Consider the following 288,358-nt stretch of genomic DNA (forward strand, 5'->3'; position numbering starts at 1 on the left):
ATAGTTTTGATGATTGCTACTTTATAAGATAGTTTAAGATCTGGTATTGCTGGGCTACCTTCCTTTGCATTTTTTTTTACCACTAATTCCCTTGATATTCTTCACCTTTTTTTCTTTTGATGAATTTTTTTCATTATTTTTTCAACTCTATAGAATAGTTTTGGGGTAGTTTCATTGGTATGGCACTACATAAATTAACTAGTTAGAATTGTCATTTTTATCATATTGGCTCAGCCTAACCATGAGTGATTAACATTTCTTCTATTGTTTAGATCTGATTTATTTGAATGAAATGTGTTTTGTAATTGTGCTCATATAATTCCTGGATTTTTCTTGGCAGGTAGATTTCCAAGTATTTTATATTATCTATAGTTATTTTAAGTAGAATTTCCCTATCTCTTGCTGCTGGGCTTTGTTAATAATATGTACAAATGCTGGTGATTTATGTGAGTTTATTTTATATCCTTCAAATTTGCGAAGCTGTCAATTATTTCAAGTAGTTTTTTTGTTGATTCTCTAGGAATCTCGAAGTATATATACCATCACATCATCTGCAAAGAGTGATAGTTTTGTTTCCTCATTGCCTATCCTAATTCCTTCTATTTCTTTTTCATCTCTTATTGCTAAAGGTAACATTTCAAGTACAATATTGAATAATAGTGGTGATAATGTTTCACCTTCATCTTTGCTTCATTCCTGATCTTATTGGGAAGGCTTCTAACTTATCCCCAGAACAGATAATGTTTGCTGATGGTTTTAGATAGGTACTACTTATCATTTTAAGGAAAGCTTCATTTATTACTATGCTCTTTAGTGTTTCTAATAGAAATGAGTGCTCTATTTTGTCAAAAGCTTTTTCTGCATCTAATGAGATAACCATATGATTTTTGCTGGTTTTGTTATTGACATGGTCAATTATGTTGGTAGTTTTCCTAATATTGAACCAGCCTTACATTCCTGGTGTAATTCTCACCTGGTCATAATATATGATCCTGGTGATAAGTTGCTGTAATTTCCTTGCTAGTATTATATTTAAAAATTTTGCATCAATAATCATTAAGGAAATTAGTCTATAGTTTTGTTTCTCTGTTTTGTCTCTTTCTGGTTTAGCTATCAGCACCATGTTTGTGTCATAAAATGAATTTGGTAGGTCTCCTTCTTTGCCTATTTTCTCAAATAATTTATATAGTATTAGAGTTAATTTTTCTTTAAATGTTTGGTAGAATTCACTTCCAAATCCATCACTTCCTGGAGTTTTTTCTTAGGGAGTTCATTGATGGCTCATTCATTTTTTTCCCTAAAACATGTTTATTTAAGTATCTATTTCCTTTTCTGTTAGTATGGGAAATTTATATCTTTATAAATATTCATTCATTTCACTTAGATTGTCATATTTATTAGAATACAATTGGGAAAAAGAACTGCTAATTATGGCTTTAATTTCTTCTTCATTGGTGTTGAATTCACCCTTTTCATTTCTGATACTGGTAATTCTGATTTTCTTCTTTCCTTTTTAAAAAAAACAAATTAACCAATGATTTATCTATTTTATAGGGTTCTTTTTCATAAAACCACATATTAGTTTTATTTATTAGTTCAGTGGTTTTCTTACTTTCAACTTTGGTATTCTGTCCTTTGATTTTCAGGATTTCCAATTTGGTGTTTATTTGGGCATTTTTAATTTGTTCTTTTTTTAGCTTTTTTAGTTGGATGCCCAATTCATTGATATGGTCTTTCTCCATTTTACTGATGTAAGCATCTTAAAAGATATAAATTTTCCCCTAAGTACTGCTTTGGCTGCATCCCATAAGTTTTGGTATGTTTGTGCATGTAGATCCTTTTCCCTTTTTTTATGAACTTTTTTGAGATACAGACCTAGTAGTGGTATTGCTATTCATTCATTGTCATTCTCTTTATGAAATTATTGGTTGTTTTTATGATTTGTTGTTTGATTCACTTATTTTTTAGTGTTAAATTATTTGGTTTTCAATTAATTTTCAATCTATTTTTCTGTTCCTTTATTAAATGTCATTTGTTATTGCATCATGATCTGAAAGGGATGCCTTTAATATTTCTGTCCTTCTACATTTGAAAGTGACTTTTTATGCCTTAATACATGGTCAGTATTTGTGTAGGTGCCATGTACCACTGAGGAAAACATATTCTTTTATATCCCCATTCTCCAGCGGTCTATCATATCTAACTTTTCTAAAATTCCATTCACATCCTTAACTTATCTCTTGTTTACTTTGTGGTTAGATTTATCAAGTTCTGAGAGGGAAATGTTGAGGTCCCCTACTAGAATAGTTTAGTGTTTATTTCTTCCTGTAACTCATTTAACGACTCCTTCAGATATTTGGATGCTATACCATTCGCTGCATATATGTTTAGTATAGATATTACTTCATTGTCTAGAGTATGTTTTTAGCAAGATGTAGTTTCCTTCTTTGTCTGTTTTAATTAGATCTATTTTCGTTTTTGCTTTGTCTTCAATCATGATTGCTACCCATTCCTTTTTATTTTTTTTTAACTTCAGCTGAAGCAAAATGTATTCTCCTCCAGCCTGTTACCTCTACTCTGTGTGTGTCTTTCTGTTTCAAATGTGGTCCTTGTAAATGACATAAGATTCTAGTTTATTTAAATATTTATTTTTATTTTTAGTTTACAACAGATGGTTCTACATAATTTTGAGTTCCAGATTTTCTCCCCTCCCTCCTCCCTCCCCAAGACAGCATGGAATCTCATATAACTACCACGAATAACTTCGCATTGAATTAATTTATACACTAGTCAAGTTGAAGAGAAGAATTATGACCAATGGAATGAGTCATGAGAAAGAAGAAATGGAACCAAAACAAAAAAAAAAAAACAACAACCCAAAAACAAAAACAAAAGAGAAGAGAAAAAGGCGAGCATGAAGTGTGCCTCAATCCAATTCAAACTTCATAGTTCTTTCTCTGGATGTAGATAGCATTCTCCATCGTGAGTCCTTTGGAGTTGTGCCTGCACCTTGTGTTGCTGAGAAGAGCGAAGTCTGTCAGGGTTGTGCCTCATGGAATCCATATATCTGTGGTTGTGTACCATGTTCTCCTGGCTCTGCTCCACTCACTCAGCATTATGTCGTGTAGGTTTTTCCAGGTTGTTATGAAGTCTGTATCATCCCCATTTCTTATGGCGCAATAGTATTCCATTACCTTCATATACCACAGCCTGTTCAGCCATTCCCCAATTGATGGGCATCCCTTTGATTTCCAATTCTTGGCTACCACAAAAAGAGCCGTTATAAATATCCTTGTACATATGTGTCCTTTTCCCGCTTGTGTGGTTTCTTTGGGATACAACCCTAGAAGTGGTATTGCTGGGTCAAAGGGTATGAACATTCCTGTGGCCCTTTGGGCGTAGTTCCAAATTACTCTCCAAAATGGCTGGATCATCTCACAACTCCACCAGCAATGCAACAATGTTCCAATTTCCCCACATCCTCTCCAGCATTTATCATTTTCCTGTTTTGTTATCTTTGCCAATCTGACAGGAGAAATGTGGTATCTAAGAGTTGTTTTGATTTGCATTTCTCTAATCAGTAGTGATTTAGAGCATTTTTTCATATGCCTATAGATAGCGTTAATTTCTTCCTCTGAAAACTGCCTGTTCATATCCTTTGACCATTTCACAATTGGGGAATGGCTTGTATTCCTATATATTTGGCTCAGTTCCCTGTATATTTTAGAAATGAGGCCTTTATCAGAGATACTAGTTGTAAAGATTTTCTCCCAATTTTCTGCTTCCCTCCTAATTTTTGTTGCATTGGCTTTTTTTGTACAAAAACATTTCAATTTCACATAATCAAAATTATCCATTTTGCATTTTGTAATGCACTCTACCTCTTGTTGGGTCATGAATTCTTTTCTTTTCCATAAATCTGATAAGTAAACTATTCCTTTGTCTCCCAAATTACTTATAGTATCAGCCTTTACTCCTAAATCATGAACCCATTTTTACTTTATTTTGGTATATGGTGTAAGATATTGGTCTATGCCCAGTTTCTGTCCTACCATTTTCCAATTTTCCCAACAGTTTTTGTGAAATAGTAAATTATTAACCCAGAAGCTGGCCTCTTTGGGTTTATCAAAGAGTAGATTGCTATAGTTGTTGGTTTCTCCGTCTTGTATTCCTATCCTATTCCACTGATCCACACCTCTGTTTCTTAGCCAGTACCAGGTAGTTTTGATGACTGCTGCTCTGTAGTACAGTTTAATATCTGGTATGGCTAGGCCACCTTCTCTAACATTTCTTTTCATTAATACCCTAGATATTCTAGACCTTGTTTTTCCAGATGAATTTTGTTATAATTTTGTCCAGTTCAGTAAAATAATTTTTTGGTAGTTAGATTGGTATGGCACTGAATAGATAGATTAATTTAGGTAAAATTGACATTTTTATTATATTAGCTCGGCCTAACCATGAGCAACTGATATTTTTCCATTTATTCAGATCTGACTTTATTCGCGTGAAAAGTGTTTCATAGTTATGTTCATATAGGCCCTAGGTTTGTCTTGGCAAATAGACTCCCAAATGTTTTATACTGTCTGCAGTAACTTTGAATGGAATTTCTCTTTCTATCTCTTGCTGTTGGGCTTTGTCAGTAATGTATAGGAATGCTGAGGATTTATGTGGGTTTATTTTATATCCTGCAACTTTGCTAAAGTTGTTTATTATTTCAAGTAGTTTTTTACTTGATTCTCTAGGATTCTCTAAATAAATCATCATATCATCTGCAAAAAGTGATAATTTAGTTTCTTCTTTTCCTATTCTAATTCCTTCCATTTCTTTTTCTTTTCTTATTGCTACAGCTAACATTTCTAGTACCAAATTGAATAGTATGGGTGATAATGGACATTCTTGTTTCACCCCTGATCTTATTGGGAATGCATCTAGCTTATCCTCATTACAAATAATGCTTGTTGATGGTTTTAGATAGATGCTATTTATAATTTTAAGGAAGGTTCCATTTATTCCTATGCTTTCTAGTGTTTTTAAATGGAATGGGTATTGTATTTTGTCAAAGGCTTTTTCTGCGGCTACTGAGATGATCATATGGTTTCTGCTAGTTTTGTTGTTGATATAGCAAAACTATAATATTGGGAGACCTCAACCTCCCCCTTTCTGAACTTGATAAATCTAACCTCAAAATAAATAAGAAAAAGTTAAGGAGGTAAACAGAATTTTAGAAAAGGCACATATGATAGACCTCTGGAGAAAACTGAATGGGGATAAAAAGGAACATACTTTCTTCTCAGTGGTACATGGCACATACTCAAAAATTGACCATGTACTAGGGCATAAAAACCTCACAATCCAGTGCACAAAGGCAGAAGTAGTCAAAGCATCCTTTTCAGATCATGATGCAATAAGAATTATTTTTAATAAAGAACCATGGAAAAATAAGCTAAAAACTAATTGGAAACTAAATAATCTAATTCTAAAGAGTGAGTGGGCCAAAAACAAGTCAGAGAAACAATTAATAACTTCATTCAAGAGAATGACAATAATGAAACAACATAGCAAAACTTATGGGATACAGCAAAAGCAGTTCTTAGGGGAAGTTTTATATCCCTAAACGCTTACATGAATAAAATAGGGAAAAAGGAGATCAATGATCTGGGCATACAGCTGAAAAAGCTAGAAAAAGAGCAAATTGAAAACCCCCAATTAAATACCAAATTAGAAATTCTGAAAATCAAAGGAGAGGTTAATAAAATTGAAACCAAGAAAACTATTGAATTAATAAATGAAACAAAGAGCTGGTTTTATGAAAAAACCAATAAAATTGATAAACCTTTGGTCAATTTAATTTAAAAAAAAGAAAGAAGAAAATCAAATTACCAGTATCAAAAATGAAAAGAGTGAGTTCACCTCTAATGAAGAGGAAATCAAAACAATAATTAGGAATTATTTTGCCCAATTGTATGCCCATAAATTTGACAACCTTAGAGATATGGATGAATATCTACAAAAACATAAACTGCCCAGGTTAACAGAAAAAGAAGTAAAATTTCTAAATAACCCCAGCTCAGAAAAAGAAATTGAGCATGCCATCAATGAACTCCCTAGGAAAAAATCTCCAAGGCCAGATGGTTTTACATGTGAATTCTATCAAACATTTAAAGAACAACTAATTCCAATACTTTGTAGACTATTTGGGAAAATAGGTGAAGAAGGAGTCCTACCAAATTCTTTTTATGACACAAATATGGTACTAATACCCAAACCAGGTAGAGTCAAAACAGAGAAAGAAAATTATAGACCAATTTGCCTAATGAATATTGATGCAAAAATTTTAAATAAAATATTAGCAAAAATATTGCAGCAACTCATCACAAGAATAATACACTATGACCAGGTAGGATTTATTCCAGAAATGCAAGGCTGGTTCAATATTAGGAAAACTATTAGCATAAAAGATTCTAGTTTTTAATCCACTCTGCTGTCTGCTTCCATTTTATTGGTGAGTTCATACTATTTACATTCACATTTATGATTAGTAACTGTGTATTTTCCTCTATCCTATTTCCCCCTGTTTATATATTTTTTTTCTTGTTCTTTCACACTGTACCTCCTTACAAGTATTTTGTTTCTGACCACCACCTCCCTCAATCTGCCTACCCTTCTATCACCTATCCCCATTTTCTTATCCCCCTTCTCTCCTGCTTTCCCAAAGGGTAAGATAGATTTCTATCCCCATCTGAATTTGTAGAATGTTATTCACTCAAATCCAATGAGAGTAAGTTCCAAGTAATGCGCAGCCCCTCCCCCCCCTTTCCTCCACTGTAATAGGTCTTTCCTGCCTCTTCATGTGATATAATTGATCCCATTCTGCCTTTCCCTTCCCCCTTCTCCCAGTGTAATCCTCTTTCTTACCCATACATTTTTATTTTGCATTGTCCCATGAAGTCAACTTATACCCACACCCTCTGCCTATGTGTGCTCCTTCTAACTGCCCTAATAGAGAGTTGTAAGTCTCATCTTCCCAGATAAGGGTATAAACAGTTTAACTGTATTGAATAACTTGTTTTGCTTTTTTTTTCTTTCCTGTTTACCTCTTTATGCTTCTCTTGAGTCTTGCATTTGAAAATTGAATTTTCTGTTTAGCTCTGGTCTTTTCATCAGGAATGTTTGAAAGTCCCTTATTTCATTGAAGATCCATTTTTTCCCCTGAAAAATTATGCTCAGTTTTGCTGGGTAGATTATTCTTGGTTGCAATCCAAGCTCCTTTACCTTTCTAGAATATCATATTCCAAGCCCTCTGATCCTTTAATCTAGAAGATTGTAAGTCCTGTATATTCCTGACTATGGCTCCTTGATATTTAAATTGTTTCTATCTGGCTGCTTACAATATTTTCTCCTTGAACTGAGAGTTCTTAAATTTGGCTATAATATTCCGAGGAGTTTTCATTTGGAGATCCCTTTCAGGAGGTTATTCGTAGATTCTTTCTCTTGCTATTTTTCCCTCTGGTTCTAGGATATCAGAGCACCTTTCTTTGGTAATTTTTCAAAAATATAGTCCAAGATCTTTTTTTTTTAATCATGCCTTTCAGGTAGTCCAATCATATTTAAATGATCTCTCTTGGATCTATTTTCCAGGTCAGTTGTTTTTCCAATGAAGTATTTTACAGTTTCATCTTTTTTAATTGTTTGATTTTGTGTAATTGATTCTTTTTTTAATTTTTTTGTTTAATATATTTAGTTTTCAGCATTGATTTTCACAAGAGTTTGAATTACAAATTTTCTCCCCATTTCTACCCTCCCCCCACTCCAAGATGGAGTATATTCTGGTTGACCTGTTCCCCAGTCAGCCTTCCCTTCTGTCAACCCACTCCCCTCCCATCCCCTTTTCTCTTCCTTTCTTGTAGGGCAAGATAAATTTCTACGCCCCATTGCCTGTGTATCTTATTTTCTAGTTTCATGCAAAAACTTTTTTTTTGTTTTTGAACATCTGTTTTTAAAACTTTGAGTTCCAAATTCTCTCCCCTCTTCCCTTCCCACCCGTCCTCCCCAAGAAGTCAAGCAATTTAGCATAGGCCACATGTGTATTATTATGTATAACCCTTCCACAATACTCATGTTGTGAAAGACTAACTATATTTTGCTCCTTCCTAACCTATCCCCCTTTATTGAATTTTCTCCCTTGACCCTGTCCCTTTTCAGAAGTGTTTGTTTTTGATTACCTCCTCCCCTTATCTGCCCTCCCTTCTATCATCCCCCCCTTTTTTATCTTCTTCCTCCTTCTTTCCTGTGGGGTAAGATACCCAATTGAGTATGTATGGTATTCCCTCCTCAGGTCATATCTGATGAGAGCAAGATTCACTCATTCCCCCCCACCTGCCTTCTCTTCTCTTCCTACAGAACTGCTTTTTCTTGCCACTTTTATGTGAGATAATTTACCCCATTCTATCTCTCCCTATCTCCCTCTCTCAATATATTCCTCTCTTAACCCTTAATTTGATTTTATTTCTTTTAGATATCTTCCCTTCATCTTCAACTCACCCTGTGTCCGCTCTCTTTCTCTCTCTCTCTCAATATATATACATACATAAATACATACATACACACTCACATATACATATATATACATAAACATATATATATATATATATGTATACACACACACACACACACACACACACACACACACACACACATATATATATACACACATACATGCATATTCCCTTCAGCTACCCTAATACTGAGGTCTCATGAATCATACACATCATCTTTCCATGTAGGAATGTAAACAAAACAGTTCAACTTTAGTAAGTCCCTTGCAATTTCTTTTTCGTGATTACCTTTTCGTGCTTCTCTTGATTCTTGTGTTTGAAAGTCAAATTTTCTATTCGACTCTGGTCTTTTCACTGAGAAAGTTGAAAGTCCTTTGTTTTATTGAAAATCCATATTTTGCCTTGGAGCATGATACTCAGTTTTGCTGGGTTGGTGATTCTTAGTTTTAATCCTAGCTCCATTGACCTCCGGAATATCGTATTCCAAGCCCTTCGATCTCTTAATGTAGAAGCTGCTAGATCTTGAGTTATGCTGATTGTATTTCCACAATATTCAAATTGTTTCTTTCTGGCTGCTTGCAGTATTTTCTCCTTGATCTAGGAGCACTGGAATTTGGTGACAATATTTTTAGGAGATTTCTTTTTGGGATCTATTTGAGGAGGCGATTGGTGGATTCTTTCAATTTCTGTTTTGCCCTGTGGCTCTAGAATCTCAGGGCAGTTCTCCTTGGTAATTTCTTGAAAGATGATATCTAGGCTCTCTTTTTGGATCATGGCTTTCAGGTAGTCCAGTAATTTTTAAATTATCTCTCCTGGATCAATTTTCCAGGTCAGTGTTTTTTCCAATGAGATATTTCACATTGTCTTCCATTTTTTCATTCCTTTGGTTCTGTTTTATAATATCTTGATTTCTCATCAAGTCACTAGCTTCCACTTGGTCCAATTTAATTTTTAAGGTAGCATTTTCTTCAGTGGTCTTTTGGACCTCCTTTTCTATTTTGCTAATTCTGCCTTTCAAGGCATCCTTCTCCTCATTGGCTTTTTGGAGCTCTTTTGCCATTTGATTTAGTCTCTTTTTTAAGGTGTTGTTTTCTTCAGTATATTTTTCAGTATTTTTTTGGGTCTCCTTTAGCAAATCATTGACTTGTTTTTCATGGTTTTCTCGCATCCTTCTCATTTCTCTTCCCAATTTTTCCTCTACTTCTCTAACTTGCTTTTCCAAATCCTTTTTGAGCTCTTCCATGGCCTGAGACCAGTTCATGTTTTTCTTGGAGGCTTTTGTTGTAGGCTCTTTGACTTTGTTGACTTTTTCTGTCTGTATGTTGTGGTCTTCTATCACTCTGTCCCCAGCAGATTTGCCCACTAACCTTCTCTGTTGTCTTTGGTGTTTGTGGGTTGGGATGTCTGGCAACTGCCACAGCTCACTGATTCAGGGTGCTAGGGCACACTCTGCCTGGCTTCTGGTCTGGTTGGTCCATGCCACCCACGCTAGGCTCTGCTCCGCTCCCAGCTCCATGCGCAAAAGACCTCACCCAGCAACCATCCAGCCTGTCCTGGACTGGAGCCCTGCTTCCCTCTGGTATTTTGTGGGTTCTGCAGTTTTGTTTAATTGATTCTTGATGTCTCATGGATTCATTAGTTTCTACTTGCCCAATTCTAATTTCTAAGAAATTTTCCTCAGGAAGCAGGGCTCCAGCCATTGGCCAATTCTGCTTTTTAAGGAATTTTTTTCTATACTGGATTTTTTTACCTCCTTTTCCATTTGACCAATTCTACTTTTTAAGAAGCTGTTTTCTTTTTTTCATTTTTTTTGTGCTTCCTTTTCCAAGATGTTGACCCCTTTTTCATGATTTTCTTGCATAATTTTCATTTATTGTTTTCTAACTTTTCTTCTCTCTTATTTGATTTTTAAAATTCTTTTTGAACTCTTCCAGGAGGACCTTTGGGGACTGAAAGCAATTCATATTTCTCTTTGAGGCTTTGCATGTAGGCATTTCGGCATTGTTGTCCTCTTTTGTGTTGGTGTTTTACTCTTCCTTGTCACTATAGTGGCTTTGTATGGTCAGGGTTTTTTTGTTGTTGTTTGTTTTTTGCTCATTTTCCCAACCCATTTCATGACTTTCAAAATTAAACTCTGCTCCTGGGGTACAGAAAGTACTGTCCCAAGCTTCTTGCTCCAGGAGCCAGGGGGGCTGGTCATTGACTTTCTGTGCTGGGGCCTCCTGGCCTAGCATCTTGTCTGCTGTGCTGATGTTACCCAGCTTCATCTAGCTGGCTGTGCCAGAGCTTTTGGGCCTGCCAGTCCTGACCACTAGCCTGCTGTGTCAGGGCTGGAGCCTCATAGCTATCCTGTTGTGCCCATGGCCTATCGAGTCAGGACCAAGGGGCCTAGGTTGCTGATCTGTGCTTTGGATACCATTCTTCCTTTGGCTTGCCTGTACATCACCTATTCTGGGTTGCACCCTCCCTTTTTTTTTTTTAACTTGAAGGCAGCTGTAGTCACTGCCTTTAAGAATCTTCCATTTTTATTAGGGGAGACAACATGTTCATAGATAAGCAAACACAAAATTTATACTGTACTTAAATAACCAAGTACAAAATACATATACTCTAAAAAATTATACTTAGTTCGTGAGCAGTGTGCTTCTAGGAAATAGAATGATATTGTCATAAACACCCAGAAATAGAAGAGTGTTGTGCCATTGACCTGTTCTCCAACCCTGTAGCTGATTTATAATACAAGTATAAAGCCACAACATTGGAGAGTAAAAAATCTGAATATTATCTCCCCACCCCTTACCTTCAGTTTTTTCAGATAGTGAAGGTTGAATGAGGTCTCCATTCAGCTGCACAAAAGTTGCCTGTTTTCTGGAAGGGTCCAAAACATAGACTGTTTCTGTTAGTCTAAGTTGGAATGGACTGTGTAAGGCCCACTGGGAGAAAGGAATCCGGCAAAAATGTCAGGATGTTGTCTGTCAACTTCAATTGAGTTCATGTCCTTTCTGAGGGGAGTCTAAACCACAAGGTTGTGCTGTAGAAGAAAGGCCTAAATCTTAGGTGGCTCCCTTCTTCATCTGTACTTATATGGCCATGAGTGTCAATAATCACATGATGTTTTTAGGCCATCTATAAGGATTAATCTATCTGTTCATACTCTAAATGTGAGATATTTGTCTGATGACCAAGGAGTGATCATATTTCTGCAGGCATTGTATATAATCACCCAACATTCTTTCTGAAATAATGAAAAACGAATTTACTTTTGAATGGGAAGGGTGACTCACAAGTTCACCTTGGTCTTCCAGCACAGAGACGGGACAATCCTAAATGTATTGGTTATTTGTGTGCCATGAAAGAAGATAAGTAGAGGAAGAGGGAATGTGATCTTCTTCTGCTCATAATTCCTCTGATCCCTTTGTTCCTTTTCATGCTTCTCTTGATTCTTGTGTTTGAAAGTCAAATTTTCTATTCGGTTCTTGTCTTTTCACTGAGAAAGCTTGAAAGTTCTGTATTTTATTGAAAGTCCATATTTTGCCTTGCAGCATTATACTCATTTTTGCTGGGTAGGTGATTCTTGGTTTTAATCCTAGCTCCATTGACCTCCGGAATATCATATTCCAAGCCCTTCGATCTCTTAATGTAGAAGCTGCTAGATCTTGTATTATACTGATTATGTTTCCACAATACTAAAATTGTTTCCTTCTGGCTGCTTGCAGTATTTTCTCTTTGATCTGGGAGCTCTGGAATTTGGTGACAATATTCCTAGGAGTTTTCTTTTTGGGATCTTTTTCAGGAGGTGACCTGTGGATTCTTTCAATTTTTATTTTACCCTCTGGCTCTGGAATATCAGGGCAGTTCTCCTTGATAATTGTGCCCCTGAGGCCCAAGGTGAACTCCTTTCACTCTGTCCCAGCAGCTTTTCCCACTAACCTTCTCTGTTGTCTTTGGCATTTGTGGGTTGAGAAGTCTGGTAACTGCCACAGATCACTGATTCAGGGCACTACACCTGTTCTGCCTGGCTCCTAGTCTGGTTGGTCTTGGTGCAGCCCATGCTGGGCTCTGCTCTGCTCCACTCCCAGCTCCGTGTGATAGACCCTTCCCAGGGACCATCCAGGTTGTCCTGGGCTGGAGCCCTGCTTCCCTTTGCTATTTTGTGGGTTCTGCACCTCTAGAATTTGTTCAGAGCCATGTTTATAGGTGTTTGGAGCACCCTGGGGTGGAGGGGTGGTGGGGAGCTTAAGCAAGTCCCTGCTTTCCAGCTGCCATCTTGGCTCCACCTCCCTGCACTCTCCTTTTACCGAAGTGAGATAGACCATTCATGCATTCCTTCTGAGTTATCGTGAACTTGAAAATTGTTTCACTCAATCCTTTTGGTTTCTCTCTATCACTAGAATTCATTTTGAGGCATGATTTAAAATTGTTTCTAGGGAGATTGGGGAGAGATCAGGCAACTCTCTGTCTTTTCTACACCATGTTGGCTCTGACTCCAAGACATATAAATATTAAGCTTAGATTAGATACTGAATTTTGTGACTCTAAATACAGTGCTCAATTAATATTATCATCCTCATTTTACAGATGAGGAATCTGAGCTTGAGTGGTTCATTGGTTTCCAGTCAGTACATTAGTATTTATTAAGCATTCACTACATGCCAAGCACTAGAAATACAAATAAAGGCAAAAGACAATCTCTGTTCCTGAGGACCTCACAGTCTTATGGAGGGAGATATTATGCAAACAACTGTGTGAAACAGTCTCATTGAGAAGACACTGAGCTTAAGGAGGACTAGGAAAAGCTTCTTACAGAGGGTAAGATTTTGGTCACATATATACAAGCAAGAATGCAGCATAGTATCAAGTAAGATGGCTGGATTTTTATTGAAAGGACCTGAATTTGAATCCTGGCTCTATTTCTTTGGTTTTGTTGTTGTTTAGTTGTCCAGTTGTCCTGTCCAACTCTTCATCGCCTCCCAAAGATCCTAAAGTGGTTTTCCATTTCCTTCTCCAGCTCATTTTACAGATGAATAAACTGAGGCAGACAGGATTAAGTGATTTGCCCAGTGTCACACAGCTAGTAAGTGTCTGAGGCCAGATTTGAACTTAGGTCTTCTTGACCCTAGGCCTGGCACTGTATCCACTGAGCCACCTACCTGCTCCTATTTCTTTCTGCTGCTGAGACATTGGGCAAGTCCCTAAATGTCTTTGGGAATCATTTTTCTCATATGTGAAGTGAGTTTCTGTTATCTATGATTTGTGAGTACAATAGGGTTCCTTCCCTATTCACATTATAATTTATTAGGGGAGTGTTGAAAGAGATTGGGTTTAAATTTTTTTTTCTTTATATCTCCAGAGACAAACCTGTTACCTTTCCCATGGTAGGTACTTATTAAATACTCGTTGAATTTATTTGAATTAAATTATGATGGGGCAACAGTGTAAAATATTTTAGAGAATCCACTGGAGATGAGAACTAAGAAAAAAACATTAGATTTGGTCATTGCTGAATTTCAAGAGAACAGTTTAAGTTTAATGGAAGGGGAGGTAGAAGTTATGTTGTATTTACTCATTTCAAGAATAAATGTGTGGTGGAAAAGTCAATACATCATTTGTAGATGGCCCTCCCAATTAATGTGTCAGAGCCTCTAGGAAAACACTGACACTTTAACAGCAACCACCCATACCTGGCATTAGGAGACATGAAGTTTATTTAACCCATTTTACTCTTGGCAAATTTTACTTGACACACTAAAGATATAACCCTCCCTTCTGTGTCAGACCATATGGTTCCTGGGCTGTAGAAGGCAGGGTTGTGGGGCCACAACCTCGAAGGAAGCCTGGACAACTTTAAAATTGAATCAGAAAGTCTCCTCCCCCATCCCTACAATAGAATTTCCCTGAAAGCCCTGAGTTATTCCTATTAAAAGGCATTATTTGACAAGATTCCCTTGTTGGGTGCAACTTGCCGCTCTGACAGAAAGTATTATTATCATTTTAAAAGCTCAATCTTATTTTTATCAACATTTATAAGATTTTAAGTTTCAAACTTTTTTCTCCCACCCTCTCTTCTTTCCTCTTTCCCCAAGTTGACAAGCAATCTGATATAGGTTATACATGTATAATCATATTAAACATATTTCCACATTAGTGTCTGGCAGAAATTCTAACTGATCCTTATCACCCTGCCAAGATTTCTTTAGCACTAACTAAATGTACAGACCATGAATCTTTCTCTTTCAGCAGCCTGCCAGCAGTATTTTCTACTTTTGACTGCTCTTTCTCTGCCTGTTCCATAAGGAGTCTATTTCGGTTTCCATTTTTGCCCTCTTCCCAAATACTTTGATTTTGGCCTCCTATTTGTTCAGATGTCTTGCCACTAAGCCCTGTGCTCTCCTGAATATGTCGCTCAGGACCACAGTCTAAATTGAAAACCACACTTATGCCTCCATCCTTAATCTTATAATGTCTCAAAACATATATATCTCAACAAGCTTAGGAAGAGTTGCCTGGATATACCCTAGTTAGTATCATTTGTACCGAGCTACCTCGGTTGGAAGGGTACAGATACAATGGTAGTTCAAGAGGTAATCACTGTTTTGGCTCTTGTTCTTTTGGGAATAGAGAAGATCTGAATATGCTTGTAGGTAAAGGGGAAATAGACAATGGGGAAGGAAAGATTGAAAATGCTGAAAATCAGGGCATTACTAATTGAGCAAGTTCTGGAGAAGGAGATAAGTGATAAGATTAAAAGTGGAAGATTGGTTTTCCAAAGCAGATAAATGCCTCAGAGAAGGAGGCATAGACAAGTGAATATAAAGAGAAATTTTTGAGGGGGAGATACTGGGGACCTCCCGGCAACAAGGCTTCGTTCTCTTAATAAAATAGGGGCAAGACTCTGTACTGAGAATAAGAGAGTGAGTGGGTGGAATTGGTGGCTTAGATAATGTGAGGAAAGGTTGGAACAGATGCTCCAGAGAACACAATAGGGAGTTAGAAATAACTTGTAAAAAAATCCTATCCAAGGAAACAATTGTTTTAATACAAAAACATTTTTTTCATGCTCTGTTTTCTTCTTTACATGGTGCACAGTAAAGAGTAGCAAGAATACAAACAGATGGTTTGAGAGCTTGTGCTGCTCAAAAGATTCCCTGACCTACCACCACTCCATCCCCATGGACTCTGATGCCTCCACTCTTGCCCTAGGATCTGTAACTTCAGACAATTTTCCTGTCTGATAGTATTGTATGATCTTTCCTGATGGGCTCATTGAGGGTTCTTCCAGTATAATCTTGAGAGGGGCCATATTCAAAATGTATATTCACAGCCTACATCAATAATGTTGATGTTAGTCAGAAGGGTCTGGCTAATGTCAACACCTAAGTGAAGAACAAGGCAAAAATAAGCAGCTAATTGCTATATTGAAGCTTAGTGCCTGTATAAAAAAAGATAATTGCAGTAGAGACATTCACACCTGGAGAGACAGCAGTTATACTGGCTACCATAGAATTGTTCTTTCTTTGAACTTTTACTTCAATGATGATATTATGTGGGTAGCTTAATATGAAGAAATACAGGTATATGTGTCGTGTATCTTTTTTTATTTTCAAATCAAAGGCTTTCCTATTTTTCTCATGGTATTTCTGATGTAAGAAATGAAAAAAATGGGAAAAAGTGGCATCAACTATAATAAATTTTCTATTTTTTCATTTTTTTCCCCTGGACACAGAAATGTTTATGCTGACAAATGTCTCACACCAGTAGACAGATGATTAGGCACCTCATTAATAGGAGAACCAATAATCTTTCATGTAAACAACATTAGAAAGATTTTTTTTAACAGATCAGGTGGTAGTTGCTAAAGTGTAAATAAAATCAAAATAAGTAGTAATTCCTCATTTTCATTTGTTTCCATTTTTCTTCCTTTTTCTTCTTTTTCTGTTCTCTTTCTCTCCTGTATATGCAGAGAATACTAATAACTCAAGTAATTTTTCATTCGGACTCGAGTGTAAAATATATTCTAAAAATTTCTGGAATAAAGCAATATTTAAATATTAAATAAAGCAAAATTTAAAAGTTTCTTTGAACTATTTTATGTTTCTAAATATACAAAAATATTCAGTATTCACTTGAAATGAGAATAATCAAATGTGGTATCTTCAATGATGAACTGTCACTTTTACAAAAATAGATAGACTTTGAATTAATCCAAAGAACATAGGAATAAACCTTTTCCAATGAATTAGACTTGCTTGGATATGTAGAATTTAGTATATCAGTCTATTATTTGGACTTCATAACTCAGGATTGTAATGCTTATTGACTGTTTTTAGGTTTTTTTTTTTAATTTTACCAAAAGAAAAAGAGAATATACAGGTTCATACAACTTAGAGCTGGGAAATACCTCTAGAGACTATCAAGTATAACTTCCTTATTTTACAGATGAAGAAACTGAGGCCCACAGTGCTAAATGACTTTCCATGGGGCATTCTGTAACTACTATTTCCATCCTGCCATAAACAATTTAACAGCTGAAGAAAATCAGTCTTGTTGTGGTTAGTTTATTTATTTATTTATTTTCTACATGATAAACAAGTAATTTTTTCAGTTGTGACTGACTCTCTGTGACCACATTTGGGTTTGTTTTTTTTTAGCAGAGATACTGGAGTGTTTGCCATTTCCTTCTATAGAACAGGAACTGAGGCAAACAGGGTAAAGTGATTTGCCCAGAGTCACACAGTGCCTGAGGCCACATTTGAACTCAGTAAGATGAGTATTCCTGAATCCAGGCCCAGCACTCTACCTCCTAGTTGCCCCAATGTGATAAAAAGTCTGACCTTTTAAAAAAGAAATTAAACACATAGTTGATTAAGTTGAGGGAACCAACTAGTTGTTTTCCAAGCATACAACAAAGACCTAGTTAATTTGTCTAAATAATCTAACATGAATTTGATAAAAGAAGAAATATCTCATAGACATATCTGAAAACTACTAATTATGCTGTCTATTTTAATATATTTCCAGACCCCAATGAGTTTTAATCTGTGCCTTACATATAGTGCACCTGGAAAGAACAATTAGAAAGTTTAGGTGGAGGGTTTTCCTTTATAAAAGGTCCATGCATGTTCAAGATTCCTTGTACCTGCTGCCACTCATGTCTGAGGATAAATAATGCCTAGATACTTCCATGGCTGACTAACTGTAGGGATGTAAACCTTTGCTATTATGAGAGAGTTCCCATCAGGGAATGGGAGGAGACTTTTCCTCACCTTCAAAATGACTTAGCAGGAGATGTTGACTATGTCTGACAACATCAATGGATATGAGCCTTTGTCCCTTAGGGTTCCCATTCGGAGCTGCCAATTGGAAGAAGTTTCCTTGTTGTTGTTGTTTTCTTCCAACCCCAAGTGACTTAGCAGAAGGTGCCGACCCATGTGTAGGGCACAGGTGAGGCATATTAAACTTTAAGGTGGTGAAATAATGAATGGGATTTAGCTGCCCTAAGTCAGTGTGGAGTGAGGACAAGGACCTATTGGCAATGACAATTACAACTTTACAACTGCCTGGGCACCCCCTTTTGTCAAATAACAAGTATTTATAAAGTACTTACTATGTATGTTAGTCAAAAATAGCCCCTGCTGTCAAGTAACTAAATTCTGCCAGTTAGTACTCTGAGGCTGACTAAAATAAAGAGCTGGAAATGAGTCTGGCTACCTATTCTAAGAGTTGTTAATACTTTACTGAGGAAGAAGAAGTAGAAAATAGTGGTTGACTGGTGGTGGCAGCAGTGTGAAAGCTCCCCCATAGGAGGGAGACAGTGGTGATGCTGAGCTATATATGAGTCAGTCAGAGAGGGAGAGAGAAGGGGAAATGAAGCATGGATCTATAGGCAGTAGCAATAGTGGGATAATGTGTCAAAGGTTAAAAAGAGATTGCAGTGGCAGGGATCACCAGACAGATTGACCAGAAGAGTGGCCAGAACTAAGGATTAATTAAACTTAATCACTGTATGAAAGAGAAGACCTGAACTGTGTCCTTTACAGACTGTAGGTCTGTGGCAGGGAGGTCAACTGTCCAGCACCTCCAAGATTTTTCCCTATTTGGTAGGTGGGAGTAAAGGGTGAAAACTTAACCTCAACATGGCACTGTTAAGCTTGGGTGAGTTTATTATTTCTGTGGAAAGTGTGGAATTCATTAGAAGGAAAAATTCTCTTTACTATGGGCTAGGGAATGAATCTTTTCTATATTTTTTGTTGTTTGTAATAAATTCCAGTGTTTTATGCCTTGTTAGTTTGATGCTTATATGAGAGCTGAGTTTCTTTTGGGAAAAGCTAGAAGTCAGCAAAATTCAGATGTTCCCAGGGGAACTCTAAGTGGAGGCATAAGCCAAAGAGAAGGCCTCAAGATGAATTTGGTACATATGAGACCAGAGCTAAGATGCCATAGGTTATATTTATTATCTTTTTTTCTATCTACCCTGTGACACAGATAGTGCAGACAACTCACACACATCCTGAGTAAGAGATTGACCTTTAGACTTGATGTAAGTCTTGCCTTCTAACTTCTTTCTGTAGCAAGCCTAAATTTATAAATAGGGACAATATTTGCTTACCCATGTGGTTCACTGAGCAGACCAACCGTCTCACCCACTGCCATTCAAAATGTCTGAAATTCAGTCATTGGAGCAGACATTCTTAATGTGTGTGTGTGTGTGTGTGTGTGTGTGTGTGGGTGATGGACCCCTTTGGCAGTCTGGTGAAGACTATGGACCTTCTCAGAACAATGTTTTTAAATGCATAAAATAAAATACATGATTATGAAGGAAATAAATTATATTGAAATAGTTATAAAATTATATATGTATATGTGTGTATATGTATATGTCTGTGTGTATGTGCATGTGTGTGTTTGTGTGTTCAAAGATTCCAGGTTAAGAATGCCTGCTGGAGAATTATAATACCAGTCTTGAAGGCTTAATCATCTTCAGGAGTCTCCTGTTAAAATGAAAATATTATAAGGAGGCTATAATGCCAAAAGTTTATCAGGTAACAGGAGAATGAGTTTCTATAGAACTGGGATCCATATAGTTGTGTGGATAGTGGTGGGAAAACCAAGAGAGGAAAGAATGCACTAAAAATAAACTTTGTCTCTTTAAAAATTTTGAGCATTTGTAATTTCACCCAATAGCCACTTATTACAAATACCAAATACTGGTCAAGATACACCTTTTTCTATATGAAAAGAAAAACCTGAATCATGTCCTTTGTAGGTACAGTTATCTCAACAGACGAGGAAGATTTACAGGAATGTTGGGAGGTACCTAATTGTTTGGTTAAGTTGTTCAGAAAAGAAAAGTTTTTGGATAGTGAGAGAATAAGAAGAATAAGAAATTTTCCAATATGTTGGCTGTAAAGATAGACAACACACATGAATTATCTATAATTTTGCTGCTGATTCATGTGCACTACTTACAAGTATTTAAAACAAGCACAAAAACAAAAACCTTAATCCTCAAAATAATATTCTTTGAAAAAACAGTTGGAGAATTGAGTTCTTCTAGTTTATTAGTTGTAGTGTTTATGTTTTTGTGCATGTGTGTGTGTGTGTATGTGGACATGATGGTAGCTGATTTTATTTTAGTATTAATTGAAATGATAAATTATTCTCAAGTCTTGAGATTTACTAAGTGTAAATATTGAAATTAAAAGACCTAAATTTGCTTATAAACATCTTTAAAAATATGACTAAATGTCAACAAATTTTGTTCTATATAAACAAAATTAACATATTTCATATTCAAATTATACTAATATGTCTATATTAAAAGGGAACCATGTAGAAATGTGTGGTCTAATGTTAATGACCACTCCTGTGATATTATTTAATCTATATGTTCAGTGATGTAGTGGCAAGAAAATGCATCTAGAGTCATTAGAATCCCTACATTCAAATTAGTACCTCAGTCATTTACAGCCACCTCTCTGAAATTAATGTGTTGAATTTATACATAAGCTTTGAGGTTCTAACCTTTTGATCCTGTACACCCTTATTATAGAGTGATTCCAGTTTTGGCTTGATGAAAATGTGGAGGTCTATGAAACTGTGTGTAGGGAATGTTTCATTTTTTTGTACTTTTGTCCCCATTGCCTAGTGCAGTGACTTACATGTAGTAGGTGCTTAATAAATACTTTTGATTTATTAGTTGGTTGTATTTAGCTTCCTCACACTTCCTCATTCTATACCCATTTCCCTTGCTAATATAGACCTCCCAACTCTTTCCCTTTCCCAGCTTTGAGGGAGCCAGTGTTCTTAGAGACCCCTCATTTGACCTTAAGCAAAAGATGGATAAATTATGCTGTGGCCTCTTAGCCTCATCAATTCCCCTTTCTCCAATCCTTTAAAAATTATTACTTTTAGATTGTATTGCCTGTGCTGTGTATTTACTGTCAGTCATGTGCCTGCCCCATGTTAGATTTTTAAGAAATGCTTGTGGATTGATAAATTAATTCATACTTTGGTTTAAATGATTTATAATAGCTTTAATGTTAAGAGCCCCTAGAGCTGCATTTTTATTGAAGATATTTTGGAGAGGTTATCTCTTTTGAACGGTGAAATTTCAGGTAGCTTAATAGGGACTTGGGGAAATATTCAGGAGAACTGTTCCTTTGTCTTTGCCCCTCAGTTCATTCCATGGAAGTGACCACCTATTCTGTCAATACATTAGGTTGGTTCCTTCATAAGCTAATTGAAGCATGTTGGTACAGTGGAAAGAACTCTGCTAGATTTAGACTCAGAGAACCTGGGTACAAATACTACCTTTGCTATGCTGGATGAATCACTTAACTGTTCCAGGCCTCATTTTTTTTTTTCATTTGTAAATGAAGAGATTGGATGAGATGGCTGATAAGGTCCTTTTCATCTCTAAATCCAAAATCCTAGGAGGTAAATGTATATGGGGTTTGAATTTTCTAATAGTCTCATGTACTTAGTATTTAGGTACAAAGCCCTATGTGTCTACACATGTAGTCTAATGTGGAATGCTTTAAATAATGCATTTTCTTTTCTGCCTGCAAACTTAAAAATTTCCATATCCCTTCCAGCCATCATCATGAAATTCAGAAGTCCTAAAGGCTTGAATAAGTATGTGTAGAATAGTCAAGAGAGTTTCCTGCTTCCTTCCCCCTGTGTCAACTGACTTTATATCCAAGCCCTTCTCTTTATACTTATCAAAGAAGGTAGTAGGTCTATACATGCAGAGCAACCTCCTGATTTAAATCCCATTTTCCTATAATAGGAGTAGAAAAATGCCGTTTTAGTCCTTTTACCAACTGGCATTTCTTTTTTCGAAAAAAAAATTTTTTTTCTGGAGTTCATAGGTCCTAAGTACAGCATGATGAGTTAATATGTTAAGCAGGTTATTTATGAACTCCTGAAGTCATTGGCAGCAGTAGAAGCAAGCAATACTGTTCAAAGAGATATTTTTCCAACTGGTAATAACTTTATTTGTGTGTGTGTGTGTGTGTGTGTGTGTGAATCAAGTATCCCTTGAGTGCTGAAAAGAAATTAGATGTTGATCCTTGAATACATCTTATATAAATTCAAACCTCGCCCTGTCCTAGTCCTCCTGATAAAATGTATTTTCATTATTATCTCTTTTCCCCAAACAGGAAATTGACTAGTAAACCAGGCACCAAACTGCAAGGCTTACATGAAAGATCATGACACTGGTATGCTTATAGTGAATAAGTGGAGTTCCTAGGAATTAATAGGATGAAAAAGACATTTCCAGCAATCAGCTAGTCTGTATTCTTTTTTAATTTAAGAGTAAAAGCACTAATAAATGTAGAAATCATTCAAACAATGGTAATATCAAAGAAATCCTTTAATACTCTCATAAAATTAAAAAAATGTATTTGCTTTCATCTGTGTGTGTGTGTGTGTGTGCTTGCATGCCTATTTGCATATTTGTGTGTATATGTATATTTCACACTCCCTCCACCCCCATTCCTGTGAATCCAATCTTGACCTACAGTTAGAAGGACAGCACTCATAGAAAAGCATGAAGGGATCCCTGCTGTTGTGAGGGAGCAAAGGAATGTATAACCTTCTTTTTCCCTCATGGGAATTGAATAGCTCTCTATTCACTCATAACTCTCCTGTGTAGAACATAAGACCAAGCAGAAAATGTTCCCCCACAGGTATTCTTCCAGGGACAAAATGATAATCCCTAACTAGGAATAAGATCAGAGGTACCCATAGAAACTACTGTCATGTGTAGACAGTTTGTTCCAATCCTTTAATTTTCTCCTCAAATAAGGTAAAAGAGTGCATGCTGAGGAAGTATTCCTTTCTTAGCAACAAAATAACAGGAGTTTGTTGTCCTGCAGGGGAAAACTTTCTGATCTGTAGCTCTTACTGGTGAATTTTGGATGCTAAACTAGTCACAGAGAAAGGGTCACTTTATATTTTCATCTTTCTTGCTTGTCTTCCAATTAGTATGGTTGTAGAAAATTCCTTAGGCTGAAAATAAGCACTCAAAAATGACTAGCATTGTGTATCGTTTTTGAAGAAATCATTGCTTGACCTTCTGGCTTATTGGACAAGATCTTATAATTACATATATAGATCAAACTCACATGATGTCATTTAATATTGGGCAATTGTGATCATGAATTATAATTAATAATAATAGCTTACATTTACCCAGTACACTACAATTAACAAAGCACTTTCACCTAAATTGTCTCATTTGATCTTCTTAATAAAATTATTAAACTTAGGTATGTGAATTAATTATAATCTTCATTCTACACATGAGGAAACTGAGGCTCAAAAAGGTTAAAGGGAAGCTCATAAGTGGCAGAGCACAGATTTAAATCTCAGCAGCCATATGTAGTGGAAAGAGTGTTAACTCTGATTTCAAAGGATGGAGGCTCAAATTCTGCCTCAGATGCTTGCTGTATGAACCTGTATGAACTTGGGCTTAATATCTTAATATCCAAGTGCTCCTGGTTTCTCCTCTCAAAAATTTAAGAGTTGGATTTGATGGGCTTTAAGATTTCTTGTACCCCTAAATTGATGATTTAGTAGTCTCCTGATCCCAGTCCAGTGTTCTTTCCACTATATACTTAGTCTCTGTATGTGGTGAAATATAAAGCAGGGTCTTCTTTTGCTTCTTCCCCATTTTGTCGGTTTCTTTGTTGTATGTTCGTTTTTTTTTTTTTTGTATGGCTAGGACATATCCCATGCTGACAGAAAATGAGTATTTACTTGATACTTGTTAATTGATTGGTTGATTATGAAGGAAATTATAATTTTCTTCCATAGAATCCAAGGTTTTATTTTATTTTTTCCTTACTGTTTTATCTTTATTTTATTAGGACACACCTATTGGGACCCACACCCAAGAAATCTGAATCAAACTAAAAATATGATCAGTCATTTGGCTTTCTCTGGTCTACTTTCTACACATTTTCATCCCACAATGAGTAGTTTTATGTTGCAGGGTCACACCCTTTAAAAAGGTGAAATCTTGGTTGAATTGTGAGTGTAACTGACAAACTACCTGAGGATACCAGAAAAGGTATTTCCTTACAGAAAATGGATTATGTTCCTAAATTGAGTCATCAGTCACTGAAGTCTTGTTTCAGATTCTTTCCTTATGTTGAAACTGGTAATATGTTCAATTTCCCGCACTCTTATTTATTAAGTCCCCCAACACTGTATCTTAAGAAGTAGGGTTCAAAATAGCAGAATGGGATCACGTACCAATGACAAAGGTGAGAAAGAATATACATTAGGTTTTGTAGTGGTATTTGCCATAAGCAGATACTCAACAGGCAATTCTAACAAAGTTTAAATAAATGTATTATTCATCCATTCACTTATGAAACAAACATTTATTAAGCACACATTCTGTGCTAATACCAGGGATATAAAGATATGCATGACACAGGCCTTATGTGTATATATGTGTGTATGTATATATATGCATATATTGTGTATGTACATATGTATGTATGTGTATACACATACAGATACCAAAGAACAGGGAAAGAAGTGCAAAGGGGGGAAGTTGGCAAAGTCTTATGAAAAATATGAGGTGGGAGAGAGATTTTTTTTCAGTTTCTATTTCATTGGGTCATAGTTACTGGAACTTTTCTTTTCCTTCTTTCTTTATACTTTTTTTCCATTTTCCATTTACAGACAAATTTTAACATTTATTTAAAAATGTGTTTCAAGTTTTCTTTCTCCCTCCCTCACCTCCCCCTTCCCTAAGACAGTAAACAGTTTTATATAGATTACATATGTGCAATCAAGCAAAACATTTTTCCATATTAGTCATATTGTGAAAGAAGAAACAGACCAAAAATTAAAAAAAAAAACACAAAAAAATAAAGTGAAAAGAGTATGGTTCAATTTGAATTCAGGCTCCATCAGTTCTTTCTTTGGATGTTGATAGCATTTTCTATCATAAATCCTTTGGAATTGTTTTGGATCATTGTATTTGAGAAGAGCTAAGGCATTTATAGTTGATCATTGTACAGTGTTGCTATTATTGTGTTCAGTGTTTGGGAGAGAACATTTTTAACTGGGTGGGAAGGATAAGATCAATGTAGGCTTCATGAATTAGGCCACTTGAGCTAAGCCTTGAAGGAAAGAAAGGGACTTAAATAGGTAGGGTGAAGAGCGTCCATTTTAGGTATAAAGAATCATGCCAGCAAAGTCATAGAAATAGGAGGAGTTAGGACAAGAATGGGAATAAAGGAGAGTATCGCTTAGCAAGAATGTAGAGTATTTGAAAGGAAAGAACATAAGATAAGGTCGAAAAAGCATTCTGCAGACAAATTATTAAAGACTTTAGTGGCAGAATCAGGGATTTGTTCTTTATTCAGGAGGAACTGAGGAGTTACTATAAGTATTTAAATAGAGGAGTGACATGATTAAAGCAGCAGATTAAGATTCAAGCAGTGTTATGAATTAGAGAAGAGAAAGACTTAAAATGGGGTTATACTTGGAATGCTGGAAGACCATTTCAGAGGCTATTTACAATAGTGTAGGCAAGAAGTTATGTTAGTTGCAATGAGAATTAGCTTAGATAGAATTCAGAAAATATGCAGAACTATCTTAATCAAAAAAACCTGATTGCAAATACTTCCTCAGAGAATTCCTAGGTGAGCCACTTAACCTCTCTTTGCTTCAGTTTCCTCATCTGTAAGATGAAGTTAATAATAGCATCTGCCTCCCAGGATTGTGGTAGTAAGGATCAAATGAGGTAATAATTATAAGGCACTTAGCACAGTGCCTGACACAGCAGAAGTAGGCACAATATAAATGTTAGCTATCATCATCATCGTCATCATCATCATCGTGTGAAATAATTAGTTCTCTAGCAAAATTTGAGTTTTATTTCTTCAGAAAAATCAAATACCTTAAAATATCTGAATTTTGCTAAAGAAGTAAATATGATATTCCATGTACTTTTTAATTTGCCCTGAATTCTATTTAAAAACACTTGAGAATACTGGACTAAAAGGTAGAGAAGTAGACTAGTATAGCTCAGTGTATAGTATAGTAAAACGAACTTGATATATACAGATGGGAACATTTGTTTTTGAGTCAATTTTCCTATCAGGATAATATATGTAAGCATATATGCAATATATAAGTATGTGTATGTGTGTACAGACACACATTCTTGAGGACAGCTAGGTGGCACAGAAGATAGAGTGTTGCTCCTAAAGTCTGGAGGAACTGAATTTAAATCCACCTTGGACATTTACTATCTGTGTGACCTTGGACAAGTCACTTAACCTCTCTTTGTCTCAGTTTCTTCAAGAATAAAATGGGGATAATAATAGCACCTACCTACCAGGATTTTTGTAAGGATCAAATGAGATATTGTAAAGTACATAGTACCGTGCCTGCCACATAGCATGTGCTGTATAAATTCTAATTACCTAGAAAGTGTAGCAGCAGCAACAGTAGTAGCAGTAGCTCTATTAGCAGTAGTAGTAGTAGTAGGAGGAGGAGGAGGAGGAGGAAGAGTAATAGTAGTTGTAGTAGAAAAACCTACATTATTTAATTATATGCAATTAAATACAAGGCATTGTGTTTATTTGTTTGAATAACAATTGAAAGTCAGATGAAAAGAAGACAAGAGGGAACAGCATTTTCCTTCTGATAAATGAGACAGGCTTACAGTTAATGTAAGGTGAATCAGAGATGAAAACCAAAGAGATGTGAGCTAAAACAAGGAGGCCATTATTGATTTAGGTAGGCAAAAATTCCAAAGTTGGGAAGGTTAAGTAGAAGGAATTAGGAACGCAGAAGGTATTCTTGAGAAACAAAATTTCAGGTATGTAGGATTTAGTCTTCACCAAAAGACTTGCCAACAGTAAGAACAAGCCTTTTTACTAAGAAAAAGACAATTGATATGCTTCTTGCCAATGACCAGATGTGGATGGATAAGCACAGAGGTGAAGACTAGTGCTGATGCATTCATAGTGTTGAGCGTCAGAAAGCTAAGCTGTTCCTAAGATAAGGTGTGTATTTGCAATATTTGTAATGTACTTTTTTGTGGTACTTCTGATGTCAATTACAAAGTCCTATCACTTAAAACTCAACATGGTCCCAATTTTCCTTTCCAGCCTTATTATATACTCTTCACCTAACCTGATATTCTACATCTTGTTACTTTTCAAGGGCCTAGAATGCCCTCTATCTCACCTTAGCCACTTAGAATTCCCTGTTTTCCTTCAAGGTTCAGCTCAGCTCAAGTGCTGCCTTCTTTATGAGGCCTCTCCTGAGTCCTTCTTTTGTTAATGTTTTAATAATGCTGCAGCCTCCTTAACTTCCCAGGAAAAAATAAACTCAATGCTATGTATTTATTCACATATAATTAAACACGTAGGTGTTGTCTTTCCAGATACAGTCTAAGCTCTGGAAGGGCAGATTCTATTTTATCTGTGTCTTTATATTCCTACTGCTTAACACAAAGTGTGTAAGGGCTTAGTAAACACTTGTCAGTTGGTCATTATTGTTAACATCACCCAAGTAATTTAATATTTATTACTTAAAATAAAGAATAACACTACCTCAGTACTATATACAAAAGGAAAAATAGCCTGAAAACTTGTTTTCAATCTGTAAGATACAGAAAAGAATTTTGTGCAAGATGGACCTTGAATCCTTCTTAGACTGAAACTAAGGGGCGACGTGTACTGATGTATCAAAAGCATGATGGCATTATAAAATCATCACCTCTATATAGAATGCCATCTCATGGGATCAACAATAAAAACATGATTACCATGAATTTAGAGAGAGCAATTTTAGTTTTCACTATTTTGAACTATTTGTGAGATATCAAATAAGTATGTGAGAGGAAAGAAATCAAAAGGCTGTGGTACTATGTTATGGGTGGGGTAAAATATGCCAAAGAACTATTAAAAAAGAAAAAAAAAACTCTGCCATTCTTTGCTAGTTCCACTAGATTGCCCACTTTCCCTGCCATGACAAAGAGCAGGAAACGAATATTGTATTTTATGGAATTTAATTTTTGTGATATGTATGTTTTGTTTTTTCCTTGAAGGTATAATTAGAACAGCCTTGCCAAATATGGACAGGGAGGTCAAAGAACAATATCAAGTACTCATCCAAGCCAAGGACATGGGAGGACAGCTGGGAGGACTAGCAGGAACCACTACAGTGAACATCACTCTCACTGATGTCAATGACAATCCACCTAGATTCCCCAAAAGTATGTTGTGTTCCATATTAAAGTCAAAAGTCAATGCAATTGTTTATAAAATCCTTCAATGTCCAATCCATGCATACATGTTTTTGAAGAATTTGACAGTCAGGGAAAAGATGTGGATAGACAGAAAAAATAAATGTGCCTCAGCCAGACTGATTGCATCAGATCGTGGCATAAGAGAAAATGAACTGCTTGAACATATAACCATACTTTAACTGAAGGGAAAACCAGTGAGTGTTTCCTTTATTTGTATCTAAAATCAAAAGGAATGTGTTAATAGCCAAGGGTGAATTTGGTCTTGACATTTTCCTGAGTTAAAGGGAGCATCCCTGTGTAAATTGTGTTGTGATTTAAAGATTACTGATAAAGCCACGTATGGCACCATGTTCATTTTATCTTCTTTTTGCTTAAGATGTCAAAGCTGTTTCTTTCTCTGCCTCCCCCCACCCCCCCACCCCCTCACCCCCCGTAAAATGAGGGAGATGAGGTAATTTGACTAGATGGGCCCTTCTGGTTTTAAATCCATAATCTATAGCCCTACAGCATATTTACCTTACCATCATCATTCATTAAAATGTAAGAAATTATAAGAATTTCCAGAGTGATGTTAGAAGACTGATGTTTGAGTCACTTTGATTACAACTAGATGTTTCATTATTACGTAACCATTAACAGTTATTTTTCTTGAATAACAGAGTATCATACTTGCATCTTTATTATATTATTTTCTTTTCTGTTGCAAATGTCACTTTTTTATTGTAGTATCATATTTTTTTTTGTAGTGCTGCATGACTAAAACTTTTCATTAGTATTTCACTCCTTGTATCTCCTACAGATTTTAAGCAGGTGTTTCCAGCATTCCAGTACACATGTGATGAATCTCTCACTTGGTACTGTCAGATCAAATGAGGGCTCATGTTGCTGTGGGGAACTTGATGAGATCCTTGGATACCAACTTTGCATGAACATAGCTGCAATTATTGCTATTTGGCATGGTTGTTCCTATTAAATGAAATGATAACTTAAATAATTGGCTAAATCAGTTAGTATGTGTCCCCTGTTATTTTCTACTTTGAGGTAACTTGTGTTAAGACATTAATAATGCTAACGATAATTATAATAATGACTGATTTATATAGCACTCAGGTTTTTCAGTGTTATATAATATATATATATATACACACACACACACATATATATATATTTAATTCATTTGATCCTCACAACAATACTGTGCTATTATTCCCATTTTATAGAGGAGGAAATTGAGGCAAAGAAAAGTTAAGTGATTTGCCCAGGGTAACACAGCTAAATGCTTGAGGCAGGATTTATTCCTGGTTACTAATGCTGATTTCTACTCATTGTGCCACCTTTGCTAAAAAGCCAGGAACACATATTTTCCTTATTTCTAAATTTCAAACTGTAACAAAACACTTCAAACATAGGAAATAATAAGACAAAAAAATCTCAGGTAAACTATTGTGTATTATTGTGTGAAGATAATGTTAGATAATTCGGTGTTATTAATAAGAGATATAGGGTTTTAACAGAATTCCATAACTCAGGGGTATTTTGTTCCAATATATAAATTAGTTAATTATTTTCTATATGCAAAGACAAGAATATTTAAGAAAATGAATTGTCAAGCAGGAAGGAAAAATGAATTTGATTTTTTAATGGCATTCTCTACCAAAATTTCAGGGAATTCAAGACTCTTCAAGGGCATTGTATCATTTTACTTTCATTAAACATGGGATGCTTTTTTTACTGGAAATGTGTAGAATTTTGCCTGAAAATAAGACTCAAATGACATAGAGGAATATATCACATATGCCTCTGTGATTATACACACATAGTATTTTACCATTTGTTTTGATTTTAGGTAACTTTTACTATGTTTGTGGGGTTTTTTTGGGAGGAGGGCACAGAATGTGAAGGATAATCTATATAGGGGCTAGGCAATCTCTTCTTTTAACTTAAAATAAGAAATTAGTTTCAAATTTTATATAAATAAAAAAAAATTCTTCCATTGGGTTTTATGTCTTTTTTGACTAGTTTTTTCTTACTATTCTGTCATTTTAAATTACACACTTCAGAGAAAAAGAATAAATCTGCAAACAGTGAACCAATTGCTCATTTCCGCTGAGAAGAGATTTTTAAAATATCTGGAGTAATTAAAACCACGTATGTAATTTAATAAATCCCAATGAAAATAATAGTTCTTTGAACAGAAAGTCAAGAAAGTTGAGAGTTCCCTCATTTTCCCCCAAGCTGGTTGTATAGTGGGAGGCCTGATGAGAGAACAAGACAAATCCTTAGAACTAATAGAATAATCCTGAATACATTTTAGCTTCATCTATATATATAATAAAAATTTGACAAATACTGAACTTTTTTGCCATGTGGCTACCTTGTTAGACCTTCTACATCTATAAGGAATTAGAGTGGGAACCTGTCCTTCAACAGCCATTGAGGCGTTAGTCTGTTAATCCGATCAGAAATGACATATATAACTTCAAAAACTTCCCTAGAGAAGATAGATTCAAAACATTTTGTAACAATGGTAAAGTCATTCTCAAGATATAACCACTGGAGGTCACAAACAACAATTTCTTGACCTTGTCAGTGTGTTTACTTCCTTTCCTAGGGGTAGCTAGGTGGTGCGGTGGATAGAGCACTGGGCCTATAGTGAAGAAGACCTGAACTTAAATCTGTCCTCACACACTCCCTAGCTATGTGAACCTGGGCATGTGACTTAAACTTCTGTTTACCTCAGGTTCCTCATCTGTAAAATGGGATAAAAATAGCACCTTCCTCCATGAGTTGTTTTGATGATCAAATGAGAGGATATTTGTAAAGAGTTTAGCAGTGTCTCACATTAAGTAGGTGATATATAAAGGTTAGTTCTTCTCATTATTAGTCTAACAGCTGCCTAAGTTTACAATGGGCACAGAAGACTTGCTGTGGTTTCTTTCCACTGGCTAAAATGAGTGATGGCTTCCACATGCTTGAAATTTAAATGGCACAGCTATCTGACAGGCTGCTATAAATTATATCTTATGATCAAGTCAATTAAGTGAAGTGCTTAATTCATGCTTCGCAAAATTTTCATGTTTCTGCCTTGTACCCCCTTTCTATTGCACAGAAACAATACGGTAAATATGAGAGCAATTTAGGAAAATAAAACATTGTCCAATCAGCTATAAATGATGGAGCTTCTAGATTTATAAGCACACGAATGGAAGATAATTATTTATTTTCCTTTTTTTTTAAAAAAAATAATTGTTTCCATGGAATATTCAGTCCCAAAACAGAGAATGAGTCAGTAAATGTGCTTCTTATATATTTTACTGCTTTGGAAAAATCGTATCCTTTAGTAATATTTTAAACTACATTTTGGTGTAATGTAAATGTCTTATTCATTTTACATGTGTTTATTACAAATGAAAATTCTTAGTGCATGAGAAGCAGTTTGGAGTAGTGGATAGGCCACTGAACTTAAAGTCAGGAAGATAATTTAAAATTCTGCCTCAGACATGCCTTAGTTATGTGATTGTGGGCAAGTCATTTAACCTTTCTATATCTCAGTTTCCTTGTAAGTAAAATGAAGTCATTTGACTCATACATAGCCTCTGAGGTCCCTCCCAGCTCTAAAATCTACAACTATTATTTATGAAATTAAAAGTTAAAGTATCTAACATCAGCGTCTACTGTACCACCAGCGAGTAACTCACTAATAAACATGGTTATAACACCCATAAAAATGCATTCATAAAATAAACTTTGGCGTGATTTATATACATAAAACAAGCAAAAAACCAAACCAAACAAAAAAACAAAAAACCAACCTGACTAGGAAACATCTAACTTGGGTAGTTGAATCATTTTACTGTATTAATTTGCACTAGCTAATTTAATTGACTACTCATATTATTAGACAAGATAGACTTGCTGGATTGACTGTGACATAAAAAAAAAGCCTGCTCAACTTTAGTGGTAGGTAATTAAGTAGATAGGTATTTAAAGATATAAAGTTTTCTTTCATTTTCATTTCCACAATGCAAAATATTTTAAAATATATATAATTTATAAAATTACAGTAGAATAGAAGTATGCCAATATAAAAATGTGCTTTTCCACTTTAATTATGAGGAATTTTTAAGGCAAGTTTGTATGTTGAAATAGTATTCTGGATTCTAGCTGTATACTTTGGCCATTAAATGAGCTATGCTGACTAAAAGGCTTGCTGGGTCTTCTTATTCAATTTCCTCTGACTCTGTATACTCACATCTATCTTCATCATTTTGTGTTCCTACAGATATAGTCATAAGCCCACACATTACTGCAACTTGGTCTGACCTTTGTTCTTTTCTCTCTCTACCTCTCCTTGGCCTTTCCAATTCCTGAGTCACTCTGTGTTTTGAGGTTTTGGTAATCAAACAGACTTTAAAATAGAACAAATATTGTGGAATGCTTGACTGCTAGCGGTAAATCCCATGAAAATGAGGAAATGGGCCCAGGTGGCGAAGAGGGTGGTAGTAATTGTCCCAAATATGGAAATAACCTCAGAGAAATATAGTGACAACATTTTGTGATGCTGTAGGTAGAAATTGGAGAACACTTATTGGTCAATGCACATCTGAAAAAATTTATTAAATATACTAAATTCATACTAATGCTTGTTTTTTGTCTTTTGAAGTTCAAGAATTTTTGACTACATATTTCATGAAACCTATATCTTTGATTTAAAAGCTAGCGGGGAACCTCCTACTTAGCAAAACCATAGGACAATTAAACCTGACCAGGTAAAATACACACACACATACATACATATGTATATATGTATATGTGTGTATATACATACATATACACATATATATATATACACAGAATTCTTTTGAATCTAAATCTATGTAATAAGGATACTATTTACGATTACATTTATTATTATTTAGTTTAATTTAAGAAGTCATTCTTCATTTTCTTTAATGAGAGAATTTTTTCATGTATATCAACTAGTATCTGAGTTTATGCAGATACTATGTAATGCTGTTGGTTAAAGAATAATGAATTTAATAATCTGATTTCAAGATTCTGAGAGAAGTAATATTCTGTTTAGTACCTCTAATTCACTTAAGATCAATTGGACCCTTTGTATGTCATACCATAGACTATGGGTAATTAGGGGCAATTAATAGGCCTGGAGGGAAAAAATATACCACATTTGGGTGGGAGGGAGAAGTAGAAATCCAAGCTTAAACAGAGTCAAGTTATACCAGAGTCAAGCCGAACAAGTTGCCGAGGTAAGTAAATCAAAAGGTCTAGGTAAAAGTTGTGAATTAGAGATGGAAACATTGGTCCAAAATGTGTTTGGGGGAAGAGGAGGAGGCAGGAAAGGTCAACATTATTTTGGATTAGGATAATAGTATGTAGAATTAGAGTGGAGTAGGGTAATACTATGGATGGAGATGATATGGCAGCACATGGCATTGACAAATGACTAGCTCAAAAAATTCCTTCTAGGGACAGTATCTTTTCTGATCAGGATGTAATGGAAGAGACCCTTCTTATTTAGATTGGTGCCAGTAGGTACTAGAGATCATCCTAATGTGACTTTCTGGAAGGCCATATTACTTAAGATCATGGGAGTATCATTAGTAGAAGTCCGGTGGTTAGTCTAGTTCATACATATTGAATACAATTTCCCTTTTTTTTTAAATCTTCAGACCTGTGTTCCTACCAGTATAATACATCCTAGAAGCTTTGAATTTTTTGTATCCCTTTTGTCATTTCATTTTTATTAGGGATCAACAATAGTTCAGTATATAATTTTCAGGTATGAGGTAAGCTTGTTGTAATGAGAACTGTTGGTAGTTTATAGCATGGGTGTGAAACAGAAAAGATTATCCCTTTTTAGAAGACCAAATCACTAATAATGTGAACAATGAAAAAGGAGCCCATTACCTATCCTACTAACTTCTGGGAAAAACTATTTGTGTATAGGATTATAGAGCTAGAACCAGAATCTACCTTATAGATGAGGAAACTAGGCCAAAAGAAGCTTGTCCAAGATTATCATGTAGTAATCGAAAGGGAATTTTTAACTCAGGTCTTAAGTCTGAATTAAGTGTTTTTTCTGCTGAACCACCTAGTTTCAATAAGCTAGACCTGATCCCATCAACAAAATGCTGCTTTAGGATGCACTACTAGTTAAGTTCCTATTTATACAGCTGTGGCTGGCATACACTAGGCACTTAATAAATGTCCCTTGCTTAAATAGCTAACTATAGGGGACATTGTAATTTACCCTGTTAGCCTCTAATTCTTCCATGTGGCTATGAACATATGGACCTTCTGTGTAGAAGTTATTACAGAGAGCATACTATGGTTGAAAAAAAATTCTCGGTAGAAACTAAAGGGTATCTTTTTCTCATTAAGCCATTTTTAAGTAGTGTCTGACTGTGATCCTACTTTGGGTTTTCTTGGTAGAAATACTGGAGTGGTTTGCCATTTCCTTCTCCAACTCATTTTACAGATGAGGAACTGAGGCAAACAGGGCTAAGTGACTTGCCCAACATCACACAGCTGATAAGTGCCTGAGGCTGGATTTCAACTCAGTAAATTGAGTCTTCTTTACTGTAAGGCCTGGCATTCTAATAGCTACACCACCTAGATGCCCCCAAAGTGATGAATGAACTACGTAATTATTATAGATTTCTGTTGTCTGCAGTAGAATAACTCAGTCATCTTGCTAAGAGGTACTCATATGCTTCTGCTCTCTCTCTCTCTCACTCTCTCTCTCTCTCTCTCTCTCTCTCTCTCTCTCTCCCTCTCTCCCTCTCCTTCTCTCCCTCTCTCCCTCTCTCTCTCCACACAGCCTCAGCCAACCTTTATGCATATTCCTTTGTAGTAAATGGGGGAAGGGAGTTATGTTATAATCATAGTCATGTGCTTACAACTAAAAGTGTGTGTGTGTGTGTGTGTGTGTGTAAGAGGGGAATGATATATTCTTCTACTTGCCAGAGTAGCTCCTAAAATGCCAGCTATTATCCCATTTACACATAATCAATCACATTGTAACATGAACTTTTAAACAAGAAATATTTATTAAATGAGAAGGTATAACAAGAATAAACACAAGTTACTTAACAGAAGGCAAACACAGGAAAAAACCAAATACAACAGTCCATTCATAAACCTGGGTTACACTCTTCCACCAGTGACTGTAGTATCTATGAGAGAGAGTAGACACACACAGAAACTTAGCAGAGAGGTCCATGAATAGGGAAAACCATATACCCAGGACAATTCATGATTTTAGACATCAGGCTGTGATGCCCTTGGTCTCTTTATAGAACAGCCTGTCCTTGTTGGCAGAACTATCTCTATTCTGTCTGCTCCTCTTCTGGTCCCCACAGCTTTCCTATTAGGCAAAATCCTGTATCTCTGCTACTCTCAAGACACCAAAGCAGTGTCACTCTCTTTTAACACAGAGACATACTTAGCAGAGTACTAGGAAAGGACTATGCTTTTTTGGCAAAAATATATCAGCATAGCTTGAAACAGCTGAAAAGCATCTCATTCCCCTACTGTTAAGATGTTTCAGGAAGTAAACACTAACACAGGCATCCTCGAGGTTTCTCTCCTTTCAGGCTGTAGATGGTGTTAGGGAACATTAAGACCCAATAGCTATTCAAATAGCAGAGGTTTTGTTTTATTTTTTTTCTTTCCTTCAATGTGAATCTAGAAACTACAGATCCCACTTGGCTACAGCTCTTTCATTTGACTCATTCTTTCTCCAGCCAATCAATTGCCTCTCAGGAAAGTAATGCCTTTTGTCTAATCATCATGGCTCCCAGGGGTGGGGGGGAAACACACACACACACACACACACACACGCACACACGCACGCACGCACGCACACACACACACACCTGAAGGGGCCTGCCTGTGGATTGAACTCCAGTCAGGCTCCGTGTCTAATCTTCTGTTAGTGACTTCTATTCCCACCTCCTCTTGGTCTTAGCTTCCTCTCCTGTTTCCATCGTCTGGTTTCATCCTAACCCATGCCTTTTAATCCTCCAAATTAGAGCCTCTGCATCATCATCATTTTCATCATCATCATCATCATCATTACAGCTAACATTATATGGCATCTACTATGTGCCAGGCACTGTGCTAAGCACTTTAAAGTTAGTTCAATTGATCCTCACAACAACCCTGGGAGGTAGGTGCTATTGTCACCCTCATTTTACAGATGAGGAAATGGATGCAAACAGTGGTTAAATGGCTTTCCCAGGGTCACACAGCTAGTAAGTATCTACGGCTAGATTTGAACTCCAGTCTTTTTGACTTCAGGCCTGGTACTCTATGCACTTCACCACCTTTTTGAATGAGTAATGTCACCCGTCTCTAACTTGTGATGTTAAATTTACAAAATCCACCTTTCTGTCATATATGACTATGACAGTCCTTACATAAACATTACTCATTCCTCAGTTATTTGATTTCTAGTTTATCCAATTCTTCAGAATGCCAAAAATAGTCATATGTAAATAAGCTGATGGAAAACAATACACTGCTACCATCTTTAATCAAATCCATGCTGTGTTTTCAAATAGGTCAGGATCTTGGGTCAAGAAAACCCTGTGAGGGAGGCATTGTATGGTATTGCTGATCATTCACAATCTTGGTGGCTAATTTACGCAGTACCTTCCTTCTCTAAGCTGGGTTATAGTGGGTGGCATGTTAGCCACATCTCCTTATTCATCTGTGACAATGCCTCAATAACTCCAGATATTTAACCCTTTACTTTTTAGTTCTGCTATTGGTGTTGCAGTTAAAGGACCAGATATATTTACAGCAATAGTACTTTTACAGTTCTGCTTTACCTGAAATTACAGAAATTCTATATGTTATGCATATAAATTACTACAGGACAAAACAAACAAATCAAAAGACCCAGCAATAGGACAGTAAGTTAGAATCATGATCCTTTGGTTATGTTTCTCAAAATTACAAAGCGATGTACCTCACCTGGAGCAAGGGAACTTTAAACACTAACAGCAACTCACGGAGAGAAATTCAAAAGTAACAAAATGGGAAATATTCTGGTGATACGACTTCTCATAAAAATGTTTGACAGTTAGTAAATGATAGGAATTCAATCAATATACTCACAGTTTTATTTTAGGTTCCATAAGAATAAATGCTTACACAACATTAATAGGCTGGACTTTTTACTGAATGTAAAAAAGTTTCTAGTATAGTTCCCAAATGGGACAGAGTCATCTTACAGCAGCATCACCACAGGTAAGCAAGAAGTAATTGTTTGCTGAAAATAAGTCATAGATGGTGATGCTTAAGTTAACAATTACAATTGATTTAAAAATTAAAAAAGCACTTCATACTGTGCACACACATGCACTCACACACACAAAGTATGTATTTGAAAGTGTATATTTTCTGAACTGCATGCCATGAATAAAAATATCTTTCCTTATCATTATAAATAAAAGAACATCTTCGAGGAAAATAAAGAAAGAAAAAATGCGTACAAAATAACAATAACATTTGGACCATTGGCTAGTAAAATACTTCTCTAGTACTTCCACTACAAATGATTTGTGTTCTCAAAGTCTGACAATGGAGAACAAGCCCTAGGAGGTACTGCCAAATTGGAAATGTTTCAAATACAGATCCAATAAGGAAACAAATACCTTTTGCCCAAGAGGATCAGTCCAGCTAAATTGGGGAATACTCATAACCAGAAAGCTGTTCACTAGTTTTTGTTTTGTTTTGATTTGATTCATGCATTAAGATTTCCCTCAGTGTGTGAACACATAGATCTTTTTGAAATAGTTACAGTAAAATATAATGTACTAAGGGGATGCAGCTGGTATTATTTACTAATAAAATAATTATGTTTTTACAAGGTAGTAGCCAAAAACATTCTATATCTTCTGAGAAAAAGTGATGTTAGAAGATTTTTTCTGTCCCAACTAAATGTCTTTCCCCTCCATCACTCACCTTACCCCTGAGAATAGTTTTAAATAGAGGCTGGTCATTAATAGCTAACGTTCAATTCCATCAGTTTTGTTCAAAAGACTTTTCAACGGAGCCATGTATGCCCTTCATTTAAGACTTAAACATCTCCTCATTTCTGTTTTAAGATGTGACTTCAAATCCTGAGTCTGAGATTACTATCTGGGCAACTCAATTAACCATTCTCTACCTCAATTGTCTGATCTGGAAAATGAAAATTTTGGATTCTGTAATCCTCAAGGTCCCTTATACCACTAAATCCTATTCTGTAAATGTATTTTTTAAGCAACAGTCCAAATATGGCCCTTGAGATATGGTAGAATAAAAATATGAATCCTAAGGTGGGGGGAATTAAAAAGTTCCTCCCTCCAGACATATAGCCATTTTTAAAATTACAAAATAACAATTCTCAGCCTTTCTGGAAAGAGTAAAAAGTATATTTTTTCCTCTCACCATATCAATCAGGGCAAGTTAGGTCAACAAGCTAACCATTTCATTTTAGCAAATTTTGGGGACTTAACTGCAATAGAATATTAGACTATACATGTAGGCAGCCCTGTTCAGGTTTGTAGCCTTGAAGGAACCTGTTTTAAAGGTTTCTATACCTATGTGTTTAATTTTCATTTAGTTTCTATCTAAACTAGGAGTTCTTAGTCCAGGGTCCATGAACTTTTTTTTAAAATATTTTTATAATTATCTGCCTATGTATTTGTTTTCTTTTGTGATCTTATGTATTTTATTTTATCCCTTGAAAAGCACTATTTTTATATCGGCTTCACCAGACTGCCAAACAGTCCTATAACTTAAGAAAAAACCTTTGATCTATTGTAAATAACAAGGCCTTTTTACCTTGTGAGACACATTTGCAGCCCCACCCACCTGGAGAATACTTTGAAGGCATTTGAAATGCCTCGTTGTTATTGTTCAGTTGTTTCAGTCATGTATGACTCTTGATGATACTTGATTTTTTTTCTTGACAGAGATATTGGAGTGGTTTGCCATTTTCTTCCCCAGTTCATTTTACAGATCAAGAAACTGAGGCAAACAAGGTTAAGCAATTTGCCCAGGGGCAAACAGCTAGGATTTGGACTCTGATGGAGTCATGAAGAGTCAGACATGACTGAAACAATTGAATGAGACAACAAAAATACATATACATACATATATGTATATGTATATTAGTATATATACGTGTATGTATTAAAAGCAAGTAATGCAAATGATACTTATTTTTGTTGGGTTAGGAAAATTTGTCCCAGTGTTTCCACATTCTTTAGAGTAGACATGGCAATTTTGCCATTGAAATCAAATGATATCAAGAAGAGATACTTTATATTGCCTGAGAATTCTTTGTTGAACCCTATTCAATGTCCTAACCTTTCATTTTATGACTTTGAATGGGAATGAATGTGTTGTAAACTTCTACTTCTCTATGAATTCTCAATTTGCTTGACATTCAGCATAGCTTCTTATGAGCAAAGGCATAAGGGAAAAGGAGTTTTTAAGATAAAGGCTTCAGGTCATCTAATATTTCTTTCAGTGCAATATGAGGGCTATGAAATGATCATATAGCCTGTCTTTATGGGTAATCCTCAACACTGCTCAAAGTCTTTAAAAACAAAGGGAATTCTTTTGCCAGATATTACCCATTAATGATTAAAGTTTTACAAATATGTAGAATAAAATCAGAGCAGAAAATATTTGTTGAAAACATCGATTCTATTTCTTGCTTTTATTGTAATTATAAAATTCATGCTGTTCTGGATAAAGAGTCTCTAAAATGTTACATTGAAGTGTAGTATACATTTAAATTTTTATGCAAATGAAGTATTTTCAATATCCAAAGAGTAAGTCTGTCCACCTGAAGCTAGTCCTTTATAGACTTTTTTTGAAAGTGGATGATGAAAGAAGCCCAATTTTAATTTTTCATATAGTTCACATTTTTTCTATTTCATGTACCTTACTTTGCTCGAGATATCTACTTAACAGTCTCATAGGCAAAGAGAACAGGTACCTGGTCTATTTCTTTAATAAAGCAAACTGTATCATAAGCCAAACCAAAATCAAATGAAAATAATAAACATTTCTTAAACACGTTCTCTAAGTAAAGCATTGCATTAGGCACTAGGGAAATAGTGACTGAAAGAGACAAATATTCCTTGCCTGAGTGGACAGGAGCTGAGTAATACAACTTGTAAGTTGTTTACTAAACAAAAGTAGAAGATTTAAAATGGGCAAAAGCATGAACTACTGGGGCTATCAGGAAAGGCTTCCTTTAAAAAGTAGCACTGAACTGTGATCTGAACCTTGAAGACATCTAAATACTCTAAGAAGGAGAAGTGAAGAGTGAATATATTACTAGCTGTTGGGAGCAAAAGTTTGAGTGAAGGGCTGAAAGCCAGATATAGAACCCTGAGTTAGGAGAACAAGAAGTACTCTGTGGGTTGGGAAGTAATATACAGTAAGTCTGGAAAGGTTGATTGCAGCCAGATTGTGAAGGGCGTTAAATGTGAAGGGAATAAAGTTATGCTTTATCGTCAACGAATTAAGGTGAGCAATGGATATTTTCAAGCTTGGGACCAAAATGGTCTGATCTGTGCTTCAGGAACATTATTTTGGCAGCTGTGTGGATATAAGGCCGGTGAGGGGAGAGACTAGAAGCAGGAAGAAGAAAGACCAATTAGGAAGTTATTACAGTAGTCCAGGTGAGAAGCAATGAGGCTTGAACTAAGTTGTTGTGAGGATCAAATGGGGTAATATTTATAATGTGTTTAGCACTGTGCCTATGGCACTGTGGCTGATAGTGGGCATGATACAAATGCTTATTATCCTTCACTCTGCCCCACTTATCAAGGAAGGGATAAATAGGGAGGATGATGTGGAGGTAGAATTAATAAGAAGACTAGGTAGCTGATTGGAAATGGAGAAAGTGATAGAAAGGGAAAAGTTGAAGATAATGCTGATGTTGCAAATCTAAGTGACTAATAAAATGTTAATACAGTCCTTAAGAGGAATAGAGAAATTTGGAGGAAGAATATATTTAGAGTTCAATAGTGATGTCCATTTTAGAAATGTTGAGATATAAATGGGCATGGGACATCCAAGTGACAGTGTCCAGAAGGCAGCTGGTGGTTCAAGAACTCTCTCTGTAGAGTGATATAAAGATTGAGTACATGGGTTTTGGAGTCATTGGTATAGAGATGATAACTGAAGCCATGAGAACTGATGAGATCACAGGGAGAAGGTATAAATAGAAAATAAAACAATTTGTACTCAAGGAATGTATTTTAAGTTACAAAGTGTCATTTCCAATGACATACGTATTCAATGAATAACTTTTGGATATTCAAAAATGTAATGAAGTGAAAGTACACCCAAGGCTTGAATAGCACTTTAATGCCTTCTTATGTACACACTGAATTCCTTGTGCAATGACCTAAAAAATAAATATAAGCCCCTAAGAGTTAGGAGAAATGCTGTCCTACTTTCAAGTGAGAACAGCAGCAACAGCTAAAAATATAGAGAAATCTACAACATAACTGATTAGAGAAATGCCTTTTGTTATAGAATTATCAAATCTATACTGTCTTTTTATCTTTGATTACTGACTGGGTAAAAGCAGTAGGCCCAAGAGGAGAGTATGGAGGTAATTCATTGGTCAGGGTACCAAAACACAGAATCTTGTTCCAAATAGGAAAAATTAGTTCTAAACTTGAAACCTCTGGAGGAAAGCAAGATAAACATATACTACTAAATTGGATCATAGCTTTAGAATTGGTAGTCACTTAAGAGATTATTGAGTTTTTACACATAAAAACTGAGACATGGAAAGGTTGTTGCTTTGACCTTCATCCTCATTTCATTTTCTCCATTAACCATGGTTTGTGTCAGTGTCAGTAGCTCAGACTTTTCTCAACTGACAGCACAGGTTAGCTCTACAGTACAGACCTGGGGCTCAAGAGCACAGCTAAAGGCCTTCGCCGAAACACAACTCAAAGCTGGAAGCAGCCATACACTCTGGGGAACTAGACTACATTGCCCATTTCTCTACCTGGAAACAAGATTAAGTCTCTTTCAAGAGTATAAATTTAGGCCATAGGCTTCCAGAGGCTTCTGACTCTTTGGAACTGATTCAGTGGAGCCTTGATTTTGTTCTTTGGGTTTCACATTTCACTTGAACTGATCTCTGAACCTTAAACCTAAGTAGCACAGTACTTGGACTTGTCTGATCCTTATTTGTTTCTCATTCAAAAATTTAGATGCTATACCATTTGGTACATATATGTTTAACATTGATATGACTTCATTGTCTATGATACCTTTCAGCAAGATGGGGTTTCTTTATTTCTTTTAATTAGATGTATTTTTGCTTTTGATTTGTCTGAGATCACGCTTGCTACCCCTGCTTTTCTTTGCTTCAGTTGAGGCATAATAGATTCTGCTCCAGCCCCTTATCTTTAAAACCCTGTGTATATCTCTCTGCTTCAAATGTGTTTCTTGTAAACAACATATTGTAGGATTCTTGTTTTTAATCTATTGTGCTATCCACTTCTGTTTTATGGGTGAGTTCATCCCATTCACATTTAGAGTAATGATAACTACGTATTTCTCTCCATGTTATTTTTTGCTTGTCTATCCCCCTCTCTCTTACCCTCCCCTTTCCCTCCTCACAAATTTTTCCACTTCTGATCACCTCCTTCCCCAATATACCCTCCCCTTTTACCAGTTTCCCCTCCCCCTTCTATTGTCCCTATTCTTTTTTACTTCCTTATGGGGTAAAATAGATTTCTATTATCCAACTGACTGTGTTTGTTATTCTCTCTTTTAACCAGTTCTGATGAGAGTAAGGTTTAAGCTTTGTCCTGCACTCCCCCTGCCCCATCTTCCCCTCCATTATGATAACTCTCTAATGTCTCTTTTATGTGAGATAATTTACCCCATTCAGTCCTGCCCCTTCTTTGTATGAAATTTTCTTTCTCACCCCTTTATTTTGTTTTTTTTTTTTTGTATTTGGAGGTAAATTTTTTTTATTCAGCTCTGGTCTTTTAATTAGAAATGCTTGAACATTCTCTATTTCATTAAATATCCATTTTTTCTCCTGAAAGATTGCATGTATATATAAATATATATGTATATATACATATATACACACAAACATGTATACATGTACATATATGCATATACACACATAAACATGTATACATACACACAGATATATACATGCATACATACACACACAGATGTGTGTCCGTATGTGTGTGACGCGACTGGCATTAAGTGACTTGCCTAGGGTAATACAGTTAGTATCACGTGTCCAAGGCTGGATTTGAACTCAGATACTCTTAACTTTAGGGTTAGTGCCCTATCCACAGTGCCAGCTAGCTGCCCTTTAAAGATTGTATTCAGTTTTGCGGGATAGATGATTCTCAGTTGTAATCCTAACTCTTTTGCCTTCCAGTTTGTCATATCCCAAGCCCTCTGGTTCTTTAGTGTGGAAGCTGCCAAGTCCTGTGTAATTGTGATTGTAACTCCATGATTTTTGAATTATTTCTTTTTGGCTGCTTCAATACTTTCTCCATGATCTATGAACTCTGGAATTTGCCTATGATGTTCTTGAGAGTTTTCATTTTGGGATCTTTTTCAGGTGGCGATCAGGGATTCTTTCAATTTCTATTTTGCCTTCTGGTTCTAATTTTGAGTTTTAAATTTTTTCTCCCTCCCAGCACCTCCCCTGTTCCCAAGACAACATGCAATCTGGTTTGGGCCCTACACATACAGTCATATTAAACTTATTTTCACATTAGTCATGTTGTAAAGAAGAAATAGAACCAATGGGAGGAACCATGAGAAAGAAGAAACAGAACATCCAAAAACAAAAAAAAGAGAGAGAGCGAGCAAATACTATACTTCTATCTGCATTCAGACTACAAAGTTTTTTTCTCTGGATGTGGACAGCATTTTCCATCATGAGTCTTTTGGAGTTGTCTTAGATCCTTGCATTTCTGTCATCGCACAATATGGCTGCTATTGTGTACAATGTTCTTCTGGTTCTGCTCATTTCTCTCAGCATCAGTTTAAATAAGTCTTTCCAGGTTTTTTCTGAAGTCTGCCTGATTATCATTTCTTAAAGCAGTTCCAATTTTTAAGGAATTATTTTCTTCATTGAGCTTTTGTACTTCCTTTTTCATTTGGCCAATTCTATTTTTGAGGAAGTTTTTTTTTTTCCTCAGTAAGTTTTTGTATATCTTTTCCCATGATATTGACTTTTTTTCATGATTCTCTTACATTACTCTCATTTCATTTCCCAATTTTTCTTCTCCTCTAATTTGCCTTTTTAAATCCTTTTTAAGCTTTCCTAGGGATTCTTTTGTGTCCTGAGACCAAAGTACATTTTTATTTGAGGTTTCACATGTAGACATTTTGACACTATTGTCCTCAAGTTTGTGCCTTGTACCTCCCTATCACCATAGTAATGTTCTATAGTCAAGCTCTTTTTTTGTTTTTGCTCATTTTTTTCCTGCATTTTCTGTGACTTTCGTGTTCTTATGTGAGAATTGGGCTCTGGTCTTGCACTATCCCAAGCTTTTTTGTGCTGGGAATCTAGGTCTTACTTCTGGCTTTCACTGGGCTTTCAGGGCTTACTTGCTTGCTTTCTCTGGAGGGTAAGCTTTCCTTCTAGCTTGGACCTCCCTGTTGGCCTCCCCTGGATGTGAGATTTCACTGCTGGTCTGTTCCAGGGGTGGGGCCTTGCCGCTGGGTTGCTGTGGTAATAGATTCTTTCTGGTGACTGGCCCTGAAGGAGGGATCTTATTGCTGGTCTGTCCCAGGGGTGCCTCCCCCCCCCCCACCCCATCGCTATGGAAACATGGCTTCTCTAGCAAGTCCTGAAGGAGGAATTTTTGTTGCTGCTGTGTGGCTGTGGAAACAAGATCTCTCTGCTCTTCCAGGGGAAGGGTCTTGCTGTTGACCAGTCCTGGGGACTGGCTTCACTACTATTATATGATGGGATCAAGGCATTTCTGATGGCTTGAACTGGGGTTGGGGTTGTTGGAATGGGGCACTTGCCTAGGGGCCTGATGTTTTGTAGGAGGTCGTGGCCTCACTGGCCAATTGCCCTAGGCTTGGAGCCCTGCTGCTGGCGCCCTGCTGTGAGGCTGGCTGCTGCTCTTGGACCTCCCCTTCCCTCCTACCCCAGTGAGACAGACCTTTCCTGAGGGACTGGTGAACTGCTTCCTGCTCTTAGATCACTTCTGAGGCACTTTTCTAGTTGTTTGAAGGGGAATCTGGGAGGGCTTCAGAGAGTTCCTTCCTCCTGCCTCCATTTTAGCACCAGAAGTCCTGTGAGTTTATTTTTGAAGCTTTATTTTCAGTCCCAAAGATTATCACCGTAGGTTTATTCAAAATATGTTGAAGTCTCTAAGAAGCCTTCACAAAGGTAGTATGCTGTATTATTTTTTTTTTCTAGATATAAAGGGTGAAACTATCTGGAGCTATCACTCCATTATATTTCATTAGAATTAAAGACAACTTAAATAACCCATAAATATTTAATGAGGCTTTTAAAGGAAATTTTAAAATAATATAAAATGGATAAGTAATGGAAGGTTATTGATGAACTCAGTAACTTGGAAGCTCTTGCCAGAATCCATATCATGTTTACTGTTTGGTGAAAAGAGTCATCTGAACTTACTCTGGTGTATTTGAATAATCAACTGTTTTATAAATATAATGATCATTTATTATATTTGACCCCAGCGTGTGAATTAAGTATATTTATTTGTAAATTGGTGGTTTGAAACCTGGAAGGTATTATGGCATAACAACAATCTACAAAATGTTATTTAACCCATAATTGATATTTTTGCAAATACAATTATGCTGAATTTTGGGTCCTAGGTGTAGGGGGTCAAGCAGTTTAGGAAGGAAAAGTAGGAAATGCTATTTACTTTGTCTTTGCAAAAACTATAGAAATAGGCAGAGTGGGTCTTTGCTATCTTAAGTTCTTCTTCTTCTTTTGTTTTTTTCCACTTCCCACCTCTTACTTCAGTTTTTTAGTCTCTCAGGCTCTTGGTGACGCTCAGGCCCAATTCATGACCAGCATTAACTTTATTATTTATTTTTAACATTCTTTTCTTTTTGAATTTTGAGTCCCAAATTCTCTCCTTCCCTCTTACCCCTCACCTGCACATAGAGAAACCAAGCAGAATGATGTCAATTATGTATGTGAAATCTTGTAAACCGTATTTCTATATTAGACTTTTTTTAAAAAGCAAGAAAATAAAGTGACAAAATTATACTTTAATTTGCACTCAGAGTTCATTACTTCTCTCTCTGGAGGTGAATGCATTTTTTTTATCATGAATCCTTTGGAATTGTCTTGGATCATTGTATTGATCAGAGTAACCAAGTTTTTCATAGTTGATCATCATTACAACATTGCAATTATTGTGCACTCTAATCTCTCAGTTCTTCTCACTTCACTTTGCATTAGTTCATATAGGTCTTGCCATGTTTTTATGAAACCACCCCCATCATCATTTCCCATAGCACAAGAGTGTGCCATCACAATCACACGTCATAATTTGTTCAGCAATTCCCCAATTGATGAGCGTCCCCTCAATTTCCAATTCTTTGCCGCCACAAAAATAGTTGCTATAAATATTTTTGAACATATAGGTCTTTTTCCTTTTCCTTCCATCTTTTTGGTATACAAATTTAGTAGTGGTATTTTTAGGTCAAAGGGTATGCACAGTTTTATAGCTCCTTGGGCATAGTTCTAAATTGTTCTCCAAAATGATTGGAATAGTTCACTATTCCACTAACAATTTATCAGTGTACTTGTTTTTCCCTCATTCCTTCTAACATTTTTTATGTATGATAGGTGTGAGATGGTGCCTAAGAGTTATTTTAATTTACCTTTCTTTCATCAATAGTGAGTTAGGAACATTTTTATGACTACAAATAGCTTTGATTTCTTATTTTGAACACTACTGGTTTATATCCTTTGAGCATTTATCCATTGGGGACTTTCATTTTTATAAATTTAACTCAATTTCTACACATAGTATGTAATCGAGAAATGAGACCTTTATCGGAGAAACTTGCTATAAAAGCTTTTGATATTACTTCATTGTCTATAATACCTTTTAGTAAAATGTAGTTTCCCTCATTATCCCTTCTAATTAGGTCTATTTTTGTTTTGGCTTTGTCTGAAATCATGATGCTACCCCTGCCTTTTATTTGGTTCAGCTGAAGCATATTAGATTCTACCCCAGCCTTTAACTATTTGTGTATTTCTGTTTCAAGTATGTCTCTTGTAAACAACATTGTTGGATTCTGGTTTCTAATTCATTCTATAATCAGCTTCTGTTTTATGAGTGAGTTTATCCCATTCACATTCACCGTTAAGATTACTGTGCTTTTGCCTCCATCCCATTTTCTTCTATTTCTTCTCCTTCTTCTTCTTCTTCTTCTTCTTCTTCTTCTTCTTCTTCTTCTTCTTCTTCTTCTTCTTCTTCTTCTTCTTCTTCTTCTTCTTCTTCTTCTTCTTCTTCTTCTTCTTCTTCTTCTTCTTCTTCTTCTTCTTCTCCTTCTCCTCCTCCTCCTCCTCCTCCTCCTCCTCCTCCTCCTCTCTCTCTCTCTCTCTCTCTCTCTCTCTCTCTCTCTCTCTCTCTCTCTGTTTTGTCCCTTCTCAAAAGTCTATTTTGCTTCTAACTAGTGCCTTCCTTAATCTGTTGGACCTGGACCTTTTATCACTCCCTCTTTCTGGTGTCCCCTTCCCCTCTTGTTTCCCTATTGGATAAGTTACATTTCTATACACAATTGAGTGTGTGCATATATATTTGTCCCTCTTTGAACCAATTGTGATGAGTGTGAAGTTCAAGCATTGCCTGCCACCCTCCCCCTTATTTTTACCTTCAGCCTTAAAAGATCTTCCTTCTGTACTTCTTTTATTTGAGAAAGTTTCTTCCATTTAACCTGTCTCTTTCCCCTTCTCCCAGAGCCTCCCTCTTTCTCATCCTTTCATTATTTTTTGGAAATCATTCCAGCATAATTGATTCACATCTGTGTCCCCTAAGTAAACTCCTTTTAACTCCCCTAATAAAGTTATTAGAATATACATGTACCATTATCTTGTATAGGAATGTAAACATTTTGACTTTATTGAGACCCTTATGAGGTTTTTATTGAGACATCTTTCATGTTATCTTTTCTATGCTTCTCTTGAATCTTGTGTCTGAATGTCAGATTTTCAATTTAGCTCTGGTCTTTTCATTAAGAATGCTCAGAATTCCTCTATTTCATTAAATATTGATTCCTGCCTCCTCCGCACCCTCCCCCCCATAAAGGATTATACTCAGTTTTGCCAGGTAGATTATTCTTGGTTGTAATACAAGTTCCTTTGCCTCCTGGAATAGTATATTACAAGCCCTCTGTGCCTTTAATGTGGAAGCTACTAAATCTTCTGTTATCCTTACTGTGACACCACAATATTTGAATTTTTTTTGTGGTTTCTTGAGGTATTTTCTCTTTGAACTAGCCACTCTGGAATCTGGCTATAATATTACTTCTTAGTTTTCATTTTGGGATCTCTTTCAGAAGGTGATTGGTGGATTCTTTCAATTATAATTTCATCCTCCAGATTTAAGATATAGAAACAGTTTTCCTTGACAATTTATTGAAATATGATGTCTAGGCTCTTTCTTTGGTCATGGCTTTCAGTTAGTCCAATAATTCTTTAATTATCTCTTCTCGATTTATTTTCTAAGTCAAATGTTTTTCTAATGAGATATTTCATGTTTTCTTCTATTTTTTTCATTATTATGATTTTGTTTTATTGTTCCTTAAAGTCTCATTAAGTCATTAGCTTCCACTTACCCAAGTCTAATTTTTAAGGAGTTATTTTATTCACTGAAGTTTTGTAACTCTTTTCCCATTGGGCCAATTCAGTTTTATAAGGCGTTTTTTCTTCAGTGAATTTTTATACTTACTTTCCATTTGCACTATTCTGCTTTTTAAGGGGTTCTTTTATTCAGTGAATTTTTGTGCCTCTTTTACCATTAAGCCAGTTTGGGTTGGGCAATGCTGCTGCTGCTGCTTCTTCTTCTTCTTTTCCCTCTTCTTCTTCTCCTCCTCCTCCTCTTCCTCCTCCTCCTTCTCTTCCTCCTCCTCCTCCTCCTCCTCCTCCCTCCTCTTCCTTCTCCTTCTCCTTTTCCTTCTCTTTCTTTGGAGAGGTATGGTCACTGCTCTCATGGTCCGTGCTCTGGTCTTTACCCAGGAAGGGCTCCTGCAGCCACAAACACTAGCATTCTCTTTTCCATGGCACTGTGACCAGGACCCCTGCTGACTGATCTTAGTGTTCCTCTTTTCCCTGCAACCTAGAAAATGGGTAATAGAGTTGCCATCAGTGCCAGCTATACCCAGTGCCAGCAAAAGGTCCCCTTTAATCTCTTTCTGGCCAATTGTCTGACTCCTCACCATCTCTGGGCTCAGTGCTCCCAAAGCTTTTTCTGGTGTGGTCACCGTTGACTGTTGCTGCCTCTGCCTGTGTGGGCTCCAGACAGGCTTCCACCTCAGTGTCACAAACTTCTGCCAACTTAGGTTTTCTAAGACCAGAAAAATGTGTCACACTAACTTTTTGTTGACTCTACCACTCCAAAATTTGATTTTAGGAGTTATTTTAAAGTTGCTTGGAGGAGAATGTTGAAAATTCATCTCAGTTGCCTCTTTTCTTCCATCCGGTCTCTGCCCCCTCCTGCATTAGCTTTCAAAGTGCTTCATGCTACTTGCCAGGCTACTCTTGCCAGGTGTTAAGAGGTAGAACCGGTTTGCCAGCAGAAGGACTTTATTCATGTGAATGTGTACAATAAGTGACTTCTTAATTCTATCTGAGTTTTTTTATTATTTTTTTTCCATTGGCAAGCATTTATTTTCTCTCCTTTTACTTTGCATATATTATCTCATTTATTCTCACCACAACTCTGAGAGGTAGGTGCTATTATTATTTTCATTTTACAGATGAGGAAACTAAGCAGATGGAAGTTAAGTGACTTATCTAGGGTCACACAGCTGGTAAGTATCTGAACTTAAATTTGATTTCAGGTCTTCATTACTGTAGGTTCAGTTCCTTACTCCCTGTGCCAAATAGCTGCCTAAAGAGAAAGAAGATAAGTAAAAAAGAAAACCTTTGTAAGACATTTTTATGAGGATGCTAATTAATCCCAAATATTCTATAATGATTAGAATTTAAGTTAAAATTAGTAGAAAATTTTAAAATTTAGGCAATATTTGAGAATATTTTTGGAGAAACCCATATGACACTATTCCTGTAAGCAAGGAGGATTTTGTTATTCTTTCTTACAGTTTAGTTCTCAGGATCCATAGCCATAATAATCTCTAGATAGTAATACCCAGAATATTTCCAAGGATCCTAGATAATATTTCCTAGAATTGTAGTGGTAGACTACTGCAACTGTGCAATGAGATGTAATGTGATTTTTACTATGCTTATGCTTAATGACAATATTGCTAAAGTTAAGCTGTGAGGTTATTGCTGGCAATATGCCTTCTTTGTCTGCTGCCCTATAAATCAAGTGGGTACTGGTCAATAAGTGGGGAACCAATGGGGATTGTGATTTGTGATTTGGGTAATTCATAGAGGAATGCATGTACTTGCCCTCAACTGGCTCCCATTGAGGCTTGAGGGGATTTAGGGGAGTGCACAAGGTGGAATGCTGTGCCTGTCTAGACTGGTCCTATTGAGATGTAGGGGCAGCTGTCCCCCCCAAGCCTTTTTGCCCACCCCTGTGAGAATGGTAATTAGGGAAGGTGCAGGAATTGGTGCTCCCATTATCAGCAACCCTTTGAGAAGAATAGACAAGAATAAAGTAAGCTAGCTTATTTAACCCCTTATTGTAGCTCTGTGCCTGTCTTCCTGTCTGCCTGGGTTAAGAATGAACCTGGATCAAGAATGGTAATGTTAGAATACCTGCTAACAGTGCTCCTGTGTATAGTCTAACAATTGGTGTAGTGTGTTAGAGGCTGGAGTCCAAAAACTCCTGTGCCTCTTGTGAAACAATTTCTCAAAATAAGCTTCTTTGAATTTATCTACACCCTTCTTTCTGAACTAAGATTCTCCAAAAATTCTACTTATCTATGCTCTCTCCCCCACCCTCAGCATAAACATAATGTTTCCCAGCAACAGTTTTGGAGGAGGCATGGGAGAGGTGCCTCTTAACTTTATATCTTGTTTATAAATTGGGAATTGATTATATGGAAGAGTTCTTAACCTGGAGTCTATGGACCTCCAAAGTGTCCATGGATAGATTTCAGGGGTCTGTGAAGCTGAATAGGAAAAACAGATTGCATCTTTATTTTCCCTAACTTTTGGTTCCCTTTTAATTCTATATATTTTATTTTAAACATTTAAAACATTTTGAGAAGGTGTACAGAACCATTGTTACCACACTGCCAATGGGACATAAAATGATTAAAATCCCTAATATAGGGAAAAATGCAGTTTTTGTTGGAAAATGTAGACAGTTTTGCTGTATTCAAATTTCTATAGGTTGAATCTTACAGTATATCTCTAAGTGACACTTCTCTGGAGCAAGGTTAACAGGGCCACTGCCCCTCAGCCATAGGATTGCATTTGAGTAACAAATCCAGGAAGTAAATTCTTGGCTGGCTGCAATAAAGGAAGGTTTGTTAAGTTTTTAACCAGGATTTTGTAGAATTCATGCTATTAATGTGCAAAGCATTCCATGGATACCCAATAAATATTCATCTGCTTGATTAATTAATAAAACCCTGTTCAGGGCATGGAAACTTCATTGGAGGTGAAGAGCTTTACTGTATGAAGAAAATTGCTTCTTCAAAGATGCCAAATAACTCCCGACTTCCAAAAAGATTTTCTGACCCAGGCACACTGTAGGAATCATCAAGATTACCTTTCTTTTGCCCTAACTCACTATGGGGTAAGGTTTGCTGTACATGCTTAGTATGCATGACCAAAATTCTGCTGGAAGCTCCACTTTGTTATCAGGATGCTTCTACCAAGTTGAGTACATTCGTCGTGCCTTAATTTTTGCTTATTGAAAATGTCTGTAGCTTCAGGCCTTTTTAAAAATAAGGTGCAGCATAAGTTATTCAACCACTGATTCTTTTTGCTCTTCAACAGTACAACTTTCAAGAAGTGACAAAAAACTTCAACTGAGAATTGAAGTTTCAAATCTGTCAGTTGGCCCCATCTTTTTTATACCAAGGGCAGATTTCCTTTGCCACTTCCCCAGGTAAACGTCCTAATATATGCAGGTATAGATTGCCTATGGAAAATACTATTTACATATTTACTGTTAACTCTGCAAGGTAGAAGGCTTTGTATGGGGGTGGGGTGTGGGGTGAGAGAAGCATTAGGCCTTTAGTTTCCACACTGATCTATGATGTTAGGGGAAAATGAAACAAAAAACCTACTGCATGATTATTTTCTTTTGCAATGTTAAAATTTAAAAAGTTCATTATGTATGCCATAATGTAGCTTTAAGAAATTAAAAATATTTAAATTATACTATAGTCTCGCTGTCCATTTATAAGTCTAGAAAATGCAACATAAAAAGGAAGCTTAAAATTCAAATCATAGTTTCTCTATCCATTTAAACAGGGATTTCTCTTTCTTCTTCCCACCACCAAATTTTCAAATACACAATAATAGCTTTTCCTCAAGAAATATTCTGCCTACTAATTTTTTTCCAAGACTTTTCTTTTAGCCTTTGAAAAATCATAGCATCTAGGCTTGCTACCTTCCAAAGATAGTAAACATTTACATTTTATTTTCAAGAATATATTGTTTCATCTGGGCCCATACTCATCCCATTGATGAACATTTTAAACATCCTGCTCTTTAGTGGAAAGTTTCATAAATTGCCCTGGCCAAAAATTTTTATTACCTGATATATTACCTGATTCATTACTTCTCTGTTTAGGCTGATTAAGTCACTCTGAATTTACCTCATGACTTAGGTTAGTCCTGAGATAGCACATCCATGAGGTCCCTGGAGCCTCATTCACAGACCTTCCATTAGAACTTTTCTGGGCTGACTGTCATTTTTCACTACAGAGAAGAATTGAAATAGGACTTTGGTGGAGGGTTAAGTCTTAGCATATCATATGAATGCCTTATATCACTCTGAATGTATAGATGAGTTTCACAAAGAGATACATTAATTCCTATAATATAATGTTGTTTATTGAATGAAAGTTTATTTGAAAGTTAGGTTAAATACTTTTATTAGTTTATCTGTATATGCTAATCACTGGAGATCGCTAGGTGGTTCAGTGGATAGAGAACTGTCTGGAGTCAGTAAAACCTACGTTCAAATCTGATCACAGATATTTACTAGCTATGTGACACTGGGCACCTTGTTTACAAAGAAATATAACCTAACATATATGTATGATGTATGTATGTATGTATGTATGTATACAATGTAACCAGACAATTATATTTTTCTTAGAATCAATTAGTGATATCCCAAAACAAACAATAGCATCAAAAACTTTCACTAATCTTTGGCTTCTATTTGTCTTAATTGTTTTGTAGTTTTCCATTCTATGAAAAACAAAACCGCAAAGTCAGACTGTTTTCTGTAACTACCAATCATCTCCCTTCCCCGGACTTTCTAGTGTATCAGTATGATTTCTTGTCACCTGCTTTATTTTTTTAATCTGTGTTGTACAGGTTACACCATTAAGATGTTTCATATGCATCAGAGGTAAACCCCAGGCAGATGGTGGTGGTGTAATTATGTAGTACATCATAAAAGATCGGTCCATGACAGAGCTGGAGATTACTTCAGTTTGGAATTAATCCGAATGACCCCAGCTTTATTACATTTGAGTTTCTAGGAATGATAAAATGCCAAGTCGTTGGAAATAAACTGATATAACCTAAACAATCTGACATGAGTAATGTATAGTTTCTCTGACTTGTTCCATATTCTGCAGGTTTTACGACCAGCTTCAATATTTTATTAAGAGATGCTCGTCTTAATGAATCTGAGTCCCTTCCTCCTTGCTAAAAATATATCTGCTTTGAAAAGTGCTATGTATATCTGTGTTTTATGTCAGCTGCAACCTAGGTTCACAAAAGAAATAAATTGGGAAGCACTGTTTCAGTCATGTTAGCTATAAATGTTTCTTTGGGACGTGGCATTGGGTCATTCCAGAGTCAAACTTTGTTGGACAGCGTAAGTCACTCAACCCTAAAGGAGGTCTTGGAGTCTCATTAGCCTGTAATGGGATTTGTGGATATACCTTATGCTTACTACTTTGAAAATTCCTCTTTAATCTGTCACTGAAGTATTTCAAAGAAATGGCTGGAGTTAGTCTGACTTGCCATTTCTTTGTGTTGGCCTTATAAATTGTTCTTTAAGTATAAACATTCTCAGCTTGTCACCTTGAAAGGAGAGATATCAGTGGAAAAAGTATCTAAGCATCCTTTTTCAGCTAAACTAATGGTGTAAGTGACCACTCCAGATTACTTATTTTATGAGATGTGGGATTTCTATCATTTTGTTTTTTATCTTAGTCTGCTAAACCTAAGAAAATAAGTGTTACCTAACAGTAATAACCATTTATGAAGCACTTACTACATGTGGAACACAATGCTAGTTGCTGAGGGGATACAAAGCCAACCTTTCTAAGTGTATTGAACATTACTCCCCTTCATACTCCACCTTCCAGTTAAGTTATCGAACTTATTTTTTTTCCGCAGAATTTCAGTCTCCTGCCTCTTTACCTCTGCATAAATAACAAATGCTCCACCATTAGAATGCATTCCCTCTTCACCTTAGAATATCTAGCTTTCTTAAATGTTTAGCTCCCAAGCCATCTCAAATAAGAAGTCTTCTGATTCCGAACTGGCCAAAGCCCACTTTCTTAGTCATTATTACCTTCCCCCACCTCCACCCCCACCCCTAATGTCTGTGTTTTCCTCTATTAGAATATAAATTCTGAGGGCTGCGATTTTGTGTCTTTTGTATTTGTAATCCTACTATTTAATAAAGTGCCTGGCATGCAGTAGGTGCTTAATAAGTACTCTGTTATTATTCATTCATTTCCTTAGTTGTTAGGCTCTCTACTTCATCCAGCTCAAATTATTTGGTGAACACTTATTAGTTTACATGTTGTACCCCTCTCCACTACTCTTCCTTGAGGGCAGTGGTTAGTTTCCTCTTCCCACCTTTTGTCTTTGTATCACCAATGCCTAGCACAATGCATGTAGCAAATGCTTGTTGGATTGGAATAGAGTGGTGTTTACTTTCAAGAATTTTATATTTATAGAATAATAAAGTAATGGACCCCACATATGTAGTAAGGTTCCCTATGTAGTGTGGATTCTTTCTTTGTATAGCTCAAAAGAAGGCAGAATAGACATCGGTAGGCTCTTCCTCCCTGCTCTTCTGCAAGGGAAACTTATTCCTGACAGGAGGGGAAACAGAAAGTTGGGGCCCTGTGCCTTTCTGCTCTCCTCAGAGAGAGAGGGTACCAAGCTAGAAATACATATTTCTACTCTTTTAAATATTATTAGTTTGGAGGATATTATCAGGTTCCGTCTAACTTCTGATTGCTTTATCGTTTTGTGGGGAGAAGGGGGAGCTCAAACTCTGTATCCAAGGCTTCATCATTTTCCCACTAAATACAAGTTCCAAAATGAACACACATAGTGAATAGTAAAGAAGATCATTCATCCAAATCATAGCAAAACAGAAATCAGAGAAGTTATACCAACATAAGTATAATATAGCACATGACGTAAAAATTGATAGAAACCCCACAAACAATAGTTTTCCTAGTGATGGCAGCTTGTGTCTTTCCAGAGCTAGTACTAAAACTATTTCCAGGTTCAGAAATGATATTTTTAAGATTCAGTTTGAAAGAGAGGAGTTGAGTGGTGATATACTGTATCATTCCCTGGAGATATTGGTGGGAGTAGATGGGAGTAACACAAAATATTGGTTTTCATATTAGTGAAGTGATTCTGTACTTAAATGATCTTGGGCTGCATCTCTGGAGACCAGAACTATTTCTTTGGCCCCTGCAACTTGTCCACATATTTTATTCAGAACAGGATGGGTTCCATGATAGAAACCTAGTACAGTGCCAGGTTGAATCAGATATCCTGGAAGACCCTTAGAATAATAAATTATTAGTCCTAACCTAATGGAGGAAAGCCCCAAAGAGTGTGCTTTGGCTTGGTTTGGTGTTGTTAAGGGAGGAATGGAGATGATAGTGGGGAAAGTATCTGAAGGAGTTGAATTGAATTCTCAGTAAACAACCTAATTTTTTTTAAAGTGGAATATGGAACAAAGTTCTTAGTTGAGAGAGTATGGAGAGAGAGAGCCATAGGAGGTTTGAAGAGGGGTGAAAAAGTTTGGGATAGCTAAGTCCCCCACAACAACCACAGAATAGCATGAGAATGAAAGGGCAGCTAGTACTGGAAAAGGTTTCCAGGGATGCTGTGTCATTAGGAGGGAACCAGAGCTCAGTGAAAGCAAGAAAATTGGAGTGAAGGAAAAAAGGGAAAAAAATAAGCTGAAAACAGCTTTACCTATGGAACTGGAATTCCAGAAAACACACTGGAAACAGTGAGTAAATATTGAAGGGAATGTTGTGGAGGGGTGGGGAGGTTGGTTGATAGAGGGGAGATTGGGAGCAAAGTGAAGGTAGAAAGGCATGGGAATCAAGGTTTATACAATGACAGGGAAGTAGGGTTAGAATCACTGGGATGGGGAGTATATGATAGGATAGAAGTATGCAGATTATCATTGGTCCCTAGGGGCCTTAGCAGTTAGCACACACTTTGGGCAGACTGGAGGATAAGCCTGTAGTAGAGAACCAGAAATCAGATTGGGCCTTGTCAAGATACGGAGGTTCTAGGCAGACTTACTAATAATTGAATCGCTTCAGGGTTAAGTCTTCCCACCAGGGGTCAGGTAGCTTGTGTAGTCTGGTAATGCTTGATCTATAACAAATGATTCAGTGGAGTTTCTAGAGGCAAGGTTGTTCTTCACTACAAAAATGTTGAATGTTTTCAAGGTATCTTATTCACATTAAAACAAGAAGGTTTGTGTGAAATTTTTTTTCTTTTCTTTTCTATCCACTCACCAATAGCAGTAACTTGAAATGATGCAGAGGGTTCAGCATCCATATGGAATTCTTTCTGTTTTATTTTGCTTTGATCAGATCCTTTGATTTGGAGGGAGGCAGGGAAGGACATTTTTTTCAAGGCAAATTGTGTCTTTGCATAGAAAATCATCCAAATGATATTTCTTTTATTGAGTTTTGAAGTCATTATAAAGTTGAATGTTGCGTTAATACTCAAAAGTTACATGGGACTTTGTGACTGCTTTTCAGTAAATCTGTAGCAATCCTAAATTTCTAGCTCTGTTGGAGCTCCACCTTGTGTCTGAGATTCAACATTGCTCCCTACCTTAACATTTTGGAAAGCTATTAATGAAACTTTTATTAATTCTGATGGATATAATGCAACTTTGAACCAACAATTATAAATTCAAACTTTAGTAAGAGTGTGTTTGTGATAAAAATTTTTCTATTTTCACTTTTAAGTGTCTTCCTCCAGTCCCCATTTATTTGACTGTACTGTTTGAAAGAAATAGGTATATAAAGCTAAAACTAATTTTCTGACCATGTATAAGGGAGCAACATTTGCATGCATGCCCTTCGGGGGCAGCACTAGGGAACTGATCTCAATATGACAAATTTAGCTTTTAGATATTTCCTCTAGCCCTCCATCCATATTATTGAGACAGAGTTCTCCAAGGCCATGGAGTTCTCCAAGGTACTGGAGTTCTCCAACTTAACTGTCCATACTTCTGGACTCTGGGGCCATAGCTTAGCACAGTGCCTGGCACATGATAGGCCCTTAGTAAATGCCAGTTGACTGACTGATTGGGACACCTGGATGCAATTAGCATAGATGATATTTGGTCATATTTGCTTTTATTTTTAAATGCTCTGTTGTTATCTAATGTCTCCTCTTAGGAATTCAAGAGCAGGAGTTATGGAAACAGACAAGTACTTATGATAATCTTTGCCATGACAGCAAAATGTCTTTTCTTCTTGATTATCCCTTGTAGATATATATCATTTCTAGAGTGCTGACATTTTCTTATCTTGATTTATTTCCTACAAGCCTTCATTTAGAGTCTGATATTCTTACTATATGCTGTATAGTTACTATATACATTGTCCTTTCTAACATAGATTGCTATGTACATTTTATCAGGTATCTTTCATCTAAAAGTCCCCGAGTCTTCTCCAGTTGGTTCAGCCATTGGAAGAATCAGAGCTGTGGACCCTGATTTTGGGAAAAATGCAGAAATTGAATACAACATTGTTCCAGGAGATGGGGGAAACTTGTTTGATATCGTGACAGATGAAGATACACAGGAAGGGGTCATCAAATTGAAAAAGGTATCTGGACAAAATTTTTGGATATAATTAATATTTCCAAATTGTCACTTAACTATGATAGTTACTACAAATCTTTTTTTTTTTTGCATAGCCTATCCCAATAAGTGATGAGGCAATAACTTGGTGACTTTCAGAGACATACTGATTATACTTTGCTACTGAGATCCATTCCCATGCTCCAAAGTAATTATTCCTATAGACAACAGTAAGAATTAAACCTGTAAATACACGTAGTGCCTAAATCTTCATTGAGTCTATATCAGGCGTCATAGCAATTATAAATTTCAATATTATTTCACTCTAAACAAAGCCTAACATTTAAACAGAGACATAGTTGGGTCTCACATATAATCTTTACTCCACTGTCTCTATATACAACCTAGCATTCAAGAGATCCAGGATCCCCTTGTGCTTCTGAATTGCTTGTGTCTATAGGTAGTTTGCAGTTGATCACCTAGTGGCCAGTGCCAATGGTGTCTTGTAGAAGATTCATCTCAGATAGAATTCCTTGATAGCTAATGAAAGAGAAGATAAACAGTGATTTATAGATACTGAAAAAAGGGGTGGTTTAAAGAGATGAGTTCAGAACAACAACAAAAAGGGAAAACTAGAAAGAGAACAGAGGGATATGTCCTATAGTATTAAAATCATCAGGAGAAATAGAGAGTGAGGTTGCAAGGGACTAACAAAATTTAACATTATCCTGATCTTTCAGGAAATATACCTTGGGAAATCTATCTTTTGATTTTTTAAAGCTGCATTGATTGTGAATGTATGTAATAAAGGAGTACAGTGAACAGTTTTGTCAGTAAAGTGCTTAGAGTGGAGAGGGACTATGGAACCATGGATCGAGTGAACTAATATAAAAACCTGTTTTCACTTCCTGCTTTTGACCTTGAGATTGAGGAGGTCATGTAAGCCCTCTGACCCTCAGCCAATTGCATAAGACTTCTCACTCAAGTCATAGATAGTTCAGTGCTGCATTTCTGGACATCTAAAGCTCCCTGAGCTATCTACCACAGTGAGGAAAGTCCTTTGGTGATAGTGAGATAGAGCCAAAAATCAAGCTGCATATCATGCCTGACCTTTCCGTGTCCTATGCCAAAGTGGAAAATTGGCTATGCTTTCTAAGCCTTCCAGGTGACCCATCCTTGTTAGTGGAGGTGATGAGTTTTCTAGAAAGATACTGTTGGACATCTATCAGAAATATCACTAGTTCTCATTCTCATGGTAATAAATGACAATTTCCTGGATGGGTTGGAAAGGCCATTATATCCATCAGTGGTTTTTAGTATGTTCTTGCTTTAATGGTGGCCATATTGCTTCTTAGAAGGTGTTTCCATTGAGCAGGTAAAAATTTACCTCTCACTAATCAGAATCTAAGTGATTTTTTTAAATTAATGTTCATTTTCTGGAAATTAAATGATATAATGTGTAAGGCACTTTAAAAAGTGTTAAAGTGTTGTTATTTTAGTTATTATTACAATCATTATTATATTCCAGTTAACAGGGAAAGAAAATGTAGAGTTTTATGATTATTTAAATCAAACCAAGACTAGCATTGAATATCTATATATAATATATACCTTATATATAAATGTAATATAGAAGAGAATGTATAAAAGAAAAAAATACATTTTTAAAACAGCATTGCACATAATTGTTTTGAATTTAAATTTACACAAATCACGTGAGTAAACAATACATTCTGTATTTACATATCCTTAGTTTTTCCCTAAGTTTTATTTAAAAGAATTATCTAAAAATGCTTATAAACTTAATATGCATCTTTTTTAAAAAATTAAAACTCTCCTTGCACCCTGATACACACAAACTGTTATTGTTTATTCCTCATTTCTTTGGTATAATCTAGATCATGGTTTTCTGGTTAATTACAAGTGTTTTGTAATAGTTATTGGTGTATGGAGAATATTTTCTTTTTGGTGCAAAGTATGCACACTCTTTTGGACTTTATGCTTTCAACTCTAAACATATTTGGTTTATAAATTATTTGTTTATTATTTTTATGAAGATCCAAATACTGTATCCGGTGTCTTACAAAGCACACATCAATTCCCTTTAAAAATTATTCAGAAGCCTGGTGTTATGATTACAAGAAGATAGATACAAATTATTTTAAAATTTGTATGAATAAATGCCGCACTTGCCTCCCATGCCAATAATTATTGGAGAACAAGGCCAAGGCTTATACATTTTAACAGATAAAATTTCTGATTTTTCTTTTTTCATATTTTATTATTTAATATTTTTAGTTTTCAACATTGATTACACAAGATTTTGAGTTACAATTTTTCTCCCCATTTCTACCCTACCCACCCCAACTCCAAGATGGCATATATTCTGATTACTTCATTCCCCAGTCAGCACTCCCTTCTGTCACCCCATTCCCCCTGCATCCTCTTTCCCCTTACTTTCTTGTAGGGCAAGATAGATTTCTATACCCCATTGCCTGTATATCTTATTTCCCAGTTGCATACAAAAACAACTTTTTTTTGAGCATCTGCTTTTAGAACTTTGAGTTCTAAATTCTCTCCCCACTTCCATCCCTACCCACTCTCCCTAAGAAGGCAAACAATTCAATATATGCCACGCATGTATCAATATGCAAAACACTTCCACAATAATCATGTTGTGAAAGACTAACTATATTTCCCTCCATCCTATCCTGTCCCCCTTTATTAACTTTGCTCCCTGGACGCTGTCCCTTTTCAAAAGTATTTGCTTTTGATTACCTCCTCCCCCATCTGTCCTCCCTTCTATCATCCCCCCTTTCTTATCCCCTTCCCCCACTTTCCTGTGGGGTAAGATACCCAGTTGACTGTGTATGTTATTCCCTCCTCAAGTGAAATCCAATGAGAGCAAGATTCTCTCATTCCCCCCTCACCTGCACCCTCTTCCCTTCCAACATAACTCCTTTTTCTTGCCACTTTTATGTGAGACAATTTACCCATTCTATGTCTCTCTTTCTCAATATATTCCTCTCACCCCTTAATTTTATTTTATTTTTCAGATATCATCTCTTCATATTCAACTCATCCTGTGCCCTCTGTCTATATATATATATATATATATATATATATATATATATATATATATATATATATATACATGTACACACTCTATAACTCCCCTAGTACTGAGAAAGTTCTCATGAATTACAAACATAGTAAGTCCCTTATGACTTGTCTTTCCATGCTTCTCTTGATTCTTGTATTTGAAAATCAAATTTTCTATTCAGCTCTGGTCTTTTCATCAAGAAAGCTTGAACGTCCTCTATTTTATTGAAGGTCGATAATTTTCCTTGGAGCATTCTACTCAGTTTTGCTGGGTAGGTGATTCTTGGTTTTAATCCTAGCTCCTATGACCTCCAGAATATCATATTCCAAGCCCTTTGATCCCTTAATGTAGAAGTTGCTAAATCTTGTATTATCCAGATTGTGTTTCCACAATACTCAAATTGTTTCTATCTGGCTGCTTGCAGTATTTTCTCCTTGATTTGTGAGCTCTGATATTTGGTGACAATATTCCTAGGAGTTTTCTTTTTGGCATCTTTTTCAAGAGGTGATTGGTGGATTCTTTCAATTTCTATTTTACCCTCTGTTTCTAGAATACCAGGGCAGTTTTCCTTGATAATTTCTTGAAAGATAATGTCTAGGGTCTTTTTTTGATCATGGCTTTCAAGTAGTCCAATAATTTTCAAATTCTCTCTCCTGGATCTATTTTCCAGGTTAGTAGTTTTTCCAATGAGATATTTCACATTGTCTTCCATTTTTTCATTCCTTTGGTTCTGTTTTATAATTTCTCATAAAGTCACAAGCCTCCACTTGCTCCAATCTAATTTTTAAGGTGGTATTTTCTTCAGTGGTCTTTTGGACCTCCTTTTCCATGTGGCTAATTCTGCCTTTCAAGGCATTCTTCTCCTCATTGGCTTTTAGGAGCTCTTTTGCCATTTGAGTTAGTCTATTTTTTACGGTGTTATTTTCTTCAATATTTTTTTGGGTCTCCTTTAGAGAGTCATTGACTTGTTTTTCATGATTTTCTTGCAATCACTCTCATTTCTCTTCCCAATTTTTCCCCTACTTCTCTTACTTGCTTTTCCAAATTCTTTTTGAGCTCTTCCATGGCCTGAGCCCAATTTCTATTTTTCTTGGAGTCTTTTGATGTGGGCTCTATGACTTTGTTGACTCCTTCTGGCTGTATGTTTTGATCTTCCTTGTCACCAAAAAATATTCTATAGTCTGAGTGTGAGTCTGAGTCCTTTTTCACTGCCTGTTCATGTTCCCAGCCAACTGATTGACCCTTGAGCTTTTTGTCAGGGTATGACTGCTTGTAGAGTAGAGAGTACTTTGTCCCAAGCTTTAAGGGCTGCAGTGCTGTTTTCAGAGCTACTTCTAAATAGCATGCTCTGACACATCGGCAGTCCTCTTCCCCCAAGAACCCCCAACCAGTACTGTGACCCAGATGCAAGCAGGGCAAAGCTGCCTCTGTGCCAGCAAAGCTCCCTTCACTCCCACTCTGATCTGTCGCTTGATTCTTCCCACTTTGTGGGCTAGGGACTCGGGAAGCTGATGTTGCTGGAGCTCTGGAAGCAGCTATTGGAGCTTCCTGCTGCTGCTGCCACCACCCCTGTTCCACCTCCACCACTCCTGGGCTGGGGCCGGACCGCTCTCACCCTAGTCTAGCAGTTTTCCCACTAACCTGCTCCATGTTCTTTGATGTTTTGGGGGTTGACAAGTCTGGTAACTGCCACAGCTCAATGATTCATGGCCCTCAGGACTGTTCCACCTGACTTGAGGTCTGGTTCATCCTGGCGCAGTCCATGATGGGTTGCACTCTGCTCCCAGCACTGTGTGATAGACCCTTCCCAGCAACCATTCAGGCTGTCCTGGGCTGGAGACCTGCTTCCCTCTGCTATTTTGTGGGTTCCACAGCTCTAGAATTTGTTCAGAGCCATTTTTATAGGTGTTTGGAGGGATTTGAGGGAGAGCTTAAGTGAGTGCCTGCTTTCCAGCCACCATCTTGGCTCCACCCCCAAAAGAACAAAATTTCTGATTTTTCAATCCCTATATCTAAATATGATTAGAATTTGTGAAGGTATTCTAAGAGACAAAAATAATAAATTGATTAAAATAGATTTCACTCTATTTTCTGTACCATGACTGCATTAGGCTACAACATCTTTATAGTAGTCATATAAAGAGATACATTTGAGCTAAGTTTACAAAGGGTACTGTTTTTCCTTTTTTATTCTTTAAGTAGTATAATACTTTGCTCATAGTAGGTATTTCATGAACTAAATTGAATTAAATCATATCTGGTCCACTGAAGTCATCTTATTCTAGGACAGGATCAATAAGAAATGGTCTGATTGGGCTCTGTATGCTATGTATTTACTATATGAAGTAATATGGAAAATTGAGGGAATTCTCTGGATAATGTGGTACCAAAAGAAAACACTTTTGCCTAAATTGTCCATATAGGAAACATATTACTGCTTGAAGTTATCTAATTAGTGATAATTTCTTCCTTTCATTTTAGTGGTGGAACTCTACAGTTTCATCAATACAAAGCATTTCTGTTGCCTTAATTCACAGAAAATACTAAGGCATTATCTATCTCAAATGATGGAATCAGTTTGAGCTTAGCCAATATAGCATTTCTGGCTGTTTTATCAAGTGAATAACTAGTTATCCAGAGAGTCCATTCTGCATCACCATGTTGTGGGTTTCAGTCTTTTCAGTCATTTCTCACCCTTCTTGAGCCCATATGGGGTTATCTTGGCAAGGATACTGGTGTAGTTTGCTGTTTCCTTCTCTAGTGTATTAAGGCAAACAGAAGTTAAGTGATTTGCTTAGGGTCACACATCTAATGAGTGTCTGAGGCCTAATTTGAACTCAGGTCTTCCTGACTCTAGGCCTAGTGCTGTATCCATTGAGCCATGCAGCTGCCTGCACCACCATGACCTTTTTTTTTTTTTTAAAGAGAATTGAAATACATTTATCAATAATATTTTAATTAGCTTCATAGTTATGGACTACATCTGAAAGCTAGTAATGTAACACTACAAGGAACAGTTGTATCACTGGATGCATTATTAAAACTAATTATCCTGTGTGGCTCAGTGGATAGAATACTAGTCTTGCAGTTAGGAAATCCTGAGTTCAAATCTAGCCTCTGACACTTACTAATTGTGTAATCCTGGGCGAGTCACTTAACCCTATTTGCCTTAGTTTCTTCATCTATAAAATGATCTAGAGAAGGAAATAGCAAACCACTCCAATATCTTTGCCAATAAAACCCCGGATGGGGTCATGAAGAGTCAGACATGGCTCTATCAATACAAATAATTACAAGCATACATTCTAATTTTACATATAAATAAAATGTTTTGCCCTGCAATTGATGCAGGTTGCGCCTTCAAGGTATTCTCAAATTCCAGTCCTTCTAGTGTTTTTAAGTATGTGAAGGGGTCCTACTGGAATAGTATTTGTATTCTATAAATAAAGGCGATATTTGTCAATTATTTGTTTAATTTATTCTCCATAGACCAAAAAATTCCAAACATGGAAGGAACCTCAAAAGTCATTTAGTCAAATCTGAATTTGTGATATTCCTGTTTACCTGTCATCCTTCTTCTCCCCACTTCCCCACCCAACAGAATATGAGCTCCTTGAGGTTACTGACTGATTTGTTTTTGTCTTTGCACCTAGCACAGTATCAAGCATGTAGTTAATGATTAATGAATGCTTGAAATGAATGATGTCTTATCTTGATGACTTGTAATAGTCTATGAATTAGTCAGGCTCCCTGCCTCTAGCCTCTCCTCTCTTACCTTACACACAAATATTAATTGATTTTCCTAAAATCTTGTTCAGACCCTTCTTCACCAAAAAGGATATTTAGTGGTTCCCTCTGCTGCTAACATAAAGTACAAAATTGTACAAAAAATACAAAATTTGCATTTAAAGACCTCTAGAGTCCTTTCCCTCCTTCTTCCAGTTTTGTTTATATTACTCTTCTTCATACTCCTTCAGTTCTTGTCACACTGGCCTGCTAGCTATTCTCTGTATAGGACATTTGATTTCCCATTTATGGATCTTTGAGTAGGTGTTTGCTTATGACTGAAATGCACTTCCTGCTCGTTTTGGTTTTATAGGCTCCCTAGCATCTGTGAAGATGATATTAAGAAGTCAGCTCCTACAAGGGACCAAATTATTAGCATTATCTCTCTTATTTAATTACTTTGACTATTTTGTATTTGCTTTGTAAATGCAAACAACCTCACACATGAAAATATACATACATATGTGCATATATATTGCTATATTCCATAAGAACACCTCCACCTCCCACCCCCAATGACATGGAAGCTTCTTGGGGGCAAGAACTAATATTTTTATTTTTGCTTCTCTCAACTGGCAAAATACCTTAAACATAGTAGATACTTAGTAAATGCTGTTATGTTTCAGTTGTTTCTAGTTCTGTGCTCTGGAGAAAAGCAAAATAATTCTCTCTCTTCAACTTGACAATCCTTCAAATACTTGAAAATAATGATCTTCTCTAGATTATCAGTATGGATAATTTATCCCAAAATATCAGCTTCGTTGATCTTTATGAAGTTTTTTTTTTCCCTATGTCATCATTGGATAAGGAATCAAAGTGGTACAACAGAATGAACACTGACTCTTGGACTCATAAAACCTGATTTTGAATTCCACTCCAACCAATTACTCCACCGGTGTTAAGTGACTTTGATCGAATGGCTCCAGCTCTCTTGCTTCAGTTTCCTCTGAGGGGGTTAACCATGTGATCTCTAAACAGTTCTAAGCCTACGGTCATTATTTAGCCATTTTCCTGTTATAGTATAAAAGTGCTTTAATAAGTGTGCAGCACAACAGAATCTGGCTCCTGAAACATGGGTCACCACTACCAGTCTGAATAATGAATGTGTCCTTTCACAGAAATATGGAGAATATGATAATCCATTCCAACCATTGGCACAACAGCAACAATTCATGCAAATTATATTTTCAGCCTATGATCCTTTATATTCCTATGTGAAATCACATAAGTCTAAAGCTTATTGCTCAACTGGTGAGGAAAAAAATTCCAAACCGCATCAATGTTCCTATGTAACCTAACCTTTAAAATACCAGGCACTTAGCTGCATTAACAGCTATTAAATGGCATCTCTCAATTACCTGTGGTATACAAAACCTCCTGCTAAGTAATGAGGGTGGAGGTGGGGAATTCATTGGTTGTGGGATCAAAGATTGTTTCTGCTCTCAAGGAACTTATTTTCCTTGTGGAAGACAAGGTACCAATAAGAATCATGGACAGTGATGCTTAATGTGCCAAAAAGTAGCAAATTTTTCTATAACTGTAGTACAGCACAGAAAATTTGTTGAAATAGTTATGGAAAATGACTTTGATATACTATTCTGGAAAGCTAAGGAAACTTTTTCCACCTTAGATATCCAGATAATGAAAATACTGACCCAAGAAAAGCAAGAAGTATACATACATACATACATACATGCGCATGTTCATACATACATATATGTGCAGTCATCTGTTGGTATACATAATTTATTTAGCTGGCAAGGATACAGTCATCACACATAAGGCAAGTATACATGATACAAAATCAGACTGAATAGCATTTGCAGTTGTCCTCTGTTCCTTCACAAGTCCTCTTTGTCTCCTATCCGGGTCTCAAAGAAGCCATGATAACTCTGAAATGGTTAGGAGAGCCATGATCCCCCTCCCTGAAATTGCTTTTATATCCAAATGCTGGATGTCATGTCAGTCTATGGATTGCTTGTCCAATAGTCTGTGTAACTTGTCATGTATTTTTAAAAAAATTTTTCTAACCTTGTTTTTCCTGACTATTTCATAACCTTGTTTTCCAGCTTCCCCCTAATTAAATTCTTACTATGACCTCTGACCTCAGGGAATTTATTTATATTCAGCAATAGGGGTTGCATCAGTCCTGGCCAAAGATCATCACATGTACATGAAAATAAGTTTAGTTCCATTTAGTCAAAATCTTAACCAGGATAAAATGCATTCTAAAACTATCCACACATGCATTTAGTGGCCCTTTGAAAAATCATTGTGGCTAATCAGTGTGTCAGGATTGACATTTATGCATTATGAAAAATATATGCTTACCACATTTGACAATCAGACTTGTTGTATGGCATATTGATATTTTATTATATTAAAAAGGTAACTTTTCTTTCCATACCCTAATATTTTCTTTTGCAAAATTGTTCTTCTCCCCCCCACCCCCCACCCCGAGCTTGATGACGCTCACCATTCATTATTGAGTAGACTAATTGGAGTTTTTTCTCAATTTACCAAAATTCTAAGCATCACCTACCTTCAATCTGAGGCTTTTGCTGGTTTTTACACATCAGTTTCTTATTTTTTAAATACCATCTTGGTTCTGTTTAGGACTGAGCTTGAAGTGTCCATGTAGAATGTCATTTCTCTTCTTTCTGAGAAGGCTTTAATTTTACCCTGCTTCTTTGGAGTGCATGACAAATATTCTCCATGGATCATTTTTCTTTCATCTCTGCCCCCCTTTTTCTTTTTGCTTTGTCTCTCTTTTTCTTCTTTCTTTCCTTCCTGATCTTCAAAGGGAGAAGGTGAACAGATGAAAAGAGATGATCAGGAACAGTTATGAAGGAAAGGATAAAGGGAAAATTTTTCAGTTCTTTTTATTTTCCACCTCAAACCCACTTTATAAACATAGAGACAGTCTCCCATATCACTGTCACTCTAGGTTCAGAATAAAATTGTGAAACCTTACAAATCCCTCCAAGGCATTTGATATTGGTGGAAAATCTTTTATGCTGCCCCTTGGGTCACACTACACTGAGCCAAGTACAAATAATGGTTCCTGTATGAAAATAATGCAGTATATGTAACATAAATATATCTGAAAGATATACCGAGCAGAAAGTTGTTGTGTTATTCTTCTTTTTTTTCTTGTAAATCAAGGCTGAAAATTAGAAGGTCAGCCCCAAATAGAATAGGAACATTAAAAAAACATTTTCAATCAAACTATGCCATTCTTCCCTGTAAAGTTGAATGAAACATGCTAGGTGTATTTTAAAGTGTTGACTCTGATATGGATTTATGAAATTAAAAGGCCAACTCAGGTGATAAAATATTCAATGGATCTAGATTCATATAGGCTAAAAGTGATATGCAAAATGAAACTATATTGCTGCCTGTAAAATCACTGAAGTTCTCACACTGCTAACTGGCATCTTTAGGCAATTAAAACAGAATGACAGTCACTAAAGTTATAGCCTAGTTTTCATATAGAGCATTATCTCCTAAAGGATATCATATAGTTTCTCCTGAAATACTTATTTTAAATATTAAGAAACCATAGCATATTGATAAAGGGTAGAATTTAGTCTTTTAAAAAATTGTTTGTTCCATACTTAAATGTGAAAAAAGAACATTTCCATGTACACAGCAGAAAAGAAGATTCTATATGAAATTACAATCTTTATTTAATAGACACTCCTTACTTCCCCTGCTTTATTTTTTTCTGAAAGTCATAAATTCTACATGTTACTTTCAGTTGATATTACTTTTAGTTGTGCTTTTTGTGTTTCTTTCTGACCTTTATTATATTGTCATCTGTTAATTTAAAAAAAGTCATCTTTTTATTGACATCACTATTGCTAACCTCCACTTCCCCCTAGTTAAGAGGAAATTAAAACAAAAAATGTTAAAAAAATAAGTGTAGCTGCAAAATGAATTCACATAGTGTTGACGTCCAAAAAAATATATATATATACACATACATATATATGTATATATATACATACATATGTGTATATATATATACATATATGTGTATATATACATATATACCTATATATACATACATACATACATATATATATGTATATATATAGACTCTGCACCTGGTATCTATTACCTTTCTTAGGAGGTATTTAACATCCGTTATAATAATGTACCCTGGAAACTTGTAGTTCATTTAAATCATCAGAATTGTCTTTAAAAATTGTTTTTCTTTACAATGTTGGTTTCTTTGAACAAATGTTTTCCTGGTTCTGCTCCTTTTAATCTATATCAATTCATAATTCTTCAAATTCTCTGAAATTTTTAGTCGTTTTAAGGCACATATCATTCAATTACATTTGCATGCCACTATATGTTCAGCCATTCTCCAGTGTCTAAGAAACAATCAATGTATGTCCTTAGGTTCTAATTCTTTTCTTTTTGTCTTCCACCTTTTTATTCCTATTTCATGTAAAGAAGTTTGGTTTGTTTATAACCATTTCCTACTGGTATTTTCCTCATTGTTAACTACCCTCCACATTTTTTTTACCCCCTATCAAGTTTAATTTTCTTTTGTCTGATCTAAGTTAGGTTCATCTATAGGCTACCTATTCCTTCTTCAATGTTTGTATAGTCTTCTCATTTTTAAGGGAAGACCAGCACCTCTGGTGTGAGGGCTTGCTGAGCCCTTTTCACACCTGCTCATCTACCTTTGGTGTCCACCTGTCACCCAACTCTCATTTGTGGTTCCAAGAAGCTGTAACATGTACAGTGACCACACCCCAATAAAACTATCTAGGCAGGAAAGCTAAACCAGGTTGAGGGTGACCAACAGTCCTCAACCCATTGATGAGTTAGGATTATATCTACCCCAAGCATGTGAAGACTTCCACCACAGATTAAGTGGATGAGAACAATTTGTTCCAGCAGCTATGAAGGTGGCTGAAGCAGGTGCTATGCAACTTGGTCAGACATCGAAGACGCCAAGGTCATGAACTAGATACTGGGTCATCACCGCTCATCTTGATTTCTGTCTTGACACTGGATTTCGATGACTCTAGAAGAAGGAATGAAGCTGATGACTTTGTGCAACTGTGTCTAACTTAAATAAAATTCATGCACAAGTCATCACCCTCATGATGTCACTGGACTTCTTGAAAATGAAGGATGAACAACTACAATTCTCATTCACTCCATTTATGGGAAATAACAAGCTCTACTATCTTCTTCCTTCTTGCACACTACTATATTTCTTCATTTTACCCTAACTTCCTTTCCCCCTCTTTAAGCCCTCAAAAACTGATTCAATCTATCCCAAAGATGTTTTTCTCCCTTTATCTAACTTACCCTTTATGCTTTGAAAATATAAGATTCTGAAAGAATACTGTATCAGTAAGGCAAGATTCATAACCTCAAGGGTCACCATGAACATGCCTGTATGGTTCGGAATCACAAAGTATGAAAAACTCTCTAGATAGAAGGCAGAGGAAGTATAATATTTATCTAGACACCAGAGGATCAAATCCCAAGACCAATAACTCCAATTTGACATGGCAGTAATTATATTCCAAAACCAGGAAGCCCACTTCAATGTAGCAACAAGGAAATTATAACACAGTGTTATAGCAAGGAACCAAGTCATCCTGTAACCTTCCTCCCTGCTGGGGCCTCCCTATAAAAACTCATGGCTTCTAATTGTCTGCTTGCCTGTGTTTTCTCCCTCCTCAGTTCTCTGGTCTCCGAAGCTCCCTGGTTTCCACTCCACTCTCTGCTCCGCACTCTTTCTGCAGCTCTATCATCTTGGAGTTGTTCTCCTTGCCCTGGATTCTGACTTCTGTAGCTTTCTGCAGATTCTGAGTTCTATGGCTACCTTCTGGGTATACTCTTTTTAGGGCCCCAGGGCTTCATGCCCAATCATCAAAAGGGTATAGGCCTGGGGCTCAGTGCCTAGTAAGTAAAGGGTGTAGGCCTACCTACAAGCAAACCTACTCAGCTCTGGTCTTTTCATCAGAAATACTTGAAAGTTCACTGTTCCTTTAAAAAGTCCATTTCCTTTGTAGGATTACATTTATCCTGCAGTAATATATATTGCAGAGTAAGTTATTTTTGGTTTATACATTTTGCCTTTTGGAATACTGTGTTTCAAACTTGCTTACTATTTTGTAGAAGCTTCCAGGTCTTATGGATCTTGACTGTTCTTCCTTCATACTTGAACTGCTTTTTTTCTAGATGCTTGCCGTACTTTTTTTTTCTTTTTTCCTGTGCCTGGAAGCTTAGAATTTTGGCTATGAAATTCCTCAGACTTTTCCTTTGGGCTTTTCTCTCAGGAGGTGATCAATATATTCTTTCTAACTTTAATTCGCCCTTTAGTTCTAACAGATCTGGCAAGTTTTCATTTACAATTTCTTGAAATAGAATGCCCAGCCTTTTTGTTTAAATTATTGTTTTCAGGGAGTCTAAAGATTTTTAAATTACACTTCTTTGGCCTGTTTTCCATTTCAGTTGTTTATGATATCAGATATCTAACTTTTCTTCTATTTTATTTTTTCATTTTGTTCTAATATTCTTGAAGTTCATAGTCATTGATTTATCTTTGGTCTATTCTTGTTTTCAGGTATTCTTTTTCTTGGGTGGTGAAGTTTATGACTTTTTTCTTCTAAGCTACCCATTTTCTTTCTAAATCACTCCTCTAGTGCTTTTAAATAATTTAAAAATTTTTTGTTTTATTTCTTCTTGATATTCATGTAGTCTTTGTGGAAAATCTGTTTCTCCCCTTTGAATCTCTCCATCCAGATGTTATGGCATTAGATTGGCAACACACATACATCTATACATATATGTATGTAGGTATGTGTGCGTGTATGTGAATACACACATGTGTATTTTAATAGTAGTAGGTACTTCATTTGATGTACTCATCACTCTAGCTTTAGTCCAAGAATTGTAGCATTGTGCAATGGCTAGGATCTATTCCTCTGATGTATTTTTGCATAGGTTGATCAGACATGTTTTGTCTTACTCAACATACCCTGGATACCTACTCTTGGGCTGTCCCAGTTGCAACTCTGTAGTATCATGCTAATTATCATTGTACCAGTTGTTGGTTACTGCCATTCCATGCGACTTCTAAACTCAGCACTCTCATAGCTTTCTGCCTTCGCTGGATATTCTTGAGGGGAATCTTCTGCTCCTTCTAGGCAGAATGGTATCGTAGGGTAGATGTGTCCCATCTCCAGTTATGCTGGTGCTTCCTTTGCTAAGGAGTAACAGAATTTCTCTCAGAATCTTTCCTCATCCATGCCTGCCAACCTATATAGAAATCATATTTTTAAGGAAAAAAAGAAAAAGAAAGTCAGTAAAATCAATTATTAACCTTAAAAAGTCTGAAAAAATATTCTGTATACTATACCTGTGGACTCTCCTACCTTTGCAAAGGATTTTGAAGTGTGGCAGGTGGAATCTGAAATGTCTGAGGAAACCAACGTTTCAGTTTCTGAGCATATTCATTTGTTAAGCAGTGCATGCCCATTGCATAAAACAATTGGGACTAGGCCTCCTCAGCTTTGGCACTGGACCACAAATACAGAGGGACACATATTTATTCATTAATAACAACTAATCAAGTAAGACCAATTAATTAAAATAAAACAATCAGGTTATAAAGTTAGGTAATCTGATTTTCTAATTGGAGGGAAGATTAGGGGCTTTTTGAGTTGGGAGGAGAATGAATAGGTACAATTCCCTGAAATCAGAAAAAGAGTTCTTCTCCTTCCCCCAACTGTTTGTTCTCAAACAAATGAACATGGAAACAATGAATAATAGATCAGTATGGTGCTAGATTTCAGATAAGATATATGAGTTGCTTGAGATGTATCATTGTGAGAAAATTCCTTATATGTGTCTTTGGACCTGCCTGCCTTTCTGGTCAACATCACCTAGGTCCTTAGTTAAGAATCTTTAAGCAATAGATAAAGGTAGTCCAGCTGCCCAGCCATGCAGGGTTAGGTTCAAGCAATGCCGTACATTTTTTCTCACAATTCTGATAATCAAATAAAGTTTTCACACAAGACAGAAATTGGACTAGACCCATAATTTAATAGAAAGGGAACTGGGCTAGATCTGGAATTGAGTCACAAGAGTCAGTATGATTCACTCAGTTCCCACAGTTCCCTCAGATGGGGTATTTCCCCATATCGGGAAGAAATTTTTTTTATTCTAAACACAAATTTAACCTGCTAGTAAGGCAAGAATGCGCACCCACAGACACATATGTGTTTATACATATACATGTATATACATATTTATATAAATATTTCCCGTATGAGAACACAATACATGTGAAAATAATGAACATTTTCAAAGATATTCATAAAAATGTTTGTATATGTGAAATCAACATAAAGTATTTTATATTAGTTTTAAGTAATTTAAGGTAATAGTATAATCACATAACAATCTAAATCAAGCTTCTTTGTCACACAGGCATTCAAAGAGAATTTTTTCCTTTATTTGCTTATTTTGTTTTGGTTTTGTATAGAATCTTCTTTACACACTAGAATTACACTTAGGTTAAATTTGTCAGTAGAACTGCTTTCTCATTGAGAGATTATCCTTAAGTAAAAAACTGAGTTTACATCAAAAGATTTGTTAACATAGCACCACTCTGTGGCTGATATTTGTATATTTACTAAGAACAATGAAAACAGGAAAGAAGCTGTTTTATAGGTCCTCACATTAGATATTCTAGTCTGTTTTATAAAGTTAAAATATTATCAACATATTAATATTTGACTGCTTTAGTAGCATCAAGGAATAGCATATGGACATTTGGACTTGATAAATGTCAATTACACATTTGAAAATTTACAGAGCAAGTATTTTTAGCCAACGTAAAGACTAAGTTAGATGTGTCTCATGACAGACTTAACAGACTGAAAACAATTATTTCTTAACAGCTGAAAAAGTCAATTGCTCCCAGAAGGCTTACTTTTTTGCTCCAATGTTTGTTCAGTCATTCAGTCATGTCTGGCACTTTGTGTCCCCATATGGGGTTTTCTTGACAAAAATATTAGAATGGTTTGCATTTCTTTCTCTAGTAGATTAAGGCAAACAGAGGTTTAGTAACTCGTCCAGAGTCATACAACTACCAAGTATCTGAGTCCGGATTTGAACTCAGGTCTTCCTCACACCAGTTTCAGCCCTCTATCCACTGAGCCAGCTAGCTATCTCCGTTTCTGTCTCTGTGTCTATGCCTGCCTGCCTGTCTGTCTGTCTGTCTCTCTGCATATGTTTATGTGTGCATACACACACACATACATACACACATATATGTACATATATACACATATACTATTAATATATGTGTGTATGTATGTATATACATACGTATGTATGTATGAAAATTGACCAGCACTTATCATTTTCTATGGCTTTTCAAGACCTGGACACATTTTTATTAATACTGTGGTGGTTCCATAATTTGATTGGAGTGTGTGTTCCTTCTACTAAGAAAAATTGCAACCCATGCTAGCCTTCTCAACCTGTGAAACATTTATCTATGACTATCCATAAAACCTCCATGGAACTTCTACCAAGAAATCCTGTCCTCTACAGAAGGATTCCTCTGTGTCTTTTAATGGATTCCATCAATTGTTTTTTACTGTCATTACCCAGTACTTGGTCTAATTCTAATTAGATGGCTGATCAACTTCATTTTCCCTCCATACATGTCCTTGATGGTGTCTTTTTACACCAATTTTTCTATGCAAGTCAGCAGGGTAATAGATTACAGTGACTTAGACCCTAGAGTGAAACTTCCCGTTGGCCTTTTGGGTCACCTGAAATTGTGTCTTTTGAGACTATGATGTTACATAAGTCATATCTAGATCATCAACAGGGCAATAGCCATTAAAAAGAAGAGCCTAGGTGGGCATCATCTCATTTCACATCTTGAGAGCTAATTGTGTTGTGATATTTCCTCTAATGTGAACAGTCTATTCTTTGAATGGATTGATTTAAGAGCATGCTATCTCTATTAAAGTCATTCCATTTTGGGAGTAATCCTTATGAAAATGTCAACATCCAAGATCATAAAATGTCCATTCTTATGAATGGTCACTTTAGGAAAAAAACCTAAAAATCTAAATTTACATTTATGTGTATCCAAGTCCTATATTAACAACTGTCATATCACTAGTGTTGCCTTGGAATTGGAAATTTTATTATATATTTTCCAAGTTTTACTGAATTAATCTTGAGTTCCAGAATTACTACCTGTGTGAATCCAGGAAAGTAATTTAACTCACTGTGCCTTAGTTTCCTCTTTTTAAAATGGGGTAAAAATAACCCTTACCTCAAAGTGTTGTTCGGGATTAAATAATAGAGTTGTTTGAAAACCTTAAAACACTATGTAATTAAACACTTATTATTATTATTATTATTATTATTATTACTTATGCATTCCAGAGAAAGTAATAATCACTCGGGGGGCATTTGGAAACATTTCTCCATGAAGATGCCTGGATCTTAGCTAGAACTTATTGCCTTCTCTTATCCCCTTCCCTCTCTATCTCTTAACCCCATGTTAATTCAGTATCAGGATAAAAGCAGAATTAATAGAATAGGAAAAAGAAAAATTGCTTCCCTTTTTACAGTATAAATTTATAACTGCTTCTGAGACCATGTTCGCACACAATTCCTATTTATGATCTTCTGAAAGAGTAGAAACAACTCTGTTCCATGGAGAAAATGGTGACTCAAGTGGACTATGGTGAAAAGTTTACAGATCCTCTTCTGGGTTTCCTTCATTTCACATTTTCAGAAAGAAGCATAGTCTATCAGTGGTAAAAAAGGATAAAGCCTAAAAACATGTTATTACCTCAATTCTGCTTTCTTAGTATCTTTTTATATTACCTTCCCAACCCCCCAGCTCATATTTCTGCTCACAGAATATCTGTGTGTATAGGTGGGTTCTTTCTTTTTCATTTGTTTTTATCCCTAATTTTTATATTCACTGTATATCTGCAGTGGGATGTTGAAAAATTTCATTAGAATATGCAGATCAGATTAATTAAATATTGTCATCTTTATTATTATTACCACTCTAAATGTAGCATTTATAATACATACATGTAAACTGACAGTCCACCATGGATGAATTTGACCACCCAAACCATCAACCGGTTTTGAAAAAAAAGTATGTGATATTCTCCTTTGCTTTCTAACCCCTTCTCTATACCTAGAAGAGATTCAAGCTCATATGGATAATTTATAAGAAATATAGATCACTGTATTCTGGATTTATATAACAATGTTGAGATTTGGAAGTCTAAGTTTTAAGTAAAAGAAAGCTTTCCATTGAATCTTATCCTCTCCCTTCCAAGCCACTCAACCCAGGACAATTCAATATCAGGAAAAAATCAGAAAGTTGAACAAGGTAGTAAATGGAACCCAACACAAATTTTAATAAATGTTTGACTAGAGTTCTACCTCCCTGCTTCCCCCTTATATTTTATAATGTTCTGCCTTCTCCAGTCTGATTATGATTTTGATCTAGAGAGAAAAAAAATAAAATTCAAAAAAACCTTAGCCTATATTTTAAATTTTGTAACATAATTCAGCAAATATACATTCTTTATCCTCTAGAGAAACATGGGAATAAAGAAAGGAATGACTAATTCTTACACAAAGGGACATACTTCCATGGTCAGTAGCAGCCCCAAGGGATTTATCATCCCACTGCTCTCATTAATAACAACCATATTTATTCGCCTATTCATCTGTCTGCTCACTTGCTCAGGATACATTTCTTGAGTACAGATAGAGCATAAGAGGATGATCCAATAGTAAGATTATAGACTGATAGATAGAAGGGACCTTAGTAGTCATCTAGTCCAATTTCTCCATTTTGCAGAAGAAGAAACTGAGGCAGAGGCAGATTAAGGTAGCTATGAGGCATAATGTATAGAGCATTGGACTTGGAGTCAAGGAGATTTGAGTTCTAATTCTGTGTCAGAAACAAACTAGCTGTGTGAAGCTAGGCAAATAAATTAGTCTGTTCCAGTCTCAGTTTCCTTAATTGTCCTCAGTTGCAATAGCACCAGGCAAAGTTATAGGTGCTTAATAGCATTCATTGATTGAATGGATAGGCCGGTGTCACATGGGTGACAGGGGTGGAATTCAAACCTAGGTCCTCCAATATCAGATCCAATGCTCACTATGCCATGTAGATTCTGTGCCATTATGCTCTGCACAATTCCCATCCTGAGCAGTTTGCAATCTAGTTAGAAGACATCCTAACTAAGCATCCACATAGGAAGAGTTAAATGAAAATACTAGAAGCAAACACAAGAGAATCCATTATGAGATGTTTCCAGGAAGTATGTAATAAAATTCCAGATGAATGTTTAGATATAATAAGGACTGAAAACTTATGGGTGAAAGAGATTTCCTGTGTAGATTTCTTGGTAGAGGTAGGACTCTAAAAATGTTCTTAACCTGGGCTTTTTGAATTAAAAAAAGTGATTGCCGGGGCGGAGCCAAGATGGCGGCTGGTAAGCACGGACTAGAGTGAGCTCTGTACCCGAGTCCCTCCAAAAACCTATAAAAATGGCTCTGAACCAATTCTAGAACGGCAGAACCCACAGAACAGCAGAGGGAAGCAGGGCTCCAGCCCAGGACAGCCTGGATGGTCTCTGGGTGAGGTCTATTCCACACGGAGCTGGGAGCTGGGAACGGAGTGGAGCAGAGCCCAGCCTGAGCGGCGTGGACAATCCAGACCAGAAGCCGGGCGCAGGGGGCCCTAGCGCCCTGAATATGTGAGCTGCGGCAGTTACCAGACCCCTCGACCCACAAACACCAAAGACTGCGGAGAAGGTTAGTGGGAAAAGCTGCGGGAGTGGAAGGAGTTTGTGGTTCGGCTTCCAGCCCCGGGGGCAGCGGAGGTGGGGCAGCTACAGCTGTTGTTACTTCCGGCTCCAGGCCCACCTGGTGGGAGGAATTAAGTGGCGGATCAGAGCAGGAGCGCAACAGCCTGCTGAAGATCTAAGCCCAGCCTAGACTGGGGGTCCTTGGGGAAGGAGGAGTGTGGCTCTGACAGAGCTGGCACCTCCCCTTCAAACGTAGAACATAGAACTCGTTAGTCTACAAGCAGTCATACCCCACTGAAAAACTCAAGGGTCAAGTTAGTTGGTTGGGAATATGGCCAGGCAGCGAAAACGCGCCCAGATTCAGTCTCAGACTTTGGATTCTTTCTTTGGTGACAAAGAAGACCAAAACATACAGCCTAAAGAAGACAACAAAGTCATAGAGCCTACAACCAAAGCCTCCAAGAAAAACATGAACTGGCCCCAGGCCATAGAAGAACTCAAAAAGGATTTGGAAAAGCAAGTTAGAGAAGTAGAGGAAAAATTGGGAAGAGAAATGAGAAGGATGCGAGAAAACCATGAAAAACAAGTCAATGACTTGCTAAAGGAGACCCAAAAAAATACTGAAAAATACACTGAAGAAAACAACACCTTAAAAAACAGACTAACTCAAATGGCAAAAGAGCTCCTAAAAGCCAATGAGGAGAAGAATGCCTTGAAAGGCAGAATTAGCCAAATGGAAAAGGAGGTCCAAAAGACCACTGAAGAAAATACTACTTTAAAATTAGATTGGAGCAAGTGGAAGCTAGTGACTTTATGAGAAATCAGGATATTATAAAACAGAACCAGAGGAATGAAAAAATGGAAGACAATGTGAAATATCTCCTTGGAAAAACCACTGACCTGGAAAATAGATCCAGGAGAGATAATTTAAAAATTATTGGACTACCTGAAAGCCATGATCAAAAAAAGAGCCTAGATACCATCTTTCAGGAAATTATCAAGGAGAACTGCCCTGATATTCTAGAGCCACAGGGCAAAATAGAAATTGAAAGAATCCATCGATTGCCTCCTCAAATAGATCCCCAAAAGAAATCTCCTAGGAATATTGTTGCCAAATTCCAGAGCTCCCAGATGAAGGAGAAAATACTGCAAGCAGCCAGAAAGAAACAATTTGAGTATTGTGGAAACCCAATCAGAATAACCCAAGATCTGGCAGCGTCTACATTAAGAGATCGAAGGGCTTGGAATGCGATATTCCGGAGGTCAATGGAGCTAGGATTAAAACCTAGAATCACCTACCCAGCAAAACTGAGTATCATGTTCCAAGGCAAAATATGGAGTTTCAATAAAATAGAGGACTTTCAAGCTTTCTCAGTGAAAAGACCAGAACTGAATAGAAAATTTGACTTTCAAACACAGGAATCAAGAGAAGCATGAAAAGGTAATCAAGAAACGGAAATTGCAAGGGACTTACTAAAGTTGAACTGTTTTGTTTACATTCCTACATGGAAAGATGATGAGTATGATTCATGAGACCTCAGTATTAGGGTAGTTGAAGGGAATATGCATGTGTGTGTATATATATATATATATATATATATATATATATATATATATATATATATATGTGTGTGTGTGTGTGTGTGTGTGTGTGTGTGTATATATATGTTTATGTATATATATAAGTGAATGTGTTGTTATGTATATATCTATGTGTATATGTATGTATGTGTATGTATATGTATATATATGTATATATGTGTTTTTATGTATGTATATATATATATATATATGTAAAAGAGAGAGAGCAGACACAGGGTGAGTTGAAGATGAAGGGAAGATATCTAAAAGAAATAAAATGAAATTAAGGGATGAGAGAGTAACATACTGAGAGAGGGAGATAGGGAGAGAGAGAATGGGGTGGATTATCTCGCATAAAGGTGGGAAGAGGAAGCAGTTCTATGGGAGGAGGGGAGAGGGCAGGTGAGGGGGGAATGAGTGAACCTTGCTCTCATCAGATTTGGCCTGAGGGGGAATACCATACATACTCAGTTGGGTATCTTACCCCACAGGAAAGAAGAGGGAGGAAGATAAAAAAAAAAATAAAAGGCAGGGGGATGATGCAGGGGAGGGCAGATGGGGGTGGAGGTAATCAAAACAAACACTTTGGAAAGGGGACAGGGTCAAGGGAGAAAATTCAATAAAGCGGGATGGGTTGGGAAGGAGCAAAATGTAGTTAGCCTTTCACAACATGAGTATTGTGGAAGGGTTATACATAATAATACATGTGTGGCCTAGGTTGAATTGCTCAACTTCTTAGGGAGGGTGGGTGGGAAGGGAAGAGGGAAGAGAATTTGGAACTCAAAGTTTTAAAATCAGATGTTCAAAAACAAAAAAAGTTTTTGTATGCAACTAAAAAATAAGATACACAGGCAATGGGGCGTAGAAATTTATCTTGCCTTACAAGAAAGGAAGGGAAAAGGGGATGAGAGGGGAGGGGGGTGATAGAGGGGAGGGCTGACTGGGGAACAGGGCAACCAGAATATAAGCCATCTTGGAGTGGGGGGGAGGGTAGAAATGGGGAGAAAATTTGTAATTCAAAATGTTGTGAAAATCAATGCTGAAAACCAAATATGTTAAATAAATAAATTGCATTAAAAAAATAAATAAATAAATAAAAAAACAAAACAAAAAAAAAAGTGATTGCCATGTTTAAGTATATTTGATTTCTCTTGTAATCCTAAATATTTTTCTTTAATACATTTAAAAATATGTTTCTGATGAGAAGATCATAGGTTTCACTAGACTGCTGAAGGGGTCCTCTGTACTAGAATTAACCTTGAAGAGTGTTCAGGATATAGATAATTGCAGAAGGTGGAATTTTCAAGTGGAAAGATTTGGTTGAGCAAGTTAAAAACTGTATAGAATCTCTAACATATCACTCCCATTCTTAGGCAATGTGACCTAAAGAATAATTTTAAATGATATTTGTAATAAAAAAGAATTTGTTACTCAGCTCTAGCATCTTCATAGCAACCAAACAGATGAATTAACTTGTGAGACAAATATTTTAAATTAATATGTTCTGAATACATCAAGAGGACACGAATTATGTATTGAAATAATCTGAAGCAATGTCCTAAGAAATAACTAAATTTTTACTATGTAATAAAGTTAATAATTCTAATTAATAGTCTTCTCTTATCTAACATGAAGCACCACAGCCCCTCACTTAAAAGCTTAGGTACTGGGTTTGTGCTATGACTACAAGAATCACTTTAGAATTTAAGCTCCCATCCAGATGTCCTATTTAATTAAGGGTTTAGAGATTTTAGAAGATCTTTTTTGTTGTTGTTAGTGGTGGTGGTGTTGCATTTTTCCTTAAAGCTTTTAATTTTATGGACATGATGGAATCTTTTTTACAGAAACACATGGAAAACTTATCACAGTTTTGGCACCAGATAGCTAGCTGTACTGTTAAGGCTGCCTTCACACCATCATGATACCTTCTAAAGAGTCGCCTAGGTTATAGATAAGCTAAGTGTGTTTAAGCTGATGAGTTTTGGATGTGACATGCTGCAGAGTTATACGATAGGGGTAACTTGTACTCTTCTCCTTCTTCACCCTCTGCTTCAACAGAATCTACACCAACGTCTTCGTAAACCTTCTGTAGGACAGCCATATCCTCCTGTGCCTCAGAGAATTCTCCTTCCTCCATGCTCTCCCCCACATATCAATTAACAAAGGCACATTTGGCATGCATTATATTGAATTTGTGATCTAGGCCAGCCCAGGCCTCAGCAGTTGCTATGATGTTGCTTAACATGCACATAGCCCACTGTATCTTGGCCAGGTCACCAACAGGAACCACATTGGGAGACTGGTAATTGATGCCAACTTGAATCTAGTTGGGCACCAATCCATAAACTGGATGCTATGCTTTGTTTTGATGGTGGCAATAGCAACATTGACATCTTTGGGGAAAAAAAAAACATGACCATAGTAGAGCAGGCAGGAAGCCATGAATTTTCCATGGCACAAGTCACATTTCACCATCTGGTTAGCAGGTTCGAAGCACTCATTGGCTATCTCTGCTACAGAAAGCTAGCGCATGGTAGGCTTTCTCAGAAGTGATGACTGGGGCATATGTGGCCTGAAGGAAATGGGCACAGGGATAGGGTACCAGGTCGGTCTGGAATTCTGTCAGATCAACATTCAGGGAACCATCAGATCAGAGAGAGGCACAATTTGGCTAATAAGGCAATTCAGATTAGTGTAGGCTAGGCATTCAGTATCAAGGTTTCTGCAACATATATCATAGATGGCCTCATTGTCTCCCGTGAAGGCAAAATCAGAGTGTTCCAGGGTAGTGTAAATGGTCAGAATGGAATTGTAGGGCTCAGCTACAGCTGTGAAAACCTGAGGGGCTGAGTAAATGGAGAATTCCAACTTGAATCAACAGACAGACATTCTGGAAGCAGAGATGTAAAACCAGAGCTAGTCCCACGACCAAAGCTGTGGTTTGAGGAGCCCTGAAAACCTGTACATTTGTTTGCCAGCTTCCAAATCCTGTCTAGAACCAGGTCAATGATTTCCTTGCCAATAGTGTATAGTTAATGGCAACATCTTCCTCATCAGTGATCAGTTGTTCAGGTTGGAAGAGCTGGCCATAGATTTTAGTATGAACATCATCAATGATATATGTATATATGTATGTATGTATGCATGTATGTATGTATGTATGTGTATATATGGATATATATCTTGGTTCCAGATATATAAATACTGCTCTGGGGAAATGTTTGCCATCTCCTGTTTCACTGAAGAGGGTGTTTAAGGAGTCATCTCTTACCCCAGTAGTCTTGTCACTTGGCATCTGCCCATCAGGCAGGATACCATGATCCAGGCAGTACAACTCCCAGCAGGAATTGCCAATCTGGACATCAGCTTGGCCAGTGTGGGTAGACTTGCATTCATGCATGGTGGTCAGTGGGTTAAGCAGTGATTTCGGAAGCAGGAGCAGGGATACCAAAGTTCTTCATGTTTAGAGAGTCAGGCAAAATCTCAGAAGAAATATTCTAAATAGCGCTTATGCTATTATAATTCTTCAAAACTGATTTCTCCAAAGGTTCTGATTTCTGTTTTGCACAATGCCATCTTTCCACTGGGGCAGCTAGGTGGCACAGTAAATATATAGCTGGGCCTAGAATCAGGAAAACCTGAATTAAATCCAGCCTCAAATGCTCACTAGATGTGTGACCCTGGTCAAGTCACCAAATCCTGTTTGCCTCAGTTTCCTCATCTGTAAAATGAGGTGGAGAAGGAAATGGCAAACCACTACAGTATCTTTGCTATTTTTGATCTTTAGTAATTATGTTGTGTTGACTCTTTGTGACCCTATTTGGGATTTTCTTGGCAAAGATACTAGAGTAGTTTGCCATTTCCCTCTCCAGCTCATTTACAGATGAAGAAACTGAGGCAAATAGGGTTTAGTGACTTGCCTAGGGCCACATGGCTAGTGAGTTTCTGAGGCCACATTTGAACTCGGGAAGATGAATCTACCTGACTCCGGGCCTGGTATTCTGGCCACTGCACCAAGAAAGCCCTTAATGGGGTCACAAAGAGTTGTATACGATTGAAAACAACTGAACGATATCCTTCCATTCACACAGGTAAACAACTTTTAAGTCATCCTTGATTTTTCCCTCTTCCTTATCTCCCACATTTAAATGTAGTAGGACCTCTGGGCTATTTTCCAATTCCAACTTCCTTTGCCAGAATGGGGTCCTAGAGGATGACTGATTGCTTTTCTTTCAGTGTTCTAACCCTAAGGGGTATTTCCTAACATTGTCACACATGAACCCCTATCTAGTGTGCTCCCCATCACTAATTATCACTTCATCACTTCGATAGGCAGAGGTAATTAGACTTTGGAAAGGGGTATTTACTAAGCAGTTACAGGAAGGATAATTTTTATATTAAAAATTCCTTGTAAAGTCCGAGGTAAACGCTCCCCTTTCCCAAGCAAGATCCCTGGGGAGAGTGAGATCAAGCTTAAAAAGCACATGTGGCAAAAGAGTAACCCACAGTACCTGGTGTTCTTTAGTCCTATTCTCCCTTTGTGATGACCTCATGAAGTTCCCTTTGGGTATGTATAGTTTTCTGCTAAATGCTGAAAATCAGGGCCCCTTGGGTATTTGGTTTGTCTTTGCCTTACCAGGCAGATGATGCTGTCAGTCATGGCTGTACTGGGGACACTGTTACCAATGCAGATGGCTTGGTCAATCTTTTTGCATTTTGAAGTTCAAAAGGTCATACTCTCTTCATGATGAGGTGAGGAGGGAGGAAACTAAGATTCCACCCAGACCTCGACTTACAAAGAGTTAGGGACCTGGCCCAAGCTTCTCTACATCCAGGCTAAGTTCTACTGAAATTCCTATTTCTTCACTGGCTTGCTGTTTTATCCAAGCCTCTTAGGGCTGATTCTTGTTCATCAACCATAAGACATTACCTATGTGGCTTGTGTTCTTCGATTCAGATTATACCTACTTTACTAACTGAATTGATACAGGAGAGGCATCTAGAAATTGTTCACACATCCAATTTAATCACTATGATTGATTTTGAAATAAAAGAGATATTCTCACCTGCTAAAGGCTTTAGGGTATAGAGCATCTTGTTAATTGCTTTAGTTAGAGTGGAGGGGTGGGCATACCACTCCTGCATAGTAATTTACTAAATATTAAATTCTACTTCCATAACATCTTTAATACCTATTCTTTTCTCTATGGTTGCACAGCCACCAACCTTTTTCAGGACCTCTTTCCCATATAATAACAACTTCCTAATTGATCTTCCCACTTTCAGTCTCTCCCATCATCAGTTTGTCTCGCACATAACTGAGAAATGGATATACCCAAAACAAAACATTTATTGCTTCCAGGTGCTTCTTGAATCAAATATAAGCTCCTGTGTTTGGAATTTAGAGACTGTCATAACCTGACTCCCTACGTTTCCAGTCTAGCTTCATATTATTCCCCTTTATGTATTCTCTGTAGTGGTCAACTGGTCTCCTAACACTTCCATCTTCTGCTTCTCCATCTTTGTACAGGCCTACCATGCTGCTGGAGGGCCTCTCCTGCTAGAGGCCCTTTTGATTGCCACCATCCTTCCCCAGTTGTTCATGTTCTCTACAAATTGAAATTACTTTTCTATACAGCTTGTAATTATTATCCACATCATGTTGTATTCCTACCCCTCACTCCAACTCCCCCCCCACACTAGTGGAAATATAAGTTCACTGAAGGCAGAGACAGTTTTGTTTCTGTCAGTTTATCCCTAGAACTTTTGTGCAGAGCTTTAGACAAGAGGCAGGGTAAATTGAGGATGGTGGTGGTCAAAAGCAAAACTATTTTGAGGAGTGGAAGGGAGGAGGGGAAATATTAAGTTAAATTGAGTAACAATTCTCAGAACAAGAAACCTGGGACAGAGCTCCCTGAGCCCCCAAAGCAGAAATCCACTGAAAAGCCAGGAAAAAGCTAACCAACGTGAATAAGAACACGAAAAACCAAGGACCATTGATTCTTTTTGTAGAGACAGGGAAGATTAAAATACCAATTTGGAAGAGAACAGCATTGACACTATACCCACATCTCATACCTCAAAAGGGAATGTGAACTGGTCTCAAGTCCAAAAAGCATTCCTAGAAGAGCTAAAGGAAGATTTTAAAAACCAAATTAGAGAGGTAAAAGAAAAAATGGGACAAAACCATGAATGAGATCAAATCTTTAAAAAGTAAAATTGGTGAAATGGCTAAGGTGATTCAGAATCTAAATACAGAAAGTGACACCCTGAAAGGTAAAATCAACCAATTGGAAAAGGAGACTCAAAAGCAAAATGAAGGCAGCAACTCATTAAAAATTAGTATTGAGCAAGTGGAAGCTAATGACTCTTTGAGGCATCAAGAAGTAGTCAAACAAAATGTAAAGAATGAAAAAAATAGAAGAAAACATGAAATATCTGACTGGAAAAACAACTGACCTGGAAAATAGATCCAGGAGAGACAATTTAAGAATTATTGGTCTACCATGATGAAAAAAGAGCCTTGACAGTATCTTCGAAGAAATTATCAAAGATAGCTGCCCAGAAGTCCTAGTACCAGAGGGGAAAATAGTCATCAAAAGAATCCACCAATCACTCTCTGAAAGAGATCGCAAATTGAAAACTCCAAGAAATATTACAGCCAAATTTCAGAATTATCAAGTCAAGGAGAAAATACTGAAAACAGCCAAAAAGAAGCAATTCAAATATCGTGGAACTACAGTCAGGATGACGCAGGATCTTTCAGCTTCTACATTAAAGACGGGAGAAATTGGAATATGATATTGTGAAGGGCAAAGGAGCTTGGACTAACGCCAAGGATCAACTGTCCAGCAAAACTGAGCATGCTTTTTCAGGCCAGGAGATGAACATTCAACAACATAAGGGAATTTCAGATGTTCCTCATGAAAAGTCCAGAGCTCAATGGAAAATTTGATCTTCAAATACAAAACTCAAGGGAGACATAAAAAGGTAGATGGGGAAAACCACCCCTCCCCGCAAGCCCTGTTTATGAATTAGGGCAAATTGTTTACATCCTTATATAGGATTATATTGTTTGATATATATATATACACACACATATATATATATATGTCAATCATGAGAATAGTACAGTTATTATGACAATTGAAAGGGATACACATAAGACTGTGGGTATCAGTATCAAATAACTGATATAATTATAAAAACAATTAAGAGATGTAAAGGGAGGGTTCTGGGAGAAGAGGTAAGGAGATAGCAGAAAAGGGTAAATTACATCACAAGAAGAGGCATGAAAACATTATAGTAGACAGAAAGAAGGGAGGGAGAAGAGTAGTATATGAGCTTTACTTTCATTGGATTTGGCTCAAGAAGAGAATGACATACTCTGATAAGTATAGAAATCAAACTTATCCTACAGGCAGTAGGAGAGGAAAGGGGAAAGAAAATGGGCGTGGGGGGATCATAAGGGGGCAAAGAAGTAGCCAGGGGAAAAGGGTAAGATAAGGGAGGGAAATCAAGAGGCAGGGTAAATTGAGGATGGTGGTGGTCAAAAGCAAAACTATTTTGAGGAGTGGAAGGGAGGAGGGAGAAATAAAAACATAAACATGGCGGGGAAACAGGATGGAGAAAAAGACATAGCTGGTAATGATAACTGTGAATGTGAATGGGATGAACTCTCCCATAAAACCGAAGCAGATAGCAGAATGGATTAAAAACCATAATCCTACAATATGCTGTTTACAAGAAACACATTTGAAACAGGGGGATACACACAGGGTAAAAGTAAAAGGATGGAGTAGAATATATTGTGCTTCAGCTAAAGTAAAAACAGCAGGAGTAGCAATCCTAATCTCAGACAAAGCAAAAGCAAAGATAGATCTAATTGAAAGAGATAGGGAAGGACACTACATCCTGCTAAAAGGCATCATAAACAATGAAGCAATATCATTATTTAACATATATACAACAAGTGGTATAGCATGAAGATTCTTAGAGGAGAATTTAAGGGAGTTACAGGAAGAAACAGACAGCAAAACCATACTAGTATGTGACCTCAACCTCCACCTCTCTGAACTTGATAAATCTAACCTCAAAATAAACAAATAAGAAGTTAAGGAGGTGAATAGAATTCTAGAAAAGGCAAATGTGACAGACCTCTGGAGAAAACTGAATGGGGATAAAAAGGAATATACTTTTGTCTCGGCAGTACATGGCACATACTCAAAAACTGACCATGTACTAGGGCATAAAAACCTCACAATCCAGTGCAGAAAGGCAGAAATAGTCAATGCATCCTTCTCAGATCATGACACAATAAAAATTATTTGTAGTAAAGCAACATGGAAAGATAAACCAAAAATTAATTGGAAACTAAATAATCTAATCCTAAAGAATGAGTGGGCCAAAGAACAAATCAGAGAAACAATTAATAACTTCATTCAAGAGAATGACAATAATGAGATAACATACAAAAACTTATGGGATGCAGCAAAAGCAATTCTTAGGGGAAGTTTTATATCTCTAAATGCTTACATGAATAAAATAGATAAAAAGGAGATCAATGAAATGGGCATGCAACTGAAAAAGCTAGAAAAAGTACAAATTGAAGACCCCCAATTAGATACTAAATTAGAAATACTGAAAATCAAAGGAGAAATTAATAAAATTGAAATCAAGAAAACTATTGAATTAATAAATAAAACTAAGAGCTGCTTTTATGAAAAAACCAATAAAATTGATAAACCCTTGTTTAATTTGATTTTTTAAAAAAGAAGAAAACCAAATTGCCAGTATCAAAAATGAAAAGGGTGAATTCACCTCCAAAGAAGAGAAAATTAAAACAATAATTAGGAATTATTTTGCCCGATTGTATGCCCATAAATTTGATAACCTTAGGGAAATGGATGAATATTTACAAAAATACAAATGGCCCAGGTTAACAGAAGAGGAAGTAAATTACCTAAATAACCCCATCTCAGAAAAAGAAATTGAGCAAGCCATCAATGAACTCCGTAGGAAGAAATCTCCAGGGCCAGATGGTTTTACATGTGAATTATATCAAACATTTGAAGAACAACTAATTCCCATATGTTATGGACTATTTGGGAACAAAGGCAAAGAAGGAGTCCTACCAAATTCTTTTTATGACACAAATATGGTACTAATACCTAAACCAGGAAGAGTCAAAACAGAGAAAGAAAATTATAGACCAATTTCTCTAATTAATATTGATACAAAAATTTTAAATAAAGTATTATCAAAAAGATTGCAACAACTTATCAGGAGAATAATACACTATGTCCAGGTAGGATTTATTCCAGGAATGCAAGGCTGGTTCAATATTAGGAAAACTATCAGCATAATTGATCATATCAATAACAAAACTAGCAGAGACCATATGATTTTCTCAATAGATGCAGAAAAAGCTTTTGAAAAATACAACACCCATTCCTATTAAAAACACTAGAAAGCATAAGAATAAATGGGGTCTTCCTTAAAATTATAAATAGCATCTACCTAAAACCATCAGCAAGCATTATATGTAATGGGGTTAAGCTAGATGCATTCCCAATAAGATCCAGGGTGAAACAAGGATGTTCATTATCACCCCTGTTATCCAATTTGGTACTAGAAATGTTAGCTGTGGCATTAAGAGAAAAAAAGAAATTGAAGGAATTAGAATAGGCCAAGAAGAAACTAGATTATCACTTTTTGCAGATGATATGATGATTTACTTAGAGAATCCTAGACATTCAAGTAAAAAACTACTTGAAATAATAAACAACTTTAGCAAAGTTGCAGGATATAAAGTAAACCCACAGAAATCCTCAGCATCCCTATATATTACTAACAATGCCCAACAGCAAGAGATAGAAAGAGAAATTCCATTTAAAGTTACTGTAGACACTATAAAATATTTGGGAGTGTACCTGTTAAGACAAACCCAGGGCCTATATGAACACAATTATGAAACAATTCTCAAACAAATAAAGTCAGATCTAAATAAATGGAATAACATCAGTTGCTCATGTTTATGCTGAACTAATATAATAAACATGACAATTTTTCCTAAATTAATTTACTTATTCAGTGCCATACAAACCGAACTACCAAAAAATTATTTTACAGAGCTGGATAAAATAATAACAAAATTCATCTGGAAGAACAAAAGTCCAGACTATCAAGGGAATTAATGTAAAGAAATGCTAGAGAAGGTGGCCTAGCCATACCAGATATTAAACTGTACTATACAGCAGCACTCATCAAAACTACCTAGTACTGGCTAAGAAACAGAATGGTAGATCAGTGGAATACTTTAGGTACACAAGACGTGGAAGACTGTAGCAATCTGCTCTTTGATAAATCCAAACAGTTCAACTCCTGGTTTAAGAATTCACTATTTCACCAAAACTGCTGGGAAAATAGGAAAATTTTAGGGCAGAAACTGGACATAGACCAACATCTTACACTGTATACCAAAATAAAGTCAAAGTGGGTTCATGATTTAGGAATAAAGGCTGATACTATAAGCAATTTGGGAGAGCATGGAATAGTTTACCTATCAGATCTATGGGAAAGGGAAGAATTCATGCCCCAACAAGAGATAGAGAGCATTACAAAATGCAAAATGGATAATTTTGATTACGCTAAACAGAAAAGTTTTTATATAAACAAAGCTAATGCAACAAAGATTAGGAGGGAATCAGAAAGTTGGGAGAAAATCTTTACAACCAATGTCTCTGATATAGGCCTCATATCTAAAATATACAGGGAACTGAGTCAAATTTATAGGAATGAAAGCCATTCCCCAATTGAGAAATGGTCAAAAGATATGAAGAGGCAGTTTTCAGAGGAAGAAATTAAAGATATCTATAGGTATATGAAAAGAACCTCTAAATCACTATTGACTAGAGAAATGCAAATCAAAACAACTCTTAGGTACCACATCTCACCTGTCAGATTGGCTAACATGACAAATCAGGAAAATGATAAATGCTGGAGAAGATGTGGGAAAATTGGAACATTAATGCATTGTTGGTGGAGTTGTGAACAGATCCTGCCATTTTGGAGAGCAATTTGGAGCTATATCCAAAGGGCTATAAAAATATACATACCCTTTGGCCCAGCAATACCACTCCTAGAGCTAATATCCCAAAGAGATCACACAAGTGGGAAATGGACCTAAAATATTTATAGGAGCTCTTTTTGTAGTGCAAAGAATTGGACATGAAGGGGATGCCCATCAATTGTGGCATGGCTGAACAAGTTGTAGTATGTGAATGTAATGGAATTCTATTATGCTATAAGAAATGGGGAAGATACAGACTTCATAATAACCAGGAAAGACCTACAGGATATGATGCTGAGTGAGAGGAGCAGAACCAGGAGAACATTGTACACAACCACAGACATTGATTCTGTGACAACTAACTTTGATAGACTTGGCTCTCCTCAGCAATACAAGGCTCAGAGACAGCTCCAAAGGAGTCATGGTGGAAAAAGCTAGCTACATCTAGAGAAGGAACTGTGGAGTCTGCATGCGGACTGAGGCAAACTATTTGCTCTCTTTTTTTCTCTTCTTTTTTGGTTTTGTTTCTTCTCTCTCATGATTCATTCCATTGGTCATAATTCTTCTTTGCAACTTGACTATTGTGTAAATAAGTTTAATGCAAAGGTTTATGAAGAATCTGTATCAGACTGCATGCTGTTTTGGGGGGGGGAGAGGGGAGGAAAGGGAAGGGAAGAGAATTTGAAACTCAAGAGCATGTGTCCTAAACTAAAAATAAAATAATCTAATTAAAATAAAAAAAAAAAACCAAAAAAAATAGTTAAATTGAATACAGAGATTTGGATTTGGCTAGGTAAAACCATATAGTCATAGCCAAAGAATAAGCCGTTTGGGAATTGGTCGTTGAGTTTTCTTGTTTTACTTTAATTATAGTTGTGAAAAATTAGTAAAAATAGGGTTAGTGGAAGCTTCCCAGAGCAACTCTGAGAAGAAATTGTGGAAAAAGATGAAATGCGAATAGAGGCGGGGTATAGAGAAGAAGTAAGAAAGAAGGGGAAAAAAAATGGATGAAGGACTGAGAAAGAAGAGTGGAACCAAAGAGAATAGAGGAGATTTTCAAAAGCAACAGAGAGGAGAAATTACACATTTTTCTCTTCTTTGAAGTAATTGGAGACTATGGGTGTAAAATATTGCACGTAAAAAGTATTCCAAAAGTCTTAGTTAAATTAAAGCTTGAAACTATACTAACCTATACTGTTAAGGCTCGATTTATATATTAATTAGGTTTGTTGAACTGCTTTATTTTCTTTTCTAAAAATCCCTATTACAAGCATGAGTTGCACATCAGCTCAGGAAATGGGAATGAATAGATTCTGAAATGAAGGTGAGATGTATATATGTATATATAATTCATATTACATGTAATATAACATAATTATATAGACATATCTGATATATTAATACACATACATTATATATATCATTCATAACAGTAATACAGTAATTATGAGAATTTAAAAAAAGTCAGAGACACTAATCTGGCCCAAATATATCTCCCTGTGGTAAACTAGGGGAAAAAAGCTTATTTTTTGGCTAATCCAAGGAAAATTATTCTCTTAATTTGAATAGTTCCATAAGATCCTCTGAATTTTAAGATTATTATGAGGCAGTTGGTGAGGATTGTGCTGTTTAATTTTTTTCTCTGAAATGTGTGTTGCAAAAAGGAGACATGATGGCTCTTTTATTTTATCAGGCTGTGCTGGAGAAGATGAACTGCCATGTTGAGACAGCAGTTAACATACCATATGAGCCACCCAAATGGCAATTATCCCAGAAGCCTCAGACTACAGGCTACAAAGCATTTCAGTGTTCATTTTATAACACTTTGGCTTCTTTTTCTTAAATGATCAGAAAAGCCTTCATGCTCTTCAAATCTGGTGCCTAAACAATATAAGACCTCTCATTTAATCAGATGAGTGGCTCAGCAATATCATTTTTAATATATGTGTATATAATATGATAGATATCTAAATATATCTATATCTAGATGGACCTATCTACCCACAGTAACGTGACTAGCAATACATGTTCATAGCTAGGTATTCTTTCTAGAGAAATACTATTAAGAATCAATGAATCTGAGGATTAATGTATTCCATATTTAAGATTTCACAATGATATTAATCCCTCTACTCTCACTTTCAGTTATCAAGTTATATCATCCATAACCTCTGTTTAAATCCTACCTAGGCTATTCCAAATCCCCAGTCTGAAGGAGGTCAGCCCTTGCAATGTATCATGTAGATGTGGTATGTAGTTAAATTATATAAATATGTTACTGTAGTGATATAAAACTTGACAAAGTACAAAACTGTATTAAAGACCATTATTATTGTTGTCATTGTAACTTCTCCTCCAAACTTTCAGGGTCTAGTTGCCAGATTGATGTCAAACAGTCAGTGCTGGACTCTCTCCTGCCAGGGAACTATCCCTCTTAGTCAGGCCCCAGAAGCTTGCCAAGTGATCTTTTATTATCACTTCAAATACCTACATCAGAATGACAAAAATCATGGAAAGTCCAGGGGGATAGATAATCAAGAGAAGTCAGAATAGGGAAAATAAACAGACTAATTGTGGCAATAATGTTTGCCAAAGCAAAGGGAAAATTCAATTCCTGGTAACAGATTTAATTATGGAATCTAAGTTTTTTTTGTTTTTTGCTTTTTTTCTTTTTAATATCAAGTATTTACAAAATGAAATCTCTACATTTGCTCGTTGTAACTTTACACCACTAGATGTCAGTGTTCACTAAGGAAAGATTCTCCAATACACGTATCTCTTAACTAGCAACTTTTAATATAAAGCCAGTATACATGAAATTCATATGGATAATACTGTCACATGTTTCTATTCACTTTTACATGTTACATTAGCTCTTCAATAAATATGTATTTTTTTTCTTATTATTCTAAGTCTTTCCTCCTCTAATTAGCAAATAGGAAATTAAACATAGCAATCTCATCTAGTACTCAATCTAGTACTGAAATCAAGAGATTATAGGAAGAAATTATAGGAACATTCCAAAATTATAGCTCACAGTTTTTCCATATTTAATGTTTTCCCCTCTTTTTCATTTTTTCTTACTGCAGCCATTAGATTTTGAAACAAAAAAGGCATATACTTTCAAAGTGGAGGCTTCCAACCTTCATCTTGACCACCGCTTCCACTCAGTGGGTCCTTTCAAGGATACTGCGACTGTGAAGATCAGTGTGTTGGATGTGGATGAGCCTCCAGTTTTTAGCAAGCCCCTATACACCATGGAGGTTTATGAAGACACTCCTGTTGGGACCATAATTGGAGCTGTCACCGCACAAGATCTTGATGTTGGCAGCAGTGCTATTAGGTAAGGATTTCTACTTTTGTACTACAATCTAGAAACCATATTTGTCAATGAGATTGCCTTTTGAGGGAAATCATTCATATCTATGAATATGTGTTAAATATCTACACTAATCTGTTGAAGTCATCAATAATCTCCTTGTTCCTTCTTTCTTACCTAAAGAGATATTTTGAAAAAACAAAACATATACTTACTCCCGTACAATTAGTCACTGTGGCACCCAACTTTGCCGGCATGCTTGGGATGGGGAGAAGAGACACAGCCAGAGTCTTCCCTGATGTTAAGTCCCATCAGACTGTGACCTGATTGATGAAGATGCCTCAGGGAGTTAGTTAGAATCAGAAGGGGGTGGATCTGTCAGCAAACACTAAAACATATGCATATTTATAAAAATAAGACCATAGCTCCCCTACTGAAACCCAGTTAAAACCAACAGTTACCACTTATTTGTCTCAGATGCTATCTGTGATTTCATTCCCACTTAAAAGGTTCACCTTGATATTTATTTATACTGAATTTTCTATTTGGAGAGGTCAAAGAGGGAAGTCATATAATATAGTGTGATTTGCATTTTAGCCCACACCCTCAAAAGAACATCTGTATCAGTGTAATATCAATTAAGTTGGGTGTCTTTGATTGAGTCTTACTAGGTGCTAAACCCTAGGCTCAAACCCCTATCTACTAGGTGCTAAGCCTATGTGGGTGTGAAGCTCTTAGGGTCCTAAGGGGAGTTGCTAAGACCAGAGCCAATAGTAGGAGCCTGAGTTCTGGTCACTCAGATGATGTTTGATGATGGCTAAAGAGTATATAAAAAGAGAGAACAGAGCTATTTGGTTGGGGGCTCTCACTCTTGGTGGAGTGCTGATGTGGAAACTCTGGGCAGCTGTAGGTAAGAGCCCCCCAGCTTGTAAACCCAGATATTCGGACTTTGTTAAACCCTGGATTTGACTCAGACAAGTTCTGTCTGTTGATGTTTGTAATTTGTTTTTATTTGCTCTGAAGTTCAGGGCACTAACTTTTTCCCCTGAACTAAGTAAATGATATTTGTATGTTCGATTAAATTGAGATCGTTAACCCCTTAACGTTGCTTTTCTTAGTAAAGCAGATCAAAAGAATCTGTGTTGGCAGCTTTCTGTGTGCTGGTTGTCGGTGGGTTTTACACCCCTACAGAAGCTGCTAGCTGGATTGTTGCTACAATCTGGAAGAAGCCAAGAAGACTTGTGCTATGGCAATGAACCCTAGTTCATTCCTTAGTACAGACCTCACTTCCTAACCACTCAGGCTGTGCAGACCTTGTAGGACAGGAGGGTGGAAGGAAGAGTTTGCCTTTTCCCCATTCTTCCCTTCACTTCTTTCTGCACCACCCAAATTGCCCAAATCCCATGGAACAGCAGGGTTAGAAGAGCAACATAGATACTCACATTGCTTGGATGATCTAGAAGGAATACATTCTAATCCTTTTGATGAAATGGAAGACCTCCAAGTTTTGCTGTCTGCCACTGGGTTCTTACACCCTGTCTATTTGCATTCTACTCTATTCAAGACATTGTCATTCAGTCTATTGGTGGAACCTAACGAACCCTACTCCTTGCCATTTGCCTATCATTACACCCGTAGAACTTCTGGCTCTTTCTACCTGCCCTGAAACTGAACTTGAATTTATGGTTTCTCTCCTTCAATTAGAGTGTAAACTTCCTGAGAATAACTACTGCCATACACACACACACACACACACACACACAAGCATAGATACAAATATATTTATACACACAGATACATATACACAAATATATGCATTTACATTTAATTGTATATCCCTTGTTTAGGAAAATGATTGGCACATAATCATCATTTAATAAATTCTTTTTCATTCATTCATCATGGAAACAGCTTATAAAAATATAAACACAGTCCTCCTGAGATTTCATGTCATAGAGCAAAATGGATAACAGGAGCCACTGGTAAACACAATATTGAGTCTAGGGTTGTTTCTACCGAGAATTTCTAGAAAACACCTGCCTATTCCTTGCTCTTGAATTTATCTCTTAGAATTACATGACTATTCTTTGCAGATGTACTTCTGACATATTGAAAAGTCTCCAGATGATTATATCTGGGACCTAATTCATTCCTGGACTTGAAAACCCTGTTGGAGATCATTGTTTAGGAAATAGAAAGTGGCCTAGTAATATGGAATTCAAGAGAATTTCAAAAAATAGGATAGACAAAGTGATCATTGAGAAGGGAAAATGAAATAAGGAATGTGGAAAGATAAAAAATAGTGGAGGGCCTTGAAGCTAACATGTTAAATACTTATTTACTGATACTTCAAGAATCTGTGATTTCATGCATGTAGATCCTCCCTCCAAGAATGAAGAAAGAAATCCCTCTCAAATTTAAGAGGTTGTCTGTGAGAATTGATACGACAAAACAAACAACAACAGCAAAATGAATCACCATGAAGCCACCATGAAGCCAAATCTTCCCAAATTATTCATACTGGTGTGCCATCAAGTCCATTCTCAGAAGCTTTTCAGCTTACTAGGGCCTGCAAGAATATATGTTCTGTTGTCATAGCCTTCAGGAATCCAGGACCACTTCCATACCATGTTGAAATATCAGCATAATACTTGAGTAAAGGAAAGTATTTAATATTGTGTGAAATGAAGTATTCTCTTATTAAAATTCAAATCAGAGAAATAACTTGTTAGCAAGTAATGATAGTGTAGGAATTAATATATAACTAAAACACACTCCCTTCCAAATCACTATATGAATACAAGGTGCTATCAATATTGATGATAACAACTCACAAAATATGAATTAAATACTAAAAGTGTTTTAGTGTTTCCAAGGCATTTTACTCACTCCAATTCCATCACCACTTCTACTCATTAATGAAATTTTATATATATTTTGTGTGCATACATAAAATATATCTATAGAGAGAGAAAAAATGAGAAGAAAGGAGAGGAGAAAAGAAGAGAGTAGAGGAGAAAAGAAGAGAGAAGAAAAGAGGAAAAGAGAGGAGAGTAGGGAACAGAGACTTGAAATCATCACTTCAAAACACACATCTGACAAGGTTTACCTAAGGGACTGGTTATGTTGACTGGGTGTGGCTATAATTCTGAATCACCCAAGAGGTGAAATAGCACTTAGGTTATAAGCTAGATTCAGAAAGGGAATAATGGATATTTTCCTGCAAAAGACAGGCTGAATATCAGCTTTAGTTCAGTGGAGACCAATAAATATCAAGAATATCTTAGTTAAGAAAGCAAAATTGCTGTCATTTGCTCATCTGTTGATGTCATTGGCATAGCAAGAATGACTTAGTCTAATCTTTTTAATGAACTATATTCCCTCTATTTTAGCACCAGGTCCTAGTAGATATCTGGTTTAGAGTGAGGAAAATGCTTTCAAGTCTCATCATGACCCTGATAGTTAACACTAAGGCTGTGCAGATTACCATGATTTATGTGGACTAGGAATGAGTAAGACTAGGGAGGAATGTGAATTTGGTGATTTTTGTTCACATACTTGCAGCTATATTTAAATTGCTGCTTTTCCTTCCCAAAAAAGAGACATATTAAAGATGAAGTGGGAAGGAAAGCAAAAAAAATAGAGAGACTTTGAGGTTAGGAGTGGAGAGATGAAAATAATTCAAAGAAGAAAAGAAATGGCTAGAGTCATGGATTTGTTGACAGATATAAAGAGGACATGCATTTTATAGATACTTACCTACCACAAGCTCATCTTTTTATATCATTGAGGCTCAGAGGTACCCAGCATCTGACAGGTATCAAAAGGCTTATGTGAAATGAATTGACAGCTATACCCTGGTTTCTAATGGGCAGGTGCCAGCATAACTAAAACCACAGATCCAGATAGAACTAATTGACACCCATGAGGGAAATTTCAAAAGGCAGAGCAGGTTTTGAATCAACATGAAGCCTAACCTTTCTATCCTAAGAGTAAACAGTAATCTTGAAACAACCCAATGGGACTAGCATAGGTCATGTGCTATATTTTCTCTCTATAGAGAGAAGTTTTCAGGCACAGGAACTCATAGCAAAATCTCTCTATGTAAAGTGAGGATTTTTTAAGTATTTGATGTTTTTAAAAGAAGTATTAGTATGTATTTTTTCCTCTCCTTTCTTTTTCCCCCCTTAAATAAGTGTCAGGTTAATGATAGACAAGTTGTGAACCTGAATAAGACAACCTGCTGACAGTGAGCAGTCTCTGAGGGGCTTGTTTGTTGCAGGCCATCGTTCCTTGAAATATATACATCTATTTTTTCTCTTGTCTTTTTTCCTCTCAGTTTCTAAAACTTTTCTCTTTCTCTTCAAGCTTTTCACGTTTATTCTTTCATCTTCTTCCCTTTCTTTTCTGTTTCTTTTTCATTTGCTTTGCCACACATTAACCAGTTGTATTCAGTTGCACCCTTGATTAAGAAGCATTCCTTAGCTTCACTGGTGGAATTTAGGTTAAAGAAGTTCCTCACTACCATTAACCCTTCACTTTTAAAATTCATGGTAAAACAGAAAATTTTAACTGTGAAAATGGAGGGAGTATAAATTGACAATTTTAATAGTCTTTGACCTTAAGTTTTCAATCATATATAAATAAGGTTGTAATAAACTAGGGCTCAGGAGCAATCAAATCCCAACCCTGATCTGTATGATTTCTGCCCCATGTGCTGGTTCAGCTTCTACTCTTCTCTGTGTCTTTCTTTTTGTTTCTTTCTTCCAAATGAAAACTTCCAAAGGAGAGAAGAGGGCATGGTGATCTTATATCATTTTCCCATTCAAATACAAGCAAGTATCTTTCTTTTAGTTTATATTTACAAAAAATGAAGGTGCATTGCTATTCTCAGGGATAATATTTGTAAAGTGCTTAGCACAGTGCCATTTAGGAATATTATTGCATTTATCTATTATAAGTTAAAGTTTTATTTTTACACATTTGTAATATCACAATAAATCCTAAAACAAATTATTGTTATGCATTTTTGTATTCAAAGACACATTAGGGATCATCTGTTTCAACTCTTTTTGTTGATGGGGATACTGATGTACGAGGAAAGGAAGTCAAGTGACTTGCTTGCAAAATATCACTGGGGTAATCATTTCAATGCAGGTCTTCTGACTCCAACATCAGTGCCTTTGACATAGCAGTACCACTACCTCCATATAGTTCCATTTAAATTGGATAATTTAGCCATGTTGGTGGTGGTATCTATGGAAGCAGAATTAGGATGTCAGATGCCATCTAGTTCAACCCAAACCTGAAAGAAGTCCCCACTATAACAGAAGCTGATCAAAGGTTATATTCCTGTATCTCCAATGGGGGTGGAGGATCTTATTACCTCCTTAACTAGAATAATAACAATATCTACATTTCTATGGAGTTTTAAGGTTTCCCGAGTGATTTACATATTTTAATTCATTTGATACTCACAATAAACATATGTGGTACTATCATTATTTTTATTATTCCCATTTTACAGATGAAAAAACTGAGACACAGTGAGGTTAAGTGACTTGTCCAAGATCACACAGCTAGTCAGGATCTGAGGCAGGATTTGGACTTAAATTTCCTGACTCTGTGTGCCATGTTCTTTCTACTGTGCCACCCAGCCCTAATTAGGCACTTCATTTCATTTCTGGTTAGTTTAAGTGTTGGGAAAGTTTTTTTGGGGGGGGGGGGGCGTAACATTAAGCTAAAATTTGCCTCTGCAACTTATACCTATTTTCCCTGGTTCTATCCTCTGTCACTTTGCAAATCATGCCTCTCCTGGCTCCTGGCAATAGGTGGGGTAGAGAAATCATGACCATCCTGCCAGCTCTTCTCTTGCAAGTTGTCTCTGTGTGGGTGACTGCCCTCCCTGGCTTCAGGCTATCATCACTGCTGCCCTCTTCCTCCTTTCTTCTCTTCCTCAACTTCCTAGTCACAAAGCAGCAACCATCCTTGCCATATAACTCCTGTCCATCTTATCACAATGGTCTTCGTTCCTTCTTTAATAAATTGCAGAAGGTAAAAAAGCCCAAGAATAAGCAAAGATGCAATTTTGAGTAATTAACAATGAATGCTCAAAAGTAACTTATAATATATTAAATGTTCTGAAAAAAGTGTGTGCTTTCTATTCCAACTTACCTTTTCCTGCCAACCTTAAGAGTTGATGTTTCTTTAAGTTTATGATTTGTTTTGTGTCGTAGTTAAGAGGTAGCTAGGTGATTCATTGAATAGAGCGCTGGGCCTGGTTTCAAGAAGACCTGAGTTCAGATCTGGCCTCAGACACTTATTGGCTGTGTGACTCTGGGCAAGTCACTTAACCTCTGTTTGCCTTAATCCACCAGAGAAGGAAGTGGAAAACCACTCCAGTATCTTTGCCAAGAAAACTCCATGGACAGTGTGGTCCACAGGGTTATGAAGAATTGGACAGGATTTAAATGATTGAACAACAATAACAAGTGTGATGCTTTCTTTAAAAAAAAAAACAAAAAAATCCTGTAAAGTATGTAAATGTAATTATCTCCATTTTATCTAAGATAGAACTGATGCTCAAACAAGTTAAACGACTAGCCCATAGCTACTAAGTATTGGAGTGAATATTCAGGACTTGATCACACCTTTTCTCCAAGCCCCTAGACTCTTTTCATTATACCATACTTCTTTTTGTTCTCAATAAGAGGTTGGAATTTCTGATTATACCTGATTGTTGACCTCTAAAGCATAATTTAAGGCAATTAAGAATGTAGTTGCACTAGTGAAGAGATTTTCAGTTGAAGAATAAAGACTTGGGGCAGAAGGAGAACCCAGTGGGGGAAATCTACTAAATGCTTAGACTCTTTTCCAGATGAAGTTAGAATTATACCCTCAGCCGTTCCCCAATTAATGGACACTGCCCTTGTTTCCACTTCTTTGCCACAACAAAAACAATGAAAGAGCTGCTATAAATAGTTGTCAGCATATAGATCTTTTTCCTCCTTCTTTGACATCTTTGTCAAAAAGGCTTAGCAGTGATATCACTAGGTTAAAAGATATGATAATTTAGTGACTTGGAGACATAAATCCAAATTGTTTTCCAGAATGGCTATTCCCTCAACAGTCAGCCAATGTGTCTGTCTTCCCACAGCCCTTCCAACAATTGTCATTTTCCTTTTTTGGAATCTTTCCCATTCTAATAGGTATGAGATAGAACCTTAGAATTGTTTTTATTTTCATCTCTATGGTATTATTGATTTGAAATCATTAATTCCAATCACATTTTAGAATTATTTGGAATATTTGGAATTTTTCTTCACATGGTTTTTGGTAGCTTGGATTTCTTCCTTTGAGAACTGCCTGGTCTTAACTTTTGAACATTTATATATTAGAGAAAGGCTCTCAAATATTTAAATAAGTTTTCTCTCTTCCTAGGTATATTTATATAACACACACATATGTACATACATATATATATATGCATATGTATGTGTCATGTCAGATCTCTATTCTCTATCAAAGAAACTTGCTGCAAAGATTTTTCATAATTAACTCTTTCCTTTCTAATCTCAACCACATTCATTTTGTGCCCATAGACTTAAAAAAACCTAATCTTTTTAAATTAAGTATTTTATCAAATGAAAAACAGGTTCATTGACTATTTTATTAAGAAGATTTAAATATGTAATTTTGAAAACATAGTCGAACGGTATTTCAAGATTTTCACTATCATGTTTATATCTTTTTGCTAATTGGTATACATAAAAATTCAGAATTACAGTGTTCAATAAGTAATTAAGCACTTGATCTAACACCCTTTTTTGAACGATGAGTTGTTCAATTAAGAACCACCTATTTAATCAAGAAAATTCATTAATAGACATTTTCTAGCTACTTAATAGTTATTGTCATGGCCAAGTTTCACTTGGGTTCCTTGAAGTTTAGGGATGTTATACTTTCTTTTATGGTATTAAAGTTGTACTTGTGCTTTAGCAAATCACATACATAAATCATCATTTTTTCTAGAAGTTGGTGTATACAAACTTCTTGAAAGCATGTAGTAATAAATCAAGCAACTGCTTAATGTCCACATGCCACCTGATAACCTATTTTGGCTTTCCAAATAAGCAAAACTGAAATTAGAAAGAAGAAAAAGAAAACTCATCTTGGGGAAATCACTTAATCTCTCTGTATCTCTAATTCCTCATGGGGTTACCCAAGATAAGTACTAAGATTCCTTCCAGTTCTAAAAGTCTGTGATGAAGAATTAAATTTTTTATTAGCTGTCTTCCTTGTTCTGGTTCCTCAATAGAAACAGTGGTGAAATACAGGACTTGGGTGGAGCCAGCTGAATGAAAGGACTACTGTAAATAATGTAGAAAAGTGAAAATGGTGGCTAGAGTGGTCTTTGTGCCTGTTTATATCCATCAATAAGGATGCTGTAGTAGTAGCCTCTTATGAGGATGAGGAAAGGAATAATTCATTTTTGACTTAAGTTGCTAAAGTGTCAGAAGTCAAAAGAGGGTTTATTTGACATTTTTAGTGGAGAAAATTTTTATAAGGGCTTGTATGTTATCACTTCCTTTGATATAAAATTTCATTACTTGGCATTGACGATGCTTAGCTTATTTTTCACTTCAGGGCCTTCCTTTGCGTCTGCTTACAAAAACCAGGGCAAGATTGCCTGAAGCAAGGTAATTTTATTTTTTCTTTAGCCTACTCATCCATTCCCATTGTGGAGCTAGTGTAATGCAGTATAAAGGATTCTGGATATAGAGGATCTAATTTCAAATCACAATGCTTCCACTTACTACCTGAGTGTCCTTGGGTAAGTTACCTATCAGATACTCATTTTCTTCTTCTGTAAAATGAGGAAGTTAGATTGGATGCCTCCTAAGGTCCCTGCCAACTCAATCTATGAGCCTATGCTTGTCACCTTAATGTTGTCACCCATTGCTTTAGTTCCTTCTGTGGTACCTTAATTAACGGCTCAATACAACCCATGGAGAATCATTGAATATAAGAGCCCAGTCTCATTAGATTCCATGCCCAATGCATGGGTAATTTCTACAGAATGCCATTTGACTAAAACTCTAGCAAAGAGAACAGATGTGGCCAACCAACAGCTAATTTTAGATTGGATTGGATGCAAGTTCTAACAATGAGAACAACAGGATATAGCTTGTGTAGATAAATACAAAGTAATTTCAGGAGGAAGGGAAGAGACTGATAGCCAAGACAAGCAAGAAAGGTCTTATAGATGAGGCAGAAACTGAGCTTTGACTTGTTAGAAAGACAAGGATTCTGAGACAAAAATGAAGAAGAAGTGCATTTCAGATATGGGAGACTGCATGCATGAAAACAAGCAACAGGAGAATGACTTTCAAGTAAGGGAAGCAGGTACTATTCCAATATACTTGGAATTTAGAGGGTGTCAAGAGATATGCTGGTGAACAATTCTGGAAATGAAGGGTAGAACCATTTGTTGGAGGGCCCTAAAATCCAGGCTGAAAAACTGTATTTTCCCCCTAGAGTCACTAGGGAACCACTGAAGATTTTTGAGTAGGATAGTAATATAGTTAGACCAGTGCTTTAAGTACATTATTTGGTAGCTACATGGAAGATAGATTAGAGAGAAGATTGAAAATGGGGAATAAATTAAGAATCTGGTGAAATAGTACAGATAAAAGGTGATGAGGAACTGAACTAGGTTGGCAGCCTTGCAAGTAGTGAGAAGGTGATGGATTCCAGAGATGATGTGGAAGTGGACACATCTGGACTTTGCTATTACTTGTATATTGAGTATTTAAGAGGAAAGAGGCAAGAGGCAAGTATGATACCAAGGCAATAAATTTGGGTGACTGAGAAGATAATAGTATCTTTAAAAACAAACAAATGAACAACAACAAAAAGAAAACAGGGAAGTTGTGATAAGTGATAGGCATGTTAGACCTGGGGAGTTTAAGTTAATAGTATAACTGTATTTAGATGTCCAGCTATGTCTGGATACTCACTGCTTTACTATCTTACATTCAATCAGCGTATCTATTATATCCAATTATTTTAGTCTAGAGATAAATTTCTCTTCTAGATTGTTTAATATAAAAGCCTCTTTCCCTGTTCACTACAAGTTAGAGGGAACAAATTAGCTTATTCTCAGCTCCCTTAGATTCCTCCCACCAAATGCTTATTGTACAAGAGACAATGACAAATAGCAAACAAACATTTTAACAAAAAGGCGGTAAAACAGCAATTAAGGAAGTCATACATATTAGTTTAAACAATAGAATGCATGGGGCAGGAGATTCTGACTTGAGAGCAAAATGAAAATTTTTATTCAAAGAGAGAATAATTTCACTTGATATGTCCAGTCTTACTTAGTAGTCTCTAGGGATACCAGGTACTGTGAACCAAGCTCTGAGGATTCCAGCTTTTCCTACATGCCTGTTCCTCTGTGGGCTCCAATGAACTATTTCAGGTTTAAGCTTCTCTTATTTCTCTTGTCTCTATGAAATGTAACTTTCCTATCTCTTTAGTCTCTCCGCCAATCTAAAGTCATATCTCCTCATATATACCTAGTGTAATGAGCTCAAAGGTCTCTTAGGCAATCAAGATTTATGTCTGTCTACGTCTACGCATTGCCAAAGGTTTGTGCTTTAAAGGGAACTGCCAAAGCACACCTTAGGTGGGGTTATTACACCTGTTAAGAAGACAGAAGCTATGGCGTATTATGTAGAATAAATACAAAAGAAAGCCTCAGTTCTGGAAGAACAGTGTTAGAAACGTTAAAGTTCAGTGTGAGCTAAGGGGGCAGTGATCATGAAAGACAGCAAAGGGCTTTTTGAGCTGTTGTAGGCACAGCACGAAAAGCAGCACTCTCTTAGTTCAGGTCTCATGTTGGAACAAAATGAGGCGCTTGAAAATTGAACATTTAACAGAGGAGCAGATTTACTTTGCTTTAGCACAGCAAGGATATGCAACAAGGATACAGTAGAACTTAGCTTTTCTGAACATCCGACTCCCATCCCCCCTTTTCTTTATCTGGAAATGCATCTGTTCAATCAGTCATTAGGGTAGAGTGACTCATGTGGTCTTAGACATCAACAAAACCTGAAAGGCCAAGACTACATAAGATTATAACCTTTTATGCACTTAGACCAGAAAAGGGCATCAGGGAACCTGGGGTGAATTAGGTTTTGTGGGGAAAGGAAGGTGTTTTTGAGTCAGGGAAGCTGCATCAGGAAACTGCAGGTCCTACACATACTGCCTTGGTGGCAAGGTCCTAATGATCATTATTCTGGAAGACCTTCCTCCATTTGAATAACTAGGCACTCCTCCTGTCATGAGTAGTACTATGAGAACAAAAAAGGGGGAAAAGGAAAAAAAAAAACACACAAACAACAAACAAAAATGTGGAGGAATACAAAAGCCAGAAGTCCTAAACCTGTCTTTTCTCCTTCAGAAAGACTAAGTTTCAAAGCCTCACAGTCTGCTCTGTATGATTGATGAGGATCTTCGTACTTCACAATGTGCCTCATAAGGTAAATTGGCAGTGATGAACCAGAACAGCACCAAGAACATCAGAGCCGCAGCACAAATGATGACACCTCTAGTACAGTCACAGATTTCTTCTCCTGATGCAAGATGTTGATGAGCAGGAGCAGTTCCAGGAACATCAAGGCTTCTACGTGGACACATCTGGCACAGTTGACGATTCTTTATTCTGTATCAGGATCATCTGTAGTACAGTGGCTGAAAGTTCACGGATGTCTTTCATGAACTCTATCTCATAATCTATGTTGATACTGAGGCTCTTCTTACACTCCCCAATCAGTATTATTTGCTCCCCCCTTAAAAATACCCCCTCCCTGATAGCTATATCAGGGGACTGATACAAAGCATTGTCCCTTTAGAGGCTTCTGTGAAAGTGCCAAATCCTTCTTCCACATTGGCAAAATAAATAAGGACTCTTCCTCACCTTCGTCCAGTGACTAGATTTGTCTACTAAGGGATCTCCTTTCTTCCAGGCAAATACCCACAATGAGAAAGCAACATTTTCATCTTCCCCATTCCCCTATTAGAAAGCAAGATTGCTCTCAACAATACCACCTCTGGGAAGGAATTTCCCGAACCATCCCAAAGAAAAGGAAATTTGCCCCTTGAGGGGGGACCTGAACTATTTTCCAAGGTGTAATGTACCCTTTGAGGGTACAAGGACTTTGAGGATAAGGCAATTTTGCTAGGGAATGAATGAGATAGGCTGGAGAGGATTAGACAGAACTATGTCCCAAAATGATCCATTCTTGTCAGGTGAGTCTTAGGGATGAGATTCAAGAAACCACTGGACAAGAGAGCGCTTTCCTTTTCCATGGTAACATCAATTTCTCAAGAAATAGCTTCTGGGAGGTTGCTTTATAACTATGGTGGGTATGTATAGATATCGGACATGGGCAGACAGATGCATAATGATACACCAGTTCATCAGTAGAGGGCAAAATCTTTACTCTGAGATGACAGAGTTCAGTTTTCCCAGTTGGGGAGAGGTTGAGAGCCATTTGGGTTAGTAATAGCTGCCTTGTCCTTAGTGAAGGGGATCATATGTATGGTCCTCTTGTGCCCAGCACAGCATGGTATCACTACTCAAATGTCCAAAGTGACACTGGACTCAGTTTTGCTATTCTTTTAACAGCTCCAACCTGGTTGTTTAGCATGTATCTCTGATGGGTTCTAATGTATCTTATAGACAACTATATGTAGTGGGAGACAACAGCAAAATTTGTCCATTAATCTTGAACCCAAAAGGGAAAGCCTTGAATTGTCCAGTCCTTTGCTTTGTACGTCCAGACTATTTGGCCATACCCATGGGCACTGCTCAGGAGCTAGTAAAGATGAATATATTCTCTACCTCATCCCTCAAGACTCTTTAACACGCTGGGCATTTACTCTGGAACTCAGCCAGCTGGAAGTGCTTGTCAGTACCCCTACTCCCTAGGGTATCTTCTTTAACCACTTTAGTGGCTGTTGAAGTCCAGTTGTTCATGAAGCTGTTAAAGTGGATAGAACTGTCAGATGACATTCCTCAGAAGCAAGGTTCGGTTTGAGTTCACTGAGCCAGCAGAGGAGGCAGGATTCCAGGGTCTGAATTGAAAGCCTTGGTCTCTGTTTATCAAGAGCACTAATACCAGAGGGAAACAGGCAAGCATTATTTCTTTTTTCTTTTCTTTTCTTTTTCTTTTTTCTTTTCTTTTCTTTTTTTTCTTTTCTTTTCCTTTCCTCCCCGCCCCTCCCTTCCCTTCCCTTCCCTTCCCCTCCCCTCCCTTCCCTTCCCTTCCCTTCCCTCCCCTCCCTTCCCTTCCCTTCCCTTCCCTTCCCTCCCCTCCCTTCCCTTCCCTTCCCTTCCCCTCCCCTCCCCTCCCTTCCTCTCTCCTTCTCTCCTGTCCTCTCCTCTCCTCCCTGCCCTGCCCTTCCTCCTCCTCCTCTTCCTCTTCTTCCTCCTCCTCTTCCTCCTTCTTTTTTCTTAGGTTAAGTGACTTGCCCAGGGTAGTGGCTGAGGCCAGATTTGAGCTCAGATCCTCCTGACTCCAGGGCCAGTGCTATATCTACTGTGTCACCCAACTGCTCCAGACAATTTCTAATGTACAATTTCCACTTAGCAATAAAAGCTTTCTGTGCTCTATTCATCTCTCTAGAGGGACCATTTTGGATCAACCAACCAATAATAGGCAATTCTGGACATGCTTATATGACCCTATGTCATCTATCTAGCAGTAACTGGGGCACAGAAAGAAGCAAGCAATTGTTTTCCAAAATCATTATAGTGAGTGACTGATCTGGGGAGCATGGAGCTCCAGATACAACAGTGATTTATTCTTGTCACCCCTTGGTGCCTGCCAAGGGCTCCACGTAGGCCAGTCTTTATAGAAAGAGACTCCTAGAAACATGGGCCTTGCAGGATCCTAAGAACTGAAGAGGAGAGACTGCTGGACCACCTACTTTTCATCTTCCGGAGTTGTAGCCTCTTTGGGGCCCAACTTGGATGACACTGACTTATGTGTTGTTGTTTGTTGGTTTTTTAATGGGGGCTAACAAGATATCTAGGTATAGAATGTAGGCTTTGTAAAATGTAAAGAGTCCACTAAGTCTCTGGGCTTCCTTCTTAAATCATGAGGAAATAAGTGTCAGAAGCTTATTCCTAACTGTGCCTGGAAACTGTGCTTTCCCCACCTGCCATAAAAAGAAAGTCATCAGAATCCTAGTTCTGGTTTAGTGTTGGGACAAAATGAGGCACTCAAAGTCACTGGACATGTAACAAGGGAAGAGATTTATTTTGCCCTAACACAACAAAGGCAAGCAAGAAGGATACATTTAGCTTCTCTGGATGTGACCCTCCTTTTTTCTATCTGGAAGCAGTGAGGCAGGCATCAGGGTATAGTAATTCCCATGATCTTCAACACTCACCAAAAATAAGAGGCCCTGCCTAAATAAGGTTGTGATTTTTATACCACTAGACCAGGGAGCTGCATCAGGAAAGCTGTTGCCAGTCAGGTTTCACAGGGGAAGGAAGGTATTTCAGTATCTGAGAAGCTATATCAGGAAACAGCTAGTCCTACCAAATCAACTAGGTTATGGGTAAGAGGAGGATAAAAGCAAGGAAAAGAAGGTTATTTCAATGAGATGATAAGAACATGACAGAGAGAAGACAAAACTATTATTTTAAATTGGTTTTCTTTGTCAAGGATAATGATCTTTGAATTGTAAAGGACAGAGCAAAAATGAACCCTACTTCTGTAGGGAATTGAACCCCAGGATAAGTGAAGGGATATAGGTAATAAAGAAGAACTATGAGTTCAAACCATCAGCCCTAAAAGGAAAAAAAAAGCTATATCCTATCATATTATATTTGTGATTGTTAAAGACCACAAAGAATAGGAGAGGTAGCATTGCACTGGAGAAGAGAAAACGCCCCAATAATTAAAAAAAACCAGCAAGAGTCTATAGATTCTAGACTGGTAGTTTTACTTTTATTCCTGGAAAAAAAAGCAAAAGCATATAAACTCTATTTTAAAGGGATAGTTCTGAATATTTAGAAAAAGGAAGCAGTGAATCAGCATGGTTTCATCAAGAACATATCACGTCTGAGTAGCATTCTCTTTTTTTAAATAATATTGTTAGACCTGGAGACAAAGGGAAATGCTAGGCTGCCCCTTGCATTACTTTACACATTGGGCCTTTAAACATGGGCCAGAGCTTAAAGTCTTGCCAGCTTAGAAGGGTCTACCAGAGCTAGCACTCCAGTAGTACTGTGTATAAGAACCCAAATCTCCTCCTCCCTATGATCAGACAGGAAGCTACTGCTAACACAGCTCTTCTCATATTAAGTAAGCAGAATAAAAATTCTCAACAAACATGACTTATTTCCTCTAAATGGCATGTGCTTTTTGAATAGCAAGATATTATTTAATTGATTTGCTTTCCTTCTGTTACCCATCTTTCTTGTCAGACTATTCTAGGAAAACACACACAAGAAAACAAAATTAATATGCTGATTGCTGAACAATAGAGATCAAAAATATGAAAATCAGAACAACTTTGTAGGAGGTAGGGCTCTATAGAACAAAGCATCTGAAAAGGCACACATTAAAGATAGCAGCATGCTTCCTTGCCTCACATAAAATCCTTTATATGTGTCACACTACCAGATTGAGATGGGGAAGGCCATAATTGCCTGCTGATGAAAACTATGTTTAATTACCTTTAAAATATATACTATGTGCTTTCAGAAGCCTTTTCAAAATGTACAAGGAAAATGGAATTAGTGTATGGGCTGTCAGCAGAATGTGATATTTGAATAAGATGAAATTAGGATAATGTTGCTAGATCAGAGTAATGTTCATATTTTGGGAATAAATCAAAGAAAAATTTAAAGAGAAATATAGGGAATTTAGAGCCTCTTGGAGGGTGTCTGAATATGTAAATATACAGAGAAATTGTCATAGTCTACCTCACTATGCAACTGTTACACAGAGTTTAAGACTCTCAAGAGAGTGATTTTGCCCTAGTTGCTTTTTTTGAAGTCTAGTTACAAATTCAGGGATGTGAAACATAAGACCTCTAGTATTTGTGGAAGCTAATGAATCTAAAGCAGCTTTCATTGAAGAGATAAAATACATGGTGTGTCTTGACCAGATTTTGTGGACAGTGCTGGGAAGAATCCTCATAGAAACACAGAAACATGCCAACACACAATCATGCAAATGCATAAATCTATTAAAGCTTAGTTTATGTCATATATCTTCCCTTAATATACTACTCTGGTGCATTGTTGTGATGAGTGGGGTGTATGTGTGCATGTATGTACGTGCGTGCGTGTGTGTGTGTGTGTGTGTGTGTGTAATGCTTGCCCAGGTGTGTGCACACATAAATGAGAACTATCCTTCTTTGCCTCAACTTTGTAATTTGTGATATCTCTCCTCAAAGTATCTTATATTTCCTTCTCTGTATCTTTCCTCCCTATCCTTTGCTGTACATATACATGTACACATACATACCCAGGAGGATTTTAAGCTTATTCAAGGACTGTTTTACCTTTTGTCTTTGTATCCCAAATATCTTGCACATAGTAAGTGCTCGATAAATGTTTGTTGAATAATTGAATAAACAGATTATTATCCATGTCCCTCTCTCTCATCTTATGTATCCCAGAGGTCTCTGATCTATTTTCCCTCTCTCTCTCTCTCTTTCCATATATATATACACACACACACACACACACATATATGTATATATATATTATGTACACACACACATATATATAATACATGTACATATATGATTCTCAGATCTATACATCATGCTAAAATCTGGAAGTCCCAAAGGTATCTCAAACTTAATGTGTCCAAAACGGAATTAACTTCTTCCTCTCCCCAAAACCCACCATCAACAGAAATGCCACAACAAAACAATGAGATACCTTCCAACCTTCCTTAGTTCTGTTGAGAGCACGACCATGCTTACAGCCAAATGAATTTACAAACTCAGTTATCCTCAACTCTTCTTCCTCCCTCCTATCCATTGATAAATCTTGTCTATTCAACTTCCACAGCATTTCTCACATCTATCACTTTCTCTGTGTTCAAATGGCCATCTCACCCAGTTCACTCTTTCTTTTCCTCTAACCTGGACTCCTGCACAACGTCTTAATTTGAATTCCTGCATTTGATCTCTCTTCTTAGATTTCTAATGTTACTTTAAATTTCAGCTTAGACACTACTATCTAAGAATCTAAGGGAAGCCTGTTCTGATCTCCCCAATTGCTTCCTCTCAAATTATCACATATATGCTCATCTGTTTGAACATTGTATCCACTAAATAAAATATAAGCTTCTTGAGGACAAGAACTGTTAATTGTTTTGAGCAAAGTGGACTTTGTGGTTCATGAAAATAAAATCACTTAACCTGATTCATCCTTGCTGAAAGAAAACACAACACTTTTTTGCCTTATCCAAACATAAACCTCTTTCGAAGAGCTCATGATGCAGAGGTGTCAAAATTTTTTAGACTCAGGAAAACTATTTTATACAATCTAATGAGCCTGATTCTCCACGTCCAACAGATGGAATGAGGAATTTTCTTCAGGAGGAAATTCCAGTTGTGTTTAAGGATAAGGGAGGGCTATATCATATTGCAAAAAAAGATGCAAGCAGGTTTCTACTAAGCTGCAAAAGTGTCAGTATATATCTCTATATATAGATATAGCTATGGATATAGATATACACACATATATACATATATGTATATATACATATGTATAATATCACCTTTTGTACATTATCTCATTCTATCCTCATCCCACATCACGAAGTAGAACAAGTATTATTAATATAAGTATTATTTTTTGGACTGGACCCACAGGTCCAAATGTCTGGGGCATTGAGAGTTTAATGATCTTCCCAAGGTCACACAGCCTGTTACAGGTGAGTCTTAACCCGGGTCATCCTGATTCTATGACCCAATCTTTATCCACTAGAGGCAGCTAGGTGGTAGAGTAGACAGACTGCTGGGCTTGGAGTCAAGAAGACCTTAGTTTAAATATTGCCTCAGACACGTACTAGTTGTGTGTCCCTAGGCAAGTTATATAATACCTTTCTTCCAGAGTTGTTTTGAGGATTAAATGAGATATTTGTAAAGCACCGAGCAGAGTGCTTAGCACATAGTAGGAACTTAATAAATGGTTTCTCCTTCCTTCCTACTATCCACAGATATCACTAATCCTATTTAATAGATGAGGATGCTGAAATCAGTTTGAGAAATTAGCCCACAATTACATATGGTATGGTATACAAGATACTGCTATTTGCATATTTGTATAAATTCATCTATTCATTCAAGAACAATTATTAAATGCCTACTATGTGCCAGATACTATGCTAGACACTTGTCAAAAATGAAACAGCTTGTCTTCAAAGAGTTTACCTCCCTTTGAAGGGAAACTATATACACTTCATATATATATATATATACATATGTGTATACATACATATATATATGTATATATACATATATATGTGTGTGGATGCACAGTATTTTAAATAGCTTAAAACTGCCCTAAGACTTCTGAAACACCCTGTACATACAAAGTTATTGGAAAAAGTGGCAACTGGAGGAATCAGAAGAAGCCTCCTATAGGATATAGCATTTGATTCTTAAAGAAGCTAAAGGTTCTAAGAGGCCCATTCATCACAAATTCATTTTATATTAGTGGGTCTGCCTCCCACTGGCACAGATTCTAAACTTTCATGCTTTAATCGATGACTTTTCTCATGAAATCCCTCCTCATTTAACACCTCCATCTTTAAAGATTCAGCATTTGGAAGACAATATGGTGAGAGTCATGAGACTTAGCTAGGCTGAGTCTTGGATAAGATGTATAATCCATCATAGAGATCTTATTCAGAGTCTTTCTAGAATGGTAAATCCTGGCAGAACTGGTTTGCTAGTGTACACTTCAAAGAACCAGGGTCTCTTAACATTCTCAAATGAGGCCTCAGAGGAGGACATTAGTAGAGAATATGTCCGGTCTAAACCAACATACATTGATTGCATGTTTAAAGTGCTATGCTTAGTGATGAAGTAGAAAAAAGACACATATGTATATATTTACATTTATATACACACATATATGCACACACCTCACCCCACCCCCATATTTGTGTATGTATATATGTATGTATAGATGGATAGATAGAAATGTAACTGACACTTTTTCTACTCAGTAGAAACCTGCTTAATTCTTTTGTGCAATATAAAATAGCTTTCCATTATCTTTTACCCTTAGAGAATGCCTCAGCAACTATAGACAGGACTGGAATTCCCTTCTGAAAGAAAACTTCTCATTCCATCTGTTGGAGGTGGAAAATTGGGCTTGTTAGGTTGTATAAAAACTTTTCCTGTGTCTAAAACATTTTGACACCTCTGCCTCATGGGTTCTTCAGAAGAGGTTTATGTTTGGATAAGGCAAAAAATGTGTTTTCTTTCAGCAAGGATGAATCAGGTTAAGTGATTTTGTTTTCATGAACCCCTAATCCACTTTATTTTAGATTTATTCAGTCACACCATGACGCTCAAGAACAATTCAGATCAAAATTGTCATTGCAGTTATTATTAGTTTGTTTAAGTCTTTGGTAGAAGTACCTTTGCTTGTATTTCTTTGTTGATAATGTTTAGCAATTCTTCTATATATTTCGGTTAACATGACCTTAACTTCACAAGAAGATAAACAAGGAGGCTAGGTAGATTTGTGAGGTCAAATTTTCAGCGCAGAGAATAACATAAGGCTCTTTTCCTAAATAAAGGAATCTTGAAAGAGCCACCACAAAGTTGACATCATCACTCATGCTTGACGGGCATAACTTAAAGAGTTAGAACTGTTTAAAGTGTAATCCCCACCACCAAAATATGAATCAATCACTTAGATTTCACTTAATTTTTCTGAACGACTGAAACATCTTTATCATAATTGTAACACAATGAATTGGTTATTGGGTCAATTCAACAAATTTATGACATGACTTGTTTTGTTATGAAGATTATTTGAAAATCAGACTCTGTAAGTGTTACATTTGTCATAGTTTGGTAACACCCTGCAATTCACTGTGGTGACTTTGTGTTCAAGACCTAGGAGTTTTAAGTATTAATGTAGCACTCCCCCGTAAAGTTCCATGTAACTTCCTCTCCCTAGTGTAGCTGAACCCTTCAATCTTTTCTGGGTCTATGTTTTATTTAAATTTTCAGGGAGGTTCCAAAATACGTATCCAAGAGTATACGGGAAAGTATACAAGATATAGATTCCCCTCTCTGTGTCTAGAAAACCTTAAAATTAGTGAAATAAATGGTTGACTTTGGTCCCTCCATTCTCTTGCTAGAGATTTTCTCTTTATAGCATGAGGTTATCTGGGCTGAGGATATGCAAAGTAGTTACCTCTCTCCTCTGTTCCTGGGACCCATTCCTAGACTCAAGTACTAAAGTACTACTGAGGTCAGGACAGGGTGGATATAGGGATATGTAATGAGGAAGGAGGCAATTCAATATAGACTTGAAGTTCATAGGTTTTCTTTTGTCCTTCCTAATGTGTAATCCATTCTTTATAGCTAATACTCAGAATGTAATGAAAAAAAAAAAGTTCATAATTTCATGGAGACAAAACCCATTATAAAAGCACAGACATTTAAAGAGAGTAATCTCCTAGCTCTTCAAGAAGAAATGAGACAGTGTAGAGGTATACATTTGCTTGGTTCCCAGGAGTGGAAACTGACAGGGAAATAGCAAGTTCTTTTCAAGTATATCACTCCTTAGGCAGAAAAGTGAGCCATATAAGGCTACTACTACTCATGAATTTTTTTTTAATTCAATGTAGAAGCATCCTTCATTTGTAATTGGCTGGCCTCTGAAACTGGGCCACGGTTTCATCTCCAGCCTCTTTTCCTCTCCTTGAAGCCTGATCTTCTCTGCTCCCCCATTTTGATATTCTATCTCTCTTATTTCCTCCTTCCTATTGGGGAAAACTACACTTCCTATCAGTGAACTCACCAGTAAGGGACTACAGTATTTTCATTTACGAATTGTCTAGTCATCGTATTAATCAACCAAAAAACTTTCTAAATATCTGAAAAGCAAAATATTGGTGTTTTGAGATGGATAGCAAAAAAGTTTAAAAATTATATAGAAAGAGTATCAGACAATAAACAGATATTGCAAAGTTGAAGGCAGTACGTTTGTCTATGTTCCTTAGCTATTTGAAAAAATTTGCATAAATCAATAAGCAGCTGAGGTGTTTCTGCTGTAGACATATTCATTTGAAAACCCTCTTAGGTCTTACTGCCATTTTCCTGTTTGCATCATGAAAAATATAACATTACCTGTTGCCACTAAGAGCCAAGAATGATGTATTATTAAATGGTATTAATCTTACCTGGACTAATTATATAAGATGTTCTGTAGTGCAATGAAAATGATTAATCATCTGTTTTTATTTCTTGAAAGAGATATAATTTACAGAGAGCACAATTCTGAAAAAAAGCAAATATATTTACTCAGAATATACTGTTTTTAATTTGAAAGCTGAGAATTAGTTCTATGTTAAGGAAATTAATGCAAGCAGTTATAATAATAATATGACATTTATATGATGCTTTACTTAATGTTATCTCATTTTAGCCTCATAACAATCCCATGGCATAACCCTAATGATGTTGCTAAGCAAAATAAATACTTACTAATTAATTTTGTAATTTTTCTCCAAGAGAATAGGGTGAAATTGTTCCTGTTTTTTATTTTTATTTTTTGAATACTAAAGATCATGGCATTTTCTTTTCTTTATTATGTATTTCCTTGAAAACTTTTTTTTAAATTTATTTTTTATTATTTAATATTTTTAGTTTTCAACATCAATTTCCGCAAGATTTTGAGTTACAATTTTCTCCATATTTCTACCCTCCCCCTGACCCCAAGATGGCATATATTCTGATTGCCCCTTTCCCCAGTCTGCCCTCCTTTTATCACCACACTCCCCTTTATCCCCTTCCCCCTTACTTTTTTGTATGGCCGGATAGATTTCGATACCCCACTGCCTATATATATATATATCTTATTTCCCAGTTGAATTTCAAAACAATTTTCAACATTTGTTTTTAGGACTTTGAATTCCAAATTCTCTCCCTTCTTCCCTCCCCACCCACCCTCTTTGAGAAGGCAAGCAATTCAACATAGGTCACACATGTATCATTATGCAAAACACTTCCATAATAGTCATGTTGTGAAAGACTAACTATATTTGCCTCCATCCTATCCTGTCCCACTTTATTCACTTTTCTCCCTTGACCCTGTCCCTTTTCAAAAGTGTTTGCTTTTGACTACCTCCTCCTCCAGTCTGCCCTCCCTTCTATCATCCTCTCCCTCTTATCCCCTTCCCCCCTACTTTCCTGTAGGGTAGGATACCCAATTGCATGTGTTATTCCCTCCTTAAGTCAAATCCGATGCGAGCAAGATTCACTCATTTCCTTTCACCTGCCCCCTCTTCCCTTCCATTATAACTGCTTTTTCTTGCCATTTTTTATTGAGATAACTTACCCCATTCTATCTCTCCCTTTTTCCTTCTGCCAATATATTCCTCTCTCACCCCTTAATTTTATTTCATTTTTTTAGATATGATCCCTTCGTATTCAACTCACCCTGTGCCTTTACTATATATATATATATATATATATATATATATATATATATATATATATATATATATATATGTGTGTGTGTGTGTGTGTGTGTATTCCCTTCAACTACCCTAATATTCAGAAAGGTCTCATGAGTTACAAATATAATCTTGCCATGTAGGAATGTAAACAAAATGGTTCAACTTTAGTAAGTCCCTTATAATTTCTCTTCCTGTTTACCTTTTCATGTTTCTCTTGATTCTTGTATTTCAAAGTCAGATTTTCTATTCAACTCTGATTTTTTCATCAAGAATGCTTGAAAGTCCTCTATTTCATTGAAAATCCATGTTTTGCCGTGAAGTATGCTCAGTTTTGCTGGGAAGGTGATTCTTGATTTTAATCCTAGCTCCTTTGACCTCTGGAATATCATATTCCAAGCCCTTTGATCCCTTAATGTAGAAGCTGCTCAATCTTGTGTTACCCTGATTGTGTTTTCACAATACTTGAATTGTTTCTTTCTGGCTGCTTGCAGTATTTTCTCCTTGACCTGGGAACTCGGGAATTTGGTGACAATATTCCTAGGAGTTTTCTTTATGGGGTCTTTTTCAAGAGGTGATCAGTGGATTCTTTCAATTTCTCTTTTGCCCTCTGGCTCTAGAATATCCAGGCAGTTTTCCTTGATAATTTCTTGAAAGATGATGTCTAGGCTATTTTTTTTTGATCATGGCTTTCAGGTAGTCTAATAATTTTTAAATTATCTCTCCTGGATCTCTTCTCCAGCTCAGTGGTTTTTCCAATGAGATATTTCACATTGTCTTCCATGTTTTCATTCCTTTGGTTCTGTTTTACAATATCTTGATTTCTCATAAAGTCACTAACTTCCACTTGCTCCAATCTAATTTTTAAGGTGGTATTTTCTTCAGTGGTCTTTTGGACCTCCTTTTCCATTTGGCTAATTCTGCCTTTCAAGGCATTCTTCTTCTATTGGGTTTTTGGAGCTCTTTTGCCATTTGAGTTAGTCTATTTTTTAAGGTGTTATTTTCTTCAGTATTTTTCTGGGTCTCCTTTAGCAAGTCATTGACTTGTTTTTCATATGTTCTTACATCACTCTCATTTCTCTTCCCAATTTTTCCTCTACTTCTCTTACTTGCTTTTCCAAATCTGTTTTGAGCTCTTCCATGGCCTGAGACCAATTCATATTTTTCTTGGAGGCTTTTGATGTAGGCTCTTTGACTTTGTTGACTTCTTCTGGCTATATGTTTTGATCTTCTTTGTCACTGAAAAAGATTCTGTAATCTTAGTCTGAGTCCTGTTTTGCTGTTTGCTCATTTTCCCAGCCAACTACTTTACTTTTGAGCTTTTGGTCAAGGTATGACTGCTTTCAGAGTAGAGAGTGCTTTGTTCCAAGCTTCAGGGGTTTTGTGCTGCTGTTTTCAGAGCTACTTCTATTCTGAGGTAATATGATGCTGCTCTCCTGGCCTGTGCTCTGGTCTGTGAGTGCGAGCAGTCCTTTCTGCTGTATAAATACCAGGAGGATTCCCTCTCCACAGCCACCAAAAGGTCTGCCACACTAGCACTCCTCCTCCCCCTAGAACTGTCAACCAGGACTGAGACCCAGATCCAAGCAGGGCAAAGCAAGACAACCCTACCTCTGCACTAGCAAAGCACTCCCTGCACTCCTGCTCTGATCTGCTACTTGATTCCTCCCACTGTGTAGGCAAGGGACTCTGAAAGCAGCTGCTGTTGGAGCTCTGGAAGCAGCAACTGGAGTTTCCTGCTACAGCTGCCCACCACCCCCAGGGCTGGGGCAGGACGGTGCACTTCTCTCACCCAGATCCAGCAGTTTTCCCACTGACTTGCTCTGTTGTCTTTGGTGTTTGTGGGTTTAGCAGTCTGGTAACTGCCACAGCTCAGTGATTCAGTGCCCTGACGTCTGCTCCACCTGTTCTACTTCTCTCCTGGTCTGTCCTGGCGAGGCCCTTGCTGGACTGTTTTCCACTCCCAGCACAGTGCAACAGACCCTTCCCAGTGACCATCCAGGCTGTCTTGGGCTGGAGACCTGTTTCCCTCTGTTATTTTGTGGGTTCTGTAGCTCTACAATTTGTTTAGCATCACTTTTTACAGGTGTTTGGAGGGGTGTGGGGGAATGGATAGGCGAGTCCTTGTTTCCAGTGGCCGTCTTGGCTCTGCCCCCTTTTCCTTTTTTTTAAAGGGGAAGATAGATAAAAAAATGAACTTGATTCTAGAACAGAATGGTTTCTTAAGGAAAACTGCATCATCAACAATGATCCAGCCTGTTAAAGGCAGCCTATTAGATGCATAACACAATGTTCAGCTATGAAGAGAGACCAGCATCAGATGCTGCTTTAATTTAAATGTTCAAATCATTTTATAGTACAGCCAGTCTGTCATTGTTCCTCATTTACAATGCATTCTCTCTGATCTCCATTTGCTGACACCAACTGGCTGTCCCTATTTCCTGGAATAAATTCTTTCCTCATCATGAACTCTTAGAAATTTTTTAACTATCGTTCTAGTGTCATCTTCTAAATGAGGAGCCTTGGGTAGTACAGCCTTTTCCTACCTTTATTCCTAAATGACTTCATATGTATCCATATATGCATATCTTTCTCTCCCCTAAGTGAATGTAAGATCACAGAGAGCAGGCATTATTTTGCCTTTTTGTCTTTTTATCTTCAGCATCTTGAAGAGTGCCTAGAAAATAAACAAATATATTAAAAATTCTTGTTGATTGATTATTTGATTCATTAAAGCAGAGTCCCTATTTGGCAGTTCTTAATGTATGTTAAACTACTAAAATTATATCAATTAAAACATACTTTATAATTGACTTTTTAAAAACTTTAAGCCTGACTTTCCCAAGAGTTATTCTAAAGTAATGAGATTTTATGATTGTAAGACAACAAATAATGGAACCTTATATCATAATTATAGTTGTTTTTGTTTATTATTTAACATTTTTTTAAATTTTGAGTTCCAAATTCTTTTTTTTTGGAGGGGAGAAGGCAGGGCATTTGGGGTTAAGTGACTTGCCCAGGGTCACACAGCTAGTAAGTGTGTCGGATATCTAATGCTGGATTTGAACTCAGGTCCTCCTGACTCGAGGGCTGGTGCTCTACTCATTGCGCCACCCTCACTTTAGTCTCTTTGTTACCCATTGAGAAAGACAAGCACTATGAAATTCATTATCTATGTGAAGTCATACAAGACATATTTCCATATTAGATATGTTGACAAAAAGCAATAAAAATAAAGTAAAAAGAGTATCCTTCAATTTACTCATAGAGTTAGTTCATCAGTTCTTTCTCTTGAGTTGGATACCATTTTTCATCAAGTGCTTTATAACTGTCATGTTGTATTGATCAGAGTAGATAAGTGTTTCACAACTGATCATTGTTACAATATTGCTGTTACTTTGTACATTTTTTTAGTTTTGTCATTTCACTTTGCATCAGTTCATATAGTCTTTTTTGGTTTTTCTGAAGACATCCCCTTTGTAATTTCTTATAGAAGAATAGTATTATATCACAATCATTTACCACAACTTGTTCAGCCATTCCTCAATTGTTGGGCATGCCCTCAATTTCAAATTCTTTGCCACCACAAAAAAAGAGCTGCTATAAATACTTTTTGAACAAATGGGTCCTTTTCACTTTTATTTAATCTCTTTGGATACAGACTTAGTAGTGGTATTGCCAGATTAAAGGGTATGCACATTTTCATAGCCTTTTGCTCATAGTTCCAAATTGTTCTCTGGAATGGTTGGACTAATTCACAACTCCACCAACAGTGCATTAGTATATCTGTTTTTCTACATCCCCTCCAGATTTTGTCATTTTCCTTTCCTGTCACATTAGCCAATCTGATAGGTGTTAGGTGGTACCTAAAAGTTGTTTTAATTTCCATTTCTGTAAATGAAAAATTATTTAGAGCATTTTTCCATGTGACTCAATAATTTTGATTTTTTTCTTCTGAAGACTGCTTGTTCATAGCCTTTGACTATTTATCAATTAGGGAAGTGCTCTTATTTTTAGAAATTTGACTCAGTTGCCTATATATGTGAGAAATTAGACCTTTATCAGAGAAACTTACTGAAAAATTTCCCTCCATTACTTGCTTTTGTTCTAATAGGCTGCATTGGTTTTCTTTGTGCAAAACCTTTTTCCATTTCATATAATTGAAAATATCCATTTTTATCAAATGTGAACTTCTCTGTTTTTCTTTTTGATTATAAAGTCTTCCCTAATGCATAGATCTGATGGATATTTTTCCCATGCTCCCCTAATTTGCTTATAATATTATCCTTTGTATGCAATTATGTATCCATTTTGATCTTGTATATAAGATATAAAGTATGAGATCTTGGTCTTTGGTAAGTTTCTGGCAGACTGCTTTACAGTTTTCCCAGCAGTTTTTGTGAAGTAATGAGTTACTGCTTCCAAAGTTTGTTGTGTTATCAAGCACTAGATGACTATGGTCATTTACTTTTGTGTGTTGTGTCCCTAATTTATGCCACTAATCAACCACTGCATTTCATATCCATTACCAGATTGTTTTATTTTATTTTTAATTCATGGACTAAAACAAGCATTTCCATAACATAGTACAATAAAAAAGATTGCATATGGAATTATAAATCTGCTATGTAAAACTTGCTATTCCTTTCAAATATACAACAAATTATCATGTAAGTTTCTTTTTTTCTTCTCCCGCAATGCCCCAGCCCTAGAGATGGCTACCATTAGACACAAATAGGTGTGTGTGTATAAAATTATTCTATACATGCTTCCAATATCAATTCTTTCTCTGGATATAGATAGCATCTTTCTTCATGTCTTTTATAGTTAATTTGGGTATGTATAATGGTCAAAAATAACTTACTTGCTCAAAGTCGTTCTTAAAACAATATTGCTGTTACTGTATACAATGTTCTCTTGGTTCTGCTTAATTTGTTCTTCATTATTTCATGCAAATCTTTCCATGTTTTTTTTCTAAAATCATTGAGCTTGTTATTTCATATAGTACAGTAGTATTCCATCACAATCATATGCCATAGCCATTCCCCAATTGATAGGCATCCCTGCAGTTTTCAGTTCTTTGCCATCATAAAGAGAGCTGCTATAAAAATATTTTAGAACATATAGGTTCTTTTCTTTTTCCCTAATTTTCTTTGAGAATAGAACAAGTAGTGCTATCATTGGGTGAAAGGTTATAGGCAGTTTAATAACTCTTTGGGCATAATTCCAGATTGTTCACCAAAATGGTTGGATGAGCTCACAATTGCCCCAGCAATGATTGTTTTGATGATTAATGCTTTATAAAATAGCTTGCTATCTGGTACTGCTAGGTTACTTTCCTTCATTTATTTTCCTACTGATTCCCTTGATATTCTTACAGATGAATTTGATTTTATTATTTTCCTAGCTCTATGAAACAATTCTTTGGTAATTTGATTGATAGGACACTGAATAAAAGTAAATTAATTTTGGTCAAATTGACATTTTTAGTTATCTTGGTTTAGTCTATGAGCAATTCATATGTCTTTGTTTGTGTGAAAAGCATTTTGTAATTATGTTCGTAAAGTCCTTTGTGTCTTGGAAGGTTTTATATTGTCTACAGTTATTTTAAGTAGAATTTCTCTTTCTATCTCTTGCTGAATTTTTTTGATAGTATATAGAACTGCAGATGATTTATGTAGGTTTATTTATATACTGCAACTTTGTTACAGTTGTTAAATTGCTTCAACCAGTGTTTTTTTTAGTTGATTTTCTCAGGTTCTCTAAGTATATCACCATAACATCTGCATTGACTGATAGTTTTATTTCCTTATTTCCTATTCTTCCTCAATTTCTTTTTCTTGTCTTATTAATATAGCTATCTTTTATAAAATAGTATTTAATTATAATGGAGATAATAGATCTCCTTGTTTAACCTCTGATCTTCTTGTAAGCCTTCTTACTGCTGTTACAGATGATGCTTGCCATTGATTTTAATTAGATACAGCTTGTCCTTTTAAGAAAAGTTCCATTTATTCCCATGGTTTTTAGTGTGTTTAATAGGAAGAGGTATTTAGTTTTGTCAAAAGCTTTTTTTGTACTTCTTATAGCAATAATCATGTGCTTTTGCTATTTTTTGTTATTAATGTGGTGAATTTTGCTCATGATTCCTCATGTCATTCTCTCTAGAAGGTTGGGGGTAAAAATCACAGCATATTAAAGCTGAAAGGGAATATTTTCTTTATGCCTATAAGAGAACTGAAAATCAAAGAGATGAAGTAATTTGCACTATTAGGCCAAGAGCATAAAAGTGACAGAGTTGAAGTTAACAGTTCAGTCTAGGTGTGGGATACACACCCTACCATGTTGTTTCTCTCTTCTTAAACAAAACTAAACAAAAAACCAGCCCTCATGCAAAAAGTGAAATCTTTGCTGAGTTTTAAAAGGAAAAGAAGAATTCCTAAATGTATGGCGAGGAAGGAGTACATTCTAGGCATCGGGAGGTGGGCAGAAAGCCTGTGTAAAGGCAAAGAGATGGGAAATAGTGTCACATGCGAGGAATAGCAAGAAGGTCCATTGGACTGACCAAAAAGCATACAATGTGTAATGAGACCAGGAAGCTAAAATGGGGCCATGCTAGGAAAAGGTTTAATTGCTAAACAGAGAATTTTAATTATAAAGCTATGATCCACGAGGGCATATAAAATATAGTGTGAAGATCTATGTAGACATATACTTCTGGTAAATTTCTAGTCTAACTCCTCATGGCATACAGTTGGTAGGATGTACCAATGAACAGTAAATTGTCACAGGTCCTAGCAAGCTACAAAGACTTTGAATATAGGTCTAATGAAGGATTATATGTCTGTCAGCCAAGTACCATTCTAGCTACATTCAGATAAACTTGTCACTAGATTGGTCATGGTAATTTTTGTTTCATTTATTTTAGTTTTGTTTTGCTGTATTAACTCACAAAGATTGTGTATCAAGCCGTATGGAACTAATAGTCTGTATCAGTAAAGCAAATATTTATATCAATAAATCCATAAATCCTTGGAAGATGGAAAAATGATACACATTCATCAACATAAATTGAGAAGACTTCATTTAAAAAGCCATGCTAGACATAACCTTATTGAATCAAACGAAGGCGTAGAAATTCTTGCATAGGTTGAGAGAGCACAAGTCTACGTTAATTCACAGTGAATGTTTAACATGAGTTTCTATATCAGGAAGATTCTTCCCACACCTACAAATAAAAAGAGAAATTTTGTGTGGGAACTATTCCACTGGTGCCCAAAAGGAATATGGCTAATATGGTGCAGCAACCAGTCCTGGCAATCCTTTCAATGTTTCTCTCCCAGAATGGGCTTCTGTTATGGTAATTAGGGTGGGACTTTTTTACTGTTTTCTCTTTTGGAATGCTGAGGTAATCAAGTACCTTTGATGAGTCTTACCTTTCAAAAGTAATGGAAAGCAAAGTAGGACTTTTAGCTGCTTTTTGTTTGAGTGCTTCTTAGCACTGAAGTAATCAAGTACCACTGCCCTGAGATGTGTATGTATGATCTGAGCTTGGCATTTCATTTTGGGGGCACGCTCATTGAAAGAGTGTTGTTGAGGAGACTCTGGGTAGCTGTTGAGGCAGTCCCCTTGACTTTGAAAACCCAGATGTTGGTGCTTCTGTCTTGTAACTATGTATGTATTGTGATTTGGTCAGACAGATAAAAGCCTATCTGTTGATCTGTTTGTAATTTCTGTTTGTATTTGCTCTGAAGTTCAGGGTGCTGGCTTTTCCCCCTGAACTAAGTGAATGGTATATGTATGTTTAATTAAAGTAGGATTGTTAAACCCCTTAAAGTTGCTTTCCCTAGAAAGCAGATCAAAGGACCTGTGCTAGCAGCCCTCCTTTGTGCTCTTGTTGTTGGTTTGTTGTTGGTCTTTCACCTCCACAGCAGCTGCTAGCAACATTGTTGTTATAGTTTCTTTCCTACTTTTAGATGTCCAGAAAATCCCTCCTCCCAAGGAAACTCAAAGCTTTACTGGGAATCAGTCTTCCCCTTTTAGGTAGTTATATGCTTGTTTAAAAAGAAATGTTGAAGAAACAGTATGGGAGGAAAATCCTTTCTCCATCAAGCATGGTTATGCACAAAGTGGAGAAATTATTATCTCTGCATTATTGAGGACTCTAAGATTTTTTAACATACTTCAGACTAAAAAAATCAAACAGCTCAGTCAGATTATCAGTTCTCTTTTCGCCAGCCTTTTTATAAAATAGGGATAGAAAGATCTCGACAAGTCTCCATTCCTCTAAAGTCACATGGTGTATCAGTGGCAAAGATAAAATTCTCTTTGTACAGGAAAGAGCACTGGATTTAGTCAGGAGATCTGTGTTCAAATCCAAATCTACCTTTGTGACCTTGGGAAAGTCCATTAACCTTTCTGGGCCTTGGCATAGGAGAAGTTTGGACATTATGGCTGGCCTCTGAAGTGCCTTCTAGCTCTAAATCTTTAATCCTGTAGGATTTGGAAATCATTTTCTGTTAAAATATTTATAAAATTTGGTCCCCTAATTCATTACTCAAAATGCCCAACTCCTTTAAGCTTTGTTATCGGAATATAGAGAACAGAAGTAATCTAGTCCAACCCTATAATTTTGTAGATAAGGAAACTGATACCCAGAGAGATCAAGTATTTTTTTTTCCCTAAAGTCACACAGGTAGTGAAGAGCAGAGCCAGGATTCAAACAGAGGTTGGCTGAATATAAATCTGCTTTACATTTCATAATACCACAAACCTCTTCCAATTTCCCTTTTTTCATTTCAATATTACTTCTTTGTCAAAATATTACACTGTGATGCCAAAAGTTGTTACACATGGTAATATAAAAAGTGAATGGGATTTAGAAGAACAACAACAATAAAAATGCATTCAAGGGGAATTTCTCAAGATTACACAATTTTCAGGGGAAAAAATTCTGCTTTAATTTTTCAAAAGTGAGTCTGTTTTCTGGTACAAATATAGGTAACCTTCAGCTTTTGTTCTTATGTATATTTTCCTCTCTTTTTTCATAGTATTGAAAATCACTTTGCTTCTACCTCAATCCCCATATCACTCTAAAGAGTCTTTCATGACTTGTAAAAGTTTTGATCTGCATTCGGGTAAGGAAAGCCATGGTCAGCATGGGACTCTGTAGCCTCTGCTGAGCTTTCATGGTGTCAAGGTCCTAAAATAATATGAACAGCAGGAGTACTAAATCTTTCATTATTTCCCATTTCCCCTTGAGCATACTGACTTGCAATAAAGAAACTGTCATTTACACTCTTCTTTATTGCATAGCAGGTAATGACTGCAAGGAGAAAAATAAGGAACCATGTCAAGTCAACCTGACTGCCAATATGATGAATGGGTAATCATCCTATATTTGCATCTCTCTCTCTCTCTTTTGTTCATATGTAGATACTTCATAGATTGGAAGAGTGATGGGGACAGCTACTTTACAATAGATGGAACTGAAGGAACCATTGCTACTAATGAATTATTGGACAGAGAAAGCACTCCACAGTATAATTTCTCTATAATTGCAAGTAAAATTAGTAAGTATGGCATGGATGGAACCAATATTATTTAGTGAGTGATTATTTGAATTCAGCACCCTTAAATCAGCATATTATAAGCTGCTTTACATTTTCTCAAGTGATACTTGAGTGTTTCCTTGGGTGAGGATACTCTTTTTCTATACAGCATGAATTCGGAGTAGCAATGATAGCTGCTTAGGGCCATGCTTCTATCTTATGACATATAATCTAGATGGCACCACATGAGGTGATTTTTTGCTATCAGACTGTGTCTTGAAGAGGCAAGAGATCTCAGGACGCCTGAGTTCATCACAGTGTTCTGTCGATAGACCAGGGGACCTACAGAAAGTTTGAAGTGGAGTTCCCGTATCTAGTCTGGGCCAACTACTTATCTAAGAGATCACTTAGAAGGATGACATTAATTTTCAATCTCTCCTACAATGCTTATGGATCTTATTTTTTGCAAAGGTATTTTGAAGAAATACAAATGAGTCCAGAATTTGCCCTTCCACGAATTCTTCTGAGATTTTTGGATCACCAAGCCTTTCCTACTTTCCTATTGACCCTAGATTCTAGGAGTTAGCTTAGCTCTGTGGTTGCCATAGGCTAGAGTTATTGCTATTAACATAGGACTACCCCTATCAGGACCCATAAGCAAAGTTGATATAAGGGCCCACTTGAAACACAGAAATGATCCTAGTGATCCTTTAGCCACTCTGATTATTGTACTGACAGTTGAGTATCTTACGGGTAAACTATGACTGACTGAATATGGATGCTTGATTATATGCTGGGATTGAGGGATTCCCTGACAAAGACTTCTAGAAGTATTTAATTAGATTCTCTCTTTCCTTAATTGTGTGATGCAATGATGTAAGATTATTGCATTAGGTCTGATTTTGTCTTTTGTGAACAGGATAGAAGCAGCTAGGCTACCCTCCTTAAGCAGTAAACTGTATTTCATTCATTTATCTAAGGTAACTAGGAAAGAGGGTAGATAAAAAAGATGCACTTACCTTTCCCCATGACCAGAACTGGAGAAGAAATAGTGGTGAGGTGCTCAAAGGAGACTTGCTCAATTTCAGCCAAGTGATGACCAGTGAGCGTCATAGTTATGTTCCCCCCAATTTATCACATCTGTATTGTTCTCAGTTGAAGCACAAAAGTTAGCATGATATATACATTTATATGTAGAGAAGAAATATGTGTGTATATGTATTCATGTGTGTATGTGTATATGGATGTATATACACATGGTATGGATGTGTATATGTACATACACATACATAAATACACACATATGAACTAGGGAGTTTTAAAAATCTCATTTACTCATTTTAACACTATTGCTAGGTAACAAACATACTATGAATCTGGAAAAGCCTCTTATCAGGAATGAATAGGGTTGAAAAGTAAACTTTATATACCCTATAATAACTGTAAGCTACATTGATGAAACTAGCCAGCAGAACAAGGAGCTACCAGAGTAATGAATAAATGTGAAATGAAGTTGTCTGGCCTCAGAACATCAAGAAAGAAGAACAATATAATTGGGCCTAAGAGCACATTGTAGTTTTAAATAGCATATGTTATGGTCCTGACCCCTCTATAAAACCTTTCAAGAGGAATAAAAATGGTAGCATTGACTATACTACTTCAAATTAACTAAAAAAGCAGTCATTATCAGTGTTTCTGCAATTAGATAGCAAAATAATTTTATTGGGCTAATGATAATTCCATGCTGAACTACTGCCTTTCTACTTGTGAACTGCTTTTATTATTACGACACTAACCTAGAGAATTTACAAGACACTTGGGACATCAGAAGTAAAATCATTATCCACTTTTCCTGTAAACAAAATATTTTAACTTTTTCATGCACAGGAAATATTATTGTTTTTAAAATAAAAAAACTATCTTTCCTTAACCTCACTTTTTTAATGCTGTTATATTATTGCAACTTATCTTATTTTTAGGCTGTGTTTACAAGCAAAGATAAGTGTCAGCTATTGATCTTGGTTGTGTCTCCCATGTAAATAATCTTGGATTAATCGTTTTCATTTTGAAGAGGCAAAAAAGGAATGAACTGCCTTTGTTAACATCTGATTCATTCTGTGTATTTAGGGAAAAAAAGCCTTAGGATGTATGCTATGCAAGGATCAATGGAAGGAACTGGGGAGGAGAAGGAAAGATTTAAGGATGGGGATGGGGAGAATTGATATCTCTCTCTTCAAATATGTGAAAGCCTGTTGTGTAGAGGAGTGATTTGATTCATTTTACTTGGCAGCAGAGGGCAAGTGTAGAGTCTATTGGAAAATTACAGAGATGCATTTCTATTGTATGTAAATAAAAACTTAAAAATCAGAACTGTCTGACAGAGGAATGGATTGCTTTTGATAGATAGTCAAGAGCTCCCCCAGTGCTGGAGGTATTCAGTCAAAGTTGCATGACTATTACTGATAGTTGTAGAAAGTATTGCTAATGAGCATGTTGGATTAAATTACCTCTGGGGTCCCTGTACACTGTGACAGTCTATGACTCTATGGACCAATCTGTTTATACTCTTTCAGATGTCAAATTCCTTTTTTTTATTTTTTTTTTAATTTTTAGTTTACAACACTCAGTTCCACGAGTTTTTGAATTCCAAATTTTCTCCTCCTCTCTCTCCTGCCCCCTCCCCAAACAAGATAGCATGTAATCTAATATAGCTTCTACATGTACCTTCACATTAAACTTATTTACACAATAGTCAAGTTATAAAGAAGAATTATAACCAATGGAATGAACCATGAGAAAAATGAAACAAAACCAAAAAAGAAGAAGAAAAAAAGAGAGCAAATGGTTTGCCTCAGACTACATTCAGACTTTCAGACTCTGTAATTCTTTCTCTGGATGTGGATAGCTTTTTTTTTTTTTTTAGTTTATAACACATGGTTCTACTTAATTTTGAGTTCCAGATTTTCTCCCCTCCCTCCCCCCTCCCTTCCCAAGATGGCATGGAATCTCATATAACTACCATGTATAACTTTGCATTGGATTAATTTATACACTAGTCAAGTTGTGGAGAAGAATTATGACCAATGTAATGAATCATGAGAAAGAAGAAACAGAACCAAAAAAAAAAACCCAAAAACAAAAACAAAAGAGAAGAAAAAAGGCGAGCATGTAGCGTGCCTCAATCTGCATTCAAACTTCATAGTTCTTTCTTTGGGTGTAGATAGCTTTCTCCATCGTGAGTCCCTTGGAGTTGTTCTTGCACCTTGTGTTGCTGAGAAGAGCGAAGTCTGTCAGGGTTGGTCCTCATGGAATCCATATATCTGTGGTTGTGTACAATGTTCTCCTGGCTCTGCTCTGCTCACTCAGCATTATGTCGTGTAGGTTTTTCCAGGTTGTTACGAAGTCCGTATCATCCCCATTTCTTATGGCACAATAGTATTCCATTACCTTCATATACCACAGCTTGTTCAGCCATTCCCCAATTGATGGGCATCCCTTTGATTTCCAATTCTTGGCTACCACAAAAAGAGCCACTATAAATATCTTTGTACATATGGGTCCCTTTCCCTCTTGTGTGATGTCTTTGGGATACAGCCCTAGAAGTGGTATTGCTGGGTCAAAGGGTATGAATATTCCTATGGCTCTTGGGCGTGGTTCCAAATTACTCTCCAAAATGGCTGGATCATCTCACAACTCCACCAGCAATGTAACAATGTTCCAATTTTCCCACATCCTCTCCAGCATTTATCATCCTCCTGCTTTGTTATTTTAGCCAATCTTACAGGAGAAATGTGGTATCTAAGAGTTGTTTTGATTTGCATTTCTCTAATCAGTAGTGATCCAGAGCATTTTTTCATATGCCTATAGATAGCTTTAATTTCTTCCGCTGAAAACTGCCTCTTCATATCCTTTGACCATTTCTCAATTGGGGAATGGCTTGTATTCCTATATATTTGGATCAGTTCCCTGTATATTTTAGAAATGAGGCCTTTATCAGAGATACTAGTTGCAAAGATTTTCTCACAATTTTCTGCTTCCCTCCTAATTCTTGTTGCATTGGCTTTTTTTGTACAAAAACATTTCAATTTAACATAATCAAAATTATCCATTTTGCATTTTGTAATGCTCTCTATCTCTTGTTGGGTCATGAATTCTTTTCTTTTCCATAAATCTGATAAGTAAACTATTCTTTGCTCTCCCAAATTATTTGTAGTATCAGCTTTTACTCCTAAATCATGAACCCATTTTGACTTTATTCTGGTATATGGTGTAAGATATTGGTCTATGCCCAGTTTCTGCCCTACCATTTTCTGATTTTCCCAGCAGTTTTTGTGAAATAGTGAATTCTTAGCCCAGAAGCTGGCCTCTTTGGATTTATCAAAGAGCAGATTGCTATAGATGTGGTACCTAAGAAGTGTTTTGATTTGCATTTCTCTAATCAATGGTGATTTAGAGCATTTTTTCATATGACTATAGATATCTTTAATTTCCTCCTCTGAAAACTGCCTGTTTTAAAACTGACCATTTATCAATTGGGAAATGACTTGTATTCCTATAAATTTGAGTCAGTTCCCTGTATATTTTAGAGATGACACCTTAGTCAGACACATTGGTTATAAAAATTCTTTCCCAATTTTCTGCTTCCCTCCTAATCTTTGTTGCATTGGCTTTATTTGTATAAAAACTTTTCAATTTAATCTAATCAAAATTATCCATTTTGCATTTTGCAATGCTCTTTATCTCTTGTTGGGTCATGAATTCTTCCTTTTCCCACAAATCTGACAGGTAAACTATTCCTTGCTTTCCCAAATTGCTTATATTATCAGCCTTTTTTCCTAAATCATGAACACATTTTAACTTTATTTTGGTATATGGTGTAAGATACTGGTCTATGCCCAATTTCTGCCATACTATTTTCCAATTTTCACAGCAGTTTTTGTGAAATAGTGAATTCTTAACCCAGAAGCTGGATTCTTTGGGTTTAAGATGTCACATTTCTTGCTGAGAAATCCATATTACTCATCCCAGAATGAACATTGCAAAATGCAGAAACACCACTCTTGCAAATGAAGTAATGGCATTTGACAGACTGCACAAAGACTTAGGGTCTGAAAAGATAAAGTTTTAAGTATAATTTGGATTTTAAATCTCAATGGAATAAGCATCATGTATAAGGGTGGCATTTTCGCCCTTACTTGAACAAGCGGAGGTTGGAAGACCTCTTCAATCCATGTTTTATAAAAAAATCTTGCTCATGTATGGGTTAGACTACCAGCCTTCTGAGAACTCAGAATTTGTGACTGCTTATTATACCTTATTGGGTATACATGTTAATTTTAGAGAATTGGATGATTTTCTTCAGGATAGGCCTAGATGGGTTTGGATTCAGAGACCTACATGCAGATGTTAGCTCTACTCAACTTACTACTTTTATGAACTTCGGCAAGTCACTTAACCACTGGAACTCAGTTGTATCATCTATAAAATGAGGCATTTATACTTGTTCTTGCAAATTCTGGTTCTTGCAAATAAAATATTCTGGTCCTTTGAACCTAAACACTCAGGTTCCAGATCAATTTTATGTTTAGAAGTTATTGCTTCAGAAAGGCAAATAGTTTCCTGAATTTTTAGTAGCTGTAAGAATAGGATTAGCATTGTTAAAGGAATCTGGTAAATTTGATTAATATTGAAACTATGTCTATGCTAGCAAATTGAATTGGAGTTTATATTTGACTATCCACATATTCCAAATATAATGAACACTTTTCTCTTGAAATATTTGAATAATTCAGAAGAAAACATTGCTTAGATTAACTTAGCAGACAATTGCCTCTATTCAATTCACTTTGCTTGTGAATTCTTCAAAGTTCTCTTGTAAATTACTTTGGAACTTCAGAATTGTAGTCATACAAAATACGTTCATTCCAACACGATAAGTACTTTTAAAGTACCTGTGTTATACAACAAACTATGACAGTTATTACAAGGAGATAAAATGACAATTTAATATTTTTAATTAACAAAAATCTGTTCTCTTTCTCTCAACATCCCTCAATTAAAAAGAAAGAAAAACAAACCCTTGTAATAAATGTGCATAGTCAAACAAAATAAATTCCCATATTGAATCTATATGTATTTGTATATTATATATTACTTGTATCATTTATCATATCATATCATGTCATATCTCACATATATCAGGCTCAATCTGTAACCTAGGCCCGTCACTTCATCACCTCTTCTTCAGGAGGTGGGTAGCATGTTTAATCATGCTAGGTGGTGCAGTGGATAGAGTGCTGGGCCTGGAGTGAGGAAAACATGAGTTCAAATTTGGCTGTATGAACTTGGGTAAGTCACTTACCCTCAATTTGCCTCAGTTTCCTCATCTATGAAATGAGGATGATAATAGCACCTACCTCCCAAGGTTGTTTTGAGGATCAGATGAGAATAATTTTAAAGTGATTAGCATAGTACTTGGAACATAGTGAGTGCTATATAAATGTTAGCTATTATTATTATTAGTCTTCTGCCATCACGGTTAGTTAGTGTGTTGATCTGAGTTCTCAAGTTATTTAAAACTTTGTCTTTACAATGGTATTGTTATAAACATTGTTCTCCATTGTGTTTATTTCACTTTGCATCGATTCATACAAATATTCTCAATTTTCTCTGAAATCATCATGTCTTTCATTATTTCTTATTGAACAACAGTATTCCGTTAAGTTCATATGCTATCATCATTTATTTTTCCATGCCCCAATTAATAGGCACTCCCTTAATTTCAGGTTATTTGCTGCCACAAAAGAGGTTTTATACACACACATACATATATATGTATACATACAAATATACATATATACATATATACACACACATGCATATATGCATACACATATATATGTATGTGTCTTTTTCCTCTTTGAAGAAATAGGAAGATAAAAGACAGAAGCTTACAACTGAGCAAGGAAAAGGAAGCTTAAATAATCAAAGAATTAGTTTTGAAATATATAGCTAGATTAGCTACACGGGATATAATAGCTAATCCTTCAGCAGTCCAAACAATGCTGGGTTTCATTCCCTTGAAGCTTAAGCATATGTCAAACTTAGGCAGCATGGTGCAGAGAATACATTACTAATTTGAGGATTAGGAAGATATTGGTTATAATCCTGATGTTTGTACTTCCTTACTGTTCTCTTAATTTAGCTGAGCCTCATTTTCTTTATCCATAAAATGGGAATAGTAGCACATACCTCCCAGGCTTATAGTGAAGATTATATGAAACGAAATTTAGGGCACTGTATATCAGTACTATGATGACAGAAACTGAATTTCTATAGCCCACCCCCTAAAAGAGAGGATAGATACATTGGTGATGCATAGGGATAAGAGAGTGGGATTGGACCTGTGTTCACATTGATATAAGAAACTCTCAGATGAACAAGCACCTTTTTTAATGCAAGTTGGCACCTTCTCTGTAACTTCTTATCTTAGAGAGTTGCCTAGAGCACTGAGAGGTTGCAACTTGCCCAGAGTCACAGAGCAAGGATGTGTCAGAGAGGGGATCTGGACTCAGTTCTCCTATCTCCAAAGTTATCTCTCCATTCCCTATGCACACTGCCTTTGTTATGAATTATACGGTCTTTTAATTCATGCTATTGGAAATGATAGTCATAGATTTTATTGAATAATGGATCTTTTTTTTAATTGTTGCTATAAGTGGGACAACTATGCTTGCTGACATGTTCATGTTTATTTTTAATAGCTAACTTTTAGGCCTTGACATCATTTTCCCACATTATTGCTTCTATTTAGAGACAATGTATAAAGAAAAGTTTAGTGGAAAATTGTAATTTTAACCTAGGAAAGCACTTTCATTGTAAAAAAATTCAGATAGTTCAATGGCATATTATTGCTTGGATTATCTTCCTCATTTCATGTTGTATCTGTAGTCATAACCAAGGTCAATGATGTGCTAGTAGCTCTTAATCTCCACTTCTACATTTTTATTTTTTTCTGAGTAAATTTATAGGTTGATCTGTGTTGATAAAAAAAATAACGATAGAAGCTTGAAACGCGTAAAGCTAAATTGCCATGGAGAATGCAACAGCGCAATTTGATTTCTGAAAGCAACCATATGGACGAGAATCACTATGTATTGAAAAAGTTTTTTTTAAGTCATCGAATTTTTAAAAATCTGCATCAGTAATGATCCATGAAATAAATATTAGCAATCCTTCTCTCTATCCTGACCATATCATTTCAATTTTATGAATAGAATACTCATTTATTAGTTTATTATTTGAGTGTTTTTGATAGAAGGCTGTATTATTCATTTTCTAAGTTAATATGTACCCCAGTACTGTGACCAGACATTGACAAACATTTGAACTACTCCCCAGAGTTCATATAATAAAATCAATTTGAATAGTATACATAAATGGTTTTGCAAACCTCAAAATGTTATGTAAATATTTTACTATCATTACACAATCATGAATTTTGTTATATTTCACAATTCTTAAAACATGAAATCAATATATAAAAATTAGATAAACCATTCTCTAGACACTTTGATGAATTTGGGACTTGATTGTTGTGTATAGTCTGTTCAGTGGTATGTATATCAGCCCTTTTGTGCTTCCTAGTGCTGTAAGATTTTCAGCTATGACTTTCTGTCAGTCCTTCATAGAGGATCCTCACCTTGTGTTGGATACCTTCTTCTGGTTATTTTAATATCTCCAACAAAAGGTAAAACTGAAGTTTTCTTTGTTTTATGTTTCATATTTGATACGTGACTGCTCCATCCCATCTAGTCACACATGTTCCTGATAATTTATTTTGTAGAATCAATGAATCAGAGAGTCTTAGACTTAAGAGATACTATAGAAGTCATTCAGTCCAACTATAACCTGAACAAGAAATCTTTCAACACTATGCCCAATACGTGATCATCTAACCTTTACATAAAGATTTCCAGTGGATTGAATATAATCTTACTACTCACCACTTTAGTGCTTGAGTTCCCACATGCATTTCTATTTACACAAGGTAGCGACCAATAATGATATATTGAGGTCTTCAATGCAATTGATCAGAAATATAGCATTTATTAAGCACCCACTACATGCCAAACACTGTGGTAAGTATTGAAGATATAGGGAAAATGCCAAAATAGTTTCTGTTTTACTATTTACTTACCATTTAGTGATACAATTACTTATACTTATATATTAAATAAGTTCATGAATAATAAAAGTTTTCACAACCCTCATATAAACCCAGGTCATATCCTCCTACCAATGCAATCAGTATCAGTGGGAGAGGGTGGGCACATGCTTATAGGAATGTGGCAGAGAAGCACATTAATGTAGGAAATACTGAGTTACCCAAATTCTTGGGGTAACTCAATTCTGGATTGCAGACCATAATGTCATTAATATACTCAGGGACATTTGCACAAGTTGTTTCTTTGTTGCTCCTTATTACACTCAAGCTAGACAAATCCTTTTTTCTTTTGTACTTAACCTGACATTATTTTCCTTCAAATTATAGTCATCTTTTAAATGGTGTTGAAGGTGTTACCTCTTATTTGGAAAAGCGGTTTCCTTTAGGCTAGTGCAAAACTGAGCCCAGATTAGCTAGCTGTTTGTTCACCAAGATGCAGTGTTGTCTACTTAAAACAGTGTTCATAGGAAATGGCTCAGGTTAACCTTTGGCCGAAGTAAACCAGCCAAGTCAGCGCTTTACTCACTAGTATTCTATGATTTTGATTTAAATCTCAGCATCAGCAAAGCATCCCCAAAACCTGCCTTTCTGCTTTCTGTTTTTCTTTCTCAAGCTAGTTTGGGTAGAAGAGGACAATGGCTACATATGAAAAGCTTCATGTCTCAAATTCTAGGTAATAATAATTAAGGCCAACAGCTGGAATAGAAGTTGTTGGTTTGGTTTATTGAGCCAATATGGAACTGGCCCCCATAGGCTTCTTGACTCCTGCTGCTGTTCTCTTCCAAGAACTCTGACAAAGATGTTCCTCAGACCTCTGCTGAGTATACCCCTTTTGCCATTCTTTGATATCCTCACTCTCAGTCTCAGTTTCCTATCTTCAATCGTCCATAACTTTAATTGACTTAAATTACACTTTCCTGGTACTCAATATTCACCTTTTACTTAAAAGGCACCAGCAAATTTCCCCTATGAAATCATCAGTTCCTTCAAAAAAAAGTACCTCCATCTCCAACTAATTGTACTATTTTTTAATTTAAAAATATACTTTAAGCTTAAAGGAACTATATGCAAATGAAGTCAAATACCACATTGCCCTACATCTCTGTATCCAAATTATTTTTCTCTATCATTTTGTCATTGAAACAATTTTTCTTCATAATCACATTTTTCTAGTTTTTAAAAAAGTTGTCTCTGTCACCTTTAAACCGTCAGACTGTTCACATACAAAAAAGTAGCATCCTATATCTTTAACAAAGTGGTTTTTACTTTAATAATTAAACTACAATTCACTTTCTATTCCAGATTGCTTATCTCCAATTTTTTCATATATACATTTTAAAAGTTTCTATTAAATCAAATTTCTTTTTTGTATTTCTTCCAGGGACAATCCATGACAACAGCAAAAGTTTTTTTTCTTCCCTTCTTAATACTAAAATGCTCCAAATGAAAATATCCTTAAAGGAACAGTACCATTTGATTGTTTTTACCTAATTCATTGATAAAAAACATTAAGTATCATTGGACTGAAGAGTAATCGCTATGAAAGACTTAACACTGTGGATATCTTCCTAAGTTCACATTGAACCATTAATCATTACTCATTGGGACTGGAACTAGTTCTTTGGAATGATTACTAGCTCCCCAAACTATACATGTGTATAATTTTCCATCCTACATTTCTCTATTTAGCTGCAAGAATATTTTGAGATGTTTTGCCAAAAATTTTATAAAAATCTAGGTAAATATTATCTATATTATTCTCTTCCTCTCCTCTTCAGTCCCATCCACCATTCTAGTAACCATGTCAAAAATGAAATGAGGACAATCTGGCATGATTTGTTCTCACTAAAGTCACCCTGGCCTTGTGTGGTCACTACTTCCTTTTGTATGTGTTCACAAGACACCCCTTTAACAATCTCACATTTAAGTTATTTTTGGTAATCCACTGGAACTTGCTTTTAACACTGAGCTCCCATCCCATGTTTCTTTTCTTTTTCTGTTTGGGCAGATAGAGTTTTGATTCTTTTGAGATCATGGCATTGAATGACTCATAGCTACAGAGAATCAAGAGGAACATATTGATGTTAAGCATTGTACTGTTTTCTAAACTTAATCCAGTTTGATCTTTTGCTTAACTCTGGATCTAGCTAATTATCTATCAATACTGTCAAGGGTTTTGCTATCACCCTGCCTTTATTCCCTACCCCACCCCTTTCCCTACTATTTCTTTGCCAATGTCTCTATTGAGAGGTAGAACATATTCTTGCTAAGGAAACATGTTGTCATTGACATTTGATCCTATCTCCTCCTATCTTTGCCAGAATATTGACACCACTATCATTCTGTCTGTCTCTGTCTCTGTCTGTCTCTGTCACTCTGTCTCTATGTCTCTCTCTCCCCTCCCCCACTTATTCGTTTCCTACAAAAATACCACTGTCTACCTATCTTTAAAAACACCCTAGCTCATCTTTCCATTCCAATTGGTGTCCAGTATATCTCCTCCTCTTCTCAGCTAAAATCCTTGGCAAAGCTATCTATGCTAGGTGTTTCTATTTTGCTTCTATTGCCTCTTTTCTCATTTCCTTCTAATTCTCCTGTAATCTGTCTTTCCACCTAATCAGCCAGATGAAACTGCCCTCTCAAGAGATATCAATGACATTTAATTGTCAAATGTAATGAAAGCCCTTTTCTCATTTCTCATACTTCTTTACTGCTGTAGCCTTTAAACAGTATTGATCATTCTTTCCTCCTAGATACTCTCTTCTGTCTAGATTTTCATGACATTGTTCTCTCCTAATACTCTTTCTATTTCTGATCACTTTTTCCCTGTGTCCTTTGTTGGATCACCATCCAGATCATGTCCGATAACCATGAGTGTCCTCCCGAGGGTCTGTCTAGTCCGTCTTTATTCCTCTCTTCTGTTTCACTTCTTGATCTCATGAGCTCTCATAGATTCAATTACAATCTCTACCTAGAATTCTGAGATCTACATATAGAATCTAGCCTCTCTCCCTAACTCCTGTTTCATATCACCAGTAACCTTTATGACATCTTGAACTGAATTTCAAAGGGATCTCAAACTCAACATCTTCAAAACAGAACTTATTTTCCCTTACCCTGAAACCGTTCTCTCTTCCTATATTTCCCACCACTTTTGGAGGTAACCCTGTGCTCCCAGTCACCCAGGTTTACAATGTTGGAGTCAACATGGACTCCTCATTCATACTTATCCCAAATATCCAGTACCTTGTGAAATATTATCATTTGTACTTTCATAACGTATCTCCTCTATGTCTCTTTGTCTTTACTCACATATTCTCCAACCTAGTAAACGTTATCATCACCCCTCACTTGAGATACTGATATAGCCTTCTAATTTGTCCTCTTGCCTCAAGTTTCTTTCCATTCCAATTTATCCCCTAGCAAAAGTTATTATTTTTTTTGAAATGTAGGTCTGACCGTTTCACCCCATGGTCAAATATAAAGTATTTTGTTTGAAATTTAAAACCCTTCATAACCTGGTCAATTCCTACTTTTCCAGTTTTCCTTTATTTTTACTCCTTTCTAAGCTCTCTGCAATCCAGCTTCACTTGGCTACTTGGTATTCCTTACAGATGACAGTGTATCTCATTGTCCCAATATCTGGAATATTCTGCCACCTCACCTCCATCTCTTATCTTCCCAGGCTTTTTTCAGCTCAAATCACACCAGTTACAAGTGGTCTTTCTCAGTTTGCTGACCTTCCCCAAGCCTCTGCTGCTAGTACCTTTCTCCTTAGATTACCTTATTATATCTACCCATACACACTACACTACTACACACACACACACACACATACATATATATATATATATATATATGTACATACATATTATACATAGTCATTTGCATATTGTTTCCCTCATTGGAGTATGAGTTCCTTTAAAGCACAAATTATCGTATTTCTTTTTATCTAAAGGACTTAGTTATGTGTCTGGTACATAATACATGCTTGTTGACTGACAACAGATAGGAGAATTTGGAGAATGCTGCTTTTGATAGTGAAACTTTCTATTTGGACTCTGTACAAATTATCCCCTTTGATAATGAGGAACTTGGGAGAGCATCTGCCTTCCTGTTTCATGAGTTGTTGTTATTGTTGCTGAGTCATGTAGTCACGTCCAACCCTTTAAGACCCCATGGACCATACTGTCTGTGGGGTTTTCTTGGCAAAGATAATGAAGTGGTTTGCCATTTATTTCTCTAGTGAATCAAGGCAAACAGAGGTTAAGTGACTTGCCCAGATTCATACAGCTAGTGTCTATGGCTTCATTTGAACTCAGAGCTTCCTGACTCCAGGCTGAGGCACCTAGCTGTCTCCTATTTTATGAGTTACTTGATATTAAAACTCAGTAGGTCATTGAGTACCATTATCTTCTGAATAACATCCCATCAAAGAATCGTTTATTATTTTGAAGTATTTATGAGAGGCAGCTTGTTAAGGTAGAATCTTTAAACTTAAATTTTGTTCTACTTACTCACATGATTTCTCAATTCAAGAGATAGTAGTCATATAGAGATCTTCTGGCTTCTGAAACTCTCAGTCATTTGTGTACCTGTAAAGAAATGGTTCATCAAAGAAAATCATTGTCTAAAGAGTTTTTTCTGTTATATTTTTATCTTGTATGCCCTCAGTATGTGCATTTTTATATTTAATGGAGCTGAAAGTAGGCATATAACTGCATCTAGTGATGCCTTTGTGATTACTTTTTTGTTGTTGTTAAGACATCGTTTATGATATTTTCCATTCTTTTGGAATTATTTGCTGTTTGAGACATGTTGAAAACTTAATCTTTGAGTGCTTTTTAAATTGTTTCATCTGCAACACAAAAGTTAAAAGTTAAAAGTCACAAAATAGGCTGGAAAATGAGCAAACAACAAACAAAAAAAAATAAAAAGAAGCTGACCATAGACAGTTACCATGGTGACAGGGAAGATCAAAACGGAAACTCAGAAAAGGACAACAATGTTAAAATTGCTCCATGTGAAGCCTTAAAGAAAAATGTAAGTTGGTCTCAAGCCCCAAAAGAACTCAACAGCATCATCAACACCAACTTATTCTAAGTATTATATTTCTTCTTTTTCTCTAAATTTCTCTTGTTATAGTCCCCCCCACCCCCGCTTCCTTTATTCTTTCAGAGCATGTATGATACATTAGTGATTAGCAGTGGTACCCCTCTACCTAATATTCTGGATTAGGAAGTGTTTTGGTGTTGAGAATGAACTCTCTAAGGAAAGAGGTTAGAAATCAGGGAGTTACAAATATATTCTAGTCCCAACTCAGACACTTCCCTATTATATTCAATATCTTTGGATAGTAATTTACTCTCCACAGGCCTCACTTTACATATCTATAAATTTAGACATTTGAACTATATAACCTCATAAGTTTCATCTAGCTCTAGCTTGATTCTAAAATACTCATTCTAGTTATTGGAAGTAAAATCCCTGAACAGATGGAAATCATAACCATAATAGCCATTACCATCATCATTATGAGCACCATCACCATAATCATCACTATTATATGTGACATTAGTAGGATATATTACCAAAATTATATTGTAATGGGTTTTTTGTTTGTTTAATGCTTTTAAATTCTTATGAGTACATTGCTGTAATAAAACTGCTTAGAATTTTTACAAATCAATCTAATTAGCCATCAAAACATACAAGCACAATAAATTAAAATCAGGCTTCACTTTTTATAAACTTCTTAATTGCAAACAGAATGGCTTAAGGGACTGATAACACACAAATGAGCCTTTCACCTGAAGCTAAACATTTGGATAAATAATTATTTGTAGAAGCAAATAGATGATATCATTAAAATAATGTACATTTAAGTATAACATTCAGGAAATAAAACATTAAATTTTGAATAGGAAAAGATTTCTTTTATATTACTTGTAGATACCTTTCAACCTTAATAATTATTCATAACTGACAATTATCTAGTTTGATTTAATGTTTGCAAAGGTCTTCATATGTGTACATATATGTTTATACACACACACATATATAAACATATAAAATCTCATTTAATTCTTGCAACTACCTCATGAAGTAAGCATGCCAGGAATTATTTTAAATATGAGGAAACTGAGGTTTAGAGAGGTTCAATGACTTGCATCTAGTTGCACAGCTATTATCTGAAGTGGTATCTGTACCGGGTCTTCTTCACTCCAGATTCAGTATCATAGCCCTTACCAATGCCATTTTGCCTATTCATCCTGAAGAGGTTAAAATTTTGATAGAGTTGGGCTGATCCTTCCTTCTAACCTTGATTGATTGATTCTGCTTCATTCTTCTCCTGTGGGCAGTGCTGCTCTTAATTCTCTGGTGCTGGTATAAATGAATGGCATGGATCCTTGGACCTTCATTATGAGAACACAAAACTGGCAAAAAAACTTCCTTCCAAAATTAATCTCATCTAGCCATTTCTCCAGTTCTGACTCTTCTCCTTGCCCTAAATTGACATTTAAAAATGCAATGAACTGGGAATCAGGAGACTATTGTTGAAGTCTTAACTTGTTCACTAACAATCTGTGTACGACCTTAGGCTAGTGAATCAAGTTCCCTGTACCTGAATTTCTTCATCTGCGAAATTTGTCTGTCCAAAAGAGAAAACTCTGTTATACTTTGCTGGCCTGACATTCTAGGTATATGATTTTTCCCCTCTTAAATCAAGACAAAACCCTCCACCACCAGGACTATCAATAGATTTCTTCAGTGTCTTTACTATGCTGGAGTAATGGGGAATGTAGTCTGCTGATTAGAATTATATGAAATGATACTCCATATTATTGTTGTTGTTTTTATTTAGTAGTATTTTAAATACACTGTACTTTTTAGTACCTATTTGGAAACTATGATTAAGTTATTCTTCCAAACCTCAAAGGACTATATTTTTTAAAAACTGGGTCCACACAAAAGGAGTGTTTCCAATCCCGTGGTATTTTTGGATCAGAACACCTTTTAAAACCAACCAAAAGATAAAAACAACCCAAAATCAATCTTTCTGTTCTGCATATACAAATATGGCATCAGAGACCTGCATAGAGTTAGTAGGGTTTGCTGTTTGCACTGCCTATCCAGGGATGACCATATGATGAAATCTTGATTGTCTCATGTAGATCACCACATGACGTGTTCACTTGTGAAATAACTACTCAAAACTGATTTATTAACCAAAAAGTGTTTATGATATCCTTATTATGTACCTAATAAGGTGTCTGGTATCTGTGGGAATCCAAAGGTATAAGATATGGTACTTGCCTGCAAGCAGATTATGTTCTATGTAATTTCAGAAACTTTATGACCTGATTAAATGAAATGTAGATTTAGTATCCACACTGTATTTGAACATATGTTCAAGTTAGTTTTAGGGAAAAAGTCATTAAACTTTATAGCTTCACATTTAACAGGAGATTAAATTTATTTCTTGTCTGTTTTATTTGAGCCAGTAGACCACTTTTAAATTGTTAAAATGCATCTTCACAGCCTTCTCCTCCAGAATGTTAAGAATATAGTCTATTGAAGGGAGAAATAGAAGTTAATTTTATCAGTGGGTCATTATTTCTACTTGACCCAAACATCACTGAAGAATATTTCCAATTGGGAGCAGGTCCAGCCCGCTGAGTGCGGTGGTGATCCCCAGGCTTCTTGGCGCTGGACGGGAGTCTATCAAAGCTGGGTGAGACAGGAGTGCAGAGCCTGTGGCAGCAGCAGCAGCAGCTACTCCTGGAGCTATCAGCCCACAGTCTGAAGGTTTGAAACTCACCTTCTTGAACTTCTGGGAGCCATGATGACCCAGTAAACTCTAAGAGCTCTCATCATACCTTTGAATAATCCAGAGAATACTGCCCTAGGAGAAACCCTGGAATAGAGGAGCCAGAAGTGGGAGTTCAGTAGTCTTTTAGCTCAGGGAGACCCCCTCTTGTGGTGATTGAAGGAGACCAGTGCAGGAAGAGAGGAATCCCAGCAAGCCCCACCTTAGCAGGCCAGAGGGATTTCCTGAGCCTCAGGGGGTGGATCTGGCAACCACCAACACCAGGATCCCAGGCATGCCTTTGCATGGCCAACGGAATTGGCGGACACCAGCTCAGACCTATGGCTGAGACCACCCATGCTATATAGTGCAGCCCTAGGGGAAGACATTTCTGGCAGCCAGACCACCCCTCCCCCCACCTCATGCTGTGACCCTGGGGAAACTCAGAAAGACTTCACTGGGCCTCAATCCTTGGCACACACCAGGCAGCTTTAGCTCAGCACCAGGTGAGCTGCAGCAGTATATAGCTTCTAGCTGACAAAACCAGAGGCCACAGCACACAAAGCTAGTAACTAGGGCCCTAGCTCTCAACACGAGTCCCCTAGGCCCCAGAAGCAGAGATCCACTTAAAAAGCCAGGAAAAAGGCAACCACAATGAAGAAGCAAGCTAGAAAAGTAAAAAAGACCATTGAATCATATTATGGGGACAGAGAAGATCAAAATACAAATTCAGAAGAGGACAGCATTGACACTATACCCACACCTGAAACCTCAAAAGAGAATATGATCTGGTCTCAAACCCAAAAAAAATTACTTTAAGAGCTCAAAGAGGATTTTAAAAGCTGAATTAGAGAGATAAAAGAAAGATTACAGAATCTAAAAAGAGAAAATGTGTCCTTGAAAAGTAAAATTAGCCAAATGGAAAGAGAGATGCAGAAGCTATCTGAAGAAAATAATTCGTTAAAAATTAGAATTGAGAAAGTGGAAGCTAATGACTCTATGAGGCATCAAGAATCAAACAAAATCTAAAGAATGAAAAGATAGAAGAAAACATAAAATATCTCCCTGGAAAAACAACTGACCTGGAAACTAGATCCAGGAGAGATAATCTAAGAATTATTGGTCTTCCAGAAAGCCATGATGAAAAAAAGAGCCTGGACAGTATCTTCCAAGAAATTATCAAGGAAATTTGCACTGAGGTCCTAGAACCAGAGGGTATAATAGTTATTGAAAGAATCCACCAATCACCCCCTGAAACAGATCCCAAATTGAAAACTCCAAGGAATATTGTAGCCAAATTCCAGAATTATCAGGTCAAGGAGAAAATATTGCAAGCAGCCAGAAAGAAGCAATTCTAATATTGTGGAGCTGCAGTCATGATCACACAGGACCTTGCAGCTTCTACATTAAAAGATTGGAGGGATTGGGATATGATATTCCAAAAGGCAAAGGAGCTTGGACTACAACCAAGGATCAGTATTCAGCTAAATTGACCATAGTCTTTGAGGCAAGGAGATGGACATTCAGTGAAATAGGGGATTCCAGATCTTCCTGATGAAAAGGCCAGAACTCAATGGAAAATTTGATCTTCAAATACAAGACTCAAGAGAGGCATAAAAAAGTGAACAGGGAAAAAAATATAAAAAAGAAAAAAAAAACCTTGTTATTCAATAAGGGCATACTGTTTACATCCCTATATGAGAGGATGATATTTGCTAATTTTGAAAATAGTATAGTTAGTATAACCTCTAAAAGGGATATACATAGAGAGTGTGGGTATAAGTTAACTGATGTGATAATAAAAAACTTAGTTAAGGGATTAAAAGAGATCGTAATGGGAGAAGAGGTAAGGAGGAGGCAGAAAAGGGTAAATTACATCACCTGAAGAGGTACAAAAACATACTAGAGGGAAAAAAGGGAGGGAGAACAGCAGTTTTTGAACTTTCATTGGATTTGGTTCAAGGAGGGAATAACATACTGTTAAATATAGAAATCAAACTTGCCCTACAGGCAGCAAGAGGGGAAAGAGGAAAGAAAAGGGGGGAGTAGTTAGAAGGGAGGGAAGAAGTAGTAAGGAAAAAGTGCAAGATGGGGGGGGGCTGAAAGGGAGGGAATAGGGAGGAAGGTGGTGGTCAAAAGAATGTAGTCTGTTGTCCTGGTATAGAATGAAGCCCAAATTAAAGTGATCATCCCTTTGATTTGGCCTCATCCAATAGTGTTCTAAATAATTGAATGAACTATGGTGCTGCCCCTCAGATGATGACATGGAAATATCTCTTCAGACAAGACAGATATAAGAGTATACTTTTTTCTTTAGTAGTCAGACTTAAAACTCTGAACACTCTGAGGTATCTATGGGATTCTCTTTGACAGACTGATGCTTCTGCCTTAAAAGTGAATGTGGATTCAGAGATGATTCCATATGAGGGTGCAAGCATAGGTACTGAAATACAAAGGTCAAGTCTTAAATAGTAATGATAATTCACTTTTTATTCTGACTCTAAGGTTTAGTGTTATCCTTACATGCTTTGGTATTTTAATGAAAAGTTATGTGGATCCCTCACAGGATGAGATCTAAAACCCTATACTATCTTTGTTCACTATCACTTGTTTCTTTTTTTCCACCTGTCCCATTCTTTTGCTTATGAAGTTATTCTTCATATTTATAGTATCCCCTTGTGCCATAATCCCTTTCTGTTCTCCCAGCCTATCACTCTTGCTCTAACTACCTCCATTCGGTCTTGAACCTATAATTGGCTTTATCAATAGGGAGATGTCCAGTGATCTCAGATCTCTTGCCCTTTTGAGCTGCTTGATCTATAAATGACCAGCTCTAAGTTACCCCTTTCATCTGATTCCTCCCCAGTGAAGAAGTGAAAAAAAGACAATATGATAAATGTATGGTGATGATCAAGGGGTGATGTTTTGCTTTTGTTGTTGTTGTTTTCTAATTATTTGTCTTTAAGAATGGGAGATTGGAGCATGTTTATAGTAAGCGAGGAAAGAACTAGTGGTTTGAAAATAAGAGAAAGTGGATTATTATTTTAAAGATAAAATGCTATTATATTACCATTCTCTAAAACTGTGTTTTTCCCCTTTGTCCCAAACAAGGTTCTGTCTCCTGGAATCGCAGATTTAGTCATGGAAAAAGACCTTAGAACTCAATGATTTTAACCCTCTTATTTTACAAGTAAGGAAAGTGGGGCCTGGAGAGGTTAAGTAACCTGTGCCACATAGTAAGTTTCGAAGACAACATTTCAATCTTCCTGACTTCAAGTCTGTTTATCTATACAGGAGACTGCTGCCTGGTGCCTACTCTAAATGAATCTTTGACTACAACTTCTTCAAGCAACCATCCTATGTATCTCTTTTCTTTCATTTCTAAACTTCTCCTTCACTTCTAAACTTTTCTTTCTTTGTCCATTTCCTTCAGTTCTCATTTCCCTTGAAATTACTGCAACATTATTGCAGTGGACCGATACCATTTTCTTAAGACGTTCTCCTTCAGCTAACATTTCTCTCTCCCAGTTCTTCTCTTAGTTGTGCAGACATTCCATTTTCATCTTCTTTGCTCATTTATTTTATTTCTGTTGCTTCCTAAGTGTGAGGGTGCTTAGACCCTGTCATTGGTGCTCTTCTCATGTCTCTCTTCATTTACCATTTCCATAATGCATTTGAAGCCTGGATTTTCATGAGGCATTTAATGTCATTATCTATGCTTGGCATGCACTCGTGATACATTTTCCCCTGTTGAACATCTGCACATTAATTCAAGATCCAGAACTTTCATCCTAAGCTTTCCTTAATTACCTCAGTTGCAAACAATTCCTCACTCATTCTGCTGTGACGTTCTCCCATGTACTGATTGTATTGTATTTTGCATTGTGATTGTTTTTTTCTACGTAGCCTTGAGGGGGCATTGAGACTAGCTCCTTGAGCCTGCTATGCATACTCCCTAACACCAGAGACATCTTTTGTTAACCACCAGGTTCTCTGCCTCTCGGAGAGTTGACTGTCTCTTACATAGCTTCACTTCTTTGTGGATAGAAATGCTTTTCCAATTAATCTAACTGTTTAGTATGAATTGATCCAATGAGATTCTGATCCCATGGGGAAAAACTCTTCCCCTCAATCTCATTAGCCCCTGTTTCAGTTCCTCAGCTTCTATGTATAGTTAGTTTGATTATAGGAGTAAAACATAATAAAATCATGTACATTAATGGGAACCGACATTAACTCTCATTTATCTGTTCCCACAGCAATACATGTTGATCTTCTAAACTGAAGCCACTTCTGTTGCTAACCCCCACCCCCACCCTGTACTAACATCAGGAAAAGATTCAGCATGAATGCTCCAGATGTCATTTTGACTGGACTGTTCTTGTTTCCATTGCATTTTCCTGTTCAAGTTGCTGCTGTTTCTCCTAGTCTGAAATGCTATTAGTCTTCATTCTATCCATAGAAGATTTCTCCTTCCCCAGGCATATGAAATAAATTGATCCAGGCTGCCCCAGCATGTCTAAAGTTGGACAATCATAAATCTAGCATTCACAGAGGAAAAGGAAACCAATGTGGCTTGTCACTATTAGGTATTATCTCTTTCAAAATTCTGAAGTTCTCTAGTTCTGTGACTGCATCCTCCATATCTCCTGCCTTAGCCTCTTCCCTCTCATTTTAGGAATGAGTTTCCAGCTGCTTCTACATTTCTCAGGCAGGGTGATGGCACTGATAGAATGAAAAGGAAACTTACATATGTAAGAAAATCTCTGTGCTAGATTGCAAGGTCCTTGAGGGCAAGAATCACATCTCATTTCTTTTGTATTTCCCACCACTTAAAATCATATTATACTTTGCATATCATGAGTACTTAAATGTTCTTAATCTGAAGAAATAGAAAGAAAACAGAATATAGCCAGAGAGGAATCAAATCTAAGAATGTTCATGAAGACGGATGACTCAACTCAACAAAAATGAAGGAAGTATTCAGTACTCATTAGCCAGAGAAAAAAAAATCAGGAAGTATTTTCAACTAGTTTCATAGCCTTTAGAGTAAAATTTCCATTATCTATAAAATGGGATAATAACATTTATACTATTTATCTCACAGGATTATTGAGAAGAAAGTAGTTTGCCAGGTGCAAAGATGAAGATGATGCAGAAGTAAAAGGAGGAGGAGAATATATTTAGGTTTCTTCAACCTTTATGCTTTTTCACTGTTTGCCATGTTTGGAGTATAGTACCTCTTCATCTCTTCACAGAATTTGTAGTTTCCTTCAAGGCTTCTCTCAAGCAGCACTTACATACGACCTCTGAGCATGCCCCCTGTAACAACAATTCTACTTGCACCTGCTGTGAAAGTATAAGGCCAACAACACTGGCACACAGGAGGGCTGCTAGCACAGTTTCTTTGTTTTTCTTTTTTTTGGAGGGGGGAAGGCAGGGCAATTGGGGTTAAGTGACTTGCCCAAGGTCACACAGCTAGTAAAGGTGTCAAGTGTCTGGGGCCAGATTTGAACCCAGGTCCTCCTGACTCCAGGACCAGTGCTCTACTCACTGGGCCACTTAGCTGCCCCAAGCACAGGTTCTTTGAACTGCTTTTCTAAGGAAAGCAACTTTAAGGGGTTTACAATCTCACTTTAATTAAACATACACATATTATTCATTTGGTTCAGGGGAAAAAGTCAGCACCCTGAACTTCAGAGAAAACACAAACATAAATTACAAGCAGAAATTATATAAGCAGAGAAAATAACACAAATCAGCAGACAGGGCTTCTGTCTGTCTATAGCAATACATACTTAGTTGCCAGAGAGAGAGGCACCAACAACTGAGTTTTCAAAGCTGGGGGGCTCCTTAACGGCTACCCAGAGTCTCATCTGGTGAAATCACAGGAATATTCTTCCAATGAGTGAGCCCCCAGAGCAAAATGCTAACCTCAGATTATATATACACTTCTTCAGAGTCATCCTACAGAGGGCGTCACAACCATGTGATTCAAACTGGTCACTTAGGCTTTCTTGTGACTTAAGCAGACTCTTGGTTCAATCAAAGACTCGTGATTGAAACAAAGGCAAGACTCAGTCAAAGGCACTTTATTGCCTTAGTGCTGAGAAACATTCCAAAAAAAAAAAAAAAACAGCAAAAAGTCCCACTTTGCTTGCCATTACATCCCATGACCACTATACCCTAAATTTGTGCCCCATGCGCTGCAGACTTAGTGGGCTCAGGTTCATGTCTGTGTGATGGTGAGGCATTAGAATTGGGCATTTTAGAAGGTTCTGTCAATGTCTAAACTGCAAATAAGCTATAGAGTTTGCTGCTCCAGTAAGAGGTGGTATAGCACAGTGAATAAAGCACTGAGTTTTTGAATCAAGATGACCTGGGTTTATATTCCACCTCAGATATCTTTTTATCTATGTGACCCTTTGTTAGTCAGGTAACCCTTTCCCAGCCTCAGTTTCCTCATCTATAAAATGGAATAGCATCTACCTTGCAGGATTATTGTGAGAGTCAAATTAGATATTGAACACTCTATAAATCATATATAAATGTTCAGGTCCAGTGATATATACCAGCCTAAAATTTTACCTATGAGGAAGAATTGCCTTGTTTTGGCCATAATGATACTGTCTTCTCATACAAAATGTTATGCAAAGAGTTCTACTTTCTTTTTCTTTGGTAGAATAAACTAATCTTGAAGTGTTGTTAGTCAATTTCCCTATTTTAAAAAGATATGGGCAAATTAAATTGTAGGAAGTAATGAATATAAATATTGTGTCATATTGAAATAATGATTAATAATGACAAAAGGCAACTCCTTGATTCCTGGCAGCGTGGTAACCCAACCCTTAGCTGTAGGTTAAAATTAAAGAATTTCCTCCCGATCCATATAACATTCTTCATGCATAGTTGTATATTACTTTAAAATCAATTTAATATAATATTGAATAAGTACTAGGAGTGAGCTTGGTTCTTGCCAGCTCTATGAATACCTTTGAAGTAGAACAAAGGTGAATGACCAGAGGACTACAGAAATTTTCTGGGCATTAACTCTGTGTCTGCTCAGCCACTGCCTCCTGTGTCCCCAATTTAGATTGCTTTTAAAAGTTCCCCCATGGCTCCCATGAGTTGCCTTATTTAAAATCAGTAATGATGCTTGTCACATCCTTCTCATCCAGCCAAAAACTGTGGCCGGTGGTCATTAAAGACTTTTTCTTCATAGACCACATTAACTTTCTTCCTATTAGGACAACAAACATACAACTGAAATATGTGAAAACACGTAATATGTACCCGAACTTAGAGATCAATGAATAATTTAAATCATTTTTTAAAGACTGCTCAGTCAAGTAACAGATGATGAAACTACAACAAGGACTGTGCTATTATAAGACCTTTTTCTACTTAACTTGTAATCTAAAAAACCTGATTTAAGAAGCAAGAACTGCATAAATTATTTATACTCTCTACTTATATTATTCTAGTTCAGTCTCAAACCTGATAATGGTGAAGACATTTCTCTACATTTTGGAGTTGAAATTCAGGCTGTAGACGTCAAATTTGAGTTTTCCATTCTAATTGTTGTCCAACAATAAGTAAAACAGTTAAAAAATCAATGACCAAATATTTACAAACATAGTTTTAAGATAATAATACTGACAATAACTTATACTTATATATCCCTATATAACAGTCTTACTTCAATGCTGCCCAGTGATGTAGAACAGACCTTCACAGCTCAAAGGCTAGACCAAGCTTTGACAATTACTGTCAAGCTATCAAGTTTCTAAGTATGGATTCAGCAATGGACTGTCTATCACACCAAGACCTGTCTAGCAAGCTCCGTAGGGGTTCCTCACTGACTATTAGTGGATGACATTTTTTTCCAGTCATAGGTCTTTTACTAAAGTACCAAAAAGTTGTGTTTTGTATTAGTAGAAGAAGTATCCACCATTATGAAACCATGGATTATTGAAATACAAAGTTATGTCTTTATAGTAGAAACATTATCTAATTTGAAATTCATAAGAACTCTTTAAGGCACAGCAGATAACTGTTATCCCCTTTTTACATGTGAAAATTCAAATTTCAAGAGGTCAATTGCACAAAAACAAAAATGGCCTTATCTCAGTCATCACATTTCTTGGTCTCTCTGTAGCATTTTAACACCGTTGACCACCTTTTCCTTCTTAATATTATTTCTTCCCTGGGTTTTCAGGATTCTGTTGTCTCCTGGTTCACCTCATTTGCTTGACCATCATACACATCCTAGCCCTCTCACCCTCTAACCATGGATGTCTTCAAAGCTCTGTCCTGGGCCTTATTTTCTCTCTCTGATAACCTCTTTTGGTGATCTTATCATTTGCTTATGGGTAATGATGCATGTGATTCCCAGATCTATATATTTTCCTAATCTGACTGCTAAACTTTAGTACCACTTCTCCAGCTGCCTTCTAGGATCTCCTTAGATATCTTATTGTCATTCCAAACTCGACATTTTCTAAACAGAACTCATCGTCTTTCCCTCTAGAGCCATACCTCTTCTAAATATCTCCATTTCATTGGGAGTATCACCCAGGTATGTAAACTTGGAGTCCTTCTTCCTTCTCCGTCCACCCTCCTCACCCCATCCCTACTATGTCCAGTCATTTTGACAAGCTTTATAGTAGCACAACTCTTACATCTGTTCCTCTTTCTCTGATGACATAATGACCATCTTAATTCAGGTCCTTATGAAAGGACTCCCATTGGACTCCTATCTTCACGTCTCTCTCATAATAATTGATTTCCCGTGAAGCTGCCAAGATTATCTTTCTGAAGCACACATTTGGTTAGTCTATTTACTGCATTCAGTGGTTCGTTATTCTCTTTAAGATGGAAAACAAACCCGTCAGCTTGGCCTTTAAAGCCCTTTAGAAAACTAGCCTACCTCTCCGAGCTTATTTCATGCTACGATTAGTGCTATTTTTCAATTACACTAGTCTACTTGACATTGCCCAGATTCAATAATCCACATCCCATCTCTCTGCCTTTGCACAGGTTATTATTCCCCCTGCCTTTAATGTGTCTGTCCCTCACTCGCACTTATTAGAACTTTTGAAGGATTATCTAAATATTACTCTGTATTTTTATGGATCAGCCAAGACATATTTTGTTACTTGTATACACAAAGAAAGAACTGCACAACATTATGCAAGCAGATCTCATAATCTTATTCCCCAACTAAATGAAATGGAATATGGTTGGTAATTGTGGAGATTTACAACTAGATTGAGCAGTCAAAGGATAACTGGGAATAGTGCGAGTTGAACTATGAATGGGGGCAAGGAGTTTACAATTCTAGGAGAGAGGGAAGCACAGATTGTATTAGTTGATGCAGGTGTGGTTCCCGGGACACAGCCACCAAGGTCTTATTGGAACAGTCTAGGAATAAGAACAGGTACTTTCTGTTGTTCTATGTAGGAACAGCACACTTTCCAATGGGATATGTTTCTCCAAAGTCCCTTAATTTCTGCAATAGCTAGTTTACTCACAGGCTTTTGTAGAGATAGTACACTCTCTAAGAGCATAATAAAATGAGGAAATTAATAATAACAATAATAATAACTAACATTTATATAGTGATTACTATGTGCCAGGTATTATGATAGGCCTATGATGCTGATTCTCTAGAGAATCTGTAACTTCCTTCACTACTGATTATATCATCTTCCTGTGGGAAGCCTTTCCTGGTTACCTGAGTTGTTAGTGTTCTCTTTTTCTTCCTCTTCAAATTATCACGTATATAGTCATAAGTTTTTAAAGTTGTGGAATATTTCACAAAAGAATATATGCTCCTTGAAGACAGATACTTTTATTTTTGCATTTCCAGCATCTAATACAGTGCTTTGTATGCACATGGTAGAAGCTTAATAAATCCTGGTAAGGATGGGTTGGGTTTTCTTGAATGTGAATATCTCAGGTAGTGGACTTGGCCCTGGTATCACAGTATATTAAAGAGGTGAGAAGCAGAGCTGAAGCTACATCTGGAACCCAGTTCTATTCTTTTTTTCCTAACTACATTCCATTTTATACATATACACACACACATGCACGCATACATACATGCACAGACTAACACAGTCTCTTTCATACAGGCATTAACAGATCCACAAGGGATTATAGAGATTATCTAATAGATTATAAAGATTTTCTAATTCACACGTCATTTTGTATAGGAGACAGGTTAACTGACTTGTTCAATGTCACACTGGTAGTCAGAGTCAAGAGATGCATATACGCACAGGTGTATGTATATCAGATAGATGATAGATGGATAGATGGATAGGTACACATGCAAATTGTATATATGGGTATGTATATGTATATATTATGTATATAATATGTATATATTAAAATAATTACATTATAGGGAGGAAGGAGAGGAGTCACAACTGGCAAAGTTTCCCATCAGGAGCTTACAACCATAGATAAATGAATGTAGAGAGGGAGAGGGAAAGAGGGAGAGAGGGAGAGAGGGAGAGAGGGGGAGAGAAGGACAGGGAGAGGGAGGGAGAGAGAGTCAGGGAGAGAGAGAGAGAGAAAGAGAGAGAAGGAGGAAGGGAGGGAGAGAGAGAGAGAGAGAGAGAGAGAGAGAGAGAGAGAGAGAGAGAGAGATTGATTTTCAAAAAAGCTTCCTGAGATAAGTCTTACCTCACTTACCTCACTTAATGTTTTATTAAGAATTCTTGACTACCTTCACACCAACTTCTCAAAAAGATATTTGTTCTCCAACAGAATACAAATTTATGCTCCTATGAGTCTGTGACTTGATTTACTTGTACAAAATGAAAAGTAAGTTTAAAATTTTCCAGCTAAAGATGCATAAGGAAGCAGGCTGGCTTATTTATGCCAAAGAGAAATACCTATAAGCATACATACATACAAACATACATACATATACACATAATGTTTACACCCATATTTTTGTGCTTTGTAGCAGTTGTCTTTACATGGAACCAGATAAGTGTTGTCATTGTGGTTTCCTTTGTACTTTGTAGGAACAGAATGGCTTTCTTTGGAGGGCTCAGATTTACCTGCTAATGAGAGCTCAACAAGAAATAGTCTTTTTTTTGGTTTTGTTAGGAGACACTGAATGCCCAAATCTCTGAGCTTTATCCATCTCTAGCACTGATAAAAATCAAGGTACTGGTGCCAGAAGCAAGGTTAAATGACCTTCACAAAATTAACTTGAGCCAATTTTCCTGATGCTAAACCACTAGGTAGGTTTCTATGTATAACAAACAAATAATGAAACTATTCCCTTCCCATAATACCAAAATATAAGAAGTGCTGTTTGCCCCACAGGTCACCCGGAAAATGCCTTCCAGGGTAGTACAACACTGGATAGAAGGTTACTTGGTGCTAATTACACTGGAAGATAACAAAAGTTCACTTGTGTAAAACCCCTGACAGTTTCTTAAGCCACTGACGAAGAAGCAGCTTTTTTCCCTAGGCTTTATGCCTAGCAGTCTTTTTTTTTTAATGTGTAATACACATATACACTTGAGACTAGTTAAAATAAATATAAAGATAACTATAAAAATGTCTTTATTTTGGAGACCAGGGTAAGTTGGGAATAATTCAAATATGTTAAATATATGGGGATGTTTTAGTTTTAAAATTTCTGAAAATACATGAGGCAAAAAAATTATTGGGGGGAAGCAAAACTTTCCTGGCACTTTGGAGCTAGACAGGCTTATAGAGATCTATCTGAAAGAAGCAGCATGGTGTAGTACCTAGAACCCTGAAACTGTAGACTTGAGTTAAAATCTTACATCAGACACTTACTAGCTGTGTAAACCTGGGCAATTCATAAGCATTTATTAAATACTTACCATGTGCGTCCCGGGTTCTGTGCTAGGCTCTAGAGATACAAAAACAATGAGTGAAACAACCTCTATTGAAAAAGAATTTATATTCTAATAGGAGATAGGGAAAAAAAATCTGTATATATGCATATACATATATATGTATATGCATATATATGTATATGTATATACATATATATGCTGATCAAGTAGAGGTTACTTTCTGGGAAATTCCACCCTGAACCCTCCACCCAGTTATAGGAAACCGATTACGACCTAAGAGGACCACTCATTCTAGGAAACTGACCACCCTGTGTCACAGGATGGTCGCACCCCTGAATCTCGCCATATTTCCAAACTAGCTCTGAGCTGATGAATTCAACCAATGGCTGATCTTTGCTTCTGTATGTCATTGCTTCTGCTAGCGACCCTCCTTAATTGTGTAATTGTGGTTTTTGCCTTTATGAGCATTGTAGTCCCTCAGTTCGGGACTGCCTGATTTGAGTGTACTTTGAGTATGTACTCCAGGTAGTCATGTGCTTGGCCAATAAATCCACACACTAAATTTACCATGAACCCAGGTCTCGGCTCGCTGTTATTTTCTACACAACAATGTCTGACTTTTTGTGACTCTGTGGACCCTACTGTCCATGGAATTTTCTTGGCAGTGATACTGGAATGGTATATATACACAAACACATGCATAATTTTATATGTGTGTTTATATGTACACACATACACACACACATATATGTATGTATATATACATATATATATATATATATAAAACATATATTGTATGTGGATACGGAATAAATATTAAATATTTATAAAATATAAGGAGAATAAATGCCAATAAATACAAAGTAGTTTGGGAGAGGGATCTCTAGCAGTTGAAGAGATCAGTAAAAGCATCCTGCAGGAGATGATGCTTGTGCTGCATCTTAAAAGAAAAGAGGGATTCTAGTAGATTGAGGCAAAAAGGAAATACACACCAGGCATGGAGACAGTCAGTCCAAAGGCATAGAGATGGGAAATGGAGGACCATTAAAGGGAGCCAGTTTGTCTAGGATTGCAGGATATGCAGAGGTAATTCAAGAGGCTAGAAAGATATGTTGTGCCAAGGCTGTGAAAAACTTCAAAAGCTAAGCAGAGTAATATATGTTTGACTCTAAAGGCAGTCAGAAGTTAGTGGAGTTTATTAAACAGGAGACTGACACAGTAAGATTTGTGTTTTAGAGGAATTACTTTCGCAACAGTGTGAAGTACAGAGTGAAACAAAGAGAGATTTTAGCCAAGGAGGCCAATTAGGAGGCTATTGAAATAATACGGGCACAAGGTGATAAAGGCGGCACCTAAGGTGGCAACTATGTGAGTAGAAGAAAAGGGAGTAGATATGATAAATGTGCGGAGGAAGAAAGAGCAATGTTTGGCAACTTACTGGATGCATTGGGTGAAGAAAAATTGGGAATCCAATATAACACAAAGTTACAAACCTGAAGGATTGGAAGAATGGTGGTGCCTTTGACAGAAATAGGGAAGTTTGGGAAATGGTTGGATCTGTCAGGAAAAATAATGAATTTTGCTTTGAACGTGTTAAATTTGAGATGTCTCCTGATCATACAGTTTGAAATGAACAATAGGCAATGGCAATATGTGATTGAAGTTCAGGAGACAAATTGGCTCTGGGTATATAGATTAGGCAGTCAATGTCTCTGGGCCTCAGTTTCTTCATCTATAAATTGAGTCAGTTAACTCATATGATCTCTAAAGTCCCTTCTAGCCCTGTTTCTATGATACCAGGCCCTAATCTAAACCCCTCATTTTACAGAAAAATAAACTGAGGTGAGGAAAGATTAAGTCTCTTGACCAGTGTCACACTGCCAGTTAGTGGCATTGTCAAGATTGGTAAACTCATATATTAGAAGTCCCAGTTCAATGTTCTTTCACTATACTGCTTCTGATTGATATCTTTTAAAATATCTAATACAGTGAAACTATCTTCTTGTATATTGGCAGATATTTTATTTTTAATGACACTTCATTGTTGTCTCTTCAGTGATTTTCAAAAATCCGGAAGAATATATGACATTTACACAAACTCTGACAGGAATAACATTTGCAGTACAAATAATGCCTCACCAATTCTTGTCATCTTTTATTTTCCCCTTTCTTTGTTTCTAATAGGCAACCCATCGCTAACCAGCAAAGTCAATGTTCTCATCAATGTCCTGGATGTCAATGAATTTCCTCCAGAAATTTCTGTACCATATGAGACGGCAGTGTGTGAAAATGCTAAACCAGGACAGGTATTCCATCAATGTTGAAATCTGATTCTTTGAGTCAGTTAAAAATGGTTTTCATAGGCTGTTCACCTCAGGAAGTACGCAAAGGTATCCATGTGCAACACTGCATAAGGAAGGGAAACTGTTGGGGAGGAAACATGGTAATATCATCTTCATCTTCCTCACCATAGTCATCATCATCTGTCATATGTATGGTGCTTTAAAGGTGACAAAATATACCACGTATATTACATTGCAATGCTCACAGCTTGAGCTTTCTAGCAATACGTGGACCTGCTCTCATGTACATTGTCTCAACAAAAACATGACTATCACTGAGGCAAAATAGAAAAAGAGCATAGCCCACCAGGATTTCTCAAAATACAATCTCTGCCTCTCCCAGGAGACCAGACAGGGTTTGTGCTATATCATGTTTTAAGTGGTATATTAAAAATGCTTCATGGTATCACATTTTATGTGGTACATTAAAAATGCTTCATGGTGATTTATTGGGAAACATGTTCTGTTTTCAGTAGGTGTTCTAGGGAGAAACATCTTAAACATTAAATATTGAGATTATTGAGACAGAAAGACTTGCCTCTCCTTCCCCCTTTCAATGAATCACATTAAATTGTTTGTTGTACTTTGGCCACAGGTTAAGCCAGTATCATACATATCCTATAGGAAAATTATGCTTTTTCTCACATCACCTAAATGCTCATTGGTCATGAGATTTGTGCATATGCATGTTTGTATATGAACCATATTTTTATTGAAAACCAATTACTGTGTTTTGAATTACTCTCATGTAGTTTAGAATGCTGATATGAAAATACTGAAAGAGTTTGAGTTTATGCCTATTAGTCTATTTCCAGAAGTTTTTGTTTAAACTAATTCTATTTTGGAATTAACAAATTAGTTGTTAGCATTTTTATACTATAGTCATACGTGTATTACAGTTACCTTATTAAACATAAGCAAAATATCTATTTACAAGAACAATGTAAATTTAGAGAGTCACATTTTTCTTTAATGAAAATTATGACTTGATAAGCATCTTTGGGAAAATTCTAGTTACCCAAATCTGCAACTTTTCAAGCTTGGTGAACAAATATTGATTAATTGGCCTCCTATTCAAATCTTATTTATTTATTGAAAGTAGTAACCATTTTATGTTATGCTGTGGGTAAATGAATGATTTAGATTTTTTCCAATGAGCAAAGCCATATCTAATTGTGACCAAACAATTAAATGTCGCATAATGCTGTCACATAGAAAAAAAATGTCATACAATTTTGTCTCAAAATCTGTCACCTTTCCCAATCTGATCTGGCCTCTGAGGAAAACAAAATAACCATAGTAAGATTACTCTAGCCTGAGCATTTTCAGTTACACAGCAAAAATCAATCCCTTTTAGGACTTTAGGAAAGTACATCTATTTTAGGTCACTAAGGAACCCTTTAGGGCACTAAATGGAACCATTTTTGGAGTCAGATAGCACTTAGTGTGCTCACTGTTTCTCTAGCAATCTGACAGTTAAGCATTGGTAGTAGTAGAACCTATTGATACATGAACTCAATTCACTTTTCACACCTTCCAGTGTTCATTTTCTAGGCACAGAGGACTGACAGACTTTCTTCACTCCCTTTTTCATTGGCCCCTTCAGAGCTTTTATGTCTGGATGTGATGGAGAATAGTCTGGACCTCTGGAAGCGCTTTCCCAGTAACTCTTTCAGGGTCATCTTCTTTCCCATAGAAACACATTTTATGTATGCAGCAACAATTCCTTCCACATACAGTTGGAGGTGACCCTTGAGTTTGATCTGGAAACTATTGATCTAATGAGCTCTTGTTTCTGGTTTTATTGCCAGGGACATTCCCTCTAGGTTGTAAGTATGAGGAGCTCTTTCCCCACTGAGCATGACTAAATGAGTCTCCTCTGCTTAGTGAAGCTTCTTACATACCCTAAAAATACTTACCATTCTGGAAAATCTTTATATCAGGGAAAATAGGCCTTACCATCTCATTAAAATATATTTTTTCATATTTCCACTTTCTTTATTGATGCCTATTTTTTTCTTTACAAACTTTACTCTTGTCTCGTGAGAGGTCTCTCAAAACAAAGTAAAACAGTTAAGACAAACTAATAAAATAGTGACCTCATTGGAACGTTCTTGTGATATTTCACATACATAGCACATTCCAACCAATCTATTGAAAAAATATAAATCTATTTTCTCTTCTTCCTACCCTCTGTCTCACAAAAATAAGGGGTGGGGGGAGAAGCAAATTTCTTATAATATATAAGCATAATTGTGCAAAACAAATGCTCCCATGGTCTGTATACAAAAATGTAGACATCTCATTCCTCATCCTAAATCCATCACCTCTCTATAATGGATAGCATGTATTATTCTCAGTCCTCTGGAATCATGAATGATCATTGTATTGACTGCAGTTCTTATATATTTTTGTTATTTACATTTTTCTACTGATTCTGCTCGTTTCATTCTTCATCAGTTTTACAAAAGTACTCCAAATTACTCATTTTTAAAATATTGACATTACGGCATACATTTTTTTCTATTTCGTCTCACTTCAGTCTTCAACTTCATATGTCAGACTTACCATACTCCATGTATCAACTTTGTCTATTAATTTCAACATCAGTTTGAAGTCTTTAAATGTCTTTTTTAAATGATCTATTTATTCTTTTCTTACAGCATCATAATTCTTCATCATATCAATATACTAAGATTTATTCAACCTTCTCAATGTTTGGAAATCATTTTAGTTTATTTTTTTGCCACAACAAAAAGAGGTGTTATAAATATTTTTGTACATAAAGGACCTTTTCCTCTTTCTTTGCTTTCTTTTGCCTATAACTTTTAAACAGCTGGGTCAAAGGGCATGCAGAATTAAGTAAATTTTTGTGTATAATTTGAAATTTCCTTTGAGAATGATTGTACCCAACCACAGGACCACCAATAGTGCATCAATGTGCCTGTTTTCCTACAGCCACACCAGCATTTATCGTTTTGCTTTTTTGTCATCTTTACCACCCTTATGGATATCTCATTGAAATCTTAGTCTAGCTCTAGTTCTTCTTTTTCATATATCTAGTTGTTTCTAAACCATAGAAATAGTAAGTACTGATGTATAGTGATAGAATTAATAATGACAGAGCTAGTAACAGATAACTAATAAAATTGAAAATAGAAAAACTTGAATTTTCTTAAATTTTTCCCTAGTATATTTTGTTTCAATTTGAAGTAGGTGAAAGCATTTATTTAACTTCAAGTACTTTTAAAACTATCATTTTTATTTTTAATGAAAATTCAAAGCTCTTAAGCTTTATGTATGGAAGCTTCTTAAAGACAAAGACTATTTTGGTTTTGTGTCTTTGTGTCTCTAGTGCCTAGCATAGTGCCTTATAGTGGGTCCTTAATAAATGTTTATTAGTTGAACTAAACTGAACTTAAAATGAGCCCAAGTCTCACATGGGAATTACTTCCTATTCTGTCTGTGTGTCAGCTATTTACTATATACAACTCTTTAGATATTTGGCTATGAAAATCGTATGTAACAAACTGGTTTGCAAGGTTTCATTAAATAAGCTCATTAAAATTTTGAGAGGAAAGTTCTTTTGAAAAGGCTGACTGCCTTCATTTTTAATTTCAACTTTGTTTCAGGTAATTCAGATCATCAGTGCTGCGGACCGAGATCTTTCACCTGCTGGGCAACAATTCTCCTTTAGATTATCACCTGAGGCTGCCATCAAACCCAATTTTACAGTCCGTGACTACAGAAGTAAGTTTAACCACCTAAATGTGACCTTTTCTCACATAGCTCCATAAAGTAACAGATTTTAGTTCATTTCATAAAACTGTTAAAGTTTATAAAATGTGAAAATTCACTTTTGCTGAGATAGACAAAAGGGAGGGAGAGCAAAGCTTAATGCAAATCAGTCAACAAATTATTACCCAACTCTACAGAAAGATTCGGGCATAGTCCTATGATGAATCAAGTGATTCAGTGACCTTTTTGGAAGGTGAGAGAATACTAGTGCCTTGGGCATCCTTGCTTCATATATACATATGATGAAAGGCAGTGGTACAAAGGAGACAAAACCAGACCAGGAGTCAGAAAGGCCTGGCCTCCAGGACCATAGCACATAGTGGGTGGGTAATTCTGGAGAAGTCAACCTCTCAGCGTGCCAGGCAGTTCTCTCAAACTACATCTGCATTATATGATGGAGGTTTCTTTAACCTAGAAGCTCTGGATTTTGACTATGTTGTTATTGGAAGTTTTCATTTTGGGGTTTCTTTTAGGAGGTAACTAGTGGATTCTTTTTATTTTCGTTTTCCCCACTGGTTCTAAGAGATCTGCATAATTTTCTTTTAAGATTTCTTGAAATATGATGTCTAGATTTTATTTGGTGATGGAATTCAAATTGTCCAATGATTCTTATTTCTTTTCCTTGATCTATTTTCCAAATCAGTAGTTTTTGTTATGAGATGCCTTACATTGTCTTCTATTTTTCAGTCTCGATTTTGTTTTTAATACTTCTTATTCTCTCATGGAGTCATTGGCTTCTATTTGGTCCATTCTAATTTTTAGGGAGTTTGTTGCTTGGACAAGGTTTTGTACCTCTTGTGCCAAGCTGTTAATTATCTTTCCAATTATTTCTTCCATGGTTCTTATTTCTTTTACAATTTTTTTTCCTTGTAGTTCTCTCATTTATTTAAAAAAAAAACTTTAAAAAAATAAAACAGTCTCTTGCTTCATCTCCTCTGGTAATTTTAGTAGATTTTTTTCCTCAAGTTTTGTTTTCTTTAAGGCTTTGCCTGAAGATGTTTTGGAGTTTTTCTCTTCTTCTATATTTGTGTCCTTCTGATGCCATAATAGCTTTTAATGGTGGCATTCTCTTGTTTGCTTGCTTGCCCATTCTTCTAGCAAATTTCCTTACTTTGAACTTGATATTAGATACAGTCTGTGACCTTCTTCTGGTGGCAAGTCATGAGCTGATTCTGTCACTGCTTTCTTGGGGAATTAAGTCTTAGAATATCTCAGCAAAAGCTCAGGCTAGGGACTTACAAACTTTTAGAGCTCCCAAAATGGTCTGACCTAGGGCAAAGTCTGACTGTTGCTCTTGGTCTGAGCTCTGGCTGTTGATCTAGGTTTGGATCTGAACCACACTAGACTGCTATTTGATTCAGCCACTGTCAGCCAGTTCAAAAGGTCTACTGGTTCTGAGTCACAGGACTGACAGTATCTGGGATACTGTCTGGGATTCCTACCCTGATTGTTCCTCTCTGGCTTCAGAATGAACTAGAAGTTGGAACTGAGACTTTGCTCTGCTCCTGGGATCAGTCACAGTGCTTCTATTTGCTTTTCAACTTGTTCATCTGAGCCTAGGGCTGTAGCCTCTCTCTACACTGGAAAACCACCTTTGGACATAGGTCCCCTTCCACAGTCCACATTGGATCTATGACCTACAGCTGAGTAGTGAATGACAAACCTGCTTTATGGTATTTGTTCCTGTATTGTACATTGCCCTGTATGGGACCTCCATTGACCTAGTCCTCAGCTTCTCCCTAGATTCCTAAACTTTCCACCTACTACTGCTCCTGACCAGATTCTATCCCCAGTGTCCACAGACCTCTCTGTGGCTGACTCCCTATACTGACCTAGGCTGGAAAAATGACTCACTGTGACATTTTCTTGTATTTCCTCATGAGGATTTGGTCAGTGCATTTTCTAAATCTGAGGGGAGGAGTTTGGCAGTTAAGCTCCTTGTACTGCTCCCTGCTACTCCACCATCTTGGTTCTGTTCTAAGTTACTGAACTTTAATAATGGTTTTTAAATGATGAAGTTTTTTTTTTGAAAACTTGTAAAAACTTCAGTTTACAATTAAAGATTAGTTTTATTTAGAAAAGTAAAGGTACAGAAATGTTTCTTCTTAACACAGTGCTAAAATAATCTGCATTTTAAGTTATTATGCCTTATTTTTCATGTATTCTAAACAAACTCTAAAGGCATTTTCTTTTATAGAGATATATTGCTTATAATTACTCTAAGTAATAACAAACTATTTCTCATGCCTTGACCTCTGTAGCAGAAAAAGAAGAGAGATCAGTACTGGAGAAATTACAGTGGTAATAATTATTCCCCAGGTCACAGTGATCTTCCTCTACTTGAGCTACTTTCTTGAGGAGTTATTATCCATAGACCCATTAGCATTGACCCCACTCTGATCTGTGGTGTTAATTAGTATTTTATGTATACGCAAGTATTATTTCCTAAAGTCTATTATTAACTTTTTTCAGGGTGAAGACTATGTCTTTTATCCCTTACAGACCTTAGTATAGCACTTGCACATAGTAGGTGATTTATCACCTTTATTAATAAAACATATCATATCTGCACATTCATATGTGCAAATGTATGTCCATACATACATAAACATACCAACACATACATGTATATATGTACACTGTAGATAAATAGATGGATATACAAAATGTTGACAAAATTTTGTCATCAGAGAATTAGTACACTCAGTTGCTTGGCTAAAGTACGTCTAAAGAAAAAGACATAAACAATTCTGCTCAATGTTGTCATTTATCTCATGGAAAAGTTTTGAAATATGTAAATCTGTTGAAGACCCATTACTTCTCATGTCAATATTAATGTTATGAATAGATGTGGTAATAGAGTCTCATGTGCCTTATTATAACACTGGAGTTATTAAAACCACCAGAGTCAAACAAGAGTATGTAAAATCTAAAGTTATTCTGACACATGTAGCAACGGACAGAAAATTGAGACAATTGTTCAGAAAATAAATGCCTTGGCCTGAATATCCCAGATGATTAAGTTAAGATATTCTACTGAATTAAATTACAGAAACAATTTTTGGTAACTTTCTATTTCTGCATATATAGAAACTAGTTTAAAGAAAGACAGCATTATATTGTGGAAAAAGTGCTGCATTGGGTTCTAGTCACACTTCTTCCAAACTAATTTTGTGTCTTATCTCCTGTGAGTCATTTGCTTTGTCAAGGCCTCAGTTTGTTCATCAGAGAAATGAAGAAATGAAGGGATTGGCAAGGAGGTCTCTAAGGGCCCCTTCTGCTCCACTTTTTTCTAGTTATATATTATAATGATTATTATTTGTATCCATATCTAGAATCATTAGAGCATGCAATAAGCTAGATCTATTTAGATGAGAAAAAATAATGACACCTAGTCTCTCCTGGGAAAAGGTAAAGTAGTGGTATTTTTGGGACTGCAGATCACATCAAGTACCATTCTTGTTATATTTTTAATCATCAGTTTATAGTGAGAATACCTTCTTGGAGATTCATACCTTGTTTTTAACCTGCTTTTCTGTGGGATGAGAAATGCTCAACAAAAAATGTTATTCCCCTTTCGAGATTTTGACAAGAAAATTCAAAAAGAAACATCTCACTGTAATTCTTTTCTTAATAAAGAAAATATTTTCTTTCTATTTTCTTCTCTCCTCTGAAATTTAAACTGCCATGCCAAAAGGGATTAATAGATAAAAATAGAAATGCTTTTTTTCCCCTACAAGATTACTTAGATTACATATGATTTGAATTTGACAGCATTGTTAAGGATAGAACAAGGTTCTGAGGAAACTGCAAAAAATAAAAAAAAAGTAAAAATAAAAAAAAAATCCACTGGCTTAAGAACAACTTACTCTTGTTTAACAGGTACTCACTTTGCTATATTAAGGATTTCTACAGTAACCATTGTGTCACAAATGTCATGTTTTGTAGACAACACAGCTGGAATTGAAACTAGAAGAAGTGGATACAGCCGCAGGCAGCAAGAGTTTTATTTTCTCCCAGTCGTGATCGAGGACAGCAGTTACCCAGTCCAGAGCAGCACAAACACAATGACTATTCGAGTTTGTAGGTGTGATTCCGATGGGACCATCCTGTCTTGCAATGTGGAGGCAATTTTTCTACCTGTAGGACTCAGCACCGGTGCTTTGATTGCAATATTACTTTGTATAGTTATTCTCTTAGGTAGGTTAATTTCACACTTTTTTCTAATATTTTTGTTTTTGTCCCCATGTCACTCCACTTCTCTCTCCCCCACTGCCTCTTCCCTCATCCACCTTGGCCACTTCAATCTATAAGTTGCTTTAAATTTATATTAGCTTTATAGAGAGAACTATCTGGAGCTGGTATTTCCTTAGTGTGCATTAAATATTAGTGAGATCTATTACTTCTGTTGGGACAGAGACACAAAAAGGCATGAAGCAGAAGTTTTATACATACTATCATTATTGAAGTTTCCAATGAGCACTTATCTCCTTTATTTTTCTTTTTTTAGAAAGTACAAAGAACTTTGTGCTAGGAGTCAGAATATCTGGATTCAGGTCCCAAACTCTTTTACTCATTATCTATGAGAACTTGGGCAAGATAGTAGGTATCACCGTGCATGGATAGAGTATGGGGCCTAGAGTCAAGAAGACTTGAGTTTGAATCCAGACTCAGGCACATATCAGTTGTTACCCTGGGCCTCGGTGAAACATTTAGCCTCAGATTTTTCAGCTGTAAACTAGGGATAATAAAAACCTACCTCACAGGGTTGTGGTGAGGATCAAATAAGGTTATATTCATAAAAAGTGCTTAGCATAGTGCCCTACACATAGTAGGCACTTTTCCCCCACCCTAAAATGAAAGGGTTGGACTAGATTCCCACCAAGGTTTCTTCCAGTTCTAAATCTTGGTCTACTATACTAAAATATATGCAGATCCCTTTTAGTGGTCTGGAGTAGTATGGCTTTGTTGTTCCTATCACAATGAAAGTCCTTATAACATGTAATATCACACACACACACACACACACACAGTATCCTGAGTCCAGGTTCTAATTATACCTTTTTGGATAGATTCATGATCTTATCAGTGTGTATACTCTCTCCACTGATACAGATTGTAGTCCCTCCATGATACTACAGCCAGGGAAATTTATGTGTGTGACTGTTCATAAACCTTCCATTGGAGATCTACCCAATATTCTGTAAATCTTAGCATTAAATGCTGGGAAAATAAGAAATACCTGACCATATGCTTCTTTGAGAAAACTTCTTATATCCTAATTCACAGTGAAAATAAACAGAAAGAAAAGACTCGAGTTAAGCGCTTTCCCCATCATTTGATCTTTTTGAATGGTCAGCCAGCAGTAATTGCTCATGCATTTCTCATCTTTCTCCACCACAAAAAAGTCAACCAAGTAAACAAGCATTTATAAAGAACCTACACAGTGTCAGGCTCTGCCCTAAGCTCTGGAACAAAGCAACACAAAAGATTCAGAAGAGGAAAGAGATTAGAATAAGTACTTTCTATTGTGCCTTCTAGACTTTCAATGGTAGTTGGTTTCAGAAACTTTTGTCCTTGTTGAGACTAGGATGTTCATAGGACTTGTTTTCACTTGTTAATTCACTACCTGATTCAGAAAGTCTCTCTCTGTGGTTGAGTTCAGCCCATAGAGGACCACAACCTGAATTCTAACAATATACAAAATTCTCCAGTAGAAGCAATTGGGATGCTACAGTGAAAACAATATTCAGTCCTCCCTCCAAATTTAACCCATAACCCTCTCTCCATTTCAATTTAAAGAAAGTCTTTTAAGGTACCTTGTTTTCCTTCCTACAAGCAAGTAGGGTGAGGGATCTTTGTACCTTGTCATGAGGAATGATTGGCATTTTAGCCTTGATGACATGTACGTAAATCTGATCTGTCCCTTTCAGTCTAACTTCAGTAAAACTGCATGATTGTTTTGTCCTTGTGCTGGTAATACATAGGCATCATCATTGCTCAGGCAAATCCCCAAAATGCTTAGAAATAAGTTCACACTGCATAGAAGACCTGCTTTTTCGGTTTTGCTTTTTGTTTCCCTCCCTAAACTTGTTCTGTGTTCTCTTCATTTTGGGGCCATGTTTCCAACTATATACATACATACACACATACACACATGCATACATACATATACATCCATTTATATGTGTGTATATACTTATGTGTATTTTATATTTACATATATATAGATAGATAGATAGTAAATGACTTGTCTGACACATATATTCCTTATTCAAGGAAGCATTTTTTTTTTAAAAAACAAGAAACCAGGCTAAAAGATTAGAAAGGGTGTTAAATAACTAATTAGGGAATAAGGGTATATTACCTGAAGCCCCAGTTTTATAACATCATTGTATCTTTACCACTCTTAACACTAGGTGGGGCTCTGCTCCAAATTTTCAAATAGCCCAGATAGAAACTTGCTCTCAATATGGCAGAACATACAGTTTGAACCAAATATTTCAATATTAAGGTAGATGCAGTTCCTGAGCAGAAGGGCAGCGCTGATCAGGGTGTGATTAGTCAGGGGCCTATTTATAAATTGATTTCTTGGCATATGGATGAAATTTCAGGGGATAGGTGAAAGACATCAAACCCTTTAAGGGAGGTAGACTTTTATGTGAACGATTTGCATTTGAAAGGGTCACACTCAGACGATATTGACAGAGTCAATGGATTTGCCTCCTGGGCCCGGAGAGACTGAAAGTATTAAACTTTGAAGGTCTTCTTGAAGAGAGCCAGCTGGGGAAGGAGAATTTACCTCTTATAATTTACCATTTCCTTGCGCCTATTAAACAATACAGTAAGTGGGGAGTAGGGGGCAGAATTCTTTCCTTTTTGCTACCCCTCTAGTGGTGGTGTCTTAAAGCAAAGGAACATGGGAGAGTCCATGGAGTGGGAGCCAGCTGCTTAGTTTAAAATAGCAAATCTAGCACATAGAGTAGGGACTCTGCTTTGGAGATGGCTGGCTCTAGAGTCCTGATGGTGCCTGAGTTTGGGTTTTGAATCTGTCTGACAATGAATAGTTAAACTTTAGGCCAGTATTTCAGCTGAGCCCCAAACTGGAGGTGGTTGAGAACATAACAAAATATTAGAGTGAAAATGCTTAAATCAGCTTGATTCTGTGGTTTTACTTTCTCAGAGGAATCTAATCTATGAATACAAGATGGGAAGGTAGCCCAAAAGGATGACTACACAAGGTACAAAGTATTCTGGGAAACTGTACTGCTAATACCATCACTCACAAGCCCCCACCAATACGTTTGCCGTGCCTACGATAGTCAGCCAGGGAAAATAGTTAGCTTGAAGCCAAGGAAGTCATTTACTGAAATGTACAAATCAACTAACTCCTCCATAAACTTGGGATTCACTATCTCGTAAATGCCTCTGTTACCATTTGGAACCCCTGTCCCACCAATGTCATAGCCTATCAATTTGTATCATAGATCTAGGAGGAACCTCAGAAATCTAAGTGACTTGACATTGGTATGAGTAGCAAAGTTTGAACCGAAATCCTGAAACTCCAACATTAGTCCCTTTTCTGCTCTACACAGTCTTCCCAAACCTGTTCCTCTCATTTTCCAATGTCTCTATTTGCATAATCAGTCTGCTGAATTCCTGCTTGTCCTTTGGCAGGGCATGTGACACTGATATTTGATTGTAGTTTCAACATCTTCAGCTTTGAGTTCAAATGAAATCCTGGCCTAAATCACTACTGTGATGTCTAATAAAGAACCAGGACCCATGCCCTAATGGTAGTAAGGGTCTCAACCAGAAATTTCCTTCTCTTCTCCCCTTCTCCCTTTTTACTCTCTCTGAATGCTGCAAGGGAATAAAAGAATGAAACCAGGAGCCAGGTACATTCTCCCTAGGTGATTTTCTACTTGACCATCCATTTTTAAAGGTTTTGAAATTTAGTCACTTTATGCCAAAGGGCAAGTCCCTTGTCTCCTTTAATCTTTAGCCTGACTCTTTCTTATGCAAATAAGTCACTCAAAGTCCATGAAAGGGATGTACCCTTATGTCTCACTGTGTACTTTCCTAGGGTATGCTAGAAAACTCAAATCAGCAAATCCTACAAATCAGAGCTTGAATTATTGTTTTGCTTATTATCTAAACTTAAGAAAATGATAACAAAAATGTTAATAATGAAGATTAAAATTAAAAGTGTATCATGTGTGTGTCTGTGTGTGTATGTTGTTAAAACTTTACCAGCCAACATCCTTTTATTTCATAAAATAGACTTGGTGATGCAGATGATCTTCATTCCCTCTCAATTCTCCTCTAAACCACACCACCCCCCCCGCACCCCCAACCCCCTACATAATTGGCTCATATTACTCCCTTCCAAACTGTGGGCATATTTAATGTTGCCTTATCTATTGGAAAACTATGGTTCTCTTAGAAATGTTATTGTATCCCTGGGTGAAAATTATCTGAGTAGTCTAAAGTAAAGTGCACGTAATTCTAGCTCTAAAGTTGTAGGTATATAGCGGAATTAACAATCAAGTACCTATTTCATTTTAAAAATTCATCACAAAAACTTTACTGAAATTATAAACAGGAACATTTAATACTTCTGATAAGTGCTATCATACTAGGTACCTGCGAGTTACGGGCATCAATGCAAGGTATTCAGAGAAAATGAGGACTAAATATATGAATAAGAAAATAAATAGTTAACTGGTTAGTTACAGAGACTTTACTTTGTAGAATAATAATAGTGAGTCTTTTAAAGAAATTGGGTTTCATTAGCTTTCACCTGAAGGATTGCATTGACATTTCAGCCAAGAGCTGAACTTTCTTGTCAGTTTCAAAATGATATTCTTGTCTCGTTTCAGCCATTGTTGTGTTGTATGTTGCCCTGCGAAGGCAAAAGAAAAAAGACACCCTGATGACCTCTAAAGAAGACATCAGAGACAATGTTATCCATTATGATGATGAAGGAGGTGGGGAAGAGGACACTCAGGCTTTCGACATTGGCGCCCTGAGAAATCCAAAAGTGATTGAAGATAACAAAATACGCAGGGATATAAAACCAGACACTCTCTGTTTACCTCGTCAGAGACCACCAGTGGAAGATAACACAGACATAAGAGATTTCATTAATCAAAGGCTACAGGAAAATGATGTGGATCCCACGGCACCCCCTTATGATTCATTGGCAACATATGCCTATGAAGGCAATGGATCTGTAGCAGAGTCCCTGAGCTCCATAGACTCGCGCACTACAGAAGCAGACCAGGATTATGACTACCTGACTGACTGGGGACCACGCTTTAAAGTCTTGGCAGACATGTTTGGAGAGGAAGAAAGTTACAACTCTGACAAAGTCACCTAGGTGGCGGGGTTAACATTGAACCCAGAGGAGAAATTTAAAAGAAAACTACAAATTGGGGTGGGTGGGTGGGGAACAGACACAACGCCCAAACTTTATAGGACAAGATTACTTTGATTACTTGGTTTCCAGCAAGTTATTATATTTATCATACTGTCAATTTGGGTTGAATCTGCAAACAGAAGATAAATCCTATAATATGTCCTTTTCCCTCCTTTTTCCTTTTTTTGTTTTGTTTTGTTTCGTACTTTGGAAGCACTGAGATGAGCTCAGGCCTATTAGGTACAATTAAATGACATGACAACCTAGAAAGAAGATAGCTTTCTGGCATCAAGGTGGAAGAGTGGTAGATTTTTTTCTTAATTCCACTAAAGTGCCTATTGAAACTCTTATCTTTTAAAGTGGTATACAGTGCCCTCTATTGAGAAGGTGATACAGGATTTGGAGATAAAGAGGACATAGAACAAAAGACACTGACTTCATGTCTAGGAGCAATAGTGACATGCTGACTTCTAATTACTTTGGGAATAAAAAAGAAGAATTTCTGAAATCCATCTGTTTATAATTCAAAGGTTTTTTTTTTTTCTTTAAAAAATTGTATGCCAAAATATCACATTTGTTCTCCCTACATTTGAAATAAATTGAAATAAACATGCTAGTATGAAATTCAATATGTAAAAGTTCCCGATTTTTAGAGAAATGTTTGATTTTAACATGAGTTAATATTAAAGTATTCATTAAAATGTTACCCTCTTTTCCAAAATAAAACAACAGCAAAATAGTTTTCTCTGAGGCCTTAGGTGATCTACATCTATTTAGACCAAAGCTGACCAAAACAAACAAGCAAACAAACTATCAATACCGGATTTTGGTAAGATTGATTTATTTTGATGTTGAGAAAGCAACAAATGATTCCTTATCAACTTTATCCAAGATAAAATTCTGGTGGCCTACTTCTGTGGGGCTATTTGAAAAAAAAAATCAATTACTTTAATTATATATTGGCCTAAAGATGGGAGAATTGAATATCTAACTTCCTTCCAACCCTAGTATCCAATCAAGGTACCACTTTTTATGAATAATGAAATCCTCAAATGGTTACAAGTATTTGAATTCACATTATTTGAACTTATAAGTATGCAAAAGATGGCCATTGGTTCTACCCCAATAGAAATATACAATATGAGTTCAAAAATGTGTCCATTTTAGAGGATTCACTAGTTACACTAATGAGCACCTAGGTGAAATGGATCTCTAAGACAAGCAAAAATGGGAAACTCATAATTCCATTTCAACTTATTCTCATGTGATTATTATGCCCATTTTCCCTTACTTTTAAGTGCATGCTGGTGCTAGTACTTGTGCATATTCTTTTTTTGTACTTTTACTCTCAGTGCCTGGAACAGTCCCTGGCACAGAGTAGGTATTTACTAAGAACAACTGTCCTCCATGAGCAGCTAGATTGTTCAATGGATAGAGCATTGGACTTGGAATCAGGAAGACTCATCTTCCTGAGTTAAAATCTGGCCTCAGACACTTACTAGCTGTGTGACCCTGGGCAAGTCATTTAACCTTGTTTGTCTCAGTTTCCTCATCTGTAAAATGAGCTGGAGAAGGAAATGGAAAACCATTCAAGTATCTTTGCCAAGAAAACCCTAAATGGGGTCATGAAAAGTAAAACACAACTGAACAATGACAACAAAAATAAGGGGAAAAACAGACCAAAGAGTGGTTTGGACTTTAAGTGTGAAGATTAGCATTTTACATACTTCCAGTAGTGAATAAAATACTTCAAATGTAAAAGTGACTAATGAAGATGTACGCTAAATGGGCATATGGCTCATGTCTCTGTGTAAGGCCTCTGAATACTTGGAATCTTAAGTAGCTTTATAGGTAGGGTGAACAAGAGAGAATACTGAAGAAAATATTACAACGGTTAAGAAAAAATACATGCTGTCATGATGAAAACAAATTATAGGTTAATAATGCATGAAACTTTTTAGCCACATCTTTGCACCAAGGAATTAATTATATCAACAGGATAATGTTCAAATATGAATGTTAGCACTAAAATACCACATAAATAAATCACGCTCAAGTTTGTCACTATCATTGTTTAATGCTTATACAACAAAGAAAGTAATTCTACCTTCTAAAGCAAATTCTCAAAGAAAATTGTTTACATTTTTCCCACCTAAAGAAGTACCTAAAATTGAGCAGTAATACATAATTATTTGTCTAAAGATACTTTTAAATTTCCCAGTGAAGAGCCTTTGTCAAAAGAATCCCATCGTTGGGGCACTTGCTGCTACGGATAGAAAAATGGAATTGGGTTTAGTGGTTTGAGAATATTTGCTATTGTTAATTATTCCTACTGGGCATGCAGGGTGCATGTGTGTGCCTGTGTGTATACATGTATGTACATACGTTCATGTGGGTTCAGGAAGAAAGGGTAGAAGATAGCTCTATGGAGGACTTAGAATAAAGGATGAATGAGAGTAAATAAAATTTACATTAGTGTCCACAAAATATTAAAGTATAAAAAAGGCTGCAACATGTGGAGTAGTAGATCTACTTTGGAGGACTTATGGGAGGATGTTTCTATCTTCTCACTGTCTTTCATATATGTTCCCTTTATTTCCCACTCATATAGCCCTTACCCTGGTATAGGTTCTAATCATTTCCCACTTGGACTATTATAATATCTTTATGGTTAGTCTCCCTACTTGGTGTCTCTCCCCAGGACAGTCCTTCCTCCACACAGCTGCCAAAGTGACCTTCCTAAAGTGCAGCTCTGACCATGTTCTGATTAACTTTAGAATTATATATGAAATCCTCTATTTAGTTTTTAAAGCATTTTACAACCTGGCTCCTTCCTATCTTTCTAGACTTTGTACTCTTTTCTATGTACTCTATAATCTAGCTACATTGGGCTTCTCACTGTTCCTTTCACTCAACAACCCGCCTCCTGGCTATCCTCCTTTACATTGTTTGTCCCCCTGTCACCCATTCCTGAAAGGTTCATCCTTCTCACCTCTATTTTCTGACTCCCCTGGTCTTCTTCAAGATTCAGTCAAATCCTGTCTTCAGTAAGATGCCTTTCCCATTCTTCCTCCTCTGATTCCCAGTGCCTTTTCTCTGGGATTACTTTCCATTTAAGTTACATATATCTTGTATGCGTATAATGTTTGCATATTGTCTCCCCTCCATTAATGTTAGTGCCTTATGGCAGTGACTGTAGTTTTTTTGTTTGTTTGTTTTTGTTTTAGTTTGTTTTATTTTCTTTGTGGCTTATAGAAAGAGCTTAATGATTGCTTGTTGATTAGAGTAAGTAGGCATATATCACATAGCATAAGGTCTTATACTTTCAAATCATGAAATGTGAGGTGTGGTTAGAAGTGTATCATTTTTTCCTCATCTGTAAAAGAAAGAATTAATGTATGCTCTATAAGGTCACTCTCATCTTTGTTATTCTGTGATGCTATGACAAGTCCAAAATAGAGGTTATGATAAAAATGTTCATGTATAATTTCTTTTAAAATTTTTAGTTTATTTTTAAAAATTAAGCTTTTGTTTTCTCTTTCTCCCCAAACTGAAGTGAGGAAGGAGGAGCGACTACCAAATATACGTAGTCAAGCAAAACGAATCACGACATTGGTCATATCCCAAAACCTATGCAGGATTCTGCATCTTGAGTCTGTCTCATTTCTCAGGAAGTCATTAGCATACTCCAGTATTAGTCCTCTGAAATTGTGGTTGGTCATTACATTAATTATAATTATTAAGTCTTTCCCATGCATAGCGGTGGGATTTGAATCAGAGCTACTGAATGCATAAGTCACTGGATCCTTTTTCACTACATGCAGGCCTAGTTTAAGAAGGATTATGTACAAAGTGTATTTAATCGATACTGTATTGCTGGAATCTCTGACCTTGCCATTTATTTTTCATATTCTGAAGTAGGGAGTGTATAAATATCAAACATTATAGGAAACTGACCCAGTTGTATTCTATCAGAAAACTTTCATTTATGTCTTTTATTAGGACTATTTCATTGACAGTTGTCAATTGGCAGATGGTAGGGGGCCAGTGGTATTGTGGAATGGCATTCTTCAATGGAAATACTATTAGATTTGGAGTTAGAGGAAATGGCCTCACATCCTAGTTACTTACTACCTGTGTGACTTTTGTCAAATCATCTAAACTTTCTGAGCCTCAGTTTCTTCACCTGTAAAATGAGAGGCTTTGACTAGATGACTCCTACAGTCTTTCATAGCTCTAAATTTATGAATTCTGTGATTTTGTAAATACAGTTTGGGAAACAATTACTTTTATTCAAAGTTTAACAGGTGAATAAAGATGACAATCTTTGTAGAACATATTTAATTAGGCCTCAAATATGCTAACTTACTCCTGAACCAAAAGTACATGATTCCTAATCAACATCTGGATGAAAATGGAAAAAAAAAATTGTATCTGAATATACACTCTACACAGTATACAGATATACATCTGAAATATACATTTTCATGCAGTCTGTATTAACGACTCTTCTAACACCCTTGAACAAGTTACGTAACCTTCTCGAGTCTTTTATTTCACTCCATATCAATTATCTCTTGTCCAGTGGTATCTCAGACCTCATCATCAATTGAAGTGTTTCACACTCCAGATCCTTAAAAATTCCAGTTCTAATCACAATCTTTAAGTCTTACATGCTTTTCATTTTCATTGTGATCAGTGTTCATATGAACTCACCCTAATTATCCTGCTGGTAGATTAGCTTTCCTCCTCCATCCTGGAGCTCATGCCCAGACCTTTCAAAGAAAACATTGACACGTTCAAAAATCCTCCCTTTCCTTCAGCATTCTATTACCCCTCCTTTGCATATCATCAACCCAGAACTGTCTCCTTTCTTTTCCTATGTTGAGTATTTTTAGAGAAAGACCTGTAAACATGTTGAAGACTGGTGTCCAAACAAATTCTAATCTTATTCAGATCCTTGGTGATGCTCAGCAATTCTTTTATTCAGAATAATTTTATAATTTATTTTAGTCTAGCTACTCCTCCTCACTACCCTCATATTGCCTAAGGAGGTAGTTTCATAGTTTTAGAGCTAGAAGGATCCTTATAGGCCATCAAGTACAAGTCCCTCATTTTACTGATGGAGAAACAAAGACCTAGGAAGGTTAATTGACTTGCCCAAGGTTACATGTGATGGAATCAGGATTTAAAACCAGGTCCTCTAATTCCAAAGATAATTTCCTTTCCACTGTACCCTAAAGTCTTTGTATGGTAACTATCACATCTATTTTCAAGTCTCTCCAAGCCCCCAATACCACCATTCTTCTTTGCCCTCTCAGAAAAAGATTATCCTTTATGAAAGATACCATGGTTGTATAAATTAGCTCCTTTGAAGAGGATGCTGTCATCTGCTCTAAGTGAATGGGGATATAGTTAGGGGAAAGGAGGGAAGGGAAAAATTTTGGAATAAATCATTCTGTAAGGAATGAGATACGTAGACTATATGAGTAAAGAAGAGTCACAAAGCACCTGCTGGGGCTGAGGTTATTCATCATCACTTTTCAGTAGTTAAAATAAGCTTGACTGTATGACTTTTCTCTAATAACACTCAGCAGTTTGAGAGCAAGGGCAGGGCAAATAAAACACATGGGGGCAGGTTGGGAGGAGACACCTAGATATGAGGATGTCAGGAAGGGTGGGTGGTCAGTAGCCAAGGCATTCTATTTTATCAGTTATTAAAGCAGGAGCTATTAAAGCAGTGGGTGGTAGAAGTCAAGGCTGAATGATGAGATAAGGGAAGAAAAATGGGAGAGATGGAATGGGAATAGAGAAATGAGTCAAGAGTATTGGAGATCATAATGAGGCCAGAAGGCAAGTTTAATTTGAGTGAGCTAGTGATAAAGGGGGAAGTTTTACTTTAGGAATAGAATTTGAAAGTTCCACTTCTTTTATTTGGTGCCAATCTCTGCGAAGGTATCAAGGAATTACCATGCAATTATCACAGAAGCAGAGTTATAAAAGTGATCATTTGAAGTAAGGGGATAAGGAATGGTTTATTCAAGACGATACAGTAATTGTCAGTAGAATTCCTTAAGTCCCCAAGTGCTTAGGTGGCCTGCTGGCAACTGTCATTAACACAGCATTGTAATGGTATAAATGAATGATTAACTTGGTGAAAGTATAGAATATAAAAGAGTAGCTTTACTTTTCTTGTAAGAATATAGTTGTCCAATATGGGCCACAAAGACACAATCAGACCTAATGATATTTGCAGTCAGTATAAGGCCTCCCCATGCCTCTTTCTGTCCCCACAGTCAAGCTTGTCCCAGGTTGCCATCAGAACAGCCAGCTTAAGCTGAACATCTAGACAGGTTCAAAGAGCATTGAACTCTCTCCCTGTGGTTGCTTTTATTCAAAGGTTCCATATACTGCATCAGCACAGGAGTTATGTAGGAAATTATCAAAACAGCCAGTATATGACTTGAGGCATGTCTTTCTCCTTCCCTAATTCTAAACCTTGTTGTTGGTTTGTTTGTTTTTTGGACTTCCATTTTTCACTTAGCCCCCTTCCTCCATTTTCGGCCTTGTATAGCAGTAAGGCAAAATTCATGACCTCAGAGAGGGCCATGGATATGCCTGAGTGGTTCAGAATCACAAAGTATAAGGAATTCTCTAGGTAGAAGGCAGAGGAAATATAACATTTATTTAGACTCCAGAGGATCAGATCCAAGGACCAATGCCCCAATTTGAAATAGTAGCAATAATATTCCATAACCAATAAGCCCACCTCACTGTAGTAACAAGGAAATTATAACAAAGTATTGTAGCAAGGAACCAAGCCATACTTGTAACTTCCCTTCACTGCTAGGGCCTTCCTATAAAAGATTACTCACTTAATCCTAACTCTCACATCAGCACTCTCTCCTGCAGCTCTCTCAGTTCCTTGATTTCCACAACTCTCTCTTGTTCAGCACTCTCTGCTCTGCACTGTCTCTTGATGCTGGCCCTCTGCTTCTGAATCTTGCCGCTCTCCCGCTCTGATATTCCCAGTTCTGGGCTCTCTTTTTATACAGTCCTAGCTATCATCTGATTGACTAGACCTCAGCTCACATACCACGGGCTCTGGTCTTAGTAACCTGCCTTAGGGCTCTGAGGGCTTCATGCCTCTTGTACATTAGCAAGCTAGTTTGCTAACTAGCCTAGGGCCTCATACTTATTTAGTGAAAGGGCTTAGGCCTCTCTCTAATCACTTTGTTGGCCCCACCTGTAGCCTATTCAATGGCAGGAAAGATCTTCCACTTACTAATTGGCTTTATACGTTGTTTTCTTATTCTCATCTAATTAAATTATTACTATACCTATTGGCTTGAGGGTCCTTCCTCGATCTAAATCAATGTATAGCAATGAGGTCTTAGTTGGAGTTATAGCAATGTCTTGCCAAAGTCCTATATACCAAGAATGGGAGTGGGGGGGATGAGATGGAGAGAAATTCTGCTCAAGTTCCTATAATTAATCCCAAATCAGGGTTCTATTTCAGTCTGTCACTTTGCCATTTACATACTCTGTCCCCAACCTACCTCTCCAGACTTATTTCCTCCAACTACTTTCTACTCTACATTCTACAATATTCTACATTCTAGTCCAACTACACTGTTACAGTACTCATTGAGCCCTTTCTCAACAAACATTTATTAAGTGCTTATTATGTGCTAGTCTCTATACTAAATACTGGGGATACAAATTAAGTTAAAAAAAAGACTTTATCTTTAAGGAGTTCAAATTTTATGTAATTTGAATTACATTGTAATTCAATGTAAATTGCTGGATTCATATAAGCTATATACAGAGTACATAGGGGCTGATCCCAGAGAGAGAGGCTCTAGCAGCTGGGAGGAATGGAGAAAGCTTTGTGTAGGAGGGGGAAGTTGGTTCAATCTTGAAGGGAGTCAAAGAAATGAAAAAGTGCAAGTGGTGAAGGAGATTAATCAAGGACTTTGTGAGGCAGAGCAAGTAGGCCAGTGAAGCTGGATTGTAGAGTGCACAGGGTGGGGTAAAGTGTAAAAATGCTAGAAAGATCAGAAAAAGTCAAGAACTTTAAATGCCAAAGGGAGAACTTCACTCATTTCCCAAATTTTATGACTTTTCTTGTTCTCTTCTCTCTGGCTGTAATGCCCCATGATGAAGTCCTACCAGACCTTCAAGATCCAACTCATATGTACTTTATTTCATTCTATTTAATTCCACCTAATATAATTTCATTTTCTACCCTGTATGATGAAGCATAGTCATCACCTGAGATAAAAATAGAGATATATGATCTCTACCTTCTGTTAAACCAGAGAAAGACACTTGAGACATTCAAAGAGAAAGAGATTACTTCTAGAGAGTGGGTAAAATACTTCATGGAGACAAAAGGAGCTGAATTGGCCCTTGTGGCCAGAAGAACTTCATCAGGTAAGAGAGATGGGAAGAATCAATTTCAGGTTTGGGGTGTGATAAAAATGACACAGAGGGGAGAAATCAGGATGAGATTACGGAATGGTCACCAATTTAGTTGGCCTGAACTATTAAGTATGTAAAATGTCTGGAAAGGGAGGGGTCTGAGCTTATTTCTGTAAAGATTTGTATGTAAGGTGAAAGAATTTGTATTTTATTTGAAAGAGGTCTAGAAGCACTGAAAGTTTTTGAGAAAGGTTGTATGAGATTATTGATATGCTTTGTCAATAACCATGTTTTAGTCATTTTTGTATCTCCTAAATTACCTAACATTATGTTTTGCATATAATAGACATGCAATTTTTTTTTGATGGATGAATGATTGGATACCTATTCAAATGTTTATGGTGAATAGTGTACTATAGATAGTGACACTAGAGGTCATTGATTACATTCATGGACCTCCATTTCTTCAATTGTAGAATAAGAGAATCCCATAATCACAATTTATTCACTTTTTATAGCTTCATTTGAAAGTAGACAACTGATTGTTAAACATAGTCACTATTTTTTGTTTTTGTTTCTGAATTTGAAAGATGCCTAACAAATATGATCCAACCAATAAATGATATAGCTGTCAACCAAGGATCAATGTTTTCTGAGACTTAGTGAGCAAATAAATTATTAATATTTCATGAATTGTACTAAGCATTGGGAATACAATACTTTTCAGATCACCAAGTGAAACAATATAGAAGAAGAAGAGAAGAAGGTCCAGGACAGAGATATGTGGGACACCCATGTATGTATGCAAGTATGATCTGGATAAAGATTCAAGAAAAGTGACTATGGAACTGTGAGACAGGGAGGGGTAGAACCAGCAGGAGGAGAGCAATATCACAAAAATCTACAGAGGTGAGAATATCATTGAGAAGAGGTTGGTCAACAATATCAAAGTCTGCAGAGAGTTCAAGAAGGATGAAGATTGAAAAAAGGCCATTATATTTTGCAAATGAGAGATCATTACTAACTTTGGGGGAAAAATTGGCAGAATGATGAGATTAGAAACCAAATTGTATAAAGATAAAAAGAGAGTGAGAAGAAAAGAAATGGAGACAACTATCATAAATAGCCTTCTCAAGAAATTTAACCTTAAAAGGGAAGAAAGAATAGTTAGTGGGGGTAGATGGATTAAATGAGTTTTCTTTTCTTTTTTTCTTTTTGGACAAGGGAGAGATATGAATATGTGTATAGTCAGTAGAGAAGATAGCTAGTAAATAAGGAGAGGTTGAAGATGGGAATCTATTAGAGTGGACAGAGGGAAATACTTCTGCAAATACAGGGGTTTACTTTTTCAAGCAAAAGGGCCACTTCATTATGTGAGATAGTGGCTGAATACATCTGTGAGTTTGGGATGAAAGAAGAGGAAAATGGCAAATGAACTCAGGTTTTACAGTGAAATATTAGGCAACATTCTTGGCTAAAACTTGGGAGTATGGTGAATTATGGGAAGTTTGAAGAGGGACGAAAATTTTCAGAAAAGCCACTGTGGTGAATGGGAAAGTGAGTCAATTAGGGGAGTACAAATGGATTTTCTTGTAGTGAGGGTCCAGCTGAGGCTATGTAATGTAAATTTGTAGTAGATTTAATGAGTACATCTTAATAATTTTCTCCAGGTTGATTCAGCATCATGTGAATGGGAATGAAGATAGCAGATTCAATCTGCTGGGAGTAATCTAGAGCTGAGGCTTGTCTAGGTAAGAATGGTGTTAGGATAAAGTGGAAAAGGATTAATGAGAAGCCAATGGTGTAGAGTTGAAGTAGTTCACTAAGGGATCCAGATAGGGAAAGGAGGCCTACCCAGGGAGCGGGGAAGGCCTGGAAAAGAATTAATAGATCGAGGGACTGGGGGGGGGGGGTCTGATGAAAATAAAGAGCAGGGTTTGGGGTCACAAGGCAGAGGGAGAAGAGGAATAATAACAGGCTTTGGTCAGAGAAGAGTATTTCTGAGTTTGTAAACATGGAAGTAGGGCATTTGTGTGTGATGGTAATATCAAATGTATGAACATCTCTGTGTGCAGCTGTGTCAGGGTAAAGGAGAAAATCATGAAAAAATGTGCAAGTTAAGGAACTGGAAAGATAAAGGTGTTTTATTAATTGATCATTTTTCTTTGAAATGATTGTTGAAGACATTTTCCTTATTGTATAAGAAGATAATTATATCATATTGAAACATTGCTGCTACTGGCTTGTAAATATCTTGAAAGTACGGTTGATATTGATTCCTTAACTTCAGGATAACTTTATAGAAAAATGTGGTAGTTCAAAATAGAGAGCTATATTGAAATCATTTGAACTTACTAAAATAAACTATATTAAACGACAATTGGGTAAATGATAGGTGACATACAATCATTTACTAATCACCAATTTTAAATTTTGTCATAGAAATCGTTACATTTCCCACTAGTATTCACACACATCCACATTTACTGATCACTGTTATTCTGGTAAACTCTTCTATTACAGATGTGACAACACAGTAAAATGTAGTCAATCTAATGGTGTTTTATAACTGTTACAACTGTTAATAAAAGAAAGCATATCATGTGCTAAATTATTGTCTAGGAAGCAGTATTTTCAATGGAAAGAATCCAAAAGTCATTTCTCTGTTGCCTTAGAAAAAAATCACAAGACTGATTGAGCCAAATAAAGACCAGAACAAAAACTCAGCCTTTTCTGCCTGAAATCTAAAATAAGAGCTTATGTAGAATTCCTTAAAATTTTGCAACATTGGAAAGGTCAGATATAATATAAAAAGTTTAAAACAGAGCTGTATACTCAGAAAATATATTCTTAAGACTGTCTACCAAACTAAGGGATGTAGATTTTTGAAGTAATTGCCCTTAAAATTCAAATCCCAAATTACTTTAGATTAGAATGTTTAGCTAATTAAGGCAAACTACTTCGAGGTCTATATTCATTTTAATTACATGAGCTAACAACCATAGATGCCAGGGGCAAGTAGCAGTGGGTCTCTTGATTTCATGGGAATAATCTGATAGATCAACAAAGAGGTTAACTGTGAAACTCCCTCCCTTTCCACAAGACAATCCATTTAAAATGTTTCCTGAAATACATAAATTACAATAGCTAATCCTCTTAAGAAACATAGGGTTACATAATTTTTAGAGCTGGAAGGAATGCTAGAGAACAGCACTGCCTGTACTTGGATGTACTAGTCTGTTTCCTCCTTTAATTGAAGGAAACACACATGGGATTCCTACAGGGTGTCAAAAATTCTTAACTCATTTTCAATTTTTTTTCTTTTAATTTAGAAAGCTGCACCAAAATTTTGGGATACCTCTGCGTATGGGATTAGAGATTACATGAGGCATAGCATCCAATAAAAGAAAAGGACATCAAATAGTGTCTTCAAACTTAACTTATGTTTCAAAGAGAAAAGTGGTGGATTTGGCTTCAAAAGACCTACCTTACCTGTGTAACCCTGAGCAAGTGATTAGAAACACTGAGGCACATTTAACTCTTCTGCATAATAGTACTACATATCTCACAGGATTTTTTGAATGTCAAATTAAAGAACTGATATAAGCTATAAGTTGATGGTGAAATACTATATAAAGGTAAATTATTAACATTATTAGCATCATCATTTTTTTTGCCAGTTAATCTAGGGGATTCAAAACCATGTACTCCAATGTTGAACTTTTTTCATGATGTTTTTAGGGATGACATATTTTGGCAAAATTGAGAGGGAGTTGGGAATTATCTTCGAAGTCTTCTGGATTACTCTTGTCAACCCCTCACTGTTCTCCCAATATACTTTTTCTTTTTGCATATGCGTGGGTGTGCAAACATATACATACTGTTCAATAACACACTGCTTTTATATGCTCTCCCTGGCCTCCTCTTTCTAAACTTACTCTAATATCCTTCACAGTATCAGAGAATCATCAAATTACTGAATCACAGAATTGGAAGGGAATATACACATTGTCTAGTCCATCCCATTCCTATGTAGGACTTCCTTTTACAAGGAACCCAAAAAGTGATTTTCCAGCTTTCTTCTGAGAGATTCCAGTATTGAAGAACACTGAAGCTGATTCTAAGATTGCCCATGGCACTTTTTGATAGTTCTAAATGCTTGTCTAAATTCTAAATGCTAATGTCCTGTTTTTTCCTAATTTTGAGCAGAAATGTCCACCTTTTCAAATATATCTATTGCTCCCAGGAATGTAGCAATGTCCTGCTTCCACAGGACAGCATTTCAGATACTTATAGGCATGTCTCTATTAAGTCTTCTATTCCTCAGACTAAACGTCTTAAGTTGTTTCCAAATCTTCCTATGATCTAATCTTCTATTCTTTCAATTTGCTTCCTAAGTTTGGCCAGGCAGAACTGAATGGAATGTTCCTAATCAGGACACTGTATTTCTTAATGTAACATAATATATGTTTTTGGGGGAGAGGGGATTGTCATATTATATGGTACATACCCATTGAGCTTGCAATGAACTAAAACTCCTAGATATTTCAAAATTTAGTCCAATTCTGACTCCTTCTTCCTATACTCTTCAAGTTGATTTTTTGACCTAGGTGTAGGGTAACATTTATCTCTGTTGAATTTCATCTTATTTGATTTAGTCCAGCATTCCAGTCCATCTAATATGGAATAGAACAAGCATTTATATGGTTCTTACTCTGTCAGATGCTATGCCAAGCTCTTTACAAATATTATCTCATTTGATACTCACATCAACCTTGTAAGATAGGTGCTATTATTATTTTCATTTTATATTTAAGGAAACTGAGGCAAATAGGAGTTAAATGATTTGTGGAGGATCCTACAGCTGATAAGTGTCAAAGGTTGGATTTGAACTCGTCTTTCTTACTCTAGGTTTGGTGCTCTGTCCATTGTACTCTAACTAGCCACCTTGTTGTATATATTATGACTTGGTTATGCTTGCTTGCTATGTGTCATGTAAAATATATTTTCTTTCATCAAAGTCATTGATAGAAATATTGAATAACACTAATTCAAGAACAGACTTCCAGATCTCTCTATTAGAGACCTCTCTCAAAGATGACATCAATATATTAATGGCTATTTTTTGAGTTCTGTCAATTCAACTAGTTTCAAAACTACCCACCTATACATAATGTAGTTTGCATCTTTCTCTTTTGTCCAAAATATGACATGACAAACTGTCAAATGTTTTGCTGAATAAAAGCTATCTATGTCTATAGCATTACTGTGATTTATCACTGTATTCACTCCGTCAAAAAAGTAAATGATGTTTGTCTGGCATGATATATTCTTGAACATGCACTAGCTCTTAATCCTTATTTTTTCTTTCTAAATGCTCATAAACCATCAATTTAGTGATGTATTCTAAAATTTTTGAGCAAGTGAAGTGAAGATCATTGACCTAAAGTTTCTAGAATCAACCTCCTCTCCCTTTCATGAAAATTAGGACTAAATTTACCCATCTCCAGCTCAGCAGCATTTCTTTCTTTCTTGATTTTTCAAGGATCTCTGAAAGAAGCTCAGCCATCGCATCTGACAATTCTATAAGTACTCTGGGATGTAGCTTGTTTTGTCATGTTGACTTGAATTCATTAAGAATAAGACTACCCTCTTATACTCTTACTATTCCTCCTCACTCATCTTGGGATTCAAACTTATGTTAACAATTTTATACAAGCATTTCCAATCAGAAAGTGTTTCTTCTTGGTAGACAAAACAGGCAAAACAAAACTAGAGTAGTTGGTTTCACCTTTTCATTATCATTCATTTTTGCCATTTCATCCATGCTGAGTAGCCATCCAATTCTTTCTCTTATCCTTCTCTTCCCTCCAACATAACTAAAAAGGCCTCTTGCCTTGCCCTTAGTATTCTTGGCCTACCTGAGCTCACTCTTAACTATAATTCTCCTGGCATTATTCTTACAGTACTGTGCCACTTTTATATTCATCTTTGATTATCATCCCTATTTCTACCTTCTATTGACAAATTTAAAAATCTGTGTTGGTAGATAGGTTCATTGTAAATTCACATCAGAATCATTAGACAGAATCATCAAATTTCAGAGTTGGGAGCTATCTCATCTATCATCTGGTCCAATCCATACATAGAAAAAAGATGCTGACTACAAAATATTTGACAATTGGTCATCTAGTCATTCACTGAGGGGTTATCCATTGTTTCCTAATGCATCGCATTGAATAAATGTGATTGTAAGGAAGGTTTTCCTGACACAACTGCTTAATTTTCCTCTATTCACCTACCATCCATTGCATCAAATTCTTTCCTCTGGTGATGAACTAAGTCTAATCTTTTGTTCATGGGGTAGCCTTTTAAATACGTGAAGTCAGTGATTGTATTCTCTCCAAATCTTCTCTTCTTCATGTTAAACATCCCTACTTTCTTCTTCTTCACATGGCATGAAACTGAGACCATTTCCCATCCTCCTCAGCTTCTCCCTGCCAGATGCCCTCTGGCTTATCAGTGTCTTTTCTGAAATGTGGTGATAAGCACTAAACATAATACTCTTCACATTTTCAGATGAGGACAGCCAACAGAAGGATCATTATCTCCTTAATCCTAGATTTTATAGCTCTTGCAATGTAGTCTAACAATGTTATGATTTTGGGTACAATATCATATCTTTTACTCATCTTGAGCTGCTGGTCCATTAAATCTTTTTCATACCAACTCATATTTCCATATTCCTTTCTACTTCCGATGATATTTCCTTTGTCTGACACTCATTTATGCTTATCTGGGTAATTGCAAGAGTATTGTAACTGATCTCCCCTAACCCAGACTCTTTTTTATTACCATCTGCTGTATCCTACAAAGAAATATGGGATTAAGCTTCCTAAGATATAACTTCATGTGTATGTTGATCCACTGCTAAAAAAAAACCCTTTTTGATTGAGTTTTTATTAATTGGAATCATAAAATGTTTTAAAAGTTTCTAGTCATAAGAACATAGAGCTAGAGTTGGAAAGGACCTCAAAGTCTGTCTGGTCCAATGCTCTCATTTTAGACATGAAGAAACTGAGACCCATGGATGTTAAGTGATTTGTCTAATGTCACATAAGCAGAAAGTATCAGAGATGAAGGCCTGTACATTGAGTCAATCCAACTATTTTTTTAGATGAGGAATTGTGAAGTTAAGTGAATTGCTCAAAGTCACACAGCTTGCTAAATACTAAAATGTAAAACTAAGATTAGAAAAAAGAAGAATGAGTAAAATGGATTAGTTATGAAGGTAGGCATAATTATTACCTTCATAATTTGAAGGATTACCTTGTGGAAGAGGAATTGAGCTTTACTTCAACCCCCCAAAACAGAATTAAGGTCAATAGGTAGAAATAATGCAGGCAGGGACAATATTACAGCTTAATATCAAGACTAACAAAAAAGATTCAAAACTGATTTGTGCCTTCTCTATATAGTAATTCCTTCTAGGGATGCAACCCTTCCATAATTTAGTTTATTGAGCTGCTGTAAATCACTCCCACTGATGAGCCTCCCCTTTGAGGATTCCCTGGTAGTCAGACTTTGAGAACTTAAATATGCTACAGGCTCTTGGACAGCATATACATAGACCATAAATAGGCAATCCTAAGAGCCTTTCCAAGATTTCTCAGTTCTGCTGAACTTTCACTTCACTGGCATAGTCTAAAGATCCGGGTTCAACTCAATGGTAAGGAGAGACCTTGGATTTTGGGTCAGGAATTTTAGTAAGTATCTCCAATACTTTACAAAATAAAATTGAGACTCCTTAAGCTAGCATTCAAGACACCTCATGATCTGTATCTATGCTCTGGACCTCTAACCTTTTGTGCTTGTTATGAGTTACCTTTTTCTTGTCCAAAGCCGTATGTGCTTCCTGAAGCCCACCCCATGAATTGAGGTATCATGGATTTTCCTCTATAGCATTTAGGTTAAGTGATGGGCCAATTCCTTTCTTGGGGATTAGGATTTTTTGTTTATTGCTGTAGAACCTAAGGACACTCTTCTCAACTGCCACGACAGTTTCCCCGGAATATAGCTACCTCAGGTTCTAGAGGTGTGCAGCCACTAAAACTATAACTCACAAGAACCCACCGATGAATTTATCTGTAATAATCATCCAAATGACAAAATTGGTTCAAAGCAAAGGTATTTAATGACATGTGGTTAAAATAAGTATTTTAAAAAGTAGCACCAATATATTTTCCTCATTACCATGCAGTGCATTTTCCCACAGATACATATAGCATTAATAAAAAAGTAGAAAATCATAAAGAATATGCATGGAGAGGCACACTGATTGGTAACATGTTCTGTCTTGGCTGGCATGTGGCAGGGCCCACCTTTAGGAGACAGGTGTGGTCAGTTCATGTCATGGTGGGAAGCCCATATAAAGAATATGTGGTCAGGGTTCACTTTGGGGGGGAGGGTCCAAAAGTAGGCATCCCAAAGCACATCTCTGTTATGGTAGTGTTGCTACTGTCTTCTAATGATGGCCTCATGCTGCTCCCACCTGCATCTGATCTTGTAGTTCTGGCTAAGCAGGTGTATTTCCTTTGACTCTTATAATGGTTGTTGGGTGCTAACTAGCTCGACTTCTGTTCTATACTGCACCACCATTTACTGATCTATTCTGGATACCAGTCAGATGCTCACCAGATGCTGGTCATTGCTCTCTACTGTACCCTCTCTCATGATGCCATTCAGCAAGATATGTAGAATCTGTGAGATATCTGCTAAGACATATAGTATCTATCCTCCGGTGAAATCTCTGCTGCTCCTTAACTAATAAGGGAAACTCAATACACTTTGCAATTTTTCATTCCTAAAAGACTAGTTTAAAAGTCAAATACTGATTATTTGCCCAGTAACTATTATGATATAATGGAAATAGTACTGACTAGGGAGTCAGAAGATCTGTGTTGAAATCCTTTCTCAAGCATTTACTTTTGTGACCTTAAGCAAGTCACTTCAGCTTCTTGGGTCTCAGTTTCCTCATCTACAAAACAAGGGGATTGGATCTCTGATGACTTCTTTGGTCACTTACAAATCTACAAGTGTCCTATGAATTACTCAAAAGCTCTAGGGATTCAAAGTTTTGCAGTTTTTAAACTCTTGATCTTAATTTTCCATGTAGATAAGTGGGTTGGGAAAGCAACAGAGAGAAAACATCAAAGCAGGGGTGGAAAGTATTTGTCTCTACTGTGTGCCATTAACTCTAACCTTGTGTATGAAAACTCTCAGTGCAACCCTGACTTGGGAGATTACCTTCCTTATTACCAGAGATATTTATGTCTCCTAACCCTCCATGGTTTTCCACTAAGTGCTAATAGTTGCCTTAAAGTTTGTCATAATAAGGTATGGTGGTGCACATGCATGCACACACACACACACACACACACACACACACACACACACACAACTGTAACTGCTGCTGTTAAGCGAGGCTGAAGCTGGTGGATCATTTGAATTCAAGAGTTCTAAACCATAATGGGGCTAAAGTTAATTTTGTGACTGTGTTAAGTTTGATGCCAATCCAATGAGCCCCTGAGAGCAGAGGGCTACTAGTCTGCCTAAGGAGAGATGAACTGGCCCTTGGGGAAAAATGGAGTACTTTAAACTTTCTACACTGATTAGTGGGTGAACTGTGCCCATGAGTGACTGTTTCACATCTATCCTTTGGTGAGATAAAGGAAACCTAGGGTAAAATAAATAAATGAATAAAGAAAAAAGGAACAAATGGATAGATAGATAAAATTAAAGTATATCAAAGCCTCATGTGACTTTTTAATTTTGCTTCTTAAAAATTCAAGTTTTCCCATTTTGCAAGATTTATGAAAAGGCTTACTGCACAAGACTCATTTCCTATTCTAAAATAGCAGCAGCTTCTTCAAGGTCATTCATAGGACAATTGTTAGAACTAGCACTAGGAAGGTGGCTGCTCACTCTAACATAATAGGTGCCTCCCAAAGTTGCTAAATGTGTGCCAAGACTAAATTGTCCAAAAGACTTATGGGCTTAGAAAGATTGTCTGTCCCTTGGCTAATTGGTGTCCTTAGGCCCTTTCAGGCCAGATAAACTGAATTGGAAGGGAGGTGTTGGCATTTTTTGTTTGTTTATTTTGTTTTTGTTTTTTCTCTGTATAAGTAAGAGCAGCCTAGTATCATATCACATTGAGATCATGGAACTATTGTCTGCCAAATTTCAGAATCAGAGTCGCAGAATCTTAGAGATAGAAGATACCTCAAATGGAAATTATCCATATGAGGGAGCTCACCTCTGATGTGGAAACTTGAAGACTCATAACAGGTAAATAGGAATGCCAGGGGCAATCATGTTCCAGCACCCTTCTCTACCATATTGGGAGCCAGTTTTCTGAAATTTATTGTTCAATAAACCAAACCCCATTTAGATATGTAAGATATACATGAATTAGGCATTTATTTTTCAGTGTGGTGGTTTGTGACAAAATTTACTATATAACTATTCAGTTAGAATGCATTTCCTACTAAATGTTAGGGAATGTGTGGAAAAGGCTAATCAACTCTCCACTGCTTGAACTATACTCCTTGAACCCAGGAAAATTATATTCATTACTCACCATGTCCACTTTCAACTCTCTTCTCTGCTGCTAGGCAGCACAGTGGATAGAATGCTGAGCCTAGAGTAAGGGAGACAAGTTCAAATTCAGTCTCAGATTTGACAAAATCCTTAGTCTCTGTCTGCCACATTTACCTCATCTGTAAAATTGGGACAATAACAGTACCTACTTCCCAGGGTTGTTGTGACACTCAAATAAGTAATATTTGTGAAGCATTTAGCACAGTGCCTGACACAGAGTATGTGCCATTGTTGTTGAATAGTGTCTGACTCTTCATAACCTCATTTAGAGTTTTCTTGGCAAAGATATTAGAGTGGTTTGCCATTTCCTTCTCCAGCTCGTTTTACAGATGAGGAAATTTAGGGAAATAGGATTCAGTGACGTATCCAGGGTCTCATAGCTAGGAAGTGTCTGAGGTCTGAGGCCAGAACTCAGGTCTTCCTGATTCCAAGCCTGGCATTCTATGCACTGTGCCACCTAGCTGCTTTATACCATATAAACGCTTCTTCCATTCCATGACAGAGAGGGTAGAATGTATAGAAGTCACAAAATATTAAAGTAGATGTTGACTTAGTTGGGAATATGTTATTGAACGAATTGTAAAACCTACCTCTTTGTCCTTTATAACAGATGCTGGAGCATAAGCTATGATTATTGTCACAATTTTTTGTCATTTGTTTATGCTCACCTTGAACATTAAAAGGTGACACTCAGTTGCCCCATGAGATAATGCTTCTCGTTACCTCTAGGCATGCAATTAAACCAACTCTGCCAACCCCCTTTTTTTCTTATTTAAGAAGAATTTTTTAATTATTCTTTTATTTAATTCCAACTTCCTTATGTTTTCTGGTTCTTTTTGTTGTCAACTAGATGGTCATTGGACAAATGTGTTTAGAGTATCCACCCTTTTATAAATGTTTCTAGGTGGTTTATATATCCTTTTTCTCCACTCGGACATTTTTACTACAGAAATGAAAAGGACCTCTTTCTATTTTGGATGTATAAGTTCCTGTTGACAGGCTGACTAAGAATCAGTATAGGTGAGTGAAGAGAGATTCATTACCAATAGGCTGGTCACTAAGTAGTGCAGTTTGTGGCAATGGCAAAATATGAAAGGAGGAAAAAATAAATATCAGCTCTATGTACTAATATTGTCTGTGTCCCCCTCACTGCCTTGCCCTATAATCAAAAGACTTCGCATCTAAAGTTTAAGAAATACTATTTATTGCTTTGACTATCTGTTTTACAATGATTTTAAATTCCATTCTAAAGAAAGAAAAGATCCAGGATGAACAGGTAGTTCATAAGTATTATCCATCAAAATAATTAGAATATATTAAGTAAGAATATAGTAAGTCTTGTAATTTGAAGTATTAGTGGTCATGTGAAAAAGGAGGTTAAGATAGAAAGGAGAGGGTGTCATAAGGATTTTACTGGAAACAGGGACTTGGAAACTGAATAAGGATAAAAATATAATTCTAGAGGGCAGTCAAATGATGTTTCTAGCATAGTATAGTAAAAGGTAACTTACCTGTCATTAATGGGGAATAGGCTTCACTGTAGCTAGTCCTTATGTACTATAAATTCTCCAGATGATATTAATTGAAATTTATCCCTTCAAATGTAGCAGTACTGTTTTTATTTGAACTGATTTTTAGGAAATCTTTATAAAACATAATAGTTTTTTTCCTTTTATACTTGAATTGGGAGCATCATTTCTATAGAAGTAGAGGGAAGAATTTAGAGTATATTGCAAAGCAAAATTCACTAAGATGATCTCATTAGGTAATTGGATTTTGTCTTACATGTTCACATCTTTTGTCCTGTGTATTTCTGTTTACTAAGTTATTAAGCCTTGTCCCAGAATAAGAGTAGAGTCTATTCTAGTATCACCAGTTGGTAGGTGAAATGAGCTGGGTGTGTCTTAATCATATCTTTTTTCTTGCAGTCATTAAGATTATGATTATTATTTACAGAGAAAAATAATATACATATGTATTTGTGTATTTATGTGTATGTATATATATGTGTGTACGTGTATAAATATTCATATATATTTGTGTATTAAAGGGTAAGTATAAGAATTTGATCAGGGATGCTAAGATAAGTATGAATTGAGAATGGTCATGTATACTATGGATGACAAGCTTTTTAAAAGCTATATGGGGGCAAGAGGAGGATCAAAAAAGGACTATAATGTTGCTTTAGGTGTGTGGGATGAAAATAATATACAGCAGTAAGATGGATGAACTATTGTACACCATTTGCTTCTGTATTATCTCCCAAGGAAAATGCTCTTTGGACAGAAAGGTTGAGATCTATAATGGATAGCAGGGGATAGAAAAGTCAGGTAAGTGAGATGACTGATAGCATCCGGCTGGCTTAAATAAGTTCAGTTCACCAAAACCTTACACAAAATGCATTCTAAGATACTGAACGAAATTACAGATATAACTGCTGAAACACTTTTTGAAAGATACTGGAGGGAAAAAAAAGCTGTTGTAGGATTAAGGACAATTTTTGTCTGATTTTCACAAAAAGGATAAAAAAGGTATAATCTATGAAATATAGACTAGATCTTGACTTTTATTGGTGCATAATTCTAGAACACATGATTAAGGGGATGGTTTGCAAGTGTATATATAAAGGAAAGAAGTGATTACTAAAAAGGCACCACAGTTTCACCAATAACATGTTACATCGGGAAAATAACCCTGTTTCCTTTTTTGGTATGGTAAATTGATTGGCATTTAGAAGAAATGTTATAGAGAAATTACATATCATTTTCAGGAGACTATCTGACAATTTTTTAATCAACAAAATGGACAGATATAGGCTAGATTACAGTACAGTTAGGAGGATGTAGATCTGGTTGAGTGAATGAAGTCATTCAGTATTGTCAGACTCTTTGTGACCCTGTGGAACATATCATGCTACTACTGTCCATGGGGTTTTCTTGGCAAGGACACAGAAGTGGTTCACCATTTCCTTCTCCAGAGCCAAACAGAGGCTAAGGGACTTGTCCAGAGTCACACAGTTAGTAAGTAAGGCCAGATTTGAACTCAGTGTTCTTGATTCCAGACCCAGAGCTCTATCCACTGAGCTATCTACCTTGGCACTAATTTTTTTATGTCAACTTGGAGGGAGTTTTTTTAAAGTTTTAAATAGCATTTTTTATTTTCCCCAGTTACATATCTAAAGAAGTTTTAGCATTAATTTTTTTATAAGATTTCGAGCTCCAAATTTTTCTCCCTCCCTCCTGGCCTTCTCCCCTCCTTCCACTCCCATTTTCTGAAATATGCAGTTTGATATAGTTTATATGTATATGCTATGATGTAAAACATATTTCCATATTCATCACATTTGTGGAAGAAGAAAGAGATCAAAATGGGGGAAAAAGCCACAAGAAAGAATAAAGTAAGTGAAAAAAAGTGCTTTAATCTATATTCAGAGTCTGTCAGTTCTTTGTCTGGTTATGGATAGCATTTTACTTCCTGAGTCCTTTGTATTTGTCTTAGATCAATACGTTGCTGAGAAGAGCTGAGTCATTCAGAGTTGATCATCATACAATGTTGCTGATACTGTGTACAACGTTTTCCTGGTTCTGCTCACTTCACTTTGCATCAGATTGTAAAAGTTTTTCCAGGTTTTTCTGAAATCTTCCTATTCATCATTTCTTATTGCACAATAGTATTCCATTACATTCATATACCATAGCTTATTCAGCCATTCCCTAATTGATGGACATCCACTTAATTTCCAATATTTTGCCACCACATATAGGGCTACTATAAATATTTTTTCCACATGTAGGCCCTTTTTTTGTGATCTCTTTGGGATACAGATCTAGTAGTGGTAATGCTGGATTAAGAGGTAAGCACAGTTTGGTTGCCATTTGGGTGTAGTTACAAATTGCTGTGCAGAATGGTTCAATCAGTTCACAACTCCACCAACAATGCATTAGCATCCCAACTTTCCCACATTTTCTCCAACATTTATCATTTTCCTTTTTTTGTCATATTGGCCAGTCTGATTGGTGTCAGATGGTATTTCAGGGTTGTTTTAATTTGCATTTCTCTAATCAAAAGTAATTTAGAGCAATACTTCATATACTTATAAATATTTTTGATTTCTTCATCTGAAAACTTCCTATTCATATCCTTTGATCGTTTATCAATTGGGGAATTGCTTGCATTCTTATAAATTTGAGAAATAAGGTCTTTATCAGAGACACTTGCTGCAAAGATGGTTTCCCCATTTTCTGCTTTCCTTCTAATCTTGGTTGCATTGGTTTTGTTGGCATAAAAGTTTTTCAGCTTCATATGATCAAAATTATCTTTTCTACAGTTTGTAATGCTCTCTTTTTTTTTTTTTTTGGTCATGAATTCTTCCTCTTCCCACCGATCTGATAGGTAGACAATTCCTTGCTCTTCTAACTTGATTGCCTCGTTGTCTTTTTGGGAAGATGGAGTTTCCTTTCTTATCTCTTTTTATAATGTCTATTTTTGCTTTTACTTTATTTAAGATCAGGATCATATCCCTGCTTTTTTTGCTACAATTGAAGCATAGTAGATTTTGTTCCAGTTCGTTATCTTCACTCTGTGTGTGTCTCTGAGCTTCAAGTGTGTTTCTTGTAAGCAGCGTATTGTAGGAGTCTGGTTTTTTTTATCTACTTTACCATTCGCTTCCTTTTCATGGGAGAGTTCATCACATTCACATTCACAGTTATGATTACTACCTATGTATTCCCTTCCATCCTATCATTCCTCCTGTTTGTCTTTATCCTTTCACCCTTTCCCACCTCACCAGTGTTTTGCTTCTATCTACCACCTTCCCTGATCTGATCTTTCTTCTGTGAGTCCCCCTACCCCTTTTACTTAATCTCCTTTACTCCTGTTTTTCTATTGAGTAACGTAGATTTCTATATTCAACTGATTGTGCATATTATTCCCTCTTTGAGACAATACTGATGAAAGCAAGGTCCAAATGATGCCCATCACTCACCCTCCCATCTTCCCCTCCACTGTAATAGCTCTTTCTTGCTTTCTCATGTGAGATAATTTACCCCATTCTACCTCTCCCTTCCTTCTGTACCCATTGTATGACTCTTTCTTATCCCTTATTTTTTTTCTGTTATTCCCTGAAATTCACCTTACACTCTGTGGTGAGATTCAGCCAGTTTACACCAGTTTGGCAGAACAGGTACCTAATTTTAGGTTGAGTTCTGCAAACCAGTTGTTAGCAGGGGCAAGGCCTGTTCCCACCATATCAGTGGCAGCAGCAGTACCTTGGCTGAGTTCCATGGAGAACCGGTTGTTAATTTATTTGAATGCCACCACTGCAACCATACCCATACCCATTGTATATTCCTTCTAGCTGTACTATTAGTAATACAATTTTTAAGAGTTACAAGTATCATTTTCCCATGTAGGGATGCAAACAGTTTAACTCTATTGAATCTCTTATGTTTTCTTTTCCCTTTATACCTGTTTTTGCTTCTCTTGGATCTTGATATTGGAGGCCAAATTTTTTATTTAGTTCTGATCTTCTCTTTATGAGGGCTAGAAATTCCTCTACTGAATGATCATTTTTTTCCTTTGATGTATTACACTTAATTTTGCTGGGTAAGTGATTCTTGGTTGTAGTCCTAGCTCCTTTTTCCACTGGAATATCATACTCCATGACCTCCAATCATCTAATGTTACAGCTGCTAAGTCCTGTGTGATCCTGATTGTGACTCCCTGATATTTGAATTGTTTCTTTCTGGACACTTATAGTATTTTTTTTCTTGACCTGATAGTTCTGAAATTTTACTATAATATTCTTTGGGGTTTTATTTTGGGATCTCTTTCTTGAAGTGATCAGTGGATTCTTTCAATGCCTATTTTGTCCTTAGCTTCCTAGACATCAGGACAGTTTTCCTTGATGATTTCATGAAAGATGCTGTCCAGGTCCTCCTTTTGATTATAGCTTCAGGTAGTCCAATGATTCTGATATTGTCTCTTCTGGATCTATTTTCCAAGTTGTTTTCCCCATGAGATATTTTATATTTTCTTCAATTTTTTCACTCTTTTGAATTTGTTTGATTGATTCATGATGTCTCATAGAGTCATTAGCTTCCACTTGCCCAATTCCAACTTTCAAGGTAGTGTTTTTGTTTTGTCGTTTTTTAATTAGCTTTTGTACTTTCTTTTCTGTCTGACCAATTGTACTCTTTAAGGAGGTGTTTTCTTCAGTGGATTTCTTTTTAAATCTCCTTATCCGTCTGTCCAATTTTACTTCTTAAACAGGTTTCCAGCCTGTTGATTCTTTCCATAATTCTCTTATGTCAATCTCATTTCTTTTCCCAATTTTTCTTCTACCCCTCTCATATGATTTTAAGGCTCCTTTTTGAGCTCTTCTACAAGTTCTTTCTGGGCTTGAAAACACTTCTTATTTTTCTTTGGGGTTTTGCCTATAGGCATTTTGACATTGTTGTCCTCTCCTTAGTTTGAGTCTTGATCTTCCCTGTCACCATAATAACTCTCTATGGTCAGATTTCTTTCTTGTTGTTTTTTTGCTCATCTTTCTTTTTCTTCTGGACTTTTCCCTTTCTTTTATATTTGAGCTCTGCACCTGGGGTAGAAGGGACACTGTCTGAGGATTCTTGTGCCAGTGGCTACAGGCCCTGGCTATTACCTGGAGTTGCATTGATGTTGCCTTGAGGTTCACAGGGGACTCTTTTATTAGGTGCTGTACTACAGGGTGTGGTGGGGGTTGGCTGGTGCTGTTTATGGTCATAGGGGTCTGGCAGCTTACCTGGTACTGAGCATGGGTCCTAGTGGTAATGTCTGGGGTGTGCTGAGGCCCAGTGGGGTGTTTCTGCATTACCCCATGGCTACACTGAAGTATGTGGTGGTCTGACCTCTGGAGACTACCCATTTGCCCAGGGCTAAACTACCTGGAACAATTACCATTATGGACTATATTCCTCTTTCACCTGAGTGAGTTTGATCTGTCTTGCAGGTCCTCCAAGTTTCTTGGGCTAAAAGATTGTTTCACACTGTCTTTTTTCTGGTTTGCCTGTTCCAGGATTTGTTTGGGGGCTCTGTCTTATGGTTGTTTGGAGGTGAGTATGAGAGAGTTACAGCAATTTATTACTTCCTCTGCCATCTTGGCTCCTTTTCTCGAGGGAAGTCTTTAGTGGAATAAATCAGGGATTTGGACTTAATCTTGTATCATTAAACATATTTAATGGTAAGTTAGGTAAAAGTATAAATCAATGTTTATTAAGATCTGTAGATGAAATAGAACTAGGAGGGATAACTAATAAGATGGATGACAGAATCCAGATCAGAAAAAAATCTTGACCATATTGAAAAATATACTGAGTAGAGAAGAATGAAATATAATATGAATAAATGTAAAGACCAACACTTGAATTCAATGAATTAAATCAATAAATACATGATGGGGGAGATGAGGTAACACAAAACTTCGTTTGAAAAATATTTTGTTTTGTTCTGTTTTGTTTCTTTGTTTTGGCAAATTGCAAGCTCATTTTGAGCCAACCGTCTGAATTTGAACTGCCTATGTTATATGGAGACACGTGTTATCTAGAATGAGATATGTGGGGTTTATCAGGGAAGACTAGTACTTCTGGTGTGAGGGCAGCCAATCCCTTTTCAGGGCTGCTTCCCACCTTTGGTATCTGCATGACTCACCCAAATATCACCTATGGCTTCAAGAAGCTGTAGCATGCACAGTAGCCACCCTCCAGCGGACCACTTTGGAAGATGGGCTAAACCAAGTTGAGGGTAACTGAAGGGTCTCCAACCCATTGGTTAGTTGGGGCAGGGAGTGTCTACTCCAAGCATGTGAAGACTTCCTTGTGGCAAAATGGGTAGATGAAAATGATTTGTTTCAGTTTCCGGGAAGGTAGCTGGGCTGAATCAGGTGCTATGGAGTGTTTAGTGCTTGTTTAGAAATTGAAAACATCAAGGTCATACACTGCATTCCAAGCCATCCCCAGGTGTTTTGATTTTGATTTTGCCACTGGACTGTGATGTTTCTGGAAGAAAGAGTGAGGCTGACAACTTCATGCAGCTCTACCTCACAAATCCAATTTCAAAAGACATCGCCTCTACCATTTTAGGATTTTTACCTGTCACAAAGTCCTGTAGGGATAGGCAAGTGGTGAACAAGCAAGTGTGAATCCACTGAGAGCTATAGTCACAACCATGCACCTTGTTGGCCCAGGCCATAGGCCTTCTTCTCATTGGACTGAAGCAGCAGTGAGATTTGGTAGCCCTCTGTGTGTCTGAGAGGACTTTCTTAAGGACCACACTGCTCACCTCCTAAAATGAGGTAGGGGCTAGAAAAGGTGCCTTAAAAACTGTCTATTTCACCCAACTCTGATCTGCTTACCACAGCAGGTAGTGATCCTACCCCACAGTCAAAATGCAAAAAAATACAAAAACATTTATAAAGATGATTCCACTCACCATTTGTACACAGAATGTGCTCATGGTTATGAACAACACAAAATTCAATAGACCTGAAAGATGAACAGCTCTTGTTGAAAGAGAACTCAGCAGGTATTACATCCAAAGGCCCAATTTACTGAAGTTGGACATAGATGCATATATTTCTGAAGTGGTTTTGGTGATATGGAATGCCATGTAACTGGCATAGGTTTTGTAATCAAAACAAATTCAGTCAACAAGCTTGCATGCCTACCAAAAGGAATGAAGAACAGGCCATGACAACATGATTCCCACTTGCAAGAAAGTGTCACACCACCGGCATTAGTGTGCATGCTCCTACCATTACAAACCCTAATGAGGGAGGTCAAAGAAAATTTTTATGAAGACCTAGAGACCCTAATCATCAATGTGCTGGGATAGGACTGGCTTATCATTCTGGGTGACTTTAATGCCCGAGTAGGCACAGACTATCATACATGGCAGGGAGTTAGGAATAAAGTCAGAAACAGCAACTGCAGTGGTCACTTACTACTGAAGACTTGAGCATCCCATGACCTTCCATCACTAACACTGTCATCTATTTACCCAAATGCAATAAAACTTTCCCGATGCACCTTCGCAGCAGACATTGGCATTTAATAGACTATGTCAATGTAAAGAGACAGGATATAAGAGTGACAAAAGTGATATGGAGTGTGGACTGATAATAGACATCTCTTCAAGCTAAACATTCACATTCAACAAAAGCAGTGTCTCCACTGCATGCCCCTCCCCCCAAGGTAAGATGACTGAACAGATTTAATGTCCACAGATTAGATAGCCTCTCTAAGGTTGAATAGTTCATTGTTAAAATGGAGGGAAAGCTGAACCAATACATAGTTGGCAACTGTGGAGCAGAAAAAGAGTGGGGAGTTTTCAGAGATTTGGTGAACAGCTCTCGTTTATTCATCTGGGCCGGTATATTCACAAATATCAAGATTGGTTTGACAAAAGTGATGGGGAAATTCAGAAGCTGCTAAATGAAAACAGAACTCAGTTTATCAGCAGGATAGTTCATCAGTCTCTAAGAAGGAAGTGTTAGACTGCATCAAAAGTAAAGTGCTAGCAAAGCTTAGAGAGATACAGGATTCTTAACTCAGTAAGAAGGCAGATGAAATTCAGTTTTACGCTGATAGTAACAATTCAAAGTGCTTTTATGATGCCCTAAACGATTTATGGGCCAAAGACGTATGGTGCATCTCAAATACTCAATACTAATGAAGCTACATTGATTACTGATAAGGACATGAACCAAGATAGATGGGCTGAACACTTCTAGTGTTCTTAACAGACTGTCATCAGTCAATACTGAAGCTATTGAACATGTAGCTCAGGTTGACGTTAATCCCTCTCTAGCCAAACTTCCAACTGGAAAAGAGCATTGTTTGAATGCCTTTAGGCTCTTCTCCTGAGGCAAAGTGCCTGGAGTCATTTCTATTTCGTTGAGATTTATAAGGCAGGGGGTCTACTGCTTATACAAAAACTGACTTGGTGGATTGCCCACCAAACTGAAGGTCTATGCAACTATTGTGCTGAGCTCATTGCTGTAAGCATGTGAAACCTGGACAATCAACAAGAACCACGCCAGGAAATGGAATTGCTTCCATTTGAATTGTCTTAGGAAGATTCTGAAGATCACCTGGCAAGATAAGGTACGGGATACCCAGGTCCTTTCTTGAGCTTAACTGCCAAGCATTTACAAACTCTACTGCAGAGAACGCAGCTCCAATTGGGTAGTCACATTGTTTGAATGCCATTGTATCTTTGCGTGAAAGACTGTTTATAGAGAACTCACACAGGGCAAGAGCTCACATGGAGCTCAGAAGTAGTGATACAAAGACACTCTGAAGGCTTTTCTAAAGAACTGTGAAATTGATTTGAGAAATGGGAGACTCTGGCACATGACCACTCATTATTTGCATCAAATTTACAAACCTCACAAGGTATCTTGGGATTTATGGGATAGAAAAGACTTACACAAACATGAGTATGTCCATAAAAGTGTTACAATTGTGATGGGGAACTAAAGAATATGCCATTTGAGGAACAGTTATAAGTGGAATTTTTCGTTTGGACAAAAGGAAGCTTAGTTGGGGGTCTAATTATTCTTTCAAACTTTTGAAAGGCTATACTTTTAAAGAGGGACTGGATTTATCATAGGCTCTAAAGAACAAAACTATAGACATAAGAGGTGGAGTTTGCAGAGAGGCAGAATTTTGGTTCATGTAAGAAGAGGCTTGCTATAATTGAAAGATATATAAAAGTAGGATCTATAGGTTTGAAATTAAATGGAGCCTCTTAAAGGAAAGCAGTTTAACTTCCAATTTAACTGTCCCATGGGCTTCTTTAGGGACTAAAGGAAAGGTTGCTGGAATTAAAACTCTCCTTAGGAGTGGGAAAGAGACCTATCCCTGGTTCACTTAGCTTGTCCTTTTAGAAACTATGTAGACTCTCTTTTTTCCTTTCTATCTCAGTGATTCATCCACAGAGAGTTCCTTAGGTCCTGTTGGATGGCCACGGATTCCTGAAGATGCTCTGACTTCTGTCTCACAGACTGTTTCCTCCTTCAAGTTTTGCCATTCTAACCTGCTGAAGCTTTCCTAAGGAACAGAGGCTGGGGGCAAATTAGGTTACTTTGTGTTCACCACACACCTAGAAGGACCACAGGCCACTCCAACTCAGCTGATTTTTTCAAGTTAAAAGACCAAGAGGCCCTGCTCTGAAAAGGACCTGGTTTCATAACATCTAGGGAGATCAGATTTCAACATCTTGCTTGAAAGAATATTAGACTAAGGAGCATGAGACAAGGTTTCTACTACATGCTCTGATTGCTAGCTCTGAGACTCTATTTTTCCTCTATAAAATGAGTTTTCTCTTTTGCTAAAATGGAATAGGACAAAAAATAATAGCCAGCTATTAGCTATATATCATTTTATTGTTTTTAAAATGTTTTTCATTTAATTTTCACAACAACCACAAGAGTTAGGTATAATTATCCCCATTTTACAGATGAGGAAAATGAGGCTGAGACAGGCTATATCACTTGCCCAGTCTCACGCCCAGTCTCACACAATTAGAATTTGAAACAAGATTTGAATTCTGGTCTTCCTGGCTCCAGGTCCAATACCACACCTAGTTACCTCTAGATGGTCTCTCCTTAAGATCTGTTCTACATTTAACATAATTTTTAGATTTTTTTTTGGGGGGGTGGCTTTAAAATTTGCCCCAAGGTATCTATATGTTTTCTATAAGAGTTAACACTCTAGTTGGACCTTCCAATAATTAGGCTTCTTAGATATCAAGTGTGAAGACATTAGCACCTAGATTCCAAGATTACTTAGTTATAATAAGTTATCAAATAGTCCTCTAACCTTTCTCCTCCCCTGTTTCCCCATATTATGCTTCTGGCCCTTATAGAGCACCAGAGAGACCTAGTATTCTTACTGAAATCCCTGATTCTCCCCCTATTCCCATAAAAAGCAGAAGATGTGGACTCTACCCAGTCACATGAAGTAAAAGAAAATAGAGGGTAGAATTGGGCACATAGTACTAAAAACGTGCAGCTGAATGAGAATGCTTTTAGTTTTAGGACTTGGGGAAAAGGTGAATGAAACCCGGGTGGGACCATTCCCACATCTAAAGTCTACTCAGGACAGAGAGCCTCCACACCTATAGTGAATTAGTCTAAACACTTTTACCCTCATCTCTATCCCAATCTTTGGAAGAATCAACAGATTCTTATTCTGCCCAGCTATTTAAGGGAAGGCAAGAAAGCAGAGACAGGAGTCCTATTAGCCTATGTAGGAGGCTGCTTCATTCAATCCTGAAGGAAAGGCAGTAAAAATAGCTAGGACCAGTTTCACATTCCAGAGGTTTCTCAAATGATCAGCCCAGGAGGTGAAATGTCATTTCTTCCAAGGTAAGGAGGCTGAGGCTATATTCCAAAAGTCTAGTTCAAATGGTCTGCGACAGCAGTAGAAAAGGAAGATAGAGTGAATGGGGATACAAGGAAATAATATAAAAGTGTATGGTGTATGTGTGTGTGTAGGGGAATGTTTAAATATATAGATAGACATAAATATGTATACATATATATATATATATATATATATATACACATATATTGACAACATGAAATGGAAATAAATCTCATTTCAGAAAAAAATAGATCCAACTCTAAAGGAAATGCCAAAGAAAATTAATCATAATGACAAAAACATGATACTTTTAATTACCCTATTTGCCTGTGTTTTGTAGGTTTTTCCCCATAAATGGGCCTTGCACTAACAAATATTTTTTCTGTACTTATTGATACAATAATATAGTTTTATATCTTTTAATTTTTTAACTCTTAATTTATAGAAAAAACAAGCATTTCCATAACATAGTATAATTAAAATAAAACTGCAAATCTATTATATACAACTTGCTATGCCTTTTAAATATATAATACAGTTATTATGCAAATTTCTTTTTTCCTACCACCCTTCCCTGGAGATAGCTACTATTTGACAGAAATACACAAGTGTGTGTGTGTGTGTATGTGTGTGTATGTGTGTAAAATCTTTTTATACATACTTTACATTCTCCTACTTATCAATTGTTTCTCTGGATGCAGATAGTGTCTTCTTTCACATGTCCTTTGTAGTTAATTTGGGTATTTATAATAGTGAAAATGACTTAAAGTTATTCTTAAAACAATGTTGCTGTTACTGCATACAATATTCTCTTCGTTCTGCTAATTTCATTCTTCATTATTTCATGCAAGTCTATCCATGTTTTTCTAAGATGATCAAGCTCATCATTTCTTATTATTTAATCATGATCATATACCAGAACTTGTTCATCCACTCCTATATGCTTTTGCTTTTTATGATAACGTTAATTGTTTTCCTGAAGTTGAACCATATTTGTATCAAATATAAAGGAACCTTGAGTATAGCTAATATTTTAATCAGATGCTATGGTCATTTTTCTAGTATTTTGTTTAAATATTTTGAATCAGTCTTCATCAAGGATATTATTCATAGTTTTCTTTGTTTTGTCCACTTGATTTAGTTATTAACAGTACTTTTTTCTCAAAAATGGAGTTAGAATGTTTTCATTCTCATTTTATGAAATTTATTACAATGAACATTAGTTATTTACCAAATATTTGATAGAATTCACCCAAAATTTCATCCAGAATATGGATTATTAATTATTTTAAAATTATTTTATATTTATTACATTATATTATTTGTACATTATTATTTATGTTATATATTATTTATATTATTTAATTTTAAAATGATTATCTTTGCCCTTTTAGTTTTTCCTTTGTAGTTAATTTTTTCTGAAAGAGAATTATTTCAGAACTCTACTTCATATTCTTTTAACTTAGATTTTTAAAAATATTTATTCCTACATTTATTTTAAATTCTCAGCTCTTCTGGCATATAATTTTGTGATGAAGGTTCTGTATAGCTTTTAAAAATTTCTTCTCAGTCTATTGTGATTTTAATCTTTTCTTTTTTTATCTTTTTTTTCCTTTGTATTCTTTTTAATCATGGTAGCTGAGTTAATTGATATCAGTCTTTTCAAAGAACCAAGTTTAAATTTTGTCTATTAATTTTGTGGAGTTTTTTTTGGGGGGTGCCAATATATCTATTTTTTTCTTATTTTCAAAATTATTTACCAAATGGTCCCTCTTATAAGAAGACATTTAAAATGTCCTGTTGTTTATTTTGAGCTTGTTAATTTGGTAATTTTTTAATGCTTCAATTCTATATTCAATTAATTTGTTGTTTTTCTATTTTGTTAGTATACATCCTCAGATGTTTTTTCCCTCTCCAGAATGCTTTAGCTGGCATCCCAGAAATTTTGGGATTTAATTTCATTATTATCATTCTATTTCCCATAGTTACTTGCTGTTAGTTTTATCATTATTATTTGTCATTTTACCTATTCATTGTTTAGAATCCTATTAATGTGTCCATTTAGGAATGCATCTTTTGTTGTTGTTGTTCCTTACATTACCTAAGTTAATTTACTGTTGTGAGGCTATACTAATCAAACAACCCAAAGGACACAAAATAATAGTAAAATTCATTTGGAAGCTCAAAAGGTCCAGAAATTCAAGGGAAAATGAGGGAGGGGGAGTAAAGGAGCAATTTTATGGGAGCAGCATTTCTAGACTTTGAAGTTATATTACAAAGTGGCAATCATCAAAATTATACGGTATTATTAAAAAGAAATAGAAGCAGAGTATTGGAAAAGACAAGGCAAGGATAGATAGGACACAAATGAAATCAACAACTTAGTGTTTGGTAAGAACCATTGAGAAAATGGGAAAGTGGTCTGGCAGAAATTGGAAACATACCAAAATCCTATGCCATAGTCCATAAAAAGGCTAAAAATAGGTTTCCTCCCTCAAATTCTAAGACATAGCTATGTTCATAGTGATGGTAAGGGTGAGTGTCATCAAGCAAAAGCTGATGCAGGCAATTATAATAAAAATGAAATAAATTATTTTAATGACATGAAATTGAAAAGCTTTCTACTAACAAAAGTACCCCTTCTATGAGAAAGCTTGAATATCTGTTTTTTAATAATTTCAAATTTTTGTCACCTAAAGCATACATATTTTCTTTGTATATTTTGTCTGGTCCAACTTCTCTTTCCAGCTTTATTTTTTAAAAATTCATTTGCATGTCTTCATATAGCACATGAGCAGCATAGTAAAATAGATGAAGAATTGTTCTTGGAGGCAAGAAGACATTATTTCAAATCCTTCCTCTAAAACATATTGGCTTTGTGACCCCCCAAAAGTCATTTAACCTCACAGTGATTTACACATCCCTCTATGCATAGCAGAGAAGGTACTCGCCTGCACTGGGTAGGGATATCTCCTCACTGGGAATTATATACCAATGAAATCAACAGATCCAGGCTCTATTCTGTGAAGCAGTATTGTCAGATTTTAAAAAAGGGGGCCACTAAGCCATTACGTAAGGATTTCTGTGGGTCATATTGACTTCACTTTAAATTTTAATATTGTCTATTTTATGACATTTTAATTTATTTTGTTAAACATTTCTTGTATATTTTAATCTGGTTCCAGAACTACTCAGGAGTGTTTTGGACTGCATGTTTGATACTGCTGCTCTAAAGGACATGGAATCCTAAGGGTGTCATGTCCAATGACTGTCATTCCCCTGGCATTGCTTATGAAACTATACCAACTACAGAACCATTGGGGAATCTGTAATTCTTTTCTACTTTTCCTTGAAGTTTCATCTTGTAATTATTGTGATCTGGTTTATTGAGATCTTATCCCAAAATTGCTGTACCCATTTTCCTGTTAATGGTTTCTAACAATTTTATAAGGTAATGTTCCTCATCACTTGCTGTCAGTTCTCCTTTATGCCATTTAGTAAAGTAGATCATGATCTAAATTGCTTTTAGGCCTTGCTTCAGAATCACAAGGCAGATTCTTATGTATGTCCTCATAGAGGAGAGTTCCTGAGAGTTGACTCTGCAAGCCCAAGGGATGATTATAGACAGAGCACATATTTCCTGTAGAAGCAGATGTGTATAAGTACTCAATCCAAAAGAGGTTGTCATCAATTTTGTTTTTTCAGTTGTTTTCAGTCATGTCCAACTCTTTGTGACCCAATTTGGGGTTTTGTTGGCAAAAATACTTGAGTGGTTTGCCATTTCTTTCTCCAATTCATTTTATAGAAAAGGAAACTGAAGCGAATAGAGTTAAGCAACCTCCCAGGGCCACAAAGCTAGTGTTTGAGGCCAGATTTGAACTCATGAAGATGATTCTTCCTGACTCCAGGGCCAGGACTCTGCCCACTATGCCATCTAGCTGTCCTATGTCACTCATAAATAACAAAATTAATATCCTCAATATTGTCACTGATACTGCTCCTCTCCTTCCTAAGTAGAAAAGGGGATATTTCAGTTTCTCATACAGGTTGATCCTGGAATCTAGTCTTCCAGTGAGAGAATGATTTTTCTTGGGCAGCTCCACCCTTGAGAGTTACTTTACAGGCGAACCTCAATTTAGGAACTCCCATGTGCAAGAATTTATGCATAAGCTTTCTAGAGAAAGATGAGGATTATCCACATAATTCACTCTTAGAGCTGTGTCCTTAGAAAGCAAAATCATGATTTGGGAGTGGAGGATGTGCAAAGGAAGAAAATTGGCTTTTGCCGTTCCATCCCTGACTTTCACTAAATATTGCAAGGAACTTTTTGGACAATTCAGGTCCTGTGAGAGGGAGTGTTACATTTTCAGCAATCATATGATTGTTGTACATGGGGAGTTTATGGGCTGTTTGAGTACTTTATGTGTTTTCTGTTACTTTTCATAGGCTTCTATGAGTCATTTGCCTCCTTTGCATTTTCTATGGTGGCAAAATAGCATATCCTACTCTGTGAGTATTTATAAACTTAAATACATGTACAAGAACTGGAAACCTATTTTGTTTTCCTTTAACTGGGGAAACCTAGGTATAACCTATGTCAAAATGGTATTGTTCAATTGTCAATGATTATTTAAACAAAATGTATTTTTGTGGTTTATTTCTTGACCTTGTGAATTTTGAGTTTTGCCTTGACTGACACCAAGATTAAAAATTTTGATTTATTTAAAAAAATCACCTGATAAAGTTTCTTACAGCCTCTTATTTTAATTTCATAAAAGTCTTTATTTTTTTAAAGCTTATTTATTATTTGGAACACAATGTTGAGTTCTGTTTTCTTTTCATTTTGCTATTCTCTTTTGTTTTATTGGAGAATCTAATTCATTCACATTTAAAGTTATAATTTGTAGATTTGCATTTTTTCCTTCTTTATTTCTTTGGTATTAAAATCTTCCTTTCCCCCCAAAGGAAATATTTATACATTGGTATCAGTCATAGGTTATTGAAATTGCATAAAAATAATTTATTGTAAAGAGTACTATATCTTTCTTTGCTTTGAATTTAAACCAGTTTATCCTTTTATATATGATTAAAGCTGTAATGTATAGGTCAGACACAGGAGTAGATAGACATAGGAATAGACACAGGAATCAGAACAAGAGTTCTTAACCTGGAGTCTGTGTATGTTTTTGTTTTACTTAATAAAATTTAATAGTTATATTTTACTATAATTACTTTCCTTCTGTAATTCTAAATACTATCTATTTCATACATTTACAATCATTATTCTCAGAACGAGTTCATAGTTTTCACCAGACTGCCAAAATGGTCCATGAAACACAAAAAAGTTTAACCCTTGATTCAGAGCACTGTGCTAATATCTTAGGTCATAGATTTCATCTTCCCATTAAGAAGTTATCTTCAGTATGAATCATGTCCACAGAATGCACCCCAAAGTCTATCATTTTGTCTCAAAAGTCATACCACTGGTTATCAGATGCCTAAGCAATGGATTAGATTATTTCAACTTTTTAACTTCTACTAGGAAAGCCAATCAAAACTCACACCCTCCTGTTAGTGGATTAGTGACATTTTAATATGAAGTAAAGTATCACTGTAATTTGTACTAAGAGTAGAATTATCATCAATGCATTTTTATAAAAAAATATTTGAATATTGAGTGAGCCACTGTATTGGTCTTTAAATTAGTAAACCATTACCTCACTTAATAAATCACGTTATCCAAGATTAGTTATCAAATGCTATTTATTGTGAATCATAATATCTTTTTGTTCATGACAGTAGGTATTTAATACAAATGAAAAGTTGTTGATTTCCCCCAGTGTTTTACATAGAAACTCTTAAAAATTTATGTGTTTGGCTCATTAGACAGATTCATTTATTAATATCACCAAGTACCATCAGACCTTCTTTGTGAGAACGCGAATGAATTAAAACTACATTATTTTTGTCAGAATTAACTATTGTGAAATGGTTTTTAAAACACTGACAAAATTAAGTATTCTAACAGGGAGTCCAAAATGAGAATATTTCCTTGCATGTTTCCTGTCATCTTAGGTGTAGTGTGGTTTATTGCTCTTGGAATAGGATGAATGCTTTCCCTCCAGAACCAGATAGATGTTTTGTCATTACTAAAAAATTAAAGAAAATGATCACCAGCAGGTCATTTTTTTATGTTCAAGCTATGTGATTTGATTAATATTTTATAATTCTATCAATAGAAGCTGGGACATATTGAGTAGAAATGGATGTTCTATTCAGGTCTAGGAGAATGAGCTTTTCATGAAGTACTATAATTACATTGATGAACAGCCTTGCGGTGGTGTTTCAGTCTTATTCAAAAAAAGAGAATGACTGCATTTATAAGAGTGGGAATGGTGACATGAAAGGACAGACAGATGGTGAGCTATGCTTACTTTGGCAAACAACCTACGAAGAAAGGATAGAAACCATCATTGCATGTCTAATTTTGTCTCAATTGTTTTTATATGTGCTGAAAAAAAGAAAAAAAATAGAAATAATGGTGAATCTAATTAAATAAACAGCAGGGTATACAAAATATGAATATTTTAACAATTCTGACAATGGAGCATGTGTAGATAGCACATATAGGTAGTACACATAAATACTTGTCTAGGTTTCTTAATGCACCATTTAAAAAATGAATTCTACATTAAGTTCCACTGAAATAAACAAAATTAATCTGAGAGTGACCCACAAGATAGAACATTACTTTCAATCATAATAATATAATTGAAATGAAACAATTTTCACAGATGCATAATTTTATATCACATTGATTTGTGTTGCAATGCTTTGTGGTTTTTTTTAGTCTTTTGTTGTAGACTACATTCAACTGTGAAAGTATAGCTTTGAGATATTTTTTCATGGTTCCTTAATGAGAATTTATTCCTGGAACAATGAATTTTCTATAGTTTTAGCTATTGATATTTAAATGCTCCTTCACTCCCAGTGATGATAATGATGGTAAATATTACAATGATTATTAATTAGAAATGATAGCAAAACAGATAAAGTTTAATTGAATTTTAAAGTCTTTAATAATTGTGTTAATTAATGTGTGTCACGAGATTTGTTTTTCATTATCCCAAACTTGAACATATATATTTGTTTTCTACCACAAAGTCCTGTTTTGAAACTTCATGCTGTAGAATTGAGCTAGGGTTCTCATGGGCAATGTCTGCGGAAGGCAAGTAATTTTCACCATGAAGGAAAGGATTTAAGTGCATACCGAGTACAGGCTTTCTGAAAGTCTAGCAAAGTACAGGGTGGACTTCTCACCAATAGACCAGCCAGTTGGCGATGAATTATTTGCCCATGTCAAACCACGAAATGAAGAAAACAAAAGGAACTGTAACCTGTCTGAGCCCCTTTCCACTTCTGAAATGATAATCGCAGAGTGGTGGAGAAGGGAACAGAAGGTGCTAAAATAGGACAATTTTTTAGTATGTCTATGAAAATTTACTTACCAATTGGTATTCTATTGTAAAATGACTGTCCAGTGACCAATAAGTGAATATATTACTTGGAGCTGGGGTTCTTAAACTAGGGTTAATAAGGTTAATATTTGATATTGTGATAAATATATTTCATTATAATTGGTTCCCTTTCTGATCTAAAGCATTATTCTGAGAAGGTGTTCATAGTCTTCAATAGATTACCAAATGGATCCATAACACAAAAACTTCAAGAACTCATGTATTAGGGGAACTTTATTATTAGACCAGGGGACCAAAAATAAATTGCATCTAATTAGGAGGGTGGATTTTAGAGGAGGTAAACAAAGGAATTTGGTTGAGATGTACAGTAGAAGATAAGTCGACAAGACGATTTTGGGGAGATGTATATATCTTTTCAATTACCCCAATTCCCTGATGTAAAGCCCAATATTTTCAACGTCAACATCCTTTTGGTGATGTTGCATGCCTGTGAGTAATGACATTTTTCAGTCTGTAAATAATTCAATTTAAGGATGACCCAAAGGGTGAGGATAATAAAATTTAAATGTAAAGTTTTGGCAAGTTATAACACATCACAAGCCAGAATTGATAAAGGTGAAACAAGTTAAAGGATGTAGTAAAATTAATTCATGATCTGAAAGGTAGATGGAAATGGTTCAGCCCAGAGAAATATCTGGCTTTAGATTCAGGAAGATCCAAATTCATGTGTCCCCCTCTGACACCTACTACATAGTTTAGGCAGGTTACTTAGCTTCTGAGTGCCCTAGGCAGCGATCTTTAAGAACTAGAAATTGCAGACGTACAAGGGAAGTTGGTTCCTTCCTGGGATTTCTTTAGGCTAGTGAAATCAGAGATCCCCTGCAGTTTCCCCCACATCTTTGGTATTGTCTTCCCTGTTAATTCTATTATAATTGTGTCACTTTAAGTAGTCTCACTGAGCCTCTTTTACTGTTTTTGGCTTCTGTAGTGTCATTCCTACCTCTTCTTTAAGTATATCCATTAGAGTGAAAGTTTGGCATAAAGTGAAAAGAATGTTGGTCATGGTATGAAGAGACTTGACTGAACCCAAATGTAGGAGTTTAAATTTATCTTAATCCAATTTAAGACAATTCTTCTAGCTTTTCAACATGTTTTTGGATGCTCGTTCTAGGTATCCTTTCAAGTTGATCTGCAATTATGTCAACTTACATCCTGTGCCTACATCCAGTCATTGGTAAAAGTCTTAGAGAGAACCAGGTTAAGGACAGATTCCTGGGAAACCCCAATTAAAGATCTCTCTCCAGGTTGCTATCACTCATTAATTGCTGTTTTTATGGCTGGGTGATCCAAAGTTACCACTTGTTCCAAAGCTACACTATGTTTCAGGCCACATTTCTGAAGCCTGTGCACAAGGAACATTGTCAAAAGCTTTACTGACAGCCAAGTGTACAATACCTGCCATTTTCATGATCTATTAGTCTAGTAATCCTGGCAAAATATCAGACCAAGGAATATGGACTTTCTTGGTGGAAGTCATTGAAGAATTTTGACAAGAAGTAGTTATATGACTATAGATTTCTTCATAACGAAGATAAGTCTAGAAGGAATATTGAGGATAACATGCAAAGAGTTTAAAGTAGAAGTGTAAAGATTTATTGGTGTGTTATTAGAATTAGTATAATAGGTGATAATGAGAGCCTCACCCAAATTATTGGCAATGGGAATAGACAGAAGGAAAATAAAAGTATGTTTTTTTCATATTAAACAGTATAAACTGGCAAAGTTGAGATAAAAGGATAAAAGTGGATACCATCCAACATCTTTTAACTGGGATAGATGTTTTCTAGAGATGCTTTATCTGGGTAAGTCTGCTAAAATGCTAGATTGTAAATTTTTTTTTAATCAAAACAATGCTTAGCAGAGTTTGTCGTAGAGAAACAAATCTATTACACTAGGATTCAAGATTATTGACTACACAGAGTAAGCGGTAGAAAAATCCAATGTGTAGAAAACAGAGCAATATATAATGATATCAGGGCTTTCCCAATCCTAATTTTTCCTATTTTTTTCTACTTTTGATAGAAATCAAGAGATCCTGCTGAGGCACATGGGGCTTCCACTAATTCAAGTTGTAGAGAAATCCCCCTCCCGTGGAAGCTAATACATAGAGACTAAAAATCGCGTTAAATATGTAGATTGTTTTTACCATGGTATTTCATAAAACAGGTGATAATTAAATATGAAATATTTAACTGCTAACCACAGCCAGTTTGTGGCACAGTGGATAGATTGTCAGGCCTCGAGTCAGGAAATATCAGGCACTTTCTATAAGTGTGACACTGTGCATGTCACTTACCCTCAGTTTACCTCAGTTTCCTCAACTGTAAAAATGGAGTAATAACAGGACTTATCTCACAGGGTGATGTGATGATCAAATAAGATAATATTTTTTTTTAAAGTGCTTAGCACCATCCCTGGCATTGAGTAGGTACCTATGTAAATACTTATTTGCTTCCCTTTCCACTGACCCTAAAACTTGAAATCACCTCAGGGAGTGGCAGTGACCGTTATGAGAATGGGATCAGATTCCTAGCAAAGGTACCCCTGTATAGGGATTGAAACTTTCTACTTGATTAAATCTCTAGATGGAAAGTTGGGGCCCAGCTTTACGAAGCAATTAAGCTACTATGCATACATACAACATTCTGGGTCATATCTCTTTTGATCTCTGCGATACCTCAGAGTTAAACTGCTCTTTATCATCTATTTAAATTGACAGAATCAGGGGTGCAAGCCAGGTACTCCCTTGAAATAGCTATAGAGGAGAAAATGTTACTATTCCTGCTGCATATCTACAACTGAGATAGTGGCAGGGGTATTAGAATGGATGAAGTTTACCATTACTATGAAAATTTGGAAAGGGAGATGCTTATGTATCTAGAATTTTTCCATAGGGCCATAGAATGCAGGTAGCAGATGGGTGGAATTTAAATTTAATGGAGAAGACTAGAGACTGATGGAAATGAACCGGAATTTGTATTCAGAACTAATTTGGTCTGGGAGACAATGGGAATGAAAGCAGCAAGGATATCTGTGATTAACATCAGTCATAATTATGATTCAGTTTTGGGGGGTTGGATAAATGATTAATGAGCTGCTCTACTTTGCCCTCTATTCTTGGCATGGACAAAGAGCTTATCCATGGGCATGAAACATTAAATATCCTTACAAGCATGGTGTCACCAGAGATCACAGATGACAATATGAAGGGTTTACATATACCAGAAGCCATAGCAAAATGCACAGGCAAGCAGAACGCATAAAGTGATGTGCTTCTAAATGGGGTGTAGAGTAAAAAATCTAATGCATGAGTATTCATTTGTAGCCAGTCAGTTTAGATTAATTTGACTTTACCTGGTTTAAAATTTTTGTTCTAAAATGATGGTAAAGACATCTAGCAGGGAGCATGTGGCAGCAAAGTTTTTCAGATGTAGTAAGGAAGTGAGTCCCATTTCATAGGATTATAGAATTAGAACTGAAGGGATCTTAGAGGTTTTCTAGTACAACCCTATCTTTTACAGATGAGTAAATGGAGGACTAGACAGGTTGTGTCTTCAGCAAGGTCACACAGTTTAAAAATGGGTGGTGCAGCAGATGGAATTCCTGGTCTGAAGTCAGGAGGGCTCAACTTCATGAATTCAAATCTGGCCTCAGACACTTACTAGCTATGTGATCCTGGGCAAGTCATGTAACCATGTTTGCCTCAGTTCCTTTTCTGTAAAATGATCAGGTGGGGGAAATGGCCAACCACTCTAGTATCTCTGCCAAGAAAACGCCAAAAGGGGCTAGGGAATGTCAGACACAACAGAAAAATGACTTAAACTAACAGTTAAAAATGGCAGATACGGCATTTGAACCCAGACTATGTGATTTCCATTTCATTGTTATTTCCTTGATACCACTACCATTCTGGATATGTCAGAAATGTGTGCTCAAGTGATTTATTATTGACCTCCTGGACAAACTGTGAATGATGGTTAAACGGAGAGAAGTTAATTCAGCCAATCTTTTGTCAGTTGAGTTAACATGTGATAAGTATGTGTTAAAGGTTCCAGTGGTCCGTGGAAGCATATTGCAATCCCAATATGGCAATTAGCCCTCAAACACTTCTTTGATGTCTAGCAGCAACTCCTCTCATTTGTTTCTGGAATGACTGACCATTTCCTTTCACTCCTTTCTCCTAACCTCTACCTCCCCTCACCAATCCCCAAATAAAGATATGAAGAAGTAGAGGCTCTTTGATCTGGAGGCAGCCCAGGCCTATTTGGCCATCTTTCTTCCCCAGATGTATGCTTTTATTTTTCTTTAAAGGGCTTGGAAAGTGCATTTACTATCAGAGGCTATGTCCTTATTTTCCCTAAATCCTCTGACATGTGCGCCTGTGGGTAATGCCACATCTTATTGATAGATGCGGGTATTTCTTGGAACTTCAATCTCCCCACCATCCCAGTGAAAAGCTGATGCTCTGTAGGTTTAGTTTCGACTTGACTCAAGCCTTCCTGCTTTAACAGGCTATATCTCCATTACACTAGAATCAATGTTTGGCAAGGGGCCCTCTAAGCTGGATTTTGATACTGCTTTGATCACCATTTAGTGAAGGCGAATTACTTGCTTGCCCATTTTTACCACTATTCCTTTATTTAGACTTTTCATCTGGCTCGAATGCCCTCATTTCTCTTGACCCATTCATATATGAAACTTCTGGACACAACTCAAGTACAATCTCTTATAAAACCTTTTCCCCAATATTCTTTTAAGAATATCAGTAACGCTAAATATCTGAAGGAATCATTTGGTACTTAATCATAGGGGGTTTTACATTATTTACTTTTTTTTGTCTAATCCCTCTTATACTTCTTTTTCACAGCATCTCCTACATTCCTCCCTTCCCTTCAGTTGTAGAGTTATGTCCCAGCTCAGGCTCCTATCACCTCTCCCCTTAGTCCTAATTGGATTTCCTATTTCAAATGTGTTAAAGGTTCCAGTGGTCAGTGGAAGCATATTGCAATCCCAATGTGGCAATTAGCCCTCAAAGACTTCTTTGACGTCTAGCAGCAACTCCTCTCAATTGTTTCTGGAATGACTGACCATTTCCTTTCACTCCTTTCTCCTAACTCCTAGCTCTCTCTGCCAAAATAATCTTCTTAAGACAGAGGTCTTACCACATCATTTTCCTGCTAGAAAACCTTTGGAGGCTTTAGTATAAAACAAAAACTTGATTCTGCTACTTAATACTCCATGACAGAGGGACATAAGCCCCTGGACCAGAGAAAGGAATCCAAAGAAATGACTGGAGATGGAGAAATAAGCTGTAGCATTGAGTGCTATATAGGAGAACACAAAAGGATGTTTTTATTCTCGTTCACAGGCAGAGATTTCTGCTTTACCTAAAGATTGGGAAAAAGTCTATTCTATGGGCTCTGGGCTGAAAGATTGTGGCAGCATCTGTTCTTTCCTTGAAGATGAGATGCCCAGCTATTTTAGCTGAGCCAGAAGCTGGAGGCAATGCAGCACCTTGTGGAATTGAATTTGTTGGAGAACATGTCAGTCCCACTAGATTCATGATAGAATGAATGTCTAGAAAAATAAAGTCAACTGGAGCAGAATCCAGTGGTGACTGAGGCGAATAAAGAATAATACCTGGCAAGAGCAATTTAATGACGTCACTAGTGACCCTAAAGCAAGGGAGGCATGAGTTACCTCTGTGTGTGTGTGTGTGTGTGTGTGTGTGTGTGTGTGTACACACAATAACCCTTTGTGTTTCTTATGCATGTACCCTCCACACATATTTACTGGTCCTACATATTCCCTATATAGGTCAATTCTTTCCAATTATGTTGTATTTTTGGGAGAGTATATTCCAGTTTTACAGAGGAAATAGACTGGTATTTTTATTATTGCAGAATTTCATTAAATGTCTGGCTTCAATTCATTATATCTTCTGGCTGACAGGTAAACACATAGGTGGAGGCTCATGATTTATGGTTTTGAGGGATACAGACACACAATGTAGCTTAGGTGATCTATAACTATCTGCTTAGGGGCCTGGCTTAGAATTTAGGGAAGGGGATGTATGATTCTAGGGGTGGTCCTAACACTAGTATTATTCTTATGTGTACATGTCATTCCCCTTGTAAGAAAAAATAAGCACTGTGACAAGCTCTAGGGATGCAAATATAAAAAGGAAGACATTCTCTGTTCTAAAAGAGCTTACATTTTAATAGAATGATACAGCATTTATATAACAGTAATAGTTGGAGGAAAGAACACTGAGGACACACAGGGATTAAAAATTGATCCAGAATTCAGTTAATTGAAATGCCCTTTGTAGGATCAATGGTACTATCATAGTAGTAAAGTGATAACAAAGTCCACTGCAAGAAGTGGAAAATGAGGGAGGTATTATACTCCCAGTGGCAAAGTAGATGGCAAATTGGATAGATGGGCACCTGCATGTGATGTGAAGCATAGTCTTTAATTGTTAGAAATGGAGCTGGCTATATATTGTGGGTTAATTGAGTTTGTGCTCATTTATCAAGACAACCAAATCCCAGTGCAAGAGTTTCAGAGCTGAGTAGATTACAACATCCAGGGACTAAGGGCATATTCTAGAATTCCTCAGTCCCTATAGGATCTAAGTTCCCACAGGAAAAAAAAAATAATAATTTTTTTTTGTCTTTGCATCCCCAGAAACTAATACTGTCTTGCAAATAATAGGTACCAACTGAATATTTGTTGATTTGGGGGATTATAGTTTAGTTTTCCAAAGACATGGAAATCATCACCTGCAAGACCATATCTTGTATTGATTTAAGTTGTTTTCAGTGTCTAGCAGTGCTATTTCTCATAGTGCATGCTCAATAAATATTTGTTGAATGAATGAGTGAATATATCCATAATTTGTTTAATTTGTTGATATTAATATTGTATTTCTCATCTCCATGAGAACACTAGTATCTGTCCCAAATGGGTAACCATGTCTAAATATGCCTGGACAAATTCTTCCATTTTCAGATCAGTCTAAAACGTTCACATTTTGAGGGCAGTTTAAAATGTCTCCATTTATTAATCACATGTATTGAATACTGAGGAAGAAAGAATATAGTTGTAATTAAATGCACTTTTTATTTAACATTGCTAATGTTAACAATCTTCAGGAGGTTACAGAGGTGAAATCATTTCATCGAATTAAAGCTGACTTACTTTAACAAGTGTGTTTCAAGTGTAAATAATGTTCATTTGGACTTGCTTAGGAATTCAATTGGGTAGGAACTCATAATAGAGCTAGTACCTTTGCTCTGATTTTCTCTTCCTTATAATTACACATAAAATATCATGGGAAATAAACTTTAGGGCTCCTGTATTTCTTGCCCCTTCTCCCATTTTGACTAAAACCTCAAAGGTAAAACTAGATAATATTTCCTCCTTCCAGGTGAGATTTTCCTCATGCCCTTGTTTGTCTCCGTAATTCTTCTGTTCTCCTATCAATCAATCATCTCAAGGAGGTGTATATTCCTTTTAATAATGCACTCCACACCCCATGCCTGAATGCTCAGCCTTCAGAACTCTTTCCACGTCCTACCATAGGCTACTGATGGGTGGAGCTCTGCTTTACATGCAGGTTGGATTGTTTGAAGTTTGAAGTATTTTGACATCACAATGATAGCAATGGAACACACAGACTATATACCTTGGTCTTCATTTGACCTTGCTATTACTAGCCTTTTTTTCTGTCATGCATTTCTTTGAAAACATTCTTCTATACCACTTTTCCTGCATAATTCCTTATTTGCAATATGTCACAATCTCCTTATGCCTACTGCGTGTCTCATTTATCCATTTGTTTCTCACTTATTTCAATTCTTTGGAAATTGTATTTTTCCATTAGTACAATCTAGGTGGTAGATTGTGGGTAGAATGCTGGGCCTATAGTCAGTAAGATTGAGTTCAAATCTAGCCTCAAATCATTCTTAGCTATGTGACTTTGGACAAGTCACTTAACCTCTGCCTCAATTTGCTCTGCTACAAAATGGTGATAATAGCATTTACCTCATAGGGATGTTGTGAGGATCAAATAAAATCACATTTTGAAAGTAGCCCAGTGACTGGCACATAATCAGAACTTTAAGAAATGTTTGTTTCTTTCTGATAATGTGGAGTCATAAAATATCACAAGATTAATACAGATATTAAAAAGAAAACAAATTAAATATAAGGTATGATCTTACAAATGATTGTTTTTGTGTTTTTCAGAAAACTAAAATTTCCTTTGTTTCAAGCAAAAGCCTGGAGTCATTAGAAGAACTTTGCAGTTTCCTAAAGACAATCCAGAACACCTTGTTTGTCATATCCAATTCTGAGTCCAGCTTGTTGTTTTTTAAATTTTATATTACATGCACACACACACACACACATACACGTATACACAACCACCCAGGTGTATACAGGCATATGTGTATAATCAGTACATATGTATATAAGATACACACATATATACATTTTTATATAAATCTATATGTTATGCATTATATGTGTAAACAAATATATGAATAGAAACTATTTGCATATCTGGTTGGTATACATTCACATGGGTGGATATATATATACATACATGTATGTGTGTGTAAAAATACATATATGAATATTCATACCATTAAGGGCTGTTAAGGGGTTCCCTGAACTTGTCTTTTCGAGTTGCCATATTTTCCAGAAATATTGGACCCAGAGCATATAGGAGGCCCTGAATGTGTCAAGGATTAACTACCTCCCCACCCCCTTCCTCAGCTAACACAATTTGTTGTTCACAGCCCAAGCTGTATTCCCTGTGTGCCCTTGGGAGGCAAGACAGGTGCCAAACAGTCTGTGCCAGGTTAGGAAAAATGCTTGCACAGCTGAGGTCTTTTGCAGATAGGTGGCCCTTCTTATCTTCATTGTCTAGGGATTCCCAAAGGAAAGGAATGTGGCTTTTCCTTTCACCTTGCTCCTCACCTTCCAGAGGGTTTACTGTACCTTTCTCCTACCATGCCATGCCCCTTCCCATTTTCTCCTCCTCCTTTTGTTGTACTGTCATAAATATGCAAACTTCTGTAAGGACTGTGAATTCTCTGGGTTCCACATGCATGTTCATTTCTCTTGTAATAAACCTGGCTTTCACATAAGTCTTGTGACTTTGTGATTGCCTGTTGACAATACGTACTCACATAGGCAGACCAGCTCTATAGGCTGTCAATCCAATGGCTTGTCATGGTCTAGACTTAAAACTTTCTTTAACACCTTGATTTTTCCAGTGTGGATAATTAGGCCAAATGCTTTTTGTGATCATAGATCTCACTTAGGATATCTTGATTTGTTTCAATACTCTCCAAGGATTATCAGCAAGTCAGCAAACATTTATTAAATGCGTATTGTGTGTCAGATACTACTTAATGCTAGTGAAAAAAGAAAAGAAAAAAATAGTCCTTGTCCTCACTTAGATTTAATTCAAATGTGGGACACATGTAAATAACAGGGTATATGTGAGATATACATTAATGTAATCACAGAGATTGGAACTAGAAGAGACAGGATGGGAGCCAGAACAAGTAGAAAGGCCCTTTGTAGGAAGTGAGATTTGAGTTGAGTGTTGAAGAAAGTCAGGGAATCTAAGAGGCAGAAGTAAGAAAAGAGAACATTACTGACATGGGAAGAAGCACAGAGACATGAGACGGTTGTTGGTGTGCAAGTAGACCAACGTAATTGGATCATATAGTGTGTATGATAGTGTAATAAAGTGTAAATATGATCCAGGTTATGAAAAGCTTTGAATGCCAATTAGATGACTTTAAAATTGAGTGTGTGTGTGTGGGAGAGTAGGAGAGCAATATAATCAGACCTCCATTTTAGGAAAATGATTTTGGCAATTGAGTGGAGGATGGATTAGATTGAGGAGAGATTTGAGACTAGCATACCAATTAGAAGTCTATTGCAACACCATTATACATAGACAAAGGGTATGAAAACACAGTTATCAAAAGAATTGTAACTATTAACAATCACGTGAAAGAATGCTCCAAATCACTAATAATTAAAAAAACGCAAATTAAAATAACCATAAAGTTTTCTCTCACACTCAGCAAATTGGCAAAGAGGTCAAAGATGAAAGTAATGTTGGAGGAAAAGAGGCACAGTTATGTACAGTGGGTGGAATTATGAACTGGCAAAACCATTATGGAAAGCTATTTGGAATCATGCAAATAAAATGGCCCTGCCCTTTGACATAGTGCTTCCGCTTGTAGACATACAAAATCATTGACAAAAAAGAACTCTATATAAACAAAAATATTTATGGTAACATTTTTTGTGGTCACAAAAGAAAACTGAAAACATTGGAGAAGCCTATATACTGGAGAATGACTAAACAAATTATGGTGCATGAATATCATACAATATTACTATACTGTAAGAAATGACAAACAGAATGAATATAGAGAAGCATGGAAGGTCTCATATAAAATACTGCTGAGTAAAGAAATAAGAGCCATGAAAACTATATACACAATGACTTCACCAATATAAACATATTGAAAGAAACCACAAAATATTAAAGCTTAATCTTTAGAAATTAAAAAGAAAAAGCATGACCCTAAAAATAACGTGAGAGGATACCTTTCCCAACTTACTTGCTAGAGTGGGTGTCCACAGATATGAAACAGATTCATATAACAACATATTTTCAATGTGTCGATGGGTTTGCTGATTTTTTTTTCTTTTCTTCCACATTTTGTTAAAAAGAAATTCTTTATTATTTGAGTTGGTTCTTGGGAGGAGGGGTGGAGGAGGTAGGGAAATTGTAGGCAATATAGAAACAAAGGATATAATCAAATAATAAAGACAATTATGATACTATCATTTGCATAGCATTTAAAAGTGCAAACCACTTTACATATGTTAACTCATTTGATTTTCACAGCAATATTATGAGGTTAGTGCTGTTACTGGTTTCTTACAGATAAAGAATAGAGGCATAGAGAGGTTGGGTTGCTTGGGTGGAGGGAAGGGAGGCACATGAGAGATGTTGTGCAGGTTGAGATAAGATTTCGTGAAAGATTGGATATGTGTGGTGAGTAAGAATGAAGAGTCAAGATGGCAATGAGGTTGTGAGCCTGGATGACTGGGGGAATGGTTGTCTCCTTGACAATGAATGATAGGGGAATTTGGAAAAAAGGAAGTTGGGGGGTGGGGATGAGTTCTATTTTGAGTATGTTGAGATACAGAAGACTATGTGAGATATCCAGTTGAGAAATCTAATTGGAGATGTGGACTGGAGATTAGGAGAAAAGTTAGGCTGAGACTTTTGGATATGGGAATCATTTTCCTTTGGGTAATTGAATCTATAGGAGTGACGAGATCATCAAGTGAGATAGAGAGGGAAAAGAAAGAGGATTCGGTGTAAAGCTTTGGGCAATATCCATGGTTAGTGAGGGTATCACATTTATTGAAATCCTTAGATAAAATGCTTTCCATTGGACAAATTTATTGAGCAGCTACTGTACACATAGTGATTTCCCATGGGCATTTAAAAGAACAGACAATGTAGTTTCCCTTGATTTACTCAAGCTCTCTTCTTCAAGGTATTCTCTCAGTGTACGTATTCTTCTGGTTCCGTGTTGTATCTTCCCAAGTAGCGTGTAAGCACTTTGAGGTCAGAACCTGATTTTCATTTTGTCTGTGTATCCCCAGTGATTAGATAAGAACCATTCATGTAAGAGACATTTAGGAAATGCTTATTGGATTCAAAAATATGATCTTCCTCTATGTGTCATTTCTGACAGCCTGGAAACAAGCTTTAGATCTCGTTCATTAGAGTTATTTTCAAAATTAAGTTCAAAATTAAATTATTTTCAAAATTAAAATTTAAGAGTCTATAGTATCTCCAGGTTTTAAAACAAAATATTTTTGTCTATAAGTGGATCGCTTTATACTGTGCGAGCAAAAATAATTCAATATATACCCTATACTTTATAAAGTTATAAGCTAAAAAGATAGATGAACAGCTATATAGAATGATGACCTAAATAAGTGAATTTACACTTTAGTGGATGTATTATTCAACCATTTTGTCTCCATTTTTCTAGAAGCCAGTCAGTGCTTAGTTTTCTTAGATTCATCCATGATCCTTGTATGTGTCTGACCTTAGCTTTCCAGGGCAACAAGAATGCAGCTGAAAGAAATAATATCTTCAGGATTCAATTTTTTTTGTTTGTTTTTGGCTTTGCTTTACTAAAGCAGTCAGGAAATAACTTAATTCTTATTGATTATGCAGCAAAAAATATAGTGCCATAGTATATTGATGAAACAATTTATTCATTTCCAGAAAGTGTCTTATTAATGGAAAACAGTTTTTTTTCATACAAAACCTAGGCCTATTGAAAGACAATGATGAAATATTGATATTTACTGTAGGGACATGTCACTTCACTGTTATTTGTATCCTGGGCAACTTGTATTAAATCAAATCATTATTCAATTTATTGGCTTGCCTGTTAACACCCTTGATAAAGATAATCAGGCATTTGCTTAACTAATAACCCAGAATCAAGTGTTTAAGTGAAAGAAAATCACAAATGTGGTAGAGTTATTTTTGATAATAGAAATTACCTTCATTGCTTTCTTTCAATTCTGGTAACACCAAATAATCTTCTAGTGGGGAAAAATAATATCTAGACGTCTGAAAGCTCAATTACATATTTTGTTTGATTTCGTTCGTAAGTTATTGGCCCAACACAGATAATTTGACCACCTTTGCTTTGTTGGATTGATAATTACTCATCTTCATTCTAGAGATCAAGGAGGCAATTCTCTGCTGAATTACTGAAAATGAATTGAGGGCTAACACCCAATATCATTATTGGATTGGAAATAATCTAGAGTGATCATCTAGTCCAGTCACAAAGATAAACAGGTGACAAGAACTGAAAGTTAATTTGTGTAAGGCCCATGAAATAAGTCACTAGGCTTAAAATACATAACATATGGTCTCTTTTCTGTTTCTCAGCATTTTGTTACATTGATTTTCAAATAATTTTATGTGTTGTTGATGTTGGCAGAATATACTACGTAAAAGCTTATGGTCTCTTAACTTAATGATTTGAGTGATAGGAGAAATTTCAAAGAAGTAACAGGATTTAATAATGTACATACTTAGCAAATGCTACAGATTCCTTGCTTTGTCACAGGGAATTAACTTACCCTTATATAGACAGAGGCCAAGAGTAAAGGCTCTCTGATTTAGAATGTTTAAAGGCATTCTTAGGGTTTCTCCCCCACATGGCTCCAAGAATCTATAGCACATGCAGAGACTCCACACTGGTAAAACGGTCTTGGAATAAGTACTATACTAGCCTGAATTGGTGACAGGCTTTAGGCCTGTTGGTTAGTTAGTGGGATGTCTTCCCCAATAAAGTGAGGATGCCCTTTCCACCCCTCCTCAACAAGGAATGGTTAGATCAGAATGATTTCTTCCAATGGCCAGGAAGGTGCCTGAAGCAGGTCCTTCGGAATGCTTAGAGCTTGGTCAGACATCTAAGACCCCAGGGACATCCACTGTATCCAAGAAAGTTGCTAGTTGTCTTGACTTTTGTTTTGCTACTGGACTTTGATGAATCTGGAAGACAGAGTAAGACTGACAGTTTTGTGCAACTTGGCCTCCCTTAAATCCAATGCAGGCAGAAGTTGAGACATCACTGCGATGTCATCGGTCTTCAAAAATGAAGGACAAACAACAATAAGCCAACCCACCCCTAATGCCAAGATATTCTCTATGTAGACATATATGACCGTTGGAGGTGGGGGAGGTATGGTGAATTTAAATGACAGTGGGGAAAAGTGATGTAACAGGGGCAGGCACAACAGTTTCATTCTCTGGAAATACTTTACCAACTTTCAGTTGTACTGGTAAGTTGGGTACCTAGAAGATGGCTATGACATCTCCCCTTATGATTCTAGGAGACCCTAAGAGGATTGTGGGTGTTTTTCTAGTACTCTAGCTCCAAGGTCCCCACTGCTGGGTGGCCTCCTAGGATCGGCAGTTGCTATGAATTAGCCAGCCTCATTGAATAGCTTTCAGAAATACAAATTAAAGTGGCATAATAGGAACAGTTGTACAACACATTCCCCCTCAAAAAATACAAAGGGATACTGTCCCACATATAAAGTATAGGGAGTAGTAGGCTTGAGCTTAGAATACATGCAGCAAAGGTGAACAGTCACTGGTTTTGGAAACCCTTTTGCTAAAGACTTCAAATATTTGACAATAGGCATGGCATGACATGCTGTTGAATTCTTTGTTGTGTCCAGAATCTGTCTTTCCTCCGTATGTCTAGTTGTCCTCAGCTTCTGATGCAAGCATTGCCACCTGTCACTTCTGTCCCAGGACACTGATAGGATGTAAATAGTAAGTTATAATTTTATAACCCATCAAAGTTCACCTGGCCCTCTGTCTTCTGCTTAGTAAGAATAGGAGGAAAGGCGAGCAGATTTTCTACTACTTCACCTGACCTTCCTTTCCAAACACTTCCTTTGTAGGAGGTTGGCTTGAATTCTTCTCTGAGTTGACAGTCACTCAAATATAGGTTTTCAAACTTGCTTACTATTTTATATAAGGCCAAAAAGGTATGACAGTTTGTCCATAAGTTTAATGTCTTTTGTTTAATAGAGGTGTCTTCACCTGATAAAGATATAAAGACTAGACTTTTCCAATTGACACAATTTACCCCCCTCTCCTTCACTTCCCCCACCCATATACATACAGTTTTATAGTGGTAATATATCATAAATCACCCAGCATGTCATAAAGGCAATATATATCTCTTAGGGAATACTTCCTCCATCTCAATATCTGATATAGGATTTTCTTCTTTAAATATACCTTCCAATTATTATCCTACTTGATAATTAACTCATTTGTAGGTTACCTACAAAGATCACAAAAGAAAATTTACTTTCCTAAATTGAATACACAGGACAAATACAAAGTACTGTACTATGTGGGGTCTTAGGGCAAAGGTTGCTACCAACCAGGCCATGGGGGAATGCTTCATGGAAGTGGTATTCGATGAAATTGAGATTGCTTAGAGGGGCATAACATAAAATAAGGCAGGAAAAAGAAAGGTAACCCTAGATTGTAGAGATTCTTAAATGTCAAGCAAATGTAGTTGAACTTTATAATAGCTAGTATTTAGGTAGTGTTTTAAGATCTGCAAATCATTTTTATATATGTCAATTCCTTTGAACTGCACAATAACTCTGTCAGGTGGGTGTGATAATTATTTTCACTTACACATGAAGAAACTGAAGTACAGAGAGGTTAAGTGATTTGCTCAGAGCGACACAACTGGTTAGTATCTGAGTCAGGACAGAAACTGGTCTTCCTGGACCCAGGTCCTGTACTCTATTCACTGTGCCACCTGGCTACTTATTTAATAGGCATTGTGGAGGCATTGATGATATTTGACTACAAGAATGATTTGACTATATCTCTATATCAGGAAGTACTCTGTAAGAGACTGCAGTGGTAATCATGGCAGGATTTTTTTTTTTTTTTGCTGTCAAATGCCTTTGATGAGTCTGGCCTTTGTTTGAATGGGGCAGGTAAAGTGGGATCTTTTTCATCTTGCAGTGCTTCTCAGCAATAAGACAATCGGGAGTCATTGATTGGAAACAATGTATATGAAGTGGTACTAGTGATTAACTAACTTTCCCACACCCTAAATGGTGAGCCTCAAGCCCGCAGGGTCCTAAACAGGGTATATGTACTGGAAGGTTAGCATTTGACTTTTCGGGGTATACTCATTGAAAGGGTGACAAGACTCTGGGCAAGCCATTGAAACAACCCCCCACCCCCGGCTTTGTAACCCAGATGTTGGTGCTTCTCTGGTAACTGTGAATTGTGATTTGAATCAGACAAGGTCTGTCTGTTGATGTTTGTAATTTCTGTTTGTATTTGCCCTGAAGTTCAGGTGGCTGATCTTTTGCCCCTGAACTAAGTGAATGATATGTGTGGGTCTAATTAAACTAAGATTGTTAACTCCTTAAAGTTGCTTTCCTTAGAAAAGCAGATCAAAGAACCTGTGTTGGTGGCCCTTCTGCATGCTGCTGTTATTGGTCTTACACAGCCACAGTAGCTGCTAGCAACATTGTTGTTAAAGTGACATGAAGGGTGTTTGATAAGAAGGCAGAATCTGTGGGAAGACCTATTAGAAAGCTATGAAGAAAGAAACAATGCATGAAAAAGAGGGGAAAAAAGCTATGTCATTAGCAAATATGTGCGGTTATGAAGACCTTTAGGATGGTGGCAAGTGGAAAAACTGAGGAGGGCAGAAAAAGAGATTATTTTTAGGAACTGGTAACTCTATGCGAGAAATTAAATAGAAGTATACCACCAGAACATGGGCTGTAAAGGTGATTTGATGGTCTGTTAAAAATAGTAAAGTGCAAAGGAAGAATAGATTTGTAGAATGAAGTTTTAGATAATCTTAGTTTAAGGTACAGATGAAACATTTCTACCCTACCTAAATTTTAGATTATAAGATAATGCATTTGATGAGATTCCTGATAAATTCTATAGTGGTACATTAGAGTAACATTTTATAAGAACTTAAAAATGGAAAAGAATAACTACATTAAGAAACATTTATGCCCTTTTTTGTTTCCTTTTGATTTATTTTATTTTTTGACAGATGAGGGAACTGTCAACTTGGACTATCTAGAGTTCAGTAAGATATTTTGGAAAGATTCCCAGATAACATTCTGGATGTGATAGAGAGGTAAGGACTTCATGACTATACCATCAAGTCAGTTACTACCTGGATCGTAGTTTCGTTAGGAGACTATTTTCGTTTTTGTCATCATGTCTCCAGTGTTAGCAAAGTATCTTATACCTAGAAGGTGATTAGTAAATTGTGAGTGAATTGAATTGATATGATTGACTTGATTGAATGAATGAAACCAAAGAATGTTAAGTAGCAGACAAATGACAACCTGCCAGGAAGTTTCTTGTAGAGAGACACAGAGATTTATCTGTGGCCCTGTTGTTTTCAACACATTTATCAATGACTTAAATGAAGGCATTGATGGTGTAAGTTATGAAATTTTTAGGTTATGTAAAGCTGGAAAAGATAGTAATTTATTGAATGAGAACAGAAATTTTAAAAAAGAACTTGATTCTCCAGAACAGCCTTATCAAACTCAAATACAAACAGGGCCACTAAAACACACATAAGGATCCCTGCTATACGTTTTGATTGAGAAATCTGCATATTAACATTATCTATATTCTATTGTATATATTTTGTTAAATATTTCCAAATTATATTTTAATCGGTACCCATGGGTCTGATGTTTGACAATTCTGATCTATAATATTGGGCTGGAGCTAATAAGATGAATTTAATTTTCAACAAATGTGGTAAGATTTTAAATTTAGAGCAGGATAGAATCCCAGACTGGGAACGCACCTCAAGCCATGTCATTAAATTTGCAGTTGACTAAGAGTTTCTTTGATAGCATTGCCAACAAGTATCCACCCAGGCTCCGAGTAAAGAGCAAAAGTACAGAGTGGGTGAAACATGGCTTGAAATGAAATGAAATATGATTTATGGGTTTTAGTGAAGAGCAAGCTCAAATTCATTCATTCAATCAAGTCAATCATATCAATTCAATTCACTCACAATTTACTAATCACCTTCTAGGTATAAGATACTTTGCTAACACTGGAGACATGATGACAAAAACGAAAATAGTCTCCTAACGAAACTACGATCCAGGTAGTAACTGACTTGATGGTATAGTCATGAAGTCCTTACCTCTCTATCACATCCAGAATGTTATCTGGGAATCTTTCCAAAATATCTTACTGAACTCTAGATAGTCCAAGTTGACAGTTCCCTCATCTGTCAAAAAATAAAATAAATCAAAAGGAAACAAAAAAGGGCATAAATGTTTCTTAATGTAGTTATTCTTTTCCATTTTTAAGTTCTTATAAAATGTCACTCTAATGTACCACTATAGAATTTAGCAACCAAAAACATTTATTGTCTCAGATTTCTTTTTCGAGAATAAATTCTTGTTTACTGATGGGCTGAAAGTTAAAACAAATGAGGTTGTTTAGTCTACAGAAGAGAATATTCAGTAGACAAAATAATTACAAAATGTGAAGGGCTCTCACAGAGAATAGGGATTACATTTGTCTTGCTTGGCTTCAGAGAGTATAACTAGGAAACAATGTGTGGAACATAAAGGCAAACAGTTCGGGTGATACGGTAGGAACAATAAATATTACAAGACCCTGCCCCGGGCACAATAGCCTAGTATGTCCTTAGAAGGTATGGAAATTTTTGGAAAGGTTTAATTGGCTCAAGAGACTAAGGCTGGACTATTGATGTGGCTTCCTACTGACTTGAACACAAAAAGCCACAAGATCTAATCGGCCTTTAATGCTTGACAGGCAGAGCACCTTAGGCAACACAGATAAGGATGCTGTGCTCAGCTGAATCAACATGATGTCATTTCTGAACATCCTTTCTCTTATATGGCTAAATAAATCTCTTTTTGATCTATGAGTGCTTCATTTTGTCCAATATCAAAACACATGCCTACCTTCCTACCTAGCTACCACACCTGCTTTGGCAGCCTTGGTCTGCTACAGCTCAGAATAAAAACAAACACAACAAACAAGAGCTCAGCTTAGAAAACAAAACAAAACAAAACAAAAAACCTCACAACCAACAGCAGATCAATATGAGAACAACCACCACAATAAACAAACATGATATCAAACTACTGCTCAGTATTAGAATAATCACAGCAAGCAACTAGGACAAACAGGTTAGTATCAAAATAACAACCACAATAAACAACCAACAGATGAGTACAAGAACAGCCACCACATCACATAGCTCTGTATGAGAACGACAACAAATAACATCAAATGACTACTTAGTACGGAAGAACAAACCAAACAGCTACAAATATAACTCAGTATAAATATCAACAAATAACCATCATGACCCCACAGCCACCACCAACTCCCTCACAACTGTGTTTTGCCTAAATACAGTGTGATGTTTTAGGAAATCACTAGGACCATAGTAAAGAATGTTGAAATTAGAGCCAGAAGATCTGGGTTGGATTTCAAGTTCCCATCTTTATTAGACACACGGTATGAGGCAGGTTACTCAAATTCTAAGTCTTATCTCCCTCCTATTTAAACCAGGAATAGTAATGCTACTACAGTATTATAGTTTCATAGAGTTATTATGAGGAAAGTAGTTTGTAAATGTTACAATGCTAAATACATATGAGGCTTATGTGGAGATGGCCTTGAGTATGTGAAAATGTGTCACCTGTCATTGGCCACCTTTAAGCAGAGTCTGCGCAAGCACTTTCCAGGGATGTTGTGGAGAAGATTCAAGAAAAAGTTGGATAAACTAACTTCTGAGGTTCCCTTGAATTCTGCAGTTCTCAGAGTCCATGGTTCAGTGGTGTTGGCAGAACGGAGCCCAGAATGTACTCCTATGTAGCTAGCCTCAGGTGCTGAAAAGTGTTGCACAATCACTCTTCTTGAAAAGGAAATAACCTGACCTTTCCCCCCAATTAAATTGGCCAAAGAAGCCGTATTGACCACCTTGCCTTCCGCCTCCAACACAGCTGCAACAGTTCCTCCCCCACTTCTGCAATTTGAGAACAAGGTAAAGAGCTTACGTATTTCATTGTTCCTGACAGCATCGGCCTAAAAAATGAATGTTCACAATCTCAGTTTTATATTGGCCATAGATCACTGATTTTTAGCCTTGGAAGGAAGTCTGGACACTCCACACAAACAATAACAGGCTGGACGCAAAGACATTTCAGAACTTCTTGTCATTAAAAGCAATGTGAGTGCCCCATGTGGCTGGAATCTAAGAAGTATATTTTTATTTTGAAAAGTCAAGATATCAGACCAATTGGGGGTTCAATTTAGGGAGGGAGGGAGAGAAAGAGAGAGAGAGAGAGAGAGAGAGAGAGAGAGAGAGAGAGAGAGAGAGAGAGAGAGAGAGAGAGAGAATAGAGAGAATAGACCCAGTGCTTCTGTCACACTACCTTATCCTTGCTTTTACCGGAGATTGAGGTTGTTCTCAGTTGGTGTGATTTGGTATAGGGTGTTCATAGACGTACACTTGAAAGGGACCTTTTAGAGATCAGCTTACCCAAGACCCTCATTTATAGATGAGGAAAATACAGCCTATATAATAAGTGAAGTTATCTACCCCCTCCCTCATGGGTCACACTATTTATAAACAGCAAAGCCAGTGTTTGAACCCATGGTTTTTAAGTTCAAATGTGGTGCTATCTATTATATCATGTAGCCACTCAAAGAAATCTTCAACACTGGCATACAAATTCCAACAACTTCAGGGATCAGATAACATGTACTCAGAAATGTTCCCATTTATGTAATAAGCCACACAGAGCTAGAAGTGAGATGAGAATCTATCAGGAAACAGAGAATTCCAGAATGTTCTGTTTCAGTTTTTTTAAAATTCAGTTACATAGCTGATTCTACAGTAAAATTTTACTACATGTTCCTTAGAGTCATAGTCATAGTCATAATCATAGTGTATGACATGGTAGCATTAGGGCTATTTCTAGAATTGTTAAGTTCTTTTCTTGTATCTAATCTTAGAACTGCATCTTGGGGGTAGTGGGGATGCTTCACAACAACAAGATGTATCACATAAAAATGAAGATCTAAAAAATGCACCCTCAAATAAGTGAGATTTGCTTTTACTACTTGATCCACTCCCTGACATTTGAAGTCCTTCAAAGCAAGGCTTTCACCTATCCTTCTGGATTTCTTCCATTCAACACTCTCCTTTTCCCCAATTCCCCTTAACCCCCTCACCACACTTACAGACAGACTTACCTAGGTGTTGTCTCCTATCTCTGTGTCTTTGCGCAGAATGTCTTAAATGACCAGAAACATTCTCTGCTCATCTCTACATCTAAATGCCAGCTTTCTTTAAGCAGCTCAGATGCTACCTCCTCTATAAAATCCTGGTCCCCTTAGTTTTGTCTCCCTACTCCAATTAACCCATATTTACATGTACATCTTATACCCACCCTATAGCCAGTAGAATGTATGCTCCTAGAGGGCAGAGATTGCTGCTTTTCTTTTTTTGGTGGTCTTCTTGCCACTCCAGTACCTTGCAATGAGTAGGTATTTAATACCTTCTTGGATTGTTCCTAACAAGATTGGAAAGAAAAAATCTGAATGTCTACAATTTAATTCATAACTAAACTTGGTGACTGTAAGATATAACATTTATTAAGTCAAATTCATTTCATTGAAAGAACACTAAAATGATAGTTGTAACGGGGATTAAATATCTGTATCTCTCTGAACAGTCAGAGGGTCCTGTGGTTTAGATAGCCCCTCCCAAAAAACTAGGGAGACTCAGAAAATTGAGGAAAAGAGAGGAGAATAAATTAGTTCTTGGGAAGCCTATGATTTTGAACACAGAGGAAGAGAGAAGGGAGTGAAGTTGGTGATTAGGATGGTGAGGGTCTAGGAAAGGTCTGGATAAGAGCCAGTTCATGAGACACAATCCAAAAAGAGAGGCTAGAGGCATGATTCGAGCTGAACAGGCAGCCAAAAGAAAAGAAGTGAGTGAAGTTTATTTCCACATCAGGAGTTTTCTTAGTGCATGTCTCCAAAGTGCATAGAAAAGCAGAATCATACTGAGGGTTTCACTGTAAATTAACTGTGATCTTCCCAAAGGCCGTGAGTAAAACAACATTGAGGAACTATATTTTATGTTTTTTTGTTTTATTGTTTAAAACCCTCCTGAACCTCTTTGCTTTCTCTGACAAGGTGGGGGTAAACTAATAAAATCTGTCTTTCTTAAAATTCAGTGTTCGGGGAGTGACTATAGACAATTTGTGGGAGGAATGAGTATGTTCAGTCATTTCAGTCACATCCAACTTTTTGTTAGCCCATTTGGAGTTTTCTTGGCAAAAACACTGGAGTGCTTTGCCCTTTCCTTCTCCAGCTCATTTTACAGATGAGGAAACTGAGGCAAACAGGTTTAACTGACTTGCCCAGGCTCCCACAGCTAATAAGTTTCTGAGGCCATATTTGAACTCAGGAAAATGATATTTTTCCCAATTTCATGTATAACACTCTATCCACTGTGCCACCTAGCTGCCCTATGGGCATAGCTTGTATTGTAGTATTTACATATATTCTGCTTTCATATTCTTTGTTGTTGTTTTTTCCCCCTTAGCAACTAAGAAAAACTGTATACAGTTTGCATAATTGTTTATTTGCTGGTATGGTGGATTGATGCCATTATACCCTTCTCATACATTTAAAATACAGTAAAATCTAGTAAAATCACACATCTGTAAGATGTACCTTACACAGTGAGGAGGAAGGACCCGGGTGGAATGAGAAATTGAGAGTCATTCTGACTGGATGAATCTAAAGTAATCACACTTTTTACACCAATGAAATTAGTACTGTAAACCACAGAGACAGAGATAGTATTTAGAAAGGTATCTAATCTCTGAGATTCACCAAGACCATGAAACTTCTTGGAAATATGAATTACTTTTTATTATCAATGTTCTTACTACTAGTATTATTTTAAAGTAATAGGAAAATAAATAGAAGATATGAGAAGAGGCTCATTCATAAGTAGAATAAATTATGTACCTCTTTGGGGCTATGGGATAGAGAAAAAACTGTCATCTCCTTTTTGTTCCTTGTGCCCAAAGAACTCAGAACATGATGGGAAGCAAAAAGAAGCAGGGTTTTCCTGTAATATGTATTTATAGATAATGAGGCTATGGTTATCATCATTACTTTCTGCATATGTGGAGATTCTCTATCTTGAAATAACAGAATTCAATGTAATCTTAAGAGATTACAACATTTGGCATAAGGAGACATCAGGTAAAATGCTAAACTTTGAGATATGAGTATGCTTTTCATGTAAAAAATATCAAAGAAAAGAAAATCATAAACTCTCTCCCTAATGTTTGTGTTCTGGGTCAATGGGGAAAATATAGGAGAAAGAAAGAGTTGATTTACTTGTTAATGTCTGTTTCAGACTGGATTCTTTGCCTCCTTCCTTTTCTTCTTATTTTCTTATCTTCTCTTTATTTCTCTTCTCTTTTTTATTCCTCCCCTCTCCTCTTTTCTTTTCCTCAGCATTTTCCCAGAAACTCTACATCCTCTACCTCCTGGCTCTTGTACCAAAGACAAAAGTGAAATGGGCAATATCAAAGACTATTTCTATTAACTTATAAAAAAAATCTGGACCACTTCTGTAGTCCTGAGTTCATGGCTGCTGAATTCAGTGCCTCCGAACTGGCTGCCTTGGTTATAGTTATGTATTGTATTGGGAACTGGACAAGCTCTGAATCTGACCATGGCAGCGTGGGTAAGTGCAGATGCATGATCAGAAGTAAGCCACCATCAGGTTTGTGAATGTTTCGTGGGTATGGGCTTAGACTCATGGATGTAGACTTTTAATTTCTTTCTTGGGTCAGCTTCCTTGCAGCTTCTACCAATTCTGGGGTTCAGAATTGTTGGTATCCATAGTTCCCCAATCCAGTCCCCTACATCTTCCCTCAAGAATTTTTGTTCATTTGTTTCTTTGTACTTATCCAAAGTATAAGAGCAGAAAACTTTTACTTTTCAAGAAGTCCATACATCAAGAAGTAAAATATGATTATTGCTTGGGAAATTGTGAATCTAGGCTCCAATTTTTCTTGTTAGATTCTGATGCAGAATTTATTATGCAGCTCCAAGAAGAAAGATTTGGTTTATATTGAAACAGATGTGCGAGCTAAAATATCAATAAGCTTGCTTAGTATAGGCCATTATTAATTTAGTTAAATAAATTGCTTAAAAACCCAACTCCCTGTTGTATTAGGTAAAAACTTTCCTTTGGTCGCCAGTCATTTTCTTTTTACATCTGGGAATGTTTACACACTTTTGAGTTAGAATAACTGGTCCAGTGTTAGAGCAGAAGCATCTTAAAGCAATCATCTTTAATGACATTTCTCAGCTGGATAGATTTGCTGCCTAGTACTTCATAGAGCTTGTGTCCATAGATTTTACATTGCCTTAACTTAGTTGTTTCAGCAATTACAGTGGTGATAGCCTGAAGACAGGCAGAGGTTTTCCACTGTGGGCTGACTTCAGGTTGAATTTTTCATTTATCATCTGATTACACAGCTATAACTTGATCTGAAAACTACTACAATAGTGGCGAAAAATAGGGAATCACCTTTAATGTAATTTCTAAAGGAATTGGCAGGACGATTCTCCTGCTACACTCTAAAACTAAATTAGCTTTTTCAAAGTAGCAACCACCGTATATCACTAGGTCACATTTTTTGTGATCTGAAAGAATAAAAATCTCTGCCATTCATCATTATTGCAACCTGGGTCAAGAACATTTTTGAAGTATGTCATGTTTTTTGAATACAGCTACCCAGGGCATTATTTCTGTGTTAAACTTAATGAATGGTATTTCAACCAAATATTTTTCTTCCAATATTTTGTAGAAACAAAGGTACACATGCAAGAATAAAATATTACATCAGAAATAATGAATAAAATATAGCTATGGTGGAGTTGTGTGTTCAGCTCCAAAATGTTAAAACATTAAAAAAGACACTGGTACAGTTGGTTTTGGAAATATTTAAAATATGTAATACCTACATAAGAATGAAAGAATGGATAGATCATTTTGTCCATCTGTGTTTTCTGGCCCAAACATTTTATCCCATTGACACTTGTTCTTTCTTTCATAGGCCCAATTTTAAACTGTAACTTAGCTACTTGAAAATTTTCATGTATTACATAGAAAAATTTAACTTTTTATATAGAAACCCTGACAGATTTTAATCATCAGGGGACTAGATATTGAGCGAACAACACTTGAAGTAATGGGATACTTTTTGTTTAAACAAAACATTTTGTTGCTAAAATTGAATTTGCTAACTTTCACCTATTAATTATGATGCTATAAAGAATTAAATTCAACATAACTTTATAGCTTGATGAGACCTTAGAGGACATCTAGTCCCATCCCTTGGTTGAGACCACCAAGTACAGTGGCCAAGCTATGGAGCTTGATTTGGGTCACTATTCCAGAGTTGGTTGATTCCTTAAAGGTAGAAATAGCAACCAGAGCCAATCGACATAATTTAATTTTTCTCAAATGATTAAGGATTTTTCAGGGCCCAAATATCATTCTTTTGGACATTATTTCTCATTTTTTAGTAATATCTATGTAGAAGGAATAGGTTAGACTCAATCATTAACACTCTTTAATTCATAGGTTCCTACCTATCTTTCCTTCAAATCCTTTGAAATCTGATTTTCCAATATCTAACTCCATAAGATGTCTAAAGAATGAAATCTCCCTTCAGTGTTCTGCCATTTCCCTGTGGCAGGCTTGTGATCTGGTTCTTAAACACTCCATCAATTTGTCCAGGTGGTCAGCTGTATATTCTGAATATGAAAAAAAGCTTTTTTGTGTGTTGATCTTCACTGAATAGTCTTCATTATAATTTCTCATTCTGATTCCTGGAGTTTTTATCCTAAATAGACTTCCTCCCCACACCCACAGTGCTATACACTAATCCATAACCATATTCTGATCATAAATTTCTTCTCGCCAAGTATCAGTAAAACTTATGAAGTGTCGCAATCTTTAGTTATTCTTTCTTGTTATCCAAACTTTGGGCTTTGGGGTATTCCATTTTTTTTCCTAGTTCTTTTCCTTGAATTTTGTCTTATGTGTACTTTTGATTATCTTCGATGCTATTCAGCTATTCAACTTTCTTCATTGTATCTACACTTTGGTAGCTGATTTGATGGAGTATATGTATATGTATATGTGTGTATGTGTGGACATGTATGCATGTATATGTATACCTATCTGTACATGTATGTGTATATACATGTATCTGGGGGTGTGCATGTGTATGTGGGGGGTAAGGGCAAGCAAAGTGAGAGCTGGTGTTATTGGCCTTACACAGCCACAGTAGCTGCAAGTAGCATCGTTGATACATGGGAGTGTGTATATATATGGTAGTGTGTGTGCATGTGGGGTGTGTATGCATGTGTGTGTGAATGTGTGTACATGTATGTGTACACATGTGTACATACTTGTTGTGAGTGCATGTATTTGTATGCATGTGCAGTGTGTATGTATATATGTATATGTATTTATGTGCACACATGCAAATATATCCATCTATAATATATAGAGATATGTGTATACATTTCTATATTAATGAATGTGGGTGAGCAATGTTTTTCCTTGCAATTCCCTTTTAGTTTGAAATGCTTTTGTTCAGCTAGCCTTTGTTAGATGTGCTCCACCCCTGATTATGCTCATTTTTAAGCTGTGGCCCAGAAGACAAAAAATTCTTTGACCACATTTTCTTATATAGCTATTCACTTCTCAAATTAATCTTTTTTTCTGTTCTGTATCTCTTACCTTTTTTGATCAGCACTGAGGAAAACACATCCATATATTATTCATTTTTCATTATTATTAATTTTCCTTGTTTATATCTTCATAATTGTGTTGTGGATGTATGTGTGTATATATCTGAGTATATATGTACATAAACATATACATATATATTTTATATATTTATGTATATGACCTATTTTCCCTGCCCACCAATCCAATCTACTAAGTTGATATACCTGCCTTCTCATTTATCTACTTTACTATCTTTTCCTTTTCCTGCTCATGAGTCCTTTATCCTCGAGTCCTCTTCAGGCTCTCACTTTTTAAAAAATTTCTTCATTTTTTTATCCCAAATTCAATTTCTGCCTTTATTCACAAATCTGAGCTGCTCCTTTTCCTCCTTTGGCTCACTCCTCCTTTTCTTCTTATTTTTTCCCCCACAAAATAAAAAACAAACAAACAATCTTTTCCAGGTTGCTTTGTCAACTTCACTAAAATAATCTCCTTCATTGTTTTATCAGTTTCTTTTGATTTTCCAGCATTTTAAATATTTGTGATTGATTCTCTATCAATAACAGTGTTTAACTTCAGTCTCTCATCAGCTTCCACCCATTCATCTCTTTCACAGATTTTATTGATTACTTTTGAAGGAATATCTGTTAACATTTAAGGATGTTAACACATTTTTAATCCTAATTCCTATTCTAAAGGTTTCAAATTATTTTTCATAGAAATAATACAAGTTTTAAGGCATAATATCAGAACAGAGCCTTCTCCAAGATCTTAATGCACTATTTTAATGTGATTAAAGATTTGTACTTTGGAGAAATTACTGTAACAACAATGTTGCCTGCAGTTGCTGTGGGGGTGTAAGACCAATAACACCAGCACACAGGAGGGCTGCTAGCACAGGTTCTTTGATCTGCTTTTCTAAAGGAAAGAAACTTAAAAGGGGTCAACAATCTTACTTTAATCAAGCATATACATATATATATATTTATATATATATATATGTATATACACATTTCATATATATATATATATATATGTAATTCACCTAGTGCAGGGGAAAAGTCAGCACCCTGAACTTCAGAGAAAATACAAACAGAAATTATAAGCAGCAATTATATAAACAGAGTAAATACAAACAGCAAAGATCAACAGATAGGACTTCCAACTTTCTGACCAAAAGCAATACACACATAGTTACCAGAGAGAGAAGCACGAACATCTGGGTTTTTCAAAGCCAGGGGCTCCTTAACAGCTACCCAGAGTCTCATCTGGCTACATCACATGAACACTCTTCCCATGAGTGAGCCCCAAAACAAAATGCTAACCTCAGAGTATATACACACTTCTTCAGGGTCAGAGGGCATCACAACCCTCGTGACCCAGGCTTATGTGACTCAAACTCAGGTGACTTAGGCTTCCATGTGACTTAACTAAGTCACATGGGCTTATTAATGGATGGTAAAGATCTTCCCATTAAGTAAAAATACATTAACAAAACCTTACTTATGATGAGATTTCTGACTGAAGGAAAAAATGTATAATATGGACACTGAAAGCCTCCCTAAGTTTTGAAGTAACTACCAATTGCTCTGTTTTAAGGTCTGAAATGTTCCTGTTGGACTGAAAGTTTGAGTAGTGGTGGGAAAGGGGAGTAAAAAAAAAAGAGGAGTTATTTGGTTTGCATTTCAGCTGCAAGGAAAGGAATAAATGAATAGATTTTTTTGGATCATAGAGTTGAACGTTAGAAATAAAATAGTTCAACTCTTTTTATGGATAAGGAAACTAAAGTACTATGTAGAAATATCAATTATCAGGAAAGTACTTTTTTTTAAACTTAAAGTGCTGCACAAATGGGAGGTGATTTTTTTATTATTCCCTCGTGTTCCCTTCTTCCATATCTTATCTTTAGTCATGTGGGTCCCTCCAAAGCTTTATGGTTTCCTTTGATTCAGAAGACTTGAATATGAGTGCCAGCTCTTCCAGAAAGAACTGGAGGAAGAACCAGCATTTTCTCACCCTCAACCTCTCCCCAACCATCTTTGACCAAATGGATGGTATAAACTAGATAATGTCTAACGTCCCTTTAAAATCTATGGGTCCTGTGAGTCAATGAGTTTACACTTACCTTGTTAAAGGATCAGAATCCTAAATCTCTTCCTTGTTCTACTTACTCCCTTAGCTCCTATGCCACCAATCTTCCCTTCTTCAATACAAGTCAAATGCATTGTACTTTGTAGATTTTTTTTCTGATAGGAAAATTAATTTAAGTTAAAGTTGGGTGTGACTATATAAATAATGCAGTCCAACATCCCTCATTTTATTTATAACAAAACTTTTGTCCAGAGAGGAAGGAACTTGCTCCATGGTTTAGGTAGTAAGCAGCAGAGCTGGAAATGAAACCCTTATCTTCTCTTTCTAAATCCAATGATCTTTCCCCTCTGAAACATTGCCTCCCACCTCTATCAACTCGTGATTTTTCTCATTGTTTGGTATTTTCCTCTTGTATTTATTCCTGTTATCCTTACTAACAAAGTCCTTGAAACAATTCAGTCCTTGAAACAATCTAAAAAAAGTGTTTTACTGTTTCTTGAGAGGAGTCAAAGGGGGAAAATGGCCTTTCCTGTAGGTTAAATGGATGGTAGGAAACTAGTCTTGAGAATAAAGGTGGTAAATGTAAGAAATCTGAAGAAGGCACCAATTGGGCAGTTTCTAAACTCACTGACAGAGGAAAAAAATGGAAGATACAATATGTTTGTGACATTATGTACCCCCGCCCACACCTATATACATGCAAAATATGTTTTATATTTAATAAATGGTAAGTTATATATAGTGGCTAGTTAGATTATAAATTATACACACACAGGCACATTTATAAATTCCTATATATGTGTGTGTATATATGCATATATACACACACATATATATATATACACATATATGTATATACATACATACATACATACATATACATATATATATATATATGTGTGTGTGTGTATATATATATATGTCCTGGTCCATATCAAATCAAAGAGGTGAAGGTTACATAAATTTCAGTAATACATAATATCTTTTCCTGATGGTAAACTCCACATTTTTCTAATATTTAAATAGTCAGACAAGCCTAGGTGCATAAAATTTTCCTTTCTCCAGATGCAAGCTAATGATGAAACCAATTCAAATTAAGCGCACCTCATAATCTACGAGTTACCTTGTGTTCTGTAAACAATAGGTAAATAAAAGTTCTAGGATACCTGCATTTTTCTGCTACCAGAGATTTTCTTTTATAGGAGAGCCTGCAGTAATACATAAGAAAGTCAACTTATCCCCTTTCTGCTTAAACACAGTGGCATATGATTCACTTACACCTGCTAGGGTAAAATTTGGCAAGCATTGCCAGTGTAGAAGCCATGTCAGCACCATCAAATTGTTCAGGAAATAGACTGTATTTAGCAATTGTTTTTCTTAAAAGTTCACAAATTTGTTTTGTAGCTTTATAATTAGATAATCTTTTCACTCCTGAAGACAGCAAGCTTTCTAATATCATGTATAAAATAGCAAAAATATATTTGAAAATATATAAAACCTATTGTCCAGTCATTTTTGAATCATGTCTGACTCTTTGTGACCCCAATTGGAGGTTTTCTTGGGAAAAATACTGGAGTAGTTTGCCATCTACTTCACTAGTTTATTTCATAGATGAGGAATTGAGACAAGCAGGATTAAGTGACTTCCCCAGGTTCACACAGCTAGTAAGTGTCTGAGTTCAGATTTGAACTCATAAAAATGAGTCTTCCTGATTCCAAGCCCAACACTCTATCTACTATGCCATTGAGCATAGTAGATAGATATTTTCATGATTTCTCATAAAAATAATTAAAAAATATTGCCTTTATTGTCCTATCAACAATGTCTAGCTGGGTCCTGAACCGTGTGTGAGTGTGTGTGTGTGTGTGTGTGTGTGTGTGTGTGTGTGTGAGAGAGTCTAGTAAAGCCTATGATCATTTCTGGCGAACAACTAACAGAATAATGTTTTAGATGAACAAATTAAAATACATAGGATTACAAAGGAAGCCAGTAATATTGAAATACAGTTATCAAAAAAATATACATATATATTTACATTGGAACAAAAAATTGCTTTAATCGGATGGCACCAAAGTAGTCATAGTAAATTATGAGATGGAATGCCTGAATCTACAATATAAAATACTATAAAGCATGCAGGTGAAATAAAAGGCAAAAGCAAAGTTGCATCAGCTTTTTCTGGTTTGCAAACAACTATCACAAATAGAAGTGTTACAGTGATAGAAATGGAGTGTCTTTTAGCTGTATGGATTGAGGATTGCAATCAAAAACACATTGTTCCTAGAGCTCCCACTCATACAATGATACAAGTTTATTTGAGGCAGTGAAAGATAATGAAAATGAAGTAGATAAAAGAGAAACTTTTACTGCAAGAATTGGTAGGTATGATCACTTTAAAAATCAAATACATTTGCATGATATTAAAATTATAGCACAGACAGCTAGTAGAGATGAGGTCACAGCAGTTAAATATCCTAATGGTTTAAATAATAGAAAAAAAAGATGAATATATTGATTAACACATTTTTAATGTGGTTAAAACAGGCTTATTCTGAAAAAGATTGCTTTCCAGAATATACATTACCAAGAAAGAAAAAAAAAAGCTCAACCTGGATTTAATATTTACGAATTGCCTAACACTTTTATTGGAAAGTAAAGTTGAAGGGTATTTAAATGAAAACCAATGCTTATTTATCATTCTCAAAATCCTTGCACTTCAAGAGGATACAAACATTGATCATTTCTAGTTCTTTGACCTGGAACCAATTACCATATTTTTACATATAATGAGTGTGAATTCAAATAATTCAACTACTTCAAAGGATTAATTATTCATACTGATCAGGACCTATCTATACAGTCAGGGTCATATAAGACCTGGTAGCTTCTCCTAAAAATGGGGTGGGAGAACTTGGAACATAGCATTCCAAAAAGCAAAAGATAGAACCTTTCAACCTTTAAGAATTTGGATGCTATACAATTTGGTGAATACACATTTAGTAATGATATTACTTTATGGTCTATGGTAACTTCAAGCTATAGTTTCCTTGCTTATCTCTCTTAATTAGATCTATTTTTGCTTTTGCTTTGTCTAAGATCATGATTGTCACCCCTGCTTTTTTTTGAGCTAAATTTTTTTTTAATTTTGAAATTATTATTAATTTTTTTAAATAATTTTCGTTTTCAGCATTGATTTTCACAAGAGTTTGAATTACAAATTTTCTCCCCATTATTACCCTCCCCCCACTCCAAGATGGCATATATTCTGATTGCCCTGTTGCCCAGTCAGCCATCCCTTTGTCACCCCACTCCCCCCCATCCCCCTTTCCCTTACTTTCTTATAGGGCAAGATAGATTTCTATGCTCTATTGCCTATATATCTTATTTCCTAGTTGTATGCTAAAACTTTTTTTTGAACATCTGCTTTTAAAACTTTGAGTTCCAAATTCTCTCCCCTCTTCCCTCCCCACCCACCCTCCCTAAGAAGGCAAGCAATTCAACATAGGCCACATGTGTATTATTATGCAAAACCCTTCCACAATACTCATGTTGTGAAAGACTAACTGTATTTTGCTCCTTCCTATCCTATCCCCCTTTATTCAATTTTCTCCCTTTACCCTGTCCTTTTTTGAAAGTGTTTGCTTTTGATTACCTCTTCTCCTGGTCTGCCCTCCTTTCTATCATCCCCCCTTTTTTGTCCCCTTCCTCCTTCTTTCCTGTGGGGTGAGACACCCAAATGAGTGTGCATGTTATTCCCTCCTCAAGTCAAAATCCGATGAGAGCAAGATTCACTCATTCCCCCTCACCTGCCCCCTCTTTCCTTCCTACAGAATGGCTCTTTCTTGCCACTTTTATGAGAGATAATTTACCCCATTCTATCTCTCCCTTTCTCCCTCTCTCAGTATATTCCTCTCTCATTCCTTAATTTGATTTTATTTTTTTAGATATCATCCCTTCATATTCCACTCACCCTGTGCCCTCTGTGTGTGTGTGTGTGTGTGTGTGTGTGTGTGTGTGTGTGTGTGTGTATGTATGAATGTATGTATTCCCTTCAGCTACCCTAATACTGAGGTCTCATGAATTATACACATCATCTTTCCATGTAGCAATGTAAACAAAACAGTTCAACTTTAGTGAGTCCCTTATTATTTCTCTTTCTTGTTTACCTTTTCATGCTTCTCTTGATTTTTGTGTTTGAAAGTCAAATTTTCTATTCAGCTCTGATCTTTTCACTGAGAAAGCTTGAAAGTCCTCTATTTTGTTGAAAGTCTATATTTTGCCTTGGAGCATGATACTCAGTTTGCTGGGTAGGTGATTCTTGGTTTTAATCCTAGCTCCACTGACCTCCAGAATATCATATTCCAAGCCCTTTGATCCCTTAATGTAGAAGCTGCTAGACCTTGTGTTATCCTGATTGTGTTTCCACAATACTCAAATTGTTTCTTTCTGGCTTCTTGCAGTATTTTCTCCTTGATCTGGGAGCTCTTGAATTTGGCAACAATATTCCTAGGAGTTTTCTTTTTGGGATCTTTTTCAGGAGGTTATTGGTGGATTCTTTCAATTTCTAGTTTACCCTCTGGCTCTAGGATATCAGGGCAGTTTTCCTTGATAAGTTTTTGAAAGGTGACATCTAGGCTCTTTTTTTTCATTATGACTTTCAGGTAGTCCAATAATTTTTAAATTATCTCTCCAGGATCTATTTTCCAGGTCAGTGGTTTCTCCAATGAGATATTTCATATTGTCTTCCACTTTTTCATTCCTTTGGTTTTGTTTTATAATATCTTGATTTCTCATAAAGTCACTAGCTTCCACCTGCTCCAATCTAATTTTTAAGGTAGTATTTTTTTCAGTGGTCTTTTGGACCACCTTTTCCATTTGGCTAATTCTGCCTTTCAAGGCATTCTCCTCATTGGCTTTTTGGAGTTCTTTTGCCATTTGAGTTAGTCTATTTTTTAACGTGTTGTTTTCTTCAGTATTTTTTCCGTATTTTTTGGGTCTCCTTTAGCAAGTCATTGACTTGTTTTTCATGGTTTTCCCGCATCCCTCTCATTTCTCTTCCCAATTTTTCTTCTACTTCTCTAACGTGCTTTTCCAAATCCTTTTTGAGCTCTTCCATGGCCCCTGAGACCAGTTCATGTTTTTCTTGGAGGTTTTTGATGTAGGCTCTTTGACTTTGTTGACTTCTTCTGGCTGTATGTTTTGGTCTTCTTTGTCACCAAAAAAATTCTAGACTGGCATATCTCTGGACTCTCTTAAATGTGTGTGCAATTTTTCAACAGGTATATTACTTTTATACTTAATTTTCCCCCATAATTTAAGTGTGCTTTCTTATATTTCACAGAAGTAGGAAATCTTGAGCTTTAAAGAGCTGACTCAGTGTAAAGTTGCCATGATGTATTACTGGCCAGTAATAGTTACATGGATAACCTATGGTGAATTTTTGGTAAAATATGGAAGAAAGCCTCATAGTCTGGCAGAAATGGTTGGGTTGCTTTCTGACTTGTTGGTATGAATGATCATTTGAATGAGATCACAGATAGGTAAAAGTTCTATTAAAAACTATTTTCCAGGAACTTTATTAATCACTGGGCATTTTTAGCATAGTGCCTGATATATAGTAGGTGATCAATGAATGGTTATTGATTGATTAATGTCAATAAAAGCAACCAAAGCCTTCAGATTACTTTCTAACAAGAAAACAACACATGAAGGGGACCTGGGAAGCAGAGGGGAGGAGTATGGTGTGGAAATGTCCTGGAGGTGAGTTAGAGATCAAGATCTAGGTATAACATTGAGAAAGCCACTTTTAAAAGTCCGTTGTGCTTCAGGGGTATAAACCAAATGTCTAGTGGATAAGGGGTAAGGAAGATGACTGAGTGGTGGCAACAAGATGTGGAGATAGCTGGGAAATGATGAAAAACAAAGCATTACAAATGGAAAGCTCTGGTGCAGATAATATTTTTAAATGAGGTTCATTGAGTGGATTCTCTGTTGTAGATCTATGGAAGAGATGGACAAAAATGAGAAAACACAAAAGGGTTACCATCTACATCAATAAAGATATTTCCTCCTTTAATAAAATTACATCTGCAACTAATATTGTCAAAAAAATTGGAGACCAGAAACAGAGACACCATTCTCTTTCATGTGTAAAGATATTTCCTTATGTATGGTTACAGAGAGAATTAGGGTCTCTATGTCTTCTCCTTTCAAGTAGTATAAGTTACTATAAAGTTATGGCCATATTTATAGGATATTGCTGTCTCTTCCTTTACCTACCCAAATATAATACTACATAAAGATACTATGTGGAAATAGGTATATAACGTATTTTAAAAATTTATTAATGTCTATTTAAATGCATTTCAAAGTTAAGAAAAAAAGAAAGCTTTGACCCTTTAAAAGTAGAGTGTGTTAGAGGCTAGGGTTTAAAACAGTTGGAAGCACTTTTATATAGAAAGAGAAAATTACTCTCCTTTTGATTGGTTAAAAAAATCTATCATAGGGGGATTCATGCTGAGAACATGAACACATTATTCGTCTGTAATCACCTTCTTCCTGGCTTTTGTTGACCTCTGTGGAGCAGAAAGTCAATTTTTCCCTAGTGTAGAAACAGAAAGATACTGGGTAGCTAGATAATACAGAGAGTTTATAGAGAGTTTCTAAGTCATAATTAGATAGGTAAAGCTCTGAAAGGCTGAATAAAAGACACCTGTATGAGTTCTTGACTATGAATTATCACGAAACATATCATGGGGAAGGAGCCAAATCCACGAGTTACATAGATATGTACAAGTAGGTTTTAACTCCATGAAAATATTTTGGTAGAATTTGAATTTTTTTTTCTTAAACTTGGAAGGAAGTATCAGGGTTTGATTAAGCAGTGTTTCATGGCAGTTGAATATTAAAGGGATCTATTATATTTATGACTTTGATTTTTTTCAGATATTGTTCTAAGTGGAGTATATTATTTATACTATATATACACGTATAGAAATCAGTATGTGTTATACTTCATTTATAGAAGACTTTAAATTATCTTATAATTAATTAAAACTTCAAATTAAAATTTAATTACAGTTTTAAATAAAATTTAAATTAATTTTAAATTAAATTTAATGTTAAATCATTGACTTGTCAATAGTTTGCTCACAGCATCTCTAAATGAAATTATAGTCTCCTTAAAAAGCAATAGAATCTTAGAATTTAACTATCATCCTGTGAGGAGTCTGAGAATTTAATTTTCATTTTGGAGAGTTGATTTTTATAGCTTAGGAGACTAAATAAGATAAAGAGAGAAAGTAAGAAAACTCCTTTCTTGAGGGAAATGCCTTAACTCTAATGTAAAGAAAATTGTAAACAGAAATATTGAGAAAGTGGCCACTATATTGAAAAAGGTAATTGAATGGAGAGACAATGTTTCCAGACCTGAGAATTAAGCAGCAGCACAGTAATGATGATTAGATGTGACTCTGTGAAATAAATTGAAGATGATATAATATAAAATTATTATATCTTTGTTTTATTATTTTTACATAGTCAATAACCTTTTAGCCAGTAATCTTAATGTTTGTTTGATCAAATAGTAGGATATCTGTCTACTATGCTCACATAGGGAAGGCGGGACGGAGGGAGAGAGAGAGAGAGAGAGAGAGAGAGAGAGAGAGAGAGAGAGAGAGAGAGAGAGAGAGAATGTGGAAAATGTTTTACTAGTTTAATAATTTATGTCTAATAAGTCAGCCTGAGGGTTGAGAGCTACCTAATTAATTAACTTATAATAGAATTGCAATTTTATTAATGTAGAAATATAAAAACAGAGCCCTTGATTGACCCAACACTAGGGATTAAAATGAATAAGGGAAATGAACCAATAGCAGGTCAAGAGAGTAGATTATCATTCCCCTGCTACGTAGAAATGCATAGTGGTGGAAGAATATGCTATACATTTTTGACTAAAGTATTTGTGGCTATGGAAAAACCTTTCTGTTTGTATCCTGTACTCATAAGCCAGGTACCATTACTTACCTATTGGTAGTTCAATTATAAATTTCCAAGGGCAAAATTGTATTTTCTTTTGAGTCTCCTTCATGTGAGTCTTGCAAACCTCAACCTATAAATTTCCTTATTTCTGGTCAGCCATTTTGGGACAGTTGAGTAATGTAGAGTGATGACTTTGAATAGTGAGTGTCTCTTCCAGCTTGATGTCTTTTAAAAAACAGAGCGAAACTAGAGAATGGCTGATGTCTCAGATGTGCTATTAGGCCACATTTCCTCAGAACTCACAGGACTGGAGTGTATATTTTTCTTGAATAGTTCTGTTGTTTTACTCAACTAAGCTGCTAAATTTCCTTTTCTTAGTTACAACATGTAAATGAAGACAAGTAAAGTAAAGGTTCCTTTTACCTTCTTGTCCTAACAAAGATGTTTATCATGATCTCACATAATTCCAGTTGCTCAGTTTTTTTAAAAAATTATTTATCATTTGCTGTATAAATAATAGATCAAGCACTAGAAGGAACTTCAGGGAACAGCTAGTTCAGTTTTGTTCATTTCAGAGGAGGAAACCAAGTCTCAGAAAGGTCCGAAATCATAGGTGATACATCAGTTGTACTTTGTTCTCACAACATAATCAGTTTTTTGGAATTGGACAGCAGTGTTCAAAATGGGCAAGACATGAGCTGGAAGCTTTTCATCTACATCATAGCAGGGAATATTCTCAATGTTGACATCATAGGTCCATCACAGTATGGGAATATTATGAATAAATATCCAGTCATGAATGTAAAGGACAGATTTTCTTTAAAAATATGTTTAAAACGAGCCTAGGGATTTTTTTTCTACAAAAGAACATTAAACAGAACAATTTGATACATGAATACCTCAAGGACCTTTGATTTAATTGGATGTAGAGAGATATTTTGATAGGAATATCAAGTTAATAATATTTTCATTAAAATATAGAGCATCCCCAGATCTTTGGTAAATATTATATGTCTTTCTACCAAAAATTTATTTTGGTTTTCAAAAGCACATTTGGAAAAAAATTAGGGAAGACATAAATATATTGCTGTTTGTGTAGCAATGCAAAAAAGTGGATCTATTTTACACATAGCCGGCTCATTTTTGGGGGATAACACATCTGATGGAACTTGTACCATAAGATGGGAGAATAGAACTTTGAAAGGTATCATCAATGTTTTGTCATTGCTAATATCCTGTAGATAAATGAAAATATTATACCAGTGCCTTTAATATAGGAAATTATCAAAATGTTCATGAATGAAACTAATCAGTATATAGTGTACCATTGGCTTCAGAACAATAAAAAGTAATTATAACTAACATCTTATAGTTCATAGCTAAACTATTGCTGGAAGTTAGAATTCGCGTAGTTAGTAAAATATCAAACCCATAAAAATAAGACTTTAATTAAATACTGTACTGATATTTGGACCAGTTTTCCATTAATACTATAAATCCAGGGAGATGGAAGAATTAGGTTTGGGTTAATAAAATTCTCTTGAGTTAGAAAAATATAATTCTATTTGCCTAAGACTATAAATTAACCAAAGATTTAGTTCAATAGTTATTAATGTCCTTGGTTATACATGCAAAATAGTATATGCATTATATTTTTTTCTCTTTATCAAGTATTATATTATATATAATAATTAGAATTAACTTTTAAAATTAATTATTTAATAATTTCTTGCCTTTTATTCTAAAATCTCGAGTTGTCAATTGAACAATGTTGTTGGATTGATTTCTGTAGCCCAATAAGTTCACTGTACACTAAAAATGGATGTACTAATTCAATAGTAATTGTGTTTCAAATCATTCTATGTTCAACAAATATTTTTGATCACCCAATATGTGCAGAATCTTCTTTAGTTTCCACACCCAGTTTGGAAACTGTAGCATTTATAATTTGGCTTGTATATATAGGGATAAAAGAATGTAGTCTGCAATTAGAGTATACAAGACAGTGGTATTTCATTTTAAGAGGAAATCAAAATGAGTAGAAGCCATGCAGAAGTTAGCTGAATCAAGTTCTTATTATAAGTAGATTTTATTTACCATTGCAGATATGACTTAGATATTTAAAGAAAGTTGGTTGAAATAAATATGCATATATAAATTTGTTCTTAGTTTCATAACTAATAAGTTGTATTTATTATTTTGATTATTAACTGGCATTTGTAAATTGCCTATATGAAGTTTAAATTGTATAGAATAAGTCATAAACATATAGTGTTCATTTGTTAGAAGGATACATAGTCACTCAGGGCTTGTGAAATGTAGAGAAATATATTGAGAAGTAAAGACTTTAAATTAGCATACACTCAGCTGGTCTACCAGATGAGAAATTATTCTGCTCTCTAAGAAAGAAAATACAGTTATTAATGCAAACAGTCATTTAAGATTGAGTAAATCTACACAGTGAAACTAATACATTGAATTACTGAAGAAAGTGATAATATAGTAAACAGTGATAATATAGTAAATCTTAATGGGATATAAGATGGTAATGTTTGCGTGTTTGAATTTTAGCTATATAACAAGGACAGTTTAAAAACTTAAGAGGAATATTACAAAAAATAAATTCAAATAATAAATAAATTGTGTGCTATTTTTGGTACATCAATAGTTTTCTCATAATTATTACATTAATTCTATTTTTCTTGTCCTTGAAGAATCTACTAGAAAGATCAAAATACTAATGTAATTGACTGATGTTATTAATTCTTTATTTCTGAAAAAAATCATAGGAACATATGCCTTGTCAAATCATGTTTTAAGGAATTTGTTTGATACTGTTTGTGTAGCAGAAAAATAATAAAGTCTTTCTGACTTACTTGTAAAAGAAATAGAAATTTAAAAGTAAATACACCTAATAAGATAAATGCTGGGTTTCTTGAATCAATGTAAGCACTCATTAGACATTATATGTTTATGGATCATAACTAAATGAGTCATGACTAAGAATTTTTGTGCCTATAGTAAATTCAATTGAGTTGAGGGCAATGGTATCAGTTTCACAGTAAATAGTTCTACATGGGGTGCAACTTTGCTGGCAGACCGTATGGGCCATCTGCCTCCCACCCCCCATCCCCACATACACACATAGTATTCGACCCCTGCAGGCATTCTAGTGGAAATGAAGCCCTGGGAGAGGGAGCTACAGCAAAGGGAACATAGGAGTTATGATTCCAGTGTGGTGCTGTGGTGCATGCAGTGGTGCTGGTCAAAGGAGTGTCATTAGGTAGCACTCACTTCAGCAATGATGTAGCCCTCCCAAGGAGAAAATGCATTCTCCTCCCAAAAGGAAGCACCACTGGAACCTTCCATTATTGATATCTGAGGGAAAACTCTGGTTGTCCCATGATAATTAGAGTATGCTTTCTCACTAAGTTCCTCTGGATTCTATTTGCTTTGTGAAATTAGCATAATATAATAATATAGTAGAATATTTAAACAATATTTTTAAATGATAAGCAACATGACATGATAAATAGAAAACTGGCCTCAGGATGACCTGGGTTCAAATTCCATACCTGACACATATTGGCTGTGTGATGCTGGAAAAGTATTTATGCATTTTTACTTACTTTTTAAAAGAAAAAATTATTTGCTTTTAATTACTAATTATAGTATTAAAAATTAGTGCAGGTCTAAATATCTTAAGATGCCTAACTTGTTGGATGCACATGAAAATAGATCACAAAATCATGTAATTAGAGCTGGAAGACTTCGCAGATACCATCTAGCCTAATCCCATTTTCCAAATGAGGAAACTGAGGTTTAAAATTAGTAGGATCACCATAACCATGTCAACAATGAAGAAATTACTACTGACTAGTAAAGGCTCTTTAGATCATTATTTCAGCCTGTTCCCAAACTTAATCAACTATTTCATCATTTTAATGAAGGTATTTATTCATTTTTATGCTTTTTTTAAATCTGGACACATGATTTTATCAGTTTGGAGAGCTCCTAGGAGAAATTTTCCTCTGCCAAAGTAACTAGTACTTTCTCTTTATCATCTTAGAGAAAGTTCCCTACCTCCCAACTGAGATTTTAACTTAGATCGCTGGATTCAGAGTGCATAGTGCTAACCATTTCACCAGGGAACCACATGTGCAAAGTCCCAGCCTCACTTTCTCCTCCAGAGCCATCTGGGTCCAGTGGTGAGATATGATCAAGATGACTGGAGATGGCCCTGGACACAGTGGGAGACCTTGGCCTTTTTAAACCAAGGTCTTTAACAGGTCTCAGTTTGACTGAGGCAATATTTCCTCCTCTCCCTCCCCCCCTCTCTCTTTCATTCCCTTCCCTCTGTCCACATGGTCATAGGGTACATACTCTTACTTGAGGGTGCTTGGCCCAAGGGAAACGTAAATTTTGATCACTGATTTTTTTTTCCTCAAGGATCGAGCCTTAGCCCCAAATCACTATAGCTCTCATTGATTGGCCAACAAGAGGTCTCAGATCAAGACCTACTTGGTTATTGTTTAGGCCCAGATTGGTTCAGGGGGAATGTAAATAGCAATTGTTTCGAATTGTCCAGAAACCCTGAGGGTCTTCCCCTCCCAGATTGATTTTTTTTGACTAGATAAAGAGGCCATTCTCTGCCTCATTTTTTATCTAGTGTTAGTCACTAAATGAGCATTGCCTTGGTAAAACTGAGACCTGTTAAAGACCTTAGCTTAAAAAGGCCGAGGTTTCCCACTGCATCCAGGGCCATCTCCAGTTGTCTTGATCTGTATCTCGCCACTGGACCCAGATGGCTCTGGAGGAGAAAGTGAGGCTGGTGACTTTGAACAGCCCTTTCTCACTTAAATCCAGTTATCTCACATGATGTGGCATCACCCCTCTGATGTCATGGTCTTCATTGAGAATGAAGGACAAACGACAACAACATAATCCTAGAGAGTTATCTGAACTATTGAGTTCAGTGATTTGACTGGCTTCTCCCAGTCAGTATGTTTTAGAAGGCCAGACGTTAACCTATGACTTTTGTGCCTCTGAGGCTATAACTTAGGATGCTTCTCTTGGCAGTCATCTGAAAGTATAATAGTGAAATTAACTGTCATTTTGACAAAATTCTTTTAAAAAATAGCCTTACTTGGCAGAGCCAAGATGGCGGCTGGTAAGCAGGGAATAATGTGAGCTCCCTACGGAGACCCTCCAAAAACTTATAAAAAATGGCTCTTAACCAATTATAGAACGGCTGAACCCACAGAACAGCAGAGGGAAGCAGGGCTCCAGCCCAGGACAGCCTGGATGGTCTCTGGGTGAGGTCTATCCCACACGGAGCTGGGAGCTGGGAGCTGGGATCGGAGTGGAGCAGAGCCCAGCCTGAGCAGCGTGGACCATCCAGACTAGAAGCTGGGCGGAGGGGGCCCTAGCGCCCTGATTCAGTGAGCTGCGGCAGTTACGAGACTTCTCAACCTACAAACACCACAGACTGCGGGGAAGGTTAGTGGGAAAATCTGCAGGAGTAGAAGGAGTTCACGGTTCGGCTTCCAGCCCTGGGGGCAGCGGAGGTGGGGCAGCTACAGCTGTTGTTACTTCCGGCTTCAGGCCCACCTGGTGGGAGGAATTAAGTGGCGGATCAGAGCAGGGGTGCACAGCCTGCCGAAGATCTAAGCCCAGTTCGGGTTGGGGGCTGGGGAAGGAGCAGTGGCACCTCCCCCCCAAATGTGGAACATAGAACTCTGTAATCTACAAGCAGTCATACCCCACTGAAAAACTCAAGGGTCAAGTTAGTTGGCTGGGAATATGGCCAGGCAGCGAAAATGCACCGAGATTCAGTCTCAGACTGTGCATTCTTTCTTTGCTGACAAAGAAGACCAAAACATACAGACAGAAGAAATTAATAAAGTCAAAGAGCCTACAACAGAAACCTCCAAGAAAAACAGGAACTGGTCCCAGGCCATGGAAGAGCTCAAAAAGGAGTTGGAAAAGCAAGTTAGAGAAGTAGAGGAAAAATTGGGAAGAGAAATGAGAAGGATGCAAGAAAACCATGAAAAACAAGTCAATGACTTGCTAAAGGAGACACAAAAAAATACTGAAAAATATGCAGAAGAAAACAACACCTTGAAAAACAGACTAACTCAAATGGCAAAAGAGCTCCAAAAAGCCAATGAGGAGAAGAATGCCTTGAAAGGCAGAATTAGCCAAATGGAAAAGGAGGTCCAAAAGACCACTGAAGAAAATACTACTTTAAAAATTAGATTGGAGCAAGTGGAAGCTAGTGACTTTATGAGAAATCAGGATATTATAAAACAGAACCAAAGGAATGAAAAAATGGAAGACAATGTGAAATATCTCCTTGGGAAAACCACTGACCTGGAAAATAGATCCAGGAGAGATAATTTAAAAATTATTGGACTACCTGAAAGCCATGATCAAAAAAAGAGCCTAGATACCATCTTTCAAGAAATTATCAAGGAGAACTGCCCTGATATTCTAGAGCCATAGGGCAAAATAGAAATTGAAAGAATCCATCGATCACCTCCTCAAATAGATCCCAAAAGGAAATCTCCTAGGAATATTGTCACCAAATTCCAGAGCTCCCAGATCAAGGAGAAAATACTACAAGCAGCCAGAAAGAAACAATTTGAGTATTGTGGAAACCCAATCAGAATAACCCAAGATCTGGCAGCTTCTACATTAAGAGATCGAAGGGCTTGGAATGCGATATTCCAGAGGTCGATGAAGCTAGGATTAAAACCTAGAATCAGATACCCAGCAAAACTGAGTATCATGTTCCAAGGCAAAATATGGATTTTCAATAAAATAGAGGACTTTCAAGCTTTCTCAGTGAAAAGACCAGAACTGAATAGAAAATTTGACTTTCAAACACAAGAATCAAGAGAAGCATGAAAAGGTAATCAAGAAACGGAAATTGCAAGGGACTTACTAAAGTTGAACTGTTTTGTTTACATTCCTACATGGAAAGATGATGTGTATGATTCATGAGACCTCAGTATTAGAGTAGTTGAAGGGAATATGCATATATATATATGTTTATGTATATATATATATATATATATAAGTGAATGTGTATGTATGTATGTATCTATGTGTATATGTATGCATGTGTATGTAGGTATATATATATATATGTGTGCTTTTATATGTGTATATACATATATATATATATATGTAAAAGAGAGAGAACAGACACAGGGTGAGTTGAAGATGAAGGGAAGATATGTAAAAGAAATAAAATGAAATTAAGGGATGAGAGAGCAACATACTGAGAGAGGGAGATAGGGAGAGATAGAATGGGGTGGATTATCTCGCAGAAAGGTGGCAAGAGGAAGCAGTTCTGTGGGAGGAGGGGAGAGGGCAGGGGAGGGGGGAATGAGTGAACCTTGCTCTCATCAGATTCGGCCTGAGGAGATAATACCATACATACTCAGTTGGGTATCTTACCCCACAGGAAAGAAGAGGGAGGAAGATAAAAACAAATGAAAGGGGGGGGATGATGGAGGGGAGGGCAGATGGGGGTGGAGGTAATCAAAACAAACACTTTGGAAAAGGGACAGGGTCAAGGGAGAAAATTCAATAAAGTGGGATGGGTTGGGAAGGAGCAAAATGTAGTTAGCCTTTCACAACATGAGTATTGTGGAAGGGGTTATACATAATGATACATGTGTGGCCTAGGCTGAAGTGCTCGACTTCTTAGGGAGGGTGGGTGGGAAGGGAAGAGGGGAGAGAATTTGGAACTCAAAGTTCTAAAAACAGATGTTCAAAAACAAAGTTTTTGCATGCAACTAAAAAATAAGATACACAGGCAATGGTGCGTAGAAATTTATCTTGCCCTACAAGAAAGGAAGGGAAAAGGGGATGAGAGGGGAGGGGGGTGATAGAGGGGAGGGCTGACTGTGGAACAGGGCAACCAAAATATATGCCATCTTGGAGTGGGGGGGAGGGTAGAAATGGGGAGAAAATTTGTAATTGAAACTGTTGTGAAAATCAATGCTGAAAACCAAATATGTTAAATAAATAAATTATTTAAAAATAAATAAATAAATAAAAAAAGAAAGGGGAAAAAATAGTCTTACTTATCAAGCAAATAAAGAATAATCCATTCATTTTAAAAGACATAGACATAGCTTTCCCAAATTATATATTACAGGGAAAGCAAGTAAACTAGTAATGTCATTAAAACAGGAAAATCTTGGATGAGGATACTTCTACCACTGCAGTTTTGTACATTCTTTGATTATTTGTAATTGTAATGAATTGCTTAGAACATTGAGAGGTTGTATGGCTTGTCTTGGGTCACAAAGACAGCATTTGTCAAAGTTGGGACTTAAACCCAGGTTGCTCTCCAGGGTAGTATTCTACCTCCAATATCTTATGGATGAGGCTAAAACAAAAACCTTCCACTCTACCTTTAATGATGCAAAAGAAGAAAAATGTCGTATGAATCTGTCTAAGATATAATTGTTAATGAAACTGAATGGTCATGATGACACACCATTGATTGAATCTTCTAAGCAGCAGTTTCTGTTCCCAGATACAAGAGGATATATGGAGATAGATCACAGTTAATCAGAACATATTCATCTTTTGCTTTTCTCCAGTGCTGCTATTATTTTTGGGGCATAGCTACGGTAGCATGATTCTCAGAAACAATCTCCTTTTGGAAGGCTTCAACTAATTTTTTTTTTCCATTCAACATCTCAAAGAAAATAATTGTTTGGCTGCGATATATATGTTGGATAGCTCTGGCAGGACTTGAGATATCTCTCTCACTCCTAGAGGGACATTATCGGTGTGTCTTTGTGGACTGGTAATATATATGGTTACTCAGCCAGAGCTCCAGCCATCATACTTACTGTGCCAGAACCTGTATAAATTCATCCTGCCAGGGGCTTCTAGCACACTGCTTTTGCCCTCAGTTTTGACAATGAGCTTCTGAAAATTGCCCTCATTGAATTGTACTGTAGTTTCCCTTCTGCCAGGAATTCATCCTCTGTTTTTGTCCCGATAAAAATATGAGCACAGTTAAGGAAAAGGATGAATCACTCTGGTTCCTCCTGCTAGCAGGGATTGCATGCATCTTTCCAGAGATTGTGTTCAGTAATCACAATAGAAAATCAATCCCCTATTTGGCCCATAAGGTATAAAACATAAAGGAAGTAAAATGCAATTAAAATACAAAACTTTTATGTTAGCTGCTGCCCCTGTTGAGATGAAATCCAATCTCCAGACTTTTTATTTTATTCTCCATTTGTTTGTAGTTAGATGGACTTATTGACTAGAGAGCTGTGGCTGTTTAAGTGATGTCAAGACTTTTGGCTAATGCTTTTCTCCTAGCTGTTATGAAAATATAAAGTCTTGGCTTTTCCTTTCAGGAGTTAAATAATATGTCATCCAGATGTTTTACAGTAGGCAATGTATGTATAATGACCAGGCAAATGACCAAGAATTCAATTCCTGGGAGAAAGGTGCAAGTGTTTCTAGTGAGATGACAAGACTAATTGTATTGTGTACATGTATGTAGGTATGTGTCTGTGTGTGTGTTTGTGAGCATGCTGTTGCACTCATTCAAAGAAGAGAAGTTAAAAGGGGAGGGGAGAGGAAGAGAGGAAGGGAGAGGGAGGGAGGGAGGGAGGGACAGAGGGAGAGAAAGAGAGAGAGAGAGAGAGAGAGAGAGAGAGAGAGAGAGAGAGAGAGAGAGAGAGAGAGAGAGAGAGAAGATATCATCATGAGTTCTTTTTTTTTAGAAAAAAAAAAGATGTTAATTCCTGACAAAATACATCTAAAAAGTGAAATCTTAATTGTTTATTATTTTAGACCTGGGGAAAGCAGAAGGTCATAGACAAGAATTGAAAAATAATACTGCCTTCCTCTGGCAAAGAAATAAATCAGGCTAAAACAATAAGGTAATATGTTTAGCTTCTCATGAGAACCTTATTGATTTTTTCTCAAGGTTGTCCAACCAGCTAGTTTTAAAGTCAAGTCCCTTCTGTACTTTCCTCTAAAATGTGCTTCTTTATATTTTAGATGATGGTTTTAATGTGTTTATTTTGTTTTTCTGGAATGAATAATAAAAAATAAATCATAATATTCTGGCTTATTCTGTTTGTTTCCTGGAGGACCTTGGATATTCCTGTGCTTTATTTTAAAGTGTTTCTCCCATTTTTGATGCCACTCCTTTAATTTTCATTGGCTTACTTAAGCTAGCAATAATGTCAGCAGGAACTTTTTGGGGGGAGAAGGAGAAGGTCTATTTTGGCACAAAAATTATGGGGAGCCAAAAGTGAACAAAATTAATGAATCAACAGACCTCAAATTAGATGATTTCATATCCACTATATATAGAACTGGTAGTATATTGTTACTCTATGTCAATGGTGAACAGATGATGCTCCATCCCTCTTCTTTACCTTAAAGATACTGAAAAGGGAAGGATTGCAAACCTGTGTTATGACAAGGACTACATGTTTATCCAATGGGAAAACATCAACTATTGTTGAGGTCGAGTGTTACATTGGAAGTATATGGGAAAGAATCAGTGGCTTGATTTATAAAAGATAAGGGAAAAAATTGTGCAAACAAATAACCAGAGACAATTCTTTCAGATTCTCTCATGTCTGTGCTGCAACGAAGACATTACGATGTAGAATCTCAAATGATAATTTAAGTGATGGACATTCTGCTTGAGATTCTGAGAATTTATGGGTTTTGTCATTAAATTTTGTGTTTTATTTCTATTCATTCCCTAAGAAGCAAAGAAAGGGTCAGCTTACCTAAAAATTTATTTTGCATGACATATTTTTCATAGAAACTCTTTTCTGTCATTTGGATTGATGGAGATGGCATTTCAAACTTACAATATTATATGTTTTTAAGACTTTGTGACCCTGGGCAAGCTGCTTCCCCTCTTAGTGTCCTAGGCAACTTGCTAAGAAAATAAATTGGGGAGGAGTTGCCAATTTTCATTGCTAGAGGGCATTTCATAATCAGTAAGTCCTTATTCAGATGATGTCAATCCCATCCCATATCAGGTTTCCACTATGTAAATAATCCACACAATATAAACAAGTGTGATAAAACTCTAACCATTAAGATTTTGGGGAGGGGAAGAGGGGGAAGGGGACAATATTTGGAACTCAAAAGTTTGTGGAACTGAATGGTGCAATCTAAAAATAAATAAATTAATTTAAAAGAAAAAAAATCCCTCAAAAGGTAATAAAATTACCAAGAAATATTACAAACAGAAGACTAAGTTCAGACTTCTAGAACTCACTGGATTTATGAAGAAAAGAATCACAAGTTCAGCTCACTAAGAAAGATAAATTTTAAGTCCCAGTACCTCAAAATTAAGGAATAATCTTTTAAGAATCTAGGAAAAGCCAATTCCCACATCAAGGACTGGGGGATAGGAAAGGATGGGAATCATAGAAGGCTATTCATTAACTACAAGTTTTTGTTGTTTGTTGCATCTCCAAATAATAACTGAAAAGTTTATTAACTGTCCATGAAATGGGGAATATATTTTTCAGCAAGGAGGAATTTGGATCCATATTACAGAAAAAAGAAGAGGACATTATAATTATAAATTCATTGAATACAAGTAAAATATGCTTTAATCAAGGGAAACAAAACTTCATTGAATGAATAGTTGAAGCAAAAAAAATATTATTTTCATTCTACTAAAAAAGCTAGAGTTAATGTCTTTTAAGTGCCTCACTTATTTTTGAGTTCATTGAGGGAGAGAGGATGAGGAAAGAAAGAGAAAACATTTACAGAAAAATCCAATGAAAAGTATAACAGTAGACAGTTCCAGAGAAAGGAAAAAGTAGGGAGAGAGATCAAAAGAATTAATATCTCTTCAAATGGAATGCTACAGACAAAACATTCCTTTAAATAAAATATTTGGGTATATAAGGAGAGAAAAAGGGGAATCTATATTATATATAAAACCATCACAAATAATGAGCTGTGTATAATAAATGTATGAATGCATGATGTATTTTATATATGAATTAAATATATGTATATATATGTATACATATACATCAAATGCAATGAGAACCTAAGTACTTAAAAGGAAAAATAACTGAAATATTTTAAAAATCCTTTATGGTAATAAAATAATTTCAAGTGATGTTAACATTTCTCTTTCAGAATCTGATGACTCTAACATTAAACTAAACAAGAAGACAATTTTTGAGAATGATGAAGAATTTATAATTCTACCGTGACTACTGAATATAATTATTAAAATTATACTGATTTTCCAATACCACAAGTAGCCTTTTGAAAATTTATCCTGTATGAAAGCATAAAGAACCCATAAATATATGTTGAAAGGAAGGGATATCTAATATATCAATTTTAGATTTTAATTTAGTAAAATTAGGAGTCATTAATGATGAGCAAATCATCCAGGCCTAAACAGAGTCTAATTTATCATACCTTAAATAAAGAATAGGTTAAGGATTGATTCATAGAAAAAGGAAATAATTAATGTAGAAAGATTGATATAGTGGGGACAAACCAACATTTATCGTGTGGAACTAAAATTGTCTTTTAATCTGGACAATTTTAAATTTAATTTATTTTCTTTTAGATGATTTATTTGTCTCCAAACATACATTTACTAAGTAGAAAAAGAGGACTAGCATACTAAACATACAATAAATGAACTTTAAAACCCTTGAACAAAAACAAAAGAATTTTGAAAATACAAAGATAAATAGCAATATTATTGAACTGATACAAATAATAAAAAGTTTCTTTAGATGATTCATGATATTGATAAGCCATTCTCTACTTTGTTAAAAAAGGTTGAAAGGTAGCCAAGTTGAAAAAAAAATCAAAAAGTACATGCAAAATGTTTAAATAAAGAAAGAAAAAAAGAAAATATTCAGGTACTACTATAAATAATTTAAAGTGAATGGACAGAAAATGTCCCTGAGTATAAATTACTTGAATTAAGAAACAACTACAGATTCTAAAATCTCAATTCCACAAAAAGAAAAATGGGTAAGCCCTAACTAAATGCACATAAAAATTCTATAGGTTATGTATTAATGACTTCTAATAAATATTTGAGTAAGAGTTCATCCCGGGGGCGGAGCCAAGATGGCCGCATGAAGGCAGCCTCTTACCGGAGCTCTCTCACAAGGTCTGTCAGATTCCCATAAAAAAGTGAATTTGAGCAGATTTGAGAGAGTCAGAAACCGCGAGCAGTCTGCGTGGGGCAAATTTCCGAGCCGGGAGAGTCTGAAAGGCCAGAGGAACGAACCTGCAGGCGCGGAGAGTGCTCGGTGCGGGGCTGCTCCAGACCAAGGCGGAAGCGGCCGGCCGGGAAATCCACGTGGGAGACGGGCTGGGAGAAAGCTGGGCGCCCGAAACCGGCGGAGATCCCCAGGCCTCCCAACACAGGACGGCAGTCTCTGGGAGCGACGAGAGGCAGCGCAACGCCACCAGCCGCGAAAACACCCACTCCTGACGCATGCAAAACTCAGGATCTCGGCCTCTTGAACTTCCGGAAGACTCAATGGCTAGGTAAGCGGCTCTAACCCCTCCCCCCCTCACCCAGAGAATTCCTCGGGAAAAAAAAAAAAAGAGAACTGAAACAGAGGAGAGAGTAGCGGGGCTTCACAGGACAAATACTAGAAGCTCATTAGTCCCAGAGGGGAAGAGTCGGCAGGGGGCCAAGCCAGGAGCCCAGACATAACCTTGCTCCCCCAGGGGAAGCGCCAGTCATCAGCTCAAACAACAAACAGCTGAGACCATTGCTGAAAAGCAAGTGCTGGAGAGCACCCACAGGGAGTGAGACGCCAGGGAGCCAGACCCCTCCCCCACACCTCAGGAAACTGAAGGTTATAATTCTAGACTCACAACCCCCAGAATAAGAAAGCTGGGACAGAAAGCCCTGAGACTCACAGATAGAAATTCGTTCTAACGCCAGCAAAAGGCAATCCAACATGAAGAAGAACACAAAAAAACCGAGGACAATAGATTCTTTTTATGGAGACAGGCAGGATCAAAATATCGAGGTAGAAGGAGATAGCAATGACACGGTAGATACATCAGATACCTCAAAAGCTAATATGATCTGGTCTCCAGCCCAAAAAGCACTGCTGGAAGAGCTAAAAGAGGATTTTAAAAACCAAATTAGGGAGCTAAAAGAAAATATGGAAAAAATGGAAAAAAGGGAGAAAAAATCCACTGACGAAATCAAGTCCCTAAAGAATAAGATTGGCGAAATGGCTATGGAGATTCAGAATCTAGAGAGAGAAAAGGACACCCTGAGAGGTGAAATCAACCAATTGAAAATGGAGGCTCAAAAGCAAAATGTAAACACTAACTCATTTAAAATTAGACTTGAGCAAGTGGAAGCTAATGAATCTATGAGGCATCAAGAAGTAATAAAACAAAATGTAAAGAATGAAAAAATAGAAAAAAATGTGAAATATCTGATTGGCAAAACAACTGACCTGGAAAATAGATCCAGGAGAGACAATTTGAGAGTTATTGGTCTACCGGAAATCCACGATGAAAAAAGGAGCCTTGAGAGTATCTTCGAAGAAATTATCAAAGACAACTGCCCAGAGGTCCTAGAACCAGAGGGCAAAATAGTCATTGAAAGAATTCACCGATCACCCCCTGAAAGAGATCCCAAACTGAAAACACCAAGAAATATTATAGCCAAATTTCAGAGCTATAAACTTAAGGAGAAAATACTGCAAGCAGCAAAAAAGAAGCAATTCAAATATCGTGGAACTACAGTCAGGATCACGCAGGATCTCTCAGCTTCCACATTAAAAGACAGGAGAAATTGGAATATGATATTCCGAAGGGCAAAGGAGCTGGGACTACAACCAAGGATCAACTACCCAGCAAAACTAAGCATAATTTTCCAGGCAAGGCGATGGACATTCAATGAAATAAGGGAATTCCAGACCTTCCTGATGAAAAGGCCAGAACTCAATGGGAAATTTGATCTCCAAATACAAACCTCAAGAGAGACATAAAAAGGTAACTGGGGGAAAAACCCCACAAACTTCATTAACCAATAAGCTTAGGTTGTTTACATCTTTATGTGGGATTATATCATCTTATGTATGTTTTTTATGTATGTATATATATACATATACATATATAAGTCATTCTTGTGAATGGTACAACTATTGTGACAAATGAAGGGATATACATAGGTTGTGAATGCCTGTATAAATTAACTGATGTAAAGATATAAAATATAAATAAGAGATATAAAGGGAGGGCTATGAGGGAAGTGGTAAGAAGGTTGTAGAAAAGGGTAAATTACACCAAAGGAAGTGGCAAAAAAACATATTATAGTAGAGGGAAAGAAGGGAGGGAGAAGAGCAGTATTTGAGCTTTACTGTCATCTGATCTAGTTCAAGAAGGGAATAACATACTCTGATAAGTTTAGAAATCTAACTTGTCCTACGGGAAGTGGGAGGGAAAGGGGGGAAAAAGGGAGGGGGGAGGGCAGAAGGAAGAGGAGAAGTAGCAAGTGGGTAACGGTTAGATAAGGGAGGGGAATAAAGAGGGAGGGTTAACTGAGGAAAGCGGCGGTCAAAAGCAAAACTTTGTTGGGGAGGAGAAGGGGAAAGGGAGAAATAAAGCATAAACAGGGGGAATTAGGATGGAGAAAAAGACACAGATAGAAATCATAACCCTGAACGTGCAGGGGATGAACATTCTCACAAAACAGAAGCAGATAGCAGAATGGATTAAAAACCATAATCCTACAATATGCTGTTTACAAGAAACACATCTGAAACAGGGGGATACGCATAGGGTTAAGGTAAAAGGCTGGAGTAAAATATATTGTGCCTCAGCTAAAGTAAAAAAAGCAGGTGTAGCAATCCTAATCTCAGACAAAGCAAAGTAAAGATAGATCTAATTAGAAGAGATAAGGAAGGACATTATATCCTGCTAAAAGGCACCATAAACAATGAAGCAATATCATTGCTTAACATATATGCACCAAGTGGTAAGGCATACAAATTCTTAGAGGAGAGGTTAAGGGAGTTACAGGAAGAAATAGACAGCAAAACTATAATATTGGGAGACCTCAACCTCCCCCTTTCTGAACTTGATAAATCTAACCTCAAAATAAATAAGAAAAAAGTTAAGGAGGTAAACAGAATTTTAGAAAAGGCACATATGATAGACCTCTGGAGAAAACTGAACAGGGATAAAAAGGAATATACTTTCTTCTCAAAAGTACATGGCACATACTCAAAAATTGACCATGTACTAGGGCATAAAAACCTCACAATCCAGTGCAGAAAAGCAGAAGTAGTCAATGCATCCTTTTCAGATCATGATGCAATAAGAATCATTTTTAATAAAGCACCATGGAAAAATAAGCTAAAAACTAATTGGAAACTAAATAATTTAATTCTAAAGAGTGAGTGGGCCAAAGATCAAATCAGAGAAACAATCAATAATTTCATTCAAGAGAATGACAATAATGAAACAACATACCAAAACTTATGGGATGCAGCAAAAGCAGTTCTTAGGGGAAGTTTTATATCTCTAAATGCCTACATGAATAAAATAGGGAAAGAGGAGATCAATGATCTGGGCATACAGCTGAAAAAGCTAGAAAAAGAGCAAATTGAAAACCCCCAATTAAATACCAAATTAGAAATACTGAAAATCAAAGGAGAGATTAATAAAATTGAAACCAAGAAAACTATTGAATTAATAAATAAAACAAAGAGCTGGTTTTATGAAAAAACCAATAAAATTGACAAACCTTTGGCCAATTTGATTAAAAAAAAAGAAAGAAGAAAATCAAATTACCAGTATAAAAAATGAAAAGGGTGAGGTCACCTCTAATGAAGAGGAAATCAAAACAATAATTACGAATTATTTTGCCCAACTGTATGCCCATAAATTTGACAACCTTAGAGATATGGATGAATATCTACAAAAACATAAACTGCCCAGACTAACAGAGAAGGAAGTGAAATTTCTTAATGACCCCATATCAGAAAAAGAAATTGAGCAGGCCATCAACGAACTCCCTAGGAAAAAATCTCCAGGGCCAGATGGTTTTACATGTGAATTCTATCAAACATTTAAAGAACAACTAATTCCAATACTTTGCAGACTATTTGGGAAAATAGGGGAAGAAGGAGTCCTACCAAATTCTTTTTATGACACAAATATGGTACTAATACCTAAACCAGGTAGAGTTAAAACAGAGAAAGAAAATTATAGACCAATTTCTCTAATGAATATTGATGCAAAAATTTTAAATAAAATATTAGCAAAAAGATTGCAGCAACTCATTACGAGAATAATACACCATGACCAGGTAGGATTTATTCCAGGAATGCAAGGCTGGTTCAATATTAGGAAAACTATTACCATAATTGACCATATCAACAACAAAACTAGCAAAAACCATATGATCATCTCAATAGACGCAGAAAAAGCCTTTGACAAAGTACAACACCCATTCCTATTAAAAACACTAGAAAGCATAGGAATAAGGGGAACCTTCCTCAAAATTATAAATAGCATCTACCTAAAACCATCAACAAGCATTATTTGTAATGGGGATAAACTAGATGCATTCCCAATAAGATCAGGGGTGAAACAAGGATGTCCATTATCACCCCTATTATTCAATTTGGTTCTAGAAACATTAGCTGTAGCAATAAGAGAAGAAAAAGAAATTGAAGGAATTAGAATAGGAAAAGAGGAAACTAAATTATCACTTTTTGCAGATGATATGATGATTTATCTAGAGAATCCTAGAGAATCAAGTAAAAAACTACTTGAAATAATAAACAACTTTAGCAAAGTTGCAGGATATAAAATAAACCCACACAAATCCTCAGCATTCTTATACATTAGTGACAAAGCCAAACAGCAAGAGATAGAAAGAGAAATTCCATTCAAAGTTACTGAAGGCACTATAAAATATTTGGGAGTCTATTTGCCAAGACAAACCCAGGGCCTATATGAACATAGCTATGAAACACTTTTCACGCGAATAAAATCAGATCTAAATAAATGGAGAAATATCAGTTGCTCATGGTTAGGCCGAGCTAATATAATAAAAATGACAATTCTACCTAAATTAATCTATCTATTCAGTGCCATACCAATCGAACTACCAAAATTTTTTTTTACTGAGCTGGACAAAATAATAACAAAATTCATTTGGAAAAACAAGAGGTCTAGAGTATCTAGGATATTAATGAAAAGACATGCTAGGGATGGTGGTTTAGCCACACCAGATATTAAACTGTACTACACAGCAGCAGTCATCAAAACTGCCTGGTACTGGTTAAGAAACAGGGGTGTGGATCAGTGGAATAGGATAGGTACACAAGTAGGTGAAATCAACAAGTTTAGCAATCTACTCTTTGATAAACCCAAAGAAGCCAGTTTCTGGGCTAATAATTCACTATTTCACAAAAACTGTTGGGAAAATTGGAAAATGGTAGGGCAAAAACTGGGCATAGACCAATATCTTACACCATATACCAAAATAAAGTCAAAATGGGTTCATGATTTAGGAGTAAAAGTTGATACTCTAAGTAATTTGGGAAAGCAAGGAATAGTTTACTTATCAGATTTGTGGAAAAGTAAAGAATTCATGACCCAACAAGAGATAGAGAGCATTACAAAATGCAAAATGGATAATTTTGATTATGTCAAATTGAAATGTTTTTGTACAAAAAAAGCCAATGCAACAAGAATTAGGAGGGAAGCAGAAAATTGGGAGAAAATCTTTGCAACTAGTATCTCTGATAAAGGCCTCATTTCTAAAATATACAGGGAGCTAAGCCAAATATATAGGAATACAAGCCATTCCCCAATTGAGAAATGGTCAAAGGATATGAACAGGCAGTTTTCAGAGGAAGAAATTAAAGATATCTACAGGCATATGGAAAAATGCTCTGGATCGCTGCTGATTAGAGAAATGCAAATCAAAACAACTCTTAGATACCACATCTCTCCTGTCAGATTGGCTAAAATAACAAATCAGGAGAATGATAAATGCTGGAAAGGATGTGGGGAAATTGGAACATTGTTGCATTGCTGGTGGAGTTGTGAGCTGATCCAGCCATTTTGGAGGGCGGTGTGGAACTATGCCCAAAGGGCTATAGAAATGTTCATACCCTTTGACCCAGTAATACCACTTCTAGGGTTGTATCCCAACGAAATCACGCAAGCGGGAAAAGGACCCATATGTACAAGAATATTTATAGCAGCTCTCTTTGTGGTAGCCAAGAATTGGAAAGCAAAGGGATGCCCATCAATTGGGGAATGGCTGAACAAGCTGTGGTATATGAAGGTGATGGAATACTATTGTGCCATAAGAAATGGGGATGATGCAGACTTCATAACAACCTGGAAAAACCTACACGACATAATGCTGAGTGAGCGGAGCAGAGCCAGGAGAACGTTGTGCACAGCCACAGATATGTGGATTCCGTGAGGACCAACCCTGACATACTGCGCTTCTCTCAGCAACCTAAAGGGGCAAGGACAACTCCAGGGGACTCACGATGGAGAATGCTATCTTCATTCAGAGAAAGAACTGCGAAGTTTGAATACAGACTGAGGCACACTACATGCTCGCCTTTTCTGCTTCTCTTTTGTTTTTGGTTTTGGGTTTTTTTTTTTTTGTTTGTTTGTTTTTTGGTTCTGTTTCTTCTTTCTCATGATTCATTCCATTGGTCAAAATTCTTCTCCACGACTTGACTAGAGCATAAATTAATTCAATGCGAAGTTATACATGACAGTTATATGAGACTTCATGCCGTCTTGGGGAGGGAGGGGGGAGGGAGGGGAGAAAAACTGGAACTCAAAACTATGTAGAACCGTGTGTGGTAAACCAAAAATAAATAAAGAAAAAAAAAAAAAAAGAGTTCATCCCTATGATACATACATTGTTTATGAAAATAGTGAAATTTAGAACTCTACCTCTTTTATGCAACATATATGGCTCACATATCCAAACCAGAGCATGATAAAAGAATGAAAGAGAATTTTGACACAATATCTCTACAATATGTTGATTCTGAAACATTAAACCAAATATCAAAAGAAGTACCACAATAACATCTCCCACATTTTTCATTCTTATGGCATTAGACTTAGAGCTGAAAATTTGTTCAACATTAGGGAAAAAATGAACATAACTAATATCGATACTATATAAAATAAACTATGAAATTAATGAAAATACCTACGTAGCATATTCCTTTCTTCTATTTTTATAGATATTTCTAGTAAATTTGAGAATACAATTTGATTTGAACATTATTTATAAACCTATATAGCACATAAAGAAAAGAAAACGTTGAAAACTGAACAAAATTTAGCAAATGAAATTTACCTTCATTGAAGTTACATCACTTAACAAACTTTTTGGAAAATGGCCTTTTCTGCCCAAAAGAATAAAATTCCAATTTAATGATTAATTACCATTCCTTGGAGTTGGTAGTGAAATTGAAACTGATAAAGACTGTTGTCAATGTTTTCTATATTGACTTACTCATTAGTGAAATATTTTAATAAAAATGATAAGAAGAATTCACAACAGTTTCTAATCCAATAAATTTAAAAAAAATGTGAAGAAAATAAGACCACAAGATCATGGCTCTAAAGCCTGGAAGGGGACTAGAGATGGTTATTTAGTTCAACTTCTTCATTTTATAGAAGAGGAAACTGAAACCCATGAAGATTAAGTGATTTGACAAAGATCACATAGGTAGTATCAGAGTCAGGATTTTAAGTCGGTTCACAGGACACCAAGTTTAGCCCTCTTTCCCCTGAAGCAAGTTTTGTTTTGTTTTTCTACTCATATGAGTTCTAGATAGGAAGTAGTGCATTTGAAGTTATAGGAAGTTTGCTTGTCAATAGAGGCTTTTGGAATACTATTGTATTTCAAATGTGAAAAGTACATGGTAGATATACATGGGAAAGTGATGAAATTGGTTCTTAGGTACTGTGAGACTGGGAAAATGACATTTTCACATAGTAGTCTATTTGAAGAAGAGAAAGAAGTTAAGACACTAAAAACTGCCTTTTCAGGACAAGTAGAGGGAAAGGAAGAGGAGGCAGAAGGTTAAGTCCAAAGACTGTGTCATGAAGTTAACAATTGTAGGAGTAGATAGAAAGAGCTGAAGTTAATCATAGGTGTATAAACTATTCCATTTTCTTTTTTAAAATTTATTTATTTTTAGTTTTATATAGTTTTTATAATTTTAGAAGATTTTGAGTAGTAAATTTCCCCCCTTTCCCTCCCTCCTTTTATAGATGACATGCTATTTGATATAGACTATACATGTACAATCATATTAAACATAACTCCACATTAGTTATGTTGTAGAAGAAGAATCAGAGCAAAAGGGAAAAACCATGAGAAAGAAAAAAACAAAAACAACAACAAAAAAAGAGAAAATAACATGCTTCTATTTGCATTCAGACTCCATAGTTCTTTCTCTGGATGTGGATAGCATTTTCCACCATGAGTCTTTTGGTATTGTCTTAGGTCATCGCATCACTCTGGATATGGATAGCTTTTTCAGCCATGAGTCTTTTGGAATTGTCTTGAATCATACTGCTGCAAAGAGTCAAGTCTATCAAAGTTGATCATTGCACAATGTTGCTGTTACTGTGTACAATGTTCTCATGGTTCTGCTCACTTCACTCAGCATCAATTCATGTAAATCTTTCCAGGTTTCATCTGAAATATGCCTACTCATCATTTCATATGGAACCATAGTATTCCTTTACATTCACATACCACAACTTGTTCAGCCATTCCTCCATTGATGGGCATCCCCTCAATTTAGAATTCTTTGCCATCACAAAAAGAGCTGCTATAAATATTTATGCACATGTGGGTCTTTTTGCCTTTATTATGATCTCTTTGGGATAGAGACCTAGTAGTGGTAATCTTGCTGAACCAAAGGGTATGCAGTTTTACAGCCCTGTAGGCATACTTCCAAATCGCTTTCCACAATAATTGTGTCAGTTCATAACTCTATCTACAATCCATTAGCATTCCAATTTTCCCACATCTTCTCAAACATTTGTCATTTTAACTATTCCATTTTCAATGGTCCTCAAACATGAAGGATGATTTTGTGTGCTTTTTGGTATGTTGCTTTATATAGAACAAACCAAACATAATTTCTTGTATTTCCAGCTTATGCCCCCAAAGAGAGTGAATTTTCTTCACAAAAGCTTATGTGTTTATACCACAATCATCTCATAATTATCACATTGGTATGAGTAAAGTACATTTAAAACCACATTTGTGGAAATTAGTTTGTTGCATAGATCACCTAATTTTCATTTAGATAATAACCCAGAATACTCAATGGATGTCTTAGCAATTATTCTAACAGGTTTCAGACCTTGAGAAGTTTCCCTTGTCTATCTTAAATTGTGGGTGGGGTTATGACCTACAGTTTAAGAAGCACTGAAGGGATTGTGAGTGGAAAACATTTAAGAAGTCCTGCATTCTTTTAAAGCTGCATTTCACTCCACTCACGTTTTCTCCCTTTATTTTTTCATACTTTCCATTGATTCTATCTCCGTATGTCCCATCTAGATGGACTATTGGAGTATTCCTCATTCTGGCACGAGTGAAGCAAGTGTGAATTGTTGAATAAGGTTAAATTTAATGTGAACAACAGAAAAGAGACAGACATTATCACATTTCAAATCCCTCCAAACGATTGTCCACCACCATCCCCTTATCACACATGGTGATGGTTTTTCTCTCCAAGAATCTATTCTACCCTTGGCTAACAATGATTCAGTACCTAGTTGTGCTAAATGAATAAGCACTCCCCCCCCAAAAAAAATGATTCCTTGTCCCCAGGATCAAAGCTTGCTGACCATTGATTTTTCATGATTTAAAATATTACTTAATGCTGCATGAGCAAGGGGTTTTAAATATGCTTACTGTTAAACATCCTCCTTTATTTTATTTCTCTTAAGTATATTATTAGCCGTCATTGTCTTAATCTTGGGTTATGGACAAATCAGAAAGGAAACCGATTGAATTTCCTTGCAATTGTTCATGATTACTATTCTGTAATTTAATATCCTTATTTTTTATATTTTAGTAACCTTATTTTTTATACATTTTATATATATTCTATATATATAATTTAATATTTTAGTATCCTTATTTTTTATATTTTAGTATGCTATATTTTATAGCATTGTGATATATATTTTATTTTATAAAATATATCATTTTTATATTAATAACTTCATTGCTGAGAAGACCTAGTATTGTAATTAGTATTATCCTATACTGACACACCTTCTTTCACATGGACCACCTTTTCCCACAAGTAACACATACTTTATTCTTGAAAGGAAAAGTTATGGGAGCTTTCTAGATAAATTAATTTCTAAACAAATTAGGAGAAAAAATAGTAGCATTCACATGACAATAGTCAAATGAGTCAAGTTCTGAGAATTTAAGAATTTACTTTACCTTCAAATTTCTGTTATCCATTTTAGCTTGAGAGGAGTATCTTTTTCTTCACTTCCATCAAACAGGGTGAGGCTTCTTGGAGAGGTAGGGAGCTGGCCTTGGGGGTGGAAGAGGACGTGTCCTCAAGAAACTTAAATTTTTGCTTGAACTGCTTCAAAATAGCCTTTCAATAAACAAGTACTTATTTTCTTTCCCTCTTATCTCCCCTCCAAAAGAATGAAAAAGGAAGACTAAACTCTTGTAATAAATGTAGGTGAAACAAGTTCAACATTTTAAATATAGATGAATGTGTGTATACATAAACTATAAAAAACTATACATATATGTGCATATATACATACATGCATGTATCTATCTACACATCCAAACATATGCATATATGTGCTTTTATAGGTTTATACATTTATTCAAATATATAGATAGCAAGAATATATCAGAAAAATATATGTATATAATTTTACATATATGTGTATGTTTACATATTTGTGTGTATATATACACATGTATATATAACAAATTTGGGCAATCTTTCTCTTTGTGTCTGTCTCTGTCTTTCTCTGTCTCTATTTCTGTCTCTGTCTCGTTAGAACAGTTCCTGTTCTGGACACATCTAAAATTAAAGTATAGCTCATGAATTAATTTTTGACTGATCAAAATTTTACAGAGGTAAAGGTCACATGGAGTCAAACATACACCCCAACACGTGGGCATCCCACCCTGGCTCTGTATTCGACAGAATGAAATATATTTCATGTATCCTTGTGCACAGATATATGAATTACCGAAAAAGGAAACCTTACTTCCCATTGCAGATCTACATCTATGGCATCTGCTCGGGAGGCTATAGTCTTTGAGAATTGCCAAGGGCACTGGGAAGTGCCATTAAAATGAACTAACTAGCATATATTAGAATTGACAGCCAAAATGTGGTAGCAGTGCAACTTGAATTCATATCTTCCTGACTCCTGGGACAGTTTTATGTTCAATGTTTCTCTAAAATGTATATCCATTGGGCAGCTAGGTGGTGCAGTGAATAGAGCACTGGCCCTGGAGTCAGGAGGACCTGAGTTCAAATCCAGCCTCACACACTTGACACTTACTAGCTTAGCCCCAATTGCCTTGCCCTCCCCCTCCAAAAAAACAAAGAAAAAATAAAATGTACACCCATTTTAAATCTAAAATATTGTTAGACTTGGAGACCTACACTATACATAAGAGTGAGGACAGAAAAAGAAGCTTTGAAAGTTTTATTTTTAAAGTCCTATAGTTTCCTTGGAAGTATTAGACTTTGGAATAGGACTTCCTGGCACAGTTCACCATTGTACTTGGTACCTTATCTAGAATGGGTTAAAGTTAGTTTGGAGATTACCCAAGAGAAGTACTCAAGGGATTTATTTCCACGTGTGTATGTGTGTGTGTGTGTGTGTGTGTGTGTGTGTGTGTGTGTGTATTCAACCTCCAAGTAGCAAAGGAGGATGTAGTTTATTATTTCCTTAATTTTATCTTAACCTTTTGTGGAAAAAACTAAAGCAGCAAAAAATGTGTTTCTTTTCCTTTTTTGAATGTAAAAACAAATGAACTGGGACAGAATCTTTTCTGCAGTGTTGTTTTTAATCTTACCGTGACAATAAATATTGAAAGATCGGGTTTTGATTTTCCTATCCAATTAAGCTAAGAGTTCAGCAATTGTGATACTATGGTACTGCAAAAATAAAAAAAAAGTCAGAAAAATGTGCAAATGCAATTTCCCAGATAATAAATGAAGCAGTAGTGCCCACTATCGATGGACAGGCATTCTCTACCATGGATTTCTAAGCCTATAAATAACAAATTTAAGTATTCTTAGAGATCAAGGGGGCATATTTAAAGGAACAGTGGCATTGCATCTTGCTTTGGTCAGAACCTTGGCCAAATTTTAAGTTTTAAAGCTTAAAATTTTCCTAAAGTGATATGGAGTACCTACAAAGGAGAAAGAAAATATGACAAACTATGTAAGAATATGATGAGCTAACAGTTTCATCTACTTTTGTAAAAACTATTTGTTTTTCATGATAACAGATATCTGTAACTTTTTTCCTAAATAGTTAACTCAATCCTACTGTTTAGAGCAAATGAACTTCTATAAGAATTGTAAGTGTATTTGCGGCAGCTACCTTGCTCAGTAGAAAGGGTACCAGGCCTGGAGTCAGGAAGACAAATCTGGCCTTAGACACTTATTAGCTACATGACTCTGGGCACATCGCTTAACCCCTGTTTGTCTTAGTTTCCTTTTCTGTAAAACATGTGTAAGTTAAACACCTACCTCTAGGGTTGTTATTATCAAATATGATAATTTTCATCAAATGTTGTAATAATTATAAAGTGCTTAGCATAGTGACTAGTCCACAGCAGGCACATTATTATTTTAATGGTAGTATTGTTATGAGTTATATAATAATAATAATAATAATAATTAATAATTAATAATAATGATAATAATAGCTTGTGATCTTGGGCAAGTCACTTAATCTCTGTTTGTCTTGGTTTCCTAAACTGAAAAATGGGGATAATAACAGCACTTACCTCAGAGGGCAAAGTGAGTTAATGTTCGTAAAGTATATAGTACAGTGCCTGGCACTTAATAAAATGATGATGAGGAGGATATTGTCAACTACCATTTCCCCCACCCTTAAGCAGGGAATTTATTTTTCTCATTCTGATAACAAACGTTGTCAGTTGTATATATTTCCTGTGAAAAGTGTTACTTACGTGACACCTGAATTGCTGTGGCATGTCACTGATTATCTTTGTACTCAGTGTGCCTGAAAAGTTATACAGACCAAATCTGTATCTGAGAAGCTGGAGCCACTTTCATCAAACACTCTTCCTTAGCAGACCGGACACCAGCTTTGCAACCCATGGCTAGTTACTGAACCAACCTCTGTTTGCCTTAATTTCCTCATTTGTAAAATGGAGGAAGTGATAACACCTACCTCCCAGGGTTGTCATGAGGATCACATGAAATAATAATTGTGAAGTGCTCAGAACACTGCCTGGGATATGGTTTGTGCTATTTAAATGCTAGCTAAGAGAATGATGTGTTAGATATAATGTTTGCGTTTGAAATACTGTATATTATTCGAATATATCATACTGTGCTTGCCCAATATTATGTGTTATCTTTTATGTATGTATGTATGTACATACATACATACATATATATTTATGTATACACACACACACACACAGATACACATGCGGCAGCTAGGTGATACCGTGGTTAGAGTGCCTGGCCTGGAGTCAGTAAGAACTGAATTCAAATATGGCCTCAGATACTTACTAGCTGGATGACCTTTGGCAAGTCACTCAGTCTTGTTTGCCTCAGTTTCCTTTTCTGTAAAATGAGCTGGAGAAGGAAATGACAAAACTCTCCAGTATCTTTGCCAAGAAAACCCCAGATGGGGTCACAAAGAGTTGGACACAACTGAAATGACCGAACAACAATAACAAATATACATATGTGCATGTGTGCAAGTAAAATATAGTATATGTGTCCATATATACTCACAAATATGCATATAGGGGGCAGGATTCATATTACAAATGACATAGATATTAAAATATTATTGCAAAAATATATTTTTTAAAGTTTAGAAACCCAAGGTTAAGAACCATTAGCCTGGAAAAACTTGGGCCAAATGTTAGAGAGGAAGCAAATGTCTTTTATAGTTAGTGTTTTTCCAGGGTACCACAAATCTTAAATTCTCTACCTCATCTATTTTTAAATAAGAGAATTAGCACCCCCACCCTTTTCACTCAGACAGGGAAACCAGAAGTCCAAGAAGTTCAGTGGCTTGGCCAAATAAACATTTTAAGCATCGAAGGCCAGGATCCTTACTAAAAGAATCAGATTCAAAATCTAGTGCTCTTTCTGCTCTCTCCACACTTCTTATTAATTGCTTGCTCATATCATCAATTAAGACAGCTACACACCCACAAAAAAGGTGGGTTGACCTCAGTCATCCTTTGGTGCCCTTTGGCATAAACATTTGCAAGGTGCATCTTGAAAAAGGTTAGAGCCCAGACCTGGAGATACACACACACACACACACACACACACACACACACACACACACACACACGTATGCATATGTATTTATAGCTATAGGTACATGAATCTATATATCTATAGACATGTCTAAGGATATATAACTATACATGCATGTATCCATATACATACCTGTATATATATGCACATCTATATACACATAAATACAGATATAGACAAATATTTAAATCTATATCAGCAGCAGGTTAGCAAAGGGGTCATCTCTAGGGATTGCAGGGCCTTGAGACAAGTCACACATCACCCCACTCTAATAATATACAAGTGAAATCTTGTTAAAAAGAATATGAAGTATAATCTTGAAGGAAAGAAAAACCTAAAAAAGGACAGGATAAAATGGCAGCAAGTACTTTGTGTAATGACTGAAGATGAAGGGAGGAGATTATAGATGCAAGAAATCCAGCCTTTGTTCTACCTGTCTATAAATGCTTTACATACTTTTAATTTTTTTAAAGTAACAACTGCGAGAGCCATTAGCCCAGCCCCTCCAATAGCCCAATCCCTCACAAAGAATTGAACTATGTAATCAAGTTTCCAGGGCAATGACCCCAATAGGACAAACTTTAAAATGGTTCTCACCAAAATTTCCTTGAATACAAAAGGGAATAAAATTATTTTGTCTTTATAACCATACTTAACTGTGTCCTAAGTTCCTTGATGGCATGTCCTTTTAGTTCCTCTATCTATAGCTCACTGCACAGTTCCTTCTAACATTTTCTTGTTGTTGTTGTTTCTTTTGGTTCAGACCTAGATTTCATTGGTGTTGGCAACTTCCGGTGCAGGAAATTCCTACAAAAATGAAGAGATGCAATTTGACTGTAACTTATTTTCTTAGAGAATTCCTTGGGGAACTGAGAGGTTAAGTGATGGCCAATCATCATACAGGCTGGACTTGAAAGTCTCTTCTGCCTCTGAGATTATATGCTTCTCTGACCAAACAAATTAATATTAATAAAAATATTCTAGGACAAAGGATTTTCAAATGTATTTGTTGGAAAACAGATAGAGATAAAAAGTTTAATTAAAAAAGAAAACAAATGAGAAACATATTAATATATTTTTTGAGAAATGATTGGATTTTTAAAATCTATTTATATGTGTGGTATCTTGTGTTTGCTAATGACAATGTGACAGAGGAGGAAAAGTCTTGGATTTGGAGGTGGTGGTTCTTATTCTAAAACTCAGGACTGTCACTAATAAGCATGACCTGAATGACCTTGGGCAAGTCCCTTCCTCTCTCTGTTGCCTTGGTTTCTTGATCTATAAAATGAGGGATTTGGACTGGATGATGTCTAAGGTCTTTTTCAGTTCCAAATAAATCTATGTTACTACATTATGAAGAAATAAGGACAAGTCTTTTGCTGATGCATTTGAATTGCTTAAGAATAACTACCAGACCATAAAAAGAAGTCCTGAGATGAACTCCAAAGCTTACTTATTGGAAAAGCTTCTTAAAGAAAAATTTAAGGAGCTTAAAATTTTTAATCTTTAAAAATGGGTGCTTGAAAATTGACAATAGCTCTAAAACCCCTGTTAGAGCTGCCCAGCAAATTGGACTAACTTGCTTTATTTTCAGTGCCATAGGAGATAAAACTCATGGACAGGAACTAAAATTGAAACAGGAAGGGCTGGATTTGTAAGGCAGGCTTAAGCTTTTTAACAAGAGCTATCAGGTTACAAAATTGGCAGACTAAGGAAGTAGCTAAAGCAGGTAATATAATATCTGGACTTGTGATTTTTATTTCCCCTCTTTTCCCTTTAGTTGCAAAGACTATAAAAAATGAACATTATTTTTATATTGACTTACTTTGCAGTTTGATTCATTTGATAAATATATGGATCTCTGATTATATTCAAGACACAAGATTAGGTTCTAAGGGATCAAATGATGAATAAGACTTGGTCCCTACCCCTCAATGACTTTACAATCTCATAAGATAATAATGACTCACATCTGTTAGGGACTTTGTGTTCACAAAGCCTTTTATATGAAATATTTTTTGTTTATTAAGGAAAAGTCCCTGGGATTTATTTAATTTCCAAACAACAATGCAAGGGCTCAAGAAAAGGTTAATTAAAATTCTGGGGAATGCCCTACTCATAGTAAACACTAAGTAAACATGGTCTCTATTATTAGTGGTTTTTTTAATCATCATCAGTAAAAATGAGCATTTTAAAGTTTCTGTGTGCAGATGACTACTAGTCATTGAGAAAAAAAAAACAATGTTAAATAATGAACAATTTCCACCCCTCTACTTGTTAGAAATTCCCAGTTAGAACAGGTTGAATAAGAAACTATTTTAGATAGTTCTGATTCACAGGACTTTGTTGTTCAGTCATTTTTCAGTCCTGCCTGACTCTTTTGACTCCATTTGAGGTTTTCTTGGCAAAGATAATGAAATGTTTGTCCCTTTTTTCATTTTACACATGTAGAAACTGAGGCAAACAATGTCAAGTGACTTACTTGCCCAGGGTTACACAGCCAGTAAGTATCTGAGACTTGATTTGAATCTTCCTGACCCAGTGATCTATCCCTTTTGTCAACTAGCTGATAAATTTATTGGAGAATTGCAAGCCAAGGGCCTGAGAAATGTTGTTATCAGATGGGAGAATCAGGAAAGACCTCTAGGAAGAGATTACATTTAAATTTAGTTTTAAAGTATGGGTAGAAATTTAAGCAGAACACAAAGTATACACAATGAATACAACAGCATAAATGAAGACAATTTTAAATACACATATTTTAAATCTAAAATTTTGCTGTCAGTCACAATCACTACATTACTTATTTTATTAGAAGCTATTATGGGGACTGTTTCTTGAGAAGTGATTTGTCAATAAAGCTTATCCATTAAAAAGTGAGATGATGTAATTAAGGCAAGAATAAAAACACAAAAAGGAACAAGTTATTCTTTAAAAAAATCAGATAACTTACCTGTAATGCTGTGGAGATAGTGCATTTATTCATCAAGTTGTTGAACAGAATCTCTCATATTATCCTTGTAGGCAAGATGGAGTGTTATTGTCTAGATAATATTATTGTTAGATGGATATGAGAGCTAGTTGAATAACAGGACCTCAAAAGTCATCCTTTAGTGGTTTCATGTTAGCTTCATAGAAGGTCTGGAATGAAATACCCCAGGAATCTATGGACATTTTTCACTTTTCTTCTTTGGAAAGTGTCTCTCTTTTGATTTCTTTGTTCTTTAAGCTTCTGTTTCAAAGCTTTATTGATACTGAATTAAATATTTTGTTCTTTGTTTTCACTTCTTGAATCACCTTCATCTTGTTTACTTTTATTTATTAAGGGCATCAATAATTTCTAATATACTTTTGTTTTCTGTATTTAATTTCACACATTTCTTTTTCTTTGCTTTTAATCAGGTGGTATAAGAAGTGTTCAGGTTTTCCTCTCCATGTATTGACTAGGTATTGTCATAATGTTCCAGTATCTTTCTATGGATCCTCATTAATTTTCTTAAAACCTCCTCCTGTTGCTATCCCTAACCTTAAAATTATTTCCAAATAGTTCCACCTTTCTTCCTAGTGTTCTTAATATGGTGCTGACCACTGTATATACTGTTATATGTAGATTCTGAAATATTTCTTATAGTATTTGTTAAATATTTTGAAAAAAAATCACACATTCATGATAGTAATTGTAGATGCTAGTCTTTGTTTTTGTATACTTGGTCTGTTAGTTAGATTCATGCTAACAAACAAACAAAAAAGGTGTTAGAAATTCCATTGCAAACATGCATGTTGCCTCTTAAAATCATTCAAGATACTACCATTATTTTGTCATAGACTTGACTACTATGTAATACATCTAGAGTTTCAGTGTAGATTATCAATGTCCTTTGGTTCTTCAGATTTGTCCTCTTCAAATTAAGTAGTTTATCATTTTTTTAATTTCATCTAATGTTGGTTTAAAATGAAGTTTACATTTTAATTTGCCTTGTGCTGGTCAGTATTATGTTGTTGTATAACTTGGAGATGAGAATATCCCTGATAAAAACAATATCAATCCTTACTTAGTACTGGTAAGATCTCCCAATATTTTTATAATATAATTGTGGGACCAGGATTGTAGGTACCAATCACTGTGTTATTTTGTGTTCCAGAGGGAGTCATACCATTACAAAAGGAAATGGGTAGTCTAGGTATTTCTAAAATGAAGAAACTATGAGGAGATGCATTCCTATGAGAAATAACACTATACTTAGGCAGCACCTAGCACCTGCTGATGAACAACAGTTGTTCTTAGAATGCAGTAATCACAACTTAGTCACTATGTCCTGCTAACTTTGCTTTGCTCAATCTCCATTTCCTTTTCAACTTTGAACCAGCTCCAATTAATTCTTAGTCATCTGTGCCTATTTATGAAGTAATATTTATATTAATGAGAATATAATTTGACCTGCCACGTTTCATTTATTTGGAGGAGCATGGCTGTGAGAGGCCATGGGTCTGTGGCCTTATTCTCGCTTGTGTACACTGAAGCAAAATACTTTTGCTAAACCAGGCAAATATTTTCACTGCCATGATTTAGAGGGAGCATTGCTTTCTGACTCTGGTAAGCCTATGCCCCAGCAACAGCGCCTCTAGGGCTGTATACCAAAGTGATCATAAAAATGGGGAAAGGTCCCACATATACAAAAATATTTATAGCAGCTCTTTTTGTGGTGGTCAAGAGCTGGAAATTGAGGGGATGCCCATCAGTTGGGGAATGGCTGAAGAAGTTGTGCTATTTGAATGTAATGGAATACTATTGTGCTATAAGAAATGATGAGCAAGCAGATTTTGGGAAAACCTGGGAAGACTTACATGAATTGATGCTGAGTGAAATGAGCAGACCCAGGAGAAAATTGTACACTGTAACAGCCACAGTGTGTGAGGACTGATTTGGATAGACTTAGCCCTTCTCAGCAATTCAAGGACCTAAAACTTTTCCAAAGGACTCATGATGGAAAATGCCATCCACATCCAGAGAAAGAAACATGGAGCCAGAATGTAGACTAAAGCAGACTCTTTTCTCTTTTGTTTTTTCTTATTTTCTTTCTCATGGTTTCTCCCATTCATTATAATTCTATGTAACATGACTAATGTGAAAATGTGTTTAATAGGAATGTATGTGTAGAGCACATATCCGATTACATGCCATCGTGGGGAGGGAGGGGGAGAAAGTTTAAAACTTATGGAAATGAATGTTGAAAACTGAACATAATTAAATTAAATATAAATAAAGAAATGAAGGGTTTGACCTCAGCTTCTAATATAACTTCGAACTCTAAATCTACAATTCTATATACCATAAGAAAACAAAATTATATTCTTTATGTGTCTAATCAGACTTGATGACTAGAACATGATCACTAAATCATAGAATTAATCATTTAATAGAGGAACAAATATGCCTTGAACTTTGTGTTGAAGAATGGGCAAGATTTGAATAGAGAGGAAAGGAAAGCAATACCAATTCTGATAGAAGTGACTCTAGGTTCTCATAAGAACTTCACACTACACGAAGTCACAAAAAATCTTTGGACTTTTGTGATGCATAACTGGGGCTTTCTGGTTTGGGGGCAGAATCTGGGTTATTTTAATAGACTGCAATAACCACACTGAAATTTCATATATGATCTCGTTCACTTGAGGCAATATTCTTCATTTATGCGGTTTATCGCTATTGAATATTTATATGGTTTTCTTCTTACCATTATGTAGCATAATAAAGTAAATTGGGTACAGAAGAAATTCATTAGACTAATAGTCATTAGATCTGGATCTGGCCAAGTCTACACTGCCAATAACTATCTCTGAGACTGAGCAAGTAGCATAACTTCTTTGAACATGTTTACTTATAGGTAAAATGGCAGAGAAAGGAATGAAAGAAGTTAGCAGATTAGTATTTCTTTGTGCCAGATGCTGTGCTAAGCACTTTATAAATACTATCTTCTCTGATCCTCACAACAACCATAGGAGGTAGGTGCTGTTATTATCACAATTTTACAATTGAGGAAACTGAGTCAAACAGAAGTTAAATGACTTGCCCAAGGCTACACAGCTAGTAAGTATCTGAGGTTAGATTTGAACTCAGGTCTTGCCGAATCCAGGCCCAGGACTCTACCCATTGCACCACCTCCCTGATGATCCCATTGTCTCTTCCAACTTGAAATGATCTTATTTTATGATTAATACAAGTTATCTTGGTCCAATGCTAGGTCAAGAAATTTAATATTTCTATTATAAAACCTCTCGTTAAATTGAGGCCTCATGTCACATATGGTTTAGTCTATGTGGTAATTTTTAAACTAGTTTAGATTCATTGTTTGGAGCATCTGTGTAGTAGCACTTGATGGCATGTATAAAATATCTGAAAGTAAGAATATGTTGAAGTTTACTAACTTGTCGAACTTTTCATTTTTAGAAACTGCAAAAGTAGTTTTAAAATTTCAGTATAAGCCCAAAGCTATTCACAGAGATCTTTTCATGAAACTCTCATAAAAACAAAGCATAATGAAAGAACCAAAGCAAGTGTAATAATGGGGCATATTTTTTTACCCTTTACTGGCCTTGGCACTGATACATTAAAAATGAGCCCCATGGCATTTGATAGGCATTTGACTTTAAATGCAACTTGAATGATTCTTTTAGGAAATGAAAAAACATGTAATTTCTTAAAAGGAACTATTGCCATATTTCAATTTTTGTTTCTTTTTATCACATCTTAATTGATTTATTTTATAATCAATTAAATGAAGAGTTAGAAGTGTCACCCCAAGCGAGGACTGAGAGGGAAGCTTCTATCTAATTATATGAACAATTCTTTAAAAGTGTTTAATGTATAGAAGATACATACATCTTCCATATATAGATCTTCAATGTCAAGGGAGTAGTTGTTTTAACTCATAAAAAGTGAATATCACAAATACCTTCCATAATAATTAGAGCAAGGTTGGGGAAACCAATATGGCTTTTTGCCAAAAGTTAAAGAGTATTAATAAGGCTCAGCATTGAATAGAATGATTTAACATCAAGCACTTTATTTTTTTCATAGTATCAGGAAAGGGTGGGTGAAGGGAACAAGCATTTATTAAGTGCCTTCTGTTTGATAGGTACTGTAATAAGCACTCTATAAATATTATCTCATTTTATGATCACAGCAACCCTGAGAATTAGGTGCTATTATCCCACTTTCAGTTGAGGAAGCTGAAGTAGACAGAGGTTAAGTGACTTGTCCAGGGTCAAATAGCTACTAAGTGTTGGAGGCTGGATTTGAACTCTAATCTTTCTCACTCCAGGCCCAGCATCCTATCCTTTGAATCAGTTAGCTGATTCTTATCTGGAAAGTTTTTTAGATATGTATAAGAAAATTTACAGATCATGACCATGGAAAATAACATATATATTATATATATTTATGAGTGTACAAAAGAACAAAGAGGTCATTGAGTGTAATAAATTCTGTTAAGGCTCCTTAAACTTTTCTCTTACCTGAATGTCTGCTTGTCATCGAGTATTTTCTCCAGTAAATTAAAAAGTGTCTAATTCCAAATCATATCTCTTCAAGACACTTAATTGATTGTTTTCTTTTTAAAGTTTAGTTCCTTTGGAAGCCAGAAGGAATTGGATTAATGGGCAATCACTACACAATCAATTGGATTGCTTATGAGGCATTCTGAATCAGGCAATTTCAGTCCTGAAATAGTTCTCCTGAAAGCATGGCATTTTTCTTATGTGGGTCATGTTGACACAGCTAAAAGCTTTGAATATTAGTGTGAAGGTAGGTGTCATGGAAATATTAGCTAAATGAATAGCAAAGAGCATTTTTAATCAAAATAACTATAGGTATACAAATGGTAATTTCAACATTGGTCCATCACCAGGCATATATTAATCATGTATATATTCAGCACTGTGCTGGGTGTTTATAAGGTATTCTAGAAATATAAGACATGGTTCTTGCCCATCAAGGACATTACTATTTAGTTTAATGTCGTTCAATTCAATTTAATTCATCAAAAGTTTGTTAAATGCCTACAGTGTTGTGAGCAGAGCCCTGTGGTAGGTGGTTGGTGAGGTATATTTTTTTAGATGATGTTTGATATCTGCCATCATGAAGTAGTAATGGTCATGTAGATGACTGAACATTTTGCAAGGAGCTAAACAGAGTTTCACTTCATCTGAAGAGGTGCTAAAATTTGTAAGCTCACTGGAAACCTTGTTGGCTACCATGGCAGCAGCAGCTTCATATCACGGCTTTCAGGTGAAATGGGAGCAAAGTGGCCAACAAATTCCAATTGAAGAATGAAGTCTTCAGAGCATTATGCCTTCAGTTTGGATCTGAGTCAACAAATTGTTCAGACGCTGTTCTGGTGACTAGTTTGCAAGTTTTGATAGGATTCCATGTGGATCCCCAGAGTAACTTTAGCAAGAATGGTGATAGAGTGTCAAAAGTAGGTTCAGTGGTGTCATATGACAATTCACATTCTTTGTATTCTTGGAGAATGTATGATTAAACTTTAGAGCCCAAATTGTACAGTTTGGTAGGTACTATATTAGTGAAGAGATTATACCACAACTTCAAGGTCAAAAATGGAAAAAAAAATGTACACCTGAGGAGATTACACCAATTTATACATTGCTTCTAGTTGCTTTTGGAGAAATGACTAGGCAGAAGAACTTTTTACACAGCCTCTCAATTTTTTAAGATTGTATACTTAGTCCTAAATTCACAAGCCAAAAACTGAATAACATTGGTTCATGACCAAACTTGAATTTTTCCTTTGGATGTAAAGCTCTTTATACATTCAGTAAGTTTTGTCTCTCACTTTAGCAATGAAGAGCTAGGAAAAGTCTTAGAGGATTTCATACAGTTTGGTTACGCTGGCAATTTCTTTTTTCACACAAGCCCTGGAACAGTATGTGTTCACATATTGTCTCAAAATGCATCCTGAAGCTGTCAGCAAAGTCATGAAGAACTAGAATGCACTACTATTTTTAAGGAAGCTTGGAAATAAACTAAGAACTTGATTAAAATATTTTCTTCCTCAAACCATGTTGAATCTTCTCCATTCCTGCACCCTCATTGGACACCACTCAGTTAATTATATAGCAAAATTATTTAGCCCATATTTTCTTCAAAATTAGGAATCAGGTTTAAATAGTTTAAATGTAGACCAGCTAACCCAGCTTTATTTAAGAATGATCTTGAAGTATCCCTTCTATAAAGGTCCTAAACTACTTTCACAGTATAAAGTGAAATATTTTTTCATTCCACCACATCTCTTGGAGACCCCATGGATCTTCAACTTTACAAAACTATAAGAGTTGGACTAATTGGCCTTTTAGGAATAAGAAAATATTTTGCTTCAAGAGTCTTGACACACTAGTGTTACATAGTAGATATTGAGATTAAACTAAATTAAGGATTTCTATTCCTATATACAAGTGATGAAAATGCATATGAAATATTAGCACTTTTGTATGGGTGATCCTAAAAGGTTTTATTTGAATAGCCACAACTTACTAGGAAAAGCCTGATGCTTGGGACAGTGACCCGCCACATAGAAGTGAACTGAGTTCAATTTTCATATAAAGTTCAGCATCAAGAGATAGGCTAGAAAAAATGAGCGAACCAAAAAAAAAAAACTTGACTGTAAAAAGCTATTAGGGCAGCAAGGAAGACCAAGAAACAAACTCAGAAGAAAACAAAAGTGCCAAAATATTTACAAGTAAAGCCTCAAAGAAATACACATATACATATACATACACATACACATACACATACACATACATGCATACATATACATACACATGTCTGTATATGTATATATATATATATATATATATATATATATATATATATATATTACAAGCACAATAAAAAATTGCTGGAAGAGTTGAAGAGAGAGATAAGAGTGGTGAAGGAAAATTTAGGGAAATAAATGAGTGATACAAGAAAAATATGGGGAAAAACCAGCTTACTAAAAGAGACACAAAAATACTAAAAACACCTTAAAAATATAATTGACCAAATGGTAACAGAGGCACAAAAATTCTCAGTAGAGAAGATCTCCTTAAAAAAATATAATTGGCCAAATGGGAAAAGAGGTACAAAAGCTCAGTGATGAAATGTGTGTTTGTGTGTGTGTGTGTGTGTGTATGTGTGTGTGTGTGTGTGTATGCGATTAGAATTGGGCAGATGGAAGCTAATGTCTCCTGAGACATCAAGAATCAATAAAAGTCAAAAGAAAGAAAATAATAGAAGAAAATGTGAAATATTTCTTTGGCAAAATAACTGATTTGGAAAACAAAAGATAAATAGAGATAATTTAGCAATTATTGGAATAACTGAAAGCCATGTTTAGAAAAAGAGCTACATATCACATTTCAAGAAGTTATAACAAAATTGCCCCAATATCATAGATTCAGACGGTAAAATAATATTTGAAAGAATTCACTGATCCCCTTGAAAGTTTTTCCAAATTGAAGACTCCCAGAGATATTATAGCCAAAATTGAGAACTCCTAGGTCAAGGAAAATTATTGCAAGCAGACAGAAAAACAAAATAAAATCATTCACATATTATGGGGCCACAGTCAGGATGACACAAAGACTTAGCAGTTTCCACATTAAAGGAGTGGAGGACTTGGAATATGATTTTCCGGAAAGCAAAGGATCTAGGATTACAACCAAGAATAAACTACCCAGAAAAATGGAGTATAATCCTTCAGGGGAAAAAATGGAAATTGAATGAAACAGGAGTCGTTCAAGCATTCCTGATGAAAAGAGCAGAGCTGAATAGAAAATCTGACATTCAAATACATGACTGAGAGAAGCATAAAAAAGTCATCATGAAAGAGAAATCATAAGGCGCTCAATAAGGTTAAACTGTTTACATTACTATATGGGAAGATGATACATGTAACAAGAACTTTCTCATTATCAGGGCAGTTAGAAGGACTCTAAATAGATAGTGGGCATCAATATGAATCTATTATGTTCAGATGATTTAAAAAAATGAAAAGTTAAGAAAGAAGGATGTGTTGGAGGAAGGGTAAGGGAGAGAAAGAACAAGGAAAATTATCTCATGTAAAAGAGGTGTGTAATCACCAATGACTTTCCAGGCCTTGGTTTATCTGAGACAAGATTCATTCAATGACTAAGGGCTAGGTGAGAATTGAAACAAAAAAACCTGCCTAATTTACCTGTCTAATATACAAAATTATCAAGCCCAGAGTGGAAGACCCTCAAAGTTCCTGGCCAGATCAGGAAACAATTGCTATTTACATTCTAAGCCATTAAAACTAAACAATGAGCCATAGAGGCTTGGGCTGGGAACTATTATTGGCCATTCAATGAAAGCCAGAAATTATGTGATATTCAGTGACCATGACCAAGCCCAGAACACGGGCTTCTTCTGCTAATAAGGAACCTCCTACAGGAACTACTCTGGATATGGTTGCAGCATCCTTTCTCCAACACTTGGTCCTAGCCAAAAGGCAGAGAAATGATAATAGCAGCATCCCTTCCCCTGATTTAGCACCTGCATCCTGAACAGAACCAGAAGATCATTGTCTACAGTAACAACAATATTGCAGTGATGATCAACTGTGAAAGACTTGGTTATTCTGATCAATCCGGTGAGCAAGGACAATTCCAGAGGATTCCTGATGAAAAATGTTATCTACCTCTAGAAGAGAACTGATGAACTCTGCAAATTGAAGTATACTTTTTTTCACTTCATTTTTCTTGCTTTTTGGAGATATGACTAATATAGAAATATTTTCCATGATTTTACATCTATAATTTATATCATATTGTTTTCCTTCTCAAAGGGTTTAGGAGGGGCTATAGGGAGGAAGACATTTTGAAACTCAAAATTTTTTGGAAATGCTAAAATAAATAATAATTTTTTAAAAAGTGTTATAAAAATTTTCTGCCCACTAGCAACTTCAGTTTACTGGTTTTAATTATGGCCCTGAAATCCAATAAGATTAAGTCTAGTTTCACACAAAAATCTTTTAAATAAGTGGGAAAAGTACTTATTCCCCCCCCAACTCCACCCCCCCCCAACAAAACAGTAGAGAAGGAGTCAGGAGATATGAGTTCACAAAACAGCTCCTTCACTTACTCACTATTTAAATCACTTTCTCTTTGTTCAAATATAAAATGAGGGTAATAATTTTTGCAAGGACATGTTTTGTAACCATAATTTTATATACATATATAGGCATGTGTATTTATATGTATATATACACATACATATTATATACATATATACATGTCACCTGCTGATATTGTTGTAAGAGAAGTATTATCTAATTTGACATGTGAGTTATTATAAAGAAAATAACTATCATCAGCTACATAAGTCTGATTTCTTCTTTGTTGTAGGTACTAAGTGGGTCATAATAAAGATAAAACAACTATTACTTCTGTGACCAATAGCCAATGAATAGTGTATGGTTTATTAGACTATCTATTGAAAAACATGTACCAGAGCTTTGTCCTGACCCAGAATTCTAAGCAACCATACTCATGGAAGTTCAGCCTCTGGGAAGAGATGCTACTAAGCTTGTATTGATACAAGCTGAATACCTGATTTGGGGGGTAAAATTTTGACCCATTGATAGGACAAAAAAATGGGAATGGCGCTAATACATGAGAGCATGAGAACAGATAAATATTGAATCATTTTCAATTTCTAAAAAAAATAATAAATATATTTTAATACAATTTAATAACAGTTAGCACTTAATGTGTGCCAGGCACTGTGCTACGTGCTTTGCAATTATTATCTCATTTAATCCTCACAACAACCTTGGAAGATAGGTGCTGTCATTATCCCAATGGTACAGATAAGGAAATTGAGACAGAGGTTCAATGACTTGTCCAGGGTCACACAGCTAGCAAGTGGCTGAAGCCAGATTTTAACTCAGGAATTCCTGATGCCAAGCCTCACATATTATCTACTGCACTTCATTAATTGGCTCTCAGTGGTAGAAGACATGAATTTTAGTAGCTGTATCGAATAAAGAATGTGATTAATGATGCAAATAATTTGAGAAAGTAAGAAACTAAAGATTGAGCAATAATTTTGCAACTTGTTTATGGACCCAATCATTTATTGATGAAATGAAATGGAAAATTAAAATAAGTTTGAGGAGTTTAATTCCTGAATAACATTCATATTCTACTGGGTAGATAGGTATGAAGAACACAGAATTCCTTCGTAAAACGGCCTACTTATTTCAGTTTTTGTATGGTTACATTTTGATGCATATTTAATTATATTCAATATCACTTTAGAAAGTGATCGGTTGTTATTTGAAAAAATAATTTATCCAGAAACACATTTCTACCTAAAAATGAACTTGGAAACTAATTTTTGTTTTAACTAAATGCTCAATAGAATTAGAGGCACAGACAAGATGGAGATTTAAAGGTGAGATTATAAGATGATCTTCCCCAGACTTGAAATGAAACAAAGAAAAGGCAGGGAAAGGAAAGGAATAAACATTTATAGGTCACCTGCTATGTGCCAGACAATCTGAAGACACATTTAGCCAGAAGAGTAAGGACAAAAATGGTAAGTCTGAAATGGCTTCCTAAATCATCAAAACAACTGTCATTATAGTGTTTCTCCCTTTTTAAATATGACTTATCTTTCTCTTTTCCTTTGGCTATAAATTTACAATTATATCAGAACATTGGAAGTTGATATTAATTTAAAAGGCCACATTTTTAAATTTCTGAACACATTTAGTGAGCTTATAGTAATCAATGTAAAACCCTATTCTTCAGAACATCAAAAA

General features: G+C 36.1%; 1 protein-coding gene and 2 pseudogenes across 1 annotated transcript; 2 read left to right on the forward strand and 1 right to left on the reverse strand.

Annotated features, from left to right (window-relative positions):
* Nucleotides 1-28,159: 28,159 nt before the first annotated feature.
* Nucleotides 28,160-171,246, forward strand: LOC118846076 (cadherin-12). Its single transcript, XM_036754261.1, has 8 exons — nt 28,160-28,314; nt 58,661-58,848; nt 94,308-94,561; nt 126,721-126,857; nt 157,909-158,030; nt 161,699-161,816; nt 165,813-166,064; nt 170,747-171,246. The coding sequence occupies exons 1-8, from the start codon at nt 28,173-28,175 to the stop codon at nt 171,244-171,246; spliced, it is 1,713 nt and encodes a 570-aa protein (XP_036610156.1). The 5' UTR covers nt 28,160-28,172.
* Nucleotides 82,114-83,547, reverse strand: LOC118856521 (annotated as a pseudogene).
* A 111,036-nt stretch (nt 171,247-282,282) lies between the features above and the next one.
* Nucleotides 282,283-284,081, forward strand: LOC118837905 (annotated as a pseudogene).
* The last annotated feature ends 4,277 nt before the right edge of the window (nt 284,082-288,358 follow it).

The sequence above is a fragment of the Trichosurus vulpecula genome, chromosome 1, assembly GCF_011100635.1.
Source record: "Trichosurus vulpecula isolate mTriVul1 chromosome 1, mTriVul1.pri, whole genome shotgun sequence".
NCBI lineage: Eukaryota > Metazoa > Chordata > Mammalia > Diprotodontia > Phalangeridae > Trichosurus > Trichosurus vulpecula.

Bases quoted from the DNA above. Each gene is read 5' to 3' on its own strand.
- LOC118846076 (XM_036754261.1), top strand. From the start codon at position 28,173: ATGGACAGGGAGGTCAAAGAACAATATCAAGTACTCATCCAAGCCAAG. The intron at 58,849-94,307 runs GTATCTGGACAA...TTCTTACTGCAG, and splicing joins GGGTCATCAAATTGAAAAAG to CCATTAGATTTTGAAACAAA. The intron at 126,858-157,908 runs GTAAGTATGGCA...TGTTTCTAATAG, and splicing joins TATAATTGCAAGTAAAATTA to GCAACCCATCGCTAACCAGC.